General features: G+C 43.9%; 1 protein-coding gene, 1 long non-coding RNA gene and 1 pseudogene across 2 annotated transcripts; 1 reads left to right on the top strand and 2 right to left on the bottom strand.

Moving 5' to 3' along the window:
• Positions 1–21,148: 21,148 nt before the first annotated feature.
• LOC137300382 (5S ribosomal RNA) lies at positions 21,149–21,268 on the bottom strand (annotated as a pseudogene).
• Positions 21,269–142,230: 120,962 nt separating this feature from the next.
• Positions 142,231–250,202, top strand: itgb8 (integrin, beta 8). The gene is made up of 15 exons (XM_068003686.1): positions 142,231–142,602; positions 142,822–142,907; positions 143,353–143,524; positions 159,435–159,681; positions 159,769–159,934; positions 172,707–172,865; positions 182,260–182,355; positions 188,938–189,027; positions 202,037–202,171; positions 208,841–209,261; positions 235,917–236,139; positions 237,003–237,100; positions 242,185–242,304; positions 249,200–249,366; positions 249,489–250,202. The coding sequence occupies exons 1-15, from the start codon at positions 142,479–142,481 to the stop codon at positions 249,603–249,605; spliced, it is 2,421 nt and encodes an 806-aa protein (XP_067859787.1). The 5' UTR covers positions 142,231–142,478; the 3' UTR covers positions 249,606–250,202.
• On the bottom strand, positions 212,590–236,585 carry LOC137340889 (uncharacterized). The gene is made up of 3 exons (XR_010966900.1): positions 236,503–236,585; positions 235,194–235,248; positions 212,590–212,742 (listed from the first exon to the last, which is right to left on the bottom strand). It is a non-coding gene; the product is annotated as an uncharacterized lncRNA (long non-coding RNA).
• Positions 250,203–250,804: the final 602 nt, after the last annotated feature.

Genomic DNA, 250,804 nt, shown 5'->3' with positions numbered 1-250,804 from the left:
CATCAGCCAGTTTCTGATCCATTTCCTGTGTTTACACTGAATCCCCACAGGTTTGAGTTTAATTAATAGCCTTTCATGTGCAACCTTATCAAAAGTCTTTTGGAAGTTGAGGTACAACAAATCATTAAAAAAAGAAAGACTTGCATTTATATAGCTCCTTTCACGACCTCAGGACACCCCAAAGCACTTTACAGCCAATTAAATACTTTTGAAGTGTAGCCACTGTTGTAATTTAGGAAATGTTCAGCCAATTTGCGCACAGTAATGTCCCACAAACAGCAATGTGACAATGACCAGATAATCTGTTTTAGTATTGTTGGTTGAGGGATAAAATATTGGCCCGGACACCGGGAAGAATTCCTTTGCTCTTCTTCGAAATAGTGCCATGGGATCTTTTACGTTCACTTGAGAGGGTAGATAGAGCCTCGGTTTAACATCTCATCTGAAAGACAGCACTCCCTCACTACCGTACTGGAGTGTCAGCCTAAATTAGAGGGCTTACCACAGTACACTTTGTTTGTCACTTCCTCAAAGAAGTTAAAAACATAAGAAATAGGAACAGGAGTAGGCCATATAGCCCCTTGAGCCTGCTCTGTCATTCAATAAGATCATGGCTGACCTTCGACCTCAACTCCATTTTCCCGCCCGATCCCCATATCTCTTGATTCCCTTAGAGTCCAAAAATCTATTGATCTCAGCCTTGAATATACTCAACAACTGAGCATCCACAGCCCTCTGGGGTAGAGAATTCCAAAGGTTCACAACCCTCTGAGTGAAGATGAGAACATAACATAAGGAGGTTGATCAGGCAGGATCTTCCCTTCTGAATCCATGCTGACCTGTTAATTAGTTTATTGGTGTACAGATGATTACTCCTAATAATCCGTAGCATACAGGTTTGTTCTATAAGGGCTACATTAGTTGGAGTGTCCAGCCTGTGTTTTCCAAAACCAATCATATGGCCCAGTTACAGAGGTTAGTGTTAAAGATAGTAGGGGTAATTTTAACTTTTATCGCCAGGCGGAAAAGGTTGATAGTGAATCGGCAGCCTGTTTTATACTTCACCCGATTTTCGTGCTCTAAGATTCATCCTTGACTCCTTCCTTTTCCGCATTTACATGCTGCCCCTGGAGACATTATCCATAGTCATGGTCAATTTTCACATATATGCTGACGACACCCAGCTTGATTGAGTTTTTTGATGAAGTAACAGAGAGGATCGATAAGGACAATGCGGTTGAAATATGTTGACTTCCAAAAGGCGTTTGATAAAGTGCCACATAATAGGCTTGTCAGCAAAGTTGAAGCCCACGGAATAAAAGGGGCAGTGGCAGCATGGATACGAAATTGACAGTGACAGGAAAAAGAGAGAAATGGTGAACGGTTGTTTCTCAGACTGGAGGGAGGTATACAGTGGTGTTCCCCAGGGGTCAGTACTAGGACCACTGCTTTTTTTTAATATATATATATATATGACTTGGACTTAGGCATACAGGGCACAATTTCAAAATTTGCAGATGGCACATAACTTCGAAGTGTAGTGAACAGGGAGGAGGTTAGTGTTAGACTTCAAGAGGACACAGACAGGCTGGTGGAATGGGCGGACAAGTGGCAGATGAAATTTAATGCAGAGAACTGCGAAATGATACATTTTGGTAGAAAGAACGAAGAGAGGCAATATAAACTAAATGGTACAATTCGAAATGGGGTTCAGGAATAGAGAGATCTGGGGGTATATGTGCACAAATCGTTGAAGGTGGCAGGGCAGATTGAGAAAGCGGTTAAAAAAGCATACGGGATCCTGGGCTTCATAAACAGAGGCACAGAGTACAAAAACAAGGACGTTATGTTGAACCTTTATAAAACACTGGTTCAGCCACAACAGGAGTACTGTGTCCAGTTCTGGGCACCGCACTTTAGGAAGGATGTGAAGGCCTTAGAGAGGGTGCAGAAGAAGTTTACTAGAATGGTTTCAGGGATGAAGGACTTCAGTTACGTGGTTACGTGGATAAACTGGAGAAGCTGGAGTTGTTCTCCTTGGAACAGAGAAGTTTGAGAGGAGATTTGATAGAGGTATTTAAAATCATGAAGGGTCTAGACAGAGTAGATAGAGAGAAACTGTTCTCATTGGCAGATGGGTCAAGAACCTGAGGATATGGATTTAAGGTGATTGGCAAAAGAACCAAAGGTGACATGAGGAAAAACTTTTTTACACAGTGATTGGTTATGATCTGGAATGCACTGCCTGAGGGGGTGGTGGAGCAGATTCAATCATAGCTTTCAAAAGGGAATTGGATAAGTACTTGAAGGGAAAAAAATTGCAGGGCTACGGGGAAAGGGCGGGGAGCGGGATTAGCTGGATTGCTCCTGTAGAGAGCTGGCATGGACTCGACTGGGCGAATGTCTGCCTTCCGTGCTGTAACCATTCTATGATTCTATTTATCTCCACCACTACCCTCAATTTCACAGCCACCTCTGTGTTAGACTGCCTATCTGACATCAAATAATGAATAAACCATAACTGTCTCCAGTTGAACATTAAGAAAACCTAAACCGTCTGATTTGGCTCCCTTGAAAAACTCAGTACCGATTGTTCCTGACTCCATCCCACTCACCGCTGTTCACTCAGATTGAATCAGATAACATGCAACCTTGATTTTCTGTTAATCCTAAGCTTCAAAACCCACAACCTATCCATCACCGAGATAGCATATTTCCATCTCTGCGACACTGCCTGCCTTTGCTTCTACCCCACCTACACTGCCATGCAAATCCTTATCCACACTTTTGTTACCTCAAAACTCAATACTCGAATGCCCTCTTTATCATCCTCCTGAACTCCTCCCCTACACAACTCCAACTTGTCCAAAACTCTGCCACCTACATCCTGTCCTACTCTAAATCCCATTTATCACCTTTGTCCTATCCGATTACCGCTGATTCAATGCACCAAATTTAATATCCTTGTCCTTGTTTAAAAATTGCTGGATGGCCTTGCCCCTCTCACCTCTGTAACCTCCCTCAGCCTATACCCCATAGTCATCTAACTCTGTCTTTCCATGAATTACTCTCCGTAACTAGCATTCTTCACTTGATGGCAGAGCATTCAGCCATCTGGTCCTACCTTCTGGAACCCCCTTGCTAAAATTCCTAACCTTGCTAAACCTCTCTACCTTACTACTTCCATCCCCATTTAAAAGCTTTCTCAAAACCTATCTTTTTGATCATGCTTTGTCAACTCTTAGTTCTTCTACCATTTAATCTGATGTCTTCTATGTGAAACTGCAGTATACAAATGCAAGTTGTTGCAGTAGAAGTAGTAAATGCATAGTCTTTTGATTGGTTTACTACTTCTACTACTGATGTACAAAATTTATTTATCTAACTACAGAATTAATTAAAAGAAAATAGGGGCAGATACAATTAGCAATGCAATGTTACCTTTACATTCTTCATTGTGTACAAACTTGGTAACATGCCTTGCAAGCAAGTAGTTTATTATAAATACCCCATTAATGATGTCATGTTACAACATAGGAGCAGCCAACAAAAGTCAGTCAAGATTGCGAGGAATATTTGCTCTGCTTACGCAGAGTCACTGGAGACTATACTTGCTGGATAAAATATCTTTTAAAACAGTGATTTCAAGAAGAAAGCTATATCATGCTATCCAGAAAAAATGTCAGTTAAACATTTTGCAGCTCCTAGAGGAATAAATTTGGCCTTTTTAAAAACATTTTTCATGGCATAAAAAGCATCTAATCAGTGGACTGATTCCAGAATAATGCATTGCCAGCATTTTCTGCCTAAGTGCTTTCTGACCTGTCCACCCCAAGTGCCACCCAAACTACCCGCCCACTTTTTGCTTGTACCGAGGGCTTTTTGGACTGGCCTGTCCATCATCAAGTGCTTCTCAGCATGCTAGCTTGCCCATCTGCTCCCTTCGAGTGCTTATTGGCTACCTGTTCATTCGCCTGCTCAGCTCAAGTGGTTCCCGCTTCTTGTTAATTGAAGTTCTTACCAGTCCACCTGCCCACACACCTTGAATGCTTCCAGGCCTAACTATTCCCTCACCCCTCCAACCCAAATGTTACCCTGCCTGCCTGCTTTAAGTAAGTCTTGAACCTTCTTAGCGCCTGAGAGATTTGTATCTCGCCCAATGACCTCCTGAGACATGAAAGAGAGACAGAGAGAACAGGAGGTAGAGGAGAATGAAAAGAAGTGAGAAGTGAAGGAGGGGAACAAAAGAGAATGAGTAGTGAAGGAGTGAGAGAAAGCAAGAAATGAAGGGGAAACCAAAAAAGTGAGAGGTGAAGGTGGGAACTAAAGCAGAAAAGTGAGTGCAAACAACAAGTGGCACTGGAGGGAGACAGAAATGGAGGAGATATACAATGAAGAGAAGAAGAGAAAGAAAAACAAATGTAGAAGAAAGAAAAAGACTTACCAGTACTAGTATTTTTTTTATTTGTTCATGGGGGATGTGGGCTTTGCTAGCGAGGCCAGCGTTTATTGCCCATCCCTAATTGCCCTGAGGTAGAAGGTCATAAGAGGCCAAAAACTCAGCCCAAAAAACTTTGAACATCATTGAATAATCTTCGTTCTCTGGCTTGGCATCCACTTTTTTTCCTATGCCTCTGTGAAGCACCTTGGGATATTTTTCTACATCAAAACATCATATAAATGCTTCCTATTGTTGTTGCTCCTCAGCCAAAAACATCTTCGTTCTTTAGCTGTGTTTTTTCTGCATTCTGAGTCTGTTTCTCGTCACCTTTAGACTCTGGCATTCCATCGTTATTGTACTCTTAGCCAATAAAAGTACTCTGTTCCAGGTCTGGCTGTTCTCAGATATAAGCCAATACTCAGACCTGGGCCTATGTTCAGGCCTGGCCATGTACCTTGGACTGCTTCCAGCCCCCATCTCCCTACTTAGTGCTCCTACACCAAGTTTTATTGTGTTAAAGGTGCTATACAAATGTAAGTTGTTGTTATTCCTCTCCAGTGCAACTACTTACAGTATTCCCACCTCAATACACTCTTACTGTCCAGTCCTAATCCCCCCATTCACTCAAAATAACCATTCCCCCAGGCCTCCAATCTACATAATTCTCCCAATCTTCACACCGCTCCTTGAGTGCTCCCCTTTGAGGACACCCAAACACAGCCTAGTACTCCCGATGGTCCCAGACCTCACAGCCACTCAGCAAGTACCAAACATGCCAACCAAAAAACTAGAAAAAGCTGACATAGTCCCAAGAAGGCTGACAATTCAAAAAACAACCAAGAACTCAAAAACAAGCTTGAATATAGGCCTATACACAAGGCTAATGCTTCTTAATGTAACTGAGTAAATAACATTTAATTTTGTTACATGGGATTTTAGGATTGTTGCAATGTTTTGGGGATCACTTTCTGCAATTTGGTGCCATGCCTCAATCATGCAGAAACAAATAGTTACACTGAGAATGTAGTCGGGCCCTGAGTTTGTCATAACTTAAGCAATATCCAATATTCCATGACTTGCTTGCAGGGAAAACTAAAATACACAAAAGTGCATTTTTTGTAGAGGTGAGCTTAGAAATTTCTGTGGAATGTGAACGTTGAAGATACTAGAATTGTTTCCTAGAAGCATCTGCCTTCATTTTGTTTTTGATTTTTTTTTGCTACATTTTCCTGCATTGTAAAATCTATTGTAATTCTACCTTTCAAGCCAAAAGTGATTTATCCTGGGTAAGTTGCAGATATTTTAAATGTTACAATAAAGTAGTTCTCTTAGTAGAACATATAAACCAGTTTGGTAAATATTTAACATCCTTACTATAATAACCACCTAAAATCAAAAAAGAATAGCTAAAGAATAAAAGACATAAACAAAGATTTAAAGGCTGAGATTGTCCAATGATTGAAACTAAACCACAAAATTCTTGGTGGACCATTGCACTGCCAGAAGTGCAATGATGCAAGACAGTCAGTGTGAACTGGGAATGACCTGATCCCGAATCTCGGGGACGGGGTCATTTATAAACAGCACTTTCTGGGCTTCTCCCACCTCGGGGCTGGCTGCTCCAGCCCTAAAAGCAATTTAAAAAAAATAAATATCAGCTCTGCAATCGATTGGTGTTGGAAAACAATACTCTAGACTTTACTGATGCTGTTAAGCAGTGAGTACACCTGCATCATGAAAAGGCAGAACTAGTAGGATTACTGGTGGGAGACATCATATCACCAGTCTTTTCGAATGATGTTCCGTCACAGTTTTGGATCGCTGGCAGAAAGGGGCGGAAACCTGTCAGAACTGGGTTCAGCCCCAACTTCCCATCCCTTGCTTAAAGTGTGTGATTTTTACATCCCATAATGAGAGTAATTTCAGACACAATTCTACAAAGGCAATAAGGTTTTGTCTTTAGAATCAATTTCACTGATTATATTCCGTTCTTTGAATGTACAGTGCTGTAATCCTTTATTGTCATCTTTCCTCCCCTCAGTATTTCCTTGTCAAGGTGGAAGTCTTTATCACTTACATCAATGGCCCAGAATTTGCTGTCAAAATAATGGTGAGGCCAACAGCGCTCACCATTATTTATGTGCAAATTGCACAGCAACTTCAGGCAAGGGCAGATACGCAGTTAAATGTGGAAATCCAAAAGTTGCTGTCCGAGCTGCGCCGCTCCACCGTTAGCTTCGCGAAAACGGGATCTTGCTGTCTGCCTCACCATTGAAATGCATTGAATGGCGTAAAGTTCCTGTATTTACGCAGTAGATACGAACTAAACTTGCCACAGAAAGTTAAATCAAATCATTTCAAGTCGATGTACCATTTTAACAATATGATAAGTGATAATTACTGCCCGTCAACCTCTCTGGTACTGAAAATTAACTATTACAAGTGTGGAGTCTCATTCCTTCAGGTTTTAATTGTTGGAATTGTTTTTAAAAATTAATCCAATCTTTCTTTCCCTCTCATTATTTCTCTTTCTGTATCTGATTTAACATTGAATTCACCATTATAACTTACCCTTCCTTCTCAGTCCTTGCACTGTTAATTTCACAATCCTTCAATTTGATTGGTTAAGGAGATACACAGTTGCTTGCCCTGTTCACTCAGGTCCCAGATGTCCTGTAGAGGGTGCCATGTTATTTCCATCTCGCACTTCCAGCAATTTACGGTGCAAAATATCATGGAGATTAAATGGGCAAGGGCAAGTCCAACTAACGGTCCTCCAACTCACCATGAACAGCATCATAGGAAGCTCACTATTGTTCTTACACTTCATAAAATGTTTCTGAGTAACAAGAGAACATAAGAACATAAAAAATAGGAGCAGGAGTAGGCCATACGGCCCCTCGAGCCTGCTCCACCATTCAATCAGATCATGGCTGATCTACAACCTCAACTCCACTTTCCCTCCCAATCCCATATCCCTTGATTCCCTTGGAGTCCAAGAATCTATCGATCTCAATCTTGAATATACACAACGACTGAGCATCCACAGCGCTCTGGGGTAGAGAATTCCAAAGATGCACCACCCACTGAGTGAAGAAATTCCTCCTCAACTCAGTCCTAAATCGCCCACCCCTTATCCTGAGACTATGCCCCCTAGTTCTAGATTCTCCAGCCAGGGGAAACAGCCTCTCCGCATCTACAAATGTCAAGCCCTCTAAGAATTTTATATGTTTCAATGAGATCACCTCTCATTCTTCTAAACACCAGAGATTATAGGCCCATTCTACTCAATCTCTCTTCTTAGGACAACCCTCTCAACCCAGGAATTAATCTAGTGAACCTTCATTGCACCGTCTCTAAAGCAAGTATATCCTTCCTTAGGGAAGGAGACCAAAACTGTACGCAGTACTCCAGGTGTGGTCTCACCAAAGCCCTGTACAATTGTAGCAAGACTTCCTTACTCTTGTACTCCAACCCCCTTGTACTCTTGTACTCCAACCCCCTTGTAATGAAGACCAACATACCATTTGCCTTCTTAATTGCTTGCTGTTCCTGCTTGTTAACTTTCTGTGTTTCATGGACAATGACACCCAAATCCCTCTGAACACCAACATTTAATAGTTTCTCACCATTTAAAAAATATTCTGTTTTTCTATTCTTCCTACCAAAGTGAATGACCTCACATTTCCCCACATTATACTCCATCTGCTACCACCTTGCCCACCCACTTAGCCTGTCTATATCCCTTTGCAGACTCTCTGTGTCCTCTTCACAGCTTACTTTCCCACCTAGCTATGTATCATCAGCAAACTCGGATACATTACACTGGGTCCCGTCCCTTCATCTAAGTCATTAATATAGATTGTAAATAGCTGAGGCCCAAGCACGGATCTTTGCGGCATCCCACTAGTTACAGCCCGCCAAGCTGAGAACGACCCGTTTATTTCTACTCTCTGGTTTTCTGTCCGTTAACCAATCCCCTATCCGTGCTAATATATTACCCCAAACCTATGAGCGCTTATCTTGTGTAACAACCTTTTATGTGGCACCTTATCGAATGCCTTTTGAAAATCCAAATATACTACATCCACTGGCTTCCCGTTATCTACCCTGCTAGTTACATACTCAAAAAACTCTAATAAATTTGTCAAACACGATTTCCCTTTCATAAAACCGTGTTGACTCTGCCTAATTATATTATGATTTTCTAAGTGACCTGTCACTATGTCCTTAATAATAGATTCTAGCATTTTCCCAGCGACTGATGTCGGGCTAGCTGGCTTGTAGTTTCTCGATTTCTTTCTCTCTCCCTCCTTTCTTGAATAGCAGTGTTGTATGGATTTTGTCCTTCATCTAGTTTTCACAATTCTATGAAATTGCCAGGATTCCTGCTTCACCATCACCCTCTGAGCACTAGAACAGCACTCCTTCAACTGAAGAGCAACAACTGTATCTAGCAAGGACAACAATAACCTATTTTACTGAGCCAATGCCATGAATAGGAGGGGAATTTGACTGAACACAGTTCAAGTTAGCAATAATTTGTACTCAATATTTAAAACTAACAATTATCTACTTGTATGTAACAATTGTCTACTTGAAATGCAAGGGCTGAAGGGAAAGGGAAAATATACCCAGAAATCCAAACTTTGTGTTTGTCTTTGTATTTTATCTAATATAGGAACTGAATGCAGTTCATTTTTTGAACTCGGTATATCTTTTTTAAAAAGTGATGTTATTTTAAATGAAAATTTGAACAAAACAAACTGAATTGCACTATCAGAGAGGATTTGCATCTTTGTTACATCTCGTGCCAATATATGGGGTGGAGTGGAGTGGGATGTTTGCACTACAAGTTGGAGAAAAACTATCAGCAAGAAGCTCTTACAGTTAGAATGAAATATGAAACTTAAGGATGATAAAATTTCAATGTGCACCCACCTAACATCAGTGGTAGGAAAATTATTGGAAAAAATTCTGAAGGACAAAATTAGTCTCCACTTGGAGAAGCAAGGATTAATCAGGGATAGTCAACATGGCTTTGTCAAGGGAAGATCATGTCTGACTAATTTGATTGAATTTTTTGAGGGGGTGACTAGGCGTGTGGATGAGGGTAACGCAGTGGATGTGGTATACATGGATTTCAGTAAGGCCTTCGATAAAGTCCCCCACAGGAGACTGGTCAAGAAGGTACGAGCCCATGGAATCCAGGGTGCCTTGGCACTTTGGATACAAAACTGGCTTAGTGGCAGAAGGCAGAGGGTGATGGTCGAAGGTTGTTTTTGTGACTGGAAGCCTGTGGCCAGTGGGGTACCACAGGGATCGGTGCTGGGTCCCTTGCTGTTTGTGGTCCACATTAATGACTTGGATATGAATGTAAAAGGTATGATCAGTAAGTTCGCTGATGATACAAAAATTGGTAGGGTGGTAAATAGCGAGGAGGATAGCCTCAGTCTGCAGGACGATATAGATGGGTTGGTCAGATGGGCGGAACAGTGGCAAATGGAATTTAACCCGGAAAAGTGCGAGGTGATGCACTTTGGAGGGACTAACAAGGCAAGGGAATACACAATGAATGGGAGGACCCTAGGCAAGACAGAGGGTCAGAGGGATCTTGGTGTGCAAGTTCACAGATCCCTGAAGGCGGCGGAACAGGTAGATAAGGTGGTAAAGAAGGCATATGGGATACTTGCCTTTATTAGCCGAGGCATAGAATATAAGAGCAAGGAGGTTATGATGGAGCTGTATAAAACACTGGTTAGGCCACAGCTGGAGTACTGTGTGCAGTTCTGGTCACCACACTACAGGAAGGATGTGATCGCTTTGGAGAGGGTGCAGAGGAGATTCACCAGGATGTTACCAGGGCTGGAGCGCTTCAGCTATGAAGAGAGACTGGGAAGATTGGGTTTGTTTTCCTTGGAGCAGAGGAGGCTGAGGGGGGACATGATTGAGGTGTACAAAATTATGAGGGGCACAGATAGGATGGATACTAAGGAGCTTTTCCCCTTCGTTGAGGGTTCTATAACAAGGGGACATAGATTCAAGGTAAAAGGCGGGAGGTTTAGAGGGGATTTGAGAAAGAACTTTTTCACCCAGAGGGTGGTTGGAGTCTGGAACTCACTGTCTGAAAGGGTTGTGGAGGCAGGAACCCTCACAACATTCAAGAAGCATTTGGATGAGCACTTGAAATGCCATAGCATACAAGGCTACGGACCAAATGCTGGAATATGGGATTAGAGTAGACAGGGCTTGATGGCCGGCGCGGACACGATGGGCCGAAGGGCCTCTATCCGTGCTGTATAACTCTATGACTCGATGACCTTCCTGGTGTTTCTGCGTGCATTTCACGGATCGTTCTTCCTACCCAAATATAACAGGAATCCAACATTGCTAGGTGCTGAGCTGTATAAAAAATAAAGTTCAAAAGGTGGAGTATGAAGATTTAATGAACAATTTTCAGGCCATTTCTGCAGCCTTTTCTTTTTTGTTGTTTTTTTTCTGCTGTAATTTAGGTTTTCAGAAGCCTTTCTCTGCTTTTTCTCTTACAGCTCCGATTGTGCCTCCAATAGGTTTTCTAATGGGAAGAAGAGGAAGACCAATGGGGAGAAGCCAGGCTGGTCAGACTAAACCATAATTATTCTTTGCCTAACTGCTGGTACCTTCACACCTGCATCTACAGACAGATGCACACATACCTCATTTTAGCAGAGAATTAAGGCTTGCACACATACAAATTTGTGATTTGTACCAGTTCTTAGCCATTCAGGACTGAATTACACCAGTAGATGAAATTCAATCCCCATGTATTTATTACTTTAAATTCCAAGGAATACAAAGCAACGACTTCCCTATAATTTTACTAATACATACTTGGAATGATTTTCCCAGTGTCACCCCAATTGGGAGGCTTCAGTCACAGTGGAAAAACCTTACTTATGGCAGTAACTGTAACTGACACAACTTGTAACTGACTCCAAGGGCCCGATTTTAGCACCCGCTACCGGGTGCGTTCTCGGCGGGGGGGCCCCGAAAATCCCAAAATCCAGGTGCGGGACCGGATCGCGCCTCGATCCCGCCCACTTCCGGGTTCCCCGATGACGTGCCGGCGTGCACGCGCAGCCCCCGCTGGTGGGAATCCCGCAGGCAATTAAAGCCAGTGGGATGCCACTTGAGAGTATTTACTTTGCTTGTTCAGGTCATTAACTGCACCTACTCACCTCGCCAGTACTCATCCCGCCACTACCACTCAAGCCAATCCTCATACAATCTCATGGCTCTATCCCATACTCACCCTCTCGTGCATCTCTGATGTGTGATTTTTGATAAACATGGGACTGTTTCACACACTGGGGGAAACACTCCCAGCTCGAATGGACGTGCTGCAGCTGTCAGCCTGTGGCAGCTGCAAAGGTCCATTTGACAGGTCGGAGGGGGGAGACCCTCAGCCATTGCAGGAGGCCGCTCTGTCACTTGGGACAAAGTTTGGCCTCCACCACCCTCCTCCTGACGGTCAAAGTCACCAACCTGCACACTTACCCCGGGGTCCGGAGACATGTACCTACCTTGCGCACCCCCTCAGATGTACATCTTGCGGATGGGGGCCACCGTAACTGCAGTCATGACCTCCTCGGAGGGCGAACAGCCTCACCAGCCTCGCCATCCACGCCGTCCACCTCTGACACGTGGAGCTCCACAACAGAGTGCTGTGCCACATCCACCTGTACAGCAGGAGGGAGGGCTACCGCAGAGAGAGATGCGTCGCAGAGGGCACTACCCTCGCCACACTTTCCACAGACCGAGGCTCAGCCTCCTGGACCTCTCTGAGCAGCAGTGCACACGGAGGCTCAGAGTCAGTCGACATGTAGCCGTGGACATCTGCAGCCTCTTTCATGCCGAGCTGCTCCTGGCTGGCCCGAGCACCATCTTCCTACCTGTCGCTGTCAAAGTCACCACTGCCCTCCCGAACTTCTGCTCCACAGCCTTCCAGGCTGCAACCGGGGACATATCCGATTTCTCTCAGTCGTCTGCGCAGAAGAGCTCTGTAAATACACCTACACCCACTCTGCAGTGACACACTGGGTGGCATCAGTGGTGGGTCCTCATAGGGATACCCAGGACCGGGCATTATTGCACAAACCGGACAGGATTCGCGAAGACATGGCAGTAGTGGTGCCAATATAATGTGTGATGTGAGTTGTTCTGAAATTCAATATAAGTAACAACCATGACAAACCCTCAAACACCCTTGTGCATCCCCTTCATGCTCACGACACGTTTGCCTTACGCTGCCTACTGCACATATGTGATGCATGCCCTGTGGCTGCAGCACAGGTGGTGGCAGGTTGAGTGAGGCTGGCCGTGAGAGAGATGCACGAGAGGGTGAGTATGGGATAGAGCCATGAGATTGTATGAGGATTGGGTTGAGTGGTAGTGGCGGGATGAGTACTGGCGAGGTGAGTAGGTGCAGGTAAGATGAGGATGGGGTTTGAGTGGGTATGAGGGGTGATGTGACAGAGTTGTGTTGGCAGTGCCGAAGGAGATGTGGGGTGGGGGCAGTGATGTGGCAGACGGAGTGTAGGGGAACGACTACGTGTACTCACTTTGGATGACCTACTGAGGTCGTTGGACCGCCTCCTGCACTGTGTGCAGGTGGGCGATATGTTGGTGGCGCAGGTGACCCCCTCTGCCACCTCGAGCCAGGCCTTCCTGGTGGCGGAGGCGGGCCGCTTCCTCCCGCCCGCCGGGTGGAAGATCTCTGTCCTCCCACTCCTCCTCACCCCATGTATTGATACCTGGGGTGAGGCATCATTAGACTGGGAGCAGCCTTCCCCCTGGGCTGCTCCATGCAGTCATCTATGCTGTTGGTTGCAGCATCTGTCAGTGGAGGACTGCCCCTTTAAATAGAGCGCCTCCAGCTGACAGATCTTACTGCGCATGCACAGCCCACCCGACGCGCAGATCAACAGCGTGGAACCCGGAGGAGCCTGCTACGATCGCGCGGAAAACCCACTAATTTCACCGGGCGCGTTGAAAATGCGCCCGATTGACCACCCGCCGAGAACCCGCACCCCTGGTAAAATCGGGCCCCAAGTTTTCATTTTCCAGTCACTTTTAATGCCCAGCCAATTTATCACCAAAGGGTCATTATTAGCAGGAATATCTAACTCAAACCTATTATTGAGATATGTAGAGTTATAGGGCATCATTTTAGCACCCGCTATCGGGTGCGTTCCTGGCGGGGGGGGGCGGCTCTGAAAATTGGAGAATCCCGGAGCGGGTCCAACCCGCCCACTGACGCGCCGGCGTGCGCGCGTAGCCCCCGCTGGTGGGAATCCCGCAGGCAATTAAAGCCAGCGGGATGCCAATTGACAATATTTATCTTGCTTGTTCAGGTCATTAACTGACCTGATTAAGGGATTATGTGAGGAGGGGAGGGATTTTATAGCAAACTGGGACTGTTTCCCATACTGGGGGAAACACTCCCAGTTCAAATGGACCTGTTGCAGCTGTCGGCCTGTGGCAGCTGCAAAGGTCCATTTGACAGGTGGGGGGGGGAGACCCTCACTCATTGCAGGAGGCCACTCTTGTCACTTGGGACAAAGTTTGGCCTCCACCACCCTCCTCCTGACAATCAAAGTCACCAACTTGGACACTTACCCCGGGGTCCAGAGACATGTACCTACCTTGCGGACCCCCTCAAATGTACATCGTCTGGATGGGGGCCATCGTAGCTACAGTTATGACGTCCTCGGAGAGCGAACAGCCTCACCAGCCTCGCCATCCACGCCATCCACCTCTGACACGTGGAGCTCCGCAACAGAGTACTGTGACACATCCACCTGTACAGCAGGAGGGAGGGCTACCGCAGAGAGAGATGCGTCGCAGAGGGCACTACCCTCGCCACAGGGTCCGCAGACCGAGGCTCAGCTTCCTGGACCTCTCTGAGCAGCAGTGCACACAGAGGCTCAGAGTCAGTCGACATGTAGTCGTGGACATCTGCAGCCTCCTTCATGCCAAGCTGCTCCCGGCTGGCCTGAGCACCATCTTCTTACCTGTCGCTGTCAAAGTCACCACTGCCCTCAACAACTTCTCCTCCGCATCCTTCCAGGTTGCCACCGAATACATCGCCGACGTCTCTCAGTCGTCTGCACAAAAGAGCCCTGCAAATACACCTACACCCACTCTGCAGTGACACAATGGGTGGCATCAGTTGTGGGTCTTCATAATGATCCTCAGGAAAGGGCATTATTGCACGAACCAGACAAGATTCGCAAAGAAATGGCAGTAGTGGTGCCAATATAATATGTAATGTGAGTTGGTCAGAAATTCAATATAAGTAACAACCATGACAAACCCTCAGACACCCTTGTGCATCCCCTTCATGTTCACGCTGCCTACTGCACATATATGATGCATGCCCTGTGGCTGCAGCACAGGTAGTGGCAGGTTGAGTGAGGCTGACCGTGAAAGAGATGCACAAGAGGGTGAGTATGAGATAGAGCCATGAAATTGTATGAGGATTGGGTTGAGTGGTAGTGGTGGGATGAGTACTGGCGAGGTGAGTAAGTGCAGGTAAGATGAGGATGAGGTTTGAGTGGGTATGAGGGGTGATGTGACAGAGTAGTGTTGGCAGTGCAGAAGGAGGTGTGGGGTGGGGGCGGTGATGTGGCAGATGGAGTGTAGGGGAATGAGTAAGTGTACTCATTTTGGCTGACCTACTGAGGTCATTGGAGCGCCTCCTGCACTGTATGCAGTTGCGTGATATGTTGGTGGTGCAGGTGACCTCCTCTGCCACCTCGAGCCAGGCCTTCCTGGTGGCAGAGGCAGGCCGCTTCCTCCCGCCCGCCGGGGGGAAGATCCCTGTCCTCCCCCTCCTCCTCACCCCATCTATTGATACCTGGAGTGAGGCATCATTAAACTGGGAGCAGCCTTCCCCCTGGGCTGCTCCATGCTGTAATTTTTTCTATTTGTTGCAGCATCTGTCAGTGGAGGACTGCCCCTTTAAATAGAGCTCCTCCAGCTGACAGATCTTACTGCGCATGCGCAGCCTGCCCGACGCACAGATCAGCAGTGGGGAACCCGGAAGACAAGGTAAGTGGATCCAATTGGGCTACGATCGCGCGGAGGGCTGACTCATTTCACCGGGCACGTTACCCACGCGCCCAATAGCCCTCCCGCCGCGAACCCGCAGCCCTGGTAACATCGAGCCCATAATCTCAGACATAGCCGGGGCAATTTTCAATGGTTGCCGCTTGTTTCAGCATTCATAATGTGGACGTTAGGAACCTGAAAATTGAGTCACGGCCTCGCCCGCCCATTCCATGCTGGGAATGCACCCAATGCCATTTTGCATCAGGCCTCTTGTTAGGCATCCAGCATACCCACTAGAATGTACAGGCCAAGAAATTCTTACCTGCAGTTCGGCAAGGAGCAGTGTGTCAGGAGGCTCTGCTTTACTAAGGATCCACGGTACAGCAACCGAAGAGGAAAGAGTCAAACTGGACTCCTCCGGAGGGTCGCTACCCTCAGCTTGACATGTATGCCCAAGCTGTCAGGAAATGCGTCAATGCCAGATTCATCAGGCGCACTCAGAAGACAGTCCAGAATGTCACCCGAGCACAACGCAACGCCATCAACGCTCTCAAGACCAACCGAAACATCGTCATCAAACCAGCGGACAAAGGAGGAGCCATAGTCATACAGAACAGAACAGACTATTGCAAAGAAGCATACCGACAACTGGACAACCAGGAACACTACAGACGGTTACCCGCAGATCCGACCAAAGAACACACCCACCAGCTCAACAAACTGATCAAGACCTTCGATCCAGACCTTCAAAGCATCCTACGCACTCTCATCCCACGTACTCCCCGCGTGGGAGACTTCTACTGCCTCCCAAAGATACACAAAGCCAACACACCCGGACGTCCTATCGTATCAGGCAACGGAACCCTGTGTGAGAACCTCTCTGGATACGTCGAGGGCATCCTGAAACCCATCGTACAGGGAACCCCCAGCTTCTGTTGCGACACTACAGACTTCCTACAAAAACTCAGCACCCACGGACCAGTTGAACCAGGAACACTTCTCACCACGATGGACGTCTCGGCACAATACACCAGTATCCCCCACGATGACGGCATCGCTGCAACAGCCTCAGTACTCAACACCAACAACAGCCAATCTCCAGACGCCATCCTACAACTCATCCGCTTCATCCTGGATCACAATGTCTTCACCTTCAATAACCAGTTCTTTACCCAAACACACGGAACAGCCATGGGGACCAAATTCGCACCCCAATATGCCAACATTTTCATGCACAAGTTCGAGCACGACTTCTTCACTGCACAGGACCTCCAACCAACGCTATACACCAGATACATCGACGACATTTTCTTCCTATGGACCCACGGCGAAGAATCACTGAAGAGACTACACGATAACATCAACAAGTTCCATCCCACCATCAAACTCACCATGGACTACTCCTCAGAATCGGTTTCTTTCTTGGACACACAAATCTCCATCAAAGACGGGCACCTCAGCACCTCACTCTACCGCAAGCCCACGGACAACCTCACGATGCTCCACTTTTCCAGCTTCCACCCCAACCACGTCAAAGAGGCCATCCCCTATGGACAGGCCCTACGAATACACAGGATCTGCTCAGACGAGGAGGAACGCGATGGACACCTACAGACGCTGAAAGACGCCCTCGTAAGAACGGGATATGACGCTCGACTTGTCGATCGACAGTACCGATGGGCCACAGCGAAGAATCGCATAGACCTCCTCAGAAGACAAACACGGGACGCAACCAACAGAGTACCCTTCGTCGTCCAGTACTTCCCTGGAGCGGAGAATCTACACCATGTTCTCCGCAGCCTTCAACATGTCATCGATGACGACGAACACCTCGCTAAGGCCATCCCCACGCTTCCACTGCTCGCCTTTAAACAGCCACCCAACCTCAAACAGACCATAGTTCGCAGCAAGTTACCCAGTTTTCAGGAGAACAGCGTCCACGACACCACACAACCCTGCCACGGCAACCTCTGCAAGACTTGCCAGATCATCGACACGGATACCACCATCACACGAGAGGACACCACCCACCAGGTACATGGTTCATACTCCTGTGACTCGGCCAACGTTGTTTACCTCATACGTTGCAGGAAAGGATGCCCCGGAGCATGGTACATTGGCGAGACCATGCAGACGCTGTGACAACGGATGAACGGACACCGCGCAACAATCGCCAAACAGGAGGGTTCCCTCCCAGTCGGGGAACACTTTAGCAGTCAAGGACATTCAGCCACCGATCTTCGGGTAAGCGTTCTCCAAGGCGGCCTTCGAGACACACGACAACGCAAAATCGTCGAGCAGAAGTTGATAGCCAAGTTCCGCACCCATGAGGACGGCCTCAACCGGGATCTTGGGTTCATGTCACGCTACACGTAACCCCACCAGCAAAAAGGGGGAAAAAATTTATATGTTTTTTATAATTCTCTCTCTCTCTCTCTCTGCCATTTTGAGTTTCTTTCTGCCTGCCTGTGTAAAAGACACAATGTATATCGAGTGTACTGGGACGTGCTGTTCTCCGTGACTGGCCTGTTTGAATAACAACGACACCTTTTGATTGGTGTGATGCTGTCCCAACATAGTATAAGATATGCGATTTGAGAACCTTTTCATTCATTCATCTGACGAAGGAGATAATCTCCGAAAGCTTGTGATTTTAAAATAAATTTGTTGGACTATAACCTGGTGTTGTAAGATTCCTTACATTTGTCCACCCCAGTCCATCACCGGCATCTCCACATCATGGTTACTAAGGAAGGCCATCACAGGGATATATCACCTGTTGCAGCACCGAGTACAGCCCGACTCCAGGCCACGATCCTCCCTGCCTGTGACTCTGAAAGCAACTGTGGCCATACATTTTTATGCCTCAGGGTTGTTCCAGGCCGCTGAAGGTGACATTAGCAACATTAGACTATCTGCTGTGCATGCCTGCATCAAGCAGGTGACAGATGCACACTTTGCCAGAGCCAACAACTTCATCTCCTTCCCCTGTGGAGGCCACAAAGCAGGAAGCAGGGCTCTGGGATTTACCAGGATTGAAGGCTTCCCCCAGGTACAGACCATGGATAAACACACACATAACCTTGTGTGCTCCAACACAAGAGCCTGGATTATATGTGAACAGGAAGGGATTCCACTCGCTGAACATGCAGCTGGTGTGTGATGACATGCAGCACATCTTGCAGGCCTGTGCCAGGTATCCTGGAAGCTGTCCTTATGACTTCATCCTGTGCCAGTCCTCAATTCTTCCTCTCTGGCACCCAGACTATCAGGTCAGAGGCTGGCTGCTTGGAAACAAGGGCCCCTATCCCCTGCATATGTGACTCACACCTGTCAGGAACCTGGGACCAGTCTGGGTGCATCCTGCAGTACTGCCCCCCCGAGATCTCAAGGATCGCCGTCATGTGCTGCATGCTCCATAACTTTGCCATTCAAACGGGTCAACCCATCGAGCTGCCTGTGGAGGAGCATGAAGAACAGAAAGAAACAAAGGAAGAGCAAGGCCCATCTATCCTGCAAGAGCTCTTCAACAGCAGGTCATCAAGGAGCGGTTCAGCTAAATAATTCCTATTCCCCTGCGCCAACAGTCCTTACCAACATCAATCCATTTCCCTCCACTATCCTTAGGACCACACTCAAGCCAAACATCAGCATGAGTCTTTCAGTCAAATCACATTGCCTGGTCAACAAATACTCACCAAACAAACTCTTGCACACCAAGAATTCTGTAAAAGACTTAATTGATTATGACCATCAACACATCCAGAAGTCAATGATCACCATGGTGTAGGCTCCCAGTGCCTGACTTTAGTGCTCTTCTATCTATTCTGGAGCTCCTACAAGGTACGATTCCAGTGGCTTCAGTAGCAGTGTGGAAGACTGCTGAGCCTCCAAAGAGAGCACTTGAGATAGCCATAGTTGGCGACCTTGATAAGCTCAGACTTAAGAGGGTCTGGTTGCAAATTGCTGCATCTCGGCTACTGCCAGGGCAGCCTGGCTCAGCTGGCTTTCTGGCACCAAGACAGGCATTGGTTGAGGGGTTGGTGGGGTAGTAGGCATACTGTCATCCTGAGAAAGGACATCAACTGCCTCTCCCATGGTGCCACTGACATTTGTATGGGGCTGTGCCTCAGCAGTCGCACTGATATGTGGGAGAGTGGACTGCAGGAGTACCGTAACAGCACTGAAGCCCCTCTCCACACTTACATGCAAACTCTGGAAGCCTGTGGAGAACCTAGAGCCCAGAGCCTGAATGGCAGCAGCCTGAGCATCAGTGCAGCGGTAAGAAAGTTGTGAATGGGAGTCTTACCGTAGCAGCTCTGGTCAAATCATTGAATTTCTTCCTTTATCGCTGCCAGCTCCTTGGCATCAGACTCCTGGCATTCACGTGGTCTGCTCCCTCTGCCCACTTTTGCTGGACTATTTGGCAGGACACGCTGCACCTGTCAACAGGGGTCAACACCTCCTCCACCAATACCTCCTCGGCACTGTATGAGAAACAGGAGGCTCTAGCAGCAGACATTTTGCTTGCAGCAGCAAGTCCGTAGTTCAGCATTCAACAATGGCGCCTCCTCTTTAAGAGCTGCACGCTGCCTTTAAATCATGGGAGTCCCGCCTGATTTCCTGCCCTCCAACCCCCCACCCCCACCCCAACCAATGGGCCAGCTGCCAATTACAAGGATGAATAGCACTGATAATTTTCCCTATCGAGATGAGATATGTACCTCAAAATGACATGTACCTCAGGTCATCAGCTTTGAGAGGGCAGAGCGGACACCCCACCCACTTTGTGCCCATTTTGGGCAATACTTGAAGATTGCCCCCAGCATGTCAGCATTTTGGCTGCTGATAACATAGAGTTCTTAGGTTTAAGGAGCTTTTTGCTTCTGTGCAATTAGTCCAATTGGATGTTCAAGGATAAATGTAACCAACTTCTAATCTTGAATACAAAAATATCTGAAATAGCTGAAGAATTCCAGTTCACTTTCTTACTGTTCTCTGCTGTCATAATTGGACAGTACTTGAATTAAAAAGAGCTATTTACCTTAATTTTTAATTGACCCATATAGCTCAGTAGCAGAACAAGAATGGTTCCCAGTATCAAATAGCTGCACATTTCCAATTTTGTCACTGACTGCTTTTGTGAAGGAAATTCCATTTTGTCTATTTAACAAACTCTGGGTTGCTATTTGGTTATTTACAAAAAAAGTACACAAATCCTCATGTAAAGAAAATAAACAGTGAAGTTATCTCTATAATCAGGAAGTGGTTGCTTCAGAGATGATCACATGGTGTTGCAATTCTTGTAGCAAATGACTATATTTTTGTAAAATGACAATGATGAACACAAAGAGAAAATGGCACAGATTTTTTTTTTAATTCTCACTGTTTCAAATGAACTAAACATAATTGGGATAGATTTTAACTTTCACTGCCAGGCAGTGAACTCATCACTGAGGATCAGCTGCCCGTTCTACCCTGTACGATCTTCCTATCCATGGAGGTTAATGGAAAGGAAGATCAGGTGAGGTGTAAAGCGGGCAGTTGCTCTTACAACGCCGAGTTTACCGCCCGATGGTGAAAGTTACAATCTACCCCACATTTTTTTTTTCAAAAAGCCGACTGCACCTGGTATTCCCAGGCGGTCTCCCATCGAAGTACTAACCAGGCCTGACTCTGCTTAGCTTCTTGAGATCAGATGAGATCGGGCGTTTTCAGACTAGTATGGCTGTAGGCATCTACCCCACATTTAGTCATCAACAAAGCGAGATTTATAACAGTGAAAATATAAGTAACAAGAAACTTTCTGCAGAACCAATTTATGAAACCTGAGACTACTGAACCTCAGTAGTTTCTGACTGGGTTTTTTCTTAAATTCCAAGCTTTGAAAATCTGGGAGTTTTATGACTTTTGCATCATAAAAGGGTATTTTAGGAAAGTTTGTTGTATATATTTTTGGGAATTACTCTTTTTTTTAACAGTAATTTGTTGACTCGTGCTTCTCGATTGAAATAAGATGTGTATTCGGCTTCAGAGTTAACCTTCAAAATTAATTAAATCTCTAAAGCCGAGTGCTGAGGATTGTTGGAGGCATCCAAACACCACTCCTAGAGCTGCAGGACATCTGCAGAACCACAGCTGGACCCTTGCGCCACATGATCTATTGATGCTGGTCTCTTGTGTAAAAAGTGATGTCAGGAAAAGTATCATAAAGTCCAAATAAGGTTATGGTCATTTTGCCAAGGGAAGATTATGAGCCATAAACAGGAAATCTATTTTATCAGTAAATGAAATGAATTGTAAAATTGATGTTGTAGAAAATGTTTGTAAAGTAGAATCTTTATCCAATTTAACAGTTTTTATGGACTCTGGAGGATTAGATAAAATCAAATTCTTTTCATTTTAAAACTATAACCTACAGTACCAAAACAGGAAGAACAGAAATATGGTATTTACTTACATTCTGCTTTCCATCTATGAATTGGGAAACATAGAAAATAGGAGCAGGAGTAGGCCATTCGGCCCTTCGAGCCTGCTCCACCATTCAATATGATCATGGCTGGTCCTCTATCTCAATACCATATTCCCGCTCTCTCCCCATACCCCTTGATGCCTTTTGTGTTGAGAAACCTATCTAGCTCCTTCTCAAATATATTCAGTGACTTGGCCTCCACCTTATGTGGTAGAGAATTCCACAGGTTCACCACCCTCTGAGTGAAGAAATTTCTCCTCATCTCAGTCCTAAATGTCCTACCCCTTATCCTGAGACTGTGACCCCTCGTTCTGGACCTCCCAGCCCAGCAAAATATCCTCCCTGCATCCAGTCTGTCTAGCCCTGTCAGAATTTTATATGTTTCAATGAGATTCCCTCTCATTCTTCTAAACTCGAGTGAATACAGGCCGAGTTGATCTAATCTCTCCTCGTACGACAGTCCTGCATCCCAGGAATCAGTCTGGTGAACCTTCACTGCACTCCCTCTATGGCAAGTATATCCTTTCTTAGGTAAGGAGACCAAAACTGCACACAATACTCCAGGTGTGGTGTCACCAAGGCCCTGTATAACTGCAGTAAGACTCCCTTGCTCCTATACTCAAATCCTCTTGCAATGAAGGCCAACATACCATTTGCCTTCCTAACTGCTTGCTGCACCTGCGTGTTTGCTTTCAGTGACTGGTGTACAAGGACACCCTTTGTACATCAACATTCCCCAATCTATCACCATTTAAATAATACTCTGTCTTTCTGTTTTTCCTTCTGAAGTGGATAACTTCACATTTATCCACATTATACTGCATCTGCCATGTATTTGCCCACTCACTCAACTTGTCTAAATCGTCTTGAAGCCTCTTTGCATCCTCCTCACAACTCACAATCCCACCTGGTTTTGTGTCATCAGCAAACTTGGAAATATTACATTTGGTTCCCTCATCCAAATCATTGATATTTATTGTGAATAGCTGAGGCCCAAGCACTGATCCCTGCGGTACCCCACTAGTCACTGCCTGCCACCCTGAAAAAGACCCATCTATTCCTACTCTCCGTTTCCTGCCCGTCAACCAGCCCTCAATCCATGCCAGAAAGGTATGGCTTTCACTTCCATCAGAATTCTTTGTAATCCTAAACATTTCCATGGTTTCTTTTTCATAGATCACCAGGAGACTGATCGTATCTCCATCATGGGAGGTATCTTTTGATCCCAAAATAACATGTATGATTCCCATTTGTTGCTTTGTTTCTTGTAAGGTTGGGAGGTTGGGGGAGAGCCATTGTCCATCCTGATTCCAGCCCGATCCCAGTCTTGAGACACCACTAGGCCACATCTGTCTTCTGAGCATCAGGGTTGCATGCAAGCAACCTGAGAGGCCATCAGTACTGAAGGCTGAGGTCAAAGGGTAGAGATGAAATTTGTAAGGAGTTTCTTTCTCCCCAAGGTTGGTGCAGGCTTGTTTGAGAATACTGGCTCTTCTATTCCTGAGAAAACAGAAGAGAACATAATAGGATAGATTTTACGAATTTGTGGTACCAGCATGCAGCTTTGTGCCGCAGGAATACAAATCAGGAATTTGCATATTAAATAAAGGCCTAACAGCTGAGACAGGTGAGCGCTTTGGGCACCCAGCGATAGGCCTCTTTCAATATATCACCAGCCTCTTCGTCAGTGTTAACAGGGCGGTAAGGCTACCGACCTCATTTTTAGGCCATTACCACCCTGTTAAGACTAGGTGGTAAAAGTGAAAATTAACCAAAGTTTGTTATTCTCAAAATCCTATTACAATTCTTTTTGCTCTGTTCAAAGTCACGGCACAAATTTAAACTTGAAATATTGCTATACTTAGCAGTTTGGTCATTGAGTTTACATTTTCAAATTCTTGTAAATTAATTTGTGTTCTATAAATAACTGCAGGGAGGAACACAGCTGGTTTCCCTGCCTTCCACCACTGATTCCACTGACCCGAGGAACTGCCAGGAGAGGGATGATGGTAGTCCTTGAGGCAGTAGTGAACAGCCCGCTGATGCCCTCTTTAGAGGGAGAAGGCACAGTAGTGGGTGCCTCTCCTTCTCCTCAGGCTCTAACAACTTGCTTTTTTAGGCCTTGGCACCATCCCAGGAGTAAAATAAAAATTGATCTTCAGCTCTTCGGTACTTTTTTGCCCTCTTTAAGCTGGTCCCCTCCACTTCTGGTTTTGCAGCATGTGTCCCACTGCCCACATTTTCTTCATTGATAGCAGCCAGCTTCCTCAGTCACAGGGACCTTGCATAATTTATGAGCCTCGACCCAGGAAGGTGGGCACGGGTCATGACAAGTTCAGGGTTGGGCAGCAGATGGAAGTCCTGCCTTGCCCCTCCTCCAATGGGAGGAGGGAAATCCAGCCCTAGGATTCAATGGACTAATTCACTGGAGTTTATTACAATGGGTACATTTCATTTCACTCCATCCCCACTTTAAAAAAATATTGTGTAAACAATTCTGTTGTGTTTATTTTCTGACCTAGAGCGCCATCTTACAGACAAAAATGTCATTAACTTCTGTTGACAGCATACCTATCCCCTTTTAATAGGGGCTACCTTGTTATGTTTAATTTGGTATACTTTTACCGTCACAATATTAATGTTCCCCGAATGATTTGTTTACATTTATAGGTTTAACCAGTCAATATTTATGACTCCGAGGTTTGGGGGGTGGGAGGTGGGGGGGGGTGGCGGTCGGTGGTAGGATGGAGAAGAATTTGTCTATTTTAATCACGTCAGTTGTGAATTCAGCTTTGTTGATAATTGGCCACTGTTTCAAATGAAAGTACACTGTCTATCTTTGTTACTTGATCATTTGATGCATATAGATACCATTTGCTTAACAGACAGTAACTTGACACCAGTTTGAAAAAATAGACAGTTATTGGCCATTAAGAGAGGGAATATCTATGGTACACTCAAAAGCCAAAGGTCATAAAACATTCACTTGCAAACAAAATGCTTCTACTCAAATATCCAGAATTTACCCCAGTCCTCAGGAATCATAACATGACAAGAGTTGGCACCGAGGTCCAATTTTATTCTCCAAATTGATGACTTCTAAGATCCTGAAGATTAAACATAGAATAATTTATATCCAGGCAGTCTTCCACTATATGTATTTGAATCCCACCGCTGAGCATTCCATCAATGCAGATTTACTTATTTCTGCAATATTATTCTGACAATGGACACGGGGAGGCACGTGGATTTAACTGCAGAAATGATTTAAAGCTTAGCAATCAAGGTTACCATGAAGATGAATAATGTTTGGAGTATGAAAGGATCTGAGGAAGTGATACTACAGGTGCACAGAGCCTTGGTCAGAATCCATCTGGAGTACTGTCTTCAGTTTTGGGTACCAAACCTCAGGAAAGATATATTGACCTTGGAAGTGGTACAGTGCAGGTTCACCAGAATGAAACCGGGGCTTAAAGGGTGAAATAATGAGGAGAGGTTGCACCAACTTGGTTTGTATTCCCTTGAGTTTAGAAGGTTGAAGGGTGATCAAATTGAGGTATTTAACATGATTAAAGGATTCAATAGGGTAGATATAGAGAAACTATTTCCTCTGGTGGGGGAATCCAGAACAAGAGGGCCTAAGCTTAATATTAGACCTAGACCATTTAGCAGTGAAATCAGGAAGCACTTTTTCCACACAAAGGGTAGTGGATATCTGGAACTCAATCCCCCAAAAGGTTGTGGATGCTGGGACAATTTAAATTTGATAAACTGAGATCGATAGATTTTTGTTAGGTAAGGGAATCAAGGGATATGGAACGAAGGCAGGTAAATGGAGTTGAAGTACTGATCAGTCATGATCTAATTGAATGATGGAACTAGTTCGAGGGGCTGAATAGCCTACTTCCTATGTTTCTATGTTCATGTAAGGCTGAGTTACTCTGCCTTTAGAGAAGGCAGAGTGATAGGATCAGAATAGGAGTCAGATCATATATGCATAGCCAGAACACATGCCTAAGGAGTTGAAACCACTAAAGTGAAAGCCATTTTGTAATACCAAGAAGTTCCTGAATATATGTTTATTTGTTTAAATGAATGACACAAGATAGTGTGGTGGAAAGGCACTTTTCACTTCTGATCTGAGTTTTGTGGAGACCTTAAGGAAGTGCCAAATGCTTCAAGATTTACACTCCAGAATTACAATCTCCAACTATTTAACCAAAAAAGCATGATAATTATTCATGCAGTGCAGTCAAAGCTCTCCACTATTACCCAAATACTGCTGATTTGAAAACAAATAGCATATTTTGCTCTTGACACTATGGAGAAATATATTTGAACTTTGCATTCAAATTCAGGTCTAGATCTTCTGAATTCAATGTTTAATACTGCGGCTGGGGTACAACCAGCGAAACAACTTTCTCTAGATCCTCAATAACTTGGAAACAAACATCCCCATGACCATCAGGAGTCAGATACAATTTTTTTTGTTAAAATAAAATTGGTGCCTTTATATCTTCTGTACAATGTATTATGTGTAGTGTCCTAGTATCCTAAATAATTACAGTGACATTCACTGTATGTTCAGTTTAAGTGTTCCCACCTTCACCCAAGCAATAGACTGCTAAACCCATGTGCAACTATGAAGAAACAAATCTAGCATGTAGAATTTGTGCGTGAAACCAGTTTAGCACAAATTTTAGAATAAGGTAAACTTATTGCATGAATACTCCTCTCCCTCATGCATTGGGGTGTTAGTCAGGTGTTGTACTGAGTTTACCTGAAGCCACCTGCATCTTTGGGTTCAGGTCAATGGCATGAACCCAAAATGTCCCTATTGCAGTCCCACCACCTGGCAGGTGCCTGCACCCAGAATCAGGGCAGGAAATGCAACCATTGCTGCAGAACTGAGAAATGCTAATGGTCACTGGCTGTAGGGCCTTCTGGCTACTGTCCAAGTGGAACCAATGGTTCTACCTGGCCTTTCTGTCTGCCTCTCTCAGATGCCCAGTCTGAGGGATTCTATGTGTAGGGCTACCGCCAGCTTCTATGGGTGCACCTCCAAATCACTGCCCAACTTGTGTTTCAAAAGGAAAATGAGGCAGGAGGCACTTTTAGGTTCCTCTCCTTCATTTCCATGCTGTTAGATTGTGTGTCGAAAGTGCTGGTCCTCCAACCAGAGGAAGCCTCAGAAGTCCATCAGACCTTCCCGTGGCATAACCTATTTTGAGAGCTGGAGCCTTTGCATGCACTAATGTTCTGTCAAAGCAAGGTGTGGTCACTTCTATCAGCAGATGCAGATATATAGGTACTGATGGGTGGGCACAGAGCACCTCTGGTGTCCTACTCTTCTTTCAAACAATCAAATAAGGGGAATTTTCACTAAGAAACCCATTGGTGCCAGTAACGGTGCTTCACGGCAAAAAACAAATATTTACATCAATTGGCACCAAGGCTGAGGACAAGCTAGCTGACATTAGAACAAAAGGTAAAGAAATGAAGATGGCCTAAAAACTATCAGAAAGAATATTCTTATTTGGCCCTTTAAACTTACTTCCATATGCAGCTCAGTGCCTAACCACCCTGAATGCCCACTTATATGACTATATTTTGGAAGTGACATGGGACTCTCACAAAGGCTGTAAAAACATGCTGAATATATGATTATGTGATATTAATGCCCCCACCCTGCCAGATATGGGGCTGAGATCTGCCATAATGCATCTCTGCCCCTTTTTCCGGTCTGTAATGCCCTGTCTGTGTCAGTGTACAGGCATAAAAATTTCTCCCCATGAGAATTGACTGTCCTAGCTTTCTAAAAGGAGTACCACACATTTGACCTTTCCTTCCATGCATGATTAAGAACAAACCTTGCTAAAACTTGATTCTTTGACAGTCCAAAATGTGAACAAATCTGATCAATATCAGAAGAGAGATTTATAGTTCATTATGAAGATCAGTGTCAAAGGTAGTAGATCATTTTCTAACCACTTTTTCATATGGATGTTACTTTACATATTCTCAGGAAAAGAGACGTTACAAAAAAACTGATCTATTCTGATTTAGAGGTGGTAATAGCAAAACAAAGGTAGAGAGAGTCATTGGTTGGGAATTTATTACGTGCAATATCCAGTATAATTTCTGTAACTGGCAAAGTGTTCGCAGTTACTACTTATGAAGGTGACAATCACACATACAGAAGTTTCCATGGGGCCAACAGTGCTCTACCGGCATAAATCAGCAGGTGTGCAGCATGGCTCCAGCGATACCTCAGGTCCCAGCCCAGGCGGAAGGTTTCTGTTGGGGGCTGGCTGAGGCAGAACCTCTGTACACCTCAAATATGTCATCTGATGTCAGAAGTGCTGGGGCTGAAGGAAGGGAATTCCCAAGCTGGGAATTCCCTTTGTCCCAGCCTCTCTAACATTTAGTGACCTGGATGACATTCAGGTTGTTGGAGCAGCGAAGTGGGGCCTATCTGCGGGTTCAATCTAGGTCCCATCCTAGACCTCCCTCACCACCCGCCATCAGAAATATTGGCTCCCATGTGAAGGGGGCTAATTGGGCAACAATGGCACGTTGGCCAGCGAGCAGCTGGCTAAAGCAACTTCCCTCCCTCCCCACTCTGGCCGGTGCCAAAGAAGCACCATAGTGGCAAAGGTGTTCACCACTTATGTAAATGAGGTGACCTCTACCTTATTCCAGATACTCCAGTGGAGTCCAGAGTAGAAGTCACTGGTGCCTACACCACCTCAATTCTGCCTGTGAAGTGGGCCCATAGATTTTTGCCCCTAATATCCTGGTGCTAATGGGCAACAATTACTATTTAAGTGTGAAGGCTGAATTTCCTGCGACTCAGAATTTTAGTTTACCACCAGGGGGTAGATTTTCTCTGTGCATTTGGTGTAGCAAAATTGTAAGCTATGCTTTCTAAACAGGTGTATGATTTCACTACAGCTAACACACAGACAAAATCTTCTCCCTGAAATTAGGGTTCAAAAAGGTGGCTCACCAACTTCTGAAAGGCAGCTAGACATAAGCGTAAAATGTGGACTTGCCAGTGTCACCCACATCCCAAGAACAAAAAAAATCTATCAACCTTTGGATCCAAATGGATACACATTTTGTCATTATCTCACTGTACTTATCTCACTTTGCAACAGTCCCTGTATCCCTCCATGGCCTCGTCCCTCTCTATCTCTGTGACCTCCTTCAGCCCTACAAACTTCTGAGAAATCTGCGTTCCTCCAATTCTGGCCCCTTGTGCATCCCCGATTTCCTTCGCCCCACCATTGGTGGCGGTGCCTTCAGCTGTCTAGGCCCAAAGCTCCGGAATTCCCTCCCTAAATCTCTCTAACTCTCTCTCTTCCTTTAATATGCTCCTTAAAATCTGCCTCTTTGAATAAGCTTTTGGTCACCTGTCCTGATATCTCCTTATGAGGCTCGGTGTCAAATTTTGTCTGATAACGCTACTGTTAAATGCCCTGAAACATTTTACTACATTAAAGACACTATATAAATGCAAATTGTTGTATTCTTTGCCAGCTTTACAAATGAAAACTTATCAAAGTCCTCACACATCATTACTGCAGTACGCTGACTGGCTGCACACTATTTTCTCATACATGCTTCAGTCTGGTCCACAAATCATGTTTGTTTACCCTCTATTACAACATTCAGCTGTGCCATTATTTGGTGGAGTTTTTAATTAGCTTAATGTAGGTGTGTGCCAGGCATGTGAAGCACCTATGATTGGTAGGATGAATTTCAGGTGATGCTGCAGAATTCAAAGGCCTATTGCAACTTAGAGGTACACTGGCTCGTTGGCTGGAACTTTCTGCTTGCGAACTGCAATTGACCCTCAAGTATCATATTTCCTGACTGGCCTTAACCCTGCAGTATCATCTTTGCTGGCTTTTTTCTCCCTCTTTTTTTGTGTATTTTAGGCCCCCTTTTATAAGAAGGGGGGGTTAGGTTGTGTTCATGTGCAGAAAACCAATAAACCCAAAATAAGTGTCAAATTAAAATTTTATTATATCGGTCCAGGATGCACTCCAGCCCCTGCGGTGCCCACCAGTCGCGGAAAGCCTCAAGCGTACCGGCAGACACCGTGTGCTCCCTCTCCAGGGCCACCAGGGCGCGGAGAATTCCATGGAAGAGAGGCAGACAGTCGGAGCGACCGCCCCCACAGGCCGTGTCTAACCTGGACCTGTGAATATCTTTGCTGACTACTTTCAGAGGAATATCGTGTTTCTGTATTTTATATATCTAACCACGAAAGAAATATAGGTGGAACTATAAATTAATGCTTAAAATTGTGCTTAAAGTTGAAAAAAAAACTGTTGGTTAAAAGAGGAAGCTGTAATCTGGCTTTAGTTTATAGAATACAGGTCAGATAAATCTGAATTTTATATTATAATCTCTGTGACTTTTGGTTTCCTGAGAAAATACACAGTCCCCTTATTGATAATGTCATTGATACTGATGGCATGGCTTAATGAAACCACTTTTGTGGCTGCTCAAAAGTAGTTGTTTTAACCACACCCAGCTGATTTCCATGGTTAATTGTGAGAGTATGTGAGAGAGAGTCTGTGTGCTAAAAAGAAAAGCTACAGAATATAACATGTGGAAGGTCAAACAGCTGGTTTCTCGGTGAAAGTGTCTTCTTCCTCGTGACTCATGCAGAGATTTATTTATTTATTGATGTGTTTGTGGTACATGAGGGGAACAAATATATTTATTAACCTACCTGCTGTGGGTAAAGAAAATACTATGGGCTCAATTTTAACTCCCCTCCCACTGGGGCAACCCAACCCTAAGCCAGCAGGGTCTTCTTTAAATATGCAGATCAGGCCTCGATGTCACCATAGGGGCCTCATCTGCCATTATAACCTGAGGCCTAAGCTGAGGAGCTGTGATGGCTTCCCACAGGCAAAACCTGCCAGGTTCAGCAGCCAGAGCCAGAAGAGGCCCAGCAAAGTAAGTTTTAAAATTTTTTAGTTTCCTTATGGGTCAAGAAAAGCCGGAGTGCTCCTCCGGGACCCACAAGGAAACCTCGGGTCTCCCTTCCCCTCTTGCATCACCAAGACTACTTACTTTCACCTTTGCCTGTAACTGCTTGTACTTCAAACCTTATCCATGCTTTCATCACCTCTTCACTCAATAGTGGAGATTTTCCTGGATCTGCGCTCAGTCTTACTGGATCGCCTGAGCACAGTGAATATTGGAAGCTGTACAGGGTTTGAGCATATGCCTGTAAAGGACCCCTCCCCCTCATCGATTTTCCTTCCATTCATTTAAATCAATGGAGGGAATTTGGGCAGGTTCTTTTACAGACGTGTACTCCGACCCATCTGATTTTGCAATATGCTCTGCACTCAGGCGATCTGGTGCACTTGAACACTGAACAGAAAATGTCCCCATATTTCTCCAACATCCTTCTCGCTGACCTCCTGACTTCTATTCTCCATTAACTCCAGCTCATCCAAAACATCCTGAGCTGCCCTCTGTCCACTCAGCTAGCACTCCCTTCCTTGCTGACTTACACTAGTTCCCTTCTCCCAATGCATCAAATTTAAAATCTGCACCCTCATCTACAAATCCCTCCACAGCCTCACCCTACCCTATCTCTGCAATCTTCTCCAGCCTTACATCCTCTACCCATGCACCCCTCCTGTCCTCTGGCTATGGACTTTTGTGCATCCCCATCTCCCTCCATCGAAACATATAAAATTCTAACAGGACTAGACTGCCTAGATGCAGGGAGGATGTTCCCGATGGCTGGGGAGTCCAGAACCAGGGGTCACAGTCTCAGGATACGGGGTATGCCATTTAGAACCGAGATGAGGAGAAATTTCTTCACTCAGAGGGTGGTGAACCTGTGGAATTCTCTACCATAGAAGGCAGTGGAGGCCAAGTCATTGGATGTATTCAAGAAGGAGATAGATATATTTCTTAATGCTAAAGGGATCAAGAGATATGGGGAAAAAGCAGGAACAGGTTACTGAGTTAGACGATCAGCCATGATCATTTTGAATGGCGGAGCAGGCCTGAAGGGCTGAATGGCCTACTCTTGCTCCTATTTTCTATGTTTCTATGTTTCCCCACTCCAGCGACTTGGGCATTAGGCCGGCACTCCCGTTGCAGTACTGAGGGAGTGCTGCACTGTCGGAGGTGCCGTCTTCAAATAAAATTGCTGGACTATAACATGGTGTTGTAAAATTGTTTACAATTGTGAACCCCAGTCCATCACCAGCATCTCCACATCATGTCCACCATTGATGGCAGAGTCTTCAGTCGTCTTAGCCCTCCTCTCTGGAACACTCTCTTTAACCCTATATGCCTTGTTACTTCTTCACCTTAATCGAAGCCGGCACTACACTAATGTAGGCGTGCCGTATTGTCAGAGATGCTGTCTTTCAGCTGAATCGTTAAACCAAGGCCCCATCTGCCCTCTCAGGTGGACGGAAAAGATCCCATGGCACTATTTGAAGAAGAGCGAGAGAGTTCTCCTGGTGTCCTGGTCAACATTTATCCCTCAACCAGCACCTTCAAAAACAGATTATCTGGTCATTTATTTCATTGTTGTTTATGGGACCTCGCTCTATGCAAAATGGGTGCTGCGTTTGCCCACGTTACAACATTGATTACATTTTAAAAAGTAGTTCATTGGCAGTAAGGTGCTTTAGATATTGTAAGGATATGAAAGACACTATATAAATGAAAGTTCTTTTTTCCTTATTTATCTTCTTAATACCTATCTCTTTAACAAAGCATTTGGTTTACTCTCTTAACTCCCCATCAAGGTCAACATCTGTTCCTTTGTGAAGTACCTTAGGACATTTTTCTTTTTCTACATTAAAGGTGCTATATAAATGCTGTTGTAGTTTGGGTCTGTTTGAATTGAACAAACTAAACCTCAAAATATCAGCTGATTCCATATTATATCTGCTGAGAATAGTCAGTGATTTGGCAGAGCATATTTTAACTTTCATCTCTGGAACTAATTGGTCCTTAGACGCAGTTAAGTAGCCAAAACTGTAAGTAATTTAGTTTCTAAAAAATGAACATGTTTTCCAGTGTTTTATTTCTAAAATAAGAATCTGAAAAAAGCACTATGACTGAGGAACTGAATCTATCCTCCTACTGTCAAACCAATAGGTTATACCTCAATCAATATATATCACTATAGGTGAGAGAAGACACTTTGGTACTCTCCACTGTGTAAAGGAAACTTAGGGTTAATTTCATAATGACTGTGTTGCAGTATAAATATGACACATGTTGAGTCTCATTACTTTCTGTTTGAGTGTGTGACATTAATAAATTGGTGTCGTGGACATCCCAGCATCCATGACATTTCAAATCTTTGGTTGTGCCAGAGGATATTATTCAACCCCCACCTCTGTCAACTATGAAAGGAGAAAATAGATATTTAACTGTTTAAATAACATATTTTTGCTTGGGGCAAGTCAACAGTTGATTGTTTTGCATTTTAAAAGATTGAAGGTTCAATTCTGTACTTTAGAGTAACCTTTTATTTCCATGCTGAAAATGGATATGTGTGATAAAATAAAGGATTTGGTTACAGTGTAACCTTGTCTGAGATTGCACAAGAAATATTTTACTCTTAACCTTGAGTCAATGTGATACTGTCTGACAGCACAAGGTAAGATATCACTTGTGGGTTAGTTTCTCGTAAAGGGATGACCAAAAGGTTTTGTATTCTTTGCTATATATTTAATTTAATTTCATACTCTTGTAAAATACTGTTGTCAACAAAATGTAAACCATTCCAAAAGTACTGAAACATAACCATATGCAACAGTTAAGTTAAAGCTTACTGGCATGGTTTGTTTTCCTTGTTTGGCCTTGAGGGATGATGAGCTAATTGGAGTTTTCTTGGAAAAGGTACAACATCGCTGATTTTTATCATTGCTTAATGTGCAATGCATTGGTTCAAATGAACTGCTACCAATACCAGTTATTGAAATGTTGGGCTACACACATGTGTAAGGTAAATTATGACCCATTGTGTTGAAGAAAGATTACTTAGGTTATGTATGGTTCCCAAGTAATTTTACTGAACAACAAAAAGTAATGAAAATCACTACAAAAATGGCTTGGATGATACTAAGTAACAAAGAATATTCTACAGCCACCAAAACAGTTGTGTGATTGGAAACACATACTTTGCAAATCCCTTAAAAATCCCACATCTATTCCTGTTGTTTTACAGGAATCTGCCGTTCTTGAAATTGGATAACATGTAATCTAAGTCACACCATTATAAATGTCTCTACAGTGAAGCAATGTTAGTTTTGCTACCACAAGTTTTGTATTGTACTGACAATTGTAACAGGCTCTTAAATACCAACTATAATGGCAACAATAACTTGCATTTATGATAGAGCCTTTAACATAAAAAAGTCCCAAAGCACTTCACAAATAGGCATGGGGAAAATTGATGCTAAACCAGGAAAGAAAAGAGTAGAAGAGGTGAACGGGCGCTTGGTCAAAAAGATGGGTCTTGAGGAGGTATTTAAAGCTGTAGAAAGGCGCGGAGTAGAACTGAAAGCATAGAATGATAGAATTTTACAGCTCAGAAGGAGGCCATTCGGCCCATTGTGCCTGTGCCGGCTCTTTGAAAGAGCTGTCCAATTTAGTCTCATGCCCCAACTTATCCCCCATAAACCTGCAAATTAATCCTCTTCAAGTACATGTCCAATTGCCTTTTGAAAGGTCCTATAGAATCTGCTTCTACCACCCTTTCAGGCAGTGCATTCCAGATCTTAACAACCGTCTGCGTGAAAAAATTTCTCCTAATTTCCTCTCTAGTTCTTATGCCAATTATTTTAAATCTATGACCTCTGGTTACTGACCCACTTGCCAGAGGAAACAGTTTTTCGCTACTTGCTCTAAAAAAACCCTCATAATTTTGAATACCTCTATTAGGTCTCCCCTTAACCTTCTCTGCTATAAGGAGAACAACTCCAGCTTCTCCAATCTCTCCACATAACTGAAGTCCCTCATTGCTGATACCATCCTGGTAAACCTCCTCTGTACCCCCTCCATGGCCTTGACATCCTTCCTGAAGTGTGGTGCCCAGAATTGTACACAATACTCCAGCTGATGCCTAGCAGTGATTTGTAAAGGTTTAGCATGACTTCCTTGTTTTTGTATTCAATGTCCCTATTTACAACGCCAAGTATCCCATTAGCTTTCTCAACCATCTTATCAACTTGCCCTGCCACCTTCAGAGATATGTAAATATGCACCCCCAGGTCCCTCTGCTCTTGCACCCTCTCAAAATAGTACTATTTAAATTATATTGCCTTTCCATTATTGTTCCTCCAAAAGTGCATCACTTCACACTTATCCACAGTAAATTGCATCTGCCACGTGTCCGCCCATTTCACCAGTCTGCTGCTATCCTGCTCACTATTTACTATGTTGCCAAGTTTTGTATCACCTGCAAACTTCGAAAATGCACTCTCTATACCCAAGTCCAGGTCATTTATATATAACAAGAAAAGCAATGGTCCTAATACCGATCCCATACTTCTCTCCAGTCAAAAAAACATCCACTCACCACTACTTTCTGCCTGCTATCCCTTAGCCAATTACGTACCCAACTTACCACTGTCCCTTTAATCCCACGTGCTTCCATTTTCCGAATGTCTGTTATGTGTTACTTTATCAAATACCTTTTAAAAGTCCATATATAGAACATGTACTGCACTACCTTCATCAACCCTCTCTGTTACTTCATCAAATAACTCAATCAGGTTAGTCAGACATGATTTGCCTTTAACAAATCCATGCTGGCTGTCCCTTATTAATCCATGCTTCTCCGAGTGAGAATTAATTTTGTCCTTGAGAATGGCCTCTAGTAGTTTTCCCACCGCTGACGTTAGACAGACTGGCCTGTAGTTACCAGGCTTATCCCTCTCCCCTTTTTTGAACAGGGGTGTAACATTTGCAATCCTCCATTACTCTGGCACCACACCCATATCCAAGGAGGATTGAAAGATTGTGGTCAGAGCTTCTGCTATTTCCACCCTTGCTTCCCTCAGCAAGCTAGGATGCATCCCATCTGGATCGGGTGACATTTAAACTTTCTATCTATTTTTATCCTATCCAATATCTCTACTCCCTCCTCCTCTTCTGCAACATTAACTTCATCCTCTTCTTTTGTGAAGACAGATACAAAGTACTCATTCAGTACCTCAGCCATACCCTCTGCCTCCACAAGAAGATGTCCTTTTTTGTCCCTAATCAGCCCCACCATTCCTTTAGCTATCCTTTTACTTTTTATATTTATAAAAGATTTTTGGGTTCCCTTTTACGTTACCCACTAATGTTTATTCATATTCATTCTTTGCTCTTATATCCTGCATTCTCGGTATTCTGCCTGGTTTTCTATTGTATTCTCTACCTGACATTTGTCATAAACCTCCACTTTCTGTTTTATTTTAACCTCTATTTCCTTTGTTATCCAGGAAGCTCTAGCTTTGGATGCCCCATCTTTCCTCCGTATAGGAATATGCTTGGTTTGTACCCTAACTATCTCCGCCTTGAGGGCCTGCCATTGCTCATTTATTGTTTTCCAGACCAGTCTTTGTTTCCAGTCCACCTGTGCTAGATCCCTTCTCAAATCACTGAAATTGGCTCTCTTCCAGTTGGGTATTTTCACCTTTGATTTTTCTTTGTCCCTTTCCATAACTACTTTAAACCTAATTATATTATGATCACTATTACCCAGATGTTCTCCCACTGAAACACACTCCACTTGCCCTACTTCATCCCCCAGAACTAGATCCAGCACTGCTTCTTTCCTCGTTGGGCTAGAAACATACTGATTAAGAAAGTTCTCCTGTACACATTTTTAGGATTTCTTCACCCTCCTTGCCATTTACACTGTTTTTTCCTCAATATATATTAGCGTAATTGAAGTCCCTTACTATTACTGCTCTATTATTATTACATTTCTCTGAAATTTACCTACAGATTTGCTCCTCTATCTCCTTCTCACTATTTTGGGGTCTATAGTAAACACCCAGCAATTTAACAGCTCCCTTTCTGTTCCTTAACTCTAACCAAATAGATTCTGTCTTTGAACCCTCTAGTATATCATCCCTCGACAGAACTGTAATATTATCCTTGATCAATACTGCCACCATCCCCCATCCTGTCTTTTTTCCTATCCTATCCCTCCTGGATACACTGTAACCAGGAATGATTAGTTCCCAATCCTGCCCATGTTTAAGCCAGGTGTCCGTTACAGCCATTATATCATAAACCCATGAGACAACTTGTGCCTGCAGCTCATCATCCTTATTTGTAACACTCTTTGCATTAACATACATGCATTCCAACACCATGCTGGTCAGTTTTGCTTTTTTCCTCCATCTAATTCCTGTTCTTTCTACACTATTCTTTATTCTCATGCTCTTTGCCCCTTCTAGTTTTATATGCACTTTGTCTCTCCTCTCTGCTGCTACGTCCTGGTTCCCCTCCCCCTGCCACATTAGTTTAAACCCTCCTGGCCAGGACATTGGTCCCAACACTATTCAGGTGCAACCCATCTGGCTTGTACAGATCTCTCCTGCCGCAGAACTGGTCCCAATGACCCAGGAATCTGAAGCCCTTCCTCCTGCACCACTTCTCCAGTCATGTTTCAGTATTCACCCGCACGTGGCACAGGGAGTAATTCAGAGATTTCCATGTTTGAAGAACTGTTCTTTAATCTTTTTCCTAGCTCCTGAAACTCTGCCTGTAGGACTCCAACCCTTTTCCTACTTATGTCATTGGTTCCAATATGGAGCACGACTTCTGGCTGTTCCCCTTCCCCTCGCAGAATGTCCTGCACCCGTTCAGTGATATCCTTCACCTTGGCACCAGGGAGGCAACACACCATTCGGGACTCATGTCTGCGGTTTCAGAAATGCCTGTCTATCCCTCTATCGAATCCCCTATAACAACTGCAATTCTACACTTTCTTGTGCCCCCCTGTGCAGCCGAGTCTCCCACGGTGCTGTGGATTTGCTCCTGACCGCACTCCCCCGAGGTGTCATCACCCTCACTGGTATTCAACTCTGAATACCAGTTTGTGAATGCCACACTCCTAGGGATTTCTGCACTGTCTGCCTGGTGGTCACCCATTCATTTTCCTATTGAACTCTCTGTAGCTGCGGGGTGACCACTTCCTGAAATGTGCTATCCACAAAACTCTCAGCTTCCTGTCTGCACTGTAGTAATCCAGCCGCCCCTCAAGCTCAGAAACTCTGAGCTCGAGCAGTTGGTGGCACTTCCTGCATATGTGGTTTTCCAGGAAGTGTTCTGGAGTTCCCACATGGCACAGGATGTGCATGCGACGGGCTGCAGCTGCCCTGCCATGTTAGCTAACAGTTACTTAAAAGATATCCAAACACTCTACTGCTAATGATGGGACAAAGGAAAGAAATAGGAGAATACATGGAAGGCCATAGAAGGAGAAATGGGGCACTTAGAAGAGGATGTGGGGCTGTAGGGTGGAGAAGGGATTTATAGGCAAGGGTGAAAATTTTGAAATTAATGCATTGGGGGAAAGGGAGCCAGTGTATGCAGAACTTAGTGTAGAATAGGATATGTGTAACAGATAACACAAGTAGTAGTTGAGGTGAATAGCATAGATACATTTAAGGGGTAGCTACATAAGTACATGAGGGAGATGGTAATAGAAGGATATGATGATAGGGTTAGATGAAGTAGGGAGGGAGGAGGCTCGTGTGGAGCATGTATGCCGGCATAGACCAGTGGGCCGAATGACCTGTTTCTGTGCTGTAGACTCGATGTAGCAGTTGGAGTTTATGGAGGATAGGATACCAGAAAGGAGAACATTGGAGTAGTTGAGTCTGCAGGTGATATGGTATGGATAAGAGATTTAGTGGTGTGACAGAGAAGTGCTTTTATGTATTGTGACCCGAAGTGGAAACCAGGAATGGAAAATCATGGGAAGCATTGTCCACATTCCTCAAATGCACTCATGGTAGGTGAAGCTCTGCTCTCAGAATGCCAATTAATAAAATAACTCCTTCCTTCCAGGAAGTGGTCACCCCGCAGCCACAGAGAATTCAGGAGGAGAGTAAGTGGGTGGCCATCTGGCATGGTAGGAAGAAGAGGCAAACATTGCTGGAATCCTCTGGGAGTGTGGCTCTGAATACCGGTGAGGGTGACAACACCTTGGGGGAGTACAGTCTGGAGCACATCCGCAGCACCATGGGGCAAATGACTGCACAGGGAGGCACAGGGAATTGTAGAAATACAGTTGTCATAGGCAATTTGATAGTCAGGGGGATAGACAGATGTTTCTGCAGCCGCTGACGTGAGTCTCGCATAGTGTGTTGCCTCCTTGTGCCAGGGTAAAGGACATCACGGAATGGGTGCAGAACATTCTGCGGGGGGAAGGGGAATAGCCAGAAGTCGTGGTCCATGTTGGAAACAATAACATAGGAAAGAAAAAGTTTGAGGTCCTAAATACAGAGTTTCAGGAGCTATGGGGGAAACTGAAGAGGAGGACCTCAAAGGTGGTAATCTCTGGATTACTTCCACTGCCACGTGCTATTGCGTATAAAGCAATATAACCTGCAACATAAAGCAGGTTAATGCGTGGCTGGAGAAATGATGCAGGAGGGAGGACTTCAAATTCCTGGGGGATTTGGGACCAGTTATGGGGCAGGAGGGACCTGAACAGGGCTGGGATCAATGTCCTCATGGGGAAGTTAACTATTGCAGTGGGGTAGGGTTTAATCTAATTTGGCAGAGGGAGTGGAACCAGGATGAAGCTTCAGGAAGGACAAACAAGGTGCATAGAGGATTGGGAGAGACAAACAGCATTAGAATATAGAGTGGTCCAGAAAGAGGAGGGATCAAACAGGGGAGAAATGCAAAGCAGACTAAGACAGGGTTTTGGAGCGCATGTGCATAAATGCACGAAGCATGTCAAATAAGGTTGGTGAGCTGCAGGCACAAGTTGCCACATGGGGTTATAGAAACATAGAAACATAGAAAATAGGAGCAAGAGTAGGCCATTCGGCCCTTCGGGCCTGCTCCGCCTTTCAAAATGATCATGGCTGATCGTCTAACTCAGTACCCTGTTCCCGCTTTTTCCCCATATCCCTTGATCCCTTTAGCATTAAGAAATATATCTATCTCCTTCTTCAATACATCTAATGACTTGGCCTCCACTGCCTTGTGTGGTAGAGAGTTCCACAGGTTCACCACCCTCTGAGTGAAGAAATTTCTCCTCATCTCCATTCTAAATGGCATACCCTGTATCCTGAGACTGTGGCCCCTGGATCTGGACTCCCCAGCCATCGGGAACATCCTCCCTCCATCTAATCTGTCTAGTCCTGTTAAAATTTTATATGTTTCAATGAGATTATGATATAGTAGCAATAAGGGAGACTTGGCTCAAGTAAAAAAAGGATGAGAGCATTTGGGAAACAGTGATCCTATGCTGATACATTCCAAGGTGGCCCTTTCCCAATGCAGTCAAACACCAGGATCCCAGCATAGTTCATTCACTGTAAACCAGTCACCCTAATATGCTGTGCATTAAATAACACAGTGCCCCTATTGTTATAAAACGTGATATTCTCCGACTCACCATGAGCAGCAGCATGGGAGATTGACCAATTTTGAGAACACCCACCACAATCCAGTAGTCACTTTGTATAAAACACCAACTAATCACAAATGAAGACTCTTATTTCCTGCTATTTTGTTTCTCAAAGATAACTTGTGAGGGGTTGTTGACATAACAAAGAGTGAAGTCAAGTAGCTACTAATCTAGAGGAACTTTGAACATCAGCAAGAATTAGCCTGCAATTGACTTCTGGACCTACTTACGAAAGTTCCCCACAGGGAGTCTGAGTAGTGACCTTAAAGAGGTAAATTGGGTTAACAGCTAAACAATATAATTTTAGTCTAGATTTTGGATTAATCTGTGAGAAATACCACAGGAGATCAGCAATTTCTCATAAAATGGCAAATTTGTGATATTCGTATATCTATGACTTGTCATCTAAGCCTAGAAGTGATGCTATGTCATATTCTTGCGTGAATAAACATTTGCATCAATTTTCTCTGTCTACTATTTTAATGGAGGCATTAACATGTTTATTTTAGATGGATTACTCCTCTATTAAAATAGCAGATAAAGGAAATTGATGGTAAAACTGTTATATATTGATACGCTAATATTGCACAGGATAATTTCCAAGCTCCGGTGACTATTATTGATGAAGTCACTCTAAGAGACCATTATGAAATAAAATCACCAACTTTATAGGCAGCAAATGGTAACCTCTTAACCTAGATGATTGCAGGAATAGGAGAGGCAACGTTTACTCATAGATGAGCTATGCTTGGTAATCCAAAATACCTGCAGATATCTTTCCAGCATCTTAAAATATTATACACTACAGCAGAGAGAAACATTCTTGAAAGCCATTTGTGTGTGTGTGTGTGTGTGTGTGTGTGTGCGCGCATTTCTTATTCATTCTCGGAATGTGGGCGTCACTGGCAAGGTCAGCATTTATTGTCCATCCCCAGTAGCCTAGGTTTGATACAACTGAGTGGCTTGTTAAGCCATTTTGGAGGGCAGTTAAGAGTCAACCACATGTAAATGTATAGTAAATGTGCTAAGATGGAGAGGTAGATTGAGCTGTCACTAGGAAACCTTCAGTTGCAGTCAAAATAATTTATAAATCAAAATTGCGAGACAACCTATAATGTTGTTGCTTTTTTTTCTCCCCCTAATCTTTTTTCAGACTCAGGCACTCTGTAAATCACAAATTTAACATGCACAAAAGCTTCATAGCATGGCATGCCTTGATAAGTCACATTTGTAACAAGGAATGTGTAACTGAGGTCATTGTAATGCTTGTTCTACTTGTGTTTCCATAGGTGCCCCTCAGGAACCACCAGATGCATGACTAGAGGATGTTCGGCCTACCACCTCACAGCACACAGACACAATCGCTTCACTAGAGCAGAAATATTCAGAATTCTGATTCAGACTTGGAGCTGGGGGTATCAGGTGAAGCACACAGCACAAGTGAATAGAAGCAAGTACAGGTGGCAGCAGAGGAGCAAGAAACAGCTGACCAAAAGGCCAGCTCAACACCTCTGGGCCTGTACACAAAAGAATACTGCTTTCTGGGTACTGTCAGTTCATTGAGTCAAGTAAAAGTATGTCAAGCACCTTGCAAGGTGTTTCAGTCAACAACAACAAAAATTTGCATTTATAAAGCGCCTTTAATGTAGTAAAACATCCCAAGGTGCTTCACAAGAGCGTTGACGCCAAGCCACATAAGGAGATATTAGGACAGGTGACCAAAAGCTTGGTCAAAGAGGTAGGTTTTAAGGAGCGTCTTAAAGGAGGAGAGGGAGGTGGAATGGAAGGGAATTCCAGAGCTTAGGGCTTAGGCAGCTGAAGGCATGGCCGCCAAAGGTGGAGCTATGAAAATCGGGGATGCGCAAGAGGCAAGAAGTATAGGACTACAGAGATCTCAGAGGGTTGTAGGCTGGAGGATGTTACAGAGATAGGGAGGGGCGAGGCCATGGAGGAATTTGAAATCAAGGATAAGAATCCTAAAATCAAGACATTCCTGAACTGGGAGTCAATGTAGGTCAGTGAGCACAGGGGTGATGGGTGAAAGGGACTAGGTGCAAATTAAGATACGGGCAGCAGAGTTTTGGATGAGCTCAAGTTTATGGAGGATGCCACATGGGAGGCTGGCCAGGAGAGCATTGGAATAGTCAAGTCTAGAGGTAACAAAGGCATGGATGAAGGTTTCAGCAGTAGATGAGCTGAGGCAGGGGTGGAGATAGTTACAGAGATGTTACGGAGGGGAAAGTAGGCTGTCTTGGTGATGGAGCCGATATGTGGTCAGAAGCTCATCTTAGGGTCAAATAGAATGGCAAAGTTTCAAACGGTCTGGTTCAGCCTCATGCAGTGGCCAGGGAGAGTGATGGAGTCAACGGGTAGGGATCAGAGTTTGTGGCGGGGACCAAAGACCAATGGCTTCAGTCTTCCAAAATTTAGTTGGAGGAAATTTTTGCTCATCCAGTAATGGATGGCGGACAAGCTGTGTGACAAATCAGAGACAGTGGAGGGTCGAGGGAGGTGGTGGTGAGGTAGAGCTGGGTATTGTCAACGTACATGTGGAACCTGACATGTTTTTGGATGATATTGCCGAGGGGCAGCATGGAGAAGCCCACTTGATGTATTTGTGCAGTGGTGTTTGACACTTCATAGAATTGCAGTTTACCCTGGAGTACATGGCACCTCCTCCAGGGCCATCTGGATTGCGGCCTAGCCCATAACAATATCCTAAGTGCAGCTTTCAGTTCTCTGGTGAATTTTCTGGCTGATGCTGTGGAGACCTTAGGTTTCAGTGTCCATGGGGCCGAATTTTGGATGGCCGAGCAGGTGCATTGAGGGGGGGGGCTCCGAAAATGGCGGAACCCTGGAGCGGGTTCAGAGCCCAGCTCCAACCCATTCACTTCCGGGTTCCCCAATGACGCGTTTGGGTGCGTGCGCAGCTCCCACATGTGGGACTGCCACTGACAATTAAAGCCGGCGGGATGATAATTTAGATAGTTATTTAGGTATTTGAGGTACTTGACAGACCTCATTGACTGGAGATTTTGGCAGGGGTGCAATTTTGAAGGATCCTCAGCGTGTTTCCCATGCTGTGGGAAACACTCCCTGTTGGAGCAGATGTGTTTCAGCCAGCAGCCAGTGGGAGATGCAAAGGATTATTTGACAGGTGGGGGGAAAACCTCATTTATTGCAGCAGGGCACTCTGTCACTTCAGACAAAGTTTTGGCTGCAACATCTTTGTCTTTCCACTCAAAATTATTAATTTATACCCTAAACTCTGTTGTGCAAACACATTTACCTACTTTGCGGACCCCCTCAAACTCACACCTCCAGGATGGGGGGTAGACATAGCTGCATTCTTCACTTCATCCGAGGTCGAGCATCATCTCCTGTCTCGCCAGGCACGCCGTCCACCTCCGCCACGTTGAGCTCCACAACACAGTGCTGCGCCACAGGCACCTGCACAAGAGCAGGGAGGGCAACTACAGAGAGAGCGGCATCGCAGGAGGCACTACCCTCACCACAGGGTCGACAGACCGAGGCTCAGCTTCCTGGACCTCTCTGAGGAGCAGTGCATACAGAGGCTCAGAGTCAGTTGCCAGGTAGTCGCGGACATCATGCTGAGCTGCTCCCGGCTCGCCCGAGCAGATTCTTCTTACCTGTCGCTGTCAAAGTCACAACTGCCCTCAACTTCTTCGCCTCCGGATCGTTCCAGGGTGCCACCGGGGACATCGCCGGGGTCTCTCAATCACCTGCACACAAGTGCATAAGGCAGGTCACCGACGGCTTGTTTCGCAGGGCCTCGCACAATATAAACTTCCCCATGGATGACCTCAGCCAGATGGAGGGGGCAGTGGGATTTCACGTTGTGGCTGGCTTCCCATTGGTGCAGGGTGTAATCGATTGCACCCATATAGCAATACAAGCACTTCCGCAAGAGCCAGGACTGTTCATCAACAGGAAGGGCTATCACTCCATTAACACTCAACTCATCTGTGACCACCGCAAGAGATTCCTTCATGTGTGCACCCGATACCCTGGCAGCTGCCACGATTTCTTCATCCTCCGGGAGTCCAACATCCCGCCCTCTTCCATGCACTGAACACCCGCAAGGGCTGGCTCCTCGGGGACAAGGGATACCCCCTGCACACATGGCTCATGACACCTCTGAGGAACCCCACCAACAAGCAACAGTGTCGATATAATGACAGCCACATCGCTACCAGGTCTACAGTTGAGCACGCTATAGGGCTGCTCAAGATGATCTACAGGTGCCTTGATCATCCTGGGGGAGCGCTTCAATACATGCCACACAGAGTGGGACACACTATAGTCGTCTGTTGTGCCCTGCACAACATGGCACAACAGAGAGGGGTGCCACTGGAGGAGGCCCCATCCACATCCGCCACCCATATTGAGGAGGAGGAGGAGGACGAGGAGAAGGAGAAACCCATGGGCAGAACAGCGGCTCACCTGGCTGCTCGTGAGGCCAGGGAGTCACTGATATGTGAACGGTTCACCTAACATCAGACTGTGTGAAGAGTCCCGTCCTCACCACCTGGACAAAGGAGAAGCCACACCAGCCTCCCCCGCCCCCTGCACAAAATAGTCGTGCAACTACACATACACCCACTGTAGAATGACCCAATGGGTGCCATCAAGTGTGGGTGTTCATGGTGAACCTCATGAAAGGGACTTATTACACAAGCCAGTCAAGAATGGCCAAGACGTGGCAGTAGTGGTGACAATAATAATATTTAATGTGCCATTAACAAAAATCAAATATAAATAAAAAACATGACAAATCGTCAAACACCCTTGTGCATCCCCTTTGTGCTCACAAAACCTTTGCCTTACGCTTCCAACTACTCCTACGTGGTGCTTCCCCTGTGGCTGCAGCAGAGGTAGTGGCAGGTTGCTCTTGCTCATGTCCTGACCGATTAGATTCTTTGGGCCGACGCCCTCTGGGTTTTGGTGCCTGTGAGGGCCCCTCCAAAGACTGCTCCACCTGCACCTGTGCAGGGGCAGACTTGGCCACCTGGAGAGGAGACAGCATTGCGGGTACCGGTTGAGAGGGGGGCAACGAGTGAGACATGGGGACGCTTTGAGTGGCATCTCCTTCCATGTCCCCTTTCGCCATCATCCCTCTCCTGGGCCAGGCCCACATCACTCCTACCACCCTGCTGGATGACAGTTTGGAGGACATGTGTGAAGCCTTGTAAGGCCAATGCTAGTGTATCTGCCTGCCTGTTTAAGGCGGCAGAAAGTTGCTCACCCTGAATCCGAAGGGCCGTTGTCAGGGCCTCAATGGACTCATTAGTGAGCAGTGCTTGATGCTCGATGGAGGCTAGCCTTCCCTCCATCGCAGACATTCCTGCACTTACCCGCGACACTATCTCAGAGATGCCCTCACGTCCCTGTGACAGTATCTCAGATATCCCCTCTTGTATCTGTGCCACCATTCCACTCATGCAGGAGTTGGACTCCTCCATCCTCTGCGCGACTGTGGAGAGTGTGCGTGGCACCTGGTCCAGCATCTCGCAAATGTGCTGCTGCCCCTCAATCATTCTCCTTTTAAAGGATGGCCCCCAGGGTCCAGCATCTGTGTCCAGCTGAGCAGAGCCTGGAGCGGAGTGCTCCCACCGACGTGGACTCTCCACAGCTGCCCCTGCCACCAGTGTCAGCTCGTGCTCACATGTGTGTGGTGACTCACCATGTGCGACCCCAACTAACTGAGGACAGGGACCCACCGAGGTGTGTGTATCTGTGCTGGTGGATGGCTCGCTCAGATGTGACGGTGCCCCCTCAGAGGCCGGCAGGTCTTCTGAGGAATCGCCCTCCGCCATCACAGCAGTCGCTGAAGGCCCTGTAAGGGAACTGAAGGCAATATTAAGCATGATGACAGAAGTTGGGGTGCTGAAGATGGCAAGGCATGTTAACATCATTTGCTATTGTGAGTGCTCAATGTTAAAGTTCTGTCACCAGCCGTTTGTCGGGTGTCAGTCTCGGCGTCCCCAACGGACAGGCACTCGAAGGTGCGGCTCACTTCAAGAGCCTCCTGTTCCGCGTCCGTGAGGACAACCGGATGTTGCGGCCCCCCTCCAGCCTTCGCCCTCTCCCGTGCATTGTGGGCTCTCTTCTCCTATAAGGGGAGAAAGTAGAGAGGCATGAGTGAGGGATGGTGAAGTGGCCAACCGCTGAATGCATTAGTTTGGGTGAGGCTGACCATGAAAGAGATGCATCAGAGGGTGAGTATGAGACAGAGCCATGACATTGTATGAGGATTGGGTTGAGTGGTAGTGGTGGGATGAGTACTGGGGAGGTGAGGAAGTGCAGGTATGTTGAGGATGAGCTTTGATTGGGTGTGAGGAGTGATGTGATAGAGTAGTGTTGGCAGTGCTGAAGGAGTTGTGGGGTGGGGGCGGTGATGTGGAAGACGGAGTGTAGGAGAATGAGTAAGTGTACTCATTTTGGCTGACCTAGTTAGGTCATTGAAGCGCTTCCTGCACTGGATCCAGGTGCGGGAGACGTTGCTGCTGCTGGTGACCTCCTCTGCGAACTCGAGCCAGGCCTTCTTGTTGGCAGAGGCAGGCCACTTCCTCCCGTCCGCCGGGTAGAAGATTTCCCTCCTCCTCCTCACCCCATCCATTATGACCTGGAGTGAAGCATCACTAAACCTGGGAGCAGCCTTTCCCCTGGTCTGCTCCATGCTGCACTTTTGGTTAGTTGAGGACTGCCCCTTTAAATAGGGCTCCTCCAGCTGACAGCCTGTGATGCGGGTGCGCAGTCTGCCTGCTGCGCAGGTTGACGATGGGAAACCTGGAAGCCAAGGTAAGTGCCTTCAATTTACCCGCGATCGTGTGGGGAATGGATGGATAAGTCTGTCCCATTTAGATTCACCATGCTGGGGATGGATTTGCATATCACGGAACAAGCTGTCTCTCAAGGCAACTTAACATCCATGCCACTCATTCAAATGACCCATGTACAGCCAGAAAAAGTGCCAGCTCAGGCAGCTGCCACAATAACAAATGTAATGCCAGGAGTTGTAGGGACACCTTACGAACCAGCTGAAAGAGGTAAAGAGCCACCTACATCCTAGGAAACACTCAGTGACATCCATCACCAGCCTTCCTTCTCCCACTATGGTAGTACCTAGAAGGAGTACCAGATTAGGTAAAAGTTCATGGTGGTGGTGATTTTCCTCACCACAAGCAGAGGCGTTCCAGACTGAAACGAAGTTTGCAGATCAAACTGCCTCTACCAGGTAACTCTGGGGGGAGGTCTATAGACTTTCCTCTTTGAGTAAATGTGGGTCAGGTCATGTCAAACCGCCTCTAATGCAGGCACACCGGCCTTTGCATATTCCTGTAGAACTCCACCTCATCCTCTAGCTCCCTCAGGGCAAGATGATTTCCCAAAGGAATGCCCATCCTACCAGCATAGGGATTTTAAATTGAGAATCAAGCTCCCTTCGATGGTAAAGGCGTGGAATAAGAAAGTAAAACAAAACAAAATTTTAGTTCTAAATGAAAGAAAGAAACAATGCATGAAACTAAATGCAACAAAAGCAATTTAAAAGCCTAAAATATTGAGAGCTGACACGTTTAAGAAACTCAAGGGGCAATTTTTGCTGCATTACCACTGCAGATCTCTCCAAAAAAGGGAAATAGCAGCTTTTCCAATAATCTTTCTGGGGCCAGGAAGAGCATGACAACGCCTCCTAGTCCCACAAAAGTCTTCCCATCCACTGCCAGTCTCTTCATAACCCTCCAGGGTCACCTCCCTCCTTTTATGAATATACTTCCGGCTCGGCTCCACGGAGGAGCTGCCGAATTTCTCGCCTCCCTCTGATTGGCAAGCTGCCTTTCAGCGCTCATTCAGCACTGGCAACTTGCCGTGCATATTAAAATGAGCCCCAACCATGAAAATGGACTGGGCCTCCTGCCAATGTTATCAAGTGGTGGAGAGGACGCCTCGGCCAGCATCTGCCTGATGGGCACCGGATACCAATATCATCCCCTCAGTCTCAAAGGCCAAGAAGTAAGTTTGAAAATATGCCCAGAAATTGCTGCATTCTCAAACTCTTAATGAAGTGACACCAGTGCAGTCTGGCTGTAGAAAATGGAAAGTGTGATTCTGCCACAGAGTAAGCAACAAATCCTTCACCCGAAATTTTCCAACCAGCATACTTTACCCTCTAGTTATCTGTCTTTCTTTTCACAGTGCTGATTTAAGGCTAACATTATGCAGCTACCATCCAGTATCCAAAACATGCATATGAGCATAGAATTAAAACATAAAATGCTGGTAATACTTAGTATGTCAGGCAGCATTTGTGAAGAAAGAAACAGAGTTAACGTTTCAGGTCGATGACCTTTCGTCAGAAGTTAAACGTTTAATAGTTTTTAAGCAAGTACAGAGCCAGGCAAAGGTCGGGGGTGGAGGGGAGGAAAGAACTCAGTGGTGGGGAAACTTTTAGAAATGATAATCCGGGATAGATTTAACAGTCACTTGGACGAGTGTGGATTGATTAGGGAAAGCCAGCACGGATTTGTTAAAGGCAAATCGTGTTTAACTAACCTGATAGAGTTTTTTGATGAGGTAACAGAGAGGGTAGATGATGGCATTGCAGTTGATGTGGTGTATATGGTCTTTCAAAAAGCATTTGATAAAGTGCCGCATGGTAGGCTTATCATCAAGATTGCGGCCCATGGAATAAAGGGGGCAGTAGCAACATGGATACAGAATTGGCTAAGGGACAGGAAACAGAGAGTAGTGGTGAACGGTTGTTTTTCGGACTGGAGGGCTGTGTACAGTGGTGTTCCCCAGGGGTCAGTGCTGGGACCATTGCTTTCCCTGATATATTTTAATGACTTGGACTTGTGTGTAAAGGGCACAATTTCAAAATTTGCAGGCGACACAAAAATGGAAGTGTAGTAAACAGTAAGGAGGATAGTGATAGACTTCAAGAGAATATAGACAGGCTGGTGACATGGGCGGACACGTAGCAGATGAAATTTATCGCAGAAAAATGCAAAGTGATATCTTTCGGTTGGAAGAATGAGAGGCAATATAAACTAGAGGGCACAACTCAAAAGGGGTGTTGGAACAGATCTGGGGGTATATGTGCACAAATCGTTGAAGATAGCAGGGCTGGTTGAGAAAGTGGTTAAAAAAGCTTATTGGATCCAGGGCTTTATAAATAGAGGCATAGAGTACAAAAGCAAGGAAGTTATGAAAAACCTTTATAAAACACTGGTTCGCAACTGGAGTATTGTGTCCTGTTCTGGACATCGCACTTCAGGAAAGATATGAAGGCCTTAGAGAGGGTGCAGAAGAGATTTACTAGAATGATTCCAGGGATGAGGGACTTTAGTTACATGGATAGACTGGAGAAGCTGGGGTTGTTCTCCTTGAAACAGAGATGGTTGCAAGGAGATTTGATAGAGGTATTCAAAATCATGAAGGGTGTAGAAAGAGTAGATAGAGAGAAACTGTTCACATTGGCGGAAGGGTCAACAACTAGAGGACATTGATTTAAGGTGATTAGCAAAAGAACCAAAAGTGACATGAGGAAAACCTTTTTTACACTGTGAGTGGTTAGGATCTGGACTGCACTGCCCGAGGGGGTGGAGGAGGTAGATTCAATCATGGCCTTCAAAAGGGAACTGGATAAGTACTTGAAAGGAAAAAAATTGCAGTGCTACTGGAATAAGGCAGGTGAGTGGGACTAGCTGGATTGCTCTTGAATAGAGCCAGTGCAGACTCGATAGGCCAAATGGCCTCCTTCCATGCTGTAACATTTCTATGATTCTACAATAGGATGGAAGGCAGGAGTGATTAAATGGCAAAAGGGATGATGGTGCAAGGCAAGGAGGGTGGGAATGGGGCAAATAGAGAAACAAAAGATGGGTCTATAGGAGCTGTAAATGGCAACAGCAGAACCATTATCAGCACCTGAAAAAACAGTGGTTATGATCTGAAGTTATTGAAATCAATGTTGAGTCCGGAATGTTGTAAAGTGCCGAATCGAAAGATGAAGTGCTTTTCCTCGAGCTTACGTTGGGCTTCAGTGGAACAGTGTAAGTGGTCAAAGACAGAGAGGTCAGAGTGGGAGTGGGGCGGGAAATTAATATGGCAAGTGACCAGAAGCTCAAGGTCACACTCGCAGACTGAATGGAGGTGTTCAGCATAGCAATCGCCCAAGTGCGTTTGGTCTCCCCAATGTAGAGGAGACCGCATTGTGAGCAGCGAAAACAGTATATTAAATTGAAAGAAGTACAAGTAAATCATTGTTTCACCTGGAAGGAGTGTTGAGGCCCCTGGAGAGTGGGAAGGGAGGAGGTGAAAGGGCAAGTGTTGCATCTGTTCGCACGAGAAGTTGCCGTGGGAAGGGGAGCGGGTGTTGGGGGTGATGGAAGCACAGACCAGGGTGTCGCGGAGGGAGTGGTCCCTTCGGAATGCTGAAAGGAGAGGGGAGGGGAAGACGTGTTTTGTCATGGCATCGCACTGGAGATGACAGAAATGGTGGAGGATGCTCCGTTGAATGTGGAGGGTGGTAGGGTGGAAGGGGGACCCTATCATGGTCCTGGGAGGGAGGGGAAGGGGTGAAAGCAGAAGTGCGGGAAATGGGATGGACACGGTCGAGGGCCCTGTCAATTACAGTGGAGGGAAACCTCGGTTGAGGAAAAAGGAAGACATATCAGAACCATTGGCATGGAAGGTGGCATTGTCGGAACAGATGCGACGGAGATGGAAAAACTGGGAGAATGGAATAGAGTCCTGACAGGAAACGGGGTTGGGAGGATTTTTTAAAAAATGGGTTCATGGTACGTGGGCGTCGCTGGCGAGGCCAGCGTTTATTGCCCATCCCTAATTGCCCTTGAGGAGGTGGTGGTGAGCCGCCTTCTTGAACTGCTGCAGTCCGTGTGGTGAAGGTTCTCCCACAGTGCTGTTAGGTAGGGAGTTCCAGGATTTTGACCCAGCGACAATGAAGGAACGGTGATATATTTCCAAGTCGGGATGGTGTGTGATTTGGAGGGGAATGTGCAGGTGGTGTTGTTCCCATGTGCCTGCTGCCCTTGTCCTTCTAGGTGATAGAGGTCGTGGGTTTGGGAGGTGCTGTCGAAGAAGCCTTGGCGAGTTGTTGCAGTGCATCCTGTGGATGGTACACACTGCAGCCACTGTGCACCGGTGGTGAAGGGAGTGAATGTTTAGGGTGGTGAATGGGATGCCAATCAAGCGGGCTGCTTTGTCCTGGATGGTGTTGAGCTTTTTGAGTGTTGTTGGAGCTGCACTCATCCAGGCAAGTGGAGAGTACTCCATCACACTCCTGACTTGTGCCTTATAGATGGTGGAAAGGCTTTGGGGAGTCAGGAGGTGAGTCACTCACCGCAGAATACCCAGCCTCTGACCTGTTCTTGTAGCCACAGTATTTATATGGCTGGTTCAGTTAAGTTTCTGGTCAGTGGTGACCCCCAGGATGTTGATGGTGGGGGATTTGGCGATGGTAATGCCATTGAATGTCAAGGGTAGGTGGTTAGATTCTCTATTGTTGGAGATGGTCATTGCCTGGCACTTGTCTGTCACGAATGTTACTTGCCACTTATCAGCCCAAGCCTGGATGTTGTCCAGGTCTTGCTGCATTCGGACACAGACTGCTTCATTATCTGAGGGGTTGCGAATGGAACTGAACACTGTGCAATCATCAGCGAACATCCCCATTTCTGACCTTATGATGGAGGGAAGGTCATTGATGAAGCAGCTGAAGATGGTTGGGCCAAGGACACTGCCCTCAGGAACTCCTGCAGCAATGTCCTGGGGCTGAGATTATTGGCCTCCAACAACCACTACCATCTTCCTTTGTGCTAGGTACGACTCCAGCCACTGGAGAGTTGGCCCTGATTCCCATTGACTTCAATTTTACTGGGGCTCCTTGGTGCCACACTCGGTCAAATGCTGCCTTGATGTCAAGGGCAGTCACTCTCACCTCACCCCTGGAATTCAACTCTTTTGTCCATGTTTGGACCAAGGCTGTAATGAGCTCTGGAGCTGAGTGGTCCTGGCGGAACCCAAACTGAGTATCGGTGAGCAGGTTATTGGTGAGCAAGTGTCACTTGATAGCACTGTCGACGACACCGTCCATCACTTTGCTGATGATTGAGAGTTGACTGATGGGGCGGTAATTGGCCAGATTGGATTTGTCCTGTTTTTTGTGGACAGGACATACCTGGGCAATTTTCCACATTGTCGGGTAGATGCCAGTGTTGTAGCTGTACTGGAACAGCTTGGCTAGAGGCGCAGCTAGTTTTGGAGCACAACACTTCAGCACTACAGCTGGGATGTTGTCGGGGCCCATAGCCTTTACTGTATCCAATGCACTCAGCCGTTTCTTGATAGCACGTGGAGTGAATCAAATTGGCTGAAGACTGGCTTCTGTGATGGTGGGGATATCGGGAGGAGGCCGAGATGGATCATCTACTCGGCACTTCTGGCTGAAGATGGTTGCAAACGCTTCAGCCTTGTCTTTTGCACTCACGTGCTGGGCTCCGCCATCATTGAGGATGGGGATGTTTGCAGAGCCTCCTCCTCCCGTTAGTTGTTTAATTGTCCACCACCATTCATGACTGGATGTGGCAGGATTGCAGAGCTTTGATCTGATCCATTGGTTGTGGAATCGCTTAGCTCTGTCTATAGCATGTTGCTTCCGCTGTTTAGCATGCATCTAGTCCTGAGTTGCAGCTTCACCAGGTTGGCACCTCATTTTTAGGTACGCCTGGTGCTGCTCCTGGCAAGCTCTTCTACACTCCTCATTGAACCAGGGTTGATCCCCTGGCTTGTTGGTAATGGTAGAGTGAGGAATATGCCGGGCCATGAGGTTACAGATTGTGCTGGAATACAATTCTGCTGCTGCTGATGGCCCACAGTGCCTCATGGATGCCCAGTTTTGAGCTGCTAGATCTGTTCTGAATCTATCCCATTTAGCAAGGTGATAATGCCACACAACACGTTGGATGGTGTCCTCAGTGCGAAGACGGGACTTCATCTCCACGAGGACTGTGCGGTGGTCACTCCTACCTCCTACCAATACTGTCATGGACAGATGCATCTGCGACAGGTAGATTGGTGAGGATGAGGTCAAGTAGGTTTTTCCCTTGTGTTGGTTTGCTCACCACCTGCCGCAGGCCCAGTCTAGCAGCTATGTCCTTCAGGACTCGGCCAGCTCGGTCAGTAGTGGTGCTACCGAGCCAATCTTGGTGATCGACATCAGAGTACATTCTGTCCCCTTGCTACCCTCAGTGCTTCCTCCAAGTGGTGCTCAACATGGAGGACGGTAGGTGGTAATCAGCAGGAGGTTTCCTTGCCCATGTTTGACCTGATGCCATGAGATTTCATGGAGTCCGGAATCAATGTTGAGGACTCCCAGGGCCACTCCTTCCCAACTGTATATCACTGTACTACAACCTCTGGTCGGCCTGTCCTGCCGGTGGGACAGGACATACCCAGGGATGGTAATGGAAGAGTCTAGGACTGTTGGCTGAAAGGTATGATTCTGTGAGTATGGCTATGTCAGGCTTTTGCTTGACTAGTCTGTGGGACAGCTCTCCCAATTTTGGCACAAGTCCCCAGATGTTAGTGAGGAGGACTTTGCAGGGTCAACTGGGGCTTTGTTTGCCTTTGTCGTGTCCAGTGCCTAGTGGTCCGATGCCGGGTGGTCCGTCCAGTTTTATTCTTATTATGACTCTTTTTGGCGAGATTTTACAACTGAGTGGCTTGCTAGGCCATTTCAGAGGGCAATTAAGAATCAACCACATTGCTGTGGGTCTGGAGTCACATCTAGGCCTGACCGGGTAAGGGTAGCAGGTTTCCTTCCCTAAAGGACATTAGTGAACCAGATGGGTTTTTACAACAATCGGTGGTTTCATGGCCACTATTACTGATACTAGTTTTTTTAATTCCAGATTTTATTAAATTAATTGAATTTAAATTCCCCAGCTGCCATGGTGGGATTTGAGCTCATGACTCTGGATTATAGTCTAAGCCTCTGGATTACTAGTCCAGTAACACAACCACCATGCTACTGTACCCGCCACAGATGTGTAATGGAGGTAGCTGTGGGAGTACTTGGGCTTATAGTAGATATTGGTTGACAGCATATCCCCAGAAGTGGAGATAGAGAAGTTGAAGAAGGGAAGGGAAGAGTTGGAGATGTACCATGTGAAAGCAAGGGAAGGATGAAAATTGGAAACAAAGTTGATGACATTTTCCAGTTTGGCGTGAGAGCAGGAAATGGCACCGATACGGCCATCAATGCACCGGAAAAAGAGGTGAGGGAGGGGACCTGAGTAGGACTGGAACAAAAAATGATCAAGATGCGGTCTCCTCTACATTGGGGAGACCAAACGCAGATTGGGTGATCGCTTTGCTGAACACCTCTGCTCAGTCCACAAACGTGACCCTGATCTTCCGGTCACTTGCCATTTTAATTCTCCGTCCCACTCCCACTCAGACAACTCTGAACTCTACCTCCTACACTGTTCTAAGGAAGCCCAATGGAAGCTGGAGGAAAAGCACCTCATCTTTTGATTAGGCCAATTTTTCTAAGCTGAGATGTGATTTAGCAAAAATCGATTGGAAACAGCTACTTGAAGATAAATCAGTGTCAGAGCAGTGGGAAGCATTCAAGGAGGAGATAGTAAGGGTTCAGAGCAAATATGTCCCCACAATTCCTCAGATAATGAAGCAGACCGTGCCTGCATGCAACGAGACCTGGACAACATCCAGGCTTGGGCTGATAAGTGGCAAGTAACATTGGCGCCAGACAAGTGCCAGGCAATGACCATCACCAACAGGAGAGAAACTAACCACCTCCCCTTGACATTCAACGGCATTACCATCGCCGAATCCCCCACCATCAACATCCTGGGGTCACCATTGACCAGAAACTTAACTGGATCAGCCACATAAATACTATGGCTACAGGAGCAGGTCAGAGGCTGGGTATTCTGCGGCGAATGACTCATCTCCTGATTCCCCAAAGCCTTACCACCATCTACAAGGCACAAGTCAGGAGTGTGATGGAATACTCTCCACTTGCCGGATGAGTGCAGTTCCAACAACACTGAAGAAGCTCGACACCATCCAGGACAAAGCAAACTGCTTGATTGGCACCCCATCCAACACCCTAAACATTCACTCCCTCCACCACGGTCGCACAGTGGCTGCAGTGTGTACCATCCACAGGATGCACTGCAGCAACTCGCCAAGACTTCTTCGACAGCACCTCCCAAACCCATGACCTCTACCACCTAGAAGGACAAGGGCAGCAGGCACATGTGTACAACACCACCTGCACGTTTCCCTCCAAGTCACACACCGTCCCGACTTGGAAATATATCGCCGTTCCTTCATTGTCGCTGGGTCAAAATCCTGGAACTCCCTACCTAACAGCACTGTGGGAGAACCTTCACCACACGGACTGCAGCGGTTCAAGAAGGCGGCTCACCACCACCTTCTCAAGGGCAATTAGGGATGGGCAATAAATGCTGGCCTTGCCAGCGATGCCCACATCCCATGAACAAATAGAAACAAAACAAAGAAAATGTTTGCGACTCCGAAATCTAGAGCCCCCTGGATGTCAAGGAGCATACAGGGTTTGATAAAACAAAAAAGGGAAGCTTATGTCAGATACTGAGAGCTCAATACTGTAGAAAGCCTAGAGGAGTATAGAATGTGCAGGAGTGAAATTAAAAAGGAAATTAGGACAGCAAAGAGAGGGCATGAAAAAATATTGGCAAGTAAAAATGAGGAAAACCCAAAGATGTTTTATAAATACATAAAGACCAAGAGGATAACTAAGGAAATAGTAGGGCCTATTGGAGACCAAAAAGGGAACCTGCGTGTGGAGGCGGAAGACGTGGGTATGGTTCTTAATGAATTTGTTTGTCTTCATAAAAGAGGGGGATGATGCAGACATTGTAGTTAAGGAGGAGGAGTGTGAAATATTGGATGGGATAAACATTGCGAGTGAGGAAATATTAAGGGGTTTAGCATCTTTGAAAGTAGATAAATCACCAGGCCCGGATGAAATGTATCCCAGGCTGTTAAGAGAAGCAAGGGAGGAAATAATGGAGGCTCTGACCATCATTTTCCAATCCTCTCTGGCTACAGGCATGATGCCGGAGGACTGGAGGACTGCTAATGTTGTAGCATTGTTTAAAAAGGGAGAAAGAGATAGACTGAATAATTACAGGCCAGTCACTCTAACCCTCGGTGTAGGCAAATTATTGAAAAAAATTCTGAGGGACAGTATAAATCGTCATTTGGAAGGGCACGGATTAATCAAGGACATTCAGCATGGATTTGTTAAGGGAAGGTTGTGTCTGACTGACTTGACTGAATTTTGTGAGGAGGCAACAAGGAGGGTCGATGAGGGTAGCGTGTTTGATGTAGTCAAGGGGAGGTGGGGTGGCTATGTTAATAAAGGAAGGAATCACTGTAATACAGAGAAATGATATTGGGACAAAGCATCAAGATAATGAAACAGTTTGGGTGGAGATAAGGAATAATAAGGGAAAAAAAACATTAGTGGGCGTAGTATATAGGCCTCCTAATAGTTGCAACTCTGCTGGAAGAAGTATTAATCAGGAGATAGTCGGGGCATGTAATAAGGGAACAGCCATAATTATGGGGGATTTTAATTATCATATTAACTGGACAAATCAAATTGGGCAGAGCAGCCTTGAGGACGAGTTCATTGAGTGCATCAGGGATGGATTTCTTGAGCAGTATGTAACTGATCCTACAAGGGGGCAGGCAACCTTGGACCTGGTCCTGTGTAATGAGTCAGGATTAATTAATAATGTCCTAGTTAAGGATCCCCTTGGAACGAGCGACCACAACATGGTTGAATTCCATATCCAATTAGAGGGTGAGAAGGTTGATTCTCAAACAAGCGTACTGAGCTTGAATAAAGGAGACTATGATGGTATGAGAGCGGAATTGATTAAAGTGGACTGGGAAAATAGATTAAAGGGTAAGACGGTACATGAGCAGTGGTGTTCATTTAGGGAGTTATTTTACAACTTTCAAAATAAATATATTCCACTGAGGAAAAAAGGGTGTAAAAGAAATGACAGCCATCCGTGGCTAAGTAAAGAAATCAAGGATAGTATCCGACTAAAAACAAGGACATATAAGGTAGCCAAACTTAGTGGGAGGATAGAAGATTGGGAATTCTTCAAAAGACAGCAAAAAGTAACTAAAGGATTGATTAAGAAAGGGAAGTTAGATTATGAAAAGAAATTAGCAAAAAATATAAAAACAGATAGCAAGAGTTTCTATAGTTATATAAAAAGAAAAAGGGTGGCTAAGGCAAACATAGGTCCCTTAGAGGATGAGACCGGGAAATTAATGGTGGGAAACATGGAGATGGCAAAAATGCTGAACAAATATTTTGTTTCAGTCTTTACAGTAGAGGACACTAAGAATATCCCAACACTGGACAAACAGGGGACTCTCGGGGGGGAGGAGCTAAATACGATTAAAATCACTCAAGAGATGGTACTCAGTAAAATAATGGGACTCAAGGCGGATAAATCCCCTGGACCTGATGGCTTCCATCCTAGGGTCTTGAGGGAAGTGGCAGTAGGGATTGTGGATGCTTTGGTGATAGTTTTCCAAAATTCCCTGGACTCAGGAGAGGTCCCGGCAGATTGGAAAACTGCTAATGTAACACCGTTATTTAAAAAGGGTAGTAGGCAGAAGGCTGGAAATTATAGGCCAGTTAGCTTAACATCTGTGGTGGGTAAAATTTTGGAGTCTATTATTAAGGAGACAGTAACGGAACATTTAGATAAGCATAATTTAATAGGACAAAGTCAGCATGGCTTTATGAAGGGGAAGTCATGTCTGACAAATTTGCTTGAGTTCTTCGAGGATATAACGTATAGGGTGGATAAAGGGGAACCAGTGGACATAGTGTATTTAGACTTCCAGAAGGCATTCGACAAGGTGCCACATAAAAGATTATTACTTAAGATAAAAAATCACGGGATTGGGGGTAATATTCTGGCATGGGTGGAGGATTGGTTATCGAACAGGAAGCAGAGAGTTGGGATAAATGGTTCATTTTCGGACTGGCAACCAGTAACCAGTGGTGTTCCACAGGGGTCGGTGCTGGGTCCCCAACTCTTTACAATCTATATTAACGATTTGGAGGAGGGGACCGAGTGCAACATATCAAAATTTGCAGATGATACAAAGATGGGAGGGAAAGTAGAGAGTGAGGAGGACATAAAAAACCTGCAAGGGGATATAGACAGGCTGGGTGAGTGGGCGGAGATTTGGCAGATGCAATATAATATTGGAAAATGTGAGGTTATGCACTTTGGCAGGAAAAATCAGAGAGCAAGTTATTTTCTTAATGGCGAGAGACTGGAAAGTACTGCAGTACAAAGGGATCTGGGGGTCCTAGTGCAAGAAAATCAAAAAGTTGGTATGCAGGTGCAGCAGGTGATCAAGAAAGCCAACGGAATGTTGGCTTTTATTGCTAGGGGGATAGAATATAAAAACAAGGAGGTATTGCTGCAGTTATATAGGGTATTGGTGAGACCGCACCTGGAATACTGCATACAGTTTTGGTCTCCATACTTAAGAAAAGACATACTTGCTCTCGAGGCAGTACAAAGAAGGTTCACTCGGTTAATCCCGGGGATGAGGGGGCGGACATATGAGGAGAGGTTGAGTAGATTGGGACTCTACTCATTGGAGTTCAGAAGAATGAGAGGCGATCTTATTGAAACATATAAGATTGTGAAGTGTCTTGATCGGGTGGATGCAGTAAGGATGTTCCCAAAGATGGGTGAAACTAGAACTAGGGGGCATAATCTTAGAATAAGGGGCTGCTCTTTCAAAACTGAGATGAGGAGAAACTTCTTCACTCAGAGGGTGGTAGGTCTGTGGAATTTGCTGCCCCAGGAAGCTGTGGAAGCTACATCATTAGATAAATTTAAAACAGAAATAGACAGTTTCCTAGAAGTAAAGGGAATTAGGGGTTATGGGGAGCGGGCAGGAAATTGGACATGAAGCTGAGTTCGGATCGGTCAATGCCCTGTGGGTGGCGGAGAGGGCCCAGGGGCTATGTGGCCGGGTCCTGCTCCGACTTCTTGTGTTCTTTAGATTTGTGGTTGGGATCAGATCAGCCATGATCTTATTGAATGGCGGAGCAGGCTCGAGGGGCCGATTGGCCTACTCCTGCTCCAATTTCTTATGTTCTTATGTTCTTAGTCCACATGGATTTTAGCAAGGCTTTTGACAAGGCCCCACATGGCAGACTGGTCATAAAAGTAAAAGCCCATGGGATCCAAGGGAAAGTGGCAAGTTGGATCCAAAATGGGCTCAGTGGCAGGAAGCAAAGGGCAATGGTTGACGGGGGTTTTTGTGATTGGAAGACTGTTACCAGTGGGTTTTCGCAGGGCTCCGTACTAGGTCCCTTGCTTTTTGTGGTATATATCACTGATTTAGACTTATATCAAGGGGCATGATTAAGAAGTTTGCAAATGATACAAAAATCGGCCGTGTAGTTGATAGTGAGGAAGAAAGCTGTAGACTGCAGGAAGATATCAATGGACTGGTCAGGTGGGTGGAAAAGTGGCAAATGGAATTCAATCCAGAGAAGTGTGAGGTAATGCATTTGGGGAGGTCAAACAAGGCAAGGGAATACACAATAAATGTGAGGATACTGAGAAGTGTAGAGGAACAGAGGGACCTTGGAGTGCATGTCTACAGATCCCTGAAGATAGCAGGACAGTTGATAAGGTGGTTAAGAAGACATATGGAATATTTTCCTTTATTAGCTGAGACATAGAATATAAGAGCAGGGAGGTAATGCTCGAGCTGTATAAAACATTGGTTAGGCCACAGCTTGAGTACTGTGTACAGTTCTGGTCACCACATTACAGGAAAGATGTGATTGCACTAGAGAGAGTACAAAGGAGATTTATGAGGATGTTGCCAGGACTAGAGAATTTTAGCTATGAGGAAAGATTGGATAGGCTGGGGTTGTTTTCTTTGGAATAGAGGAGGCTGAGGGGTGATTTAATTGAGGTGTATAAAATTATGAGGGGCCTAGATAGAGTGGATAGGAAGGATCTATTTCCCTTAGCAGGGAGGTCAATAACCAGGGGACATAGATTTAAAGTAATTGGTAGAAAGATTAGAGGGGAGTTGAGGAGAATTTTTTTCACCCAGAGGGTGGTGGGCGTCTGAACTCACTGCAGAAACCCTCATCATGTTTAAAAAGTACTTGGATATGCACTTGAAGAGCTGTAACCTACAAGGCTACAGAACAAGGGCTGGAAAGTGGGATTAGGCTGGATAGCTCTTTTGCGGCTGGCACAGACACGATGGGCCGAATGGCCTCCTTCTGTGCCATGAATTTCTATGATTCCAGGATTCTATAGGCACCTTACAACTTTCCGGACTCAACATTGATTTCAATAACTTCAGATTATAACCACTGTTCCCATTTTTTCGGACAGTTGGTGCTGGTAATGGTTCTGCTGTTGCCATTTACAGCTCCTCTCGACCCATCTTTTGTTTCTTTCCTTGTCCCATTATCACCCTCCTTGCCTTGCACCATCATCCCTTTTATCATTTAATCACTCCTGCCCTCCATCCTATCACAGACCTTCCCTTTTGTTCTTTCCTCCCCTCCCCTTCCCCCACCTTTGCCTGGCTCTGCACGCACTTAAAAATTGTCATACCTTTAACTTCTGATAAAAGGTCATTGACCTGAAATGCTAACTCTGTTTCTTTTTCTACAAATGCTGCCTGATATGCTGACTATTTCCAGTATTTTCTATTTTTATTTCAGATTTCCAGCATCCGCAGTATTTTGCTTTTGATCGAGCATAGAATTTCCAGTCCCCATGCTGAAGTGCCAAGACTGCAGTACAATGAGCTTTACGCCCACTGCTTTGTCTGCAGGCTGACTTCAGGGGGTTTCTCATGATCATCCAATTATTTATTTAAATTTGTCAAGTCTTTCACTGGAAGCTTGCCAGGGGAAGAGGGGGAGGGTGACTACGTGTCAGCATCCCTTAAAGGGACATTGTAATGTGGGAAACTTAGAAAGGATTTAGCCACCTAATTGTGTGACTGCAGAAATTTGTATATTCTTCAGAAAGGCTGTACTGATGGAGAATCTTTTCAAAGCCTTTCTAAGGACTGTCTTAAATGGGTAATTGTTTAAAAAGCCTTTATATAGCCCTATATAATGTAAAACATATCTAACAGCAGATAAAATAGATTTGGAGGCTGGAATAGAATCTGTGGCCAAGTGATGGAGGGCTGCAGTATTGATAGGTGGATGTGCTGCTGGGTCTGAGGAGGATTACCCTATTTGGCACTGAGGGGCACTCTACCCAGAACATGACACTGTAGCATAGCTGCCAGGAGGTGGTGGCTACCCACAAAATGGTGCGCATTCCACAAAACCTGTGCATATATGGGGAAGAAGCTGTCATGGTAAACGTTCACAACAGTACCAGTTGTCAGCAACATAGGCAAGTATGCATGTCACAAAGTATTTCTGAGCAATCTGCTTCACATTTACTGTTGGCCCGTCTGTACTTTGGAAAATGTTGCAGTGCAATGACATTGGATAGTTGTATCATACTCCTGGTGCTAACCTATTCATCAGTCACATATTCCTGCATCTGTCGACAGCACATTGGCCGATAGTGCAGATGATCCTTGTGATAGACTGGAAGAAGGTGGAGGCAAAACATTTGAATACGCTGGTAATCTTGATCATATATGAAGCAAGTAGGAAGCAAGTTGCATTAATGCACTAAATATTAGTTGGAAACAAAATTATACACCAAACATTAACTGAAAAATACATTCCTACAATAAACATTAGTTGAAAAAACAAAATCTGGAATAAAATACATTGCCACCTTTTTTTCTTTCTGTCTCTTTAAATTGGGGGACTTTAACCAGCTTTCCTCTAAAGTTTCATTCTAATGTGGAAAGTCCTGTTCAGCAAATTCCAATTGAAGTTCCAAAGGGCTTCATTAGCATACTGGATGCATGAATAATTAGGTTCCCACTCCAAAATCAGCGGGCGTGAATTACATGCCTGTAGGGGTACTATGGTATTGCCGAGCAGGACGTTTTCCTTATGTTCTAGGTTTGCTGTAATATTGGATGCAGCATTCAACAGCTGACTTTTGGAGGAGTGTGATAAATTTTTGGGAAATAAAATGCATTCAGAATGAGACTCTGCATATGGGATGTTTTTTCCACTCATTATCGAGAGAGACTGATTATATGACGCAGCTGGCGAAAAATACAGTATTGTACAATTGTACATCATGAAACATGGTTGAATATGGATATTTCATAGAGGTGACTCAGCTAATGTTAGTCAAATGGTTTCCAGAAAGCATTACCATATCAAACACCCACAGAAACAACAAATGCTGATTAGTTAATAATGTTCCTTAGGCTGAGGTTATGTGGATAACGAATATTTAAAACTCTTATGGTGTACATGATGTAATCATAAACTGCAATGTTATACTGACTGAACCTTTAGCTCATCTGTACCAAAGGATCCTAACCCTAAATTTCAGGAAATGATTAATCACTATGTAGTGCTGATAGGTTCTACATGGGTCAGCCAGTCAATCCCAGAAAAGTAGTGGTCATGTCCTGGAGCTAGTGGGTGGTAGTGTCACTGTACTCCCACTTCTTATAGTGAAACATAAACAGAGTGGATGCAGATGGGCGATGAAGCAAAACTTAATGGAGAGAAATTAAAAGCAAGGTACCAAATTAATTATATTTACAGTATTTCCTTTCAAAATTGTATAAAACTTAAAAAGGGAATTTCACTATGAATATTCCTTTCAAAAAATAAAGCAGTTAGAAACATTCATGATTAACCCGTTTCTTCTTCTTCAGACACTGCTAATCAGTGGGGGCAGAATATATTCATTAGGGGTGAGTGGACAGAATTATGGCCCTGTACCAATTATGCCCAATAAAACAACTATAATAAAGGGAAAAAGCATAGCTCCGTGCTGCTTTATTGTTTATTTTGTACTGGAATTCCTGGCACTAGTTAGATACCAGCTGCACACAGCAAATTCCACCCTATGTTAATTCAGCTTCCTCACACATCAATTCACCCTTAATAATACCATTGACACTCACTGTTTAAAGAAAATTGTTAAATAAAAAAAGATGTTCCAAAATACAACAGACATGATCAAAAATAAAGACATTTTAATCATAGCTCTTTCTGACTGTTTGGTTTTGGAAAGGAGTACCGATGATGAGCCTTCACTATGGGTACAGACACCCAGTGGTTATGATACTGGTAATTTGTGGGCTAGCATCAGAAAATTACCATAAAAGCTAGTGAATTGTCTTAAAAACCCAACTGGTTTTTGGTCATTAATGTCCTTCAAGGAAAGGAACCTGCCACCCCTAAAGCCTGGCCGACATGTGACTCCAGTCCTCATATTATGTGTAAGGAATCTTACAACACCAGGTTATAGTCCAACTGTTTTATTTGAAAATCACAAGCTTTCGGAGGCTTTCTCCTTCGTCAGGTGAGTGAGTGTGACGAAGGAGAAAGCCTCCGAAAGCTTGTGATTTTCAAATAAAACAGTTGGACTATAACCTGGTGTTGTAAGATTCCTTACATTTGTCAACCCCAGTCCATCACCGGCATCTCCACATCATGACTCATATTATGTGGTTGACTCTCGATGCCCTCAGGACAACATAGCGATAGGCAATAAATGCGGTCTTGCCCACATCTTGAGAACAAATAATGAATTCCAGTTTGTACCGGAACAAATAATTGCATTGAAGGTGACACTGTGAAGTTGTATTCATTTTGGATGTTGCAATGGGTCTGATTTTTAAAAAAAGCAAGGGTTAAAATTGTAAGAATAAGGGAATTTAAAAATGGTAGAAAACTGTTCAAACTATTCTTTTTCCAGGAAAAGAGAACACATAGGGCTGATTTTCTGAGTTCATGCTGCCAGTAGTAGGCCTCGCCCACCAACCGCACATATCACGAAATCATAGGCAGTGCACCCACATTACATGTAGCCAGTGGGCAAGGCTCACTGCTGGCAGCGTGAACTCGCAAACTTGGCTGTATAACTTTTGCATGAAGACTTATGCTTCTTCTAATCGCACATTTATCAATGGAAAAATGCTATGGAAATAGATAATAAATGGCTTGTTAGCAGAGCCACAACCAAAGCATAAGTCTTGGTACCTACACTGGGGGATAAAAAGCCAATTAGACATATGTTGATGCCTGCACCATGATGTTTGCTAGTTATTACTGAATATTCACATTTGCATTGTTATCTTTGCACTATGGGGTAGGAAATCCTCTTCAGTGGGCTGCCTTGACAGAATTTGATTGACAGGGCTGCCCATTAAAGTATAATCAGAATGGAGCAGGAAAATCTTTCTCTCATCTATTTCAGTCTCTCTCCCTGTTTCACTCTGGCTCTGCATCTCTGCAGCTTTTATCAGATGATGAGGGTATGTGCATTATTTTCAGATTTAGTGTTGTGTAGCTCTGTAACAGGTAATTTGCATGTTAATAACTAAATATTATATTGTGTATAAAAAGAAGTACTTATTTATTTGATTAAAGTTGCTATGATCAATTGTATGCAAAATGAAACCTGATGAAATAAGGTTGATCATGTGTATTGTCAACTTTGATTCTATCATGGTATACGAACTGATGTACTAGTTACTATCCTGTTTTTCCATTTTGTTTTTTATTCAACTGTGTCAAATCCTCCAAATTTGGAAAGCATTGCAATTTATACACACAACACACAGATGTTGACCTGACCGTGTCTGGGTTCGTGAGGTGAAGTCATTCAAATCATTCGAACATGCTCCTCTTGCATATTGGCCACACACTGCAGAATGGGTAAGATATCTTGCATGACTCAACAGCAATGACAAAATTTAAAGTTATTCCGCCACTTAAATGTGAGTGACTATGGGGGGAGAGGAGGGTGGAGGAAATTCTTTCAGCCTTTAGTAAGGCTGAAAATCATTTCAAAATATTTTTCAGCCTTGACAAAAGCTGTATGCAGGGAAAATAAGTGGCCTCTGTTGGCCCTAACAATGCTGGATAGCTGCTGAGTAGAGGCATTGTAAACATCCTGCGATATTGCGGTAATGACAGAATATTTGATGTATGGTGTCACTTTATCATTGCCACTTAATTTGAATATGCCTGCTCACATTTGGATGAAAGTTTGATGTTTGTAAAAATGGAATGGGATCTGTCATAATGACCCCTCACCTAACTGCCACTAAAGCAGTGATAAAGATGAAGAAAATCTTATCAGGAGAGTATGAAAAAATTGTTGAAGCTCATTTTCTTCAGGGGAAGGGATGAAAGTTAACAGATCAGGATTGTTTCATTTCTCCAGCTCCAGTGCAGAGACATGATGGTTGTGAATGTTTTACTGATTGATAATAAACATGATAAACACTACACTTTAATATAATTTTTTAACATCTTAGTATTATCAATTTGCTAAGTGGTTTTGTTTGTGTAATTATGCCAGTTCCTTCTTTTGCTAGGGAATGACTATCAAGACCTTGCATGGAAGTGCGCCAAAAGTCTTTCTGCTTACAAGAATCATCTTGCACATACAATACAATAAATCAATAGATTAGTAACATTACTGATGATGTCATCACCTTGTAATGTTACTGTTTAATCTCAAAATTTTCTGTGGATTTAATTGGTCCACAAAAATTGTTGGATGGTTCATATACCTCGGAAATTTTAGTATATTTGTGGTGAAGTAAGTATGATTTAAGAATATCAATATAGAGAAATTGTGCTAACAGCTGAATGCTTTGGGAACAATGAAAAGCAATAGTTGCGGTAATTAGAATGCATGCTCAAAAATTATTTTTTGTACTGCAAACCTACAACTAGCTATAAAAAGCATAAATAATCTTATTTGACATGGTTAATCTACATTGCTCTGAATTTTCAAGGTATTATTCCAATTTTTCAGAGTATATTTTCTGCACAATCTTACATAAGAACATAAGAACTGAGAGCAAGAGTAGGCCATATGGTCCCTCAAGCCTGCTCCGCCATTCAATAAGATCATGGCTGATCTTCTAACTCAACTCTACTTTCCCACCCTATCCCCATATTCCTTGATTCCCTTAGTGTCCAAAAATTTATCAATTTCAGTCTTGAATATACTCAATGATTGAGCATCCACAACCCTCTGCGTTGCAGAATTCCAAAGATTCAAAACTTCTGAGTGAAAAAATTTTTCCTCATCTCGATACTAATTGGCCGACTCCTTACCTTGAGATTACGACCCCTTGTTCTAGACTCTCCAGCCAGGAGAAACAGCCTCTCATTATCTATTCTGTTAAGCCCTCTGAGAATTTTATACGTTTCAATGAGATCAACTCTCATTATTCTAAACTCTAAAGAATATAGGCCCATTCTACTCAATCTCTCCTCATAGGACAACCCTTTCATCCCAGGAATCAATCTAGTGAACCTTCGTTGCACCCCTTCTAAGGCAAGTATATCCTTCCTTAGGTTAGGAGACCAAAACTATACACAGTACTCCAGGTGTGGTCTCACCATTGCCCTATATAATTGCAGCAAGACCTCCTTACTCTTATACACCAACCCTCTTGCAATAAAGGCTAACATATCATTTGCCTTCCTAATTGCTTGCTGTATCTGCATGTTAACTTTCAGTGATTCGTGTACAAGGACACCCAAATCCCTCTGAATACCAACATTTCTTAGTCTCTCACCTTTTAAAAAATATTCTGCTTTTCTATTCTTCCTACCAAAGTGGATAATTTCACATTTCCCCACATTATACTCGATCAGCCACCGTCTCACCCATTCACTTAACCTGTCTGTATCCCTTTGCAGCCTCTTTGTGTCCTCCTCACAACTTACTTTCCCACCCAGCTTTGTATCGTTGGCAAACATGAATACATTACACTCAGTCATCTCATCTAAGTCATTGATATTTATTGTAAACAGCTGAGGTCCAAGCACTGATCCTTGTGGCACCCCACTAGTTACAACCTGCCAACCCAAAAATAAACCGTTTATTCCTACTCTCTGTTTTCTATCCATTAACCAATCCTCAATCCATGCTAATATATTACCCTCAATCCCATGAGCCCTAATTTGTGTAACAACCTCTTGTGTGACACCTTATTGAATGCCTTTTGAAAATCCAAGTAAACCACATCCACTGATTCCCCATTATCTACCCTGCTAGTTGCACCCTCAAAAAACTCGAATAGATTTGTCAAACATGATTTCCCTTTCATAAAACCATGTTGACTCTGCCTAATCATATTATGATTTTTAAGTGCCCTGTTACTATGTCCTTAATAATAGATTCTAGCATTTTCTCTACTATTGATGTCATCCTATATCTTGTATATATAAGCTGTCTTTGCCATATATGCCAACCTGGAAAACTAGCAAGAGTTAACCAGCAGCTTCAAAAAAGCTGACAGCTCAAAAATGGTCCTTGAATGTAAGCTTAGGACACATGAAAAACAAGCAATCGCACAGAAAGTGCAACAGGACAAAGGCTTGTAACTTATTTAAAGGTACAACCAATATTATTTAACTCATATTGATGGGAAAAAAATGAGTACATGAAAGCTTGAAAATGTTGAAAGTGCAAGATTTATTTTCTATAGATGTCTGAAGATATGAATCTCCAGAAAAACTTGATTTTTGACAATTCATTTGTTATATTTGTCAATGTTTTGGAATCAACATTAAGTATGGACATTGAATTTTTATTTATCTAAAAAGAAAGGAGCCCAAAGCTATGAGGGAGGCATTTTGGGAGTGCAACAGGACTTCTTCCCATCCCATGGATGTGCTCCAGAGTCGTGCACAAAGGCTAGTTAAGGAGTGGGAGCCCATGCCATTTCCAACATGATGGAGTGCTCACCCCAGGTGGAGAGGAAGGATTTTGCTGCAACACTTTGTTGCAGGTTAAGTGGGCTCACAGTACCTGCCCAACAGACTTGAAAACATTTTTAACTTACACCAGTTTCCCACTAGACTGGTTTCTTAAAAACAATTGATCGCTCTACAGTAGATTTCTTTCAGGAAACTGGCCTTTTAAAATTTAACCCTCTCCACCAAAGCTCTTAGCAACACTGGATGCAAAGAAGACACAGGTGCTCCTTGTGCCCAGTGTTGCTCAGACACAAATGACCTGAAATGTGTCATATTTCCCTCATTTAAATGGTGTCATAATACCCCTACCCATATATGGGCAGGAATATTATGCACTCACCCCCACTTCTGGAAGAATTTGTCATGGGCAGAAAAATGGACAAAGCTGGACATCCCCTCCTCCCCCCTCCTGCTCACATAGCAGCATTTTTCACCACCAGGTCCCCGGAATTTCGAGGCTACGGATTTTTGCTCAGTTGTCTACCTAATTGTCATATTGGGAATGAATTATTTTCCTTTATTTTTGTAAACTTCTTTCATCCATGAGTAGCAGATAATCTATTACTGGGAGAAGCAAGACTTAATTAATTTTCTTTTTAAATAAACAAAAATTAGCTAATAGTAAATATAGGATTTGAACCCAACCTTGTTTACAATGACAACAAAATCAGAATACTGCAGATGCTGGAAATCTGAAATAAAAACAGAACCATGAGATCATTCCAGTCAGGGCTTTAGGCAGCAAATTTAGAACTGCACTAGCCCACACTCATCCCACAGTAAATGGTGGTGCATTTGTAGGGGGATGGTCAAATACCTAAGAGATCCTAGTATTTGATTGGCTTTGCTGTTAGCAACGTCACATTGACCTGAGACTTTCAGTGAATAATTAACAATACTCTTGAAATCATTTTCCTTTTCCACTTTGGCAATGGTCCCATTCACTGTACGTGCATTTACTGTTTCCTATTCCAATTTGGGTTGCCTTATTTTTATTTACTTTAAAAATCCATCTGCCATTCCATAGCCCATCAGCTTAATTGGTAAGTTACTCATGCTCTGTTTTTAATAGCTCTGACCTAAATTAGGTCTTGGAGGGGAATAAATTCTGCATGTATACAGGTGCTCAACTCAACACTGTTTAATTTTAACAATAGCACTATCAAAATAAGTCATCAAATTTGAACGGAAGAACTCTGATGTCATACCTCTAATGCATTGGTTAAGTATGAGTGTCATTGAACCACAACACCCACAGTTAAATGTAGCTGAGCCACAAAGTATGTGTAGTGTTTGCAGTAATCTGCTAGTTGATGAGAAAATCTGAGAAGTGCACCTATATGAGTCACAAATGGAAACGTATGAACATATTAAATTGTAAGGGAGATGGAGTGGAAAATAATCACGTAATCTGTAGGAGTAAAATTAAGAAGTTTAATTAAAAGTTAATCGCACTTTTAAAAAACGTAACGTTCATTTTTATTTTCAAATTAAATATAGACAGTGGATAGTACGGAAGGAATTAGAAGGCTGTACTTCGGTTGTGGGATTGTGTTGCAGTTACACAATGTGAGAGTGCAGCTGAAACAGTTTATGAATATTGGCAGAGCTCTGATTCAGTTACCTCCTTTAACTCATTTGCTGTTTTATATAATATACTCGAGAGCTTAAATTTTCTGAGTATTTGCCAGTAACAAGAAACCTAACCCGCTACAAGCATGAATTGGAAAATTGTTGAGAATGTGCCCGCGATTTTCCGAAATGTGAGGTACCTTGTTGCTGGCACATACTTGGAAAATTTACCCTGAAATACGAATTGAAAAAGTTCAATCATTAAAATTGAAAAAAATAACTTTTATTTAAATAATGCTTTATCATGTCTCTCAGAAATATCCCAAAGTGTTTCACATCCAATGAATTATTTTTGAAGTGTAGTAACTATTGCTGTGTTGAATGAGTCAGACAGTTTGTGCACAGTAAGGTTCTGCAATGAGATGAATGACCATTTTTGGTGGTTTTGGTTGAGGAAGGAATGACAACCAAAACAGTAGGAGCACTTCCCGCTCTTCTGCAAACAGTATCATGGGATCATTTAATTTCTCCCTGAAGCATCGTATAGGGCCTTAGTTTAATGTCTCATCCATGGGACGACACCTCTGACAATACAACTTTCCCTCAGTAATGCAGTAGAGTATAAGCCTACATTATGTACTCAAGTCATGGAGTGGGGCTTGAACCTACAACCTTCTAACTCAGAGGTGAAATTGCTATCAATTAAGTCAAAATGACACTATATGAAAAATTAAGAAGCCATCAAGATTGCTCTGCAAGGCCTGAGCTATGCGCTAGAAGAATGATGAGCTGTCTTTGCCAGATGTTATGAGGCCAGTCCATGAATATCATTTATATATGATATCATTAAATAGTGAGTTGCAATGGCACTAGCAGAATATCACTTAAAAAGCTACTGCTCAAAATTAAAGGGATGTGATGAACTTAAAGATAAGTGGCTGTATATGGTAAGAAAAATGTTGAGGCTCGGAAATGCTTCAGACAAGTTTTTGGCATTTGCAAAACCTATATAAACCAATATAAGTGATGACCACGAATGAAAAGACAGAAAACCCAATTTGGTGACATGAAACAGAGTCTATGGGCAAGGGATGTATGTCAGGCAGGATAATAGCAGTGTAAAGTACTGCATGCAGGAAGAAAAATGGGTGACACACATATTTCATGAATGGTATTGAAATAAGTGAGGTTGAAATTGAAAGAGACCTATGAGACTTAGTAGACTTGACACTCAACATGTCCAACCAATGCTAAGCAACAATCAAGTAATTCAATTCATTGTTGAACAAAAAAGCCAAAAAAGTAAAATATAAGTCAGAGGAAGTTGTGATCAAACAGTACAATGCTCTGGTCAGACCATACCGTGACCACTGTGTTTAGTTTTGGTCACCAGGGAAACATTTAAGCCCTGGAGGCCATGCAGAGAAGAGCCATGAGGCTGATCCCTGGTGTTAGAGGTCTGAGTTACGAAGAAAGACTAAAGAAACCGAAGTTTTTTAGCCAAGTAAGGAGGTGTCTGAGAGGTGATCCTATTGCGGTAAGCAGCAAGTACTACACATCAAGTCACTTCCACGATGAATTATTGACCAGGAATTTCCTCAGAGTGGGAGCAATTGCAAGGAATTTCCCAACCATTTTGTTTTATGCCTTACTTAAAAAGTGAGAAAATATATTCAAATATTACTCAACCTAGAAATGTTATTTTACTTGAAAGAATCAAGTCTAAGTTCTAAAAAAAGAGGCACTCAGTGAAATACATTTAAATACATTATAATCTGTAGCCTTGAAAGAGTGTTGGTGATAATAGTCTACAAAAACTTACCATTGAATGCATTTGTAGGATATTCCTCTATTCCTCTATTTTTTAAATGGTTAATGCTTCCATTAAGATAGCAGACAGAGGAATGTCATATGAACACAGTAGGGCAGCTTTTCCTCTTATTGTACTGTACCAGGATTGAGGGACTTCAGTTATGTAAAGAGATTAGAGAAGCTGGGATTGTTCTCCTTAGAGTAGGGAAGGTTAAGGGGAGATTTAATAGAAGTATTCCAAATTATGAGGAGTTTTGATAGAGCAAATAAGGAGAGATTGTTTCCACTGACAGAAGGGTCAGTAACCAGAGGACAGACATTAAAGATAATTGGCAAAAGAATCAAAGGGGAGATGAAGAGAAATTGCTTTATGCAGCGATTTCTTATGATTTGGAATGCACTGCCTGAAAGGGTGGTGGAAGCAGATTGCAAAGTTCAATCCAAATATTTAATCCACATTTTAACACCTCCTTCAATTATTATGATGTGGTGTATATGGACTTTCAAAAGGCGTTTAATAAAGTACCGCATGGTAGGCTTATCATCAAGATTGCGGTCTATGGAATAAAGGGGCAGTAGCAACATGGATACGGAGTTGGCTAAGTGACAGGAAACAGAGAGTAATGGTGAACATAAAGGTTGTTTTTCGGACTGGAGGGAGATGTACAGTGGTGTTCCCCAGGGGTTGGTAATGGGACCACTGCTTTTCTTGATATATGTTAATGACCTGGACTTGGGTGTACAGGGCACAATTTCCAAATTTACAGATGACACAAAACTTGGAAGGGTACTAAAGAGTGAGGAGGATAGTGATAGACCTCAAGAAGATATAGACAGGCTGGTGGCATGGGCGGATACGTGGCAGATGAAATTTAACACAGAAAAATGCGAAGTGATACATTTTGTTAGGAAAAACGAGGAGAGGCAATATAAACTAGAGGGCACAACTCTAAAAGGGTACAGAGAGATCTGGGGGTATATGTGCACAAATCATTGAAGGTGGCAGGGCAGGTTGAGAAAGCGGTTAAAAAAGCATACGGGATCCTGGGCTTTATAAATAGAGGCAGAGAGTACAAAAGCAAGGAAGTAAACACGATAAAATGCTGGTTCAGCCACAACTGGAGTATTGCGTCCAGTTCTGGGCACCGCACTTTAGGAAGGACGTGAAGGCCTTAAAGAGGGTGCAGAAGAGGTTTACTAGAATGGTTCCAGGGATGAAGGACTTCAGTTACGTGGATAGACTGGAGAAGCTGGGGTTATTCTCCTTGGAACAGAAACGGTTGTGAGGAGATTTGAAAGAGGTATTCAAAATCCTGAAGAGTCTAGACAGAGTAGATAGAGAGAAACTGTTCCCATTGGTGGAAGGGTCAAGAACCAGAGGACGTAGATTTAAGATGATTGGCAAAAGAACCAAAGTTGACATGAGGAAAAACTTGTTTACACAGCGAGTGGTTATGATCTGGAATGCACTGCCTGAGTGGGTGGTGGAGGCAAATTCAATCATGGCCTTCAAAAGGGAATTAGATAAGTACTTGAAAGGAAAAAATTTGCAGGGCTACGGGGATAGGGTGGGGGAGTGGGACTAGCTGGATTGCTCTTGCATAGAGCCGGCGCAGACCGAATGGGCCGAATGTCCTCCTCTGTGCTGTAACCTTTCTATGATTCTATGATTAGGACCCACATGCATTTTTCTGCGATATTCCCAGAAAACTGATGCATACTCACCCATGTACCACCAGCAGCTGGGTGCAGATGTCCCCTGACTAATCAACCCACAAGCACAATGGAAAGCCAATACATCAGACTGTCAGAGGTCAGATATCCCTGCCAAGAATCAGTCGGCTATTGAAAATTGAAAACTGGCTAACCCCCAACTAGACTGCTAGAAAAGTTTTAAATTGATACCCATTTTTCTGCACTAGCTCCAAGCACATATAGCATCTATGTGGCCATCACTTGCAATGATGGCAACTAACTAACTATAGAATAAGCACAAGTGTATGGGATCCTAGGTTTTATAACTAAGGGCATGGAGTACAAAAGCAAATATCAATCCTAAACCTAAACAGATCATCAGCACAATGTACCCAGGCTGTTAAAAAGCAAACTGAATGTTGGGATGCATAGCAAGGGATATAAAATATGAAGAGGTAATTTTAAAAGTGTATTTGGCCCTGGTGAGAACAGACCTGGAGTACTGCATGCAAATTTGGTCACCCTATTTCAAAAATGATTTAGTTATTGGATGGGGTAAGGAGAAGGGAATGATGTATGAGGAAAGATTCTGGGTCTTGTCTCTCTTGAAGAGAGGACTGGGAGGGGATATGATACAAGTGCTTATAATTATGAATGGTTTGGATAAATTGGATCCAAGTAAGCTTTACTGGCATGTACCAAATTTAAGCACAAGGGGTCACATTTACAAATTAAAGACAACAAACAAAATAGAAAATGCAGGAAGACATTTTTTTACTAAAGGGTGTTAAGTATGTGAACAGATTACCAGCACAATGGGTGGAACAAGAAATCTTAATGGGTTTCAAGAGGGAACTAGACGGGTTCTTGTCAGCAAACATGATTCAGGTTTATTAGAAATACACAAAGGGATTACTGTGGCTAGGTGGGCTAGATGGACCGAAGGTCTTCTCCTGTCTGAAACTGTTACTATTGGTTGGGGGAGAAATTCGACTCTGGGTGCGAATTCAGGGGAACAACAGCTCGATACGCCAACCTGAGGCTTGAGCCAAATTTTACTATGGACTTCATTTAAAAGTCACTGGCAAGCTACAGGCATTAAACAAGAGCCCCGCACCAGTTGGAGAGAGCAAGAAATTGGCTGGTCTGCAGTTTTTGTACCTGAATTTCACATTTGGGATGCTGCAACTGGCATAAGATCCTGATTTTCATATTTAAGGAGCTTAAGGCCTGTTTCAGACGGGCACCCTGGATGGCTAAATGTCACCCAAGCCAATATGGCATCCACTGCACTTCTGGTCCAGATCAGGCGCAACATATCGCAACGCTAGATTTGGAGGTCTAACACCATTTTACAGGTGCAAATGGCCAGACGTAAGTTCAATTTCACCCCCATTGAGTCTAATTCTAGATGTTCTACTTTAGGAAGGATGTCAAGGTCATGCAGAAGATAAAAAAGAAGTTTACTAAGATGATAATAGTGAAAAGATGTTTTAGCTATGAGGAGAGATTAGAGAAACTGGAGTTCTTTACACTAAGATAGAGAAACTTAAGAGGAGATCTGAGAGAGGTGTTTAAGATTGAGAAGGGTTTTGATAAGGTAAACAAGGGAAACCTATTTTCAAGGGTCATTAACTAAAGGCCATTGCTGGGAATTTTTTTCCAATTGGCCGCTCTAACTTTGTCAGAAAATCCATTTACAAGGTGTATCTGGAGTTTCTACTGATCTTCCACCAAAGTTACAGAGAATCGGGAGAACCCCCGAGAAAATTCCTGGCGTATAAGTTTAAGATCATCATGAAAAGAACAATAGGAAAGGGTAGGGTGAAACTTTTATAATTAGAGGGTTCTCAGAAATGAAATTATCTACCAGAAACATTAGTAGAAGCAGAATCCATAATAACTTTTAAAAGGGCAATACATAAATAATTCAAAATAAAAATATAAAAGCATAGGGGGCAAAGGAATGTTTTTAAATGGATAACTCCTTGAGAGAGCCGGCATAGGCTCGATGGGCTGATTAGCCTCCCTCTGATTCCATGTTTCGCTGCTGAATCTGAAGCTTGAACTTTTTATGACCTTTTGAACCTTTCCTTTAACTTGTCTGTTCATTTATTTGTTGCCAGATCTCAATCTAAGTTTGTTCATTCACTCTCTTCACTTAGAAATGTAAATCTTTTTACATTGTGTTTTAAATTCCTCTGTATTTTGGGTTCTGCTGCTAGTAGGTCACCAACTTGCCTCATCTTTAGCAACAGGCTACTTGCTCACTGTGATACAAATGGAGCGTTTTGTCCTTGGTGTATTTTTTATTTATTTTCCTTTCATTATGGTACATGCTAGGTGAAAGATCCAGGTTCACTTAAAGAAAATGGCCAAGACTATTTGGCGTACAACTGCTCAGAACATAGATGGACTGTGTATATTGGCATTGATAGGACTTGCATATGTAATTGACAATTCTGTAGCTGATCGTGCTTCAAAGTGCTGTTGCAAACTGATGACAATTATTTTGATGAAAGGTCCATACCTGAAGCATTATCTCATTTGTTCTCTCCACAGATGCTGCCTAAATTGCTGAGTGTTTCCAACATTTTCTGTTTTTATTTCAGGTGACAGCTGGATTGTTACAGCAGCAATCAGGTCAGACAGGATAGTTTTCTATCAAGTAGAGCATCAAGATATTCAATTATAAGATTGACAGCTGTATTTTTGTACGCAAAAACCATCTTGAATCAAATGAATACTAATAGAGTTATGAGAGGTACAGTTTTTGAATGTCATTTGTTATAATATATCCTCAAAGGAATTTAAATGGTATACTTGAGGCTGAATCTCTCCCAATCAGCAGGGTGAAGTCTTGATTTTACCATCTCACATGGCTTCTCCACTCCCATCGTGTCAATCATGGATAAGGCCATCTCTGGTCACTTCCATGTATCTCTCTTCACCCTCATACCCTTTCCCCCCCCAACCCCACTTCCTTCTGTGTCCACCCATGGAAAAAAACTCTCCCCCAAGTCACTTGCAATAGCACTTTCAAATTCCCAACTGTCTAGCCTTTGACTCTCCATTCACCATGACATTTCTGCAGCTACCTATCTGCTCAATCACATCCTCACCTCTACCTTTGATACCCTTGTCCCCATTAAAACCATTACTCTCTCTCACCCTGGTCGTTCCCCTGGTATGGCCCTCATCACCACTCCCTTAAGCCCAAGGGATGCAGACAACTGGTTTAGTCATTCATCGCCAGTTCTGGCTGGTCCACATAAAGCACTATAAGGTCCTGCTCTCCTCTGCCAAAACTACTCACTATCCAGGATCATCTTGGAATGCAAAGATAACCCCCAGCTTCTCTTCTCCACTGCAAACTCCCCTCCCCTCTCCCCTCCACCCTCACCTCCAAGAACAAGTGCGAGGAGCTAATGGATTTCTTTGGCGCTAAGATTGAGACCATCTGTTCAGCTGCCTCTGCTGCTTCCCTCCCTTCCCCTAGCCCACCAAGCCAAACTTCCCCTACAGTTCCCCCACTAGATGCACTAAACTCACATCTTTCTCTAATTTATCTCCTACCTCCCCTCATGCCCCCTCTGAGCTCATCTTAACCATGAGACCCACCTCCTGCTCCGTTAACTGTTTTCCCATCAAACTGCTGACAACCAAAGTTACCTTCCTGGCCCCCTTGTTAGCTGATATTGTTGAAAGTTCCCTCTCCTCAGGTACTGTCTCCCTCCCCTTGAAATCTGCCATCATCACCCCCCTCCTCAAAAAACCCACCCTTGACCCCTCTGTTCTTGCAAACGACCGCCCCATCTTCAATCTCCCTTTCTTCTCCAAAGTCCTTGAACAAGTTGTCGCCTCCCAAATGTGTGCCCATTTTTCCCGCAACTCCATGTTTGAATTCCTCCAAACAGGTTTCCGCTCCTGCCACAGTACTGAAATGGCAGTTATCAAAGTCACAAATGACATCCTATGTGACTATGATCAAGGTAAACTAGCCCTCCTCATCCTTCTTGACCTGCCAGCAGCCTTTGTCATGGTTGAACACACCATCATCCTCCAATGCCTCTTTTCCACCGTAGAGATGGGTGGGATTGCGCTTGCCTGGTTCCATTCCTATCTATCCAGTCGTAACCAGAGAATCAGTTGCAATGGCTTCTCTTCCTGCTCCTGCACTGTTACCTCTGGAGTCCCTCAGGGATCTATCCTTGGCCCCTTCCTAGTTCTCTCCTACATGCTGCCTCTCGGCAACATCATCCGAAAGCACAATGTCAGGTTCCACATGTACGCTAGTGGCACCCAGCTCTACCTCACCACCACCTCCCTCAACCCCTCCACTGTCTCTGATTTGCTACACTGTTTGTCCAACATCCAGTACTTTCCTCCAACTAAATATTGGGAAGACCAAAGCCATTGTCTTCAGTCACCGCCACAACTCCATTCCCTAGCCACCAACTCCATTCCACTCCCTGAACACTGTCTGAGGCTGAACCAGACCGTTCACAACCTTGGCATCCTATTTGACCCTGAGATGAGCTTCCGACCACATATTTGCTCCATCACCAAGACTGCCTATTTGCACCTCCAAAACATTGCCTGTCTCTGCCCCTGCCTCAGTTCATCTGCTGCTGAAACCCTCATCCATGCCTTTGTTACCTCTAGACTTGACTATTTCAAAGCTTTCTTGCCAGCCTTCCATTTTCCACTCTCCATAAACTTGAGCTCAACCAAAACTCTGCTGACTAACTCGCACCCAGTCCCATTCAACTTTCACCCCTGTGCTCGCTGACCTACATTGGCTCCTGTTCCAGCAACGCCTCAAATTTAAAATTCTCATCCTTGTTTTCAAATCCCTCCATGGCCCCGCGCCTCCCTATCTTTGTAACCTCCTCCAGCTTTACAACTCTCCGAGACCTCTGCTTTCCTCCAATTCTGGCCTCTTGGGCATCCCTGATTTTAATCACACCAACATTGGCGGCCGTGCCTTCAGCTGCCTGGGCCCTAAGCTCTGGAATTCCCACCTTAAACCTCTCCACCTCTCTACCTCCCTCTCCTCCTTTAAGACACTCCTTAAAACCTACCTCTTTGACCAAGCCCTGTCCATATCTCCTTATGTGGCTCAGTGTCAAATTTAGTTTGTTAACACTCGTGTGAGCATCTTGGGACGTTTTACTACGTTAAAGACGCTATAAAAATACAAGTTGTTATTAAGGCAACTTAAAAACTCTGTGGTAGCGAACTGCCATATAAGACTTTTTGGGGACCGTGCTTCACTGTTCAATTTTATATTTGTAAGGAATCTTACAACACCAGGTTATAGTCCAACAGTTTTATTTGAAAATCACAAGCTTTTGGAGATTATCTCCTTCGTCAGGTGTGTTGTCGGTCAGTGCAGAAGTGTCATTGTTGTTTACGATATACTAACTAGAATAGTAAAGTCTGCAATTACTGTAAGCGTATTGATTGTGTTCAGTATGTTTTGTTTATCAGTTTAATGTTCAAGAAATATGATTAATAGTTTATAGCCTGAACCACAGCCTGGAGTATTTATTCTTCCCCCTACCGAAGTCAAGGAAATCACATGAAGGAACATGGTATAGGAAGCTGGAATATTGTGACTCGGTTTCTCTGGCTGATCCCTGAGTTCACTGCATTTACCTCAATATTTGGCAGAAAAATGTACACTCCAGAACAGGGGGATTCATAGCTTGCTTATAGGAGAGGTCTGTGGCGCTGAAAATATCTAGTGTTAAAACCCAAGAACATAACACTCATTATCATGTCTTCCCTGAAGGAGACATTCAGAGTCAGTCATTGTGCCCCAGAATAATATCTTAACTACCACTTCCTTCCTGTGGCATTCCACCAACGTTACTATGCTGTGAAATAGGACAGAAGAAAGCTGCTGCAAATTACATTTGAAATAGTAATGATCTGGTTCCATTTACAATGAATTAATTGCTGTTGTTATCATTTTACAAAATAGACATAAAGCAGCTAGAAATAACACTTAAAAACTCAAGGATAGTGTGAATGTTCTCTGTTAGCAAGTGTATATATAGACTGAGTTGTACATTCACTGATTAAATTAATAATCCAACACAATCGCCGATTCTTCAAGTACCTACAAAAGATTAAAAAATTATTGCAGACTAAAGGAAGTAAAAGTGTAAGAACACTTTAACTACTCTCAAATCCAAGTCAATGAATGGTTTAAAATATGACTGATCAAAAAACTGTAATCTTACCATTTCCATGCATCATGTGCGAAGGGTGGAGTGCATCATGGAAATTAGCTTTCCTCCGGTATTATTATTTTGGCTGTAGAAGGCATTGGCTTACAAAGCTCCTGTCCAGCACTAATTTTATGTCAGGGATCATTTGCTTTGGTCCCTGCGTCCTTGGGCTCCCAATCCCAAATTTTGCTACCACCCGCCAGCCCTGTTTCGGGCAGGAGACTGTCCTGAATTATTTGAATGTGGCCCTGGATTTAAAATGGTCCAGTCCCTGTGAGGCTTTCCCGCCCGCTACGCCCGTCCTGAGCCCCCACTCATCCTGAACACGCCCCAAGTTGAAATCGAACCTCCCAATTCCATAATCCAAAAATTAACTTTCTCTGTACTCACTATAAATGGCAAAAGTCAGCTTCCCAAAACTGTATTTTATAGGCAGCTGAAGAACAGGACATTAATAAGTCAAAGGAAATGTTTTAAGGATGACCTGTGACATTCATTCAGAAACCTGGAGAAACATAGCCAAAGATCATGCAGTCTAGACATCTCTTGTGAACAATAATAACAGCAACTTGCATTTATATAGCGTCTTTAACGTAATAAAACATCCCAAAGTGCATCACAGGAGTGTTAAAAAATTGTCACCGAGCCACATAAGGAGATATTATTGATGACCACAAGCTTGGTCAAAGAGGTTTAAAGGAGCATCTTAAAGAAGGAGAGAGAGAGGTGGAGAGGCAGAGAGATTTAGGGAAGGAATTCCGGAGCTTAGGGCCTAGACAGCTAAAGGCAGGGCCACCAATGGTGAAGTGATTAAAATTGGGGATTGGAGGAGCTCAGAGATCTTGGTGGAATGTAGGGCTGAAGGAGATTACAGAGATAGGGAGGGGCGAGGCCATGGAGGGATTTGAAAACAAGGATGAGAATTTTAAATTCGAGGTGTTCCCGGACCGGGAGCCAATGGAGATCAACGAACACAGGGGTGATGGGTGACTAGGACTTGGTGCGAGTTTTGGATGAGCTCAAGTTTATAGAGGGTGGAAGATGGGAGGCCGGCCAGGAGAGCATTGGAATAGTCAAGTCTAGAGGTAACAAAGGCATTGATGAGAGCTTCAGCAGTAGGGGCAGATGAGCTGAGGCAGGGGTGTGGGCCGGCGATGTTACGGAGGTGGAAGTAAGCGGTCTTGGTGATGGAGTGGATATGTGGTAGGAAACTTATCTCAGGGCAAAATAGGATGCCGAGGTTGCAAATGGTCTGGTTCAGCCTCAGACAGTGGTCAGGGAGAGCGATGGAGTTGGTGGCTAGGGAACGGAGTTTGTGGCGGTGACCAAAGGCAATGGCTTCAGTCTCCCCAATAATTAGTTGGAGGAAATTTTTGCTCATCCAGTACTGGATGTCGGACAAGCAGTGTGACAAATCAGAAACAGTGCAGGGGTCGAGAGAGGCTGGCGCTGGGTGTCGTCAGCATACATGTGAAACCTGACATGTTTTCGGATGATGTTACCGAGGGGCAGCATGTAGATGAGAAATAGGAGGGGGCCAGAGGTAACGGTGCGGGAATGGCAAGAAAAGCCATTGCAGGTGATTCTCTAGCTTCGACTGGATAGATAGTAATGGAACTAGGCAAGGGCTGTCCCACCCAGCTAGACAATGGAGGAAAGGCATTAGAGGTGTGGTCAACCATGTCAAAAGCTGCAGATAGGTCGAGAAGAATGACACTATATACTGTGTAGTCAACAGAGTGTTAACTGTAGAAGAAAAACTTTATCTCAGGAAAACTAATCAGCTGCAGCCTGTAAACTAGCTGGTTTGAATTGAACAGTTGTCTGTAACTCCCACATGTTGCCATTAAAGCCCTGATTTTAACTTGGGTTGGGAATCGGGGATGTGGGGGCAATCCGTCCGGCCCATGGGAGCATGACAGGCTTTATTTGCATGTCCCGACATTGAACCCCACTTGAAACTGGCAGGAATGACATCAATTCCGGCAGGTAGGAGTGGAATTAAATTTAAATTAGGTGTCTGCTGCTCTGGTACAGGTGGTCTTCCGTTACCTGATTTCAGCAAAGTTAAGATGGGGGGGGGGGGGGGGGTGGGGGTGGTGTTGGCAGCAATGTACACATCGGGAGCGCGACAAGAATACCCCCGCCATCTTAACCTCCATCTGCACCATGGTGGTGGTGGTGGGGTTAAAATAACCCCTTAAGTCCTCTCGCAATGTAAATCCCTTTGCTCCTGAACGCTGTAGCAGTTCAAAATGCTGCCCAATCCATGTGGTATTCCAGAAAAGTGGCATTGAGTTGTGGGATGGGTATAGATGGTACAATATATTCAAGAGCTTGCACTGGGTGTGAAAATTCTAGAAGGAGCACAGGACTGCTCTAGAGATTGGGACTAAACTGGAAATGAGAAGAAAAATCCAATAACATAAATTAATGAGGGAAGGAAAGAAATGAGAGAGATAGTAAATAAATAATGACAAGAAAGGAAATCCAGATTACATTAAACAGTAAGAAAGAACCCATAAAGAAGCAGAAATGGAGTGGGTAGGAACCAGAGAACAAAAGGAAACAGAAATATAGGAATAGGAAAGTGGGTCAATAAGATGGGGAACTCTTGAATAAAAACCATTGTTAAGAGTTTGAATGACAAATAAGTATGATGAATAATATAGTCTAAAAATATAGCCTGATACCGCTGGTGATATTAACAAACACTTAACACTTCAGCTCCAATCTGGTACATGTTAAAAAGAAAGAAAGACTTGCATTTGTATAGAATCTTTCATGACCTCAGGATGTCCCAAAGTACAAATGAAGGAATTTTTTGAAGTGTAGTCACTGTTGTAATGTAGGAAATGCGTCAGCCAATTTACCCACGGCAAGGTCCCACAAACAGCAATGTGATAATGACCAGATATTCTGTCTTATGGTGTTCGTTGAGGGATAAATATTTGTCTGGACAGCGGGAAGAACTCCCCTGCTGTTCTTCAAAATAGTGCCATGGGATCTTTTACACCCATTGGTTTAACATCTCATCTGAAAAACTGCACCTCTGACAGTGCAGCACTCCCTCAGTGCTGCAATTGGAGTGTCAGCCTAGATTTTGTGCTCAAATCCTTCCATCCTGCCACATACCACAAGCCTTAAAAAGGTAAGAGATAGATATTAGTACATCAGTAAAGGAATATGTGTGAAAGCTACACAAAGGTACTGAAGACACACAGATGAGAGTGAGAAGACAGAGGGGAAGCAAACAATGAGAAAAATAATAGGACAGAGAGCTACAAACACCAAAGTGAGAAATATTTTAGAGAGAAAGGATGGGACATGAAGAGAGAAGAGGAAAATTTAACTCCCGGGAGGTCAGCCAACAAAACTCACGGGCAGATATACCAGGAGGTGCAGCAGAAGACCCGGTCCATTTTAATGGTTTGGCTTGATTTAAATGGAGCCATCGAGCTGCGCACCCTAAACAGGTGTCCAGAGAGGCAGCTTGCCAGGTTTGGGCTGATGCAATATTGGGTGGCCTGGAGACTTCCTGGATGGCAGCAAGATGAGTTGTCGAGGACAGGGTCAGGAGGGTTTCAGTAACATGGAAGGATGAGGGCATGCTGCAGCAGTGGCCCAAGCTATTTTTATGGGGTCTGAAGGAGCACTCCTTCTCCTCCTGGACCCCAAAAAATAAGGTTTATTCTTATCTTGGAGGATCTCCGCACCTAATCTAACAACTGCTACTCAGCGTAGAATCCATGATGCGCTCCACCCAGTCGGCCGTAAAATTAGCTTCTGTGTCCTATCTAGAGAAAAGAGCGTTAAGTAGACCGCTTTGATCTTATTTATGCTGGGCAGTTAAAATCCCCCCAAGAGAAAGCAACAGAAAAAGAATTAGAGTGTGGGAAAGAAGCACAGGAACAATTACAGAAAGAGCAATTTTTTTTTGTCTGTGAGTAATGCCACAGGAGATCAACTATATTATAACAACTTGGGCTAGAATTGGGTGGCTGACTGGTGGAACACACTGGACGGCCACTGATAGTGTTGAAAGGAGGCTTGGTCCACCTTGGTGGATAAGTAACCTGGGCAATTTTATCTGTCCCCCCCACCCCATCTCCTGGGTTCCCCAGGCGTATGGGATTAAAGTTACTCCCACGTGACAGAAAAAAAGGAGAAACAATAGAATCCATTGTAAAATAGTGCGTACAGCATTCAAATCAGGCCTACACAAAGGGCTGAATTACAAGGGGAGGAACCAGACACCAAAGACTAGTTCATCCATTCAAGCTCAGAAAAGCAGCAACATTCATGTCCAGGTTCATTAGGCAGAGAACATCTCTGGACAAAAATGTTCTTCCAGCAATTTGGAACACTGTACAGGCAATTAAATGGGGAAGTTAAAGGCTTTTTTTGTTTGCATGTCAGTTTATCTTCCATGCTTGTTTTGTGTTAATTGTTAGTTATCCATATACATACATCTATGAGTCAGAAATCTACATGGCCACCGAAAGCAGTTTCAAAAACTTAACAATTTAGTTATTTTCTGCTGCAGATTTGAACAATTTGATTAGTTGGCTTTATCGTGCTTACTAGCTGCTCACTGGTAGCTTTTGCACCTGACTAGGATTTTGATCGATCTGCATTTATCAATGGGATATTTGAGATGATCAGCATCTTAACTTAACAAGCAGCATTTATTTGAACATGTCACTATTTTTTGTCCTTACACTGCATTTAGGATGTGTCATCCTACGGCTAAATATGCAAATATTGTTCTCTGCATTGTCCCTGTTGTGAGTATATTATTGTTCCTTAATATTATTACATGATCTGATTTTTATTAAGAGAGATAGGATATAAAATGGTTAAAATACAAGCAGAAAGATGTAAAATGGAGGTTTAAATTAGATTTGCATAAGATTACTTGGTTTGTTATGTAATCTAAGAACTATAGGGTAACTTTTACAAATTTGTGCTCCAGTGAAGTGCTCGTGTGGCAGAAGCACACTTCAGGAATTTGGGCGCAGAAATCAGCGGGTTCTACAGGAGTTTCCATTCATTCATTTTAATGGGCAGAAAATTGTGCAGAACCTACCAAATTCCTGATGTGCATCTTTGGGCTATGCACTGTGCTGGAAATGCAAATATGTAAAATCTACTCATACATTAACTGTCAGCAATCAAAGCATCTCTTATACCCAGTATTTATCTTGATGGCTTTTCACATTTCTGAGGGTATTTTTTTGGTTATTCTGGTATTCCCATCAAGATAAACTGGAAATAAGGACAGATCACTATTTGTCCCTAATGGCAACAGAGACTGAAATTTGCACTTTAAGATAAAGACACGAAAGCTGCAAAAAGAAAAAAATCTGAAAATGCCATGATTACTGAAGGTACAGCCCATGATGAGAATGCAATATCCTTTTACTGCAGCTAGATGTCTCCGTGTGTTTTCTTTAGCACTTTAAAGTGACATTTTCTGACATTTAGTACTTCCCAAATTTCCCAAATAGATTATGACTGTGATTCTATTTTCCAATATCAAAAAAGATAAAATCTGCCCTAAATCCTAAATTTCCCATACCTGCAAAATAATCAGGTAACATACTTCTGCGTCAGCTCCCTGCATTATCTGACTAACAATAGTCTGTTGGTACCAACTAGCTTGAGTGAGAAGTACTGATGAGTGAATAGGATCAGATTCATTGCTTGGTTTGGCCAAACTAATGAAATCTGAACCTGTTTTGAACCATGAAGATCACTTCCTCCTCCAGTTTAGTGAGTAAATCAAAATTTGGCTCAGTTTGTTAAGTATGCATTTCACAGCTGAACAAAGTGTTTTTAAAATCCAAACCCAATGAATTTTGCTATGACCTTGGCTCGATGAAACTAGCCAGCTTCGGGTCGGTTGAGATTTGTGGATACTCTCTGCATTCATTTGTAGTTAGAAGAAGCTCTCATCTCACTTCTTTCTTCATATAGAAAATAGCAAAATCTGAGAGGCTTTTCAAGTGTGACTGATTTGTTGCTAAAATTTTACATCTGTTTCATTTTTGACTTTCTCTAAGTTTTTATGACTTACACCCTTGCTTTCTTTTAAAGTTGGTCTTTACACTTCTGCCATTACAAGGCTTTCCACACAGTCTGCTCCTGGAGAACCATCAATTCTCCATACAAACACCTGCTACGGGGCTCTGGGTATTGCAGTGCCTTTTAATTTTACCTCCCACTTACTGAGAAATGCTTCAAGCTCCAGTCAGCGTGATTCTGCATAGCAGCTCAGATTCAGAACTAAAAGAATTAATGTTAATTCCACTCCTTGGCATTCCCTAGACTAAGGAAAGGCAAAAAAAAGCCAGGGTTCCAGCTCAAATCACTATCCAGTGCACCTTTTTGAAATGTTTTTTTAATATTCATTCTTGGAATATGGATGTCACTAGCTAGGCCAACATTTATTGCCCATTCCTAGTTGCCCTTGAGAAGTGGTGGTGGGCCTTCTTCTTGAACCGCTGCAGTCCATGTGGTGAAGGTACTCCCACAGTGGGAGTTCCAGGATTTTGACCCAGCGACGATGAAGGAATGACGATATATATCCAAGTCAGGACAGTGTGTGACTTGGAGAGGAACTTGTGTGTGTGTGTGCATGTGTCTGTGTGTGTGCTTCTGTGTTCGCCTGTGTGTGTGTGCGTGCGCGTGTGTGTCTGTGTATTAGATGAAGACAGCACTGAGCTCAGTTCAAGCCTCCCACAGTCAAATAGTCTGCCGACAATCATTGCTGAAGCTGATAGGTGTAGACTGATCCTTGGATGAGTTAATAAAGGGGTAATATCACAGCCATATCACAGCACCTCCAGGAAAGGAGGTGAAAAAAATTGGGAACAAAGAGATTTTTAAAAAATAATTATCCTATTGTAGTCCTCCCTATTTTTAAAAATGATATAATTTGTTGGTGTAGGGCCATGAGTTGCACTAACTACTGCTGTTTTGGTCACTGGGAAAGCTATTTTTGAACCGCTAAAAATATCGATAATGAACTTCCAAAGCTGACTCTCCTCCTCCATAACATTGAATTCTCTGGTCCGAATGCAATTGTTACATCAACACTAAAAAATGTTTTGCTCCAGGGATGAAAGGCATTTCTATCAGTTACAGAGTTAATAATGGGGTTAGCACTGGTACAACAATATAAAAATAATAGTAATACCGTGGTATTTTAAACAAGATTCTTCCAATTTGACAGAATGATGTGCAGAAGTTAACCTTTACCCTTATTGTAATACTATCCATGGGAGAAAAGCAATTCACATGCTATAAAAAGGTGCTTGATCCAGAGAAAGTCCCCCTACATAAGCACAAAATGTAATACGAAACTCCTGGCAATCAATGTCTAGTAGCATTATACAAGAGATAATGTTAAACTGAGAACCCTGCAATGATGATGGGATGCATTCTAGGATTCATGCAAAATTTAAAGCTGGTTTTTGTCATAATGTGATATACTACATCATTCTTAAAGATAAGTCTTAAAAGAAATGGTGGTACTACCTATAAATTCTTAGCTTCACAAAGACAGGTTGAAGGAGAATCTCTTTTCTAGTACAAGTTAACCTAGATTGGCTTTTTTTTTAGTTTATTGTTCACAGAATGATGCTGAAACAAGAGAAAAAATACAGCCGACCAGGAACTTTTTCGGAAGAGCATGGTGCAGCACTACTACAGGACTGTCCATGCCGTTGTCTTCGTACATGATATGACCAACCCTGTGAGTTTCCATAGCCTACCAGCCTGGATTGAAGCTCCTTACAGAAGCAGCTTTATTATTGTTGTAATATTAACGTTATAGAATTAAAATAAATATTTACAACAACAAAGTAAATAAAAATAAACCATTTTAAACACTTTGCATCTATTCATCCTATCCTTCATTTATCCTGCTCTCTTCCCCATTCTGTGGGGCTAATTTTCATCTTCCGGTTCTAAATGTTTAAGAACTGATGCAAACGTTGCATGAAAGAGCAAGTGGCAAATAACACTTAATTCTCGGGTGTACGCTCATTTGCATAATTATCCAGAGCACCAGGTGCAAACTCGGATAGATGTAGGGATGAGGCAAAAGCCGAGATTTTCCTTTAAAAAAAAATCCGTTTTTGGGCAATCTTCAGGCAGTCTGGAAAATAACATGGAGCGGAGAGGCCCTCCAATGAAACTCCATTCCTAAAACTGGCCACTGTGATTTCCATTTTTGGCATTGCGAAGTGCTTTCTGAGATTTCTCCACGGTTCTGGCAATGTAGTTCCCCTGAAAATCGTCGCCACTATAAAGGAGTTCGATTCTGCAAAACTGTTTCGACTGGGAGTCACTTCCACTACTATGAAGCTGCAGGGTTGGATTTTCAATTAGCGTCCAAAATGGGCACAAAGTGGGCAAGGCATCTGCTACGCCAAACCTGAAGCTGATGCCATGAGGTGCACACCATTTTGAGGTGCATAACTCATCTCTAGAGTAATGCCATGCTGTCATCACAACTCAGACTTATATATGATGAATATAAGAGAGGAGGTAGGCCCAGACATCCTGCTGCCGGTAGCAGGTGCCATCAGGCAGCAGACAATCCCTAATTTCTTGCAATGGTCCCTTGCTTTGCTCTCAGGCAACCATTCAGCTCATCTATAATACCTCTAATATCCTCTGTGTGAGAGGAGTTATGAACATTAGTCACCACACAAGAGGTGGCCTTCCTGGAAAAAATATATAATAACACTGAATTGCCAGAAATGTACATGATTACTATCATCTTGTCTCTTCGATGTCCCATACTACTATCACTACATCTTATTACTGCGACTACTCTTTGTGCCTAAAATTGTTTCTCAATGACAGCAGACAGCAAAAACTCACAGTTGTATAAGTGTTCTGTCCCATTACCAACATGAGCATGACAGCTATCTTCCAACTTCTCTGTCTCCCATAGCCTCACCAGTGTGTCTGCCCAGGATTTTCAGAGCTTCCTTGTCATGCCTACTGAGGGGCCTAATTCTTGCGATTCTTCCACCTTAACCTTTTATTCCTACATGGTGCTACTTCAGTGTCAGGAGGTTGTGCATTTTATGGCTGGGACTGTACCGATGGCAGGACTAAGGCAGCAATCATCTCAGTCCTTGAAGGATCTGATTCCAGTGCCGTGTTGCTTGCACATCCAATGCCTACTAGGTCCGGACCAGAAGTTTCCTCCTGTGCTAGCATTGGAAGAGACTGCACTGATGCTGGCACATTGTCACTGTCATGAGAAGCAGTGACATTTGCACCTACATCTTTCAGCCCACTAGTGCCGGGCATGGGCTCAGTTGAGCTAATGGTTTGTGAGTTGCGTGAAAGCAGGTCGACTAGGAGGACGGGTCCATCTGGAGGTGCCAGGCTGCTCATCAGATAATTTTTTTCTTTAAGCTTTCAGCACCTGTGAGGGACACGAAGGACATTCATTTTCAGTACGTGCTCTCTAACATTAGAATCAAAAGGTGTGACTAAGCAATAGGAAAAGGCCCTTCAATTCATCATAATGAGGTACAAATTGATCCTTGTTTCACCCGTTGTCTGTGCAAAAAAATTGGGGCAAGAAGGACCAATTTCGGGGCACAACGTCCCGCGTCTGATCTCTGCCTGCGTTACAGGTGCCACCATATTGGTAAAGATGGCTTTGCAGGCATCCTGGATGGCCACCTAAAACAGGCGTTAAGCCCTGTAAGTGAGGGGCTTCCATGCAGAAATTGGTTTGGATTGAGCAGAGCTGGTGCCGGGCCTGTTCCGTTCAGGATTCTTCAGCGGCCGCTGCAGCCTAAGCTTTTTTTAAAAAGCATTCCTGTGGAGCCAGAAAGAGCAGGAGTGCTCCCCTAACTCTACAATCCTTGCAATCGCCCCCCCACCCCCACCCCTCCCTGTTGCCGCTCCAATCACCTTCCTGGCACTTACCTTTGGGCTGCTGCTGGAGAGACAGGCAGCCCAACAGTTAGTATAATGTTAATGAGGCCCGAGGACCAATTTCAGGCAGCTTTGGGCCTTCCAGTTGGTACATGTGCTGTTGGCGCACCCCAATGTCGGCAGACAGCAAAAGATCACAGTTGTATAAGCGCTCTGTGACAGTAGGAGAGGAGGTGTACCCTTGAGGTGAATGGTAGGGATCTCTTGTGCCTACTATGAGTTTCATTTATTTATACTGTGCGGTCCCAGATGATATGGAGGTGAATCATGCTTCCAGCACCATCTCAGCATCTGCATGGACATTCGTGCCTTCACTTACCTTGGCCAGCCTGGAGAGGTCATTAAAATGTTTCTTGCACTGAATAGCTGTTCATGAGGTTGTAGAAATAGCACTGACTGCTAGTGCCACCTCCATCCAGACGGCCTGCACATCCTTTTCTGGGCCATGACTCCCTGAGTGCTAAAGAGCCTTTGTCTTCTTGCCCTTATCTCTGCCAGCATTATCTCCACTGCAGTTTCAGAGAATCTTGGGGTCTTAGTCATTGCAGACTCCCCAGATAGTGTTCCTCCTTTTCAACCTTTAGGTGCAGCTTCAGCTCTCTCTCTCTGGGTTAGATTTTGACTTTGTGCGATAATAATGTGCGTAAAATGGATGATAGCGAGTCGGCAGCCCGTTTTATATCACTCCCAATTTCAATTTCCATTGACTTTAATATCCTGTCAAAATATGCTTGGTGAGTTGCTCCAGTGCAACCTGTGGATAGTACATACTGCAGGGATAGATATCGACTCCAGTGGCAGAGGTGTTCAACTATATCTCATTTCCTGTGAAATAGATGCAGGCACGTTGTATGAATGAGAATGAGAATGCAGCTTGAAATGACCAAACAACTTTCTTGGAAGACAATAAAAATAACATGGAAATGTGTTTTACTGTTGGAACCAGTCTGCAAGTTATAGGCTGAGTTAAATCAAATAGCACTTAGTTACAGGTGTCCTTTTGTATTCTCAATTCCTTGTATAATAACTTCCCAATCCTGGCCACATTATTCTGGGAAGCACCAAGCAAAGGTTTAATTTTGTTCAGTAGTTTTTTTTGTTTGCATCCCTCCTATCTTGAAGGTTTTGGCTCTTGTTGGGTTTGTGCATGAACACATGAACCACCCTCCTGTACCTCACTTGAATGGCCTTTTATTCATAGATGAGCCTAGAAAAAGAGTGTCGACAGACTATTTGAACAGTGCCCTAGAAATTAGATTGTATTGGCCTGCCGGAGTGAACTGAGTGCAGGGAACGATCCTGCACCCTATAATGGGCCTCAGGCTTCATTTACATCAAACTGGCAAGTTGCAGATGCCTGCTGGCCATCCCCAGGCAGCTTTCCGGTGAAGAGGATTTCAATTTTGGGCTACTGCGACGCTGGCAGGGAGGGGAACGTACGGGAGGGAGGGGAGGCAATCGGGAAGGAGGGGGACGTGCAGGCGGTGGGGGGGAGGCGATTGGGAGGGAGGGTATGATATGATCGGGAAGTGGGGGAAGCGTTCAGAAAGGAGGGGAATGTAAGTGGGGGGGGAGAGGAGGTGATCGGGAGGGAGCTGACAACAGTCCGGCACTGCAGTGGACCCGGGTAGAGCAATCCTGTTCCTCTTGGCTCGACATTCAGGTAAGCATTTTTCAACAAATTTACTTCTCTGGTGGCGGCCTCCAGCGTTCTCTGGTTACACAGCATGTAAACCATGTTTTCCTGATCGCAGCCGGCCTGGTGCCAGCTGTGTTCAGGGCAGCTTTTGGATAGGGGACTTCAAACAGGTTTGAGGCCCCGTATTTGCATATGCAAAGGATCTAATGGCTGTTTCGGGCATGAGCCCGGGATGCCTTTTTTTCTGCCTTTACCAAAATGGCGAGTGGTGCACTTCTAGCAGGTAATGAACGTGTGTGCCCCTTCCGCCATATTGGATGCTTGGGCGTCCATTTTGCATCTGTAAAACAGGTGCACACCATTGAGTTCCTAGGCTAATAAGTCCAACCCTGTCCTTGCCCAACATCCACACATACTTTCCAGCAGGACACACTTGATAGTAATCAGGAACAGGAATTCTGGCTAATTTTTCACTTCCCTAGTCCAGAGGAGTTTTGGCCAATTGTATTGGTCAACTACTGTCCTGGCTGAGACCAGCTCAGATTTAGCACAGAATGGGAATAATTTTAATATTTAGTCTTCAGATCCATTACTGAATGATTCCCTCTACCCACCTGCCTGCTGTTTATTTTTAGTAAAAGACAAAGGCATGAGACATTTAAGGGAGGGAGTTTTGGTTTTGGATCAATTGAATATTTGGACAATGAAGGGACATTTAGCCTGAAGTTCAGAGCCAGGACAGATAACTACAAGATTTCTTTTTCTATAATTAGTATTGGTGTGTCGTACAGTGATTGGTATGTACACTTTTGCTTTTTGAATGTGACTAAAATTGCAGTAAACTAGCCACAGGAAAGGGGAGCAGAGGGAAACATTGTGGAGTGAGTTTGCCCTATACTGGGACAAGCCACGGTATTATATATGATTAGATTCATGGATTTTTATACCATGTGCTATATGTTTAATTTTTTTATATTTTCCAGAACATAAATGAGATAAAATTTAAGAGGGTCACAATGGCAGGACAGCTGCAACTTGTGTTGTGGGAATCTTGCTGAATGTGGGAGTTCCTGGATGGTTTCAGCATCCAGGGCAAACACACTTGCAGGAAATATCTCCAGCTGCATTCACTCAGACTCAAAATTACTGAGCTTGAGGTACAGTGGGAGGCACTCCATCATATTCGGGAGGTGAAGCCAGGAGCTTTGAAGAGGACTCAGATATTGACTTTGAGGGCCCAATGTTTGTCTCACTATTTCAACTCAGTGGGTGGTACACTGTGCTTCCTTTCCCCCGCCTCAATTTTTTTCTCAGTTACGGAGAGGTGGGGGGTTTTCTAGATCTTCCCTCACCCTAATTTTCCACTAAAAATAACTACTGATGTTAGCTTTCAAAGGCAGGCATTGACAGTGTCCTGATGGGATGGGAAACTTTAACGGGATATATTTCAGGCCTGTGAGAAGATTGCCTGCATGAGATGATGCGAGGAGGGAGGAGGCAGGAGACTCTGCTTTTAATGGGGTGTCACATCGCTTTTCCTGAATGTCCACCTAAGCTTTCTGACATGGTGAACAGGGTTTACAAAATGTTATTAAACTTCTTGACATTATCTGGTGGAATCAATAGTCTGTCGCAGAGCCACCAGGTGACAAGTATGTGGCAGTGCAGGGTTATTAACAAGAATTTATTATTAATATCAGCTCTAGCCTTTCTACCTAATGTTACCATAACAGATTTAAAATGGAAATTGGGAAATAACAGTACCACTTACAGGTGTAATGTAAATACTGATACTTTTAAAATGGGCTTTCCCATTGACACAGCCTGACGTAGGATGTATTTGCAATGGAATGTTTTTATTAGATCAGCATTTTTAATATATAATAAATAGATATAAGTTATTTCACTGATAAGGTACCTCGTGCATGTATTATTTATGAGTGCATGTTATACAGGATAAATTTGGTGAGGCTCTGCAACTCCAAGGTGAAGCTACTGTCTATGGGAGCAGGGTAGGAGAATCGGTCGTGGAGGTTAACTCACCCAATCCGCAGCATTCCCGATTTTAAAATTGGGAATGCTGCAAATTAGACACACTGACCTTTGTGTCTGATTCTCTGATCCGTACTCCTGTTGAACAAGGCTCCATGCCTGGAGCACAGCCTCGCAAAATGTACCCTGATCTGGTAGCTTTTACAGGAGGGGGAATGCACATTTTTTAATTGGGCGTGGGTCATGTGTGATGTAGGGCTGACAATTCAGTCTTGGCACAAAAGGGCAACTTTTACAGGACAGGAAGCATAAAAATAATGGATGGAAAATTGTGGGTAGCATATGTCGGAATTCTTGATATGCGCTCCTGGTTGGTGAACCTCTCTGCCTTGAGATTTTGTATAATCAGCTTTGTGAGGTAATATTTGATATTCCTGCATTAGATATATTTAACTAATATTGACAGAATTAATTACTATGCCCATAGACTGGACATGATAGTGTACAGTATCTCTCTCTCTCTCATGCTTATGAGAATAGTATGAATGTAACTGATGTAGGGAATGTGAGCAAAAGAAATGGACAAAGATTGCATGGGGGTGTTCTACAGGCTGTGGGAAAGGGGAAGGTTACAGAAGGGATGATGCAATGTGTTGTTAAAAGACCTAACATCCTGAATACCTCCCCTGTGGGCTATGTTGGCTTTAGCTCATTGCTCATTGTATGTGGAGGAGAACGAACAAAGAATTCCTGGTGTTTTAAACTTTCAGAATCTGTCCTACAGTAAATAAATTGCCTTGTTATATGGTTCTGGAAAATAAGCTACAGTTTTTTTTTGCAGACTATGTACTGAGTGTCTTACATTTACTTCGTCATGGTAGGGAAATCTCCACACCAATAAAGACAGCATTTTTACCCACACAGTGTGTAAATATCAGGTCTGAATTCCCTCTCCATATATTTCAATAGTGTGTTAAATTGCTTTGTTTTTAAAGTTCTTGAGCAATTTCCTTTCTGTTGTGATAGTAGTGACTCAAGCTGAATTCAGTAAAAATGAATGGCTGATGACTGAAGGGTCAGTCAAGGGTTTGTATTTCAGAACAATCAACAAAGAATTCTTGGTTTTGCAGCACAGTAGGATTTTATGTCATGATCCCCTGAACAATGAATACGTTCTGTCACTGCTCTGTGTAAAGAAGCGTAGCAATGACAGTATTTTGCAAATTAAACATACAACCTATCATTTTCCAGTAGTTGACAAATAATTAAACAGTATTCCCAGTGTCTCTGTTGAAATTTGGCACATTAAAGAGTGACTAGATAAATGTGGCTTTATTGTTGAAGTTAATATATGGGAAGTACCCTTGAAGGAATGACAGTATTTCAATGTGAGTCATCATGATTAGAATCCAGTGGGAAGGTCCCAGAGTTTTTTTTAACAGGTCACAACTGATTATTTTCAGCCATATATGGGCATATAGGAGCAGGATGGTGATGTAGCATACAGAATGATTCAACACCATTATACACCTGCCTTCCTTATCAAAGGGAACTCGCCTCTAAATATAATTGTAGTTGAACTTTAAGCAAACAGAGAGAACTGATTGAAGTATGAAGTTATGACTTTCTCACCCCAGCAAATAACTAGCATTTTTCTGCAAAAGGACTCATAGAAAGATTCATTAACTCTCTACAGACCCTACAAGGACTTGTGCAAGAAGTTGTGCAAAACAATATAAGGGGACATTTTAACCCAACCCGCTCGTCGGCAAGGTGACAGGATCGGATCAGGCGCTGATGAAGTCAGTGGAAAGTAAAATTGGGCAGAGATAAAATGAGCGCTCAATCTGATCCTGTCAGTTTCTCGCCGGGTGGGTTAGGTTTAAATTACCTCTATTTACTTTGGGGTCACAATTCCTAGGATGTAGGAGGGCACAACTCAGGTGATCACACACCAAGGTCCCTCTTCTCCTCGACACCATTTAAAATCTGACCATTTAAGGTAACATAGTATCATTGTAGCTCCAGCACAGGAGGAGGCCATTTGACCCATCATGCCTGTTCCGGCTCTTTGAAAGAGCTATCCAATTAGTCCCATTCCCCAGCTCCTTCCCCATAGCCCTGTAAATTTTTTCCCTTCAAGTATTTATCCAATTCCCTTTTTTAAAGTTATTATTGAATCTGCTTCCACCATCCTTTCAGGCAGTGCATTCCAGATCATTACAACTCACTGTGTAAGAAAATGTCGCCTCATGTCGTCTCTGGCTCTTTTGCCGATCATCTTAAATCTATGTCCTCTGATTGCAGACCCTTCTGCCACTGGAAACAGTTTCTCCTTATTTACTCTGTCAAAACCGTTCATGATTTTGAACACCCCTATCGAATCTCCTCTCAACCTTCTCTGTTCTAAGGAGAACGACCCCAGCTTCCCCAGTCTCTCCACATAACTGAAGTCCCTCATCCCTGGCACCATTCTAGTAAATCTCTTCTGCATCCTCTCTAAGGCCTTGACATCCTTCCTCAATTGTGGTGCCCAGAATTGAATACAATACCACAGCTGAGGCCTAACCAGTGTTTCATAAAGATTTAGCGTAACTTCCTTACTTTGGTCAATTTTCAGATGGCTGAGCGGGTGCGTTCGTGGCGGGGGGCTCGTAAAATTGGGGATTCCCGGAGAGGGTCCGGAGCCCGGCTCCAACCCGCCCACTTCCGGGTTCCCCAATGATGCGAATTGGTGCGCGTGCAGCCCCCGCATGTGGGACTCCCATCGGCAATCAAAGCCGGCGGGATCCCACTTAAGATCATTATCTGGGTACTTGAGGTCGTTTACAGCCCTCATTAGTTGGAGATTTTAGGAGGATTCGGATTTTGGACTACCCAGAGCGTGTTTCCCATGCTGGGGGAAACACTCCCTGTTTAAACAGATGTGTTGCAGCCAGCAGCCAGTGGCAGCTGCAAAGGTCCATTTAACAGGTGTGGGGTAAACCCTCATTCATTGCAGCAGGGCACTCTGTCACCTCAGACAATGTTTTGCCTGCCACACCGTTGTCTCCACACTCCAAATTATTAAATCATACCCTAAACTCTGCTGTCCAAACACATTTGCCTACTTTGTGGACCCCCTTACACTCACACCATCAGGATGGGGGGGGGGGGGGTCCATTGCTTCATTTATTACTCCATTGGAGGACGACCAATGGGTGGCATCAAGGGTGTTCATGGAGAACCTCATGAAAGAGCATTATTGCATAAGCCAGTCAAGAATGGCCAAAATGTGGCAGTAGTGGTGACAATATAACATGTAATGTGAGTTGATCAGAAATCAAATATAAGTAAAAACCATGACAAACCCTCAAACACCCTTGTGCATCCCCTTCATGCTCATGACATGTTTGCCTTATGCTTCCTACTACACACACATGATGCATGCCCTGTGGCTGCAGCACAGGTAGTGGCAGGTTGAGTGAGGCTGACCATGAAAGAGATGTATGAGAGGGTGAGTATTAGACAGAGCCATGAGATTGTATGAGGATTGGGTTGAGTGGTAGTGGTGGGATGTGTACTGGCGAGGTGAGTAAATGCAGGTAAGATGAGGATGAGCTTTGAGTGGGTGTGAGGAGTGATGTGATAGAGTAGTGTTGGCAGTGCAGAAGGAGATGTGGGGTGGGGGCGGTGATGTGGCAGACAGAGTGTAGGGGAATGAGTAAGTGTACTCACTTCGGCTGACCTACTTAGGTCATTGAAGCGCCTCCTGCACTGTATGCAGGTGCGTGATATGTTGATAGTGCTGGTGACCTCCTCTGCCACCTCGAGCCAGGCCTTCGTGGTGGCAGAGGCAGGCCACTTGCTCCCGTCCGCTGGGAAGAAGATCTCTATCCTCCCTCTCCTCCTCACCCCATCCAGTAGGACCTGGACTGAGGCATCATTAAACCTGGAAGCAGCCTTCCCCCGGGGCTGCTCCATGCTGTAATTTTGGCTCCTTTCTGCAGCATCAATCAGTGGAGGACTGCCCCTTTAAACCCGGAAGCCAAGGTAAGTGGCTTCAATTTATTTGCGATCGCGTGGGGAACTCACTGATTTTACTGGGTGGGTTACCCACGTGCCCAGTCGGCCCCCTGCTGGCAACCCTCCTAATATCGGGTCCTATGCCTCTATTAATAAAGCCCAGGATCCCATAAGCTTTTTTAACTGCTTTCTGAACTTGTCCTGCCACCTTCAAAGATTTGTGTATGTGCACCCCCAGATCTCTCTGTTCTTGCATCCACTTTAAAATAATTTATATTGCCTCTCCTCATTCTTCCTATCAAAATGCATCACTTCACACTTCTTTGCATTAAATTTCATCTGCCATGTGTCTGCCCATTTCACCAGTCTGTCTATGTCCTCCTGAAGTCTGTTACTATCCTCCACATTGTTTACTACACTCCTGAGTTTTGTGTCATCTGCAAACTTTGAAATTATACCCTGTATACCCAAGTCCAGGTCATTAATGTGTATCAAAAAGAGTGGTTCTAATACTGACCACTGGGGAACACCACTGTATACTTCCCTCCAATCTGTAAAACAACCGTTCACCACTACTCTCTGCTTTCTGTCCTTTATCCACACTGCCACTGTTCCTTTAATCCCATGGGCTTTAATTTTGCTAACAAGTCTATTATGTGGTACTTTATCAAATGCCTTTTGAAAGTCCATATACACATCAACCGCACTACCCTCATCAACCCTCTCCATTACTTCATCAAAGAACTCAATCAAGTTAGTCAAACACGATTTTCCTTTAACAAATCCGTGCTGACTTCATTTATTTGCCCATAATTTTCCAAGTGCCAATTTATTTTGTCCCGGATTATTGTCCCTAAAAGTTTCCCCAACACCGACGTTGGACTGACTTGCCTGTAATTGTCGGGTCTATCCCTCTCCCCCTTTTTGAACAGGGGTGTAACATTTGCAATCCTCCAGTCCTTTGGCACCACCCCCATATCTAAGGAGGATTGGAAGATTGTGGCCGGAGCCTCCGCAATTTCCACCCTTTCTTCCCTCAGTAACCTGAGATACATCCCATCTGGACCGGGTGACCTTTCTACTTTGAGTACTGCCAATCTTTTAAATCTATTTTTATCCTATCCAAAATCGCTACTACCTCCTCCTTTATTGCCACAATGGCAGCATCCTCTTCTCTAGTGAAGACCGATGCGAAATATTCATTTTGTGCCTCAGCTATGCCCTCTGCCCCCACAAGAAGATCTCAGGCTAGAAATTCGGCCGTGTAGTGCCCATTGTTTCGGTGCTAAGCGGCCTCCTGAAGTTCCAAAATGGTGTCCGGATTGCACGCGCAACATGTGCCGGATGCCATCTTGGTAAAGGGTTTTGCGCACACGAATGCCAGCAGCATGTAAATTAGGGAGAATATGCGTTAGATCAGTGTGCATTGCTGTGAGTGATGGACATCATTTTGGCACTTAACGCTTCACTCAATGCGTTGTTTTAACCACGAACACCTGAACATATCTTAGAATGCCTGGTGGACCCCCCACCAGCGCTATTTAAAGGGATCATGCAGCTATTGCAGGTTACTTGCTGGATTATAGCTTCTAGCTGCTGATAGACTAGGACATGTTTGTTGAAGCTTCCTATACTTTCAGAGAGTTGATAAAGTATATTTGAGGGCGGTTTGGCAGGTACTGCCTATGGTTGGTGTAATCAATAAGATTCCTGGCAACCATGGATGGTTTGCTAGGGCTCCCGCTGGGCATAGAACATGACTGGGAGCGTGCAGAGAGGCCACAAAGAGCAGGTCAAGCTGCGAGGAGGGAGATAAGGAGGAGGAGGAGGAGGAGGCGCAGTGCACTGAGTAGGAGGCCATATACCATGAGAGCCTTCAGGGAACACCACTCTTAAGACCAGATGAGCGAGGATCAGTGCATCCATAGGCTGAGGTTCACCAAAGAGGTCGTGATGGAGATCTGTCACCTGCTGCAGCCACAACTACAACATTAGAGCAGGGCAAGGACAGCATTGCCTGTGGCTGTCGAGGTAACAGTGGTGCTGAACTTCTACGGCTCTGGATCCTTTCAGGCCTCTGCTGGCGAGATGTGCAACATCTCATAATGTGCAGTGCACTCCTGCATAAGGGAGGTCACAGAGGCACTATATGAGCTACGCAACAGATTCATCACATTCCCTCTTGATAGAAAGAAGCAGAGCGAGCGAGCACGAGGGTTTGCTCGCATTGCAGGCTTCCTCATGATGCAGGGTGTCATTGACTGCACGCATATTGCCATGCATGCTGCACATCTCAACTCAGCCATTTTCATGAACTGAAAGGGGTCCCACTCCGTGAATGCGTGTTTGGTGCGTGACAACACGCAGCGCATCATGGAGGTCAATGCCTGATAACCTGGGAGCAGCCACGACGCATTCACTATGCGGCAGTCCAACGTGCCAGCTATCTTTGAACTGGCTCGGCAAGTGAAAGGTTGGCTACTGGGTGACAAGAGCTATCCTCTCACGAGGTGGCTCATGGCCCCAGTCTGGAACGCATGCACATGTGCAGAGCGGGCCTACAACGAGAGCCATGCTGCCATACACAACGTTATTGAGCATACCATTGGTGTCCTAAAGCAACGCTTCCTCTGCCTGGACCGTTCTGTTGGAGCCCTGCATTACTCAGCTGAGCGGCTGTCAAGATTCGTCGTGGTATGTTACATGTTGCACAACAATTGCCAACGATTATCTGGCAAGACTCTGAGCCAGAGGAAGAGGAAGAAGAGTAGGAAGTGGAGGAAGAAGAGGAAAAGGCTGAGGATGAGGGGGAGGAGATGGAGGGGGAAGTGGAGGAAGATGTAAGGGGGCAACAAGGAACACTGGCCCTGTCTGCCAGGGCTCTGCATGCTCACCTGATCCGTGAGCAATATCAATAGCTGCCAGTGCGTGTGGCCTGTGAGCGGTGGTTGTGTGGTACTATGTGAGGATGAGATGCAGCAAGCGAAGTGCAGCATTACGTACAAATAGGCAGTGTTTGTTGGTGAGTGGGTGACTGGGGGTGTTGTGGGTGGAGCAGTGGTGCAGTTGGTAGGATGTGCCACGTGACATATAGGGCTCGATTTTTGGACGTCTGAGCCAGCGGGTTCGTGGCAGGGGGGCTCTGAAAATCGGGGATTCCCGGGGCGGGTCCGGAGCCCGGCTCCAACCTGCCCACTTCCGGGTTCCCCAGTGACGCGCTTAGATGCGGCGCAGCCCCCGCATGCGGGACTCCCGCCGGTAATTAAAGCCGACGGGATCCCACTTAAGGCAATTAATTTGATAGTTCAGGTCGTTAGCAGACCTGATTTGCAGGATATTTTAGGAGGGGTGGGATTTTCATCTCAACTGAGCATGTTTCCCCTACTGGGGGAAACACTCTCAGTTGAAATGGATGTGTTGCAGCCACCAGCCTGTGGCAGCTGCAAAGGTCCATTTGACAGGTGGCGGGGGGGGGGGGAGACCCTCATTCATTGCAGGAGGCCACTCTGTCACTTTGGGCAAAGTTTGGCCTCCACCACCCTCCTCCTAACAATAAAATTCACAAACTTGGAACCTCAACCCCGGTGTGCAGACACATTTACCTACCTTGCAGACCCCCTCAAACGTACGTCTTCCGGATGGGGGCCGCCATAGCTGCAGTCATGACCTCCTCGGAGGGCGAACAGCATCACCAGCCTCGCTGGCCACGCCGTCCACCTCTGACACGTGGAGCTCCACAACACAGCGCTGTGACACATCCACCTGCACAGCAGAAGGGAGGGTCAACCGCAGAGAGAGATGAGCCGCAGAGGGCACTACCCTCGCCACAGGGTCTACAGACTGAGGCTCAGCTTCCTGGACCTCTCTGAGCAGCAGTGCACATGGACGCTCAGACTCACAATACATGTAGTCATGGACATCTGCAGCCTCCTTCATGCCGAGCTGCTCCCGGCTGGCCCGAGCACCATCTTCTTACCTGTCGCTGCTCTCAACAACTTCTCCTTCGCATCCTTCCAGGGTGCCACCGGGGGCATCGCCGACATCGCTCAGTCGTCTGCACAAAAGAGCCCTGCAATTACACCTACACCCACTCTGCAGTGACACAATGGGTGGCATCAGTTGTGGGTCTTCATAGTGATCCTCAGGAAAGGGCATTATTGCACAAACTAGACAAGATTTGCAAAGACGAGGCAGTAGTGGTGACAATATAATATGTAATGTGAGTTGATCAGAAATCAAATATAAGTAAAAACCATGACAAACCCTAAACACCCTTGTGCATCCCCTTCATGCTCACAACACGTTTGCCTTATGCTTCCTACTACACATATGTGATGCATGCCCTGTGGCTGCAGCACAGGTATGATGTGGAGATGCCGGTGATGGACTGGGGTTGACAATTGTAAACAATTTTACAACACCAAGTTATAGTCCAGCAATTTTATTTTAAATTCACAAGCTTTCGGAGGCTTCCTCCTTCCTCAGGTAAATGTTCAGGAGCTCCTCGAAGCCTACGCATTTATACATATAGAACAATACATGGTGTTTACAGAATGCCCCTGCAACTGCCCGTTGCCAAGGCAATCACCGTGTTCAGACAGAGAGGTGTCACCTGCAGAACCCCCGAATACACATTCAACAAAAAAACAAACAGGAAAAAAAACAGAGAGAGGCAGAAACATCCGGAAGGCAGAGAAAGCCAGCAAATGACCCATTATATTAAAAACAGATAACATTTGTTCGCTGGTGGGGTAACGTGTAGCGTGACATGAACCCAAGATCCCGGTTGAGGCCGTCCTCATGGGTGCGGAACTTGGCTATGAAATTGATAGCCAAGTTCCGCACCCATGAGGACGGCCTCAACCGGGATCTTGGGTTCATGTCACGCTACACGTTACCCCACCAGCGAACAAATGTTATCTGTTTTTAATATAATGGGTCATTTGCTGGCTTTCTCTGCCTTCCGGATGTTTCTGCCTCTCTCTGTTTTTTTTCCTGTTTGTTTTTTTGTTGAATGTGTATTCGGGGGTTCTGCAGGTGACACCTCTCTGTCTGAACACGGTGATTGCCTTGGCAACGGGCAGTTGCAGGGGCATTCTGTAAACACCATGTATTGTTCTATATGTATAAATGCGTAGGCTTCGAGGAGCTCCTGAACATTTACCTGAGGAAGGAGGAAGCCTCCGAAAGCTTGTGAATTTAAAATAAAATTGCTGGACTATAACTTGGTGTTGTAAAATTGTTTACAAGCAGCACAGGTAGTGGCAGGTTGGGTGAAGCTGACCGTGAAAGAGATGCATGTGAGGGTGAGTATGAGATAGAGCCATGAGATTGTATGAGGATTGGGTTGAGTGGTAGTGGTGGGATGAGTACTGGCGAGGTGAGTGAGTGCAGATAAGATGAGGATGAGCTTTCAGTGGGTGTGAGGAGTGATGTGATAGAGTAGTGTTGGCAGTGCAGAAGGAGATGTGGGGTGGGGGCGGTGATGTGGCAGACGGAGTGTAGGGGAATGAGTAAGTGTACTCACTTCGGTTGACCTACTTAGGTCACTGAAGCGCCTCCTGCACTGTATGCAGGTGCGTGATATGTTGGTAGTGCTGGTGACCTCCTCTGCCACCTCGAGCCAGGCCTTCATGGTGGCAGAGGCAGGCCACTTCCTCCCGTCCACCGGGGAGAAGATCTCTGTCCTCCCCTCCTCCTCACCCCATCCAGTAGGACCTGGAGTGAAGCATCATTAAACCTGGAAGCAGCCTTCCTCCGGGGCTGCTCCATGCTGTAATTTTGGCTCCTTTCTGCAGCATCAATCAGTGGAGGACTGCCCCTTTAAATAAGGCTCCTCCAGCTGACAGCCTATGATGCGGGTGTGCAGTCCACCTGCTGCGCAGCTTTCCAGCGCGAAACCCGGAAGCCAAGGTAAGTGCCTTCAATTAGGCTGCGATCGCGTGTGGAGCACCCCGAAATCACTGGGCGCGTTACCCACGCGCCCAGTTGAGCCCCCGCTGCCAACCCGCCTCCCTCCTAATATCGAGCCCATACATTCACTCACCTTGACCACTTGTGTCAAATCATTGAACTTTTATCAGCACTGCACCCACATGCACAGTGCAGTGCTCCTGACATTCACCTCCTCGGCCACAGCCTCCCACTGCCTCCGCAGTTGGTGTCTGGAGTGGCAGTGTTGGGAGCAGGAATGCTGCTGTCTGGACAGCAGGTTCGACTGCTATCGCCATTGCCACTCGCACGGGGTGGTGCCTCAGCAGTCCTGGTGATCAGCTGGAGAACTGATTGCCGGAGTACTATGATGTCACTGTTCCACAGTGGTACCCAGGGCCACAATAGCAGCAGTCTGAGCTGCATTGGAAGCACCGGGTGCGGGTTAATTGCAGACCGCGATGCTCGCGCCCGGTTTCGGGGTTATTGAATTTAACCCCCAACCTTTTTTGTCCCTAATCGGTCCCACACTTCCTTTGACGACCCTTTTACTATTTATATGTTTATAAAAGAATTTTGGGTTCCCTTTTATGTTAGCCACTAATCTATTCTCTTACTATCTCTTTGCCCCTCTCATTCCCTTTTTTAGACCTCCTCTGTACTCTCTGTATTCAGCCTGGTTCTCTATTGTATTATGAACCTGTGTATTCCCTTTTTCCATTCTTACTTCCAAAATGTATCATTTCACATTGTTCTACCTTGCACTGCATCTATTACCTTTCTACCCATTTTGTTAGCCTATATCCTGAAGTTTTTCACAATCCTCAGCACAGTTTGGCATACCCCACAATTTGGTGTCATCAGCAAATTTCAGTATTGCTCCCTCAATCCAGATTATTTATGTTTGTAGTAAACAGCATCAGACCCAACACAGGTCCCACTCACCACATTTTTCCAGTCTGAGAAAGATCCCTTTACTTTGCTTTCTGCCCTCAATCATCCAAATGGCCACAATTTTTGGCTCGGTAATTTAATCACATATTATAGGCTCTATAAAGCCAATTTTTCCATTCTATGTGCCTGGAAAACACTTAATTCCTGGGGGGGGAGGGGGATGGGGAATGACTAAAAGGTAAGTGCCACTCTTTCCCATAGGTATCCAATGATCATCAGGATTGGAAACCTCTGGCTCCTCTTTTTAGACAGAAACCTAAAGGTTCTGTAAACAATAGCAATATTTTTTTTATTCGTTCATGGGATGTGGGCATTGCTGGCGAGGCCGGCATTTATTGCCCATCCCTAATTGCCCTTGAGAAGATGGTGGTGAGCCACCTCCTTGAACCGCTGCAGTCCGTGTGGTGAAGGTTCTCCCACAGTGCTGTTAGGAAGGGAGTTCCAGGATTTTGACCCAGCAACGATGAAGGAACAGCGATATATTTCCAAGGCGGAATGGTGTGTGACTTGGAGGGGAACGTGCAGGTGGTGTTGTTCCCATGTGTCTGCTGCTCTTGTCCTTCTAGGTGGTAGAGGTCGCAGGTTTGCAAGGTGCTGTGGATGAAGCCTTGGCGAGTTGCTGCAGTGCATCCTGTGGATGGTACACACTGCAGCCACTGTGCGCCGGTGGTGAAGGGAGTGAATGTTTAGGGTGGTGGATGGGATGCAAATCAAGCGGGCTGATTTGTCCTGGATGGTGTCGAGCTTCTTGAGTGTTGTTGGAGCTGCACTCACCCAGGCAAGTGGAGAGTATTCCATCACACTCCTGACTTGTGCCTTGTAGATGGTGGAAAGGCTTTGGGGGTTCTGGAGGTGAGTCGCTCGCTGCAGAATACCCAGCCTCTGACCTGCTCTTGTAGCCACAGTATTTATATAGCTGGTCCAGTTAAGTTTCTGGTCAATGTGATCCCCAGGATGTTGATGGTGGAGGATTCGGCGATGGTAATGTCGTTGAATGTCAAGGGGAGGTGGTTAGACTCTCTTTCGTTGGAGATGGTCATTGCCTGGCACTTGTCTGGCGCAAATGTTACTTGCCACTTATCAGCTCAAACCTGGATGTTATCCAGGTCTTGCTGCATGCAGGTACGGACTGCTTCATTATCTGAAGGGTTGCGAGTGGAACTGAACACTGTGCAATCATGAGCGAACATTCCCATTTCTGACCTTATGATGGAGGGAAGGTCATTGATGAAGCAGCTGAAGATGGTTGGGCCCAGGACACTGCCCTGAGGAACTCCTGCAGCAATGTCCTGGGGCTGAGTTGATTGGCCTCCAACAACCACTACCATCTTCCTTTGTGCTAGGTATGACTCCAGCCACTGGAGAGTTTTCCCCCTGATTCCCATTGACTTCAATTTTACTAGGGCTCCTTGGTGCCACACCCGGTCAAATGCTGCCTTGATGTCAAGGGCAGTCACTCTCACCTCACCTCTGGAATTCAGCTCTTTTGTCCATGTTTGGACCAAGGCTGTAATGAGGTCTGGAGCCGAGTGGTCCTGGCAGAACCCAAACTGAGCATCGGTGAGCAGGTTATTGGTGAGTAAGTGCCGCTTGATAGCACTGTTGACGACACCTTCCATCACTTTGCTGATGATTGAGAGTAGACTGATGTTGCTGTAATTGGCTGGATTGGATTTGTCCTGCTTTTTGTGGACAGGACATACCTGGGCAATTTTCCACATTGTCGGGTAGATGCCAGTTTTGTAGCTGTACTGGAACAGCTTGGCTAGAGGCGCAGCTAGTTCTGGAGCACAAGTCTTCAGCACTACAGCCGGGATGTTGTCGGGGCCCATAGCCTTTGCTGTATCCAGTGCACTCAGCCGTTTCTTGATATCACATGGGGTGAATCGAATTGTTACTCATTATCTCACAGGCCTGCTACATTGATTGTTTTTCCATCCCCAGTCAAGGAATGGACCTGTGCCTGGGGTAAGCCAGGCCCATGTAAACGACTTGAAACTGAATGTGCAGATGGGTTCACACTTCACACCTGACTGGATAAATGAAAATCAGACTCTTGTAGTTTAGCAGCAACTGAAGTTAGTCTAATTGGCCTATAGTTTCCTAACTTATCTCTGTCTCCTTTTTGGAAGAGAAGAGTTGCATTTGACATCCTCTAATCCTCTGGTACAATTTTGCTGTCCATAGAACTTTAGAAAATTATAGTTATGCTAGTTGATCTCCTGTGGCATTGCAGAGGACAAGATCAAATTCAGTGTTCAGGTCAAACATGTGAGAAGGTGATGGGATAACGGGTCCCAGGTGAGGGAGGAGGGGTCAGTGAAGGTGAGAGAAGGCAGATGGGAGGGGAAGGATGAGAGGAGGGCAGGTAGAGATGGGAAGATAGGTGAAAGAGGAAGAAACAGGGCAGGCAGGAGGGGAAGGTAGATTGGGTGGGGAAACTGAAAGAGGAAAATGAGAGCAGTGGGCAGAAGGAGTGGAGGAATAAAGGGGGAAGAGGAAGTCAGGGAGGGAGGAAAAGGAAGGAGGGGAGGTGAATGGGGAGAGGGAGAAGAGGAGAGGAAGAGCTGAGGGAAAGAAGTGGAGGAGAGAGAGCAAAGCTGGATGGGGAAGGATTGGGTGCTACAGGGCCTGGGCCAATTTTCTTCCCAGTGGGAGAGGGAAGTTCCATTGGACCAAAGCTCAATTCCAATTCCCTTGGGGAGAGAGAGTTTTTCTTCTCATGTGGTGGTGAGGGGTGGGGGGAGATGTTGTAGGCTGCCAGCTTTTAGCTCAGGACACAGGTTGGTGTTGCTTTTGGATAAGGGAATGAAAGAAACAGGAGTGGGGAATTTGATTCTGAGTAGGTGGAGGGTAAGTTACTGCCCATGGGGGACAGAAATGGACCTGAATTTATTCGAAGCTGGGGTAGAGGGCCCAGCTCAGCGGAGGGTGGGGTATTTTTTTTACTGGGGGAAAGGGGAAGGCTGCATTTATGCTCTGTAGAAGCAGTGGGAGGAGGGTCAAGGTCACCTTTATCCTCAGTTGGGAAAGGCTGGAACACCAGGTTTGTCCTCAGTGGGGGTGGGGGGGGGGGGGAGGTTTGGTCAAATTTCTGCTAAATGAGAGGGATGGGGGGGTTAGCAGCCAGATTTTTGACCAGTGGAATGGGGTTGTTGGACTTCTCGGAGGTGGGGGGTTGGGTTTCTGCACATTATTTCTGCTGAGTGGTGGGAATGCCCTGATATCAACTCAGTGTGAGTGGGGGGTGGGATTGGTAGCAAGATTTCAGCTCAGTGCAGCAGAGTGGCTGTGGACTAATTATTGATGAGTGGGAAGGGAGGATGGTTGCGTCCTTTTATTTGCTCAGTGGATGGAGGTTAATGGCTGTATTTATGCTAAGTTGGTGGGGGTTGATGACCGAATTTCTATTCAGTGGGCGGGGGATTTTTGCTTTTGTGTGGGTGGTGCTTGGAAGGTTGTAGAGTTTTACAATCATTTTCCTGGCCATGTAAAGAAAGGACTTGTATTTATGTAACGCCTTCCATGTCCTTAGGCTGTCCTAAAGCACTACACAACCAAGGAATTACTTCTGAAGTGAAGTTACGGTTGTTATGTAGGCAAAATCATTAGTCAATTTGTGCTCAGCAAGGTTCAACAAACAAGGCTTCTGTCTGCCCTAAACATGATCACTGGTATAAGAGAATGAAGGGATTTTTAGAGTGGGAGTTTACTCGACCTTGGGCCTAGGGAAAGAGTGGCAGGCTGGTACAGGTGAGTTGACCCATTGTCTAGCAGAAATGGGCCCACTTGGGCCTTTTTGGGTGGAGCCTTTGTTGGTCTCAAACAAGGACACCAGCGTGAGATGGGACGTGGCTGGGGGGCGGGGGGATGGGTGAGGATATCCAGGCTGGGAATTTCCTCATCTCTGTCCCGGCAAAGAATTGGTGGGACAGTATGCTGGGTAAGAGCAAATGTACTCTCCTGCCAAATGGATGATGTAGGGCTTACCTCGAACTCCAGGCCTGTGTCGTAGCCTGGATGTTCAAATGTCAGTAGAATTTTTCCAACATTTCTCACCCTTATTATAAAGGGACCCAATGAGCATGGGTTAGTGATCTTTCGGAGTGGGGCCCCGGCAACCCCTGGACCAAGCACTCTTCACCCATTTTGCGGCCTCTGCCCTCTGGTGGGCATCTAAGATGCACCCTCAATGATGTGGACATCCGTCTGGTTTATTTAAAATAGATGATATCCCCAGATTCCGCCGAATTTAGTGAGGTCAACACTGGAGGTCACTGGCAGGCGCGTACAGACATTTATGCTGAGATCAAAGGCCCGTAGGCTTTCAGGGCCAGATTTCTGATGATATTTCTGAAGATATGCAAATGACGGAGGGCATCATAACTCTCCAGTCCAGACCTAATTAGTTGCTTTTTAACCTTTGCGTCTTCTAGATAGGATCTGTACAGATAAATAAGAAGTTCACTGTTTCAATGAATCAACATAAAATATGCTGTAACTTGTTAAATTTCATGATTTGAAACATTTTCAGTCCTTTGCACTATGCTAACATTCAGTCCTTTCTGTACGTACAGAATGTCCTGTACACTGGGTATTTTGGAGTATGACTACTGCATTGCTGAAATGCCTTTGCTAAGCTCTGCATGAAGCTCACTGCTGCCTGCTGATCCTTTCCGAGCTGTTGAGATATTTTGGTGCAGCAGATTGTAGCCATGGACACAATATAGAATCAGAATTTAGTTTTAGAAACTTATTTATAATTTTAATACATTACAACAAACATATGAACATCAGAAGGGATTCATTACATTTTCAGTATATTTAACATTTATATTTAGTATGTAAGAATCAAATTCTATTGGGTCCTTCGTTTATAATTTTACTGTCTAAGTAATTTTCCACTGAGTGGAAAATAGCACGTTAGTCATTGTGGATACTTTCAGCAGTATTACTAACATTCTTCAATTTGAAATATGTTTAACACATTGGCAAATTATTACTGCTAGTGGTCTAAAAACATCAGTTCAGCCAGCTGTTAGGGGAAATCAGCAGTGTTTTAGTTGGTATACCATTTTTTGATATTTTAACTCTCTTTCACCAATGCCTTTTCATTAGGACAAGGAATGTCTTCAACCATGAAGGGTTTAATATCTTATGAAGACTTCCAAGGCTCTTATGCTTAGGCCAGCCAAACATGCAGCTGGAACGCACATGGTAAAACCTTGGATTTATCTGGGATGTACACTGCAACTCCAACTCCAAGATCTGCATAAGAGTGGGTGAGAAACTCAATTAACTTATCTCTCAAAAACGAAATGAAGCCAGGTTGTTCACTGTCACCCATTCAATTCAATATCTTCAATGATGTTTTGGATCACAACATAAGGGAGTATCAGTTCCAGGCATTTCTGAAAGTATTTAGCATATGATATTGTGTTGTTGGTAGAGATTTAGTGCACCCTACCCACCATCTTGAACTACAAGGAATGCAGTGGAAGGGCTTCCTCTGACCCATATGTGAGATCCAAGTCCAAGTTGTAAGGTGGATTTGTGACAAAAGTGGGAAGCAGATACAGGGAGGGAGGGCTCTAGCCTACACCAGCCTGTCAGTGCGTACCCTGGAGGTGAGTCAGCCTGGAGGTAGGCACGCCTCTTTGCCAAAACCCCTTACATCAGGACCTGAATTAAGCAATTTATGATGAGTAAGCTTGGGTAGCAACACTGGACTTGGATGACTACTACAACATAAAGGTTTTTGTTACAAGGTAAATTGTCCTGCATGGGTCCTGATGAAGAAACTCTGAGACTTGGGACAGGAGGCCAGAAATGAAAACATGTTTTCATCTATTCAGGGATCAGTCCCTACCATAATTTATTTGTGAATAGGCAAGCAGCTGTTGCTGATATTTTAAACTTCCAACTTGTAGAGCCACTGTTCATTGTTACTGTCATTCCATTGTAGGTACTGATTTTATGCTGGTATTTGCTTTAGAACAGTGCAAACTGGCATTGCAAAATTATATTGCCAGTTTCACACAGTGTCAGAATGACATTTTTAATGTAGATAAAGAGCTTACTCCTCTTTCAGCACTTTACTGACTTAAAAACATAAAGGTGATTCAGTATACCAGGTTTAAAAGTTGGCTTTACACCAGTTGCAACTACACAGTTGAAGTCCAAGTGGCTTGAGTAATCTTTGTAGAATTTGGACAACATTGTGATTTATGATCACAAACAGCAACTACACTGCAAAAACCACATAGCCTCAAGGCAGAAACTATGATACAACTGGCTTATTTGAGAAACAGTAATAGTAACAAGAAAACTTTATTTTGTTAGTTAAAATACCGTGACAGTTTATTGAGTATGGCACTCGCTTCATAATTCGGAAGCGACAGGCGCAAGTTCCAAAGATGCCTGACATGATGTTATCAATTACAAAAGACAAGTGAGATATTGTCTGTCTCACTGAACTGATATGCACCTCTGGCTGATTGCAGCTGTGGTGCATCTTGCTCAGCTGATAGAGTGTGTGACCATATTGAGGGAAGTGGCAAAAAACCTAATACAAAAAAAACTCGTAAAATAGAAATGAAAGTAAAGAACAAAAATTTTTTTAAATTGTTATTCATGGTAATTAAATAGTTATGAAATAACATTGCAGACATGCCAACCATGAGTATTTTGAGACCCCGTCAAAATCAGTACCTGACCAGGCTCCTTTCCCTCCAGTCCCACTCCTACCCAAATCTGGCTGCTATTGCATTGCACCAGGTCCCTCTCTCCCCTTGCAGGGCTAATGGCACAGATTATTGCCTCTCTGTATTGGATGCATGAATCATAGAATCATAGAAAGGTTACAGCACGGAAGGAGGCCATTCGGCCCATCGAGTCACCGTCGGCTCCATGCAAGAGCAATCCAGCTAGTCCCACTCCCCCGCCCTTTCCCCGTAGCCTTGCAATTGTTTTCCTTTCAAATACTTATTCAGTTCCCTTTTGAAGGCCATGATTGACTCTGCCTCCACCATCCCCTCAGGCACTGTGTTCCAGATCCCAACCACTCCGAAATCTCAGAAGAACAAGGATTCAAACCGATGGTATTCAGGGGCAACAATCCTTGTCATTAATACTAGCAGCAGTCTGGAGTTGGGGGGGGAGGGGGAAGGAGAGGGAGGGGGGGACCTGATCTGTTGCAGGTCAGATACTGATACTGCGCGTAATTTAGAGGCTAGGATAGAGGAGGGATCTGCATGTGATGAGACTCCGGGCACAAGTGCACAGGAGCCGGGTTGGGAGGAACGGATACCGCATGTGCCAGCTCGCCGGAGGGCGAGGTCGCTCACTGGTTCTGCTCCAGAGCAGTCAGATGATGACTTTGATGGGCCAGGCTACAGAAGAAGGCTGTTCACCAGTTCTGATGAAGGGTGGCCGACCTGAAACGTCAACTCTGTTTCTTTCTCCAAGATGCTGCCTGATCTGCTATGCATTTCCAACATTTTCTGTTTTTATTACAGAAGGTTGATGGATGTACACAATCAAATGCTCGGGGCACTGGAAAGCCTGCCAGAAAACCTGCGCACAGTGTCAAGGGGCATGGTGGAGTCCAGCTCCAACTTGGCACAGGGGTTTGTGCAGAACCAGGCGCCCATCCTTTCCCAAATGCATTGAGTAGTGATTGAAAGAGATTGTTGGTAGGTGGGCGATGGGGGTGTAGTGCATTGATCAGTGGATGAGGCTAGCGGTGCAATTGGTAGGATATGCCACTTGAAACTTGAACTCACTCACCTTGACAACTTTTGTCAAATCATTGAACTTCTTCCTGCACTGCATCATGTGCGCGGTACAACACTCCTGGCGTTGACCTCCTACGCCACAGCCTCCCACTGCCTCTTCAGCATATGTCTGGAGGGCCTCTGCCCCCACTACGGATATAGGATGGCCCTCCACCTGTCCACCTCTTCCACCAAGGTCTCTAATGCACCGTCTGAGAACCTTGGTGCAAGCTCTCTCTCTGACGCAGCCATTCTTCAGTTTATTGCAGCAGAGATTCACTTCCCAAAGCACTTCCAGCACTTCCTGCAGGCACAGTGCACCTCGCCTTTAAGAGGTGCAGGCTGCCTTTAAGCAGTACTAGTCACTCCCGATATCGGGGGCCCCTGCTGATGCATGCAGACAATCAACAGCACAGGTAGCACTGGTTACACGCAGCTGTCACTGAAATCATCAGGCAACATGAATGTTACGTGCTGTCTGCATCGCTACGACTGGGCGCGGGTTAATCACGCACTGCGATTCCAACGCCCATTTTCGGGAGTTAACCAATTTAACCCCTGTTGTGTATACCCAAGCTTATAGCCCTTGTAACTACTTGCTTTCACATGATGAAGTCTTTCTTAAGTTGCTCGTTTTTTGGGGGCTGTGCCAGCTTTTTTTTGAAGCATCACATTATATGGTAATGGCTAAAGGGAGAGACAGTTTTGAAGATTTCTTGGGAGATGCTGTTTAGGTTAATTTGGTTTATTTCTTAAACTGTCCTCATACCCAAATAACACGTATTAACCTCCACTTCCAATGTGGCCACTACAATAACTTGACAAATATAATGGGAACACAACCTATTTTATTTCTGTATTTAGTATTTCAGTTGTGTCTGATTTGGACAAAGTTTGTTCCAATTAAAATGTTTTTCCATTTCTCAACCATAACTTATTTAGTTTCTAGAACCTTTTAACGTAATTAAATGCCCAAAGGTGGTTTACAAAGGGGGATATCAAACATCAAGCACAATTTTTCAGTTGCCAGTCAAATGGGTAGGTTTTGAGTGAGTATTTGTAGGTGGGGAGAGAGGTAGCAAAGGGAAGGAGTTTAGGAAGAGAATTTCAGAAGGTGGATGACTGAAGGCTCCGCAGTGATAGTGGGAACAAAGAGAAGAGAAACGCACAATAATCCAGACTCAGAAGAACAGAGGGCATGAGCTGGGACATAGGTTAGGTAGAGGTTGAGAGGTATGGTGGAGCCTGATTGTGATTTGTCAATGAGGATGGGAATCTTGGATTCAATGCGTTAGGTTTGGTGCATTGAGCTCAAGTTCCTCATGAAGATTGTTGAAACCTGGAGGAGCAATTTTAACTCACCCCACCCGACGAGAATGAGCGGCCGCAGAGTTAAAATCTCCTCCAAAAACTTACTGCCCTATTCCCACCGTTCCTGCCCACCACTGCTTTAACTGGCTCTTTTTTAGGTGACCAAGGTGCCCTCCTGTCTCAGGTGGGAACCTCATTAATACTTGCAAATCCGTGTCCTATGATGTCATTATAACCCTGATGAAATTTTAACCGACAACTGAGAGTAGTTTTCACTGCAGCTCAGTAAAACCTGTCGGGTAAGAAGCAGAGGCCCTAAAAGGTAAGTTTTAAACATTTCTTTCTGTAACCAAGAGACCCTGCCGGAAACCACCCCACCCCAGGTCTTAACTGGATGCTGCCGGGCGGCTTCTGGACTGCTTGATTTTCATCTGCTGGCAATCAGCCAGCTGCTTGTTTACGATCGTTTCAGTCGGACAGCTTGCCGGAGGGATGTATATGAGGCCCGGGAATTAATATTGCCCAGGCCTCAAATTGAAGCCATTGGCAGAGTTTGACCCTTTCCCTGCTCCCACCCGAAACCCACTCCCAGCTAAAGTCCCCCATACTGAATCATTGGTGAGTGAGATCGAATGCGAAAGTGGGGTTTTGGATGATTTGAAGTTTGTGCAAGGTGGAGCCTGTGAGTCTGACTAGGAGGATGGTGGACAAAGCTGCCCTGTGTTTCAGCAGCAGTGGGGGTGAGGTAAGGGCAGAGACAGATGATATTTCAAAGGAGGAAAGAGGTGGTTTTGATGATGGACTGGATGGTGGGGGTGGGGGGGCCTGAGTTTGAACCTCAGCTCAGGGTCGAGCAGGACACCAAGGTTGTGCACTGCCGGTTTCACCTCGAATCAGCAGCTGGGAAAGGGGATGGAATCAAGGGTGAAGGGCTGAAGTTTCCGACAAGAACCAGACAGGATTGGCAAGCAGTCAGACAGCACAGCAGCTGCCATGCAATCCAGGGTGATGGTGAAAAAGTAAAGCTGAGAGTCATCATCATATATATGGAAGTTTAGTATTTAGCTGAAGTAGTTTAAGAACGAAATCTGATGGTGCTGGAGGAAATGGGTGGACAAAGCAACAGTAAAGAGATGAATTTTAAACACAAATAATTGTGAAACAGAGATTAAAATGTAACTGTAAAAACATACAAAAGCAATGCAGTTATGGAATACATGGTGCTGTGGGTCAGACACTGGCCTTTCACCTGTGGAAACTACATTCAAATGCTGTACCTCTCTGTGCTGTTGTCCAATTTGAAATTATTTTGAAATTAGGGCTGAATGATGTGGAGTAGAATTACTTTCGCACTTCACCTAATAGTGCTGCGCCTGATTTGGGAGTGCTTAATGCTGCGACTGGGCACGTCAAATGTTCCATTTTCTGTCACTAACATCTCTCACCTTGATAAGTACAAAAAAATGGAGAACGAGAGCAACGAGGTCCAATTTCTACCCCAGAATCTCTTCACTTCTGCACCTCACAAACTGCATCTCAATTTGGCACTGGAATTTTTCAATTAGTACTGCACGCACGTAGTGAACTGGAACTCATTTGCATTGCCATCTTTTGTTGTCACTTCTTGGCTACTCTCACTTTTTGTAAAGTTCCAGCTTTTTCAACAGAGGTTTATTGTATTCCTTATTACTTATTTATTGACAAATTGCACCCAATGCCATCTTTTTACAACAGCATTTTCAACAGGACTACCTGTTTGCACCACAAACAGCCATGCATAGGAAGGTTTTTTTTGTTCCTAGACTTATTTTTTCATTCAAGGGTGAATTTTCCATTAGGCACAGAGTATCGCCTGCCAGGAGCACATACTGAGAAATCATACGTGCGCAGCATGCAATTTTCTGTCCTTTAATTTTCCAATATGTGTTCCTTTTACACTTGGCATTGGATTCTTCCACCAACCATGTCAAATTAAAGTATACAACCCCTTTAATTTATACCTACACTTTGATAAATACTCTTTACCAATGACAACCTCAAGAGGGTAAAATCATTGCCTGGTGCCTAGCACTAAGCCTTACAGACCAGAGAATCCCAGGTTTAGCTCACAGTCTATGTTCAGTTAGCTGATCTGATCCGGGGTAACAGTTGGGTTACTACAATTTGTCCTAGTGCCCCTGCGATAAGAAGAACAGAATTAGCCAGGGCTCCCACTTCTGATTATTATCTCTTGGTCCCTTGCTGGAAGGTATAGGTGTGTGGACATTGCACAAGAATGGGATCTGACTTGACGATGATGCCCCATTGGGGAACAGTTTACTGACACTTGAATAAGGTAACAGTGGGCTGTTGAATCATAGTCTGGAATAGTCAGCACTTTTGGGAGAAATGGGGAGAAAAATGGTGAAGAAAAAGAATATATTAATTATTCTCATTGTTCTCTGTTAATCGCACCATACATGAAAACTTTGAAAACTAGCAAACGCTGAACCAAAAAAAATCTGGTGTATCTTCCAAACAGCTAACATTCCAACCCATCCCCCCACCAAAAAAAATCAATAACTCAAAAGCAGACTTGAATTATATGCCTTTGACATCTAAAAGCAAGTATCATGGAATCAAAGAAATTACTGCACAAAAGATAACCATTTGACCCATTGCACCTGTGCTGTGTTAGCTCTTCTACCTACTCTGAACACTTGGCCTTGTTCTATGTCTGTATTTAATTTTCCTTTCCAAATACTTATCAACTTCTATTTTAAATGATGTTATAGAGGTGCTTGATGGGGTGCCGACCTCTGCAATTAAGCACTGCACACGTAGTGGCAACAAGCAGCTGATCTCACACTATAATGCAAGGCCAACTAATTAAAACATTCTTGTTATGCTTCCAGTGCTCAGCAGTTGATGCTCTAGAAGGACCATAGGGATCAGGGATCAGATTATTGTTTGGCAGCAGCTATTAAATGGCTGCTGCATGTTCTTACACCTCCAACACTTTTGGGGGGATAGAAATGGCTAAGGGAAGAATGGCCCTTATATGGATTGGCCTACGAAGCTGAAGCAAAAGCTGATCCAGCAAGAAAGCGTGTCTCTATTTCGATGAGAGGACCACCCAGGAAAAGAGATTTTGTTCCAACCTTTCTTTGAATCACCTGTACAAATAGGACGATGAAACAGGCCCTTTTCCTCAGGGCAGAAATTGAAGTGGGGGGGAAGCAATTTTCACTCAGAAGAACCGAGCCACAGGGGCTCACGGAACAACCTCAGAACAGCGAGGGGTGTTAAAATCCCTGCTTATTTTTAATAGATGTGAACAAAGGGACATTGGGTCCAAAACACTGACGACATGAAAATCAGACAATTGGGGTGTGTACTCGCGAATAAATAGAGCATTTCTGATCAACTGATAGTCTTACTGCTGATGGTTGAAACTGAGTTAGGCAATAGTATTAGAATAAAAGTAAAAAAGCAAGCTGAGATAATAAAAATACAATTTGTACAAACTACTAAGCAGTGGAAAGGATTACAATCATTATTTAATTTGACCAATGACTGATAAAAGTTCTTTAGTTTGTTAACAAGCAGTGTAACAGGAGTAGACCACTTGGCTACTTTGAAAACTTCTTTTGCCAAGAATTAAATAACATGATTAAACAAAGAGTTGGGTTTAAAATCAATGGGCGAGAGCATTCTAGTGTAATTGCTGGGGTACACCCACTGCCTCTGCTGCAGACCATGCTAAAGTTCACGAGGTCAGGTGGAGGAGTCGGGAGAAGTGGGCCTTTGGGGATTTGGATGTGCATCTGTAGCACACCCCCACTGAGGAGGTTAGAAACGCTGGCTAAGGTTTGCTGGGGTGGGGAGGGAAGGGTCTGGAAACCCCCAGCAAGGAGCCTGTCCAGCCTCGAGTTTTTTTTTTATTCGTTCATTGGATGTGGGCGTCGATGGCGAGGCCGGCGTTTATTGCCCATCCTTAATTGCCCTTGAGAAGGTGGTGGTGAGCCGCCTTCTTGAACCGCTGCAGTCCGTGTGGTGACGGTTCTCCCACAGCGCTGTTAGGAAGGGAGTTCCAGGATTTTGACCCAGCGACGATGAAGGAACGGTGATGTATTTCCAAGTCGGGATGGTGTGTGACTTGGAGGGGAACGTGCAGGTGGTGTTGTTCCCACGTGCCTGCTGCCCTTGTCCTTCTAGGTGGTAGAGGTCGCAGGTTTGGGAGGTGCTGTCGAAGAAGCCTTGGCGAGTTGCTGCAGTGCATCCTGTCGATGGTACACACTGCAGCCACTGTGCGCCGGTGGTGAAGGGAGTGAATGTTTAGGGTGGTGGATGGGGTGCCAATCAAGCTGGCTGCTTTATCTTGGATGGTGTCGAGCTTTTTGAGTGTTTTTGGAGCTGCACTCATCCAAGCAAGAGGAGAGTATTCCATCACACTCCTGACTTGTGCCTTGTAGATGGTGGAAAGGCTTTGGGGAGTCAGGAGGTGAGTCACTCGCCACAGAATACCCAGCCTCTGACCTGCTCTCGTAGCCACAGTATTTATATGGCTGGTCCAGTTAGGTTTCTGGTCAATGGTGACCTCCAGGATGTTGATGGTGGGGGATTCGGCGATGGTAATGCCGTTGAATGTCAAGGGGAGGTGGTTAGACTCTCTCTTGTTGGAGATGGTCATTGCTTGGCAATTATCTGGCGCGAATGTTACTTGCCACTTATGAGCCCAAGCCTGGATGTTATCCAGGTCTTGCTGCATGCGGGCTCGGACTGCTTCATTATTTGAGGGGTTTCGAATGGAACTGAACACTGTGCAATCATCAGCGAACATCCCCATTTCTGACCTTATGATGGAGGGAAGGTCATTGATGAAGCAGCTGAAGATGGTTGGGCCTAGGACACTGCCCTGAGGAACTCCTGCAGCAACGTCCTGGGGCTGAGTTGATTGGCCTCCAACAACCACTACCATCTTCCTTTGTGCCAGGTATGACTCCAGCCACTGGAGAGTTTTCCCCCCTGATTCCCATTGACTTCAATTTTACTAGGGCTCCTTGGTGCCACACTTGGTTAAATGCTGCCTTGATGTCAAGGGCAGTCACTCTCACCTCACCTCTGGAATTCAGCTCTTTTGTCCATGTTTGGACCAAGGCTGTAATGAGGTCTGGAGCCGAGTGGTCCTGGTGGAACCCAAACTGAGCATCGGTGAGCAGGTTATTGGTGAGTAAGTGCCGATTGATAGCACTGTCGACGACACCTTCCATCACTTTGCTGATGATTGAGAGTGGACTGATGGGGCGGTAATTGGCTGGATTGGACTTGTCCTGCTATTTGTGGACAGGACATACCTGGGCAATTTTCCACATTGTCGGGTAGATGCCAGTGTTGTAGCTGTACTGGAACAGCTTGGCTAGAGACGCAGCTAGTTCTGGAGCACAAGTCTTCAGCACTACAGCCGGGATGTTGTCGGGGCCCATAGCCTTTGCTGTATCCGGTGCACTCAGCCGTTTCTTGATATCATGTGGAGTGAATCGAATTGGCTGAAGACTGGCTTCTGTGATGGTGGGGATATCGGGAGGAGGCCGAGATGGATCATCCACTCGACACTTCTGGCTGAAAATGGTTGCAAACTCTTCAGCCTTGTCTTTTGCACTCATGTGCTGGACTCCGCCATCATTGAGGATTGGGATGTTTGCAGAGCCTCCTCCTCCCATTAGTTGTTTAATTGTCCACCACCATTCACGACTGGATGTGGCAGGACTGCAGGGCTTTGATCTGATCCGTTGGTTGTGGAATCGCTTAGCTCTGTCTATAGCATGTTGCTTCTGCTGTTTAGCATGCATATAGTAGCTTCACCAGGTTGGCACCTCATTTTTAGGTACGCTTGGTGCTGCTCCTGGCATGCTCTTCTACACTCCTCATTGAACGAGGGTTGATCCCCTGGCTTATTGGTAATGGTAGAGTGAGGAATATGCCGGGCCATGAGGTTACAGATTGTGCTGGAATACAATTCTGCTGCTGCTGCTGGCCCACAGCGCCTCATTGATGCCCAGTTTTGAGCTGCTAGATCTGTTCTGAGTCTATCCCATTTAGCACGGTGGTAGTGCCACACAACACGTTGGATGGTGTCCTCAGTGCGAAGACGGGACTTCATCTCCACGAGGACTGTGCGGTGGTCACTCCTACCAATACTGTCATGGACAGATGCATTTGCGACAGGTAGATTCGTAAGGACGAGGTCAAGTAGGTTTTTCCCTCGTGTTGGTTCGCTCACCACCTGCCGCAGGCCCAGCCTGGCAGCTATGTCCTTCAGGACTCGGCCAGCTCGGTCAGTAGTGGTGCTATCGAGCCACTCATGGTGTTGGACATTGAAGTCTCGCACCCAGAGTACATTTTGTGCCCTTGCTACCCTCAGTGCTTCCTCCAAGTGGTGCTCAACATGGAGGAGGACTGATTCATCAGCTGAGGGAGGATGGTAGGTGGTAATCAGCAGGAGGTTTCCTTGCCCATGTTTGACCTGATGCCATGAGATTTCATGGGGTCCAGAGTCAATGTTGAGGACTCCCAGGGCCACTCTCTCCTGACTGTATATCACTGTACCGCCACCTCTGGTGGGTCTGTCCTGCTAGTGAGACAGGATATACCCAGGGATGGTGATGGAAGAGTCTGAGACATTGGCTGAAAGGTATGATTCTGTGAGTACGGCTATGTCAGGCTGTTGCTTGACTAGTCTGTGGGACAGCTCTCCCAATTTTGGCACAAGTCCCCAGATGTTAGTGAGGAGGACTTTGCAGGGTCGACCGGGCTTGGTTTGCTGTTGTCGTGTCCGGTGCCTAGTGGTCTGATGCCGGGTGGTCCGTCCGGTTTTATTCTTATTGTGACTTTTTTAGCGAGATTTTACAACTGAGTGGCTTGCTAGGCCATTTCAGAGGGCAATTAAGAATCAATCACATTCGTGAACCAGATGGGTTTTTACGACAATCCGGTAGTTTCATGACCACCATTATTGAGACTAGTATTTTAATTCCAGATTTTTATTTAATTAATTGAATCTACATTTTAGTTTAAACTTCTTGGCCTAGATATTCTTGTGGGTGTACTCCCTGATTTTTTGCATCACTTTACTTACTAGATCTGTTAATCAAACAACTCTCTTGTTGGTGAATGGGTATAATAGAGTAACACATTTATCAATTGTCTCCTGGCTTGATGTTAGTCTATCCTTCATGTGGCAAGACTCAAACAAACATTTTGAATGAGGGATGCAACAAAGAAATATTAGATAAAAACACAATATGCTGAAAATACACAGCGAGTCTGTCAGCATTAGAAATTATTTCCAGCATTTGAAGTTTTTCATTTAATCGCTAAAGACATTTTTAATGTTGAAACGCAGCTGGAAGACATTCTTTCCCTTTACCACAATGATGTCTGCACTTTTAGGCTAAACACTATTCTGAAACATGATTACAAGAAATAAACTTGTGACTCATTAACAAAAGCAACACTGCATAGAAGTTGTATTTACTATTACTGTCTTTCAAACAGGAAAAGTTCCCAAAACCGGCCATGAAATACAAATTTTCTCACTGGTTTGTTTTTCTCTTTAACCTCAAGTATAATTCTCACACTTTATTGCTCTGTGGCTTTACAAGATATATGTAGGAGAAATCACAAATGTTGGCAATTGGCCATTTAAAATTTTCGACCACAGCATTGCATATTTCTTGTAAATCACTGATAATAACCAGTTGGAATGTGCATATTTGTAGGTGTATAAAGTATTGGTATGCCTGCAAATAGTTTTAACTTCATGACAATCAGCAAAAATAAAACCCTACTGGGTGACTGGTATTGTGTGGTTTTGTATGATTTTTAATCGTAAGGAAGATTTGCTGACATGTTCATTGCTAATAGACAAACACATGTGTTCCATATTTCAATTCAGTTATTACACTGTAGATTTCAAAACTTCTCTCGGCATGGATCAAAAAATGTGTTTGAATTTTAAATACTTGTGAAATAGGAGCCATAGGGCTTATTCAGTGATCTTGGCTGAAATAATACTGGGACTGCTGTATTCTTTTTATTTTATTTTTTCACAGGATATAGGCATGGCTGGTAAGGCTGTTCTTATTGCTCATCCATTGCTGCCCTGAGAAAGTGGTTGTGGATCTTCTCCTTGAACTGCTGCAGTCCTTGTGCTGATGGTGCTCCCACAATTTGTTAGGTGGGGAATTCCAAGATTTTGATCCAGCGACAATGTAAGAGCGCAGATATATGTCCAAGTCAGGGTGGTGTGCAACTTGGAGGGGAATCTGGAGGAGATGCTGTTGCTATGATCTTGCTGCTCTTCTTCTTGGTGGTAGAAGTCACAGTGCTGGGAGATGCTGTTAAAGTAAGCTTGGTGAGATGCTGCAATGCATCCTGTAGATCATACATATTGTACTATAGTGTGCTGGTGGTGGAAGGGGTGGAAATTAAATCCAGCAGTAGAGGTGACTATCAAGCAAACTGCTCTATCCTGGATTGTGTTGAGTTTCTTAAGTGTTGTTGCAGCTGCACCTATCCAGGTAAGTGATGAGATTTCTATCATAACTTAATCTGTTAGATAGTGGAGAGGTTGTGAGTTGTCAGGAGGTGAGCCACTCATCACAGAGTACCCAGTCTTTGTCCTGCCCTTCTGGCTATGTTGTTGTAATGAGTGGTCCTGTTAAGCTTCAGGTCAATAGTAATCCCCCTAGGATGTTAATGATTGAGATCCAGCAAAGGTGATGCCTTTGAAGGTCAGAGGAGGTGATTTCTTGTTGGAGATGGTCCTTTATGTGGTACAAATGTTACCTCCCACTTGTCAGCTCAAGCCTGTATGTTGTCTGGGTCCTGCTGTAGGATGTTCATTATTGGGGGAGTTGTGAATGGAGCTAAACATTGTAGAATCATCAACGAACAGCCCCATCCTGATTTTATAATGGAAGGAAGGTTATTAATGAAGCAGCTGAAGATAGGTGAGTTGAGGATGCAGGAGAACTCCTGTAGTGATGTCCTAGAGCTGTGATGATTGGCCCACAACAATCATGACCATTTTGCTTTGTGTCGAGTGTAAGTCCAGCCACTGGAGGGTTTTGCCGTGACTGCCGTTGACTTCAGTTTTGCTAGGGTTCCTTGGTGCCATACTTGTTGAATGCTGCCTTAATGTTGCAGAGATTTAGGGCATGATTCTCACTCAGAGCTGGGAAACCAGCGCATGGGGTAGATGTTCACGTGGGGAACCCGGAAGTCAAGTGAATGCATCGCTATCTGTGATTGCGACTCAATTGGAGTTAATTATTTATGCATCCAGGTTTCCCTTGCGCCAGCCAGATTGACAGGCTGGCTGCAAGTCGGGAGGGAAAGGAGCCGCGAATTAGAGAGGACGGAGGGAGAGATTGTGGGCTGTGGATGACATGGAGGGGGGGTCGTGGAGAAGATCGCGGTGGGGAGGTGATCAGATCGGGACAACAGTTGGAGGTCGGAGAAGGCTGGAGATATCAGAAGGCTAAAGACATCGAAGAAGCTGAAGATGTCGCGAGGCTGCTTGATGACATTGGAGGAGGGGGGGATGGTCGGAAACATCGGAGCAGGTGGGGTCGGCCATGGCAGGGGGGGGGGGGGGTCTACCATGGGGGGGGGTCTCGGCCATTGGTTGGGGGGTGGATCTACCATTGGGGTGGGGACAGCCGATCATGGGGGTCCAATCGCACAGGTGAGCGTGTTGGGCCTCGACGATGTAGTCCTGCTGCTTCTGGCCTACAAGCAGTGCAATAAAGGCACTCATCTCATGGATCCGGATCTTCTCACCTCCTGTCATCTGATCAGAATCAGAAGCGATGGGAAACCTGTACAGGTAAGGTTAAATATGTTTGCCTTTGTAATCCACAAAAAATTAAGTGCCTCAACTATCACAATGAGGTACATTGCCCCTTTAACAATCCACCTGCCAGTATTAAGTGGGGATGGGACTTCCAGGTTTCGGATGTGCACACATCCAAACACGTCTGGGTTAAACCCGGAAGTGGACAAGACTAGTGGAAAAATCTGTTATTTTTACTTCCCACCCGCCCTCAACCCACCCGTTCTTTGAGGTTAAAATTATCCCCTTACTCTCACATTTCCTCTGTCATTCATCTTTTGTGTCCATGTCTGGATCAAGGCTGTGACAAGGTCCAGAGCTCAGTAGTTATGGTGGAACCCAAACTGAATATGTCACATGATGGTGATTTTCCACATCGGCAATTAGATACCAGTCTCAAAGATGCACTGGAATAACTTGGCTGGGCGTGATTAGTTCTGATGCATAGGTTTTCAGCACTATCTGTCAGAATGTTGTCAAGACCCACAGCCTTCCCTATGTCCAGTGCTACTCAACCACTTCTTACTGTCACATGGACTGAGCCAAATTGACTTGATAATGGCATCTATTATAGTGGGGACCTCAGAAGGAGAGAGAGAGGAGTAGTCCATATGGCACTTTTGGCTGAAGACTTGTCTCTTGCACTCATGCTGGGCTCCACCATAGTTAAGGATGTAAGTGTTCATTTTTAAGTTGTCTGATTGGCTACCTCAAGTGGATGTGGCAGGGCTGGAGAGCTTTGCTCTGATTCATTGGCTGTGGGACTGCTTAGCTCCATCTAAATCCTGCAAGTAACTATATTATATCAAAACCAATACGAAGAACTTTAATAGTTATATTAGGAAAAAGAGGGTGGTCAGGAGCAGTGTTGGCCCCTTAAAAACTGAAAGTGGGGATATTGTCATTGACAATGGGGCAATGGCGGACATGTTGAACGATTACCTTGCGTCAGTATTTACAGCAGAAAAAGAGGATAGCATGTCGGAAATCCCAAGAAAACTAATATTTGATTCGGGGACAGGGACTCGATAAAATTAACATAAGTAAAGCAACAGTAATGAAGAAAATAATTGCACTAAAGAGTGACAAATCCCCAGGACCAGATGGTTTCCATCCCAGGGTTTTAAAGGAAGTAGGTGAGCACATTGCGGATGCCCTAACTATAATCTTTCAAAGTTCTCTAGATTCAGGAACTGTTCCTCTAGATTGGAAAATTGCACATATCACTCCGCTTTTTAAGAAAGGAGAGAGAGGGAAACCAGGGAATTATAGACCAGTTAGCCTATCATCTGTTGTGGGGAAAATGCTGGAGTCTATAATTAAGGATAGAGTGACTGAACACCTCGAGAATTTTCAGTTAATCAGAGAGAGCCAGCATGGATTTGTGAAAGGTAGGTCGTGCCTGACAAACCTGATTGAATTTTTTGAATAGTTAACTAAAGTAGTGGTAAGGGGAATGTCAATGGATGTTATTTATATGGACTTCCAGAAGGCATTTGATAAGGTCCCACATAAGAGACTGTTAGCTAAGATAGAAGCCCATGGAATCGAGGGAAAAGTACGGACTTGGTTAGGAAGTTGGCTGAGCGAAAGCAACAGAGAGTAGGGATAATGGGAAGGTACTCACATTGGCAGGATGTGACTAGTGGAGTCCCGCAGGGATCTGACTTGGGGCCTCAATTATTCACAATATTTAGTAATGACTTAGATGAAGGCATATCTAAGTTTGCCGATGACACAAAGATTGGTGGCATTGTAAGCAGTTTAGATGAAAACATAAAATTACAAAGCGATATTGATAGATTAGGTGAATGGGCAAAACTGTGGCAAATAGAATTCAATGTAGACAAATGTGAGGTCATCCACTTTGGATCAAAAAAGGATAGAACAGGGTACTTTCTAAATGGTAAAAAGTTAAAAACAGTGGATGTCCAAAGGGACTTAGGGGTTCAGGTACATAGATCATTGAAGTGTCATGAACAGGTGCAGAAAATAATCAAGAAGGCTAATGGAATGCTGGCCTTTATATCTAGAGGACTAGAGTACAAGGGGGCAGAAGTTATGCTGCAGCTATACAAAACCCTGGTTATACCGCACCTGGAGTACTGTGAGCAGTTCTGGGCACCGCACCTTCGGAAGGACATATTGGCCTTGGAGGGAGTGCAGCGTAGGTTTACTAGAATGATACCCGGACTTCAAGGGTTAAGTTACGAGGAGAGATTACACAAATTGGGGGTGTATTCTCTAGAGTTTGGAAGGTTAAGGGGTGATCTGATCGAAGTTATAAGATATTAAGGGGAACAGATAGGGTGGATAGAGAGAAACTATTTCCACTGGTTGGGGATTTTAGGAGCAGGGGGCACAGTCTAAAAATTAGAGCCAGACCTTTCAGGAGCAAGATTAGAAAACATTTCTACGCACAATGGGTTGTAGAAGTTTGGAACTCTCTTCCACAAACGGCAATTGATACTAGCTCAATTGCTAAATTTAAATCTGAGATAGATAGCTTTTTGGCAACCAAAGGTATTAAGGGATATGGGCCAAAGGCAGGTATATGGAGTTAGATCACAGATCAGCCATGATCTTATCAAATGGCAGAGCAGGCACGAGGGGCTGAATGGCCTACTCCTGTTCCTATGTTCCTATTATAGCTTCACAAAGGTTGCTACCTCACGCTAAGGGATGCCTGGAGCTGCTTCGGGCATATTCTTCTACACTTTATAATGAACCAGGGTTGATGTCCTGTTCTAATGGTGATGGAGGAGTGAGAGATGTGACGGGCATGAGGTTACAGATTGTGGTGGTATTTAATTCTTCTACATCTGATGGCCCACAGTGCCTCTGAATGCTCAGGTTTGGGCTGCTAGATCTGTCCTTAGTCTATCCAACTTGGCACAGCTGTGGTGCCACATTACATGATGGAGGGTTTCGTCACTGTAAAAATGAGACTTTGTCTTCACAAGGACTGTGCAGTGGTCACTCCTGCCAATGTTATTGTTAATTGGTAGGTTGTTGGGAACAAGGTCAAGTAGAATATGTCCTCATGTTCATTCCTTCACTACCTGATGTAGGCCCAGTCTGACAGCTATGTCCTTCACAGAACTTGGTCAGCTCAGTGATTGGTGGAGCTACCCTTGATGGTGGGCTTTAAAGTGTACATTTTGTGTCCTTGCATCCATAGTGCTTCCTCCAAGTGGTGTTCAACACTTATTCATCAGTTGAGGGAGGCAGTAAGCAATAATCAACAAGAGGTTACATTGGCCATGTTTACTTCTTGCAGTCCAGGGGCAATATTGAGGACTCCCAAAGCCATGCCCACCCTGCGCCCTCACCTCTTGTTGCTCAATTCACACCAATGGGACAGGACATATCTAGGGATGGGGGTGAAGGAAATGTTGGCTGATAGATATGATTCTGTGAGTATTATAATGTCAGGTTGTTGCTTGTCTAATCTGTGGAACAGTCCCCATATGTTAATGAGGAGAACTTTGCATGGTCAACTGGGCTGGGTGGGATTTGAATGGCAGAATAGGCTAAGGGACTGAATGGCCTACTCCTGTTCCTATGTTCTTATGATCCTTTCAATCATTGGAAACAATCTGTTTCTATCTGTCCCATGCTTTCAGATTTTTAAACACCGCTATTAAATCATCAATTAATCTTCTCTGTTCTAATGAAAACAGTCCTATTTTTTCAAGTCTTTCCTCTTTCCAGTCAGCATTCTAGTGATTCTGTGCCATACCCCCTTTATTGCCTCAACATCCTTCCTAAGGAATTGAGCCCGAAAAGATGCTGGTTGGGTATTTTCGTTCCATTTCACATTTACTCATCCCAAGTTCAGTTTGTTGTTCTGGTGTTTTAGTTTCTTCTATCAGGTCTTCTTGCACTGGCTCCAACCTTTCAAATGTTTTGATTCCTGTTCTATTCCTTGTCAACAGCTCATCATCTATTCTTATACATTTTGGCCTGGGGTTTCCGCATTTCCGCCCAGATAACATCTTAATCTGAGCGGAATCAAATCAAATAGTGAAAAAGATCGTGGAAGTTTAAGTGTGAGTGAATTGCGCCCGAGTATCAGCAATCTTTTAAGCTAGTTCAACAGATCCTTTGCATGAAGCAGTCCCCATCCACAAAACTGGCCATGCCTCCAGGTCGGAAAGGCAAATTTCCGCCGTTTGTGCTCATTTAGGGGGGTGGAGGGTTCATCATATTGCACCCAGATTCCCAAACGCACAGGCATCTGTGGTCATATTAATCCAGCGTTGATCATCTGACCAGCAGTCAATTGAAGCCCATTAAAAAGTAAGACCAAGAGCATTAAATCTGTCAATTGATCTGTCCTACTCTGTGCTGATTAATTTTGTTGAAGAATGGCTCATTTCCTGGCAATCCCACTCCTCTATGTACTGCTGGAGGATGCCTTGTTCCAGTCACAAAGTGATTACGCAGCTTGATTGAGCTGATCTATGGGAGATTTTGAGCCGGGGCTTCTGCTAATGAATTGTGTGGAAACTTCAACCAAAGTTCACCTTGGCAAAACTGATGCAGTGTCCAGCGCATTCTGGGTGCGTTTTGTCGATAGCGAAAACTTCACACTGTAATATATGCTCTCTGCTAGTCATTCTTATACAGAACATATGCTGGTTTCCATTCATTTAGCTCAGCTACATGCACTCTCACTATATCTCTTGGTAGCAAGGGTTTTAAAGTACAACATGCTCAGTCATGTACATCTATTTTTTTCTTTTTGTTGTACTTGAGCTGTTATGAAACTCCTTTGATGATTTTTTTGTCTAACAATCGTTCTGAGGTGAGAAATGTTTTTGTTCTAATTAACAATTGCACTGACAACACTTTATCATCTCCAAGTGTGTTACAATAATCAAGTGGGGCTAAATGTGCCTCTTCAACAAATCTTTTGCAATGACAGCTTTCGCAGTTTTACCATTGTGAGCACTTTAATGATGGGATTGTGTGTTTGAATCCGTAGACGTTGCTAAATATTTGGAACGCAGTATTTGCATACTGGGATCGATTATCCGAGACTATTTCATCAGGGATAATGTGGTTGATTTTAATTTGGTAGGATCAAAGCGGATGACGTATCCGGAAAACGGGAAGGAAGTAAGGCTTGGCCGATTTTGACAGGAATGATGTCAAGGCCAGCAGGCGAGAACGGCAATTAAGCTGGGAGCCAGATGCCATCAGGGACCCAAGTGTATCATAGAATCATAGAATCTTCCAGCACGGAAGGAAGCCATTCGTCCCGTCATGCCTGTGCCGGCTCTTTGAAAGAGCTGTCCAATTTAGTCCCACAACCCAGCTTTTTCTCCATAATCCTGCAAATCGGTCCTCTTCAAGTACATGTCCAATTGCCTTTTGAAAGTTCCTATGGAATCTGATTCCACCACCCTTTCAGGTAGTGCGTTCCAGATCTTAACAACCCTCTGTGTGAAAAAATGTCTCCTCAATTCCCCTCTAGTTCTTTTGCCAATTATTTTAAATCTATGGCCTTTAGTTACCGACCCACTTGCCAGAGGAAACCATTTCTCCTACTTGCTCTATCAACGCCGCTCGTAATTTTGAATACCTCTATTAGGTCTCACTTTAACCTTCTCTGCTTTAAGGAGGACAATCACACTTTCTCTAACCTCTTCACATAACTGAAGTCCCTCATCCCTGGTATTATCCTGGCAAACCTCCTCAGTACCTTCTCCAAAGCACTGACATCCTTCCTAAAGTGTGGTGCCCAGAATTGTACACAATACTACAGCTGAGGCCTAACCAGTGATTGTCCTGTCACCTTCAAAGATTTGTGAATATATACCCCCAAGTCCCTCTGTCTTGCACCCCCTCAAAATAGTACAATTTAGATTATACTGCCTCTACCTGCTGTTCCTCGAAAAGTGCGTCACTTCACACTTAGCCATATTAAATTGCATCTGCCGTGAAATTACCCATTTCACCAGTCTGTGTATGTCCTCCTGAAGTCTGCTACTATTCTCCTCACTATTTACTACGTTGCAAAATTTTGCATCATCCGCAAACTTTGACATTGTACTCCCTGTACCCAAGTCCTAGTCACTTATATATAACAAGAAAAGCAATGGTCCTAATACTGATCCCTGGAGGACCTCACTGCATACTTCTCTCCAATCAGAAAAAACATCTACCCTTTGCCTCCTATCCCTTAGCCAATTACATACCCAAGTTACCACCGTCCCTTTATTCCCATGTGCTTCTATTTTCTGAATAAGTCTGTTATGTGGTACTTTATCAAATGACTTTTGAAAGTCCATATATATATAAAACATCTACTACCTTCATCATCCCTCTCTGTTACTTCATCAAAGAACTCTATCATGTTAGTCAGACACGATTTTCGTTTAACAAATCTGCTGTTTGTTCCTTATTAACCCATGCTTCTCCAAGTGAGGATTAATTTTGTCCTTGACAATAGTCTCTAGTAGTTTTCCCACCACTGATGTTAGACAGACTGGCCTGTAGTTATCAGGTTTATCCTCTCCCTTTTTTTGAATAGGGGTGTAACATTTGCAATCCTCCAGTCCTCTGGCACCATTCCCATATCCAAGGAGGATTAAAAGATTGTGGTCAGAGTTTCTGCTATCTCCACCCTAGCTTCCCTCAGCAACCTAGGATGCATCCCATCTGGACCGGGTGACTTGTTAACTTTGAGTGATGCCAACCTGTTTAGTACCTCCTTTCCATCTATTTTTATCCTATCCAAAATCTCTACTCCCTCCCCCTCTACTGTAACATTAACTTCACCCTCTTCTTTTGTGAAGACTCCTTCAATACCTCAGTCATGCCCTCTGCCTCCACAAGCAGATTTCCTTTGATGTCCCTTATCGGACCCACCATTCCTTTAACTATCCTTTTACTTTTTATATGTTTATAAAAGATTTTTGGGTTCCCTTTTATGTTACCTGCTAATCTTTTCTCATATTCTCTCTTTATCCTTCTTATATCCTTTTTCAATTTTCCCCTGCGCTCTTTGTATTTGGCCTAGTTTTCTATTGTATTCTGTATTTGACATTTGTCATAAACCTCTAGCTTTGGATGCCACATCTTTTCTCCGTATAGGAATATGCTTGGTTTGTACTTGAACTATCTCCAACTTGAAGGCCTGCCATTGCTCATTTACTATTTTCCTGGCCAGTCTTTGTTTCCAGTCCATCTGTGCTAGATCCTTCTCAAATCATTGAAATTGGCTCTCTTCCGGTTGGATGTTTTCACCTTTGATTTTTCTTTGTCCCTTTCCATAACTACTTTAAACCTAATTATATTATGATCACTATTACCCAGATGTTCTCCCACTGAAACACACTCCACTTGCCCTACTTCATCCCCCAGAACTAGATCCAGCGCTGCTTCCTTCCTCGTTGGGCTAGAAACATACTGATTAAGAAAGTTCTCCTGTACACATTTTAGGAATTCTTAGGGTAATTGAGGTCGCCTAATATTACTGCTGTATTATTTTTACATTTCTCTGAAATTTGCCGATAGATTTGCTCCTCTATCTCCTTCTCACTATTTGGGGGTCTATAGTAAACACCCAGCAATGAAACAACTCCTTTTCTGCTCCTTAACTCTAACCGAATAGATTCAATCTTTGAACCCTCTAGTATATCGTCCCTCAGTAGAACTGTAATATTATCCTTGATCAATACTGCCACCCCCCCCCCACCCCGCCCCCCCACCCCTCCGGCCTGTCTTTTTTCCTTCCTTATATGTCCTGAATACATTGTAGCCAGGAATGTTTAGTTCACGTTCCTGCCCATGCTTAAGCCAAGTCTCTATTAATGCCACTATATCATATCCCCCATCTGGCAACTTGTGCCTGCAGCTGGCCAACTTTATTTGTAACATTCCTCGCATTATCACAAGGAATGGTCCCTGGCATAAGGTAAGTGCTGGGGGAGAGGGTTCCCAGACGAATGGGGGTGTGAGGAGGGACAGGGAAGGCAGGGGTAGAGGAGGCTCAGGATTCCTTCTGGAGAAACTTAACTTGGTATCTTCTGGCCGCTATGTTGCCTCCTGCCAGGTTTCTCTGGCGAGTTTTCCACCAGTCGGGCCTTCCCCGAGTTCCAATAAAAATAGCGTTGCAGCACTAATGATGTCATCGGACCACGGCTTTTACATTTGAATTGTCGCCTGGCAGCCTGTAACGGGAGCCTCAGACAACCTGAACATTGACGAAGAGAAAATGGCACAGAGTCGGAATGGAGTAATCTCAGGCGCGTAAATCAACTTGCCTGACTTTATCCCTTCCCACACACTGTTCCTGTCCAGCAGAGGAAGTTAAAATCAACCCCACCATATCTAGCAAACTGTTGCTAACGTCTGTTCGGAATATCATATGCTTTCATCGGCCCTTTTCGATCTTTCTTTCTGTGTATCAGACATTGGCTAACCACATCAGCAATTTGTGCTGCTATACAAAGACAGAACAGGACATCTCTTGCTAATATTTTACATTTTTGAATTCCCTGGTGTCCTTGATGTATTTTTATCAACTTAAGTTTTCACTGGCAGGCACAAGAACTTTGTAACTGTTGAAAATAATCCCCTCTTCAATAATGAGTACATCTCTGTTAGTCCCAGTACTATTGTAGCTCAAGGTCAGCTTCAGGTTCTGTGTTTGGAAATCCTTCCAAGAAAAGGGATTGCGTCTTTTGTAATGAGCAGCATTTCTTAGTTTCTGTTTTCATTTCATTTAGCTGACCGGCAACAGCAAGGGCACTGGCGGAGTGGCAGGGGTGGGACAGGAATGCTGTCATCCTGATAGAGGGCAGCAGGTTCATATTCCAAGGAGTCACTGCCACTTGCTGCCTCCTGTTAAGCTTCACCTTCTCCTGCAAAAAAGCAGGACATGTGTCGGTGAGTGTCCTGCTAGATGTTTAGGTGATGTGCCTGCCATGGTTGAATAGCTGCCGGTGTGTGCAACCTGTGACTTGTTGGTGTGCGGCTTACAACAGTGGTAATGTGTAAGGGTGAGAGGAAGCATCTGATTGGAAGAGTTGAGTAATGATTGAAAGTGGGTGATGGGGACTGTAGTGCGTGGAGCAGTGGATGCGGCTAGAGGTGCAGTTGGTAGGAGATACCATTTGACAGTTGACCTCACTCACCTTGTCCAGTTGTGTCAAAGCATTGAACTTCTTCCTGTACTGCATCCATGCTTGTGGTCCTATGTGCCTGGCATTGACTTCATCCCCTAGTGCCTCCCACTGCCTTTTGAGCATATGTCTGGAGGGCTTCTTGCACCGCAACCCCCCCACCTCCCCACGGATATAGGATACTCCTCCTTCTGTCCACCTCTTGCACCAAGGTCTCTGGTGCATCAGCAGAGAACCTTGGTGCACGCACTATTGAAGGCTTGGTACAAACTCAGGTCGGCAGATTGGTGAGGTCTGGCATGCAGATTAGAGGATATGGGATTTAGTGGTGTGCAACCTTTATTCAATATTTTAACATAACTCAACAGTTTATAAACATAGGGACAGGACCTGCATCTGTGTTTTACATGTGCAATGTCTGATCTCTGTTCAGGCTCCGTGCAGACCCGTATCTTATTTTTAGCAAATAACAGGTACCAGTTACCTTTAAGAGCTGCAGGCTGCCTGTCAGAGATACAGCCTGCCTTTAAGAGATTTGGGCTCCCACTGCTGGTGGAAAGTGTGAATATTGTGGAATCCTTGTGTAAAGGCCCTTTTTTCTCACATGCAGGAGGTACGTTCTCTGGTAGCACGAATGTCTTATACCAGAATTACAAAAAGTTAGCATGCAGGTACAGCAAGCAATTAGGAAAACAAATGGCATGTTGACCTTTATTGCAAGGGGGTTGGAGTACAAGAGTAAGGAAGTCTTACTACAGTTGTACAGGGCTTTGGTGAGACCTCACCTGGAGTACTGTGTATAGTTTTTGTCTCCTTATCTAAGGAAGGATATACTTGCCTTAGAGGCGGTGCAATGAAGGTTCACTAGATCAATTCCTGGGATGAGAGGGTTGTCCTATGAGGAGAGATTGAGTAGAATGGGCCTATACTCTCTGGAGTTTGGAAGAATGAGAGGTGATCTCATTGAAACATACAAGATTCTGAGGAGGCTTGACAGGATAGATGCTGAGAGGTTGTTTCCCATGGCTAGAGTGTTTAGAACTAGAGGGCATAGTCTCAGGATAAGGGGTCGACCATTTAAGACTGAGTTGAGGAGGAATTTCTTCACACAGAGGGTTGTGAATCTTTGGAATTCTCTACCCCAGAGGGCTGTGGATGCTGAGTCATTGTATATATTCAAGGCTGAGATAGATAGATTTTTGGACTCTAGGGGAATCAAGGGATCAGGGGATCAGGCAGGAAATTGGAGTTGAGGTTGAAGATCAGCCACGATCTTATTGAATGATGGAGCAGGCTCGAGGGACCGTATAGCCTACTCCTGCTCCTATTTCTTATGTTTTTATGTAAAATTAGGAGTAATGAGACTCAACATTTTTAAAAGTTACTTTTTAGTTGTTTGGCGTCATTAGGACTGTTAAAACTTAGTTTAGACCTGGTATTTTTAAGTGTATCTGTTTTGTGGCAATATTAGTTACTTTCCAGCTGGGCAGAAGAGTAAGTTGGCGCAGTCCAATGTTTCCATTGATTCCAGCCGCGATATCCCTGTAATTCGAAGCAGTCATAACGCCAATGACCCAGGAGGAGCAAGTTCCGGATTTTCGCGTTTTACTGCGCATGTGCGAACGCCAGAGCTTGCTCCTTGATTTTGCCACTAACAACGGTGAGCGCTGTTCACTGTTCTTTCTTAAGTAATTTCTGGGCCAATGTCTTGATGGGGTTTCATGCAGTTTTTTTTTCATAATTGCCTTGAGGCTTATGTTCACAAAATTTCATGGAAACACATATTGATGGAACTTTTTGTACCCAATACTACTGCTGTAATTGCTTTCACTATTTGGGCATATCTGCATTAAGCTGGTGTGAATTCTGGTGAGGCATTTGCTATGGGATGGTTCCTCCCAGTATCAGTGCTAATCATCATCAGGTGTTGGAGCTCTTGAAGCCCCCACCATGCTCATCAGTTCATTGCCGTATTATGTATTTTACAACTAACTTTCTCAGCAGTCTGTGAGATCCGACAAATCAGGACAGAACTTGCCTAAAAAGTTCATGACAAGAAACTGTTGCAGGTCTTTTTCTTTCTTGTTTTTTTTTCACGTATGTTTAATTGTCTCCACCTTTTTCATCAGCCTTCAGTCTTTTTGCTGTAAATGTAAATGTAGCTGACTTCTTGACTTAGAACTTCCATTTATTCATATTCAGCTTCAAATTGTGCTCTCTTGCTCATCATCAGACTTTTTCCACCTTTGGTCAATATTTCTGTTTGTTCTCTCCCCAATTCAGGGTATCAATTATACCAACTTCCATTCCTTCAATGTTATCTAGTAACTGTGACATTATGTGTTGGATAATTTCTGGAGCTGAGGTCATCCAAAAAGGTTTACTCGAATATACATATCTTGCCAGTAGCCACAACTTGCATCCAGCATGCTGAAGATTTTGGTGTTTGATAACCATTCTCTATGGTCTGCATTCAATAATCCATGATCTATTGTTGCCTAGCCTGATCTTTTTTTTTACTGTATGTGACTTTTCTGATCCATTCATATAACTTACAGCACTGTTAACATTACATACACCTTCCAGATGAGTCAATGCCAACTGCTTTCTATAGATATAAGGGCTGATTCACTGATTGAGCGCTCCTGAAAGGAACGACACTCACAGGGATTGTTAATTCAGAAATGATGGGCCCACGGCCTTTGATTTCCTGACCAGTGCTCCCTGTGACTGCTGCTCCTTGCCAGAAGCGCCCCATCGTGGAATCAACCCTATAGACTCTTTTCTCTTAGTATTCAGTTTCTGACTTGATCATCTATTCTACTCGTTACAATCCTTTTTTTATTGAGGCTTCAAAAAATCTGTACTGACAAGGCTGGGCCTTTTTCCACAAATGTAATTATATATTCATCAATACTTTCTCCTTGAGTTTGAAACTTGGTATTAAATACATAATATTTGTAGTATTATTTGAGCTGTGAAATATTCCTCAAATTTCTCCATTAACATCTTCAGTTTCCATTTCTTTTCCCTTCTTTATCCTCTCACTCATCATACATAAATGTATTATACTCCTCTATCCTTAACCACAGCATGCATTGATCTATGCTTTGTTTTGCCTTATGCTTGATGCTGTTTCAGACAGTTCAAACTGCTGTTATTATCTTCTTCATGCTTCCATGAAATTTCCTTCTGGTCTCAAATGATCTGGGCACTTTAACACCCAGGAGACTGCCTGCAGCGTACTGTCAGAAATGCTGTCTTTCGGATGAGATATTAAACTGTCTGCCCTCTCAGGTGGAGGTAAAAGATCCCATGGCACTATTTGAAGAAAAGCAGGGAAGTTCTCCTGGTGTCCTGGCCAACATTTATCCCCCAACCAACATCACTAAAAACAGTTTAAATGGTCATTTATCTCATTGCTGTGTGCAAGTTGGCTGTCACGTTTCCCTACATGTTGACTACACTTGAAAAGTACTTCATTGGCTGTGAAGCACTTTGAGACATCCCTGAGGTTGTGAAAGGTACTATATAAATGCAAGTTCTTTCTTTCTTAAGTGAAACAATAACTATAATGCATTACCATCCAATACACATCCTATGGACATTATAGGAATATGGTTTTAAACTACCCAGAATATAACATGTCATTTTTTTTTATTCATTCATGGGATGTGGGCGTCGCTGGCAAGGCCAGCATTTATTGCCCATCATATAGATAATTTACACATGTGTACAATTATTTTATACTACATGCCATGGAATTTCTTTGTAATTTATAGTAAATTATTCCCAGGTAGTATTGCAGGAAAGAATTCACAAAGATGATTAAGATTCGCTTGTGAAGAATACGGCACCGATACAATGGAATTCTCCTAGTAGTAGCCAATACCAGAACTTGTAATTTACAGGATATCTTTTACAAATTGACACTCCCAGTGAAAAGCTTTGCCCACTGGGAGCATAAATCAGGAATTCAGGCATAGAAACATAGAAAATGGGAGCAAGAGTAGGACATTCGGCCCTTCGGGCCTGCTCCACCATTCAAAATGATCATGGCTGATCGTCTAACTCAGTACCCTGTTCCCGCTTTTTCCCCATATCCCTTGATCCCTTTAGCATTAAGAAATATATCTGTCTCCTTCTTCAATACATCTAATGACTTGGCCTCCACTGCCTTCTGTGGTAGAGAATTCCACAGGTTCACCACCCTCTGAGTGAAGAAATTTCTCCTCATCTGTTCTAAATGGCATATGTTTCGATGAGATCACCTCTCATTCTTCTAAACTCTAGTGAATATAGGCCTAGTCGACCCAATCTCTCCACATACATCAGTCCTGCCATCCCAGGAATCAGTCTGTTAAACCTTCGTTGCACTCCCTCCATGGCAAGGACATCCTTCCTCAGATAAGGAGACTAAAACTGCACACAATACTCCAGATGTGGTCTCACCAAGGCCCTGTACAACTGCAGTAAGACATCCCTGCTCCTGTACTCAAATCCTCTTGCAATGAATGCCAACATACCATTCACCTTCCTAACTGCTTGCTGCACCTGAATGCTCGCTTCCAGCGACTGGTGTACAAGGACACCCAGGTCTCGTTGCACCTCCCCTTTTCCCAATCTATCACCATTCAGATAATAATGTCTGTTTTTACAACCAAAGTGGATAACCTCACACTTATCCAAGTTATACTGCATCTGCCATGTTCTTGCCCACTCACCCAACTTGTCTAAATCACATTGGAGCCTCTTTGCATCCTCCTCACAGCTCACATTCCACCCCAGCTTTGTGTCGTCTGCAAACTTGGAAATGTTACATTTCGTTCCCTCATCCAAATCATTGGCAGGACGGAAAATTATCACAAATAATCGTGTTGGGCCTGCTGCCTTCTAGGCCTGAACTCCCGATATGTGCTCCCAAAAGGTGAAGCTCAACACTGGGAGTATGAATTCATAACATTTACCCTTATGAAACATAGAAACATAGGAACAGGAGTAGGCCATTCAGCCCCTTGAGCCTGTTCCACCATTCAATTAGATCATGGCAGATCTGTATCAACTCCAATTACGTCCTTTTGTTCCATATCCCTTGATACCCTTACCGAACATAAATCTATCAATCTCAGTCTTGAAAATTTCAATTGTATTGTACAAAATAGTCAGATACCATGGAGTAAGTCCAATGTTGTATTCTAATATTGGGATTCAGACAATATCTATTAATCACTTGAATTTTGCTCATCATAGCTTATGACATAATCATCCTAGATTACAGCACAATTTTGTAACTTTCCCAGGTATTGAATATTCTCTGTATTTTCACCATTAAAATATTACTATTGTGAATTGTAAAAGTTACATTAATAGTTTTAAGCAATGTTCATACATGTTTAAATAAACTGCAGCACATGCCAGCAGACCACAAAACTGAAAATCCATTTCAGTGACATACTTCCTGAATTGTTATCCAATAAATTGATATCAAAACTGTTCCAAGTCAGCATGCATTCAAGGTCTATCATGATGTATGGTGTGCACGTACATCAAATATTTTAATTGAGGTTAGTCATTGTCCACAAGATTTGTTTTTGCACAACTCTTTCATGGTTAGTTTGGTTTCAGTCTAGAACAAAATTCAACTTGACAGATGTATGGAACAACTGGTGATAATTAATTATTCATATATTCTGATTAAAACACTAATGAATTGTAGCAATTACTTAGAATAGGGTTTATTATATATAGTTATAATTCTTAGCTAATGATGCATAAATTGCAAATTATTGGATTAGCAGATTAAACAAAAGAAATATATTTTGTCTATACAAATAATAGTTACCAGATTCTGTGATCTTTTGTGATGAACATTAGCTTTTAAAAATAAACAGATGGTGTGCACTTAAAGGGATTAAATAGATTTTGGATAAGCTCAAATTGTTACAGTACAATAAATAAAATCTGTAAAAGTTGGAAAGGCCACTTCTACAGCCTAATAATATCCCATACCAATTCTTGCTGCATTTCAGCATTCAACCCTTGCACTCAATCTCTGAGGAAGTCTAGGGGAGGCAAGAATTACACGATAAAATAAATTATTCCACCCCCACTACTAATTAAAGCTTGATCATACTCCCAATAAACTACATTTTCCTTCTTGTCAGCATTACTATGGATGGACCACTTTAAAAAACCCACCCTATCATGCATTCTTCGGCTTCTTTTTTTTATTCGTTCATGGGATGTGGGCGTCGCTGGCAAGGCCAGCATTTATTGCCCATCCCTAATTGCCCTTGAGAAGGTGGTGGTGAGCCGCCTTCTTGAACTGCTGCAGTCTGTGTGGTGAAGTTTCTCCCACAGTGCTGTTAGGTAGGGAGTTCCAGGATTTTGACCCAGCGACAATGAAGGAACGGCGATATATTTCCAAGTCGGGATGGTGTGTGGCTTGGAGGGGAACGTGCATGTGGTGGTGTTCCCATGTGCCTGCTGCCCGTGTCCTTCTAGGTGGGAGGTGCTGTTGATAAAGCCTTGGCGAGTTGGTGCAGTGCATCCTGTGGATGGTACACACTGCAGCCACGGTACGCCGGTTGTGGATGGGGTACCAATCAAGCAGGCTGCTGTGTCCTGGATGGTGTGGAGCTTCTTGAGTGTTGTTGGAGCTGCACTCATCCAGGCAAGTGGAGAGTATTCCATCACGCTCCTGACTTGTGCCTTGTAGATGGTGGAAAGGCTTTGGGGAGTCAGGAGGTGAGTCAATCACCGCAGAATACCCAGCCTCTGACCTTCTCTTGTAGCCACAGTATTTATGTGGCTGATCCAGTTAAGTTTCTGGTCAATGGTGACCCCCAAGATGTTGATGGTGGGGGATTCGGCGATGGTAATGCTGTTGAATGTCAAGGGGAGGGGTCAGTACAAGTTTCAGATTGAGCAAATTCTTACCCTGTCTTATATAACTGAGGACAAAACAATCTTCCAGCCCTAAACAAAAAAGTTTAATTTGGCTCCAGAGATGGGAACTCTATCCTATCTTTCTCCAAGTGAGTCAGAAGAATAACATAGATTCAGCTGAGCAGATATTAAGAAATTACTTTTTCACCAGGTGGAGGAAAATAGGAAATCATCTCAGTAGTTTCTGCTGAACCAAAACTAAGATTTTCCTCCGACTACTAACTTAGAATGGTGTTCTTACCAGATTTTTAAAAAATATTTTGGTGATTTGTTTGTACACGTCAAAGTGAAAGCATCAGCACAAAGGGTCGAAACATTTCATAGATTATTGGTGAAGGCATATGTGGAATACTGGGGTATATTTTCTAACTGGGGTATGTTTTCACACCATTAATTTAAATCGAAGGAAAATCAGGCAGGCTCCATTACGGGCATGCGATCGTCCTCATCCAATTTTCCTCTGTTGCACGCAGGAGATACTTTATGTCCAGCTGCTAAAGATAAAAATCAGCCGTAATGTTTATTTAAACATATTAGCCCTCAAATAAGCATGCCTTTCAAAGGTTGAGATGCATCGGTAATGTTGATGAAAAAAAACTAATTAACTTGTAGCACATAACTGGAGAATACAAGTATGTTATTACTGAGGCCCAAGGAAGACTAGACATTAGATGTTCGTTTGCACAGAATAGGTGATGTGTTGAAAAGCACTCCCTGCAAAAGCATTTAATGATATGTTGATTAATTAATTCAAAAAGGACATAGATAAATATCTGGTTCAGAATGTGCTTCAAGATTATAACCGAAACCAATGATTCTTGTGCTGCTAAGGCTATTTAAATATCACCTGTTAATGCAAATGTCCAGGCTTGAATATATAGATTGCAAAGATTGCTGGATGCTCTGGAGTTTTGCTCAGTACCCTTTGGGGTCAGGAAGAGATTTTGCAGAACTTTCCCTCAGGAGATTAAATTTGGGAACTGTCTGTGATAGGATAGAGGGGCCAATTCCTCACCGCCCAGTTTGTAGTCCTGGTTGCAGGGAGCACTTGGTGGGAAATCGCAGGCGCATATATTAATGGATGGGGAAATTGGGACTGAGGAATGTGCCCTAGAATGTACCTGGATTTGTTGACAGAAGTTTGAATATGGAATTTAAAGGATAAAAGAGGTTGAGGATTATGGCGATACTAATAGATTTGTTTGTCATGGGAGAGTGCGTGGACATAAGGGAAGGGATCCACGACTGTGAAAGGAATGGGCTTGATGGGCCAAATTATTTTTTATTCCAATTATTGACGTTTCTAAAGGCATTTTTTCAACTTTGATTTGGGAATCAGTTCCATTGAATCATAGCAAAGAAACAGGTAATTGGATCTAGGATATTGGATGTTTTTTCTCCACGGGAACCATATAGTCAAAAACTGTCTCTCCTGCTCCTTTTAACCACAATGATGAATGGTTGAAAACTTTTGACTTATGGCAAATGAAGCATTCATCTGTAAGAATGATGATTGCAGTGCTTAAAGGTAAATAATCCCAACTTTTTTTCTTACCTATTTGAAAGAAAATTTATCAGAGTTGCCCAGATGTTTGTTTTTAAATAACTAAATCGAATAGAAATTGCCTCGTTGTCCAGCAGTCTCTGCTCTCGGAAATAAAATGCGTTTCTGTGGCAACGAGTGGCTTCAGAGTCCGAAAAACGAAGTGAAAGTGTGTGGAGAAGCTCGCTCTGTCTGCTGCGGCTTTATACATCGAGGGGGAAATTCTCTCTCACATTACATGTCAAATTCACTTATGTCTCTTTTCTTCTTTTTTTAAAAAAATAAACGTTTTGTTTCTCTGTCCTCGGTGCGAGAAACTTCTAGGAGGGTCCACACCGTGTGTTGTACTGGCTGCGGGGCGGGAGCAGTTTGTTCCCCCTTCAGACTTCCCCCGTCTGACGATAGGCTTCTCGGGGACTGAGTGGGTGATTAAAGGGCTCTTCAGGGCTCAGAGCACAATAGAGCGAGTGAGAGAGGGAGGGAGGGAGTGAGAGAGGAGTGAGGGAGAGGGAGGGAGTGATTAAAGGGCTCTTCAGGGCTCAGAGCACAATAGAGCGAGTGAGAGAGGGAGGGAGGGAGAGAGTGATTAAAGGGCTCTTCAGGGCTCAGAGCACAATAGAGCGAGTGAGAGAGGAGTGAGGGAGAGAGTGATTAAAGGGCTCTTCAGGGCTCAGAGCACAATAGAGCGAGGGAGGGAGGAGTGAGGGAGAGAGTGATTAAAGGGCTCTTCAGGGCTCAGAGCACAATAGAGCGAGTGAGAGAGGGAGGGAGGGAGAGAGTGATTAAAGGGCTCTTCAGGGCTCAGAGCACAATAGAGCGAGTGAGAGAGGGAGTGAGGGAGAGAGTGATTAAAGGGCTCTTCAGGGCTCAGAGCACAATAGAGCGAGGGAGGGAGGAGTGAGGGAGAGAGTGATTAAAGGGCTCTTCAGGGCTCAGAGCACAATAGAGCGAGTGAGAGAGGGAGGGAGGGAGAGAGTGATTAAAGGGCTCTTCAGGGCTCAGAGCACAATAGAGCGAGGGAGGGAGGGAGTGAGAGAGGAGTGAGGGAGGGAGTGATTAAAGGGCTCTTCAGGGCTCAGAGCACAATAGAGCGAGTGAGAGAGGAGTGAGGGAGAGAGTGATTAAAGGGCTCTTCAGGGCTCAGAGCACAATAGAGCGAGTGAGAGTGAGGGAGGGAGTGTGAGGGAGGGAGTGAGAGGAGGGGACCTTCATCCGTCCGCCCGCAGCTTGTGCCGTGTGCTGCCGGGGCTCTGGGAGATGCTCCATCCTGCGGCCAGTGCGCGTCTCTCTGCAGCCCGGCGCTTGAGCTCCTCTCGCCCTCTCTGCCCGGGCTCCTCTCGCCCTCTCTGCCCGGGCTCCTCTTCACGCCATGGAGCAGCGCGCATTTGTCATCGGAACCGGCTCCCTTCCAAAACACGGACACTTTCCGGCGAAGGTATTTTTAGTCGTCGTTTATATTTTGGCCATCGCCGTCGCAGCAAGCAAGACAGGTGGTGAGTGTTCGCCGGACATACGTTTGTACGTGTGATTTATTGCAGTTTCTATTTTTTTACAACAAAATGATAGTTAAGGGCTGCGATGTCTAACTCTGTGTCCAGATTGAATGGATGTACATTCTAATAAATTGCACGCTTATTGTTAATCAAAACATTTAGATCCAAAAATGAATGAAATGCAACACTTCTAATTGCTTGCAATTTTTAAAATTACAGTTAGGAACAAATGCACTGCTGAGAAAACGAACCGTTGCACTGAATGCCTCCTCCTGGGTCCTGAATGTGGATGGTGTTTTCAAAAGGTGATATGATTGTTGATGCGTTGTTCTTGATGCAAGATTCCAACAATACTTTCCTAGTCCTTGTGAAAAATCAACCTGGATTAAGGATGCAAAGATCAACCCAGTATCAAAATAATCACAGATTCAGTCTCATTACGGTTTATTACTGAGAAAATGCAAGGAAGTAAGGAATTGAGTATTTAATTTTATATAAGCTGTATATTTTAACACAGTAATTCATTTTGTATAGTAAAGCAATTCAGGTAAGCTGAGGCACCATATTAAATGGTTATTCTGTATTAATTCATTTTGGGACAGTGTCCATTAAAGTTAGTGAAGTTGGGTTTGTGAATAAAAAAAGCAATAACGACAGGTGACCATCTATGTACATTTGACAGTAAGTTATGATTCAGCTTAACTTTTCAAATATACTGCATTTACAATATATAAATATTCTGTACATTAGGATTTTTCAGATGAATCACTGCATAAGAAGAGGTGTGACTTGATCACCAATCTAATTCAAAAAGGCTGCAATTCAGATTTCATTGAATTTCTTGAAGTCAAAAAAATAATGAAAGAAAAACAACAAAGTTCTCAACTGGCCCCTGGCAAAGTCTCTTTGCAGCTGCGACCAGGTTTGAACCTAAGTACTTTTGTCTAATAATGTTGAAAGTATAAAATGTCTGAGCAGATTTTTACACTGTGCTTAATGTTGCTGATATAGTTTGTGATAGCCTTGCAGCTTCCTTAAGTTTTCTTAGCTTTACTTTTCCCACTGAATGTTTTTAATATCTAAGGGTAATTATTGTCCATGTTTTAATGTTACAAAAACAATATTTTGCAAGTCTCAGCAAGTTCTGTGAATGATGGGATGGTTCATTATTTCCATTTAAATGGTAGGTTACTTTCTTGTTATTACACAATGTTTGACATTCAGTGTTCACTTGTATTTTCCAAAGCAATCGTGCTCTGTCTTGTCGATATTCATCAGTGCAGAAGTTACATTTACTACAAATAATAGCTGTAAATAGGTCCACTGTAAAACATTATTAAAACTAAAAAAGTTACCATTCCATTTTCAAATATAAAGGAAAACTTTTTTTTCCACAATACTTTGAATATAATCCTGTTAAATTCACAGCATAAACTGTCTTCTTGTCATCTTGTGCCATCCACACAAAGATTGGACAAATCCAAACCTGGTTTCCAAAGCGGCAGTGGGTGGAGTGCTCGCTCCGCCCACTCAGTCCCTCACAAGAGGCCTTAGCCATTTTGAGGTCTGGGCCTCATTGTCATAATCCCAGCAAGCTGCAGTGGGCACTGATTATGCTCCTGTGAAGTGCCTTGGGACATTTTACCATATTACAAGTGCTATATAAATGCAAGTTGTTGTTGATAGACAGCTCGCTGGACAGGGGAGTGGGAAATCCAGGGGGGGCAGTCAGAAATTTTCTCCTAGAGCAAGGCAGCGTGCCAGAAGAATTTTGTGGGGCCAGGAGGAGCACAAATGCTCTTCCTGGCCCCACAAAAATCTTAACCCCCCCAAAACATACCCTTTTATCTGACAGCCTACAGTGGTCCCTTGTTAGATCACTCAATTGCTGCTACCAATGGGTGGAGTATGCGCGATGTATGCTCCACCCATTCGTACCTCAAAATTGCATTGGGGTCATACAACCACTGTAGGGCTCTCATTTGCATATTACAAATAGACTCCTGCCTGAAACAGGCAGGTGCCTGGTCCATCAAGCTGAAGGCCCTGAAAAAAATGGGAGTGGCCATAAAGGAGGCGAGAATGGGCTGGTAAATGATGTACTGCCATTTTCAGCACACTACCACTCTGCTCCCGCTGGGTGAAGGCCATAAACGTTGGCGCCTTTCGGTTACCCTTACTTTTTATCAAAATTGCATTGCAATGCAATTAAAAGTTAGAGCTAATTATTTGCGATTCCTTGTAGGCTAAACAAAATTAACAAAATAAACAAGTACAAGAAAATTGTGTATGTCAAGAGAATATTTTATAAGGATAGGAACATTATACCATGTAAAAAAGAATGCCTCTAATTTCCGTAGGAATTCTTCTGATCTCCTACTGTAACTTTGGTGGATGATCAGCAGAAAACCGAGAGATATAGTGCAAATTATTCTTCTGCTAATATGTAGGTTTGCATCTCTTTAAAGCTAAAATTTGATGTTAAGTAAACATTAGATGAGTTCATACAGAGTCATTTAAAAGGGTACAGATATTCTGGCTCCAGTATTCTGTGTTCCTGTAAAATCCATTTTTTAGCAATTTGAAGGTGACAAAGTGTGACAGAGAAGTGCTTATGGATGTGAAATATGTTTTTGTACATAATCTCCCATGGCGTTCCTCGCTAGTAATCTGGGATCTGGAGCATGGTTGTGACAAGTAGCTGCTAACCTGGCCTGCCTGTTTAAGGTCTTTGTTCAGTTACTCCCTTTGGGGAAGGGGTCTAAATAGGCAAACTTAAGGTCAGTTAGAGGCTAATTTCTGTTCTGGTGGCAGGCTTCAGGTTTCTCTAGATTAACAACTCTTGTTAATCCCTGCTCAAAGTTGCAAGAAACCATCAGGAAATGACTGATTCTTTTTCTCTTTTTATATGCTTTTTAAAGACTGTTCAGTCGTAGTTTGTTGCTGTTTTATAAATATGACATATAGCCAACCAGCTGCAAGTGTGCCTGTGACAAAGTGCGTCAGATGCATATTAGGTGCGATACCTTTTATAAATAGATATGAATAACAGATTGAAAGAAGTGAGTTTATGCAGAATTCTTGAGTTTTAGATGACCTGAAGGAGATATATTGTTGTTTGAAATATATAAATTCTGAAAGTAATTAATTAATAATCAGGGCTTTCATTAAACGCTCATTACGAACTGGAAGTGCACCGTACTGGGTTGGGCTGCTCCATAGGAGTATGCTAGAAATATTTAAAAGAGTGAATAAAATATTCAAATTAGGGTCCTACGCTTGTTGTAGGACCCTTTTCTGATGTTGATATGCCCAGCGCCGGACTTGCCATGTGATAAACTTGCCCAGCAACTTGTGGAGCTAATAGGCAGGATGGACTTTTGCAGTAGTGCTATTTAAAGGACTCATCCACTGCATACAGGTTAGTTGGTAGTTTATCATTTTGGACTGCTAGTTAACTTCTGGGCGTTTTTTGGCCTGTTTTCTGACTGAAAACTTAATTCTGACTGCTGGGAAGAGGTTTTAGCTGGTGCTCAACTATTTTTGGCTGCCTTTTAAACAGTTATACCGCAGTCATGGGTGGCCTGTTAGGGCTGCCTTTAGGGCAGGATGATGAGGTGGAGCAGTGAGGAAGACAGGAGAGAGCAGCTGGTACAAGAGGGAGAAGGAGGGCACTGAGCATTAAGCCATACGTCTTCAAGTGAGCCATAAGTCTTCAAGGAGCGCTGCTCCTACATGAACTTCTCAGAAGTACAATGTCTCAAGTGCCTCCGCTTCACCAAGGAGGCTGTCACCGAGCTATATCACCTGTTGCAGCAACAACTGGAGCCTCAATCCACGGCATGGACAGTAAACACTGCATGTGGCTGTCAAGGTCACTGTGGCCCTTAATCTTTATGCATCAGGCTTCCTTCAGTCTGCAGGGTGACATCAGCAACATCACAGTTTGCAGTGCACCGCTGTATCAGGGAGGTCACCGAGGCTTTTTACACCAGGAGGAATAGCTACATTACTTTCCCCATGGACCGAGCTCAAGCGAAGCAGGATGAGAGAGCATTAGGCTGTGCATGCATTGCAGGCTTCCCCAGGATCCAGAATGCCATAGACTGCACTCACATTGCTTTGCGTGTTCCCCATCACCAACTTGTCTTCTTAATAGAAAGGGATTCCACTCGCTCAATGTCCAGCTGGTTTGCGACCATAGGCAGTGCATCATGCAGGTCTGTGTCCAGTTTCCTGGCAGCAGTCATGATTCATGTATTCTGCACCAGCCCTCGGTGCTGCCTTTATTCCAATAAGGCCGCCAGGTTACACTGCTGGCTACTATACGACAAGGGCTACCCTTTTAGACTTGGCTCATGACTCCTATCAGGAACCAGGGCACAGCTGCAGATCTGGCCTACAACGTGAGCCATGCAGCCACCAGGAATGTCATCAAGCAGACAATCGGTGTGGTCAAGCAACATTTCCACTGCCTGGACCATTCAGAGGAGCTTTACAGTACACTCCTGAGAAGGTATCCAGATTTGTGGTCATCTGCTGCATGCTCTATAACTTTGCCAACATGAGGGACCAGTCCTTGCCACCAGCTAGGCAACAAAAAATGCAGCAGGAGCAGGTGCAGGAGGAGGAGGAGAAGCATGAAGAGGAGGAAGAGCAAGAGCGGCATCATCCACCAGGAGCAATCTAGAGTAAAAATACTTAAATGGAGGAGGGCCAATTTCAGTGGGTTGAGAACGGATCTGGCCCGGGTAAATTGGATTCAAAGATTGGCAGGCAAAACTGTAATCGAACAATAGTCGGCCTTTAAAGAGGAGATGGTTCGAGTTCAGTCTAGGCACATTCCCATGAGGGGGAAAGGGAGGACAACCAAAGCCAGAGCTCTCTGAATGACAAAGAAGATGCAGAAAATGGAGGCATATGACATATGTCAAGTTGATTATACAAGTGAGAACCAGGCTGAATATAGAAAGTACAGAAGAGAAATGAAAGAGGGGCAAAGTGAGAGTATGAGAATAGACTGGCAGCTAACCTGAAAGGGAATCCAAAAGTCTTCTATAGGCATATAAATAGTAAACGGATAGTAAGAGGAGGGGTGGGGCCGATTAGGGACCAAAAACGAGATCTACGCATGGAGGCAGAGGGCATGGCTGAGGTACTAAATGAGTACTTTGCATCTGTGTTTACCAAGGAAGAAAATGCTGCCAAAATCACAGTAAAAAAGGAAGTAGTTGAGACACTGGTTGGGCTAAAAATTGATAAAGAGGAGGTATTAGAAAGACTGGCTGTACTTAAAGTAGATAAGTCACCCAGTCCGGATGGGATGCATGGGTTGCTGAGGGAAGAAAGGGTGGAAATTGCAGAGGAACGAACCATAATCTTCCAAACGTCCTTAGATATGGAGGTGGTGCCAAGGGACTGGAGAATTGCAAATATTACACCCTTAATCAAAAAAGGGTACAACGATAAACCTGGCAACTACAGGCCAGTCAGTTTAACCTCGATGGTGGGGAAGTTTTTAGAAACGATAATCCAGGACAAAATTAATAGTCACTTGGACAAGTGTGGATTAATAAAGGAAAGCCAGCACGGATTTGTTAAAGGCACATCTTGTTTAACTCAGTTGGATGAGTTTTTTGATGAGGTAACAGAGAAGGTTGATGAGGGCAATGTGGTTGATGCTGTGTATATGGACTTCCAGAAGGTATTTGATAAAGTGCCACATGATAAGCTTGTCAGCAAAATTGAAGCACATGGAGTAAAAGGGGCAGTGGCAGCATGGATATGAAATTGACTAAGTGAAAGGAAACAGAGAGTAGTGGTGAATGGTTGCTTTTTCGGATTGGAGGAAGGTATACAGTGGTGTTCCCCAGGGGTCGGCACTAGGACCGCTGCTTTTTTTGATATATATTAACGACTCGGACTTGGGTGTACGGGACACAATTTCAAAATTTGCAGATGACACAAAACGTAGAAACATAGAAAATAGGAGCAAGAGTAGGCCATTTGGCCCTTCGGGCCTGCTCCGCCATTTAAAATGATCATGACTGATCGCCTAACTCAGTACCCTGTTCCCGCTTTCTCCCCATATCCCTCGATCCCTTTAGCATTAAGAAATATATCTATCTCCTTCTTGAATACATCTATTGACTTGGCCTTCACTGCCTTCTGTGGTAGAGAATTGCACAGGTTCACCACCCTCTGAGTGAAGAAATTTCTCCTCATCTCGTTTCTAAATGGCATATCCCGTATCCTGAGACTGTGACCCCTGGTTTTGGACTCCCCAACCATCGGGAACATCCTCCCTGCATCCAGTCTGTCTAGTCCTGTTAGAATTTTTTATGTTTCGGTGAGATCCCTCTCATTCTTCTAAACTCTAGTGAATATAAGCCTGGTCGACCCAATCCCTCCTCATACGTCAGTCCTGCCATCCCAGGAATCAGTCTGGTAAACCTTCGTTGCACTCCCTCCATGGCAAGGACATCCTTCCTCAGATAAGGAGACCAGAACTGCACACAATACTCCAGATGTGGTCTCACCAAAGCCCTGTATAACTGCAGTAAGACATCCCTGCTCCTGTACTCAAATCCTCTTGCAATGAAGGTCAACATACCATTCGCCTTCCTAACTGCTTGCTGCACCTGAATGCTCTCTTTCAGCGACTGGTGTACAAGGACACCCAGGTCTCATTGCACCTCCCCTTTTCCCAATCTATCACCATTCAGATAATAATCTGCCTTTCTGTTTTTACAACCAAAGTGGATAACCTCACATTTATCCACGTTATACTGTATCTGCAATGTTCTTGCCCACTCACCCAACTTATCTAAATCATATTGGAGCCTCTGCATCCTCCCCACAGCTCACATTCCGCTCCAGCTTTGTGTCATCTGCAAACTTGGAAATGTTACATTTAGTTCCCTCATCCAAATCATTGATATACATTGTGAATAGCTGGGGCCCAAGCACTGATCCCTGCGTACCCCACTAGTCACTGCCTGCCAACTGGAAAAAGACCCGTTTATTCCTACTCTCTGTTTCCTACCTGTCAATCAATTCTCAATCCATGCCAGTATATTCCCCCCAATCCCATGTGCTTTAATTTTGCACACTAACCTCTTGTGTGGGACCTTATCAAAAGCCATCTGAAAATCCAAATACACCACATCCACTGGTTCTCCCATATCTATTCTACTAGTTATATCCTCAAAAAACTCCAGCAGATTTGTAAAGCATGATTTTCCTTTCATAAACCCATGCTGACTTTATCCAATCCTGTTAATGCCCTCCAAGTATTCTGTTATCACATCTTTTATAATAGACTCTAGCATTTTCCCCACTACTGATGTTAGGCTAACTGGTCTGTAATTCCCTGTTTTTTCTCTCCCTCCTTTTTTAAATAGTGGGGTTACATTTGCCACCCTCCAATCTGTAGGAACTGTTCCAGAGTCTATAGAATTTTGGAAGATGATCACCAATGCATCCACTAATTCCTGGGCCACTTCCTTTTGTACTCTGGGATGTAGATTATCAGGCCCTGGGGATTTGTCAGCCCTTAGCCCCATTAATTTCCCTAGCACTATTTTTTTACTAATACTGGTTTCCTTCAGTTCCTCCCTCTCACTAGACCCTTGGTTCCCTAACATTTCTGTCAGGTTATTTGTGTCCTTCTTTATGAAGGCAGAACCAAAGTATGTGTTTAATTGTTCTGCCATTTCTTTGTTCCCCATAATAATTTCCCCCATTTCTGACTGTAAGGGACCTACATTTGTCTTCACTAATCTTTTTCTCTTGACATATTTATAGAAGCTTTTACAGTCAGTTTTTATGTTCCCTGCTGGTTTACTCTCATAGTAAAGAAGCATAGTAAACAGTGAGGAGGATAGTAATAGACTTCACGTGGATGTAGACAGGCTGGTGGAATGGGCGGACACGTGGCAGATGAAATTTAATGCAGCAAAATGCGAAGTGATACATTTTGGCAGGAAGAATGAGGAGTGGCAATATAAACTAAATGGTACAATTCTAAAGGGGATGCAGGAACAGAGAGACCTGGGGGTATATGTGCAAAAATATTTGAGGGTGGCAGGATAGATTGAGAAAGCAGTTAAAAATGCATATGGGCTCCTGGGCTTTTAACTGGAGGCATAGAGTACAAAAGCAAGGAAGTTATGTTGAACCTTTATAAAACACTGGTTTGGCCACAACTGGAGTATTGTGTCCAATTCTGGGCATTGCACTTTATGAAGGATATGAAGGCCTTAGAGAGGATGCAGAAAAGATTTACTAGAGTGGTTCCTGGGATGAGGTACTTCAGTTATGTGGATAGACTAGAGAAGCTGGGGTTGTTCTCCTTAGAGCAGAGACGGTTAGGAGGAGATTTGAAAGAAGTGTTCAAAATCCTGAAGGGTTTAGATAACGTAAATAAAGAGAAATTGTTCCCTTTGGCTGAAGGCTCGAGAACCAGAGGACACTGATTTAAGGTGATTGGGAAAAGAACCAAAGGTGATATGAGGAAAAAAATTTTTACGCAGCGAGTAATTATGATCTGGAATATGCTGCCTGAAAAGTGTTGGAAGCAGATTCAGTCGTGGCTTTCAAAAAGGAATTGGATAAATACTTGAAGGGAAAAAATTTGCAGGGCTACGGGGAAAGAGCGGGGGAATGTGACTAACTGGATTGATCTTACAAAGAGCCGGCATGGGGTCGATAGGCCGAATGGACTCATTTTGTACTGTAATCATTCTATGAGTTTCGGTTCACGTCACAGATGCTAAATGTTTCCAATATTTTCTGCTTTTGTGTAAAATAATAATCCTGTTTGTAATTAAATTACCACTCATGCTCACAGTATAAATTGTACTTGCCGCAGATGTGGCAGACTACTACACACTAGTGGATGTTGCCAGTGACAGCCAGTAATATAATTTAAAAATAACACTGGTATTAAATGCTTTTTGAGCTTGTTCTTTTCGCGCATTTTAGTGCCATCAAATTCAGGGCACAATTATTTCAACATTTCAGCTGTGCTTGTTATTATGAACATTCAAAACTAACATAATCCAATTAATTGAGACCTTCAAATTTGGAATTCTTAATGACCCATCAACACTAGATCCAGCGTGCTTGCTTTGTAACACAATAGCTGCAAATGCTTGCCCCTAAGTATGATGGTTTGTGAAGTTATTTACGTTCTCATTAGCCGCAGAGATAAACTGGCATGGCCCACCAAATCTCATAAAGTGCTGAATTCTCTTTTTTATATTCGTTCATGGGATGTGGGCGTCGCTGGCAAGGCCAGCTTTTATTGCCCATCCCTAATTGCCCTTGAGAAGGTGGAGGTGAGCCGCCTTCTTGAAACGCTGCAGTCCTTGTGGTGAAGGTTCTCCCACAATGCTGTTAGGTAGGGAGTTCCAGGATTTTGACCCAGCGACAATGAAGGAACGGCGATATATTTCCACGTCGGGATGGTGTGCGACTTGGAGGGGAACTTGCAGGTGGTGTTGTTCCCATGACCCTGCTGCCCTTGTCCTTCTAGGTGGTAGAGGTCGTGGGTTTGGGAGGTGCTGTCAAAGAAGCCTTGGCGAGTTGCTGCAGTGCATCCTGTGGATGGTACACACTGCAGCCACTGTGCGCCGGTGGTGGAGAGAGTGAATGTTTAGGGTGGTGGATGGGGTGCCAATCAAGCGGGCTGCTTTGTCCTGGATGGTGTTGAGCTTCTTGAGTGTTGTTGGAGCTGCACTCATCCAAGCAAGTGGAGAATATTCCATCACACTCCTGACTTGTGCCTTGTAAATAGAGGAAAGGCTTTTGGCAGTCAGGAGGTGAGTCACTAGCTGCAGAATACCCAGCCTCTGACCTGCTCTTGTAGCCACAGTATTTATGTGGCTGGTCCAGTTAAGTTTCTGGTCAATGGTGACCCCTAGGATGTTGATGGTGGGGGATTTGGCGATGGTAATGCGTTGAATGTCAAGGTGAGGTGGTTTGATTCTCTTGTTGGAGATGGTCATTGCCTGGCACTTGTCTGGCACAAATGTTACTTGCCACTTATCAGCCCAAGCCTGGATGTTGCCCAGGTCATGCTGCATGCGGGCTCGGACTGCTTCATTATCTGAGGGGTTGCGAATGGAACTGAACACTGTGCAATCATCAGCGAACATCCCCATTTCTGACCTTATGACGAAGGGAAGATCATTGATGAAGCAGCTGAAGATGGTTGGGCCTAGGACACTGCCCTGAGGAACTCCTGCAGCAATGCCCTGGGGCTGAGATGATTGGTCCCCAACAACCACTAGCATTTTCCTTTGTGCTAGGTATGACTCCAGCCACTGGAGAGTTTTCCCCCTAATTCTCATTGACTTCAATTTTACTGGGGCTCCTTGGTGCCACACTCGGTCAAATGCTGCCTTGATGTCAAGGGCAGTCACTCTCACCTCACCTCTGGAATTCAGCTCTTTTTGTCCATGTTTGGACCAAGGCTGTAATGAGGTCAGGAGCCGAGTGGTCCCGGCGGAACCCAAACTGAGCATCGGTGAGCAGGTTATTGGTGAGTAAGTGCCGCTTGATAGCACTGTCGACGACACCTTCCATTACTTTGCTGATGATTGAGAGTAGACTGATGGGGCGGTAATTAGCTGGATTGGATTTGTCCTGCTTTTTGTGGACAGGACATACCTGGGCAATGTCGGGAAGATGCCAGTGTTGTAGCTGTACTGGAACAGTTTGGCTAGAAGCGCGGCAAGTTCTGGAGCACAAGTCTTCAGCACTACAGCTGAGATGTTGTCGGGGCCCATAGCCTTTGTTGTATCCAGTGCACTCAGCCGTTTCTTAATATCACGTGGAGTGAATCGAATTGGCTGAAGACTGGCTTCTGTGATGGTGGGGATATCTGGAGGAGGCCGAAATGGATTATCCACTCAGCACTTCTGGTTGAAGATGGTTGCAAACGCTTCAGCCTTGTCTTTTGCACTCACGTGCTAGACTCTGCCATCATTGAGGATGGGGATGTTCACAGGGCCTCCTCCTCCCGTTAGTTGTTTAATTGTCCACCACCATTCACGACTGGATGTGGCAGGACTGCAGAGCTTTGATCTGATCCGTTGGTTGTGGAATCGCTTAGCTCTGTCTATAGCATGTTGCTTCCGCTGTTTAGCATGCATGTAGTCCTGTGTTGTAGCTTCACCAGGTTGGCACCTCATTTTTAGGTATGCCTGGTGCTGCTCCTGGCATGCTCTTCTACACTCCTCATTGAACCAGGGTTGATCCCCTGGCTTGTTGGTAATGGTAGAGTGAGGATATAAAATGTACAACAGCATTAGTGTTGATGGCTGAAGTGAAGTATACTCTGTTTAATAGCTTTCCAAAGCAGAGTTATATGTACAGAGGATACCAGCTGTGAGAGCGCAAATGGAGAAAAAAAGTGCTATGGTTCTGTCACCGACAATGTGTCAATTGAAAATTGATGTTTAAAAGGAAATTACTTTCAAGTAGAGCACTACTTCTGTCAGAGTTGCTATTTTGAATGTGGATATGCTGAGAAGATGACAGCTGAATTTTACTGGCTACCTGCAACTGAAATCAAACTGCATTGACTTCCAGTGGGACAGCAAAGATTCAATAAACTAACTGATGGACCTCCAATTAACATGGTGAGGAGGAGAGACCGACTCGATTTGAGTTCTGTGATAGAGCAATTCTAACAAATTAAAGTATCCCTATGGAAAAGATTTTTGTTCAGCCAGCAGAATTAGGATCAGTGATTTATGTGAAAAAGGATAGAATAGAATAGATAGGTACACTGAGCTACAGCACAGAACAAGGTCTGCTGCAAAGCCCAATAGTCACTGTGGGTATAAAGACTGAATGTCATTGGTGACCTATCACTGGGGAATTTAAGGGGTGAAATTCCTCTGTGCTGCTCCTGCTCCACCATGGTAGCTTTGACAGACATCTCATTTTCGCGTAATACTTCTGGCAAAGTTACGGTGATTGACCGATTTCTGAGCAGCCTCCAGCAGTCCCTTTAAGGACCACTGGTTAGGCCACTCATGCTGATATAAATGGGCAGGGCATGTTCATCATTCCACATCATCCACCAACTCTTACCTGAAGTGAGAGAAAAGAAGAAAAAGAGAGATAAAGCAGAAAAGTTAGGGTGAGAGAAGCAGAAGAGAAGAGAAAGAGAGAGACTGAAGCAAAAACAGAGAGTGAAACAGCAACATGAAAACAATATAGACATCTAAGAGAGTGACTATATTCTCAAACTAACTGAGTACAACTCCATGGTATAATAAATCTGACTCTGACACCTTAAATTAGATGTACACCATATCTTCATGGGCTGTTGCTCGAATTTCCCTTGACTTGTCCATTCATACAATGGGAAATCCATTAGGAAGTGCTTGTGTCTATTACACCTGCAGGTTCACGCCTCAGGTGTCAGACCATTAGTATCACACTTGAAATGCAAGGAATGCATTACATTTGCATCAGATTGGCTCAAATTTTATTTTCCTAAATTGCAATAAATCCCAACTGAACAGGTAGGGAAAGTACTAATGAAAACTAGGCAAAGTACATAAACTTCCAATGGAAAACTACTAAGGATATTTGAAAACAACCAACAATAATAAAGAGAAATCAGATTGCACCAATTATCTTTTCGGCCGCTATTTTGAACTTTACTTAAGAAACCTGAATTAGACAAATCTGCAGCAGGGCTGATGACTGACCAGCCGGTTTGGTTCACTAATGGTAAATGGAGTGGTAAACCTGTTACAGGAAGCTGGGATTTTCTTCATTCGTCTCCAGATAATCATGCAGCCCAAGCTGTGGGAAACTTATTGCTGCTTTTGTACGAGTAAGCTGCATGTTTTAGGTGGTTAAACCCCAGCAGTACCCCAACGCACAATTGAGGATCCCTAAACTTTGGTTCTGCTACCCCGCACCTAGCTCTTTGGACTTAGGTAATGGAATTATATGGAATTTGCTTTTTTGTTTCAAAACAAGATAAAGCTTGAATTCTTCAGCCCTTTCTGCTGTCACTTTTCTGAAAAATATTGTAAGTTACTGTATTCAAACGGTGCTTACTTAGCAGTTACAGCATGTTACATGTATGACAAATGAAATTTTGCACTTTGAAATTTGTCAGCTTAATTTTTATTCATATTTTGTAATCTAAATAGTCTTTATAGCATATTATTTTATTTTTTTGTTACCATGGTTTGAGGCGAACTCAAAGCAATAAAAAAACACATTTACTATGGCCAGTGAGTTCTGGAAGAACAGTAGTATGATTCAAGTTTGAGTAGAGGTTCTCAATAAAAGTCCACATTTGTTTAATCTTTTTTGATGTTTTATATTTCTGGATTTCTGGCCCTCACTAAAAAAAAACACCGTAAATAAATGGGAGAGAATTCCCATTTGATATCATATGTAAAGATCACCTTATCATAAAACATACTTAAATAAATAAATAAACTTGTGCAACTATTGTTTTGGCAGGGGTGGGGGGGCTGTGTGGAGTGAATAAATCTATTTGCCTCCACTGGTTAAGAAAAACTTTATCACCAGAAATTTCCTCACATTTTGTTACAGATACAAAACCATCTTAAAAAAAGAGGGAAAAAAATGTGAAGTTTAGAAGCAATTTCATTTGTCCTCTAATTGATCTCAAGAATTTACAAGAAGCTACAATTGCCTATTTGGACTACTTCTCTATAGGGATAGACTAGGTCAACAACTAAACATCACAACCATGCTCCAGTTCTCAGGCTAACCCCGAGAAACATCATGGGAGAATTGCTATAACTTTACAAATGTTAAGGATAGTTCTTATGAGTGTGCATAAAATTGAAATGCTGGTTACATAACATGGAATCATAGGATGATTACAGCACAGAAGGAGGCCATTCGTCCCATCGAGTCTGTGCAGGCTTTTTGTAAGAACAATCTAGTTAGTCCTATTCTCCCGCTCTTTCCCCGTAGCACTGCAAATTTTTTACCTTCAAGTATTTATCCAATTCCTTTATGAAAGCCACGATTGAATCTGCTTCCACCACCCTTTCAGGCAGCGCATTCCAGATCATAACTACTCGCTGTGTAAAAAAGTTTTCCCTCGTGTCACCTTTGGCAAAAGAACCAATCACCTTAAATCTTTGTCCTCTGGTTACAGACCCTTCTGCCAATGGGAACAGTTTCTCTTTATTTACTTTATCTAAACCCTTCATGATTTTGAATACTTCTATCAAATTTCCTCTTAACCTCCTCTGCTCTAAGGAGAACAACCCCACGTAACGAAATCCCTCATCCCTGGAACCATTCTAGTAAATCTTTTCTGCACCATCTCTAAGGCCTTCACATCCTTCATAAAGTGCGGTGCCCAAAATTGAACACAATACTCCAGTAGTGGCTGAACCAATGTTTTGTAAAGGTTCAAAATAACTTCCTTGCTTTTGTACTCTATGCCTCTATTTATAAAGCTCAGGATCCTGTATGTTTCTTCAACCGCTTTCTCAACCTGTCCTACCACCTTCAAAGATTTGTGTACATAGACCCCCAGGTCTCTCTGTTCCTGCACCCCCTTTAAAATTGTACCCTTTAGTTTATATTGCCTCTCTTCGTTCTTCCTACCAAAATGTATCACTTCGCACTTCTCTGCGTTAAATTTCATCTGCCATGTGTCCGCTCATTCCACCAGCCTGTCTCTGTCCCCTTGAAGTCTATCACTATCCTCCTCACTGTTTACTATGCTTCCAAGTTTTGTGTCATCTGCAAATTTTAAAATTGTGCCCTGTACACCCAAGTCCAAGTCATTAATATATATCAAGAAAAGTAGAGGTCCTAGTATCGACCCCTGGGGAACACTACTGTATACCTCCCTCCATTCTGAGAAACAACCGTTCACCACCACTCTGTTTCCTGCCACTTAGTCAATTTTGTATCCATGCTGCCACTGCCTCTTTAATTCCATGTGCTTCAGTTTTGCTGACAAGTCTATTATGTGGCACTTTATCAAATGCATTTTGAAAGCCCATGTACGCAACATCAACCACATTGTCCTCATCAACCCACCTGTTACCTCCTCAAAAAACTCAATCAAGTTAGTCAAACACGATTTGCTTTTAACAAATCCGTGCTGGCTTTCCAGCACCTCTGCAATTTCTACCCTTACTACTCTCAGCAACCTAGGATGCATCCCATCCAGACTGGGTGACTTATCTACTTTGAGTACATCCAGCCTTTCTAGAACCTCCTCTTTATCAATTTTTAGCCCATTCAGTATCTCAACTACCTCCTCTTTTATTGTGATTTTGGCAGCATCTTCTTTGGTAAAGACAGATGCAAAGTACTCATTTAGTATCTCAGCCATGCCCTCTGCCTCCATGCGTAAATCTCCTTTTTGATCTCTAATCAGCCCCACCCCTCCTCTTACCACCTGTTTACTATTTATATGCCTAAAGAGGACTTTTGGATTCCCTTTTATGTTAGCCGCCGGTCTATTCTCATACTCTCTCTTTGCCCCTCTTATTTCCTTTCTCACTTCTCCCCTGTACTTTCTACATTCAGCCTGGTTCTCATTTGTGTTATTAACCTGACATCGGACATACGCCCCCTTTTTTGCTTCATCTTACTCACTAACTCTTTCATCACCCAGGGTGCTCTGGCTTTGGTTACCCTACCTTTCCTCCTCGTGGGAATGTACCTGGACTGTACCCGAACCATCTCCTCTTTAAAGGCCGCCCATTGTTCGATTACAGTTTTGCCTGCCAATCTTTGATTCCAATTTACCCGGGCCAGATCCATTCTCATCCCACTGTAATTGGCCCTCCTCCAATTAAGTATTTTTACTCTAGATTGCTGCTTGTGCATTTCCATAACTAATCTAAACTTTATGATACTATGATCACTGTTCCCTAAATGTTACCCCACTGACACTTGCTCCACCTGACTCACTTCATTCCCCAGAATTAGATTCAGCAATGCCTCCTTCCTCGTTGGGCTGGAAACATATTGATCAAGAAAGTTCTCCTGAACACACTTCAGAAATTCCTCCCCCTCTTTGCCCTTTACACTATTACTAACCCAGTTCAGATTAGGATAATTGAAGTCCACCATGATCACCACTCTATAATTCTTGCACCTCTCTGTAATTTCCCTGCAAATTTGCTCCTCTATGTCCTTCCGACTAGTTGGTGGCCTATAGAATACATCCAGTAGTGCAATGGCACTTCTATTGTTTCTTAACTCTAACCAAATAGATTCTGTCCTTTACCCCTCCAGGACATCCTCTCGCTGCAGCATTGCAATATTCTCCTTAATCAATACTACCACCCCCGCCTCCTTTTTTTCCTTCCCTATCTTTCCTGAACATCTTGTATCAGGAATATTTAGTACCCAACCTGCCCATTTTTGAGCCAGGTCTCCGTTATCACCACAACATCATATTCCCATGTGGCTAATTGCGCCTGCAGTTCACCAACCTTGTTTAACACGCTTCATGCATTCACACACACAAAGATACTTTTAGAAATATGTGACTATAATGGGGAGTGACTGCAAATTCCTACTGTTTATATATTTTTAAAATATTCTTCACTTGAAAGTTTATAGATTAAACACAAGAAACTTGGAGTTCCATCTGAACAGTGAAAAATAGATTAGTGTTCTATATTTTCTCTTTTCAGATGCTAATAGTGCTTGTGTGCATTTTCAGAATTTTCTGCTTTTATTTCAAATTTCCAGCATTTGCAAATTTTATTATTTTATCTCACAAATAAGCTCTGTATGCCAGATGATAACCATGGTGCCTTTTCATATCTTTTGATATACAGGTATTGAGACAAACTTTATAGTGAAAGTTCGGCAACTGAACAACTATCCTGTGGACCTCTATCATTTGGTTGACACATCGGCATCAATGGTTGCTAATTTAGAAAGATTACACTCCATGGGATATTCTTTATCACAAAAGATGGCTAAATATTCCAGAGATTTCCGATTTGGGTTTGGATCATTTGTTGATAAGCCAGTGTCACCATTTATTAACATTCATCCAGACAAACTTATTAATCCATGCAGGTAAGTAATTACTGACAAGTACGTGTTCAATATCATTTTTGTTTAGTATCAGATGTCTATTTTTATTTTATTTTTCTTTAAATGCAGTATTTACGAAACATCCTGTCTGCCAGCACATGGGTTTATGCATGTGTTATCTTTGACTGATAATATAACTGAATTCAGAAAAGCAGTGGAGAAACAAAGTATTTCTGGAAATGAGGACACACCCGAAGGAGGCTTGGATGCTTTGCTCCAAGTTGCAGTTTGTGAGGTGAGTTTTGTTTTACAGAGCCAGAAAACCACTGATATCAAAAGTTATATTGCCAAAGAAACTCAAATACGTCTAATAAATGGAACCAGTTTACATTCAGCTACATGTAATAAATGAACTTTTATTGCTTCATCCTGGATCTCATCCAAACTAAGGTTCCCAGATATCACACTGGAAACCACCTAAATATATGAATTTCTTCAAAGCATTCAGTACCCACATACAAATGTAATCAGATTACAACTTGTTTGTTCCAAGGACATTGAAGTAAATGTTTTTTTAATTTTGTGGCTGGATTTCTCAAATTAAACGATGTTACTGGATAGGATTTAAGTAACCAAACAATACTGCTTACTTACTAGTTCTTTCTGTTTGATCCTTTTTAAAATTCTCTCCAACTACATTGTTCCAGTACTTTGGACTGAGTCTGTTCTGTTTTCTTCTTCCAGCAGTAGAATAAAAGCCTGTTGAGTTGTTTGGGATTTCTTGGCCTGGAAATTACTTTTTGCTATATTGGAGTATGAATACATAACGTGTATGACATTCCTCTTAAAATAATCAACCTAAAGCCTCAATTAAAATGGCAGATAAAGGAATGTTATCTGCTGTATTAAATGTTTGTATGCTAATATTGCAAATAGAAATTTCTAGGCTCTTAAACCTTAGATGTAACACAGCATCTCAATGATTATTCCATCCTTTCTTTCTAGAGAATCATAAGGGGAGATTGGAAGGAAAATCGGGTGGGCTCAGTTACAGGCATGCAGCCCTACCCCCGCTCTATATCTCGACTTATAAAACCTATATGCAGCTTTATCATTTTGTCCTGAATTTCAAAACTCCCTAATCCTATTCCTTTTAAAGTTGTATCACTGAATGTCTATTTTCTGATCTCCCAAAATGTATCTCTTCACGGGGTTAAATTGGTTAATCCCCGAATCCGGGCATGGACATCGTGGCGCGCGATTAGCCCGTGCCAGGTGGTACCGACACAGCCAGCATGTTAGATTGGTGCTGCAACTTCATTTACCTGATTGATGCGCAGCGTGGAGCCCCAGCTGCGTTTGTCTCTCCACTTTCTCTGTTCTCTCCACTTCTCACCAGCAGAGAGGGCCCAAATCTCGGGTGAGTTGCTCGCACCTCTTAAGGCAAGCTGCACCTTATAAAGGCAGCCTGCACCTCTTATTTGCAAAAAATAAGATACAGGTCTGCACAGAGTCTGAACAGAGATCAGACATCGCATCCGTAAAACACAGATGCAGGTCCTGTCCCTATGTTTACAAACTGTTGAGTTATGTTAAAACATTGAATAAAGATTGCGCATCACTAAATCCCACATCCTCCAATCTGCATGCCAGACCTCACCGATCTGCTGATCTGAGTTTGTACCAGGCCTGCGAGAGAGCCTGGCCAAGGTTCTCTGATGATGCACTAGAGGCCTTGGTGCAAGAGGTGGAGAGCAGGAGGGGCATCCTATGTCCACAGGAGGGCAAGAGGCCCTCCAGACATATGCTCCTGAGGCAGTAGGGGACGAAATCAATGCCGGGCGCATAACACCACAAACATGGATGCAGTGCAGGAAGAAGTTCAATGCTTTGACACAAGTGGTCAAGGTGAGTGAGGTCAACTGTCAAGTGGCATCTCCTACCAACTGCACCATTAGCCGCATCCACTGCTCCACTCACTACATCCCCATCACCCACATAACAACAGGCACTATCAATCAGTACTCAACTCTTCCAATTAGATGCTTCCTCTCACCCTCACACATTACCACTGTTGCAAGCTGCACACCCACAACTCACAGGTCACACACACTGGCAGCTATTCAACCATGACAGGCACATCACCCAAACATCCTGCAGAATACTCACCGACACACATCCCGCTTTCTTGCAGGAGAAGGTGGAACATAACAGGAGGCAGCAAGTGGCAGTGGCATTTAGCCCCTCGATCCTGTTCCGCCATTCAATAAGATCATGGCTGATTTGTGACGTATCACCATGTACCTGCCTTAGCCCCTTTTCCCTTAATACACTTGGTTAACAAACATCTATCAATCTCAGATTTCAAATTGACAATTGAGCTAGCATCACTTACCATTTGCAGAAGAGCATTCCAAACTTTTCCCACCCTTTGCAGGTAGAAGCATTTCTTAACTTCACTCCTGCATGTTCTAACTCTAATTTTTAGGCTTTGTCCCCTAGTCCTAGTATTCAAGTCAAGGAGACCTCCAAAAACAGGTACAAATGTATTAGCAGCCAGAAGCGATAATCCAGCAACTAATCTGTACATCCTGCATCATCCCTTTAAATAGTGCTGGTGGGGGATCCTCCAAGCCGTCTAAGACATGTTTAGCTGTTCGTGGTTAAGACAGTGCATTGGCTGCAGCGTTAAGTGCCAAAATGATGTCTATGCCTTTAAATCCTCATTGCGCACTGATCTAATGCATATTCTCCTTACTTTACATGCTGTCGGCGTTCATTCTCTGCACCAGCGCAAACCCCTATATCAAGCTGGTGTCTGGCGCACATCACGCTAGAAGCGTGCGCGCCCATCCCAGATGCCATTTTGGAAATTAAGGAGGCCGAGTAACGCCAAAACAACGGGCGCTACACAGCCGAATTTCTAGCCCAGTATTTCTCCACATTAAATTTAATCTGGTATCTATTTGTCCAATCTACTAACCTGGCTATATCCTCTTGAAGTTGCTTAAAGTTTGCAATTAATTAAAAAAAAATTATATTAAACACATGCAGTGGTTGCTGTTTTCTGGATGTTCCCCATCTCTTACCTACTTCACTTCATTTTCTAGAACTAAATCCAGCAATTCTTTCTTGTTGGACTAAAAACATATTTATCTAGAAAAACACTCCTGGACACACTGTAGAAACCCCGGTTCTTCTTTGTCACTTGCATTACTCTTACTGCAGTCTGTCTTTGGATAATTAGAGTCACCCATTGTGTGGCCCTGTTCTTTTCTCTAATTTGCCTACATATTTCTTCCTGTATCTCCTTCCCACCGTTCGGTGGTCTATAATATACTCCCAATAGAGTGACAGTTCCCTTAATACTCCTTACGTCTTGCCAAGTAAATTCAACTTTTGCATATTCCCTATATCGTCCCTACGTCCTAATGCTGTAATGGAATCTTTAATTAATACTACCACCGTTCCTTTTTTCCTCGTGAATATATTGTAACCAGGAATGTTCTGCTCCCAGTCCTGCCCTAGCCTAAACCATGTCCCTGTTAATGCCGTTATATTTTCCTCCCCATAGCAATTTGTGCTCCTACTGAGGAAACTAGTCCCAGTCTTGTTTAGATGAGCCCCACTCATCCTGTATAGGCCACTATTATTCCAGAACTGATCCCACTGTTCCAGGAATCTGAACCTTCCCTCCTGCACTAACTTCCCTCCTGCATCATCTCTCCAGCCATTGTTATATACATTTTTCTTTATATGATTAAAAAAATCCATTGCAATCAAGATAGTTTATTCTTTCTATTAGGAGTGGAAGACAATCTGTTGAGACAACCCAGCTTCCTGGCATATTTACAGAAATTGAAGGAAATCCTAGAGCTGTTAGCTGTTAAATTTCCTGCTTGAGGGAGCAGGAGGGAAGGAAACATTACACAATCTAGATAATCTAATGACCCATTTTATTGGAGAACCCTTTCTTGAAGTGGGCCTTCAGTGTTGGTCTGCTGCCTGGGGTGCTGTAGAAATTGTCCCATTTATCTCCCAGTACTGTTTATAACAGTGACATTAACTTAAAAACAATTTTACATGTGCAGTATTAAATATGTAGCTGTTTTAAAGTTGCTGTTTGTAAAGATTCCTTTCAAACTGTTCTCTCCCCCAGTGGCTGGGGAAGGTTCACACAAGCCAGTGGTGGCAAAACCAGTTTATTGCTTTTACAGAGATGTATGGGAGGACTTCAGCTACTCACTACATTGGCAGCTATGTTTTTTGGCTTTTTTTCCGTCGACACCATGGCTCAAAATCACCTCCGATAGCAGTAGTTCCTCTACATTTATATTAGGACTTTCCAGCCAATAGCAGCATTGTCACTGGGGGCAAACTGCTATTATGAATAGGGTGTAAGGTTGACCATGCTAAACTTCTGTAGATATAGAATGGAGGAGTATGTTGTGTATGACTAAAGATAATGTGTGGAAAACTGTGGGCTGCATGCATATGTGCTCCCAGCAGTTTGGGCTTTTCTCCAGAAACAGGTAAGCAGAAAATTTACCATAGAGTCTCTGGGGTGGTAGATAGAGGAGGCTCAATTGATGTTGTATACAATTTTAGAAGGCATTGAATAATGATATGCATAAGGGATTATTTGCAAAAAATGAAGCATATGGAAATGGAGGCATCCTAGTGGTATGGATAAGATGTTGATTGGGAGGTAGAGAGTGGGATAATAGGACATTCCCAAATTGGTGGGTATCGACTAGCTGTCTTCCCCAAAGATTATTGTTGTAGTCCCAGCTTTGCACTTCACATATAAATGATCTGGATTTGAAAATAGAGGGAAGTATATTCAAGTTTGCAGAAGATACTAAGCTCGGAGGTATAGTGAATTGTGAAGAAGAGATCAGAAAATTGCATAAGGCTATAAATATATTAAGTTAGTAGGTGGAACAATGGCAGATGCAGTTTCATGTAACAAATTGTGAGCTAGTACACTTCGGTTGTAAGAAATAAAGATGTGAATGCAGTCTCAATGGGAAAGTGTTAGGGTAGATGAACAAAGGGATTTAGGGTTGAAAGTACATAACTTATTAAAAGCTAGCTTGCAGGTGCAAAAAATAGAAAGGCTATTGGGATGCTGGGTTTCATCATGAGATGTATAGAATATAGTGTTACTGCAGTTATGCAAAGCACTAGTCAAACTTCATTTGGAATAATGTGCTTGGTTTTGGGCACATCGGGGGTAATGTTAACCTAACCTGCCGAGCGGAAAACTGACAAGATTGGATTGATCACTCATTTTACGCTCTGCCCGATTTTACTTTCCATTGAAATCATTGGAAAGTAAAATTAGGCGGGGTGTAAAACTAGTGGCCGTTCCAATCACATCAGTGGGTGGGTTAGGTTAAAATTACCCCCATCATCTTAGGAAGGATAAAGCTTAGTGAACATTCACAATGATACCTGGGATGAAGTCAGTTATGATGAGAAACTAAGTAAATTTGGGCTATATTCCCCAGAGATGGGGAGGTTAAGAAGTGATAGGATTGAGCAGTTTAAAATAATGAAAAGAATGGATAGGGAATGATTCTTTCTGCTAGTACAGGAATTCAGAACAATGAGACATAATCCTAAATTTACAATTAAGTCGGTTAAAAGTGAATACAGGAAAAAATTATTTGTACGAAGGGTTGTGTAACGCACTGCATCAATTGAGGTATTCAAAAGAGGGATAGATACTTAACTAAGGAGTACGGATATCAAGGGATTTGGAGAAGTGGCAAGTAATCAGGATTAAAAAGGCAAAGCGCTGCCTTGGTTAACAAAATGCAGAGTAGGCTTATAGGGCACTGTGTGTACCTAAATATGACATAATACAGTTTTCTGAAACTATTTTTGTGGTCATCAAGGTGAGGAACATTAGTGGTAGGGAACAGAACACTTTCCATTTCAGCCCCTACAAATGCACTTCAGTGGCAACTTCAGAAGAGCAACTTTATTGCACTAGTGTAACGTTTTCTATTTCCCACACCAACCTTTCTTTGGTTTCTCTGAGTGAGACTGCTAATTCAATGCCAATCAGCACCAAATTAGTTGCACTTTTGTACTAGGATTGATTTGGATTAAGACTACTCAAACGATAACAATATCTCTTATGGTCTTATGGATAAGGTACCACATTATTTTATTTTTTTTATTCGTTCACGGGATGTGGGCGTCGCTGGCAAGGCCAGCATTTATTGCCCATCCCTAATTGCCCTTGAGAAGGTGGTGGTGAGCCGCCTTCTTGAACCGCTGCAGTCCGTGTGGTGACGGTTCTCCCACAGTGCTGTTAGGAAGGGAGTTCCAGGATTTTGACCCAGCGACAATGAAGGAACGGCGATATATTTCCAAGTCGGGATGGTGTGTGACTTGGAGGGGAACGTGCAGGTGGTGTTGTTCCCATGCGCCTGCTGCCCTTGTCCTTCTAGGTGGTAGAGGTCGCGGGTTTGGGAGGTGCTGTCGAAGAAGCCTTGGCCAGTTGCTGCAGTGCATCCTGTGGATGGTGCACACTGCAGCCACAGTGCGCCAGTGGTGAAGGGAGTGAATGTTTAGGGTGGTGGATGGGGTGCCAATCAAGCGGGCTGCTTTATCTTGGATGGTGTCGAGCTTCTTGAGTGTTGTTGGAGCTGCACTCATCCAGGCAAGTGGAGAGTATTCCATCACACTCCTGACTTGTGCCTTGTAGATGGTGGAAAGGCTTTGGGGAGTCAGGAGGTGAGTCACTCGCCGCAGAATACCCAGCCTCTGACCTGCTCTCGTAGCCACGGTATTTATATGGCTGGTCCAGTTAAGTTTCTGGTCAATGGTGACCCCCAGGATGTTGATGGTGGGGGATTCGGCGATGGTAATGCCGTTGAATGTCAAGGGGAGGTGGTTAGACTCTCTCTTGTTGGAGATGGTCATTGCCTGGCACTTATCTGGCGCGAATGTTACTTGTCACTTATGAGCCCAAGCCTGGATGTTGTCCAGGTCTTGCTGCATGCAGGCTCGGACTGCTTCATTATCTGAGGGGTTGCGAATGGAACTGAACACTGTGCAGTCATCAGCGAACATCCCCATTTCTGACCTTATGATGGCGGGAAGGTCATTGATGAAGCAGCTGAAGATGGTTGGGCCTAGGACACTGCCCTGAGGAACTCCTGCAGCAATGCCCTGGGGCTGAGATGATTGGCCTCCAACAACCACTACCATCTTCCTTTGTGCTAGGTATGACTCCAGCCACTGGAGAGTTTTCCCCCTGATTCCCATTGACTTCAATTTTACGAGGGCTCCTTGGTGCCACACTCGGTCAAATGCTGCCTTGATGTCAAGGGCAGTCACTCTCACCTCACCTCTGGAATTCAGCTCTTTTGTCCATGTTTGGACCAAGGCTGTAATGAGGTCTGGAGCCGAGTGGTCCTGGCGGAACCCAAACTGAGCATCGGTGAGCAGGTTATTGGTGAGTAAGTGCCGCTTGATAGCACTGTCGACGACACCTTCCATCACTTTGCTGATGATTGAGAGTAGACTGATGGGGCGGTAATTGGCCGGATTGGATTTGTCCTGCTTTTTGTGGACAGGACATACCTGGGCAATTTTCCACATTGCAGACTCATGACTAAGATCAGAGCATGTGGAGTCAGGGGACAGGTTGCAGAATGGATAGCAAGCTGGCTACGAAACAGAAAACAGAGAATAGGGGTTAAAGGTAGTATTGGCAAAAGGTGGGAAGTGGTGATTCATAGGGATCGGTGCTGGGACCACTGTTGTTCACAATTTACATTAACTATTTGGACTCTGGAATCGGAAGTACAATTTCAAAATGTGCAGATGACACCAAATTCGAGGGTGTAGTTAATACAAAGGAAGAATACATTAAAATTCAATAGGACATTAATAATAAACTTGCAGAATGGGTGTGTAATTGGCAAATGAATTTCAATATAAATGAGTGAGGTGGTGCATTTTGGTAGGAAGAATAAGGATTCTGGTTGGATAATAAGAGTTGGATAATGGGGTAGAAGAGCAGAGGGATCTAGGGGTACAGATACACAAATTACTAAAAGTAGTGATGCAGGTTAATAAGGCCATAAAAAAGGCAAACCAAGCACTGGGGTTCATTTCAAGAGAGATAGAATTGAAAATTAGAGAAGTTATGTTAACTTGTATAGAACCTTGGTTAGACCATACTTGGAGTACTGTCCACAGTTCTGATCTCCATATTATAAATAGGATATAGAGACATTGGAGAAGGTGCAAAAAAGATTCACATGGATGATACCAGAACCGAGAGGATATACTTATCAGGAAAGGCTGAACAGGCTGGGGCTTTTTTCTCTAGAAAAGAGAAGGCTGAGGGGTAACCTAATAGAGATCTTTAAGATAATGAATGGGTTTGATAGGGTAGATGTAGAGAAAATGTTTCCACTTGTGGGGGAGTCCAAAACTAGAGGTCATAAATATAAGATAGTCACTAATAAATCCAGTAAGGAATTCAGGAGGAACTTCTTTATCCAAAGAGTGGTAAGAATGTACCACAATGAGTAGTTGAGGCGAATGGCATAGATAGATGCATTTAGGGGGAAGCTAGATAAGTACATGATGGAGAAAGGAATGGAAGGATATGCTGATGGGGTTAGATGAAGAGGGGTGGGAGGAGTTGGGAGGCTTTTATGGAGCATAATTGCCGACATAGACCAGTTGGGCCAAATGGCCTGTTTCTGTGCTGTAGACTCAATGTAACTCGATGTAATATTATGATACTGACTGTCAGGAAGCAGAGCAGACTGTCCTCCCATCAGTTTGGGCTGATTTTGAACCCATGTTCTCAAGGCCAGCGTCTAACCTATTGCACAACCCAGTCCCCGTTTTTAAAAAAAGACTTTTAGGCCTGGAATTTCCACATGATTTCCGCCAAGATAACAGCTTAATCTGGGCGGAATTAAATCAAATAGCACTAAAGATTGCAGAATTTTAAGCATGAGTTGCACCTGTAACCACTTTACACTCGAATATCCGTGATCCTTTACGCTAGTTCAAAAGCCCCTTTGTCCGCAAAACTGGCCACGCCCCCAGGTTGGAAAGGCGAGTTTCCACCGATTGCGCCTGTTTTGGGGGGGTGGTTCATCATATTGTGCTCAGATTCTCAGACGCACAGGCACCTGTGTTCACATTAATCCAGCGTTAATCACCTGACCTGCAGTGACCAACGTCAATTGAAACTACTGACCCAGGTCTGTTGCTCCTACTGCAGCAATAAGACCTGTGACCAGCAGTCAGTTGAAGCTACAGGTGTGTCCTGTTCTGCTGCAGAAATGTCAGTTAGTTAATTGAAGACAGCAGTAACCAGCGGTCAATTGGATAGAGAGAAAGTTTCATAACATGTGATTTCTAGCCTTGCTCTGAAGGAAATTTTTTTTTCCTTACCTTTTACACCGCTTTGAGGCCCCATTGGTCCTGTTCCAGTCATGAATCGATTTCATTTGATTGCACTGCTTGATTGCGCTGATTCACGGAAGATTTTGCATTTGGGCTAATGAGTATGTACGGAAAATTCAGCATAACATCATCTCGGCAAAACTGTCACAGTGATTAGCACATTTTAGATGCATTTTACCGATAGCGCCCCTAGTGGAAATATAGAAACAGAAACATAGAAAATAAGAGCAGGAGTAGGCCATTCGGCCCTTCGAGCCTGCTCTGCCACTCAATATGATCGTGGCTGATCCTCGATCTCAATACCATATTCCGGCTCACTCCCTGTATCCCTTGATGACTTTTGTGTCTAGAAATCTATCAAGCTCCTTCTTAAATATATTCAGTGACTTGGCCTCCATAGCCGTCTGTCTTAGAGAATTCCACAGGTTCACCACCCTCTGAGTGAAGAAATTTCTCCTCATCTCAGTCCTAAATGTCCTACCCCGTATCCTGAGACTGCGACCCCTCGTTCTGTACCCCCCAGCCAGGGGAAACATCCTCCCTGCATCCAGTCTGTCCAGCCCTGTTAGAATTTTAGATGTTTCAATGAGATCCCCTCTCATTCTTTTAAACTCGAGTGAATACAGGCCGAGCGACCCAATCTCTCCTCATACGACAGTCCTGCCATCTCAGGAACCAGTCTGGTGAACCTTCACTGCACTCCCTCTATGGCAAGTATATCCTTTCTTAGGTAAGGAGACCAAAACTGCACACAATACTCCTGGTGTGGTCTCACCAAGGCCCTGTATAACTGCAGTAAGACATCCTTGGTCCTGTACTCAAATCCTCTTGCAACGAAGGCCAACATACCATTTGCCTTCCTAACTGCTTGCTGCACCTGCATGTTTGCTTCCAGTGACTGGTGTACAAGGACACCCAGGTCCCTTTGTACATCAACATTCCCCAAACTATCATCATTTAAATAATACTCTGCCTTTCTGTTTTTCCTTCCGAAATGGATAACTTCACATTTATCCACATTATACTGCATCTGCCATGTATTTGCCCACTCACTCAACTTGTCTAAATCACCTCGAAGCCTCTGCATCCTCCTCACAACTCACAATCCCACCTAGTTTTGTGTCGTCAGCAAACTTGGAAATATTACATTTGGTTCCCTCATCCAAATCATTGATATATATTGTGAATAGCTGGGGCCCAAGCACTGATCCCTGCAGTACCCCACTAGTCACTGCCTGCCACCCTGAAAAAGACCCATTTATTCCTACTCTCTGTTTCCTGTCTGTTAACCAATTTTCAATCCATGCCAGTATATTATCCCAAATCCCATGTGCTTTAATTTTGCACACTAACGTCTTATGTGGGACTTTATCAAAGGCCTTCTGAAAATCCAAATAAACCACATCCACTGGTTCTCCCTTATCTATTCTACCAGTTACAACCTCAAAAAACTCCAGTAGGTTTGTCAAACATGATTTCCCTTTCATAAATCCATGTTGACTTTGTCTAATCCCGTTGATATTTTCTAAGTATCTTGTTATCACATCCTTTACAATAGACTCTAGCATTTTCCCTACAACTAATGTTAGGCTAACTGGTTTGTAGTTCCCTGTTTTCTCTCTCCCTCCTTTTTTAAATAGTGGGGTTACTAGCTCAATTGCTCATTTTAAATCTGAGATAGATAGCTTTTTGGCAATCATAGGTATTAAGGGATATGGGCCAAAGGCAGGTATATGGAGTTAGATCACAGATCAGCCATGATCTTATCAAATGGCGGAGCAGGCACGAGGGGCCGAATGGCCTACTCCTGTTCCTATGTTCTTATGTTCCTACATTTGCCACCCTCCAATCTGCAGGAACTGTTCCATAATCTATAGAATTTTGGAAGAGACAACTAATGCATCCACTATTTCCATGGCTACCTCTTTTAGGCCGTAAAATATTTCCTCAGATTTAAACATTGAGAGGAGCCGAGATGCACTAAGTGCTCCTAAAATCACTTTGCAGGTGGGAAGGAGCAACAACCATGATTTTTGTTTTCAGTTTCTTTCTCCTGCTGGTGCAGCTAATCTGTATTCAAACAGTGGTAAGACAGGGGGACCAAATCATCAACTCTCCAAAAGAGACCTGCATTATAAGGCATAAATTGTCTATTTGCTCCCTTGGAAAGGCCACAAGGATGACCATTGTGAGGCACAGAAATGTCATATTGGTTCAGCAGCACTGTTGTCTTGAGCTTGTGGGTCAGACGTGTTGGGATTGTTTTCTACCTCTAGAAACAGGTGTTAATCTTACCATGTTTTGCTTATTTAATAGCAACAACTAGAAATGTAACTTCAGTTTTCTACTGGTTGAGTTTGTTCAATTAGTCCTATTGGCATCCAATCAGGACTTGCCTGCAATAATACTTATTTTGTGCCTTTTAAGTGGCTCAGCAACTTTTCAAGTAACAGCCAAGGATGTGAATCTAGCTCTGGAGAGCAGAACACTGTTTAAGTAACAATAAATTTGTGCCATGCCCAACATGATCATTTCTGGATTTTGAAAGACCGATTTATAGATATGGAATTGGAACTAAAGTAATTGCTCATTTGTGTGTAATCAACCTCTGAGTTTTTAAATCATAAAACAAAGAAATTCAAGTTTTAAAATTACGTGCATCATCTGCTTGTGCAATTTGTATTGAAAATTACATTTAACTTATTTTCTTGGTGAGTTCTAGCCTTCTTCCTACTTGTAATAATTATCCAACTATGTAGGCTATTCGACTTTCCATGCGGGAGAGTGAAACATATAGCTGAGCTTCTCAACTGTTTACTGTTCTTCTGTTTAAAGTGCCCCTGAATGCAATGCTGTTCAGCTGATTAAAATGTCAGTTGTTGGTGGGTTGGGTGTTTAGTTTCCGGCCACGTCTGTGATCAGTGGCAGCCCTCTCCCACCAGCAGAAATACTGAATCAATTAATGTAACAACTGCAGAAAAATCCATATTGAACAGATATTCTGCCAAGAGATTAGCTGTTCTACTCTCTTGAATTCACTCCAGCATAGTGGGTGAGCTAATTCCTACCTAGTTTTAATTTCCTTCAGCTGCCGTATCTTTCTCTGAAAGTTCATTTATAAGACTTTTACAGGTCTTATCAAGCAGTAGCAAACTTTTCAACAAAAAAATTGTTACCAATATCGCTCTCCTTTTTTGGCTGGAAAACAGGGAAAAAGTTTGAGATTTCATCTTATTTCCCTGTCTTCTTCTGGGCCAATCTCTGCCATTGTTACCATTAAACGATAGCAGAAAATATCCTCCAGACAGATATCCTGGCAGACTTGAAGTAGCTTTACTCTGTATCTAAACTATGCGGTCCCTAGCCTTGGAATGCTTGATCCTGACACTGGGTGCAGAAATGTTTAATTCCCAAGCATTGAATGCATGATGAAAAAAAATAATTTACATTATGGAATGTTGTTTCCTGTTGTTATCACTTTTTGCCCTGAGGCCCAAATTCAGATTCAGCCTGAGAGTTTTGTGATGAATGTGGTCACATTACAATCTAGCACAACAAACTATTTCTGTGTACTTCTTGGTGATTTACTCAATTTGGCCTTTTCTTTGCTTTAGAGTCAAATAGGATGGCGTAAGGAAGCAAAACATTTGCTGCTGCTGATAACTGATCAGCTATCTCACTTGGCACTTGACAGCAAATTGGGTGGTATTGTCCTGCCTAACGATGGGAACTGCCACCTAAAGGACAATATGTACACCCATTCAACTATTATGGTAAGGTAACGGCGTACCTCTTATTGCTTTAGCTTAACAAAGCAAAAATATAACACAGTACATTTGGCAAATGTATGTAGGAGATTTCACCCTCTCCCTACAGTATTTTAGAAACAGTACAACATTCTAATGGTTTTCTATTCAAAGGTCTCTTCTTTCTGCTTTTAGGAGGAAACAAATCATTTACTGTTTTCAAAGAACATGGCCAGAAGTCACTAGTATTGAAGCCTTAACTTGGGAAAATTGGGTGGTGAACTGGATTAGCACACTGTCTTTTCACCTCAGGGAACTGGATTTTAATTCGGTCCAGCCTGATAAGATATAAGTTTCCTTTGCTGGTTGTAAGGGTTCTATATAAAATGGCTTGATCAATTTCAGCCCAGTTCCTGATGGATGAGTTACTATAGGAAAATGGCCCCAAATTTCCTGGATCACACTTACACAGAAATTACACCAAAATTTACACTGGTTTCCGCGCCGTACTTGCCAATGGGAACTTGCGCTGAAATTTCCTACTGAGCTCATTTGCCTATGTTTGAATTTATTAACCGGCATAAAACAAGCACAAATGCAGGCCCATCAATAAGGGTAATAGTGAGTGGGTTACTGTCTTGTGCATGGCGCCTCACTCTGAGCTTGCCTTTGCTGCTCCTCTTCCATTATTATGCTGATGTGGAGATGCCGGTGATGGACTGGGGTTGACAATTGTAAACAATTTTACAACACCAAGTTATAGTCCAGCAATTTTATTTTAAATTCACAAGCTTTCGGAGGCTTCCTCCTTCGAAGGAGGAAGCCTCCGAAAGCTTGTGAATTTAAAATAAAATTGCTGTACTATAACTTGGTGTTGTAAAATTGTTTACAATTATTATGCTGAACAGAGCCCATTGAGAAGGCAATTCCAGCTGCTTAGTCCTTCTGAATGTGTTGGGGAGGAGGGGCGAGACTCCAAATAATTTCAGGCACACAGCACTTTGATTAAGTGTTGTGCAGGTCTCGGTCAGAAAAATTCAAAACAAATCGTGCAGAAAATCGCTATCAAATTGCAGAAATCTCAGCTGCGTCAATATCAAATGATTACAGGCCATGCTGCACCCAAAGTTTTGGGTGTAAATCTCCAGCAGCACATTATTTGTGTAAATTTAGGAAACTCACACGAGGTGTTCTTTTGCATGGGGGGTGGAGCTATGTAAATGAGTGGCAGGACGTTTTGGCGTACATATCTCTGAAGCAGCGTAAATGGTTGAGGACATTCATGTGTAGCGATGTTTCAGCGTAAAACTGGTAGAAGTCAGTTATGCGTAAATTTCCTCGGGGGGAAAGAAACCGTGAAACATTACTCTTATGGCATAGTTATGCCGAAAGTTTCCAGGAAATTCTGGACCAATGAATCAGGATTTAAGTTTTTATTCGTGATGTTTAATTTAGCTCTTGAGCTGTCCTACACAAATTGACTCAATTGAAAAGATTCAAATACAATTTGGAAACCAGTAGAATCCAAAGCACTGGCTACCACCATTTAACTACACTCACTTTCAAAGGACTGCAAATTTGATGTATTATTATTAACTACTTCTGCACAGTCAAGGATAATCGTCACAATCAGAACAATAATTTGGTTTTAGGAATTACAATCATACATCAACTGAATTCAGTTTAATACACCACAACTCAAATGTGAATTACAGCATCATAGCTTCAGTTGATTTGCACAACATTTTATTTAAAAGATTACACTGGGATAGATTTTAATTTTTACCGCTGGGCATAAAACTGGCAGTAACAGATCAGCCACCCGCTGCCTGATTTTTCTTTCCATTTGGGAAAATTTGGATTGGGAAAGAAAAATTGAGCGGGCTGTATAATTGGCAGCCAGTCTGTTACAGCCAGTTTTCTACCTGGTGTAAAAGTTAAAATCTACTCCATTATGTTCTTGCTATTTTATATAGTGGAATGACAAGCAGCAGTTATCATCTTTTTGAAAATAGAGCATTCATAGAAGCATAAAATCTTACAGGAAAGGAGGCCATTCGGCCCATCATGCTTGTGCATTCTTAATACAATAATTTTTATGATAAGACTTTTTCATATATGTTCAGATGTATTATTGGAATGCAGTTTCAGCTCTAATCAGATTGGGGTTCTTTTGGTGAATTATTATGCTTATCAAGGTGAGGGATGTCAGCAGTCAGAATGGAATACTTACATTTCAAGGATCAAGAGTAAGTATCAAATAACAATAGCAACAACTCCCAGATCAAATATAGCACAGCTAGCTACAGAATTAAGCTCCCTCTCTACTGCCTCAACAATGTGCAATTGGCTTAACCTCCTATCCTTTACCTTCTCTGAGTGAGATTGCCAGTCTGTACAAAATTAGGAGCAGTTTTGTGTCCAAGGGCCCACATGCACTCAGTACTAGGAAATGTCTGCAATCTGCACAGGACCCTAATGGCCAGCAGAGAGAGAAGGGTCCCAAAATTCCACAGGCTGCAATCCAGGTGGTCAACACCTAAGGCACGTTTAGAGGATGATAAAGTGGTGTAGTAAATTGTTTAGAGGCTGATTATGTCCAGTAGATATATGGATTAGTGTCAAATTTGGTTCTGTGGTAGCACTCTCATCTCTGACTCATAAGGTTGTGGGTTCAAGTTCCACTCCGGGACTCGGGCACAAAATCAAGGCTGACACTTTAGTGCAGTACTGAGGGAGGGCTGCGCTGTTGGAAGTGCCGTCTTTCAGAGGAAATACAAAACAAGTCCTGTCTGCCCTTTCGGATGGATGTAAAAGATCCCACAGCACTTTTTGAAGTAGACCATGGTAGTTCTCCTAGTGTTCTGTCCAACATTTATCCCTCATCCAACAAGAAGATTATATGGTTAATTATCTTATTGCTGTTTGTGAGACGTTGCTGTGCACAAATTGGCTGCCGTGTTTCCATATTAAAACAGTGACGACACTTGAAAAGTACTTCATTAGTGGAGGTGAGTGTGTTATAGGGAATGGCTTCCTTAATTTATATCTGAAACTTGTGGAGACCCAGAAATCTCTACAGTAGTGTGCTGTAAATTGAATTGCAGTTTGTGCTCTTAATCTCTGCCGTTTTATTCCTAAAAGAAGCATATGTTAATCCATTCACCGCATATTTAAAACAACACTATTGTCAAAAGTTTCCCCTTCAGTCTGAGCTTGGGTGAAGACTGTCATGGTAGTTGTATCTTAGAGAAAATTTTTGCTGTGCCATAATTAGCATGTTTTTTTTGGTGGTGTGTGATTGAGGAGAAAATTGAAATTGGGAGGAAAGGTCTGGCACAATATGATCAACAAATAACAAAAGTAGGAAATAACCAATTAGAATGTACAAAAACAGAGACTTAGCCCATGAGAAAGAAAATAACTGATGTACAGTCCTTAGATTTTACGATCAGTACTATATTCATGCCAGCAGTAACCCATCGATTGTATCTGGTGTTAAAATAAACCCCATTAAAAATCCAGGCTACAAATTTGACTATCATAGAAACATAGGCAATAGGAGCAAAAGTAGGCCATTCGGCCCTTCGGGCCTGCTCCACCATTCAATATGATCATGGCTGATCGTCTAACTCAGTAGTCTGTTCCCACTTTTTACCCATATCCCTTGATCCCTTTTAGCATTAAGAAATATATCTATCTCCTTCTTGAATACATCTAATGACGTGGCCTCCACTGCCTTCTGTGATAGAGAATTCCACAGGTTCACCACCCTCTGAGTGAAGAAATTTCTCCTCATCTCGGTTCTAAATGGCAAACCCCGTATCCTGAAACTGACCCCTGGTTCGGACTCCCCAGCCATTGGGAACATCCTCCCTGCATCTAGTCTGCCTAGTCCTGTTAGAATTTTATATATTTCGATGATATCACCTCTCATTCTTCTAAACTCTAGTGAATATAGGCCTAGTCGACCCAATCTCTCCTCATATGTCAGTCCTGCCATCCCAGAAATCAGTCTGGTAAACCTTTGTTGCACTCCCTCCACGGCAAGGACATCCTCAGATAGAGACCAAAGCTGCACACAACACTCCAGGTTTGGTCTCACCAAGGCCCTGTATAACTGCAGTAAGACATCCCTGCTCCTGTACACTCATCCTCTTGCAATGAAGGCCAACATACCATTCGCCTTCCTGACTGCTTGCTGCACCTGAATGCTCACTTTCACGATTTAAATGACCCACAAAAGAAATGTTATTCTAAAGTCTAGTAAAATGCTTGTTCATTTTACAGTACTACTGTGCTGTTCTTGAAGTTCCAGAAAAGGGGGTTTGTGCAGTATGTGCAAATATGTGGTATATTCAATAGGTTTTACAGAGAAGTTGGAAGTGCATTATCTGGAGCATAATGTGAAAAACTACAGTATATTAGTTTCTAAGGATCAGATACAAAACTGACTAGCAGAACAAACAGTTTTCATTAATCTCTGCTCATAAATATCTGCTGAACGAGTTATTTGTCCTTAATCTTCAGCGTAGAATTAAATTGGCTAACGCCAATGGTCTCTTGTATTTGGTCATCTGATTGATTATATCACCTCTATAACGGGCATATTTAAAATGTATTACTTTATAGAAAGGTTTGTTCGTCATTTTTCTCTCCCATCCCAACAACGTTAATTCCTTGCTGTGGTTGTTTCACAGGCACTCGTTGCCCTCTTAAAATCTTGCTCAAGTGGTTACTAATCATGTGTAAGCTTTGACCACTTATTTGACTGGTCAGGGGGTGGGGGTGGATATCATAGCTGAGCCCAATCCTATCCTTATCCAACATCTACCCAATACTCTATCAAGATTGGGAACCCTGGCTGATTTCCTTCCCTCACCAAGGAGTGCAGAGACCAGTTGTAGTTCCTACTGCAACATTGGCAATTCAGCATAGGCCAGAGATCAAGCTGGGAATGTTTCCAGTCTCTGTGGCTCAATATTTATTGTAACCTTACTGAGTCATTGGGGTTCAAATGTTTTTCAGCTTTACGTTAAAAAACAAACTTTATTTAAGTTCCATCAGTATTAGTCAACATTTGTTTTCAAAAATAATAACACAGGGCTGAATAAAGTTACCATAAATGTATGAAAGCCATTAGTTATAAGGTCTGCCTTATTCTCTCAATAGAGCAGTGATGCCTACTCCTGTAAGCAGTCTGACCATCTTGCATTTGAAATGTGCCTGCACTGCCCAATAACTAGCTATATGATAGCGTAACCCAGAGTGTAACAATAGGATCCCCTTGAGATCTGAACTGGATACTGTACCTTTCGCAAGTGCTGTCCTGTCATGTGCATTTCTCCAATATTTTTCGAGCTTTGGTGAGACAAGGTGGGTTTGCATGGCTCTGTGCTGGTCGTGCACTTTTTCCTCCAATTCTACATTTCACCTTCTGAAATGCTGATTCCCATGGATTATATCCTGATTATTTCTAAATTGCTGTACTGGAGCAGACAGGGATATATTTAGCACCTCTTGGGTCTTAGTTTTCCTTTTTTTCTCTAATTTTTCACTAGTTAGATTCTGATTAATGTCACAGCGTTCACTTAACTTCTTTGTTGCAGCCTTGGAAGCCATTTATAATCCACGAATTATTAATTAGACCTTTATATTTCTTAATTGTTAACTTTGTACTTTATTTTATAAAATAATTTTCTCTGTTTTGACTACTAAATTCAATTTTTCATTTTAACGGTCATTTTACACTCTTTCAAAATAAAATAAACTGCAATGCAGGGAGTAGAACCTTTAACTTGTAATGCCTGAGAACTCCCATCCTTTCACAGGGTGCCTATCTATAATGTTAGACAGAGTCCTTGTCTATGTATCAGAAATGAGGATTCTAGATACAGAAATCAAACACTTACAAGTTACAAATTTATTAAGGGTTACATGAATATACGCACAGAGAACATCCTGGAACACACTGCGATGCTTTGGTGTGAAGGATCATATGTTAAAGTCATTGAGCTCAACTTTGTAGATCTCTTCCTTCTGTGTCATCTTCTAATCTTGTCCTTACCATTTTTATACCCTTTCCAACTGTAGTAGTCCATTAACATTCCATAACCTTTACACACTCTGTACCAGCTCGTATCAGTCTTTATTAAGAAGTTCCAGGTTCTCCGGTTCCGGAGGCTTGCAGAAACTGCTGGTGTTTAGGGTTTAGCAGGGCATTGAATGTGCTCTATTATGGCTATGCTACAGATAAGTTAGTCTCTAAGCGTTAATGAATTCTGAGAAAGTTCAGAATTCAATGTAATCAATGTGTTGTTTAACCTCGAGATCAGGCCTTTTGTGACCTCTGTGTAGACTGAATTGTCAGTAAAGTCCTGCAGGCTTTTAACTTTATAGGCTTAACACAAAATGGATCCCTTACTTACAAAATGGATTCTTTATTAGCTCTCGATCCCTTGACAGTTCCCTCCCACCATTATATCACACAAAGGATATTCCTTACACCAACTCCAAATTGATTGTGTTATTGCTTCAGATGTAGCCATAAAGGTTGATTCACGGATTGGGTATTCTGACTGAGAGTTATTGCCCACAGGGAGCTCAGGTTAGGAAGTTGCAAGTCCATAGCCTCTGATGTTCTGGTCATTTAAATTAACAGATGGAAAATCAGGGGGTCGATTTTAACCCTACCTGCCCGGCAGAAATCAGGCGGGTGAGCAGTTGAAAACGGAGGGGTTTACTTACCCGCTCATAACTCGACCATTTCCCAAGCTCTGCAGGTGGATGAGTTGGTCGCCGAAAGCATGCGGAGGGGTCATGAAATTGTGCAAATCGGGGTCCTATTACGTCAAAAGGACCCCAATTGCATTTTAACTGGGACCTGAGTGGGGAAGCCACTATGGGTTTCCTGCCAGGCTGAAGCACTTCTATAGCTAGTCTGCAGACAGAAGAGGCCATCCAAGGTAAATGTAAAACCTACCGTTGTGGGACTCTAGATTTGGCAGCCCCACCCTTTTTCTTTGTGGGAACATGTTTACTCTGCATCCTTTGAATCTTCCCACTTTTGCTAAATCACTTCTTAGCTTAATAAAATTGGCCTTTCCCACAATTGAGAACTTTAACATTGTTCCTGTACATTGTTCCTGCTGCAGTAATACTGACATGATTGAAAATTGATACAATACCATCTCACTAGTAGAGATTATAGGGCTGATTCCTCATTTGGGCACTCCCAGCAAAGAGCAATATTCACATGAAGTGCTGGTTAAGAAATTGCAGGACTACAGTCGCCGGGTCGATTTTAACCCCAAGTGGTTTGGGCAGGCGGGGGGTGGGGCAAGTGCCTGACACATCTGCTGACCAAGTTTGAGGCCTGTGGTATGTTAATTTCTCATCTACATGCCATCGGAAAGTTGCCCGCCCAAAATGGGCAGAAAGTGGCAGCACGCAGGAAGGTGAAAGGGGATGTTCAGACAGCCAGAGCCACTGGCTGGCACTAAGGGAAGGCTTGCCAGAAAGCAAGCAAGCAAGAGTGCTCCTCTGGGTCCTACAAGGAAAGTCACAGCCTCCCATGCCCTGGACACCCTCCCCGCCACCCCCCACCCCCTTCCCTTCTGCGAGATCTTCTCAAAACCTCCTTCCCACAAATTAGGTGCATTGATTTGTTAAGGGAAGGTCGTGTCTGACGAACTTGACTGAATTTTTTGAGGCGGTAACTAGGGGAGTCGATGAGGGTAGTGCATTTGATGTTGTCTACATGGATTTTAGCAATGCTTTTGACAAGGTCCCACATGGTAGACTGGTCAAAAAAGTACAAGCCCATGGGATCCAAGGGAGAGTGGCAAGTTGGATCCAAAATTGGCTCAGTGGCAAAGGGTAATGGTCGATGTTTGTTTTTGTGACTGGAAGGCTGCTTCCAGTGGGGTTCCACAGGGCTCAGTACTAGTCCCTTGCTTTATGTGATATATATATATATAAATGATTTGGACTTAAATGTAGGGGGCATGATTAAGAAGTTTGTAGATCTTACAAAAATTGGCCGTGTGGTTGATAGTGAGGAAGAAAGCTGTAGACTGCAGGAAGATATCATTGGACTGGTCAAGTGGGTGGAAAAGTGGCAAATGGAATTAAATCCAGAGAAGTATGAGGTAATGATTTGAGAACGGCAAACAAGGCAAGGGAGTACACAATAAATGTGAGGATACTGAAAAGTGTAGAGGAAGTGAGGGACCTTGGAGTGCATGTCCACAGATCCCTGAAGGTAGCAGGACAAGTAGATAAGGTGGTTAAGAAGGCATATGGAATACTTTCCTTTATTAGCCGAGGCATAGAATATAAGAGCAGGGAGGTTATGCTAGAACTGTATAAAACATTGGTTAGGCCACAGCTTGAGTACTGCGTACAGTTCTGGTCACCGCATTACAGGAAGGATGTAATTGCACAAGAGAGGGTACAGAGGAGATTTACGAGGATGTTGCCAGGACTGGAGAATTTTAGTTATGAGGACAGATTGGATAGGCTGGGGCTGTTTTCCTTAGAACAGAGGAGGCTGAGGGTGATTTGATTGAGGTGTACAAAATTATGAGGAGCCTAGATGGAGTGGATAGGAAACATCTATTTTCCTTAGCAGAGAAGTCAGTAACCAGGGGGCATATATTTAAAGTGATTGATTGGTAGAAGGATTAGAGGGGAGCTGAGGAAAATGTTTCACCCAGAGGGTGGTGGGGGTCTGGAACTCACTGCCTGAAAGGGTGGTAGAGGCAGAAACCCTCAACTCATTTAAAAAGTACCTGGATGTGCACCTGAAGTGCCATAACCTGCAGGGCTACGGACCAAGTGCTGGAAAGTGGGATTAGGCTGGGTGGCTCATTTTTGGCTGGCGGGACACAATGGGCCGAATGGCCTCCTTCGGTGCCGTGAATTTTCTATGATTCTATGATTCTACATACATGCATTCATCTGTTTCATAACCTTGACTTGAATGATGCTGTTTCATTTTATTCTGCCCTTCCTGACAGAGGCATTACCTTTGTTACTGTGAATTTTAATCGGAAATCAGCAAGGAAATTATAAATACTATAATGTAAATACTATTTGTATCAGCTGGTTGTATGCATTTATCCAGCTGGTGATAGTTCCTTGGACTTCTTAGATTTCACTAGTGTATGTCTGAGTGTGAGTCAGTGCTGCAGGACAGAACTAAGGTCAAGGACAAACAATTGTGTTTATTATTCCCAGATTCACTTTCATTAGATAATGCCTATTTGTAAAATGACATGGGTAAAGAACTAATGCTAAACACATAAAATATTGTTTACGGAATTCCCCAAGACATTCTTTCTGTTATGCTAATTGATCTGAATGACATCCAGTATTCTGCAGTGTAATGTGTGGTTGCTTGTTTCTTGACTTCTAACAGGAGCATCCATCTGTGGGTCTGTTGGTGGATAAGCTGCTGGAAAATAGCATCCATGTCATTTTTGCAGTTCAGGGATCATGCATCACCTGGTACAAGGTAAGATCTATGTTGTTAACGTTGAACAGAATAAGAAGCAGTGTTGGGCTTCCTGGGAAAAGTGAATTCAGATGGAGCTGATCAATTTATATTGTGAAATGTTGTTAAAATATAATCATATTTTAGGCTTCTGCCAACAATAATTGAAAGTAAATTCCAATATTTGGAAAAACTGTGGCATTATGGTTCAGGTTGCCTCTAAACAATCAGATAATTTATAAGGTAATGTTCTATTGCTATATTTAATTGCTCACAAGATGGTCTATGGTGTTTTGCATATGCTCAAGCAAACCATAATATGCACTTGTATAGTTGAATTTGAACCAATGTAAGAATTGACATTAGTGCTTTCAGGGTTTTACAGTTTGCGAACATTTGGTGAGGATAGGTCGTAGAAAATCAGAAGCAAAATACTGCGGATGTTGGAAATCTGAAATAAAAACGGAAATGCTGGATAAGCTCAGCAAGCGAGGCAGCATCTGTGAAGAAGGAAACAGAGTCAACGTTTCGGGGGAGGAGAGCAGATGTTGGGGTTGATGGAAGATGGAAGAGGGTGTCGCAAAGGGAGCGGTGCCGTCGGAATGCTGAGAGGGGAGGGGAAGATGTGTTTTGTGGCGGGATTGTGCTCGAGGTGGCAGAAATGGCGGGGGATGATACATTGAATGTGGAGGCTGGTGGGGTGGAAGGTGAGGACAAGGGGGACCCTATCGTGGTTCTGGGAGGGAAGGGAAGGGGGGGGAGGGCAGAGGTGTGGGAAATAGGATGGACGCGGTTGAGGGCCCTGTCAACTACAGTGGAGGGGATATCCTCGGTTGAGGAAAAAGGAAAACATATCGGAAGCACTGGTGTGGAAGGTGGCATCGTCAGAACAGATGCGACCTAGATGGAGAAACTGGGAGAAGAGAATAGAGTCCTTACAGGAAGTGGGGTGGGAGGAAGTGTAATCAAGGTACAAGGTAGCTGTGGGAGTCAGTGGGCTTATAATAGATATTGGTCGACAGCCTTTCCACAGAAATGGAGATAAAGAAGTCGAGGAAGGGAAGGGAAGAGTCAGAGATGGACAATGTGAAGCCTGAAATCAGATGTTGGCCTAGGCAAACAGTTTTAAAATCATTTTGTAGGTGCTTTTTATGGGACAGAAGGGGAGATTTTCCAGGGCTTGTGCCCAGGCATATTAGATCATCTGTAAATCTAAACAGAGGAAAGTCAGGCGGGTTCCTTTTCAAGCTTGTGGTCTGACCTACCCGATTTTCTGATATTCGCTGTCCCCGGGCGATCCAGTGCACCTATGCGCAGATCTAGGAAAATCTCCTCGAATAATTTTGATTACAACTTCCAGAAATGTAATTCTTTAAGAAACAAAGAAACATCGGGGGTTAAATTGGATAAGAACATAAGAAATAGGAGTAGGTGTAGGCCACTTGGCCCCTCGAGCCTGCTCCGCCATTCAATTAGATCATGGATGATCTTCGACCTCAACTCCACTTTCCCACCCGATCCCCATATCCCTTGATTCCCCTAGAGTCCAAAAATCTATCCATCTCAGCTTTGAATATACCCAACGTCTCAGCATCCACAGCCCTCTGGGGTAGAGAATTCCAAAGATTCACAACTCTCTGAATGAGTGAAGAAATTCCTCATCTCAGTTTTAAATGGACAACCTGTTATCCTGCGACTATGCTCTCTAATTCTAGACTTTCCAGCCATGGGAAACAACCTCTCAGCATCTACCCTGTCAAGCCCCTTCATAATCTTATATGTTTCAATTAGATAATCTCTAATTCTTCTAAACTCTAGACAGCATAGGCCCATTCTGCTCAAGCTCGCCTCATAGGACAACCCTCTTATCCCAGGAATTAATCTAGTGAACCTTTGCTGCACTGCCTCAGAAAAGGAGACCAAAACTGTACACAGTACTCCAGGTGAGGTCTCACCAAAGCCCTGTACAATTGTAGTAAGACTTCCTTACTTTTATACTCCAATGCCCTTGAAATAAAGGCCAATATTCTATTTGCTTTCCCAAATGTTTGCTGTACCTGCATGCTAACTTTTTTGTGTTTCTTGTATGAGGACACCCAAGTTTCTCTGAACACCAACATTTAATAGTTTCTCACCATTTAAAAAATATTCTGCTTTTCTATTCTTCCTACCAAAGTGAATAACCTCACATTTCCCCACATTATACTCCATCTGCCACCTTCTTACCCACTCTCTTAACCAGTGGATTCCCCTCCACTGTAGTTGACAGGGCCCTCAACCGCGTCCATCCTATTTCCCACACCTCTGCCCTCCCCCCCCCCCCCCTTCCCTTCCCTCCCAGAACCATGATAGGGTCCCCCTTGTCCTCACCTTCCACCCCACCAGCCTCCACATTCAATGTATCATCCCCCGCCATTTCTGCCACCTCGAGCACAATCCCGCCACAAAACACATCTTCCCCTCCCCTCTCAGCATTCCGAGGGCACCGCTCCCTTTGCGACACCCTCTTCCATCTTCCATCAACCCCAACATCTGCTCTCCTCCCCCGAATCGTTGACTCTGTTTCCTTCTTCACAGATGCTGCCTCGCTTGCTGAGCTTATCCAGCATTTCCGTTTTTATTTCCCTTTGCAGACTGTTGATGTCCTCCTCACAGCTTACTTTCCCACCTGCCTTCCCCCGGCCGTTGAAATGCAGGCAGCACATAACATTCATGCTGCTTGGTCATTTACCTGATATCTGTGAGCAGCCAGGCCAAGCTATACTGTTGAGTGGCTGCTCACCAGCAGGTGGGCCCCGGTATTGCACGAGTGGCTAACATCATGTCAAGGCAGCCTGCACCGCTTATGTGTAAAATATGAGATACGGATATGCACGGAGTCTGAATGGAGATCAGACATCACACACGTAAAATATAGATGCCAGTCCCGTCCCTATGTTTACAAACAGTTGAGTTATGTCAAAGCATTGAATAAAAGTTGCGCACTACTAAATCCCACATCCTCCAATCTGTACGCCAGACCTCACCAATCTGCCGATCTGAATTTTTACCAGGCCTGTGAGAGAGCCTGCACCATCAACTCTGCTAATGCACTAGAGGCCTTGGTGCAAGAGGTGGACAGAAGAAGGATCATCCTATATCCGCAGGGGGATAAGAGGCTCTCCAGACATATGCTCCCGAGGCAGTAGGGGACTAAGTCAATGCTAGGCACATAGCACCACGAACATAGATGCAGTACAGGAAGAAATTCACTGCTTTGACACGAATGTTCAAGATGAATGAGGTCAACTGTTAAGTGGCATCTCCTACCAACTGCACCCTGCACTACTAGCCGCATCCACTGCTCCATGCACTACACCCCCCATCACCCACATACCAACAGGCTCTTTCAATCAGTACTCAACTCTTCTAATTAGATGCTTCCTCTCACCCTCACACATTACCACTGTTGCAAGCTGCACACCCACAACTCACAGGTCACACACACTGGCAGCTATTCAACCATGACAGGCACATCACCCAAACATCTTGCAGGACACTCACTGACACAGGTCCCGCTTCCTTGCAGGAGAAGGTGGTGCATAACAGGAGGCAGCAAGTGGCAGTGGCTCCATGGAACATGAACCTGCTGTCCTCTTTCAGGATGACAGCATTCCTGACCCACCCCTGCCACTCTGCCTGTACCCTTGCTGTTGCCTGTCAGCTAGCCAGCCCACTTCCTGTAGAGTTCTGAAACTTTATTATAGGAACATAGGAACAGGAGTAGGCCATTTAGCCCCTCAAGCTTGTTCTGCCATTCAATGAGATCATGGTTGATCTGTGATTTAATTCCCGCCTTAGCCTCATATCCCTTAATTTCTTTGATTAACAAAAATCTATCAATCTCAGATTTGAAATTAACAACTGAGGTAGCATCAACTGCTGTCTGCAGAAGAGCGTTCCAAACTTCTACCACCCTTTGTGTGTAGAAGTGTTTCCTAACTTCACTGCTGCAAGTCCTGGCTCTAATTTTTAGGCTATGTCCCCTAGTCCTAGTATTCAAGTATAGGAGACCTCCAAAAACAGGTACAAATGCATCAGCAGCCAGAAACAATAATCCAGCAACTAACCTGCAAATCCTGCATGATCTCTTTTAAATAGCGCTGATGGGGGGATCCTCCATGCTGTTTACGACCTGTTCAGCTGTGCAAGGTTAAGACAGTGCATTGGCTGGAGCGTTTTGTTCCAAAATCACATTTGTCCCTTTAAATCAACGTTGCACACTGATCTAACGCATATTCTCCTTACTTTACATACTGCCAGAGTTCGTTATCTGTGCATGCGCAAACGCCTTTACCAAGATGGCATCCGGCGCACGTCTTGCTGGAAACATGCGCGCACATTCCGGACGCCATTTTGGGTCCTTGGGAGGCCGCGTAACGCCTACAAAACTGGCGCTTCACGGCCCAATTTATAGCCCATCGTGTCTCCAGTATGAACCCATCTCATGATTTTAGAATAAAATGGCATATGTCATTTTAGATTTCATCCACCATGACAAAAAAATTCTGAAGCTGCAGATTTGAACCCTGTAGGAACCCATCCTGTTTTCTCACCTCTCATTTTATGAACTCAGCAAGTCTAATTTTACAGCTTTCAGAAGTGATAAATTTTACAGCACTGAAAGACATTCATATTTCTATGCGATCAGCTCCAAATATATTCTCTCTGCTATAAAATTACACAATATTCAGTAAAATGAATTTATTTCAATTGAAAACAATGTTACCAGTGTTGTAAATCCAGTACAGTATGTTGTGGCACATTGGAGGCTTACCATAACTCATTTATTACATATGTGTTATCCATTCGCAATACTGATCATATCATATAGATCAGTCACAACATATCTTCAATAATCTATGTTCAGTGTATTTTTAATTGACAAATTGCATTTGGACAAGGTAATAATTAAGCTACAAGACTGAAGACTGAAAATTGTTTTGTATCATTGTAAAATTATTGGGCCATAATTTGCTGTGGCAGGGCATGTAATGGCATCTGCCATTAGTTAGACTTGCCCTTGCCCATTTAGGTTTTATTTTTTTTTGCGCAGCAAGTTGCTGAAAGTGCGAGCTGATAACGTCGCAGCGAGGGAAACGGGGCCTGAGTGAACAGGGCAAGCAACAGAGTATCTCCTTAACCAATTGGATTGAAGGTTGTGAAATTAACAGCGCAAGGACTGAGAAGGAAGTGTAAATTAGAGTGGGTGAATTCAATGTCAAATCAGGTACAGAAAGAGAGAGATTGGATTAAGAGAGAGAAAAAAGAGACAGAAAGGAAAAGTAAAAGAAAATTTAAAATTTGACATTTTTAAAATCTCCAACAGCAATTAAAACCTGAAGGAATGAGACTCCACACTTGTAATAATTAATTTTCAGTGCCAGAGAGGTTGATTGGCAGTAATGAACATTTATCATGTTGTTAAAAGTGTACATTTTTTTATTATTCGTTCATGGGATGTGGGCGTCGCAGGCGGGGCTGGCATTTATTGCCCATCCCTAATTGCCCTTGAGAAGGTGGTGGTGAGCCGCCTTCTTGAACCGCTGCAGTCCGTGTGGTGACGGTTCTCCCACAGTGCTGTTAGGAAGGGAGTTTCAGGATTTTGACCCAGCGACGATGAAGGAACGGAGATATATTTCCAAGTCGGGATGGTGTGTGACTTGGAGGGGAACGTGCAGGTTGTGTTGTTCCCATGTGCCTGCTACTCTTGTCCTTCTGGGTAGTACAGGTCACGGGTTTGGGAGGTGCTGTCGAAGAAGCCTTGGCGAGTTGCTGCAGTGCATCCTGTGGATGGTACACACTGCAGCCACTGTGCGCCGGTGGTGAAGGGAGTGAATGTTTAGGGTGGTGGATGGGGTGCCAATCAAGCGGGAGGATGGTGTCGAGCTTCTTGAGAAACTTACACTGGAATGGACAAGACTTAACTTTCTGTGGCGAATTTAGTTCGTATCTGCCGTGCAAATACAACAACTTCATGCCATTCAATGGATTTCAATGATGAGGTAGACAGCAAGGTGCCGTTTTTGTGAAGCTAACAGTGGAGCAGTACAACTCGGACAGCAACTTTTGAATATTTGAGTTTAACCGCGCATCCGCCCCTCGCCTGAAGTTGCTGTACCATTTACGCATAAACAATGGTGAGTGCCATTGGCCTCTTCGTTATTTTGACAGCAAAATCTGGGCCAATGTTGGGACAAATGAACTGTTTCAGTAACATCAATAAAATGGTTCCCAATATATGCAAAAAGACAACTTGACTTACATCAGATGAAGTACAAATTCTTAAAGTCATTTTCAGAACTGGAAATCAAAGCTTGTAGGTTTTATAAGGTTAGTTCTCATTCCTAGTTTCACTCAAGTAAAATATTAGTTTTTGCTGTTTAAGGAGCACTTTAAATGTTACCGTTTAATTTTAAAAAGAAAACAACCCAGCACTGGTTGGGGTTGAAACTAGTCTGAACTAATAATTTTAAGATTATTATTTAATTTCACTTTTCTAAGAAGCCTTGTTGTAAAAAAAAAGTTGTATTTTAAAAAATATCTATTTTGTATTTTTGAAAGGATCTTCTTCCATTGATGCCAGGTGCAGTTGCTCGGCAGCTAAATTCTGAGTTATCCAATCTCTCTGAACTACTGGCAGGTGCCTACCAGGTACAATACTATTTTTGGTATCACTTTATTATATTTCTAAATTCACAGTTCAGTATTTTAAACAATGATTAAACATTTCATCTATCTACCCCAGTTTAGAGTCCGAGGTTGATGCAGCTAAAGAAACAGCTGTGATTTTCTGTTGTCTGATTCATATCTAAGGATAATTTTAACTTTTTCTAACAAAACTTTGAATCTGCGAAGATGATATTTTCAGCACTTTTACAAACTATTTCTTGAACTTTTTTTTGATGGCTATTCTACATGGAATTAATGTTTCATTTCATCTTGGGGGTATGAAGAAGACTACACTTAAATCTCTCAAGCGTTGTGACTAGTCTGTAATCAGTTTAGATTTTACATCCTTGCTATTTTTGTGATGTTGGTATTCACTGTGACAAAGTGTACCTCATTAATAGCAAAGTACATTGATTAAGTTTTCATGTCTCAAAGTTCTGGTATATGTGGGGTTGGATAGTTCACAGATAGATTGAAATAAATACGGTATTATAATGCCTTTATATTGATGTCAAAAACAGGATGAAATATGATTGGGTTGGCTTGATATTAGTTGAAGTGTAACTATTCCATGAAAAGACCCAGATTATGTTAAAATGACATTATTCTGTATTGATACTTATCAAAGTCTTTTACTCCATTTATTAAAAAAATGTAGTTTACCTCCCTTACTCAAGATCATTTCATCACTGAACATGCAAGCTATCTGTTGTTCATTCTTTTGGAATGTGTCTCCAAGTTGATAAAAATAGGTTCCCGTATAAAGTAATTAACCTCTATCTCTGTTGCTTGGTTAACTCATTGAATTTGGTGACCACCTTTGATAGCTTTTAGGGAAGAGAGTTGTTGGTTAAGTAAATAGGTTATGCTTTTGTCTCTAACTTGCATTTTATAAAGAAGGTTTTTTGCTTTTACCTGAAGGAATATACTACAGGACGTAGAAAATTTTGGTGAATTAAATTTAAGCTAACTTGTTTTGAAAGAAGCGTACTTATTTACATTTTGATGAGATGCACATAAAAGACAAAGGGCTCGATTTTCGCACCCGTGATTGGGTGCGTTGGTGGCGGGGGGGCTGCGGAAATCGGGGATTCCCAGGGCGGGTCGGGAGCCCGGCTCCAACCCACCCCATTTCCGGGTTCCCCACTGACACGCTCACATGCGCGTGCAGCCCCCGCATGTGGGACTCCCGCTGGCAGTTAAAGCCGGCGGGGTGCCACTTAAAGTAATTGAACAGGTACTTCAGGTTGTTTACAGATCTGATTGAACTGTTATTTTAGCAGGGATGGGATTTTGCAACTGACTGGGACTGTTTCCCGTACTGGGAGAAACACTCCCAGTTCAAATGGACGTGTTGCAGCCATCAGCCTATGGCAGCTGCAAAGGTCCATTTGACAGGTGGGGGGTGGGGGGGCGGAGACCCTCACTCATCACAGGAGGCCACTCTGTCACTTTGGACAAAGTATGGCCTCCACCACCCTCCTCCTAACAATAAAATTCACCAACTTGCTCACTTACCCCGGTGTCCAGACACATGTACCTACCTTGCGGACCCCTTCAGGTGTACATCTTCCGGATGGGGGCCGGCGTAGCTGCAGTCATGACCTTCTCGGAGGGCGAACAGCATCACCAGCCTCGCTGGCCACGCCGTCCACCTCTGACACTTGGAGCTCCACAACACATTGCTGTGACACATCCACCTGCACAGCAGGAGGGAGGGCAACCACAGAGAGAGATGCGTCATAGAGGGCACTACCCTCGCTACAGGGTCCACAGACCAAGGCTCAGCTTCCTGGACCTCTCTGAGCAGCAGTGCACACGAATGCTCAGAGTCACTCGACATGTAGTCGTGGACATCTGCAGCCTCCTTCATGCCGAGCTGCTCCCGGCTGGCCCGAGCACCATCTTCTTACCTGTCACTGTCAAAGTCACCACTGCCCTCAACAACTTCTCCTCCGCATCCTTCCAGGGTGCCACCGGGACATCGCCGACGTCTCTCAATCGTCTGCACAAAAAAGCCCTGCAAATACACCTACACCCACTCTGCAGTGACACAATGGGTGACATCAGTTGTGGGTCTTCATTGTGATCCTCAGGAAAGGGCATTATTGCACAAACCAGACAAGATTTGCAAAGACGTGACAGTAGTGGTGCCAATATAATATGTAATGTGAGTTGATCAGAAATTAAATATAAGTAAAAACCATGGCAAACCCTCAAACACCCTTGTGCATCCCCTTCATGCTCATGACACGTTTGCCTTACACTTCCTACTGCACATATGTGATGCATGACCTGTGGCTGCAGCACAGGTAGTGGCAGGTTGAGTGAGGCTGACTGTGAAAGAGATGTATGAGAGGGTGGGTATGAGACAGAGCCATGAGATTGTATGAGGATTGGGTTGAGTGGTAGTGGCGGGATGAGTACTGGCGAGGTGAGTAAGTGCAGGTAAGATGAGGATGAGCTTTGAGTGGGTGTGAGGGGTGATGTGACAGAGTAGTGTTGGCTGTGCAGAAGGAGATGTGGGGTGGGGGTGATGATGTGGCAGACGGAGTGTAGGGGAATGAGTAAGTGTACTTACTTTGGCTGACCTACTTAGGTCATTGCAGCGCCTCCTGCACTGTATGCAGGTGGGCGATATGTTGGTGGTGCAAGTGACCTCCTCTGCCAACTTGAGCCAGGCCTTCTTGGTGGCAGAGGCAGGCCGCTTCCTCCCGCCCGGCAGGGGATGAAGATCTCTGTCCACCCCTCCTCCTCCTCACTCCATCCAATAAGAGCTGGAGTGAGGCATCATTAAACCTGGGAGCAGCCTTCCCCCGGGGCTGCTCCATGCTGTAATTTTTCCTATTTCTTGCAGCATCAGTCAGTGGAGGACTGTCCCTATAAATAGAGCTCTTCCAGCTGACAGACCTTACTGCGCATGTGCAGTCCGCCCGCCGTGCAGCTCAGCAGCGGGAAACCCAGAAGAGCAATCAGCCTGTGATTGCGCGCGGGGCAGACTGATTTCACCGGGCACGTTACCCATGCGCCCAATCGACCCCCCACCGCAAACCCGCCACCATGGTAATATCGGGCCCCAAGTGTAATTTTATGACTGTTGGGAGTGCAAATCAGAAATTTGAGCACATACTGCCCATGGTTATCTGACCATGTGGTTGGGAAATCTGGGTCAGGCTACCGTATAAAGTTACTCCTATAAAGCTGAATTTATGTTAAGGTTTCTATTCTTTAGGGATGAAATTGGCCTGAGCCAGTAGCGTGGAAACAGGTGACAGCAAATCGGCAGCTTGTTTTCCATTGAAAAAAAATTGGGCGCGATGTGAAATGGGCTACCGTTTTCGCTATCGCCCGTTTCCGAGCTTCTGGCACAAACCAATTTCACCCTCTTTGTCTCCTTAAGGCTTTAGGAGACAGCAACTCCACAGGCTCTGGTACTCCCTGGTATCTTGCACAAGTTGCTATTCTTCACTCTAGAGTCAGCTCAGTTTTAAATTTGGCCATTTTATATTAGGATTTCTAGCCGGAATGATGTTACTATATGTGTCACCGGGCAGGGTTTCTGATTAATTGCCCAGTATTGATCTCTGGTGTATAGTCCGGACATGGTGACCTGGATGTGCTGATATGCTATGACAACCAGTTCACTGGAATCTTATTGTGATTCATGGCCAATACAATACATTATTGTGGGTTTTTTTATTAATTGCAATATCTGTTAAATAATCGCCCTTTTACTCTGAATGGGCAAGAGGTACTTAATTGTCCCAGTGAGCCACCCAAACTCTGGGGTCAGTTCCCTGATCACGGGAAAGAGTTGGTTACATTCCAGTGGTGTGTGTCCTCCCAACCTCCCTGGATTCCATGGGTTGGGTCATTTAAATATTTAACATATGCTCCCTGCATGTTTTCCACGAGCACAGGGACCACCTAGCCAGCTGATTGGCAGGGCATTCAGAGTGCAGCAGTTCTTAAAGGGTTGCTGCAATTAAAGGGAGGACGCCCACGTTTTTGTCCATGTACTGCTGTGTCTTACTGAAGCCTGAAGATGTCATCAGGCAATGTGAGAACTGTCCCCTTTGGCGAAGAACGCCTGGATATGCTGCTGGAGCACTTACAACTTAGGAAAGCAGCAGTATTTGTCATCGAGGGAATTCTTCCTAACTAATCAAATGTTCAACAAAGGAACAGGAGTAGGGCATTCAGGCCCTTGAGTCTGTTCCGCCATTCATTTAGATTATGGCTTATCTGTACCTCAACTCCTTTTAGCTGCCTTTGATCTACTTTCCTTGATATCCTTACTTAATAAAAAAATTATCCATCTCAGTCTTGAAAATTTCAATTGACCCAATATCCACAGCCTTTTGGGGGAGAGAATTCCAAATTTTCACAACCCTGTGTGTGAAAAAGTGCTTCCTGATTTCATTCCTGAATGGCCTAGCTCTAATTTTAAGGTTGGGTCCACACTTTTAAGATTGACCTTACACTTCCCCACACTCCATCTGTCACTTTTGCCAACTCACTTAGTCTGTGTATGTTCCTTCATAACTTCCTGCTCCCATCTACAGAACTTACTATGTCTCCTAACTTAGTGCAAATGTGGATCTATTCCTTCATCCATGTCATTGATATTTACGGTGAAAAGCTGAGGGCCCACTGCAAATCATTGGGGAACACCAATCAGAGTACATTCTCTGTATGCCTACTTTCTGTCTCCTATCTTCCAACCAATTACCAACCCATGTCGTGAGGCTACCTCTAATTCCCCACGCTTTCATTTTTGGTAATACATGGGAGCAAATGAGGAAAAGGTTTTCTGGACTGAGGAAGAGTGCCAGTACAGGGGTGACTAAAGGATGCCTATTGAAAGAAAAGGAATAACTGCACCGGGCACTGAGGCCATGTTGCTACATCAGCAGCGTAGCTTGAAAACACTGGCCTCAGCTTTCATGTTTTGATACGCTTTAACTACCATGAATGGGTTAGATTTTTGTCTTTAATGGTTGGATGTTAAGCATCATCTGGGTACAGCATGGAGAGTTAAATCAGATGGGGAGGATTGCATAAGTGCAATGGAGCCCATCAAATTTTTCTTTCATTTAAGTTAATGGATGGAAAAGCGGGTGAGCTCCATTATATGTATGCAGTTCTTCCCAACTGATTTTACTCAATGTACCTTAAAGTGGCTTGCATTAAAGGCATTATATAAATGCATGTTTTTGTTTTTGCTGTTTCAAAGATGATGAAGTGGATGGGTAGTGGGCTGGTGAAATGGAATGATTGACAGGGAATAGGTTGGAAAGGTTTACCCCAGATTGTAAGCTGGTTGGGAAGTGTACTGAGAGAGGGGGATGATTCAATTGGCTTTGTTCCTCTGTGAGATGAAATGACAGGTGCCAAGGTGAGCATGGCAGAGTATGCCAAGGGCAAAGCTGAAGGAAGCCATAGACTAATTCAAGAGGTGCTCCAGTCTAGGACAGCAACAGAAAAGATTAGCAGGAGTGTAGCAAAGCATAGGGTAGGAGACTGAGGATTATGGCAGTAAGATGGCGGAGGGTGGGGGGGGATGTGAGGATTGTTGATGACAGAAGAGAGAGTGATAGACCGAGACTGGGAGATGGCTGATAGAATAGGTGGGAGCTTGGTTTTGTAGCAACAACCAAAGAATACATGTAGTAGATGAACTCAAGAGTAGTGGCCTTCAGTTCCATGTTCAAACCATGGGATGATCTAGTCGTAATTATTGAGTCCTGTGATAGAGACTGGAGAATAGTGTTCTGGCTGGTCAGAATGTAGAGCTGCCTGACCAGCAGAGTGAAATGCTGATTGTTGGCCAGGGTCCAGACCTAGCTGGTGGTCAGATTTCCCCTTGATTGTTTTCACCTTCATTTTCTTCTTTCATTTTGTAGCCTCGCTGCCTTTTTGTGTTAGCTGATTCTCCGTGCTGTCACTTTACGACTGTGCTCTGTGCATGCCATGACGCTCCTGCTCCTTGGTGCTTTGTGACACCTTTTTCCCATTTATAATGTTGACGTTAAGGAGTATTGCAGAGAAAGTAGACTGGTTGAGAACAGGACTGGTCAAAGGCAGCAAGGTGGGCCCAAGTCTGAGTTGCATGGTTGAATTTTCACTGATGCTGGAATGACCAGAGGCTGATACTAACTGGGACTCAGCCCAGGAATGCACAGATGGATGCTGATTTTTTTATTTGGCAGTGCAGAGCAATGGGTCACTGGTGCCTGGGTGACTGCCATCGGACTACAGTGAATATTTTCATCAAATACTCTATAATCTGTACCAGCCCCAATTCAAAATTACATTTTCTATTTTCCCCATCAGGTATCACAAAGTCAGGAGATAGGTCTGTATGAGGAAGGTCATTTGACCCATCTTAGTTTATCCATCCAGAATAAACCTGCAGTGCCTCCATTATAGCATCCAACTGCCTCTTAAATCACTCCAAGCTTTATGCTTCCAATACACAGAAGCCCATTCCAAGTGAATCACTCTTTGCATGAAGAAGAATTTCTTGACATCAGCCCTAAATTTGCTTTTTGCCAGTTTAAACCTTTGCTCCCTTGGCCTTCTGTCCTGTGTCAGTTATATCCCCTCCCCAAAAATCAAATTAAGCTAATTAAATTTGAGATACCACACCGATGAGGGACAGTTTTGCAGAATTGCACTCCCAGCAGTGAGCCTTATCCATTGGGAGAGCATATTGGGAATTCAGATGCACAGATAATTGTGGTGAGTGCATACTCGAATACCTGATGTGTTTCCTGTAGCTGAGGCTCCATGCCAGGATTGCAAGTTCATACAATTGGCCTTACAATGTCCACAATTCCACCATAGTCATGAGCCACAGACATTAGTGTGTGGGTAGAATGTAGTGCATGGTTTGCGCATTCCATAATTGATTATTATGCTGCACATTTTTGTAGCATATTGTAAAGGCTATAGGGTGTTGAAATTCTGCTGTTATTTTTAGCACACTGGTTATCTGTGTGATATTTTAACAAAGCCACTACCTATTTAACAACAACAATTTGCATTTATTTGGCGCCGTATGGGTAGAAAACACTTGAAGGTGCTTCACAGAGGCATAGGGAAAAATGGATGCCAAGCCAAAGAAGGAGATAATTGCAGGGCGGCCAAAAGCTTGGTCAAAGAGGAAAGGTCTTAAAGGAGCAAAGGGAAGTGAAAAGACAGGTGGGTCAAGGAAGAGAATTCCAGAGCATGTGGCCAGGTAGCTGAAGGCACGGTCGCCAATGGTAGAACCAAGGTGGGGGGGGGAGGAATGCACAAGATTCTGGAGTCAGGGGAATGAAGAGATGGAGGTTTAGCACAAGGTGGGGGGAGGCGTGGGGGGTTCCTGGGGAGAGTTTTGACCTGGTGAACAAAGGGATGGGGGAAAGCAGCAGAGGCAGCTGAACAGATAGTTTCTATTTTGGTGACAAAGAAGTCCATGAATTCCTCACACTTGTTAAAGGTGAGAGTGGAAGGGGCAGGGGAGGGAAGGTATAGGAGATGGTTGGCAGTGTAGAAAAAAGCTGCGGGTTATCTTTGCTCTCCAGTGTATTGGGCGGTTTTGGCAAAGAAGACTGAGATCCGATAGAACTTGATATGGTCCTGCCAGAACTTGCAATAGATAGCTAAGTCAGTTGTGTACCATCGAAAGGATGTCCACCCCTACGGTTCTAGAATTTGCTGATGAGAAGATAAACCAGAAATACAAGTTCCTGGTGATGGTTTGTTTATCTTTAGCACTTTGTCTTGTTCTAGGAAACTCCTGCCTCAATAATTGCAAAAACTGAAAATTGTTCACTTGGTTGGTACCAGAGAAGAAAACACTAGGGATAAAATTGCTTGGATTATCAGTGTTGTTTGTTTCCTATCTAGTAAAAAATAATTTGGGGAATATAGTACATGGGTTTAACAACAGATTTCTAATTTCATGAACAACTTCTTTCTTATTCCAACTATCCCTCAAGCACTCAAATCTAATTTTAAAAAAAATTCCTTTGTTCTAAGTCCACAAATAATCACATCTATCTCTCCTCAGAGATGAACTTATGACCTTGTACACTAAAACACTTCCAATACCAAGTGCCGAGCTCATCAAATAGTTAACTGAATAGCTGGAACAAAAGCCTTTTTCTTTAAGGAATGATTTTAAAATTGCAGAAATAAGTTAGAAATGAAGAAAGCAATATGGCATGTGTTTACAGTGATGGGATCTTTCCAATTACACAGGAATGAAATGACTGGCAGTACATATGCAGATTTTCTTCTGCAAGTATACTATAAAGCTACAACAAAAAATCGCGTTCCAAAATTTTAAAAATCTGGTTCATGTCTACTTTATCAGTAAAATCTACATTCAGAACCCTGTGTCCTGAAAGCTTTTAAAATCATACTGAAAATCTATTAAAATGAAAAGAAAACAACAAATGGTGGAAATTTAATAGAAAAATAGAAACTGCCAGCCTCAGCTTGCCTTTTTTTGATAGCCGCCTCACTTTTAAATTGGAAGACTGGGGGCTCAAATACCACTCCCAGGGATTTAAAAGATCCCAGGGCACTATTTAGAAGAAGAGCAGGGGAATTCTCCCCGGTGTCCTAGCCAATATTCATCTCTCAACCAACGTCACTGAAAAAGAACAGATTATCTGGTCATTGTCACATTGCTGTTTGTGGGACCTTGCTTTGCATAAATTGGCTGCTGCATATCCCACCTCACAACAGTGACTACACTTTGGAAGTGCTTAATTGGTTGTAAAGCGCTTTGGGACGTCCTGAGGTCATGAAAAGCGCTATATAAATGCAAGTTCTTTCTTTCAGTCCAGAATATGAATTTATAATCTAGACTGACACTTCAATGCAGTAGTGAAAGAGTGTCAGATTGATGGACTGTTTTTCAGATGGGAGGTTAAAGCAAGGTTCTGAGAAATGGGAAGAATAATTGTTGCTGCTATTTTTCAAACGCTTAATCCACTGACACTAGATTCCTCTCTGCATTATTTTAACACAGGTTTTAATCAGTTTATTTTAAACAGGTTAGCACCTGAGTTTAAACAGCACCAAGGTGAATTTGGAACAAGTGCATTAATACAAGAATAGCGTCATTCTTAATTTTTATTTTGCGGTCAGGAGAAATATCACTTTCTGAATGGGATGTCACTTGAGGACATTGGGGTCTCAATTAAACACTGTTGCACTTGTTTCATGAGTGTAAAACAGGTGCAAAAATGACAAAATTAGCAGTGGGAAGGCCCGGGCCCAATTTGCTAAATTCGGCAGGACCTTTTCTTAGGCGGTCACACTGGCCACCTGATATGAGTGCAGGCCTCAATTCAATTCAATGAGTGCCCATTTCTGGTCCCATTCCCAAAATTGGTGGAAAGTAGTCTAAGTTTGCATTTTTGCAAGCTCCAACTACTTTTTCTGGCTTTACATTGGTCTAACCAGTGGTCTGAGGTCATGGAAGCAGCCTGCAGGTAATTTTTTAAAACTTACCTTGATGTGGAGCCAGGTGAAGCAGGAATGCTCCTCCTGCCTCCACATTAATATTGCGGCCGCTGCCAGCCGCACTTCCCCATGCCCCTCCCCCCCCCCCCCCACCCCCCAACACCTGGGGCATGATTTTGACCCAGAGCCGGGAAGGGGACAGGAGGTCAAATTGCGGACGGGAAACCTGGAAGTACGGGTTTCCCGGACGTCCTTATGATTTTGACATAAGGACGTCTTTTATTTTTTTTTTGTCAGTTTGCCATCCGACTGACCAGCTGATTGACAGGCTGCTCTCAGTCGGACAGGAGACCAGCAGGGAGAGGACGTGGTCAGATAAATCTTCAGGTAAGTCTTTGATTGTATGGATGGGGGGGCATGTATGTGGACGGTGGGCATGGGGGCCACGTAGTGGGGAGTCAGTCATAGGGGGAGGGATCAGGTGTCAGTCATGGTGGGGGGGTGTTGGGATCTGGGGTCATCGCGCAGGTCCACGATCGTTTGGGGTGGGGGAAGTTCAGAGATCAGGAGGGGAGTCTGCAATCGTTGGGGGTGGGGGGTGTCTGCAATCGTTGGGGGGTCGTTGCAGGTCGGCTTGTTGGCCCTGGGGGAAGAACTCCTGCTCCTCTGGGCCCACAAGCTGTGCTGTAAAGGCACTTAGAATCATAGAAGTTACAACATGGAAACAGGCCCTTCGGCCCAACATGTCCATGTTGCCCAGTTTATACCACTAAGCTAGTCCCAATTGCCTGCACTTGGCCCATATCCCTCGATACCCATCTTACCCATGTAACTGTCCAAATGCTTTTTAAAAGACAAAATTGTACCCGCCTCTACTACTGCCTCTGGCAGCTCGTTCCAGACACTCACCACCCTTTGAGTGAAAAAATTGCCCCTCTGGACCCTTTTGTATCTCTCCCCTCTCACCTTAAATCTGTGCCCCCTCGTTATAGACTCCCCTACCTTTGGGAAAAGATTTTGACTATCGACCTTATCTATGCCCCTCATTATTTTATAGACTTCTATAAGATCACCCCTTAACCTGCAGTTTCGAGCCTTCTCTCCTCCTTTCACGCAGTCTGAAAGAGAAGGCCCATGAATCCCGGCCCCCAGAGGTTGAAATTGCAAAATCTGCAAAAATGGGGGCTCGCAGCTTCCTTGAAAGGTTTTAGTGACCAACCCACCTCATCCCACCCCGGTGAAAACCAGAAATGGGCAGGTTGGGGGTGGGTCTGAATGATTGCGATTTTGAACGCACCCCCGCCCCCAACCCCACCCGTTTTTCATTGTTAAAATTGTACCCCTGGACTTACCTGTGGGCCTCGGCCAGCCTTCGAGCCAGCCTAAATTTGATTGGTGCCCACAGTTTTCCGTAGTTATGATGATGAGGACCGAGGACAAATTTAGGATGGTCCTCAAGCCTCTCTGTTCTCGCTCGCCTCAAATGCGCTTGGTTTCAGCCTCTATAATGAATTTAGGTCCCATTGGTTTTAAATTTTTCCATACCTGAGAGTATTTATATCCCATTAATTATTCATCTGTTTTTTAACAAAATATTTCATTGAATTTTGGCAGAAAATAATGTGTAAGGATTGGGTTGAGTGGTAGTGGTGGGATGAGTACTGGCGAGGTGAGTAAGTGCAGGTAAGATGAGGATGAGCTTTGAGTGGGTGTGAGGAGTGATGTGATAGAGTAGTGCAGAAGGAGATGTGGGGTGGGGGCGGTGATGTGGCAGACGGAGTGTAGGGGAATGAGTAAGTTTACTCAATTCGGCTGACCTACTTAGGTCATTGAAGCGCCTCCTGCACTGTATGCAGGTGCACGATATGTTGTTGGTGCTGGTGATCTCCTCTGCTCCTCGAGCCAGGCCTCCATGGTGGCAGAGGCAGGCCACTTCCTCCTGTCCAGCGGGGAGAAGATCTCTGTCCTTCCCCTCCTCCTCACCCCATCCAGTAAGACCTGGAGTGAGGCATCATTAAACCTGGGAGCAGCCTTCCCCCTGGGCTGCTCCATGCTGTAATTTTGCCTATTTTCTGCAGTATCAGTCAGTGGAGGACTGCCCTTTTAAATAGAGGTCCTCCAGCTGACAGCCTATGATGCGGTTGCACAGTCCACCCACTGTGCAGCTTTCCGGCGCGAAACCCGAAAGCCAAGGTAAGTACCTTCAATCAGGCTGTGATCTCGTGCGGAGCACCCTGAATTCACTGGGTGCGTTACCCACGCGGCCAGTTGACCCCCCCGCTGCCAACCCGCCTCCCTCCTAAAATCGAGCCCCATGAGTTTCTTGAAGAATTAAGACTATTTAGTTTAAAGAAATACAGACATAGAAGGGATATTTTTAAAATGATGAAGGGATCAGATACAGTGTGGTTGATACGTTTTTTGAGATACCTAGGGATAGTAGAACTGGAGACATGAACATAAAACCGTTAATCAAAGAGTTAGGTTACATACCAAGAAGCATTTCTTTGTGCAGGGAGTCATCATTCTCTGGAACAGACTACTGAAATATGCAGTCTGTATCGATTCACTACAGTCCTTTAGAAGGGAAACGTAGCACGTTTGAGAGTAGAGGACATTTCCAGTTACAGTGAGTAAGTTACTAGTTGGAGGGGATAATGAGGAGTTATGGGCTACTGCCATCTCCTGCAGCTTGGCTTAATTGACTTGGGTGGTTGAAGAGAAATTTCTTAGTTTTTCCTCAATTGGCCACAAGTATATATTTTTTTGGCATCTTCCAGTAGATTGCAGCAGTGGGGGGGGGGGGGGGGGTGGAGTCCATTGGCGTACTAGTTGCACCATGTATAGGTAGGGTGGACTTGACAGACTTCATGGTCTTTTCCCACTTTTCTTATATGATTTTACATGTTGCATACATTAGGCCTACCTGTGAGTTAGATGGATAAGTTTACATCTTTAGTGCGTTAGGAGTGCCTATTGGGAATTGGGATGTTTGCCTGATTTCCAATATGCACCTCCAGTCTGTGATGTTCTGTGCTGACAGTGCTGAAGAACATAATTGTGTCCCTAAGTTCTACTTAGAACTTTAATAATAAAAATTTATGATGATCATCAATGCATCAATGTTTTCATAGCTTTATTGTTAATTGGTGCCAAAACAGTTAACTGCAACCACAAAACATGAATCTTTATTTTTATTTTAAGTCTGCCTGAACTGTTTTTGAAAAAGCTTTAACAGAATATTGCTTCCACTTCACATTGCGAATACAAAGAGCCATTGAAGATTTATATTTTGGATGAATTTCCAGAAAGCACTGAACAATTAATACAAATGTAGATCATTCATCTTTTGTGCTGATTTCTATTAAGTAGAACAGTGTTGGATTTTAAGAAGGATTTATTTGTACCACAAAGCTTTTCGTCGCTGAGTCATTCAGTTTGTTTTACTGTGTATAAAACCACGAAATTACAGTTAGTGGGTAACTGAGTGATTTTTCTTTTCTCTTGTGCTTTGTTTTTTATATAGACACTGCTTTCTGAGGTAGAACTGCAGGTGGACAACCACATCAATGGGGTCTATGTGAACATTACTGCAATCTGTCCTGATGGGACCAAAATTCCAGGCCAAAATAAGTGCAGAAATGTGAAAGCCAGTGATACAGTAAGCTTTGTACTTGAAGAGAAATCTACACAATGCTACATACAGTTAATTGAAATCAAATTATGCTCCCGTAGATTACACAATACACGCCATATTTTCCAAAGAGGCAGCACGTGTTTTACCATTGAGTGACTTAATATTCATTATCTCCAAGCCGTGTTATGCTTCTTGAAAGCTTGTTTTTTTCCCCTAGGACAGCAGCTATTTGCATCTAAATTGCAGGAGTTTAGCTATTAGGAAGAATGAGGCAAATTTGTTATGACTGCTCAGTATATGTCTTGATTTGATTTATATATAATTGATAAGAAACCAAACATGCAAATTTTCTTCTTACACTTCATAGATTTTTATGCTCATGAGATTGAAAAAAAACCTTATCCTGGAGAACTAAACGTTTCTTCATTTTTTTTGTACTCATTATCAGCACAGATATTAGTTAGGGTTTCTCTTATTTGTAGGTCTGCACAGGAGATTTGTCCCCTATACTTTCCAGTAGTAATTTGTGGTCTTAATGTTAAGGGTGATTCCATGATCCCCATTGGGACTGGTGCTTGCACAAAGTGCATCTCGGAATCATGGGCATATAAGCCTGTGATTTTCTGTCAATTCATTTTAATGGATGAAAAATCACAAATTATGGGCTCGCAACTTTATGAGGTGAGGTTGCAGAATCATCGTTTTGTATATAAGGAAAGAACTTGCATTTGTATAGCACCTTTCACAACTTCAAGACATCCCAAAGTGCTTCACAACCAATGAATTATTTTTGCACGTCTGTAAAGGAAGGATTTTCCTTCTATTTAATTTAAATGGAAGGACAATCAGGTGTTTTTTTTTTAAAAGGCGTGCACTCAGACCCACCCAATTTTCTGATATTCGTCGTGACCAGGCAATACACCTGGGCACTGACCCAGAAAAATCTTACCTATTAAGTCTACTCTTAATTTGAAATTGGTTCATTCGAATTATTGGATAATTCAAATTGTAGCCCAACCTCCTTGAGGCATGAGCCTGGATTTTTCTCCTGTTTACTGTCTGTTTTGTGGCCGATTCGGGGTGGACAGTGTAGGAAAATGGGACAGTGAGGCCTGGCTCCAATTCCCCGACAGCCAAAAACTCGTTTGGATTTTCCTCAGTGCCCCTTGCATTCCCGCCTGCTGGGTGCAAATTGGATTCAAATTGGGCAATGATGTGCAATGTTGGATTGTCCTCCCATACTGCCTGTGGCCCGCCTCAAAAACAATTAATGCCTGTACAAAAGAGGCATCGCTGGTTGCTACGCAGCAATAGCCAGGTGGAAGTACTGTCAAAGGTCACCTATTGAGTTTATTGCCATAGTTGCAATTTTGTTGCTGAAGGCGATTTTTAAAAATTTTTTTAGGGTTTGTCTTGAGTCTAATTTCAGCATTGCTCCAGCTGCTGTATTCCTTTATTTTTTTTATTTAAATACATTAATTAGTGGAGGCAATAAAGGTGTTTCCCTTAAGGATTCACCTTTATTTCACTTACAATTATGATGAAGAAGAAGAGGAAGAGAGGAACTCGGCAGGGACACCAGTTTCATCAGGCACCTACCAACAGGTACCCTCACACCTGCATATACTACCCAATGCACTCCTATCTGGAATAAGCAATCAGTACTGTATAAGAAGACTGCACTTCCCTCATAAGGCAGCATCTACATTGTACCACATGTTTGCCCCAGACATGAAGCACCTCCACCAGAGCAATGTATTGAGCATGGCAGTGAAAGTAACTGCAGCCATCAACTTTTATGCTTTACTGTCTCCTCAGACTGCATCAAGGGACATCTGTCATTTACAACCAGTGAGTTGTACATTACTGAATCAAACAAATCTCTTGCATTGTTTTTTTGAACTGGGCGGTTCATCGCCTTCCCTATGAATATTGTTCATCAGCGAGAGAGGGCTGTCCAATTTTATCAAGTGGCAGGATTCTACAAGTGATCATTGACTCTATGCACGTCAACATACATGCCCCTTTCCAAAATGTTATCAACTTCCTGACCACAAATGCTGCTATGCCCCTTAAAGTTGCTGCAGCCAGTTTAATGCTGTAACAGCACTGGATTTCCCTCCCCTCCTCAGAGGTGTGCTCCCAATATAGGGCGCAAATATTGCTGGGAACCTGTTGCCAATGTTAAAATTAAGTTGAGCCAGGGGAGTAGGACAGGATCATGGTGGGGGTCACACCTGTGGGAAGAAGTGCAGTCTCAGTGCACTTCCAGTAGTAGATCTACCATGTAGTAACATCTAGCCCGTGACCTCCTGTATAATTCCTTGTTTAATATTTTGCATGCTTATTGCCACAAACACACTAAGTCATGTCATTTGGCTTCTTGGCATAGTTGAGCTTTTGTTTTGTTTGATGTCAGCTAGTTTGGAAATGGATGACTCAATTCCCATAATAGCATGACAAAATCCTGTCAAGGCGAAAATGGGTTAATTGGTTGCGGGTAACATGAATGGAGTTAAAACTGCCTATACTTCTGACAGGTCCCTGACCCACAAAAGTTATTAGAGATGATGGGGAGGATCTCGCTGCTTTCAGACCCAGAGTCCTAGAACTCTTAAGACCAAATACAAGTTCTCTTTTACTGAGATATAAAGTGCTTCAGGATTTGTTTTGGGGGACCAATTTTTATCAGTAGGGACTGGGCAGTAGTGCAATGTAAATGATGGTGCAGCACTCACTGCCCCATTCCCACCTACATCTCAGTCACCGCCATTTTGGCGGTTGCTGTGAAATGGTGGCCCAGTTCTCACCGGAGACTTGCAGGTAATTCTCATTAGCCAATGCAAATCAGGGTCTGTGATCAAAATAAGACCACCATGCAGTTTTGACGTATCAATAGGCGGACTGTGCGCCACACACACGCCGTTGGTACTTGGCATGGAGTGGCCTACCCACCAGTCCCTAATACTCTTCTTGACTCCACAAAAGTCAACCCCTCTGGTGCGCCACCCTCCGCAGCCCTCCCTTGTGATCTCCTCTCCCTCATCCTTTAACCTGCCTGGACTGGCTGGGCTCTGCAGAGGAGCCACTGGATTTCCCATTCTCTCCAATCAGTGAGCTGCTCCATCTGACCAAGCAGCTCACTGAGAGAATTCAAATGAGGCCCAAAAATGAAATTGGTTTGGGCTTCTGACCACTTCCATCAGGAGGATGATGGGCTCGCTTCAACTGCCTCCCATCCAATAGAAGGTGGGCCTGGGGTCAGTAATTTAGTTTAAACACCTAAATCAAAGAATCCAATTGTGCTGTGATTGCAGGAGGAAATTGAATGTTGTTTTAATTGTTCGTGAATAAATGTAGTAATCAGCATGGAATGTTTAATTACCCAGTTCTGGCATATACTTCAAATCAAACCAAATTGAACTTTAACCAGTTTATTTGTAGAAAAATTTCCCAGTATAGATTTACCATGACAAAGCACATGCTAACTTGATTTTGTGTGACCTTGATTTTCAGTGAAAGCTTAATGACTAACAAAGGTGACATTGTAAAATTATCCGCATCCTGTTACTCACAACAATGTAGTACATCATTGATAAAGATGCATTTATACCTCCACTGTAGTATGGAATTGTAATATTTCTTTTTTAGTTACTATTGCAAGTTTCGGGCCCGACTTGGATATTCTCTCAGGTACAATGATGCTGGGCACACCCCGTAAGCAGTTTGAGCAGCTTGTGTTCAGGACTGTGCTCATTGTGCCCAATATTTAATTATAAGTTATATGTATCAGTCTTGGTTCAGACACTTGAGCACATAATCTAGGCTGACACTTCAGTGAAGTACTGTTGAGGGTGCTGACCTAGAAATTGGGCCACAACCATTTTTGGGTGTGCGGGGGGTGTAGTTCATGCCCCTCCACACCTGAATGGTGAGGCCCGAGGCTCTCCAGATATTGGGCCTCGGGCCTTATTTCAGTATTGCTGCTGAAGGGTGAAGGGGAGTCCAATTGGGGTTTGGGTCGGGGATTGTGGGGGTCGGTATCAGGGATATAGATGGGGGCCTGGGTCAGGGATCGAGGTTGTCGGGGATGGGGATCGCAGGTGTTGTTATCGGGGATCGCGACGTCGGGGATCACGGACGGTGTCTGCAGCAGAGGGTAGATGGAGGCCCGTGATCGGGGAGGGGGTTATCAGGAGCGGTAACAATGGGGTGGGAGGGTGGGGGGGGGGACAGGAGCAGCAATTGGGTCCATTTAATGTGGGGTCGGGAGGAGCACTTCTGCTCCTCCCGGATCGACTTTCAGGTAAGTTAGTTACTTTCTTTGTTGCAGGCGATCCCTCGGGCTGGCACGGCTGCCTCAGGGCAGACCAGTCTTGAAGAGGGGACCTCAAATGGGCATTAGGCCCTTATGTGCTTATGTAAAGGGCTTAACGTCTGATTTAGGCTTGTGTAAAGGACACCCTTTGTTTGTCCTTACCCAATATGGTGGCAGCGCACTTCCAGCTGGAAATGTGCGCACGCTTCCTGCCCGCCATATTAGGCCCTTAATAGTCTGAGTAGTGCCCTAAAAACAGGCGCTGCACAGACCAATTTCTAGGTCGTTGTCTTTCGAATGAGATGTTAAACTGGGGCCCTGAGTGCCATCTCAGGAAAATGTAAAAGATCCCATGACACTATTCAAAGAAGAGCAGAGGAGTTCTCCCAGTGTCATGTCAATGCCGAACATTTATCCCTCAGCCAACATAATTAAAACAGATTTTCTGGTCATTTACTTCATTGCTGTTTGTGGGACCTTGCTGTGCAAAAATTGGCTGCCACATTTGCATGCATTACAACATTGATGACACTTCAAAAAGTACTTCATGATTTGTGAAGCACATTGGGATGTTCTGAGACCATGAAAGGCTCTATATGAATGCATGTTAGTTTGTTTGTCCGTATGTGATAGCGTAACCTGGGGTGTACATGCATATGTACTTCTCAATCTTTTTGCTATCAGACTGAGACATTTGGTGAGATACAGCCAGATACAAATTGCTAAGCTGCTTTATTTCACAAACAGCAAGTCAACATATATCGCAACAGCCAAAACAAATTCCCCTTAATTAGATCTCACTTCCCTCTTCAAAAAGTAGAGGAAAAAATGAACTCTACTTGGAGTCACAGCATGGTCTCCCCAACACATGCTAATTATCTTTTTGTTCAATTATTAACTTTCAAAAGACATTTGATAAAGTGCCGCATAATAGGCTTGTCATCAAGATTGAAGCCCATGGAATAAAGGGGGCAGTAGCAGCATGGATACAGAATTGGTTAAGTAACAGGAAACAGAGTAGTGGTGAATGGTTGTTTTTCGGATTGGAGGGAGGTGTACAGTGGTGTTCCCCAGGGGTTGGTAATGGGACCACTGCTTTTCTTGATATATATTAACGACATGGACTTGGGTGTACAGGGCACAATTTCCAAATTTGCAGATGACACAAAACTTGGAAGTGTAGTGAACAGTGAGGAGGATAGTGATAGACTTCAAGAGGATATAGACCGGCTGGTGGAATGGGCAGACACGTGGCAGATGAAATTTAATGCAGAAAAATACAAAGTGATACATTTCGGTAGGAAGAACGAGGAGAGGCAATATAAATTAGAGGGAACATTTCTAAAAGGGATACAGGAACAGAGAGATCTGCGGGTATATGTGCACAAATCGTTGAAAGTGGCTGGGGAAAGTTGAGAAAGCATACTGGATCCTGGGCTTTATAAATAGAGGCATAGAGTACAAAAGTATGGAAGTCATGATGAACCTTTATAAAACACTGGTTCAACTACAATTGGAGTATTGTGTCCATTTCTGGGGACTGCATTTTAGGAAAGATGTGAAGGCCTTAGAGAGGGTGCAGAAAAGATTTACTAGAATGATTCCAGGGATGAGGGACTTTAGTTACGTGGATAGACTGGAGAAGCTGGGGTTGTTCTCCTAGGAACAGTGAAGGTTGCGAGGAGATTTGATAGAGGTATTCAAAATCATGAAGGGTCTAGACAGAATAGATAGAGAAAAACTGTTCCCATTGGCGGAAGGGTCAAGAACCAGAGGACATAGATTTAAGGTGATTAGCAAAAGAACCAAAAATGACACGAGGAAAAGTATTTTTTTACACAGCGAATGGTTAGGATCTGGAATGCACTGCCGGGGGTGGAGTGGGGGGGTGGTGGAGGCAGATTCAATCGTGGCTTTCAAAAGGGAACTGGATAAAGGAAAAAATCAGCAGAGCGACGGGAATAGGGCGGGGGAGTGGGACTAGCCGGATTGCTCTTGCATAGAGCCGGCATGGACTCGATGGGCCGAATGGCCTCCTTCCATGCTGTAATCTTTCTATGATTCTATGAGTAACTTTTAACGATTACTTTTCTGGTCATTTTACTAACCAATAATTTGAAATAATCAAGGACTGAATTATGGAATATGGCACTGACTCCATAATTTAGTTTAGTGATGTGATAAGATGGTGTTGCACTTTTTGGATGTAATGATTCTGTTTCCGGGGCCATGGTTGAACAGACATATGAAACAAAATGCTATATGCAAAGAACAAAAAGAATAATCCTCTTAATATTAATTTATAATAACATTTATTTACAAACTACCTTGCTCATTTACTGGCACTAATTTTCACTCTTTGTTTCTTGGTTTAGGTTTCTTTTAATATAACAGTTGGAATGACAGAGTGTTATGAAGGAGATAAGTACATCATTTTAAAACCTGTTGGATACAATGAAACAACTGTTATTTCTATAAGCAGCACTTGTTCTTGTCGGTGCAAAGGACCTAAAGGTCATATTGCTGGAAGATGCTTCAATAAACAGCTTGACCCAGATTGTAGACTTTGCCAGTGCGAAAACAGAGTTACTAATTCCTCCTGCAAAGAATTGTCCCAAGAACAATGCCTCATTGAAAATTGCCGACAGTACAAAGGACAGCCTGCTTGCAGTAATCGAGGGATCTGCAACTGTGGGAAATGTTTATGCTCCCAAACCAAGCTAGGTAGAGTGTTTGGAAAATACTGTGAGCTGGATGACTTTTCTTGTCCGTATCACAAAGGGCGTCTGTGTGCTGGTAAGATGATGAATTCATCAAATTTATTAATTCCTCTAGAGCTAGCTGTTTACTAATATGTTATACTTTTTATTTGAATATTAGTAAATTCAATAATAATGTGAAACTCTAAAATCAACTTTAAGGTGTGAATTTTAATCCTATTGGATATGGGGATCGAGCAGGAAAGTGGAGTTGAGGTCGAAGATCAGCCATGATCTTATTGAATGGTGGAGCAGGCTCGTGGGGCCATATGGCCTACTCCTGCTCCTATTTCTTATGTTCTTATGGCAGTCTCGGTGGTTTTGCCTACATTTATAGTGTTATCGATAGTATAAAACACTAGTTAGGCCACAGCTTGAGTACTGCGTACAGTTCTGGTCACTACATTACAGGAAGGATGTAATTGCATTAGAGAGGGTACAGAGAAGATTTACAAGGATGTTACCAGAACTGGAGAATTTTAGCTATGAGGAAAGATTGGATCGGCTGGGGTTGTTTTCTTTGGAACAGAGGAGGCTGAGGGGTGATTTAATTGAGGTGTACAAAATTATGAGGGGCCTCGATAGAGTGGATAGGAAGGACCTATTTCCCTTAGCAGAGAGGTCAATCACCAGGGGATATAGATTTAAGGTGATTGTTAGAAGGATTAGAGGGGAGCTAAGAAAAAAAAAATTCACCCAGAGGATGGTGGGGGTCTGGAACGCACTGCCTGAAAGGGTGATAGAGGCAGAAACCCTCAACTCATTTAAAAAGTACTTGGATGTGCACTTGAAGAGCCATAACGTACAAGGCTATGGACCAAGTGCTGGGAAGTGGGATTAGGCTGGGTGGCTCATTTTTGGCCGGCGGGACACAATGGGTCGAATGGCCTCCTTCTGTGCTGTAAATTTTCGATGATTCTATCTTCAGAATTCTCTCGAAATATAGGATTTTACAAGTATGGGGACTTCACCCACCAGTAGTGCATATTGGCTTCCCATCAGATATGGATACTCAAAGAAATAAAGCCCTATTTTGTCAACCTTGTTATCTGTACGCAAGGAAATACAAAAGACAAGACAGTAAATCTGGAGGCAAAAACATAAAAGCCTGCCAACAAACTTTCATATTGACCCGCTCACCCATCAGTTTTGTATCTCCCAACTTCTTAGTCTGTACTGGAGAGAAACTCCTACACTCCAACCAACTCTACTTATCAGCTTCCCAAATTGTCATAAATTTTGCTATTTATCTGGGCCTGAATTTGCTGAAAAAGTGCGCCATAGTAATGGCACATCTACGGCGTGCGCCATTATGATGATGCAGAAATTTCAGCAAATTATAGCATGAGTGACTTATGCCACTACAAACGCCATGCCATAATTAGCTGGGACTTTTGCACTGCTCAACCATTATCCCTCGCTGCAAACGGCTAAAACGTAATTATAATAGGTCTGCCCCCATTAAAATCAATGAAGATCGTGAATTTGCTCCATTTAAGCCATTCTTAGGATGAAAAATAATGGTGCTGGAGACCTGGCCGTGCCGTGATTTATGGACTTGTATTTGAGGAAACAGGTTGTTTTATTTCCCAGAGTTTAGGAGCCATTATGGAGCTCGGCACAGGCCACACATCAGCTCTTGCATATTGACCCGTATTAGCATGTAATGAACATTATTGGAAAATGATCTAAGTAATCCGGATCTCTCCCTTAATCAATACAAAGCTGTCGACTTTGGAATTAGCCTGATCCTCTGAGATATATTCACGTTTTCGGACTTCACTGAATCCAAGCAAAGCCCCGATCACAGACAATCATTTTTATGCTAGTGACTCTTCAGAACCCTGCACTTAAATAGATCGATTTGTTACACGACCTAACGCGCAGACAGAGATACCTGAAATTAAAAGTCCGCACTAATAAATAATTGTTTACATTAGATAAGAATTGAGGAACTAGTCCAACCAAGATCCTCTGAAAATAGAAAAAATATTAGAAATGTTATCATAACAATTTATGGATATTAGGACTAGGCTGACGCACCATTAGCTTTTAATCACTGCCTTCAATGAGATTGTTGGTCAATATCAGAAGTGCTAAATATTTAGTCGCACTGTCCCATTAAAATATCTGTCCTATATGGAGCTTCACCTTTTTAAAGGGGTTTTAAGCACTTATAGTCCTTATTGCTTGATACCTTTCCACCAATACTGATTTCATCACTGCTTGTGATTAGGTGAGACATGTCCCAGTGCGATTCATTGCTTTTCCTACCTTCCATGAGAGCACTTTAGTGTTCTGAATGCTAATTAAAAAAGTGAAATGTTTGAAAGCACAGGGATGGTTTCAAAGCCAGTCTCTCCCTTTCTCTCTCCCACACACGCACAGGATTCAAAAAACTCACAACGCTGTCTTAAGAACATAAGAACATAAGAAATAGGAGCAGGAGTAGGCCAATCGGCCCCTCGAGCCTGCTCCGCCATTCAATAAGATCATGGCTGATCTGATCCTAACCTCAAATCTAAAGAACACAAGAAGTAGGAACAGAACCCGGCCACTCAGCCCCTGGGCCCGCTCCGCCGTCTTATTAATGGAATGCTTAAAATGCCATGTTTATTAAAGTGCCGATTTAAAATAGAAGTATGATGCAGTGTGATATAACCGTATTTCACTATGCCATTAATATGAAAGTAAACAGTAGCAGCGGGATCAATACACTGGCCGTTGATTGCACTGTTTCATATTCGCCACTGTGCATGCTACGGTATATTCTATCCAGCAAATTGTGCTGTGAATTTGCCACTGGAGGTTCGGGGAGTACAACAGTCTATCTTGTGGTATTTGTTGCCAATATCGGCATTACAGCGAATTCTGGCCTTGTATAAAATTAAAGTAAAATAAGGACTGATAAGGACTTTAAAATGGGGACTGAATTACATCTGCATGTACTGGTCCAATTATCTCCCACCCTCTAACCTACTTCACCTGAAGATTACATTTGATCTTGCCTCGCCATGTATGCGCCATGGGACATTGACTGGTATTCTATTAAAAACCTTACGTCTGCGCGTACTTCCTGACTACAAATCTTACTTCCTGTTGTCATGTATTCTCGTCACTCCTTTGTGTCAATTTTTTCCATTGTAAATTCCTAGGTCTACATTTTTCATACAATTTTCCTATGCCAACTTTCATTGACACGCTTTGTTGATCAACCATTCAAATCACTCAACATACTTCTTGAAAACAAATTGTCCTCCATTTTTTCCTCAGTAATTTAAACTTTTAATAAGGTTATAAACAAAATAAAAACATTATTATTTTACAATAACATCTTTAAATCAATATAATTGTTTGTATCTTTTATTACATCTTTAAAGCTTTCACTTGAAGACCTCTGCCTCTCCCGAAAGCCTGAGCTTAGATTGATATTTTTTCCCCAAGCAGTGACTCTGTTTCAGCTGAAGGCAGGCCCCACCGTCAAACCATGTGCAGTGTGCACAATTTCCCAGGTTCATCTGTAACATTTAAAGTAGCCAAATGATAGAATTCTTTCTCATTCTTTAACAAAATATATTTGATTGGTTTTCAAAGTTTTTGTAGAAAAGCTAGCAGTCAAATTTCAAAAGCGTTATTCAGGTAATGTTTATATTGATTTTTTTTTTAAATAGAGAAGCTGTGTGTGTCTGTAAGTGTGAGAGAGAGAGAAATAGGGAGTTAAATAGAAAAACATGACAGACTGAACTAAGTACATATCTATTGTAGCTTTAGTTTGTGTTTGAATTACACTTCAACTTCATAAAGCAAATTAAGCTGCAAGGGAAAGAAAAAACCAGAGGGGCCAAAATCCCAGTGCAGATCATGGGTGGGGAGTGGAAAGATCAGCCAGCAGTCACCAGAATTGGAGACAGAACACGCTTCCACTGGGATTCTACCCCATTTTTTCTGAACAGTCATTTTCCGACAAGGAGACTTAGTTCAGTCGTCATTTTGAAGACATACATTCTGTGCTTATTGTTGCATTTCTATTATAAATTCCTGTGTCCATATTTATAGTGGAAATTGCCTGAGTAAACTTGTTAAGCTGTAATTACACCCTCCTGCCAGTGGCGGCATTTGTCTTATTCAGTCATAGTAAATCAGTACCAGGTTATAGTCCAACAATTTTATTTTAAAATCACAAGCTTTCGGAGATTATCCCCTTCGTCAGGTGAGTGAGTGAATAAGAGGTTCTCAAATCGCATATCTTATATTAGGCTGGGATACCATCACACCAATCAAAAGGTGTCGTTGGTGTTCAGACAGGTTAGCCACGGAAAACATAAGGACTATTTATATGGGTTTATATTTATATTACGCTTCAGAAACATCAAGTAAAGAGGTTAGTGCCATTCCTGAAATAATTGACAAAGGAATTTCATATGAGCTTGTTATGCATCCATGTACGAATATGCAGTTTCATCCCACCAGTGTTTCTTAAAAAAAATGAAAGTTTTTTCCTTTGTTTTGCTGGCATAGCACGTTGGTTGTTTATAGTTTGGGTGCCAGCAGCAGATGGATTTTTGGTAAAATCTTGTGGTAAAATTTTACCTCCATAACTTAATCAAACTTAGGAGAGAAAATATCTTGCTTAATTGTCCTTTTCGTGGTAGCAAGTTTGAATCTTTATGGAAACCAAAGGGTTGAAATTACATTTTTGAGATATTAGTAACAAACGCTAAACACTTTTTACATAGAAAAACACAGAAGTTACCACATGAAAACAGACTATTTGGCCCAACCTGTCTGTGTTTACCATCCACCCATATAAATAGTCCTTATCACATTTATCCGCCCTGTTCCTGTATCCCTTTAACCTGATTTCCTTTCCCCTCCTGCCCAATCTAATCTTTAACGTTGACGTAGTTTCTATTTCAACCACTAACTCTGGGAATTAATTCCACAGCCTCACACTTCTATGTGGTTATTTCATCCTTTAAAATGTGGCTATTTTATCCTCTAAAATGTTCCTTTTATCTATCATTATCTCACTCTCAATCACTTTAGGATTCACCTCCTCTCTGATATTCTTCTCTTTATAGTAGACTGATGCAAAGTATTTATTAAAGTACTTTCTTTTTAATGGAATAGTTATGCTGTAGCTTTGCAATCTCTTTTCTAAAAAATCCCACAGTTGCTGTACGATCCTATGTGCCAATTTTTCCTTCCCTCTCACCTCAGTTAGCTCACTCCTCATCTTTCTATAATATGCCTGAATCCAATCTGATGTTCTAGTTTTTGTACTTACTTTCTCCCATTCTTGTTGTGGTCATGACTTGAAAGTGCTCACCCACATTTAGCTCAACTATTTGATCTGTTTCATTACTCATAACCAGATCTAGCAACACCTCCGCCTTTGTAGGCCTACTAACATACTGCTTGAGGAAGGAGTCCTGTACACATTTTGAGAATTCCATTCCCTTTTCTCCATATACTCCTGTCCCAATTGATAAGTAGATAATTAAAATTCCCAGAACAACAATGTTGATTTCAACTCATCTCTCCAATCTGACTGTAGACTTCCTCTTCCATTTCCTTCCCACAATTTGGAGGTCTATAATACACCCCCAACTAACGTAATTAGCCTTTTAAAGAAATTTTAGAGCTGCAATCATATTGATTCTGTTTGCAATCCTTTTTGGTCTACATCAGCACTTTCTACAGCATCTATTCCCTTTTTTTTAAACCAATATTCCCACTCTCTCTCCTTTCTAATCTTTTTTATCCCTCTTATGTATTTCCTGATGTGTTTACTTTCCATTCTTGTCCAGTTTGCAGCCAGGTTTCTGTTAATGTTAAATATTAGAACAACATACAGAAGAGTTTTATACAAATGTGTTAACATGTGAAATAAAAACAGAAAATGCTGGAAATACTCAGCAAGTCAGGCAGTATCTGTGGAGAATGAAACAGAGTTAACGTTTCAAGTCGATGACCCTTCGTCAGAACTGGAAGAAGTTGAAGGTTAAACAGTTTTTAAGCAAGTACAGAGCCAGGAAAAGGGCGGGGGGGGAGGAAAGAACAAAAGAGAAGGTCTCTGTTATGTTGGAGGGCAGGAATGATTAAATGACAAAAGGGATGATGGTGTAAGGCAAGAAGGGTAGTAATGGGACAAGTAAAGAAACAAGAGATGGGCCTAGAAAGAGCTGTAAATGGTAACATCAGAACCATTATCAGCACCTGCTGAATGGAAAAAATGGGAGCAGTGGTTATGATCTGAAGTTATTGAAAGTGTCTAATCGAAAGATGAGGTGCTGTTCCTCGAGCTTCCGTTGAGCTTGATTGGAACAGTATAAGAGGACAGAGAGGCCAGAGTGGGATTGGGACAAGGAATTAAAATGGCAAATGACCGGCAGGTCAGGGTCGCACTTGTGGATTGAGTGGAGGTGTTCAGCAAAGCGATCGCCCAATCTGTGTTTGGTCTCCCCAATGTAGAGGATAGCGCATTGTGAGCAGCGAATACAGTATGCTAAATTGAAAGAAGTACAAGTAAATCGCTGTTTCAAATGGAAGGAGGGAAAGGTGGAAGTGAAGGGGCAGGTGTTCCATCTCCTGCGCTCGCAAGGGAAGGTGCCATGGGGAAGAGAGCGGGTGTAGGGGTTGATGGAAGAGTGGACCAGGATGTCGTGGAGGGAGCGGTCCCTTCGGAATGCTGAAAGGGGAGGGGAGGGGAAGATGTGTTTGGTGGTGGGATCATGCCGGAGGTGGTAGACATGGCGGAGGATGATACGTTGAATGTGGAGGCTGGCGGGGTGGAAGGTGAGGACAAGGGGGACCCTATTGTGGTTCTGGGAGGGAGGGGAAGGGTTGAGGGCAGAAGTGCGGGAAATGGGACGGACACGGTCAAGGGCCCTGTCAACTATAGTGGAGGGGAATCCTTGGTTGAAGAAAAAGGAAGACATATCAGAAGCATGGTGTGGAAGGTGGCATTGTCGGAACTGATGCGATGGAGACAGAGAAACTAGAAGGAGGGAATAGAGTCCATGTGTTAACATGTGTCGTGGCCAATATTTATCCTACAACCAACATCACTAAAACAGCTTATCTGGTCATTATCACATTGCTGTTTGTCAAACCTTGCTGTGCGCAAATTGGCTGCCGTGTTTCCTGCTTCAAAAGAATTTCATTGGCTCTGAAGCCCTTTGGGATGTCCTAAGGTAGTGAAAGGCGCTATATAATCACAAGTCTTTCTTTCTTTACTACTCATTTTGCATGGCAAGATTTGAAACTGTGAATTTTTAGTGCTGAAGTACAGCCAGTAATTTCATGAAAGATACCATTGTGTTGTTTTGTCATTGGACTTAGGTTTTATCTCAGTTTTATTGCCTCTTTTCGGGGATTGCTTGACTGGGGGAGGGCAGTTAGGATGATGTGCACATACACTGCACCCTGTGTGGATGGGATGGGATTTTTTAAAAATTCGTTCATGGGATGTGGGCGTTGCTGGTGAAGCCAGCATTTATTGCTCATCCCTCATTGCCCTTGAGAAGGTGGTGGTGAGCCATCTTCTTGAACCGTTACAGTCCGTGTGGTGAAGGTTCTCCCACAGTGCTGTTAGGTAGGGAGTTCCAGGATTTTGACCCAGCGACGATGAAGGAACGGCGATATATTTCCAAGTCGGGATGGTGTGTGACTTGGAGGGGAACGTGCAGGTGGTGCTGTTACCATGTGCCTGCTGCTCTTGTCCTTCTAGTTGGTAGAGGTCGCAGGTTTGGGAGGTGCTGTCGAAGAAGCCTTGGCAAGTTGCTGCAGTGCATCCTGTGGATGGTACACACTGCAGCCACAGTGTGCCGGTAGTGAAGGGAGTGAATGTTTAGGGTGGTGGATGGGGTGCCAATCAAGTGGGCTGCTTTGTCCTGGATGGTGTCGAGCTCCTTGAATGTTGTTGGAGCTGCACTCATCCAGGCAAGTGGAGAGTATTCCATCACACTCCTGACTTGTGCCTTGTAGATGGTGGAAAGGCTTTGGGGAGTCAGGAGGTGAGTCACTCGCCGCAGAATACCCAGCCTCTGACCTGCTCTTGTAGCCACAGTATTTATGTGGCTGGTCCAGTTACGTTTCTGGTCATTGGTGACCCCCAGGATGTTGATGGTGGGGGATTCGGCAATGGTAATGCCGTTGAATGTCAAGGGGAGGTGGTTAGACTCTCTCTTGTTGGAGATGGTCATTGCCTGGCACTTATCTGGCGCGAATGTTACTTGCCACTTATGAGCCCAAGCCTGGATGTTGTCCAGGTCTCACTGCATGCGGGCACGGACTGCTTCATTATTTGAGGGGTTGCGAATGGAACTGAACACTGTGCAATCATCAGCAAACATCCCCATTTCTGACCTTATGATGGAGGGAAGGTCATTGATGAAACAGCAGAAGATGGTTGGGCCTAGGACACTGCCCAGAGGAACTCCTGCAGCAATGCCCTGGGGCTGAGATGATTGGCCTCCAACAACCACTACCACCTTCCTTTGTGCTCGGTATGACTCCAGCCACTGGAGAGTTTTCCCCCTGATGCCCATTGACTTCAATTTTACTCGGGCTCCTTGGTGCCACACTCAATCAAATGCTGCCTTGATGTCAAGGGCAGTCACTCTCGCCTCACCTCTGGAATTCAGCTCTTTTGTCCATGTTTGGACCAAAGCTGCAATGAGGTCTGGAGCCGAGTGGTCCTGGCGGAACCCAAACTGAGCATCGGTGAGCAGGTTATTGGTGAGTAAGTGCCGCTTGATAGCACTGTCGACGACACCTTCCATCACTTTGCTGATGATTGAGAGTAGACTGATGGGGCGGTAATTGGCCGGATTGGATTTGTCCTGCTTTTTGTGGACAGGACATACCTGGGCAATTTTCCACATTGTCGGGTGGATGCCAGTATTGTAGCTGTACTGGAACAGTTTGGCTGGAGGCGCAGACTGAATTAACTTTCCTTGTCCTTTTCATATGTTAGTGTGTACAACTAACTCTCTTATCTGTTTATCTGAGTTCACCAAAGAAAAATTATATAAAATCAGCAGATCATTGAAGAACGATGAGCTCAGGAGTTCGTTTTAAAGCCAGGAGCAGGGTGCAGTTCCACCAGCATTCCTGACATTATTTAATTATTTGGTTAAAGAAAGAAAACGGAAGGTAGAGCAAGATAGCAATTAGATCATCATAAATACTATTGTACAGCAATTCAAGTGATAACACAGCTGTGCAGTGGAGATCAGTGGGGAGAGGTGGGAATCCAATCTATATAAACCTACGAGCAATGTCGCAAGATAGCAGCTTTGTTTTATATGTTATCCAAAATTCTGAAATAGGCTTATCGAAAGATAAGAAGGAACAAAATAAAACCTTCTCAGTGACTCATGACACTGGAAAAGAGTTTAAACAGATTAAAAGTGAAAGCTTTGCATGTGTTTTTTTAATTCATTCTTGGGATGTGGGTTTCAGTGGCATTTATTGTTGCCCAGGTTTGATACAACGGAGTGGCTTGCTGGGCTACATTAGAGGGCAGTTAAGAGTTAACTTCGTTGGTGTGGGACTGGAGTCAAGTATAAGGACAACAGGTTTCCTTCCATCAAAGACATCAGTGAACCAGTTGAGTTTTTAATGACCATTTCATGGTCGTTTGTACTGGTACCAGCTATTTTATTTTTAAACTAAATTCAAATTCTCAAACATAGTAAGATTTGAACTCTCAGGCCTAGGAATTTGGCCGCACAGCACCTGTTTTTCGGGCGCTAAATAGCCTCCTAAGCCTCCAATGTGGCGGACAGAAAGTACACGCACATTTCTGGTCGGAGGTGTGCCGCCTGCCATATTGGAAAAGGTAGATGCGCTCGTGGCATTTTAACTACAGGATTTATTTAAATTAGGGTCATGCGCTTCTTGCATTACAGCACCACTCAGCCACAACAGAATGCTTCAAAAGAGCAGCACCTTTTAAGAGCTGCTGTTGCTCTTATTCCCAAACCACTTTCAGCCATAGTCCTCCCTGTGCTGTGTAAAACATGCAGGGGCATATGATAATTATTGACCTCACTGAATCCAGAGCGTTCACACTCCTGCGCACCATACTTCCTGTGCCATTATTTTGTGGAAGTGGCCTATGATTTTTTTGCAGTGAACAGTTTTCTTTACAAACTTATTTACTGTAGAAGTTTACAGCACAGAAGGAGGCCATCTCTCCCATTATGTCTACCTGCATTTATGATTTTGCTACAAGTACTGCTAAGAGGAAATCTTTCTTACAGTCTCAGTTTCAATGACAGCATAATGACTATTGTTATATAATATTACAATCTGTCTTAAAAATTATTGGATTATAGGCTACTCACCAGCGAGTGATAAAATAAGAAAGTATTCAGATTCTGTGGGAGGCCTTTTGCAGGCAGATCTGGAATGGAGCAGAATTTCTGCCTGCCTCATGATTGTGTCCCTGACACTGTTTCAAATCCCAGGGTCAGGCACATTTGCACACTGTTGGCGGTCTCCCATGTCATTTTAAGTGCAACTGGGGTGCTTGCATCACATGGGGTGTGGAAATTCGTGCAGCACTTTGCCACTGCGTAAGTGGGCCCAGAATTGAAACTGGCGGTTGCAGATTGAGTGCATGTTATACACCTCGCCTGACTTTCCCTTCCATTAAAGTCAATAGAAATGAAGATCAGGTGGAATGTATAAGATGTGACCGATCCACAACAGCTAGTTTTCCACCTGAGTCCAAAGTGAAAATTACCATCATCATCCTGGCAGGCCTTTACACACTGACCTGTGGACTAACATGCCAAAAGTGAAAATTACCCCCAATGTCTCTGCCAGAAGAAATGAGCAGGAAGCTGTGATCGATTGCAGTAGGCAAATCAGTCTTTTAAATTTTAAATGTCTCCTGGCACCCTTAGCAACACTGGATGCCAGGAATACACAGGCATCCCTTAAGCCCAGTGTTACAAGGACATAAATGGAGGAAAAATTTCCCTTATTTTCACGGCATTGCAATACACATGCAACAATAACAACTTGCATTTATATAGCGCCTTTAGTGTAGTAAAACATCCCAAGGTGCTTCACAGGAGCGTTATCAAACAACTTGGTCAAAGAGGTAGATTTTAAAGAGCGTCTTAAAGGAGAGAGGTAGAAGGCGGAGAGGTTTAGAAAGGGAATTCCAGAGCTTAGAGCCTTGACAGATGAAAGCACATTTGTAGTGCAATCCTTAAATAGAACAGAAATTCTGACAGCAGAAAAGAGGGCAGGGACTCGGTCTAAATGTATCCTGCCCTGATTTCTGTCTACACCTACCCAAATTAAGATTCTTAATACTGATTTGATGCAAAAATGTGCCTCCAGAATTTCTCCACACTAGTGAGGTCCTGCTCTGTACAAGGATTTTTGTATATTGTGGACATTTGTGAGCAGAGGTCAGAAGGGTTTCTAGTGCAAAGGAAGGATGTTTAGTGACATCAATGTGTGGGGAGGGCTGCATGCTGAGTATTGGAATAGTTGTCTGTGTGGCAAAGCTCTGTTGTCAAAATAAGTCTCACAGAGTGAGGACAAAAAGACAGCCTGTTTGTAACGATGACATTCATTCGATAGTGTATGTCCTCACATTCTTATAAACAAAGTTTAGACCATAGACTGTCATCTAGTTTTGTTAATTTATCAAATGTGTATTGTATATACCCATACAATAGATGTGAAATGTTGCTGCTGTTGGGGGAGGGGTTATCTCGTGTGCAAGTAAAGAACCTGTGGATTGCAGTACTCCCTCACCTACAAGTACAAATGTAAATTTTAATTCACTCTCTTCTATTTGGCATTGATCATCTGTATTAATTCCCATGAGGGTGGGTGGGCAGTTAAAATCGCCCAGGTCACTTCCCTACCCTGGAGCCGCCGGGTGCTGACCAGCTGCTATTTTAACCTGCTCCACTGAGCATGCGTCCAAAGCCTGCAGGGTCCTTTTTGACATATGCATGTCGAGTCCCAGTCACATCTTCAGGACCCATCTGCAATTTTTACTAGAAAGCCTGAGCGGGTAACAGCAGCGGGGCCATAATCTGGGCTGGGGGAGGCCGAAGGCTTCCTTGTGAGGCTTGTGGGGAGCATTCCTGCTCCTCCTGGCCCACAAGGAGTGCTAAAGGAAGCTGATCTTCAGCACTTACCTTGGCTAGTCGCCACCTCCTGCCTCGGATCTGCTGCCAGGAATCCGACAGCGCAAATCCCCCTCCCCCCCCCCACACTGTTAAATCATTGGGCCGCCAGTTTTGAATGTGAAGTAGGCCCCTGCCTGCCATTTGTAGGAGCCTCGTCAATGGCCCGATTTGTGATTGGGCTATCAGGGCCCAATACTCACTCATGGAAAATTGGCCCCAAGTTAAAATCAGTGCATATATAAGATACCAGTTGCGAGGAGAGACTGGAGAAACCAGGGCTCCTTTCACTTGAAAGAGAAACTTAAGAGGAGATTGGATAGAAATGTTCAAAATTATGAATAGGAAAAATTAGCTCTAGTGGCCAGTGAGTTAGTAACTATAGAGAATGAATTTAAGATCATCACCAAAAGAATGAAGTGAAAGGTTAGAACATAAGAAATAGAAGCAGGAGTAGGCCATATGGCCCCTCAAGCCTGCTCCACCATTCGATAAGATCATGGTTGATCTTCTATCTCAACTCCACTTTCCCGCCCTATTCCCATATCCCTTCATTCCCTTAGTGTCCAAATATCCATCGATCTCAGTCTTGAATACACTCAACTACTGAGCATCCACAGCCCTCTGGGGTGGAGAATTCCAAAGATTCACAACCCTCTGAGTGAAGAAATTTTTCCTCATCTCGATCCTAAATGGCTAACCCTTTATCTTGAGACTATGACCCCGAGGTCTAGACTCTCCAGCGAGGAGAAACAGCCACTCAGCATCTACCCTGTCAAGCCCTCTAGGAATTTTATACGTTTCAATGAGATCACCTCTCATTTCTTCTAAATTTCAGAGAATATAGGCCCATTCTACTCAACCTTTCCTCACAGGACAACCCTCTCATCCCAGGAATCTTGGGATGAGAGGCCAATTTTGATGGTATTAGACAGGAACTTTCAGAAGTTGATTGGGAGAGTCTGTTGGCAGGCAAAGGGACGTCTGGTAAGTGGGAGGCTTTCAAAAGTGTGTTAACCAGGGTTCAGGGTAAGCACATTCCTTATAAAGTGAAGGGCAAGGCTGGTAGAAGTAGGGAACCTTGGATGACTCGGGAGATTGAGGCACTAGTCAAAAAGAAGAAGGAGGCATATGACATGCATAGGCAGCTGGGATCAAGTGGATCCCTTGAAGAGTATAGAGATTGCCGGAGTAGAGTTAAGAGAGAAATCAGGAGGGCAAAAAGGGGATATGAGATTGCTTTGGCAGATCAGGCAAAGGTGAATCCAAAGAGCTTCTACAAATACATAAAGGGCAAAAGGGTAACTAGGGAGAGAGTAGGGCCTCTTAAGGATCAACAAGGTCATCTAAGTGCGGAACCACAAGAGATGGGTGAGATCCTGAATGAATATTTCACATCGGTATTTACGGTTGAGAAAGGCATGGATGTTAGGGAACTTGGGGAAATAAATAGTGATGTCTTGAGGAGTGTACATATTACAGAGAGGGAGGTGCTGGAAGTCTTAACGCGCATCAAGGTAGATAAATCTCCGGGACCTGATGAAATGTATCCCAGGACGTTATGGGAGGTTAGGGAGGAAATTGCGGGTCCCCTAGCAGAGATATTTGAATCATCCACCGCTACAGGTGAGGTGCCTGAAGATTGGAGGGTAGCAAATGTTGTGCCTTTGTTTAAGAAGGGCGGCAGGGAAAAGCCTGGGAACTACAGACCAGTGAGCCTGACATCTGTAGTGGGTAAGTTGTTAGAGGGTATTCTGAGGGACAGGATCTACAGGCATTTGGAGAGGCAGGGACTAATTAGGAACAGTCAGCATGGTTTTGTGAGAGGAAAATCATGTCTCACGAATTTGATTGAGTTTTTTGAAGGGGTAACCAAGAAGATAGATGAGGGCTGTGCAGTAGACGTGGTCTACATGGACTTCAGCAAAGCATTTGACAAGGTACCGCATGGTAGGTTGTTACATAAGGTTAAATCTCATGGGATCCAAGGTGAGGTAGCCAATTGGATACAAAATTGGCTTGACGACAGAAGACAGAGGGTGGTTGTAGAGGGTTGTTTTTCAAACTGGATGCCTGTGTCCAGCGGTGTGCCTCAGGGATCGGTGCTGGGTCCGCTGTTATTTGTTATTTATATTAATGATTTGGATGAGAATTTAGGAGGCATGGTTAGTAAGTTTGCAGATGACACCAAGATTGGTGGCATTGTGGACAGTGAAGAAGGTTATCTGGGATTGCAACGGGATCTTGATAAATTGGGCCAGTGGGCCGATGAATGGCAGATGGAGTTTAATTTAGATAAATGTGAGGTGATGCATTTTGGTAGATCGAATCGGGCCAGGACCTACTCCGTTAATGGTAGGGCGTTGGGGAGAGTTATAGAACAAAGAGATCTAGGAGTACAGATTCATAGCTCCTTGAAAGTGGAGTCACAGGTGGATAGGGTGGTGAAGAAGGCATTCAGCATGCTTGGTTTCATTGGTCAGAACATTGAATGCAGGAGTTGGGATGTCTTGTTGAAGTTGTACAGGGCATTGGTGAGGCCACACTTGGAGTACTGTGTACAGTTCTGGTCACCCTATTATAGAAAGGATATTATTAAACTAGAAAGAGTGCAGAAAAGATTTACTAGGATGCTACCGGGACTTGATGGTTTGACTTACAGGGAGAGGTTAGACAGACTGGGACTTTATTCCCTGGAGAGTAGGAGGTTAAGGGGTGATCTTATAGAAGTCTATAAAATAATGAGGGGCATAGATAAGGTCGATAGTCAAAATCTTTTCCCAAAGGTAGGGGAGTCTATAACGAGGGGGCACAGATTTAAGGTGAGAGGGGAGAGATACAAAAGGATCCAGAGGGGCAATTTTTTCACTCAAAGGGTGGTGAGTGTCTGGAACGAGCTGCCAGAGGCAGTAGTAGAGGCGGGTACAATTTTGTCTTTTAAAAAGCATTTGGACAGTTACATGGGGAAGATGGGTATCGAGGGATATGGGCCAAGTGCAGGCAATTGGGACTAGCTTAGTGGTATAAACTGGGCGACATGGACATGTTGGGCCGAAGGGCCTGTTTCCATGTTGTAACTTCTATGATTCTATGAATCAATCTAGTGAACCTTCATTGCACCCCCTCTAAGGCAAGTATATCCTTCCTTAGGTAAGGCGACCAAGCTGTACACAGCATTCCAGGTGTGGTTTCACCATAGCCCTATATAATTACAGCAAGGCCTCCTTACTCTTATACTCCAACCCCCTTGCAACAAAGGCTAACATTCCATTTGCCTTCCTAATTGCTTGCTTTACCTGTATGTTAACTTTCTGTGATTTATGTACAAGGACACCCAAATCCCTCTGAATACCAACATTTCTTAGTTTCTCAACTTTTAAAAAATATTCTGCTTTTCTATTCTTCCTACCAAAGTGGATAATTTCACATTTCCCCACATTATACTCCATCTTCCAACTTCTCGCCCACTCACTTAATCTGTCTGTATCCCTTTATAGCCTCTTTGCGTCCTCCTCACAGCTTACTTTCCCACCTTTGTATCATCAGCAAACATGAATACATTACACTCGGTCCCCTCATCCAAGTCATTGATATATAGTGTAAACAACTGAGGCCCAAGCACTGATCCTTGTGGCACCCCACTAGTTACAACCTGCCAACCCGAAAATGACTCGTTTATTCTTACTCTCTGTTCTCTGTCTTTTAACCAATCCTCAATCCATACTAATATATTACCCTCAATCCTATGAGCCCCAATCTTGTGTAACAACCTCTTGTGTGGCACCTTATCGAATGTCTTTTGAAAATCCAAATATACTACATCCACTGGTTTCCCCCTTATCTACCCTGCTAGTTACACCCACAAAAAATTCTAATAGATTTGTCAAACACAATTTCCCTTTCATAAAACCGTGTTGACTCTGCCTAATCATATTATGATTTTCCAAATGCCTTGTTACTGTGTCCTTAATAATAGATTCTAGCATTTTCCCTACTACTGATGTCAGGCTAACTGGTCTATAATTCCCCATTTTTTCTCTCCCTCCTTTCTTGAATAGTGGGGCTACATCTGCTACCTTCCAATCTACTGGGACCATTCTAGAATCTAGGGAATTAAAACCAATGCATCCACTATCTCTGCAGTCATCTCTTTTAAAACCTTAGGTTGTAGGCCATCAGGTCCAGGGGATTTGTTGGCTTTTAGTCGCATTAATTTCTCCTGTACCTTTTCTTTAATAATCTTAATTGAGGAACTTGTTTTAAGTTCCTCCCTCCCTTGATTCCCCAGTATTTCCAATATGTTTTTTGTGTCTTCTACTGTGAAGACAGATACAAAATATTTGTTTAACGTCTCTGCCATTTCCTTATTCCCCATTATAATTTCTCCTGTCTCTGCCTCTAAGGGACCCATGTTTACTTTTGCTACTCTCTCTTCCTTTTTACACACTTGCAGAAGCTCTTACAATCTGTTCTTATATTTCTTGCTAGTTTACTCTCGTATTCTATTTTCTTCCTCTTTATCAATTTCTTGGTCATCCTTTGTTGATTTCTAAAACCCTCCCAATCCTTAGGCTTACTACTGTTTTTAGCAACATTGTAAGCCTCTTCTTTTAATCTAATACTATCGTTAACTTCTCTATTTAGCCACGGTTGGATTATTTTTCCCTTGGAGTTTTTATTCCTCAAGAGAATGTATATTAGTTGAGAATTATGAATTATTTCTTTAAATGTTCGCCATTGCTTATCTACTGTCATCTAATTTCCCATTCTACCTTAGCCAACTCGCCCCTCACACTTATGTAATTGGCTTTGTTTAAACTTAAGACCCTAAATTCGGATTTAGGAGAAATTATTTTGCACAGAGCATTATTAAGACATGGAACGCCCTACCAGAAGCAATGGTGGATGTTGAATCTTTATTAGCTTTGAAAGGGAAATGGATAAATATTTGAAAAAGAAAAAGAATACGGAGAAAGGGCAGGAGAATGAGACAAAATGGCGATCTCTTTCAGAGAGCTGGCACAGTGGGTTGAAAGGCCTTCTTCTGTACTGTAAAGTTCTATAGTTTTAGAGCATTGATCTGTTGCTCTAATTTCCATAGTGTGTTCTCTTGCTGCACTCTCCATAGTGCTGGTCTCCTGCACTCCACTCTGCCTACTACTGGTGTCCTGCTCTACCTTCTGCATCGTTGTTCTACTTACCATTACTCAGGTCTCCTGCAGCACCTTCTGCTGTACTGATTTCGTGCTCTATTTTCCATATTGTGAGTCTCCAACTCTACTTCTCATAAGTCAGGTCATATATGATATGTTGTTTAATATTGTAAAATATCATGTGTTGTAGATTGTTGGCTGTTTCTGCATTTGGTTTTTCTTGCAGCATGAATTGATTTCTTAAGAAGGATAAAATCACTGTGGTGAACTTATGCTCTACAGTTGTACAATAAAACGTCCCACATTTTCTTTCCTTTAAGAAAACTTTGGGAAAAAAAATGAATGGAGAATCATGTGGAGCATGAGCATGAATTCCTGATATTCATTACTTCTAGGTGAAGCTCCACACAAGGAGTGCCAATTCATAAAATTACCCCTGCAGTGTGAATGTGTTTATAGATCTGTATCAAAATTTTAATGCACTGCTATTTACATTTGTACTGTATTAAATGGCATTCCCATGGTGGTTAGAAAATGTAATTTACAATCTGTATTCCTATACACTGCAGCAGCAACATGCTTTCTACAACTTGGCAGAGAATTAATTTTGTGAGTAACTACAGAACTGGCATTTGACTGGTTATGAGCAGGGTACAGTTCCTATTTTTAGGAGCTGTAGCGAAAGGATAGAAAGAAAAAAAAACTTGGTAACACATACTACTAACAAAGAAAGTGGTAATTTTCTTCAAGTAAAAACATACTCATTGCTACTATCACTGTCCATAACCTAGGCTCTTTAAAGTAAGCAGTTATGAGTGAGAAATCCAAGTTTACTGGAACTTAAACTACAAAGTGACAGAACCAATCCAAAACTGAACTTCTACCAAATTTCTGTTTGTGAATTGTAAAAAGGAAGCTTTGGATTGTCGACATGTTTCACTTTATAAAATGGAGGGAAAAAAAAGTCTAAAACCTCCATGGACCCTGGTGACAGGATATACGTGCAGCGGGCGGGACGTTCGCCCATCACTGTGAGCTCCCACAATCCCATCCCAAATCCTAGGGATGTGGTCATTTAAATATATAGGGCAGGCGCCCTGTGCCTGTAAAGGTGCAACAGGGGCAGAATCCCTGCTTTTCCACTGGAAGCCAGGAGCAGCGCCCTGCTGTTCAGAGAGTGGGAGCCCATGGCCTGAATCAAGCCAAAGAGAAAAATGGCTTTTTTTTTTCAGACGTATTCTCTGGTCCCTCTTCCAATGGCAATTGATCATTTGGAGATTGATTGCCTTTTGCCTTCTCCATTTTAGGAACTAATTAAGGTGCCAAATGGAATCTACGCCTCCTCTCAGCTGATGTAGGTCCTGCTGGGCAACGGAGGTCATTTGTGTAAAATTCCTGGGTATAGTCTGGGAACAGCCCCAGAAATACCACAAACCGCTGAAGTGGAGTTATGGATTGGGCAGGAGAATCGCCACCCCTGGATTGGGATTTTGAGGGCAGCTTTAGAGGGACGGAGACCTGCCAAATCTGGATTCATCCTAAATTGCAACCTCTACCCATCCACAACTCCGCCAGAATCCCACCACATATTTCTACCATATGTTGATAGCTCTTTAGATTAGGCTCAGATTCATTTGTAGGATAATAACCTCCCTAATCTAGGCAATAATTCCTAAAACTAACATCTGCAAATATAAAGCTCGGTGGAATGCTATATTACCACTCCCTATGGCTATTAGTACTGTAATTCACTGATTATTAGCAGTTTTTAATCATCAGTTTTCTTGTAAAGTTTATGTAGTAGGCCTCTCATCTCTCCCCACAAGGATATCTGATACACCCATAATCTCTGATACAACACTGACTCCGAAGTCCCACTGTTCATAGAAACAACTAATGTACAAAATGTACTTTGCTGTAGCAGCATTCCTAGTGCCCGAGGTTGATTGTGTCTTCTATTTTAGTTGCTAGTTCCAAATTTGAGTCTTAAAGTAAATTGCTGAGCCTACTAGTAACATAGATTGCCTAAGTAACATAAAATTATGTTGTTAATAACATTCCAAAAATTTTATGGGAAATCCTGCTGCTTAAAGTTTCATAATTTCTGTTTGAGAATCTTTCATAATAAAAGTTAGCAAGGGCGTTGCATTCACTACTGGTTGAGTGATTTTACGAGACATGTTGGGGGGAAGAATTCGATAGGGGTCGTTTTTGGGCATAGGTAGCGTGATGTGTTATTACCTCACACCCAGTGGCCCCTACGCAGACAGGACACAAGTTTCGACCCACTCAAGGACTCACCTGCAATCAGCCTTCCTTTCCAGGCCTTGCACATGGAATCAGTGCAATTCGCACTTTCCACCACCAGAGTGAGCTCAATCTCTTAAAGGGAGGATGTTACTTAGAAATCTCTTAAAGCTAGCTGGTACCTGTTATTTGCTAAAAATAACAGCCTACCGTCTGAATGGAGTCTGAACGGAGATCATCAGACATTGCACACGTAAAACACAGATGCAGGTCCCATCCCTATGTTTACACACTGATGAATTATGTTAAAACATTGAATAAAGGTTGTGCGCTACTAAATCCCACATCCACCAATCTCCAGACCTCACCAGTCTGCCGATCGGAGTTTGTACCAGGCCTGCGAGAGTGCATGCACCAAGGTTCTCTGTTGATTACCTGGAGACCTTGGTGCAAGAGGTGGACAGCAGGAGGGGCATCCTATATCCGCGGGGAGAGTGGGCAAGAGGCCCTCTAGGCAAATGGTCAAGAGGCAGTGGGAGGCAGCAGGAAACAAAGTCAATGCCAGGCGCATAGCAACACAACATGGATGCAGTGCAGGAAGCAGTTCAATGTTTTGACACGAGTGGTCAAGGTGAGTGGGGTCAAGTGGCATCTCCTACCAACTGCACCACTAGCCGCATCCACTGCTCCATGCACTACACCCCCCATCACCCACATTCTAACAAACTCTTTCAATCAGTACGCAACTCTTCCAAACAGATGCTTCCTCTCATCCTCACACATTACCACTGTTGCAAGCTGCACACTCACAGGTCACACACACTGGCAGCTATTCAACCATGACAGGCACATCACCCAAACATCCTGCAGGGCACTCACCGACACACGTCGCACTTTCTTGCAAGAGAAGATGGCGCATAACAGGAGGCAGTGAGTGGTAGTTGCATTTAGCTTGAGCCTGTTCCGCCATTTAATTAAATCATGGCTGTTCTATGACCTAACTCCATGTACCTGCCTTAGCCCCATATCCCTTAACACCCTTGGTTAACAAACATCTATCAATTTCAGATTTAAAATTAACAATTGAGCTAGCATCACCTACAGTTTGGGGAAGTGTTCCAAACTTCTCCCACCCTTTGCGCATAGAAGTATTTCATAACTTCACTCCTGCAAGTCCTGGCTCTAATATTTAGGCTATGTCCCCTAGTCCTGGTATTCAAGTATAGGAGACTTCTAAATACAGGTACAAATGCATCAGCAGCCAGAAGCAATAATTCAGCAACTAACCTGTAAATCCTACGTGGTCCCTTTAAATAGCCCCGGCGGGGAGGTCCTCCAGGCCATTTCGGACATGTTTAGCTGGTCGTGGTTAAGACAATGCATTGGCTGGAGCGTTAAGTGCCAAAATGGTGTCTATGCCTTTAAACCAGCGTTGCACTCTGATCTAACGCATACTCTCCTTACTTTACATGCTGTCAGCGTTTGCTATCTGCATCTGCGCAAACCCCTTTACCAAGATGGCATCTGGCGCATGTCACGCTAGAGCCTTGCGCGCGCATCCCGGACACCATTTTGGAACTTCAGGAGGCCACGTAGCGTCGAAACAACGGATGCTACACGGCTGAATTTCTATCCCATATACTGGCACTATAATGTAAGCGATGCAGACATAGCTCAATTGCTGCAACCAGGGTAGTTTTAATATTGTTGGTGATGCTTTCATGTACTGCTTTCTATGTTTACAACTAAAAGGCTGAGAAATTCTACATGTCTGTGTGCCCATATGCTATAAAAGGAACCAGTGATGTGATTCCTTACCTTGGGACCCTTTTCAGCTCAAAAAACATGCACGTGTTCTGTTAGGTGTGGTGGGCACAGGACACTACTTCCACCTCTCATGTTATGCATGTCTGGCAGGTCAAATGCAGCTTGTCAAGTTTCCCTATCATCCAAAGCTCATCAACGACTAGGAACCCTGTCTGCCACCAGCACATACTGGAAAATCACAAGCGTGCGTCCACCATTTTTCTTCATCCTCAATGGCGATGCATACTTGGGAAATTTAGGCCCTTGTGCCAGGATCACACAGCTGGTTTTCTGTGGCCGGACTGCACTGAGATTATTAAAGCTTTGTCTTTGCTGCACCAAATGTCCTGCCCCCAGCAAACATGTTCTTTACGCAATGCCCATTTTGTGCAGAGAGCATGTCGCTAATATAGTAATGAGTGGATCTCACAGTATACATGGAGGTCACTCCTCCCTGTATATGGCAATGTCTGCTCATTACCATTACTATTACAATCCCACTGCCACTGTGATACAGCTGCAAATTTTACCCTTAAATGCCTAAGAGGAAATGTTTTTTTTTGGTTGCACTTCCAACAAATACTAAGATCCAAGTTTGGAAAAAGTTAAATTTCAGGTGTTCTTGGCAGTATCTTACTTCACAGCTATGAATACTTAAAAAAAAATCTTCAGACAAGTTATATATGTGAAACAGGATTTGAGGATTTTGTGTACAGATTCATCAGGGACAAAGAATCAACAATAAGAATTTTTTTCCAATGACTCCGCTTTTATAAATGTACTTTTTGTGTGGGTCTCAAATGGCAGAACAATTAAACACATACTTTGGTTCTGTCTTCACAAAGGAGGACACAAATAATCTCCCGGAAATGTTAGTGAACCAATGGTCTAGTGAGAGGGAGGAACTGAAGGAAATCAGTATTAGTAAAAAAATAGTGCTAGGGAAAATAATGGGGCTAAAGGCTGACAAATCCCCAGGGCCTGATAATCTATATCCCAGTGTACTAAAGGAAGTGGCCCTGGAAATAGTGGATGCATTGGTGATCATCTTCCAAAATTCTATAGACTCTGGAACAGTTCCTACAGATTGGAAGGTGGCAAATATAACGCCACTATTTAAAAAAGGAGGGAGAGAAAAAACAGGGAATTACAGACCAGTTAGCCTAACATCAGTAGTAGGGAAAATGCTAGAGTCTATTATAAAGGATGTGATAACAGAACGCTTGGAAGGCATTAACAGGATTGGACAAAGTCAGCATGGGTTTATGAAAGGGAAATCATGCTTAACAAATCTACTGGAGTTTTTTGAGGAAGTAACTAGTAGAATAGTTAGGGAAGAACCAGTGGGCGTGGTGTATTTGGATTTTCAGAAGGCTTTTGATCAGGTCCCACACAAGAGGTTAGTGTGCAAAATTAAAGCACATGGGATTGGGGGGAATATACTGGCATGGATTGAGAATTGGTTGACAGACAGGAAACAGAGAGTAGGAATAAACGGGTCTTTTTCCGGGTGGCAGGCAGTGACTAGTGGGGTACCGCAGGGATCAGTGCTTGGGCCCCAGCTATTCACAATACATATCAATGATTTGGATGAGGGAACGGAATGTAACGTTTCCCAGTTTGCAGATGACACAAAGCTGGGGTGGAATGTGAGCTGTGAGGAGGATGCAAAGAGGCTCCAATGTGATTTAGACAAGTTGGGTGAGTGGGCAAGAACATGGCAGATGCAGTATAACTTGGATAAGTGTGAGGTTATCCACTTTGGTTGTAAAAACAGAAAGACAGATTGGGAAAAGGGGAGGTGCAGCGAGACCTGGGTGTCCTTGTACACCAGTCGCTGAAAGCGAGCATTCAGGTGCAGCAAGCAGTTAGGAAGGCGAATGGTATGTTGGCCTTCATTGCGAGAGGATTTGAGGACAGGAACAGGGATGTCTTACTGCAGTTGTACAGGGCCTTGGTGAGACCACATCTGGAGTATTGTGTGCAGTTTTGGTCTCCTTATCTGAGGAAGGATGTCCTTGCCATGGAGGGAGTGCAACAAAGGTTTACCAGACTGATTCCTGGGATGGCAGGACTGACATATGAGGAGGGATTGGGTCGACCAGGCCTATATTCACTAGAGTTTAGAAGAATGAGAGGTGATTTCATCGAAACATATAAAATTCTAACAGGACTAGACAGACTAGATGCAGGGAGGATGTTCCCGATGGCTGGGGAGTCCAGAACCAGGGGTCACAGTCTCAGGATACGGGGTATGCCATTTAGAATGGTGATGAGGAGAAATTTCTTCACTCAGAGGGTGGTGAACCTGTGGAATTCTCTACCACAGAAGGCAGTGGAGGCCAAGTCATTAGATGTATTGAAGAAGGAGATAGATATATTTCTTAATGCTAAAGGGATCAAGGGATATGGGGAAAAAGCAGGAACAGGTTACTGAGTTAGACGATCAGCCATGATCATTTTGAATGGCAGAGCAGGCCCGAAGGGCCGAATGGCCTACTCTTGCTCCTATTTTCTATGTTTCTATGTTATGAAGGGGATTCACTGTATTTAAACTGAGTGAAATCCAGGCCCCAAAAATCTATTGTCCTAAAAACCTGAATGTCCTGAACTGCTGGAACACCAATAGCAGTGCGGGACTTCCTTGTACTGCAGATATCTGGCACTGAGCCCATGGAAATTTCTGGTGTCTGCCAGTATAAAGTGGGGACGTGCCTATGCTAGTATTGGTCCAGCTGGGGAGATCTAGGTGAGTGGGCCCGGAAATTGTGGTTGGGGGGCAGAAGATGAAATTCGCAAAGTTTGTTCTTTTCCACAAAGGCAGCTTCTTTTTTACAGCAGCTGGTTGCTTTGTGACCGGCTACTGTAAGAAAACTGACCCTTAAGAATCTGGCTGACCCCACTTCTGCCTTCTTGAGAGTACTGGCTGCCTGCTTCATGTATGCTGGGGGCACCAGAGGCGGGACTGGCAGTAATTCCCATGGGGTACCTCATCGTGCCATTCCCACTTCCACCTGTGATAACAATTTCAAAGGGCAGACACTGGGACTGCCTGCCCCTTCACCCCTCCACAGTGCTCGTCTAATGGGGCAGAGACTTGGCATAACAGGGTCCTGCCCCAATATTTTCCATTTCCCGTCACTGTCGTGCCTTAAATGCCCTGAAAGCACTACAGGTTTTTGGAACCAATGTCCAGCATCCAACTTTAACTTGTAACTGAGATTCATTTTAGTTTTGTTAAGGAGGCTGATAACTCCCTAACCTAAAACTCAGTGGGGGAAAATTTTGATAGGGCCTATTATTGGGTGCAGGTAGCATGATCCACTATTAACCCATGGCCAATGGCCCTTGTGCAGGCAGGATGAGAACTTCATCCGGCCTCAGTACTCACTGTCGAGTTGCTTTGAAATCCAGGCCTTGCATGTCGATTCAATGCAATTCTCACTTTCCATCAGCAGGGGGAGCCCCATTCTCTTAAAGGGAGGATGTCTCATCTAATCTCTTAAAGGTAGCTGGTACCTGTTATTTGCTAAAAATAACAGTCTGCTGTCTGAACAGAGATCAAATATCACACACATAAAACACAGATGTCCCTATGTTTACACACTGTTGAGTTATGTTAAAACATTGAATAAAGGTTGCACACTACTAAATCCCACATCATCCCAATCTGCATGCCAGACCTCATCAATCTGCCGATCTGAGTTTGTACCAGGCCTGCGAGAGTGCATGCACCAAGGTTCTCTGCTGATGTACTACAGGCCTTAATGCAAGAGGTGGACAGAAGGAGGGACATCCTATATCCACAGGGGGGGGGGGGGGGGGGGCACGGGGGAGGCCCAAGAGCCCCTCCAGACCTATGGCCAAAAGGCAGTGGGAGGCAGCGGGGGACGAAGTCAATGCCAGGCGCACAGCACCACGAACATGGATGCAGTGCAGGAAGAAATTCAGTGCTTTGACATGAGTGGTCAAGGTGAGTGAGGTCAACTGTCAAGTGACGTCTCCTACCAACTGCACCACTAGCCGCATCTACTGCTTCCCACACTACAACCCCCATCACAACATACAAACAAACTCTTTCCATCAGTATTCACTTCTTCCAATCAGATGCTTCCTCTCATCCTTACACATTACCACTGCTGTAAGCTGCCCACCCACAACTCACAGGCCACACACATTGGCAGCCATTCAACCATGACAGGCACATCACCCAGACACACGTCCTGCTTTCTTGCAGAAGAAGGTGGCACACAACAGGAGGCAGCAAGTGGCAGTGGCACTTAGCTTGTTCTGCCATTCAATGAGATCACGCTGGACCTGTGACCTAACTCCATATACCCGCCTTAGCCTCATGGTTCATAGAAATCTATGAATCTCAGGTTTAGAATTCACAATTGAGCTAGCGTCAACTGCCCTTTGCAGAAGTTCCAAACTTCTCCCACTCTTTGCATGTGGAAGCATTTCCTAACTTCACTCCTGCACGTCCTGGCTCTATATATTAGGCTATGTCCCCGCGCCTTAGTATTCAAGTATAGGAGACCTCCAAAAACAGTTACAAATGTATCGGCAGCTAGAAGCAATAATCCAGCCACTAACCTGTAAATCCTGCATGGTCCCTTTAAATAGTGCTGGTGGTGGTCCTCCAGGCATTCTAAGACACATTCAGATGGCCATGGTTAAGACAGTGTGTTGGCTGCAGCATCAAGTGCCAAAATAGTTGCTATAACTTTAAATCAGCGTTGCACACTGTATCCATTTTCTCCTTACTTTACATGCTTCCGGCATTTGGTATTTGCGCATGCACTAACTCCTATACCAAGATGGCGTCCAGCGCACGTCACGCTGGAAACATGCGTGCGCAGCCAAGGTGCCATCTTGTATGATCAAGAGGCCACGTGGCACCATAACAACGGGTGCCACACGGTCCAATTTAGCGGCCACTTTTTATATCTAACCACTTAGTTGTCTGGCAGGATCACATGTGACAAGTTATGAAGCTTGTCCACAGTGATAGTTTAAAATGAAAATAGTTGGTTTTTAAAGGCTTGTTATAAAAAAATATTACAACATAATTCCAAAAATAAATAAATTCCAAGTGTAGTTTTCACAGAATTTCTTTTTATAGTATTTTCACACAGTGCTCTGAAAAATGTAACTAAATGTGAAACATGACATTCTCATTAAATCAGAGTGAAAGTCTGTGAGATGGCCTGTGAATGAAGTTATGGTGAATTGGAGTTTCCCACTACAGCCAACAAACCAAGATCTGACTGCCTGTTTAATTAGAATCATGGTTCGTAAATGTGTCTTTTGTTTCAGGTAATGGTGAATGTAAAGGAGGGGAATGCCAATGCTATGCCGGCTGGGAAGGTGAAAGCTGTGGCTGTTCATCATCCCTGAAGTCCTGCAGGACAAGCCAGGGACAGATCTGCGGTGGAAGAGGGGCGTGTATCTGTGGCAGATGTCATTGCACTGAATCCAGGGCATCTGGTCCTCTGTGCGAGGTTTGCCCTACATGTGAAAATTCCTGTGAAAACAGCTGGTATGCTTGTGCAATTCATACATATGCATTGTTTTACTTTTTTGCGTCTAGAAGGTGCTGAAATGAATCTAATACAACCCAATTAGACTCAAATCCGATGGCAAACGGTGTAACTGGAATCAATTTCAACCCCAAAATGTGCATCTCCATCATCGTATGTTAATGTTTTAAGAATGTACAGTTAAAACCTGCGGCAGATGAAAATAATTAATAGCTTACCTTTCACATCAGCATGGGTAGTACAACAAAATCTGCCATAGGGGAACTATACACTTAGAATCATTAAACTATGCAAATATATCGGTCCAGGTTTTGCTGGAGCGGGGCACCTCATGACGTGCCCTGTTAGACTTTTTCCCTCACCTTTCAGCACGAAAATATTTTGCCCTATAAGTTGCTGGAATTGCGAGCTGATAACAGGGCATCTAGAGCCTTGGTGAATGACGGGACCAACAGTCTATCTCATTAACCAATGAGATTTAAGAACTGAAAAAGAAACAGGAATGGCACAGAAGGAAATGGGGTCAATTAGACTCACATCCGATGGCAAACAGTGTAACAAGAATCAATTTCTACCCCCATAATGTGCATCTCCACCATCATATGTTAATGTTTTAAGAATGTACAGTTAAAACCTGTTTTAAACTCTTAAAGGGAGCCGTGCAAAAATATTTTTTATATCCTTGATGTCTTTGGTGAGCTTGATTTTGTTTGAGTGACTCACGAAGAATAGTCAAATATCTCACACTAACAAAATTATTTACAAATCTGCAGAGTCAGGTATGAATACACAAGTACACTGAAGTTAAATGTGTATACTTACATTAATGTTACTGAAGATTTAACTGACTCTTCATTTCTAGGAAGTGTGTGCAGTGTCATGTCTTAAACCACTGGGCAGTGTATCCTGCCAATTGCAGCATCTCATGTTCTCAAATGGTGGTGGTGGATCAACTTTCAGGTATCTATTGCTTTTTGTATTATGCTGTTTCCATACTGTATGTAACACACTTGTGGGTTATTAACCGAGTTAACATTGTTACATTGGAGACATGATCCAAAAATCTGTTCCACGGGTGCATCTTCAGCCAGAAGTGCCGAGTGGATAATCCATCTCAGCCTCCTCCCGATATCCCCACCATCACGGAAGCCAGTCTTCGGCCAATTCGATTCACTCCACGTGAATCGGCTGAGTGCACTGGATACAGCAAAGGCTATGGGCCACGACAACATCCCAGCTGTAGTGCTGAAGACTTGTGCTCCAGAACTAGCTGCACCTCTAGCCAAGCTGTTCCAGTACAGCTACAACACTGGCATCCACCCGACAATGTGGAAAATTGCCCAGGTATGTCCTGTCCACAAAAAGCAGGACAAATCCAATCCGGCCAATTACCACCCCATCAGTCTACTCTCAATCATCAGCAAAGTGATGGAAGGTGTCGTCGACAGTGCTATCAAGCGGCACTTACTCACCAATAACCTGCTCACCGATGCTCAGTTTGGGTTCCGCCAGGACCACTCGGCTCCAGACCTCATTACAGCCTTGGTCCAAACATGGACAAAAGAGCTGAATTCCAGAGGTGAGGTGAGAGTGACTGCCCTTGACATCAAGGCAGCATTTGACCGAGTGTGGCACCAAGGAGCCCTAGTAAAATTGAAGTCAATGGGAATCAGGGGGAAAACTCTCCAGTGGCTGGAGTCATACCTAGCACAAAGAAAGATGGTGGTGGTTGTTGGAGGCCAAGCATCTCAGCCCCAGGGCATTGCTGCAGGAGTTCCTCAGGGCAGTGTCCTAGGCCCAACCATCTTCAGTTGCTTCATCAATGACCTTCCCTCCATCATAAGGTCAGAAATGGGGATGTTCGCTGATGACTGCACAGTGTTCAGTTCCATTCGCAACCCCTCAGATAATGAAGCAGTCCGAGCCCGCATGCAGCAAGACCTGGACAACATCCAGGCTTGGGCTGATAAGTGGCAAGTAACATTCGCGCCAGTTAAGTGCCAGGCAATGACCATCTCCAACAAGAGAGAGTCTAACCACCTCCCCTTGACATTCAACGGCATTACCATCGCCGAATCCCCCACCATCAACATCCTGGGGGTCACCATTGACCAGAAACTTAACTGGACCAGCCATATAAATACTGTGGCTACGACAGCAGGTCAGAGGCTGGGTATTCTGTGGCGAGTGACTCACCTCCTGACTCCCCAAAGCCTTTCCACCATCTACAAGGCACAAGTCAGGAGTGTGATGGAATACTCTCCACTTGCCTGGATGAGTGCAGCTCCAACAACACTCAAGAAGCTCGACACCATCCAAGATAAAGCAGCCCGCTTGATTGGCACCCCATCCACCACCCTAAACATTCACTCCCTTCACCACCGGCGCACTGTGGCTGCAGTGTGCACCATCCACAGGATGCACTGCAGCAACTCGCCAAGGCTTCTTCGACAGCACCTCCCAAACCCGCGACCTCTACCACCTAGAAGGACAAGGGCAGCAGGCGCATGGGAACAACACCACCTGCACGTTCCCCTCCAAGTCACACACCATCCCGACTTGGAAATATATCGCCGTTCCTTCATTGTCGCTGGGTCAAAATCCTGGAACTCCCCTCCTAACAGTACTGTGGGAGAACCGTCACCACACGGACTGCAGCGGTTCAAGAAGGCGGCTCACCACCACCTTCTCAAGGGCAATTAGGGATGGGCAATAAATGCCGGCCTCGTCAGCGACGCCCACATCCAGTGAACGAATAAAAAAAAAAATTACTGCTCCTAGGGGACTCTGCTTCGACCTAATCATTGTTTGCTGCCCCTCAATTTCAGTTCCAGCTCCTGCTACTTTCTCAAGACCAGTCCTGGCTGCCAGAGTTCCCCCCACTTAAACTTTGACATCAGATTCGGGTTACACTTCGACAGTTATACCCCTTGCATGTGACACTGTAAATGAGCAGTCCTCTCATGGTATCAGCATGGAGTAACATTTCAGGTGGTTCAGGATATCTAAATCTGTACACTATAGACGGGACTCATTTTAACAGGATATTCATTAAGCAGCTTTTACTGCATCATGATATTGTTGCAAAATTGAAAAAAAAATTAAATGATTTTTCTTACAGACACCTGCACTATACATAAGCAAAGTGCTCTCAGTTTCAGTGCACCTGAAATTTCTCAGGCAACCCCCTCCCCCCATCCAGCCATATGTTCAGAAGGACTAAGCAGCTCGAATGGCCAAAGACAGCAGCCACTTTTTTTTTATTCGTTCATGGGATGTGGGCGTCGCTGGCGAGGCCGGCATTTATTGCCCATCCCTAATTGCCCTTGAGAAGGTGGTGGTGAGCCGCCTTCTTGAACCGTTGCAGTCCGTGTGGTGAAGGTTCTCCCACAGTGCTGTTAGGCAGGGAGTTCCAGGATTTTGACCCAGCGACGATGAAGGAACGGCGATATATTTCTAAGTCAGGATGGTGTGTGACTTGGAGGGGAACGTGCAGGTGGTGTTGTTCACATGTGCCTGCTGCCCTTGTCCTTCTAGGTGGTAGAGGACACGGGTTACTATTACCCTTATTGATGGTGTTGCGTTTGCACTTGTAGGCAGATGAGCTCACAAGGAAATTTCGGCGTAGGTTCCCTTCAACAAGATTGACCTAAATTTCACAATAATTTCTGTGCAAGTGTGATCCAGGAAATTCCAAGCATTAATGTGATTAGATCCATTCTCACCTGCATATGATTTCTATGCACCTTGAAGCAGCAGAGGGAGAAATCTGCCTGAAGCTTGTAACAAAAGCAACAAAACACCAGAAACAAAACAAATTCTTGGGGGGGAATTTTAACCCTCAAGAACAGGTGGGTTGGGGGCAAGTGGGAAGATAAGACCCTGCGATCAGCCAACACGCCACCCTGCCCCCGATGTCTGACTCCCCCTCCCACCCCCCAACAATGTCTGACTCCCCCCACACACACGCGATCGCCCCTCCCATACAAACCCTGAAGACTCTGATCTCTCCCCGGCTGTTTTCCTGCCCGACAGGCTTATCAGTCTGGCTGGCTGCTGAATGTGAAACCCAGAAGAAAAAATGTAATCCTTCAATTAAGTTGCGATCGCATAATCTGGCCCGCTAACTTCACCTCCGGGTTTCTGTTCCGAAAAAATCCAACCCCGCCCCACCCGCTCTCTTCCCAGCTCCGATAAATATCGGGGCTCTGGTGTCGCCTGATAAGGGACCACATTAAGCTAATTTGGAGAAATACACACGAAAGAGCTGGGGGTTTTTTTATTCGTTCATGGGATGTGGGCATCGGTGCAAAGGCCAGCATTTAATGCCCATCCCTAATTGCCCTTGAGAAGGTGGTGGTGAGCCGACTTCTTGAACCGCTGCAGTCTGTGTGGTAAAGGTTCTCCCACAGTGCTGTTAGGTAGGGAGTTCCAGGAGTTTGACCCAGCGACGATGAAGGAACGGCAATATATTTCCAAGTCGGGATGGTGTGTGACTTGGAGGGGAATGTGCAGGTGGTGTTGTTCCCATGTGCCTGCTGCTCTTGTCCTTCTAGGTGGTAGAGGTTGTGGGTTTGGGAGGTGCTGTCGAAGAAGCCTTGGTGAATTGCTGCAGTGCATCCTGTGGATGGTACACACTGAAGCCAGGGTGCGCTGGTGGTGAGGGGTGTGAATGTTTAGGGTGGTGGATGGGGTGCCAATCAAGCGGGCTGCTTTGTCCTGGATGGTGTCGAGCTTCTTGAGTGTTGTTGGAGCTGCACTCATCCAGACAAGTAGAGAGTATTCCATCACACTCCTGACCTGTGCCTTGTAGGTGGTGGAAAGGCTTTGGAGAGTCAGGAGGTGAGTCACTCGCCGCAGAATACCCAGCCTCTGACCTGCTCTTGTAGCCACAGTATTTATGTGGCTGGTCCAGTTAAGTTTCTGGTCAATGGTGACCCCCAAGATGTTGATGGTGGGGGATTCGGCGATGGTAATGCCGTTGAATGTCAAGGGGAGGTGGTCATCGCCTGGCACTTGTCTGGCACGCATGTTACTTGCCACTTATCAGCCCAAGCCTGGACATTGTCCAGGTCTTGCTGCATGCGGGCACGGACTGCTTCATAATCTGAGGGGTTGCGAACGGAACTGAACACAGTGCAATTATCTGCGAACATCCCCATTTCTGACCTTATGATGGAGGGAAGGTCATTGATGAAGCAGCTGAAGATGGTTGGGCCAAGGACACTGCCCTGAGGAACTCCTGCAGTAATGCCCTGGGGCTGAGATGATTGGCCTCCAACAACCACTACCATCTTCCTTTGTGCTAGGTATGACTCCAGCCACTGGAGAGTTTTCCCCCTGATGCCCATTGACTTCAATTTTACGAGGGCTCCTTGGTGCCACACTCGCTTAAATGCTGCCTTGATGTCAAGGGCAGTCACTCTCACCTCACCTCTGGAATTCAGCTCTTTTGTCCATGTTTGGACCAAGGCTGTAATGAGGTCTGAAGCCGAGTGGTCCTGGCGGAACCCAAACTGAGGATCGGTGAGCAGGTTAGTGGTGAGTAAGTGCCGCTTGATAGCACTGTCGACGACACCTTCTATCACTTTGCTGATGATTGAGAGTAGACTGATGGGGCGGTAATTGGCCGGATTGGATTTGTCCTGCTTTTTGTGGACAGGACATACCTGGGCAATTTTCCACATTGTTGGGTAGATGCCAGTGTTGTAGCTGTACTGGGACAGTTTGGCTAAAGGTGCGGCTAGTTCTGGAGCACAAGTCTTCAGCACTACAGCCAGGATGTTGTCGGGGCCCATAGCCTTTGCTGTATCCAGTGCACTCAGCCGTTTCTTGATATCACGTGGAGTGAATCGAATTGGCTGAAGACTGGCTTCTGTGATGGCGGGGATATTGGGAGGAGGCCGAGATGGATCATCCACTCCGCACTTCTGGCTGAAGATGGTTGTTTTTTATTTAACTAAGATAGACAGAAAATCCTCAAAGGTGGGATAGCATTGAAAAATTTGTTTTGCTGATCATGTCATTAATTTATGTTTTATCAGAATCGGAAGAAGAAAAATCACAACACTGCGTTTTTCAAGCAAAAAATAAGTGCTTATATAAATTTAAGATGTTTGCTACTGACACTGAAAAGCAATATCTTTATATATTGAGAAACCCAGGTAAATGTTTTAGATAATTACATAAAAACATAAGAAAAGTCAGCCCATCAAAGTCCATCCTTCCATTATATTAATTATTTTTAATAATCGTCCCATTGTGCTTTGCTTCTACCGCCTTGCTTGGTAAATTATTCCAAATATTTATCATTCTTTGAGTAAGGGAGTTTTTGGATATCTGTTCTCAATTTATTCTTGATGAATTCCCATATGCTCCTACTTTCTTGGTTGCTTTGAAGCAATCATGTGGTTTACCTTATGTGTATCAGAATATATACTTCCATAAGGTCCATTTTAACCACTTTCTTTCTAGACCATTAACCTGTAAACTGCTTCAATCTTTCCTCACAGCTCATTCTTCTTTACATATGAGGATCAGTCTTATTGCTTTTTTTGTACCCTTTCTAACATAAATATTTTTAAATATGCTGTTAAATCATAACATTGAGGCCTAGAAATTGGTTTGTGCCCGAATTGAGACACAAATTCAGCAGCCGCCGCTCTGAAACTGGTGTGCACAAGGACCAGGCGAAATTGGAACTTGGTACTTATGGCAGTGTTGTGCGCTTGGTGAATGGTTTCCTATGTCATGCGCTATTGCTAGAACTGTTCTGGATTGCTGCAGTAAAAATTAAAGCCCCCATTTTAACCCCAACGAGAATGGGACATGTGGGAGATTAAAATATCAGTAGCATACCACTCTGCACACACACTCTGCGCTATTTTAACAGGCTAGCGAGGGCTCATTGACATTTAAAAGTCGAAGGTCTGATAACATCATTCAGATCCTGACCACATTTTGACCGACGGCTGTGAGGCCAGCGCCTGGTGTCAGCCTTACAAGGGAAACCCAGTGCAGAGGATCAACAGGCTCAGAAGAGGGCTGTGAAGGTAAAATACATTTTTTTTTCAAGGTTTTTAGGCCCTGAAGGAATCCTTGGGCCTTTCCTGCCCTGGGCTTCCTGTGATCACCTAACAAATCTCCCCACTTCCCAGCTGCCATGCTTGGGCCCATCTCGCGAATCTCCGGCTGGGGCATCATGCAGCGCTCACCCGACTCTCACCTGCCGGGCTGACATCATTGACGCAGGTTCAGACAGAAGTCAGGGCTGGTCTATTTAAATGAGGCCCAACAGTTAATGTGGCCCGCCGCCAGTCCCAGTTAAATTCAGGGCTTGTAACTCCAAATAAATAGCTGAGCATTTCCTTTGGTGTTCCATAGAAAAACTGATTTTTACTGATTTTCACATAAGAACATAAAAAATAGGAGCAGGAGTAGGCCATACAGCCCCTCGAGCCTGCTCCGTCATTCAATAAGATCATGGCTGATCTTCGATCTCAACTCCACTTTCCTGCCCAATCCCCATATCCCTTGATTCCCTTAGAGTCCAAAAATCTATCAATCTCAGTCTTGAATATACTCAACAAATGGGCATCCATAGCCCTTTGGGGTAGAGAATTCCAAATATTCACAACCCTGAGTGAAGAAATTCCTCCTCATCTCAGTCTTAAATGTCTGACCCCTTATCCTGCGACCATGTTCCCTAGTTCTAGACTCTCCAGCCAGGGGAAACATCCTCTCAGCATCTACCCTATCAAGCTCTCTTAGAATCTTATATGTTTCAATAAGATTACCTCTCATTCCTCCAAACTCCCAGAGTATAGGCCCATTCTACTCAATCTTTCCTCATAGGACAACCCTCTCATCCCAGGAATCAATCTAGTTAACCTTCATTGCACCCCCTCTAAGGCAAGGATATCCTTCCTTAGGTAAGGAGACCAAAACTGTACACTGTACTCCAGGTGTGGTCTCACCAAAGCCCTGTACAATTGCAGCAAGACTTCCTTACTCTTGTACTCCAACCCTCTTGCAATAAAGGCCAATATACCATTGGCCTTCCTAATTGCTTGCTGTACCTGCTTGTTAACTTTCTGTGTTTCGTGTACAAGGACATCCAAATCTCTCTGAACACCAACATTTAATAGTTTCTCACCATTTAAAAAATATTCTGTTTTTCTATTTTTCCTTCCAAAAGTGAATAATCTTACATTTCCCCACATTATGCTCCAACTGCCACCTTCTTGCCCACTCACTTAACCTGTCTATATCCCTTTGCAAATTCTTTGGCCCCAATATTAGAATGGAGGTGGGATGGCAGTGGTGGTGGGGGGGGGTGAATGGGCGCATGGGTAACCCACCCAATAAAAAAATGTCAGTTTCCCACGCGATCGCAATTGAATTGGTGCCACTTAACATGGCTTCCAGGTTTGCTGTTGGAAAGCTGCACAGTGGTCAGACTGCGCACCCGCATCATAGGCTGTCAGCTGGAGCAGCTCTATTTAAAGGGCTATTGCTCCAAAGGCTTTTGCTGGAGCAAAGACTCACAAACCACAATGGAGCAGCACAGGGGCAAGGCTGCTCCAAGGTTCCACAATGTCTCACTCCAGGTACTACTGGACAGGGTGAGGAGGAGGAGGGAAGCGTTTTACCCCGCAGACGGGAAGAAGTGCCCTGCCTCTACCACCAAGAAGGTCCGGCTCGAGGTGGCAGAGCAGGTGACCAGCAGCAACATCTCCCGCACCTGGGTCCAGTGCAGGAAGCGCTTCAATGACTTAACTAGGTCAGCAAAAGTGAGTACACTGACTGATTCTCCTACATTCCATGTTGCACATCACCTCCCCCCCCCCCCCCCAACTCATTCTGCACTGCCAACAATACTCCATCACATCACTCCTCACACCCACTTAAGGCTCATCCTCAACTTACCTGCACTTCCTCACCTCCCCATTAGTCACCCCACCACTACCACTCACCCCAGTCCTCATCCAATGTGATGTCTCTGTCTCATACTCACCCTCTGATGCATTTCTTTCACGGTCAGCCTCACCCAAATCAGTGCATTCATCGATTGGCCATTTTACCATCAATAACTCACACGTCTGTTCTTTCTCCCCTTCTAGTAGAGAGTGCAAAATGCACGCGAGAGGGCGACCACAACAAATAGTGGTCCTCATGGACATGGAGCAGGAGACGCTGGAGCTCAGCTACACCCTCGTGTGACTGTCCATCGGGGATGGCGAGACTGGCACCCCGCAAACGTCTGGTGACACACCTTTAACATTCATCACACACAATATGAATTGATAGTAACAATGATTGCCATCTTCATCTCCTCAGTATGCTCATCGCAACATGACATATCTGTGATGATGCTTAATATTGCCTTCTGTTCTCTTACAGGGCCTTCAGCAACTGCAGTGACAGCAGAAGGTGATTCCTCAGAGGACCTGCCGGCTTCTGAGGGTACACAGTCACATCTTATTGAGCCATCCACCAGCACAGATACTCACACCTTGGGTCCTAGTACTCAGTTAGTTGGGTTGGCATCTGGTGAGTCACAACACACAAATGAGCACGAGCAGACACTGGTGGCAGGGGCAGCTGTGGAGAGTCCGCGCCGGTGGGCACACTCCTCTCCAGGCTCTGCTCAGCTGGCCACAGATGTTGAACCCCAGGGCCATCCTTTCAAAGGAGAATGATCGAGGGACAGCAGCACATTTGCAAGATACTGGAACAGGTGCCGTGCACACTCTCCACAATAGCGCAGAGGATGGAGGAGTCCATCTCCTGCATTAGTGGAATGGTGGTACAGGTACGGGAGGGAACGTCTGCGATGGAGAGAAGGCTACGTCCATTGAGCTTCAAGCATGGCTCACAAATGAGTCCATTCAGGCCCTAACAACGGCCGTTCGGAATCAGGGTGAACAACATTCTGCCGCCTTAAACAGGCTGACACATACTTTAGAAATGGCCTTCCAAAACATCATACATGTCCACCACACTGTTCTCCAGCAGGGTGGTAGGAGTGATGTGGGCCTGGCCCAGGAGGCAGATGATGGCAAAAGGGGAGATGGAAGTGGGGACGCCACCCAAAGCGCTCCCACGTCTCACCGGTTGCCCCCCTCTCAACCAGCAACCGCAATGCTGCCTCATCTCCAGGTGGCCGAGTCTGCCCCTGCACAGGTGCAGGTGGAGCAGTCTTTGGCAGGGCCCTCACGGCCTCCAAAACCCAGAGGGCAAAGGCCCAACGCATGTAAGTAGTCAGGGCATGAACATGAGCAACCTGCCACTATGCAGTAGCCACAGAGTATGCACCACGTAGAAGTAGTCGGAAGCGAAAGGCGAAGGTTTTGTGAGCACAAAGGGTATGCACAAGGGTGTTTGACGGACTGTCATATTTTTCATTTATATTTCCTTTTTGTTAAAGTCTCATTAAATGTTATCATTCTCACAACTACTGCCACTCTTGCCCATTCTTGACTGGCTTTTGTGATAGGGCCCTTTCATGAGGTTCACCATGAACAGCGATACTTGATGCTGCCCATTGGTCACTTTACAATGGATGTATGTGTAGTTGCAGGACTGTTTTGTGCAGGGAGGGGTGGGCGGCCTGGTGTGGGCGCTGCTCTTTCCAGGTGGTGTGAGGACTGGACTCTTCACACTTTCTGATATTAGGAGAACCGTTCACATATCAGTGATTCCCTGGCCTCTCGAGCAGCCAGGTGAGCCACTGCTCTGCTCATGGGTTCCTACTCTTCCTCCTCAATGTGGGTGGCAGATGTGGATGGGGCATCCTCAAGCAGCACCCCTCTCTGTTGTGCCATGTTGTGCAGGGCACAACACATGACTATAATGCGTCCCACTCTGGTGTGTATTGAAACGCTCCCCCAGAACGACCAAGGCACCTAAATCTTGAGCAGCCCTATAGCGTGCTCAATTATAGACCTGGTGGCGATGTGGCTGTTGTTATATCGACACTGTTGCTCATTGATGGGGTTCTTCAGAGGTGTCATGAGCCACGTGTGCCGGGGGTATCCCTTGTCCCTGAGGAGCCAGCCCTTAAGGGTGTTGTATTCCCTCAGAATGAAGGAATTGTGGCAGCTGCCAGGGAATCTGGTGCACACGTGAAGGAATCTTCTGCGGTGGTCACAAACAAGCTGAGTGTTGATACCCCTTTCTGTTGATGAACAGTCCTGGCTCGTGTGGAGGTGCTCGTATTGCTATATGGGTGCAATTGATTGCAACCTGCACCCATGGAAAGCCAGCCACGGAGTGGAATCCCACTGCCCTCTCCCTCTGGCTGAGGTCCATGACGTATTGCGAGGCTCTGCGAAACAAGCCATCGATGACCTATTTTATGCATTGTGTGCAGACGACTGAGAGACCCCGGCGATGTCCCCAGCGGCACCCTGAAATGATCTGGAGGTGAAGAAGTTGAGGGCAGTGGCGATTTTGACAGCAACGGGTAATGAGATGCCGCTCGACCCAGCCAGGAGCAGCTTGGCATGAAGGAGGCTGCAGATGTCGGCGACTACCTGGCGACTCACTCTAAGCCTCCGTTATGCACTCCTCCTCAGAGAGGTCCAGAAAGCTGAGCCTCCGTCTGTAGACCCTCTGATGAGGGTAGTGCCTCCTGCGACGTCGGTCCCTCTGTTGGTTCCCTCTGTGCTCTTGTGCAGGTGCCTGTGGCGCAGCACTCTGTTGTGGAGCTGCAAGTGGCGTAAGTGCACGCCATGCCTGGCGAGGATGGTGATGTTCCTCGTCCTCGGTTGTGCTGGTGAATGCAGACATCGCGCCCTCCATCCTGATGGTGTCAGTTTGAGGGGGTCCGAAAAGTTGTTACATATGTGTGAACAGAAGAATTCTGAGTGGAAACTAAGAATTTTCAGTGAAAACACAAAAGATCTCACAGCCAAAAGTTTGTGTGAAAGAACTGAGTGCCCTGCAGCAAAAACTCACCTTTTATTCCCATCTGTCAAACAAGCATTTGAATGTCCCACTGGCTGCTGGCTGAAACACATCTGGTAGAACATGGTGTGTTTCCCACAGCACGGGAAACACGCTGAGGATGTTTAAAAATCGGACCCCTGCCTTAATGTGGACAAAATTAGGTACTTCAAATATCTAAATAAGTCTCTTTACTATCATCCCATCGGCTTTAATTGCTGGTGGGACTTCCGCATTTGGGAGGCAGGCGCGCGTGTACCCAGACCCGTCAGAGAGGAACCCGGAGGTCTGTGGGTTGGTGTCGGGTTCCGAACCTGCTCTGGATTTCCGTGATTTTCGGAGCTACCCCGCGCCCAACACACCTGCCACTTCACTGGAAAATCGAGCCCTCCTCACAGCTACCAGCCAGCTTCATTAAATTTGCTCCTTCACTAATTTCGTTGTCTATAAAAGTGATTGGAAACTACTTCTTGAACCAAATCTGGCCCTCCTTGTTTTGTTGTGTTCTCATTGGCATTTCAGTGCTGATAAAGGACTTCTCTCCATATGAGAAATCCTAGTGGATTTAAAATCAGCTTTTGCCAAAATGAACTACGGTCTACTACTGTTAATTTGAATTTGTGTTTTGCTCATAAAAAACTTGAATTGTCTAAGTTGTATGAATTGAGCAGTTTTCATAAAATAAGACTGGAGTCTCTTTTTGATTTGGATTTGAATTAACATAATTTGAATTAGGCAATTTTGAATATAGAGCAGTAGATTGTATTAAACGAACCTATAAAGGCAAACAGCAGCAGAAGAGATGTCCCAGCTGATATGCTATAAAGGTTTCCTCAGATTTACAATAGACTGCTAGAAATTAATTCTGCAGGCTGAGTTTGTCTTATCAATAATCCAATGAGTTAGCATCTGTAAAATCAGTTATTTATTGTAATTAGAAATTCAGTATAAATTTATTTTGATATTTCTGAATGTTGAATTGTTTGAGCATTTGTTTAGTTACAGTAATGTACATTATACAAAGTCATACATTAAAGTGAAAATTAAATATGAAACACCTATAATGCTTTTAGATCTGTCTCTTCACTTATTTCTATTATTATTTTGCAGAATATTACTCTAGCCACAAGACCCTTGCAATGTTTCTTGTCTTCTCTACCGGTACAGTTATCACTGGATTAATCATTGTGATGGTAATCAGGCAGATAATGATGCACTGGAATTCAAATGAACCAAATCGGCCTGGAAGCAATTGCAAGATATCTCCTCCACAAAAGGTAGAATTAATAGGTTATAGATTTACAAATGGCCAGAAAGTTTAAATCATTTCTGATAATTCATCATAAGGGAAATATACTGGGAGAAACTACTGAAGGTACAAATTTCTTTTTTTTTCAAGGGAAAAACTCCATTTCCTACAGTTAATTCAAAAACTATTGCATACAGGTGTGACAAACCAGAGGAGCTGCATGTGTACATCAACAAAATGCAAGGAATTCAGAAGCTTGACTTGTAACAGAAACATTACAAAAATAGTACAGGATCCCAAACTACTTAATGGGTTCCAGACCAAATGACCAGATCACAAGATAAATATGGATTACGAGAGCAATGTTCAATCCATCCCAGCTCACCAAACCAGAAAAGCCAACAGTGTCCATTCCGTATCACATTACACAACTCTTAAATGATATGAAGGTTTTTGCCTCCGTTACCCCATCAGGAAATCCACTGCATGGGGGTGAAATTGGACATGGACGGTAGCGCAAAGTAGGCGATAGCGAATCAGCAGAATTGGAAAAGAAAATCAGGCAGGGTGTAAAATCTACTGCCGATTCGCTATCGCCTGTTTTGCAGTGCCGCTCATCACCAATTTCACCCCCCATGTGTTGATTACAATGTGAAGCGAACTTCCTGAAAACAGTCCTAAGTTTGCTTTTCACTATTTCGAACTTGTATCCACTTGTCCTACTATCGTGGCTTAATGTCATTTACCTTTTCTATACTGTTTCCTATTATGTATGTTTATGGGGTCCCCTCTCAGTGGCCTCCTATCAAGGTTGAAGAGCTCAACTTTCTCCAATCTTACTTCATAATACCAGGAAAATTACTGAGAAACCTGTTTCCATGTCTGTTTCCCAACTGATGGGGGCATTTATGTAATCAGAAAAAGCTTGTGAAAAATGTTGTCTAATAGGCAGCTGAATACAAGGTTTAACATTTTACTCCAACCAAGAAATTGACTGTAGTCATCAGGATACCACACAGTATGTCATGCATTGACGTTCTACTCTTATGGCAATAATCTCAAACGGTTTATATACATTTCAGACTCAAGCTAACTGAAATTCAATCTGAACTAAATCAATGTGACTTCAAAAGTAATGAAATCTGTAGAGCTATCCTATAGTTCTGCAAATGTTTTTAGTATTTTATCAAAACATTTTGTTTGTTATATGCTGTACTTATGAGAACCACAAATCTTGGAAGTGAAGAGATAACTATAGCTGTGAGAAAGACCAGCGATGGATAACTCCCTGTGCAATATAATATTTGTAAGCAAACCACTGGAAATAATTGCACTATTGTTATGATTTTAGTTATCACTACTAGAGAACTAAGTTTAACAGAATACAAAATCTTCAACAATATCACATAGGTACTAAATAAGATCTGTGAAACTATTTTTTCCAAGAAAGCAAATACTGTGATAGT

The sequence above is a fragment of the Heptranchias perlo genome, chromosome 2 (assembly GCF_035084215.1).
Source record: "Heptranchias perlo isolate sHepPer1 chromosome 2, sHepPer1.hap1, whole genome shotgun sequence".
In the NCBI taxonomy this organism is placed as follows: Eukaryota; Metazoa; Chordata; class Chondrichthyes; order Hexanchiformes; family Hexanchidae; genus Heptranchias; species Heptranchias perlo.
Note: the sequence above shows the minus strand (reverse complement) of the source record. Positions and strands in the feature narration are given on the sequence as shown.

What these genes read in the sequence shown, in the direction of transcription:
- itgb8 (XM_068003686.1), top strand. Translation starts at nt 142,479, where the DNA reads ATGGAGCAGCGCGCATTTGTCATCGGAACCGGCTCCCTTCCAAAACAC. An exon ending in TCCAAGTTGCAGTTTGTGAG is followed by an intron (nt 159,935 to 172,706) that starts GTGAGTTTTGTT and finishes TCTTTGCTTTAG; the next exon opens with AGTCAAATAGGATGGCGTAA. An exon ending in CAAAGGGCGTCTGTGTGCTG is followed by an intron (nt 209,262 to 235,916) that starts GTAAGATGATGA and finishes CTTTTGTTTCAG; the next exon opens with GTAATGGTGAATGTAAAGGA.